We start from the raw sequence: 288,358 nt of genomic DNA, 5'->3' as shown, positions 1-288,358 counted from the left end.
ATATATATAAAAAAAGTGCCTCTTCTTTCCTGCAGAGAGGTTATATATACATAATCCAGCTTAATGTAAGCCAGCAAGTCAGCAGCTCCCAACAGAAGCAAGTTACAGTCCTCAGTATCCATCTTTCCATGGAAGTCTTCTAACAATTCTTCTAACATTTTATCATGGATCTTCTTCTTGGTTATGCTCGGGAGGATATCTAAATAAAAGCTGTGAAGACAATATGAAAAAAAAGGTCAAACCTTTATTTTCAAATTCCAATTGCCCAACAATGCAGCAACTGAACACAGCTAACATCCTAAAATTTACCAGCCAACAACCTCATTCACACTTTACAGCCCGGGGGGAGTCAGATACAAGTCTGCAGCTGGAAGGTGTAAAAGATTTTGGATTTGCACAAAGTTGATCATGGAACCCCTGAGAACAAATCCCTAAGGCTCGGTTTACATTGCCACGACCTAAAAGTCACGCGGCTTACAGTGCGACTGCCAGGCGATTTGAAGCAACTTCAGGGAATACCTGGGTAATCTTCCTGTAATGTGGGATCCAAATCCAATCAACTTAGATGAGATTCCGACTTGGAGTAGACTTGTATTAAAGTCTATGGGCACAAGTCAGGTAGAGGTCGCCTTGAAGTAGTACAGGAACCTTTTCTAATGTCGGAGCGACTTCAGTAGTGCTAATTAAGAAAGCTCTCATTGACTAACATGAGAACCTCAAGTCACGTGACGTGAAATCCCATAAGTCGGATCCCAAGTCGCAGCACTGTGAACCGAGCCCAAGGCTGGCTTCACACCGGTGCATTAGCGTAACGTGCATTACCAGAAATAAGGCGTTACTGGATCTACTGATTACCAACAATACAGACCTGATCATGGATGTGGAAATATGGGGCAATTTAGGAAACAGCGATCACAGGTCAATTGGCTTCAGTATAAATCACACAAATAGGAAACATAAGGGGAATCCAAAGACACTGAATGCATCCCATTGGGTAATAAATTTAAAAGAGCAAACAAGAGTCCTGGATGGCTTAACTCCAATGTAAAAATGCATATAAAAGCAAAAGGAGAAGGCCTTCAAAAAATACAAGATTGAGGGATCATCATCAGCATTCAGACTTTATAAAGAATGCAACAATAAATGTAAGGGTGTAATTAGGGCGGCTAAGATAGAACACGAAAGACACATAGCGGAGGAGAGCAAAAAAAAAAAAAAAAAATCCCAAGAAATTCTTTAAGTATGTAAACAGTACTCCTCACACACCACTTTGGAAGAATCCTAAATTAATACACTTTTATGAGCACCCAGATCCGATCATCTGGACTAAATTTGGTATTAAGACACTGAAAGACATAGTGGGTGGTGGGGGAACTTCTACAGTTTGACGCCCTTAAAACTAAGTTAAATCTTCCCAACGCTCACCTGTTCCGTTATCTTCAGCTCAGGCATGCATACAATGCCCAATTTGGAAATAATGGAATTACCCCGAAAATGAGTGATATTGAGTCTTTACTGAGGGAGGACACTTTGGACAAGGCCTTGTCTACAATATACAAACAACTGTTCGGTGAGGGGGGAGATCTCCTTGCAAAGTGTAGGGCGATGTGGGGTGAGGTGTTCCCCCAGATGGACGGGGATGACTGGGACGATGGATGGGACATTAATTTTACTAGATTGGTTTCTGCTAGAGACCAACTCATTACATTTAAATTCCTTCATCGCATATATCTTACTCCAGCTAGATTAGCTAGGATGTTCCCTACCTGGTCGCTGGTGGTGCAGCTCCCTCACTGCTGATTTTATGCATATCTTCTGGAATTGCTCGAACATTCAAGCATTTTGGAAGGGAGATACAGAATGTATAGCAGAAGTAACAGCCATTCCTATACAGCCCACAATAGAGGTGTGCCTTTGTTAACGATCCTGATCTATTACGCTAGAAAAATTATAGTTTTGTCATGGAAAAAGCCTAATCCTCCATCTGTGTCAGCGTGGAAGGGTGTGGTGAATAGGGCTGCACCTTTATACAAGGCTACATACATTAGCAGGGGCATACCACAAAAATTTGATAAAGTGTGGGGCAGTTGGATGAATAGTGAAACTATGGTGGCGGATTGAGTGGTACCTAATGGAATATGCTTACAGTGGGTTTTAACATGTATGTAACTGTCTGACATATCAAAATTTTTCATTGACTGATATTGTGAAAAGGTGGCCTAATTACTATTATCTTATTTTTTTATTTTTTTTTTCACTGAGCGAAGGTCTAGAGGAAGGAGGAGTGAGCCAATGCTGAAGAAATGTAAATAGTTTATTTTGTGTGTGGCCCAATGGGTCCTGTATGTACCTGTTATGTTATGTATGTTAAAAAAGCAATAAATAAAACCTTTCAAAAAAAAAAAAAATATGTATGTGTCCATACAGAAAAGGAAGGAGGAGGACATGGAGAGGTACAGCAGAACGGAGGGGGCATGGAGGATGCAGTGACAGCCAGTGGTGATCGTGTGTGGGGGGAGTTACAAGCACCGATCACCGCTGTATAGATTTCACTAAAGCAGCTGAAAGCCGCTGGGTTAGAAGCTTGTAACTCCCCCACACACCGATCACTGTCCAGGTATCGGGAGCATTTGCCCGCACTTGGGCAAATGCTCGGTATCGGTGCCGATACCGATACTAGTATCGGTACAACCCTAGTCTACAGAACAGGAAGTGAAGGAAAAAGCTCCCTAATGGGACACAAAAAAGGAAGGAGGGCATGTTTTTGTAATCATTCCTTACTCTAGCCTCAGTCTCTAATCACGTGCTTCTAAAGAAAATTTTTTATATATATATATATATATATATATATATATATATATATATATATATATATATATATATATATATATATATATACACACACATACACATATATACATACACACATACACATACATACACTATTATATAATATTCTAGCTGGAGGGGATATATTTTTTACAGGGTCTATTGTTGCTAAGGAGGTCTATTGTTGCTGGTGGGGGACCTATTGCTACTGGGGGTGGGTCTTATGTCCCTGGGGGGTCAGTTGTTGCTGAAAGAGATCTACTGTTGGGGGGGGGGGGGGGTCTTTTGTTGCTGGCTGCCGGAGAGTCTATTAATGCTGGCTGTGCAGAGATCTGTTGGTGCTGCTGGGAGTCTATTGTGGGTTGCTCCAATGCTGTTAGGGGGATCTATTTTAAATGCTTTTCTTGATATCATTATCAAATTCCATATAAAATTACTTAGCAACACAAAATGATACTTGGTTCTGTATTGTCTTAAAGGGGCGGTACTGGGAGGTGGGTAGGGGATTGAACCGAGGGACGGTGCTCGGAGGTGGGTAGGGATGGAGAAAAGGGGTGACTCAGAAAGGGGGAGTTCTTGCACCTATTGTCTGAGAAAAAAAAAAAAATTATATTATATATATATATATATATATATATATATATATATATATACATACATACATACATACATACATACATACACACACACACACACACACACACACACACACATAACACACCACCACAGACATCCATGCGTCCGGCATCCTGCATGGAGATTAGGGGCTGGACGCATGGAGATTAGGGGGCGGCGGAGCCTCTGCGCCCCGTATGAGCGGCCACCACTAAAATAAAATATATATCTACATCTCTTCTTTAAATTGGGCAGAATAAAATGATCTGTTATAATGCCCAAATCATTTCCTGTACACATCATGCGATTGGCATATTTGTATACTTCATATCATACATGAGGGTGTATAATTCTCACCGTCAGATCGCCGTCTCTTCCCGTGAGAAATATCCAGACTATTCTGAGCTCTCTTCACACCAGCCCCGGGCTCTTTTAAGTCTTGCACAGAAGACCGCGCTCTAGAAAACGTATCCTGCGTATGTTTAACCACGGAGAGATATTTCGCACATTCCAGGAATCCACCTGACAACGCCAGATCTTCGGCCGTGTGCCCGTCTCTATTGTAGACACTGGTGACAGAGCGGAAAAAGAAATAGATTACCAGCCAGAAAAGGCACATTCTATCTTCCACCGTTTCCTTATCTGCCACTAAAACAATTCACCGGAGGTCCCCCGTCTACTTACTCTAATCTCGCATCATGTGCAACCAGAAGACTCAGACATTCCATACTGCCGGACCGAGCTGCTTTATGAGCCAGAGTTTCTCCAAACAAGTCCTGAGGAAGGAAGAAGTGCAGATCATGTTACACTGACAGCATGAAGACAAATATTGCATCACTAGAAATAAAGTAATCTAGATAACGAGAAAATATTTATTATCTGATATTGAAGATAGAACATTGGATGCATACCTGCTGGTTGATGTCAACTCCGGTCTGCAGCTGCCAGAGCAGAAAGTATGCATGCCCCCCGCACGCGGCCAGGTGTGAGGGTGTCTGTCCCAGCGCGTCCCCTGGAGAATTCACCGCATCTCCCGACTCCATCAATTGGCTCAGGCCATCAACCTAAAGAGATTAGAATACAGTAAGTAAAATCATAGATTAACAAATAAAAAAAAAATTAAAAAATTCAGCCAAAACCTTTTTTTTTTTTTTAAATTTATGAATAGAGCTGGAAACAATTAAACCCCTTTACTAAAGCTGGCCATACACAAGTCAATTTTCAGTCAATTTCAGCCACCTTAGATTGTAAGCTTTTGAATCCAGGACTGATGTCAGTATACAGTATGTAAAAGTACTGTGTAATTTGTTAGAGTTACATAAATGCCTGTAATTATAAAACAAATCATGTTCAAGCAAATATCATACCTCCCAACTTTTTGAGATGGGAATGAGGGACACCTATCAGCAAAAGTATACAGGCATAGGACACACCCCTTGCCACACCCCATTTAAAGAAGAATTTTACAAAAAATAAATAAATAAAATAAATAAATAAACAAGATTGGTTAAACCCACAAGTCCTTTTTTTACCACTACTATTCCTTTATATTGGCTTTTGGAATTTAAAAATGCAGCAATTTAGAAATCAGATGAAAGGTTTAGCGTTGGAAAACATTTTTTGATAGATGTATATAAAATGCACTACTTATCTATTAGATTGTAAGCTCTTCTGAGGAGGGCCCTCTTAATCCTCTTGTATTTTATTGTATTATAACTGTATGGTCTCCCTTTTATTTTGTAAAGCGCTACTTAAACTGTTGGCGCTATATAAATCCTGTATAATAATAATAATAATAATCTATATAGATCAGACCAAAATGAGGGACAGATGAGGAGGAAAGAGGGACAGAGGGACAATGCTCCACATCAGGGACAGTCGGGAGCTATGAAATATGACTGCAAGTTGAAAACTAGGCCATCTACCAGCCACGAGAAAGAACAGAAAATAAAAAAAAAAAAAAATGGGGGGGGGAAGAACAGAAAACAGAAAAATGAAGAAAAGAAACAAGAGAAAGAAAGAAAGAAAGAAAGAAAGAAAGAAAGAAAGAAAGAAAGAAAGAAAGAAAAAGAAAGACAAGAACCCCTAGTAGCCCCCCCCACCTCCGTGGGCAATAGTTCCACCATACATGCAGCCCCCTGCAAAGGTCATGGGGTTTGAAAAAAGCTGTGTCCTTCCTCGTCATTTCCTGGAGATGCCAGGACAGATCTGAGCAGTTCTGATTGGTCAGGGGTAGAAAAGGACAGTTTCCAAATCCCAAGATCATTGCACCGGGCTACATCGATGGTAAAACTGTAGATCCCCCAAGGAGCTAAATGCAGTGGATATCGGGGGGGGGGGGGGATGGGTTAGGGTGTTAGCTCACCTTTTAATTTTTTTCTGCCAAGGTAAACTAATCTTTAGGAAAAAAAAAAAAATAAAAAAATTGGGGCTGGAATGTTTAGTTATTAATCATAGATTCATTTTACAAACGCATGTACTGCTGTAATGACAACAATTGGAAATGCTCAAAGAAAAGAAAAGGTAACAAAAAAAAAAAAAGGGAATTTTGCGAAAGGAAGGGGGATGGGATGAAAGGACAGAAAGGACAGAATGTACACTGGGGAGGATGAAGGTTCACTTTAAAATAAGTGCAGACCAATATAGATATAGTCAGATCCTGTAAAGCTGATGTCATGTTAGCGACCCTCACCAGCGACAGGACTGCCGAGTCGCTCCCTCGCTGGTCAGACCAGCCAGTTGTTGCTCCATCACTGCTACTGCACACAATTCTGCGGCATTTCATTAGAGCCGTGTCAGATGGGCGATTCTGACAATGGCAGCGGTGAAACCCGAGCAGAGGCAGCGATTTATTGTAATGGAGTGGCTCTCTTGCTGGCCCGGATCGCTGCAGATTTGCACTCATTAGCGAAGGAAGTGACACCTCCGTGGTCTGGCCAGAGAGAAGGCGACTCCACCGACACGCTCGCTTAGTTATACTGTTGCTGGTGAGCTGAGTCACCTGGTTGACATCAGGAATAGAATGTCACCTGGAACCGGGTGAGTATTTACACTGCTCTGCATAGCAATGGGATTGCAAAAGCATTGGTCATACATGCTTTGATAAATGATCGTTCTCTTTTTCAATCAATCTAAAATTGACAACCCCTTCACTCAATATGCCACACACACACAGGGAAGTGTATTTCAGTCAATAGTAGAAATATATGATTGCAAGCTATCGATAGCATCTCTGTTGTCACCCTGCGATCTCATTTGCTCATTGTATTTCAATCAGATACAGGAACAAAGCATTCCCATGATGATGATCGATAATTTTCCACCTCACCCGATTGACTCAGTCAAACCCATTCAAACCGATCAGAAGGGAAGTTATGCCTTTTTAATTGTGATTCGATTGTCTCACACTTTTTTTTTTTTTCATTAATTCCAAGGGTAGCCACTGCACCCTATGTTTGAGCTAAACACCCAGGTGCTCACCCCACAAAGAGATCCACACCATTCTCTAGAACAGGTATAGAGTATTGCAGAGGAGATTAAAAAAAAAAAAAAAAGGGAGCTGCTGTTTTAATCTATTGTTGAGGTTTCCATGAGAAAGATGGGCTGAACTTCAACCAAAAGGTCAACACTGCAACAAATATATATATATATATATATATATATATACACACATACACACACACATGCTGTACACTCACTACTTTACATTGTAGCAAAGTGTCATTTCTTCAGTGTTGTCACATGAAAAGATATAATAAAATATTTACAAAAATGTGAGGAGTGTACTTACTTTTGTGAGATACTGTATATTTGTGTGCATAAATACATTTGTTTCTGTGTTTATATTTTATTATACTAATATATAGAAAAAAAAAATCAAATTGTGTGTGTGTGTGTGTATATATATATATATATATATATATATATATATATATATATATATATATATATATATATATATATATATATACACACATACACACACACACACAATTTTATATATATTTTTTTCTATATATTAGTATAATAAAATATACACACACACAGAAACAAATGTATTTATGCACACAAATATACAGTATCTCACAAAAGTAAGTACACTCCTCACATTTTTGTAAATATTTTATTATATCTTTTCATGTGACAACACTGAAGAAATGACACTTTGCTACAATGTAAAGTAGTGAGTGTACAGCATGTGTGTGTGTGTATATATATATATATATATATATATATATATATATATATATATATATATTTTTGTTGCAGTGTTGACCTTCTGGTTGAAGTTCAGCCCATCTTTCTCATGGAAACCTCAACAATAGATTAAAACAGCAGCTCCCTTTTTTTTTTTTTTTTTTTTTAATCTCCTCTGCAATACTCTATACCTGTTCTAGAGAATGGTGTGGATCTCTTTGTGGGGTGAGCACCTGGGTGTTTAGCTCAAACATAGGGTGCATGTGACAACACTGAAGAAATGACACTTTGCTACAATGTAAAGTAGTGAGTGTACAGCTTGTATAACAGTGTAAATTTGATGTCCCCTCAAAATAACTCAACACACAGCCATTAATGTCTAAACCGCTGGCAACAAAATTAAGTACACCCCTATGTGAAAATGTCCAAAATGAGCCCAATAAGCCGTTTTCCCTCCCCGGTGTCATGTGACTCGTTAGTGTTACAAGGTCTCAGGTGTGAATGGGGAGCAGGTGTGTTAAATTTGGTGTTATCGCTCTCACTCTCTCATACTGGTCACTGGAAGTTCAACATGGCACCTCATGGCAAAGAACTCTCTGAGGATCTGAAAAAAAGGAATTGTTGCTCTACATAAAAAGATGGCCTAGGCCAGTGAAGGCAAACCTTGGCACCCCAGATGTTTTGGAACTACATTTCCCATGATGCTCGTGCACTCTGTAGTGTAATTGAGCATTATGGGAAATGTAGTTCCAAAACATCTGGGGTGCCAAGGTTCACCATCATCAGATCCTCCCAGATCAGATCTACAGCCCCTGCACTTCCAAGTGCACTTGTAGTGCAAAGTGGATTTTCCTTTAGTATATCAACTCCACTGTATATGTATGTATGTATGTATATATATATATATATATATATATATATATATATATATAGATTAAAATATATACGTACAAAACACACGGTGCATTATATATAAATAATATATAGTGTTGATGCATAAATCTTACCTCTGTGTCCATGTAAAGCTGCATTCTCTCTCTCTCTCTCTCTGTACAGATGACAATCTCCAATGTGAGTACAGAAAATTTCTGCTCGCCTCTCTAACTCATTCCCCAGCACACAGGCCACGCCCCTCGGCACGTACACAAAACAGCAAAACAAGAAGCACATGGAGCCGAGCCACGCCCAGCCTCCAGCGCGATAGGACGGAGGGGTACCGCTTTGTCCAGCTTGGGGCAGACGATTGGCCGAGGGGCGTGCCGAGGGGGCGTGGCCCTGTGCGGGGGATGATGTTTTGGTCACGTAGGAGGGAGGTTGCGGCTGTCTGGCTGACATGTAGGCTGCAGTGAGGCGGCACGTAGGCTCTGTATGCTGTCACAGAGATGAATGGAAGGGGGAGGGGAGGCGGTAGCAGCTGGCCCCGGATGGTGCACGTACATGGAGGAAGTAGAAGGATGAGGGGGGGGGGAACACCTATACATACACAGATCCGCCTTCTATTATGTGCAGGGAGGATTGTTCTGGGCTAACATTGTCACGTCCACATGTGTGATGAGTGTCAGATCTCTTCTCCTATGAGGATGTGTGATGAGTGTCAGATCTCTTCTCCTATGAGGAATGAATTGTGGGGATTAGTGTTGGCATGAGATGGATGTTCTGATATCAGGACCCCTCCCCCTCCTCTGGGGGCTCATTCACATCACAATGTCCCGCTAACAAGTCATACATTGCATGCGTTGGCGCTCTGCGGTGTCACCGTACGCATTGCATTAGCCCGATTAAAAAAAAAAAAAAAAAAAAAGAATGAGCGCACAGCAACGCTTGCAAAAAAATTGGACAGGGCAAATTCTCAAATCGCAGCGCAACACACGTGCAACTCGCACGTGTGTTGCGCTGCGATTTGAGAATTTGCCCTGTCGATTTTTTTGCATGCGTTGCTGTGCGCTCATTTTTTTTTTCTTATCGGGCTAAGGCAATGCGTACGGTGCAGCGATGTTGCGCAAATGCTTTTCTAAGGGCTGCGTTTTTTTTTTTTTTTTTTTCATGCTTTTTGCAGAAACGCACTACTTTTTTTTTTTTTTTTATTTTAACATGGGTTCCTATGGAACTCGTCCACATCAATGCATTTTTTGTGCCTCTGCGTTTTTTTGGAAAGGGTCAGGGACTTTTTTTTTTTTTTAAACGCAAAACCACTGCTTTTTTTTTTTTAATTCTGGTTCAATTGACTTCAATGGAGACGCTGCAGAAAAGCACGTAGTGCGTTTTTGATGCGTTTTGTATTGTTTAACCACTTCAGCCCTGAAAGCATTTGGCTGGCCAAAGACCAGAGCTTTTTTTTTTTGTTTTTTTTTTTTGCGATTCGGCACCGCGTCGCTTTAACTGACGATTGCGCGGTCGTGCGACGTGGCTCCCGAACAATATTGACGTCCTCCCCCCCCCCCCACAAATAGAGATTTCTTTTGGTGGTATCGCCTCTGCGGTTTTTATTTTTTGCGCTATAAACAAAAAAAAGAGCGACAAATTTTCAGGTGGACTGAAACATGATACATGATTTAACCACTTGCCGACCACCGCACGCCGATGTATGTCCAAATTTTGGCGGCGGATATTGTTGTTATGGCAGCAGCTAGCTGCCATAACCCCGGTGTTCCCGTTTTCATGCGGCGGTCGGCTTTAAGATAAAAGTGGTCATTGATGCGGATTCGCCGCGAGATCACTTTTATCGGTGGAGGGAGAGGCCCCCCCCTCCCTCCCACCGCGATCCTGTGCCCCTCCGCCGCTTACCAGAGCCGTCGTAGCGGCGGAGGCGATCGCGTCCGTCTCCCTCCTGTGCCTGGAGACAAGTGAGGCTAAGATGGCGCTCACTCGTCTCCATGACACTGCTGGGCGGAAGCGACGTCAAAACGCCTCTTAAAGGCACATTTTTTTCAATGTCTTTTTTTTTTTTTTTTTTATTGCATTTTAGTGTAAATATGAGATCTGAGGTCTTTTTGAGCCCAGATCTCATATTTAAGAGGCCCTGTCATGCGTTTTTCTATTACAAGGGATGTTTGTTAAAAGTGACACAATTTTTTTTTTTCAAAACGGTGTAAAAATAAATAAAATCATGTAAAATAAATAATAAAAATAAAAAAAAAATTTTTTAAAACCCCCCCGTCCCGACGAGCTCGCGCGCAGAAGCAAACGCATACGTGAGTAGGGCCCGCAAATGAAAACGGTAGTCAAACCACACATGTGAGGTATCGTCGCGACCGGTAGAGCGAGAGCAATAATTCTAGCCCTAGACCTCCTCTGTACCGCAAAACGTGCAACCTGTAGAATCTTTTAAACGTCACCTATGGAGATTTTTGAGGGTAAAAGTTTGACGCCATTCCACGAGCGGACGCAATTTTGAAGCGTGACATGTTGGGTATCAATTTACTTGGCATAACATTATATTTCACGATATAAAAAAAAATTGGGCTAACTTTACTGTTGTCTTATTTTTTTTATTCAAAAAAGTGAATTTTTTCCAAAAAAAAGTGCCTCTGACCTCTGCGCAAATACGGTGCAAAAAAAAGTATTGCGTTGACTGCCATTTTATTCTCTAGGGTGTTAGAAAAAAAAACAATATATAATGTTTGGGGGTTCTAAGTAATTTTCTAGCAAAAAAACCTGTTTTAAACATGTAAACACCTAAAATCCAAAACGAGGCTGGTCCTTAAGTGGTTAAAACCCGGACTGCCCAGGTGAATCCTGGATAGGTGGCAACCCCAGGGTGCTGGCACTAGTAGTTCAACATTTACTGTGTTCTGACACTGGGATGCTGCCGGTGGCGTGCACTCGCGCCCAAAAACCGGAAGTGCAGAATCATGTATAAATATATATGTGATTCTGCACAGCGCGGCCGCCCAGTAGCAGTAAATCTGCTATGGGGCAGTCGGCAACTGGTTAAATACATATCAAGTGACGTTTTCTCAGAATATAGCATGACTTTCAGGGTGTCCACTCATTGTATTATTATTATTATGCAGGATTTATATAACATCAACAGTTTACGTGGCGCTTTAACCTTTTTCTAAGTCGGAGCGACTTGCGTCACTCCCCTTAGAACGGTTCCATAGCACAGAACAGGAGGCGACTTGTCAGGCGACTAGGTCGCCTGACAAGTCGTCCCTGTGTGAATGGGCTCTTACAATGAATGTAGATGGGGACAGTACGATTATTTACAATACAGTTCAATACAGAAGAAACAAGAGGGCCCTGCTCATGCAGTATGCGTGTCTATGTGCTAGTCTAATGAGTCCATATTAACCACAGTTTATGGCCATTTTTAACCACTTAAAGTGGTTGTAAACCCGATAAAGAAAACAAAAACAAAAAACCCTGCAAGACAATGGCATAATGAGCTAGTATGCATAGCATACTAGCTCATTATGTATTACTTGCCTGAGATCGAAGCCCCCGCGGTCCTCGTTCATCGATCCGGCAGCCGACATCACTCCTGGAGTTACTTCCGGGTATCGTGGGCTCCGGTGCTGTGACTGGCCGGAGCCGTGATGATGTCATGGGAGCATGCGCGCGGGAGCCAATAGTAACGGCACAGTCTAACTGAAGCAACGGCACATACGTGCCGTTGCTTCAGTTTGCTTCAGTGCGCATGTGCCGATGACGTCAGCACATGCAAGTACAGGGATATCTCCTAAACCGTTCAGGATTAGGAGATATCCTGGGTAGCTACAGGTAAGTCTTATTATAGGCTTACCTGTAGCTAAAAAGTGTGTAATGCCGCGTACACACGAGCGGAATTTCCGTTGGTTTTTCCGACGGAATTCCGCTCGAGCTTGGCTTGCATACACACGGTCACACAAAAGTTCTGTGAACTTTCGACCGCCAGTACAACACTACGACGAGCCGAGAAAATGACGTTCAATGCTTCCGAGCATGCGTCTAATTGTTTCCGAGCATGCGATGACTTTTTGCGTGTCCGAAATGGATACAGATTAGCGCATTTTCGGATAGGAACTTTTTCCGACCGAAAAATAGAGAACCTGCTCTCAGTATTTTGCTGGCTGGAATTCCACCAGCGCAAGTCCGATGGAGCATACACACGGTCGCAATTTCCGACCGAAAGCTCTCATCGGACTTTTGCTGGAGGAATTTCCGCTCGTGTGTGTGGGGCATTAGAGTTTACAACCACTTTAAGGACCGAGCCTCTTTCTGAGATAAGTTGAAAACAATTTTGTTTGCTAGAAATTTACTTAAAGCCTCCAAACTTTATACATTTTATTTCTAACACCCTTTCAAATGCAATACTTTCTGTCACACCGTATTTGCGCAGCGGTCTTACAAGCGCACTTTTTTTGGAAAAAATACACTTTTTTGAATTAAAAAAATAAGACAACAGTAAAGTTAGCCCAATTTTTTTTAATATTGTGAAAGATGATGTTACACCGAGTAAATTGATACCCAACATGTCATGCTTCAAAATTGCGCCCGCTCGTGGAATGGCGACAAACTTTTACCCTCAAAAATCTCCATAGGTGACGTTCATGACAGGTTCATGTTTTTTTACCTTTTATTTTTTATTTTTACACTGTTCTTTTTTTTTTTTTAAATTGTGTCACTTTTATTCCTATTACAAGGAATGTAAACATCCCTTGTAATAGAAAAAAAAAGCATGACAGGGCCTCTTAAATATGAGATCTGCGGTCAAAAAGACCGCAGATCTCATATTTACACTAAAGTGCAATAAAAAAGAAATATTTTTTTTTTTTTGTCATTTGAATAAAAAAAAAAAAAAAAAAAAAAAGGCCCTTTAAGAGCTATGGGCGGAAGTGACGTTATGACGTCGCTTCCGCCCTGCAATGGTATGGAGACGGGTGAGGGCCATCTTCCCCTCACTCGAATCCATACCCAGCAAGGATGAAGATCCGATCACCTCCGACGCTACCAACGGATCAGGTAAGCGGCGGAGGGCACCGGAGAGCGGCGGAAGGGGGCTGGCCCTCTGCCGCCGCCGATAAAAGCGATCTCGTGGCGAATCCGCCGCAGAGACCACTATTATCGGAAACCGGACCGCTGGCCGAAGAGGAGGATACCGGGGTTACGGCAGCTAAGCTGCTGCCATAACAAAGATATCCCTCTTCAAATTAAGGGCGTATATCGGCGCGCGGCGGTCCAGAAGTGGTTAAATACCGTCACTTATGTTACGGCACCAGTTGTACTGACAGCAGTGTAGGACTGGAGTACAGAGGGCATGGTAGTAAGTCAGATTCTCAGGAGACTAAAACCTAATGTTGTTCTTAATGTTGGGCGGAGTAGGAAAGGGTGAAACCCGTCTGGCTGCTAGTGCTGTGTACCTGCAGGGAAGAGTCATCCCTACTATTTGTACTGGTAACCATTATCTCCCATCATTTTTAAAGGAATTTGGGGGGAATCCCTCAAAGTGGTTGTAAACCCTGTTACACCACTTTTACCTACAGGTAAGTCTATAATAAGACTTACCTGTAGGTACCGTGCACAGTTTAGGAGATATTCACTGTACTTGCATGTGCCGACATCATCGGCACATGCGCACTGAAGAAACGGCTCGCTCGTGCCGTTTCTTCAGCAGTGTGCTGTGAGCGGCGGTTCCCGTGCCGTCATCGCTGCTCCAGCCAATCACAGCACCGGAGCCCACAAGCTTGGAAATAGCTCTGGGAGACATGTCGCCGGTCACATCGGTGTGCGGGGACCACTGCAACAGCTTTGATCTAAGGTAAGTACTTCATAATGAGCTAGTATGTGATGCATACTAGCTCATTATGCCTTTGTCCTGCAGTTTTTTTTTTGTTTTTTTGTTTTTTTTTATCTGAGCTTACAACCACTTTGATTGAAAACTTGTTTCAGTAACAACAAGATATCCCCCCACTTTCCAAGTGTCTCCAGGGCAGGAAGAGAAGGAAAAGTGGAACTTCACTCACCCAATCAACATTGATTATTTTGAATCCTGATTTTGCTAGCATTAGTAAATAAATAGTAAAGTATATCATATTGACTTTTTTTTATTTAACATTCAGTTACTTCCTGGTTTCTTGCAAATGATGTCTTACTACATCCCAGGAGTCTTCAGGAGAGGAGGAGGGGCTTTCTTAGCTAAGCACACCCTTCTGCCTGCATGCCTGAGCTAAGGCCAGGTGGATTCCAAGAAGTAAATGCTACATGTATGATTTACCTTTACTCAAGATGGGCACAGCCAGAAACGCTAGAGGGATTTCTAAACAAAAAAAAGCAGAGAGAGAGAGATGGATGGATGGGGGAGTTTGCTTTGAATATTACCAATGAATTAAATAGTGTTTTTGGCTTGTGGTGCTCAGATGTAGTAAAGATCCGCTTTAACTACTTAAAGACCGCCTACCGTAGATATAATGTGGCAGGTTGGCTCTATTGCACTAATCTACGTACCTGTACGTTGTTTTGTGCAATAGACAGCGGGGGGGGGATCGCTGATTGGCCAGAGGGGGAGCCAATCAGTGGGTCCAGCAGGGGCGATGTCCACTTGTTTTACATTTTTTTTATTGGATGTGTTTTATAGTAGAAAGTAAATATATATATATATATATATATATATATATATATATATATATATATATATATATATATATATATATATATATATATATATTTTTTTTTTTTTAAATTGTCACAATTTTTTTTGTTTGTAGCGCAAAATATAAAAACCGCAGAGGTGACCAAATGGCACCAAAAGAAGACTATTTGTGGGGAAAAAAAGGACGCCAATTTTGTTTGGGTACAGCGTCGAACGACCGCGCAATTGTCAGTTAAATTAACGCAGTGCCGTATCATAAAAAATGGTCTGGTCATGAAGGGGGGTGAAACCTTCCAGGGGCTGAAGTGGTGAATAACCAAGGCCCAGCCATACACGGTTTGAATCTGATTTGAACCGTTAATGGGCAGGTTGAATTTGATCGATCAACTTGGGTACAACCAGCCTGGCTGACTAGCCCACGATTATCACAAGGCGGCTGCCAACCCCCTGCCAGAAGAAGACAATGAATGGCCCAGCAGGAGGGATTCCCGCTTCAACACTGTGTCGATGGGGGAATCAAGTGAATTCTTTCCTGCAACCCGTGGCTGCAGGAAAGATATTTTCTCGGTGTATGGCCGGCCTAACACTCTTGATGCTTAGATCTGGGGGTCCGTTCCCACCACAAACACCATCTGCATGAAATTTGTTTGTCCTCCTCAAGTTTTCCTAAGCTGCTTTACACCCACATTCTATGTATACATACCTTTAGAACTTTCAAAAAAAATTGTAATCCCTGAGAGTGGTAAACAAGCCTAATCGCGACGCATGTAGCGCCGAACGGTGGATTTGGACAAATATCACTACGAAGTGGGAGGGGCTTAAAGGATAAGTCCAGATTCTACAGAGCCTACACCTTATTCCATTGACACGGACAGTGCACCTGGCTCCCACCTATCCAGTACAGTAAAACCTTGGATTGCGAGCATAATTCGTTACGGAAACATGCTTGTAATCCAAAGCACTTGTATATCAAAGTGAATTTCCCCATAAGAAATAATGGAAACTCGGATGATTCGTTCCACAGCCATTTATTCATAAATCCTTCAGTAGTTTATTTATTTATTACTTATTTATTCATAAGTCCTTCATAGTCCATATAAAAAGATTATAGCAATGTGATAGGTTGTGTAACCATAAAATGTCCATCCACAAATGGAAGCCTCCACAAGGGGATTAGAAGCAAAATCCAGCCAGAGCTCCAGAGTATAAAAGAGAAGAGAGGTGCCTCTAAGTGTAGCAATATGGTTACATTTAATGAAGGTACAACATTTAGCAACTCACATGGTTAATGACTAAAAGAGACACATCTAAGTATGCAGGCATCCGGGGTAAAGCTGTCCACATAGAATAGATCATCCTCTGCACCGCTGGCTCTCACCGCTGTCAGTCTGAAATCATGACCGGGAAGACTACCCTGCAGTAGAGCGATCTGAAAGCGAGGCTTGAACCGCTTGTGGAGCGCAGCGTGGAAGGGATGGCGTCGATGGCGGTGCGGAGGACGGTCTATGTCAGTGATGGCGAACCTTGGCACTCCAGATGTTTTGAAACTACATTTCCCATGATGCTCATCTACACTGCAGAGGGTAAGAGCATCATGGGAAATGTAGTTCCAAAACACCTGGGGTGCCAAGGTTCACCATCACTGGTCTATGTAGACAGCTTTACCCCGGATGCCTGCATACTTAGATGTGCCTCTTCTAATCATCAACCATGTGAGTTGCAAAATGTTGGACCTTCATTAACCGCTTGCCGACCGGCTATACGTCGGCAGAAGGGCACGTTCAGGCATATTAACGTACCTGTACGTTGCCCTCTAAGAAGCGGTTTGCGGGCGCGTGAGCTCCGTGAGCCCTGTGAGTGTGATCGCGGGTCCCGCGGACCCAATGTCCGCGGGGATACCCGCGATCGTCTCACGGAGAGGAAGAACAGAGAAATACTGATGTAAACAAGCATTTCCTATTCTGCCTAGTGACAGGACACTGATCACAGCTCCCTGTAATCGGGAGCGGTGATCAGTGTCGTGTCACACATAGCCCCTCCCCCCCACAGTTAGAATCACTCCCTAGGACACACTTAACCCCTACAGCGCCACCTAGTGGTTAACCCCTTCACTGCCAGTCACATTTACACAGTAATCAATGCATTTTTAATCGCACTGATCGCTGTAAAAATGTGAATGGTCCCAAAATAGCGCCAAAAGTGTCCGATGTGTCCGCCATAATGTCGCAGTCACGATAAAAATTGCTGATCACCGCCATTACTAATAAAAAAAAATATTAATAAAAATGCCATAAAACGATCCCCTATTTTGTAGACGCTATAACTTTTGCGCAAACCAATCAATAAACGCTTATTGCGATTTTTTTTTTTACCAAAAATATGAAGAAGAATACGTATCGGCCTAAACTGAGGAAAAAAAAATGTTTTTTTTATATATTTTTTGGGGATATTTATTATAGCAAAAAGTAAAAAAAAATGCGTTTTTTTTTCAAAATTGATGCTATTTTTTTGTTTATAGCGCAAAAAATAAAAACCGCAGAGGTGATCAAATACCACCAAAAGAAAGCTCTATTTGTGGGGGAAAAAAAAGGACGTCAATTTTGTTTGGGAGCCACGTTGCACGACCACAATTGTCAGTTTAAATCCACGCAGTGCCGAATCGCAAAAAGTGCTCTGGTCTTTGGCCAGCCAAACGGTCCGGGGCTTAAGTGATTAAATGTAACCATATTGCTACACTTAGAGCCGCCTCTCTTCTCTTTTATACTCAGTTGTGATGTGACGCTACTTGTATATCAAGACATCGCTTGTGTATCAAGTCAAAATGTGTTAAAACATTTTGCTTGTCTTGCAAAACGCTCTCAAACCAAGGTTTTACTGTATTCCAGTGCACCTGTCTGACACCTACCCCCCCCCCCACCATTTTTGTGACACTGCTACCGTAGTGCAGTGGTGTCGCTAGAGGGTGGCTTTTCGGGCTATAGCCCCGAATCTGGGGCCCATAGCCCCGAGTCTCTGCAGGGGTCCCCAAGGGGAGGGGAGGCTCTCTGGGGACCCTGATGTAAGGGGGGGCTCTCTGGGGATATATACACACACACACACCCGTATATTACTGTATATACATGTGTATGCCCGCCCAAGTGTATGACTCTCTTTACTACGCTGCTATGGGCTCTAGCCCCAGATCTTTTGTAGACCTAGCAACGCCCCTGCCGTAGTGTATTCAGCTGTCACCATTTCTTAACGTTTCCTTGCTGGCCAACATTTAACCTTCACTTGCCCTCTATACAACTACCCCTTGGGCATTACTGTGGGTATTCCTCACCTGCTGAACTCCTCACCTTGCTGCTGGTGGTGCCCCTACTTACCCCGATCAGGAGGATGGGGGGTGTCCAGGGGGGGGTGAAACTTTCCAGACTATGATGTGCATGGTAACAATAGTAAAATAGTAAAATGAGTTAAGCCTTCTGAGGTGCAATTTGGGAGGCAAAGCTGGACAGCAAGAAGTTTAAAAGAAACGCGTCACCTTCTCAGCTAAAGAGAAGCTACCATGATAAGGTATATAAATAATGACAAGTACTAATGCGCAAACCACAAATCTCAGACTGATATTCAGAGCAAAAAACAAAGATAAATGATAAAGCTGCCACCATAAGGGTGTTCCCACACCAATAAAGAGATCAATCAAAATAATAATTAAAGTGGCGCTCAATCAAATCAATAGGAATGTCCAACAACTAGGTATAAATGGAAAGTCAAAACCGGAAAATCCAATAAATGCTTATGTCTAAAAATCATTACTCTTCCATCACATTGGATAACTAAGGACCAAGGCAAATCAAAGTTACTTCAATAAATGGATCCAAAATGAGCTACTCCCAGAAATGGCCAATTAATGGAGCCTCACAGAGGGAGAGTAAACTATATCCGGGAAAAAATATTCCGGATTTAAAGCGGGGGTCCACCTATCTATCGTTTTTTTTTTTTTTTAGTTCATTCATAAACTTTTCTTCTCAGCATTACATACTGACATATTGTGTGTGATATGTCCGCCTGTGTCAGATTTCGTCGGAAAGAATAACTTATATTATTCACTGCAGGCGGTTTCCATCTTCATTGTGGGCATTTGAAGCCCACAAGCATTTATTTCCTGTATGCGGTGAATGCTGTGCTCCCAGCATTCACCGCTCGTTCCCGCACATGCTCAGTGGCATCCTGGGAAGCCTGAGACTAGCTCCCAGGAGTCTGGGAGAGGCTAGAAACACGCCTACTCCCACGGGAGGAGAACCAGGAAGTGCAAAGAAGAATAGAAAAATAAAAGGTAATTACGGCGATTTAAATTTTTTTAAACGGCATGTCAGCATCTAGGCAAGGAAGAGAATACATACAGATATTGTTCAAAATTTGGGTGGAAACCCGCTTTAAGAGGTGTTTCTAGAAACTCATCCAATAGGTATAGTGCCTAACCATCATTAACGCAATCGTGTAAATAAATATACAAATAGCACAAGCCGAGCTGATATATAGCAAAATAAGTGAATAATAATGTGAATGATAAAGTGCAAATAAGTTCAAATAAATATCATATGACACTTCATGAATGTGCAAAATAGATAAATAAATGAATAATTAAAAGCCAATAAGTGCGCTTCAAAATGGTGAAAAAGAAGTGTCAAAAGATATATAAAATCCCATAGACAATGCAATCCAAATTGTGACAATTAAATTGAGTCAAAAATACAGTGTCAAAAAAGTAAAAAGTCCCATAGACAATGCAATCCAGATTGTGACAATTAAATTGAGTGAAGAATTAATTCATCCAAGATTCCCAGTGTCAGCACTCAATCATATGTGTAGATAAGGTGAATACAGGTGTAGTTCCCCCAGCCTCTCACCTCAGGGCTGAGCGATAACAGGCTTAAGGGCTCTTTTACATGGAGGATCCGTATGTCCGTTTTTCATCCTTCCGTTTTCGGATGAAAAACGGACATACATATATCCCTATGGAGCGTCGGATGTCAGCAGTGACATGTCCGCTGACATCCGACCCGCTCCGTTCCGAAAAGTGTAACGGAGGAAAAACCTACTTTTCCATCCGTTTTCGGATCGAATCGGGTGACGACGGACTCTACGGTTCGTCATCACCCGATCCCCCATAGGGGAGAGCGGCGCTCTGACAGGTCCATCGCTGCACAGTGTGCAGCGACGGACCTGTCATCTTCCTGCTCAGCGGGGATCGGCGGAGCGATCCCCGCTGAGCAAGCGGGTGTTCATGGGGCGGATCATCACTGATCCGCCCCGTGTGAAAGAGCCCTAAAGATTAATAGCAATAATCCCCTCTGTTCCACAATCTCCTTCACAGTAATTCCCTTAGGGGTTTCCTGTCTAAATCCTCCGCTCTCAGAATGCCCCAGTTGGATAATATGAATCATGTAAGAAAGGGGAGGACTCCATAGTGAAGTAGTTTAAAACCAAACATTTAATAAAAATATCCACCTACATACGGTTAGTACAAGCAAGCATATCATCTGATGGTAAAACAGCTGATTCCTGAACCCGGCCGTGATCGGGAAGCTGAACCACATGACCCGCCTCTCTTCCCTGACGCGTTGCGTGACTGTTACGTCACTTTATCAAAGGGATACCCTTGTCACGTATCCCTTTCGTTCCTATCATTCACATTATTAATTATTCACTTATTTTGCTATATATTAGCTCGGCTCGTGCTATTTGTATATTTATTTACACAATTGCGTTAATGATGGTTAGGCACTATACCTATTGTATGAGTGACGTCACTTTAACAAAGGGATACCCTTTGATAAAGTGACGTGACAGTCACGCAACGCGTCAGAGAAGAGAGGCGGGTCACGTGGTTCAGCTTCCCGATCACGGCCGGGTTCGGGAATCAGCTGTTTTACCATCAAATGATATGCTTGCTTGTACTAACCATAGGTAAGTGAATATTTTTATTAAATGTTTGGTTTTAAACTACTTCACTATGGAGTCCTCCCCTTTCTTACATGATTCATATTATCCAACTGGGGCATTCTGAGAGCGGAGGATTTAGACAGGAAACCCCTAAGGGAATTACTGTGAAGGAGATCGTGGAACAGAAGGGATTATTGCTATTTATATTTAATGCCGCGTACACACGATTGGACTTTACGGCAGACTTTGTCCGGCGTACTTTTCGACGGACTTTATGACGGACTTTCTGAATGAACGGACTTGCCTGCACACGATCAACCAAAGTCCGACGGATTCGTACGTGATGACATACGACCGGACTAAAAGAAGGAAGTTCACAGCCAGTAGCCAATAGTTGCCCTAGCGTTGGTTTTTGTCCGTCGCACTAGCATACAGACGGGCGGACTTTTCGACCGGACTCGACTCCGTCGGACAGATTTGAAACATGTTCTATGAAAACAAAGAAACCGCGCTAAGAATTATAATAAAGTGTGTGATTCCATACACAAAAAGTCCAACAATCAAGGAACATAGGTAGATATGTGATTATTTCAAAAGTTCAAATCTTGTAAGATGAAAATCTTGATGAACACATCTATGAGGTGAAGCGCTTACCAGAAGTAAGCCAAAAAAGGGCGAGTGGCTTAAACCCAGCCTGGGCCTTTGGTGAACGATCCCAATGGAGCAGGAAGGTCACACTCGTGCCCTGTGTGCAGATCAGCCGAAGATTATCCCACATATATGACAAAAAAACATAGCGTAATACTGATAACAAAACAAATTCAAAAAAGAAAGAATGGTGCTACCCTCCACAGAACAAAAACCATAAATTCACATAAATCACTTCCAGTGTAACAAACACACAAAGGATCATTGAGTGAGTGCCATGCAAACATGCAACATAGTGAAATATCCCTGGATAGAAAATGTGTTAAACCTTTCAAATAATCCTCTTACCAGATATTTGAAGGCAAATGAAATAATGACCATCACCAAGATAAGCAATAAAAAGGATTACTCTGGGTGCAACAAGCCACTGCTGCTTACCAGATGTCAAATAAAAGTATGCATATTCACACGTGATTTTTAGACATAAGTATTTATTGGATTTTTCCGTTTTTGAATCTCCATTTATACCTAGTTGTTGGACATTCCTATTGATTTGATTGAGCGCCACTTTAATTATTATTTTGATTGATACCATGATAAGATATTACCCAGGAAACGGCACCTAAGCATTATTTAGGGCTGCTGCATGAACTGGGGAAACTCGCCCATATCCTGTAACCGTCACGTTCTCTGTGAGTGTTTAAAATACCACAAAACCAGTTTTCTCACAAGTGGCTTAGTACAGCACCACCTTTCACAGAAGACTTTAAACTGTCATCACAAGTCCAAGAGATAAGGAACATTAGGAGTATCGGTGGAACCATGCAAGTCATTCCTTTATAGACATGTGCAATTGGTTTTGTTCCGAAATTCGTTTTTTAACGAGTTTCGTCAAATTCGTCAATTCAGAAATATCCGAATGAAGAAAAACCTGTTTAACTAATTTTTCAGAATATTCAGAAAATCGGAAATTTGAAATTTCGGAAATTCGAAAATTCGAAAATAAGAACGAAAATTTGAAAACCCGAAAATTCTAAAATCTGAAATAATAACTAACTAATAATAACTTGAAGCGGTGTTCCATCCCCCCAAAAAATAAATAAAAGCCAGCAGCTACACATACTGCAGCTGCTGATTTTTAATAATCGGACACTTACCTGTCCTGGAGTCCAGCGATGTCGGCACCGCAGCTGATGTTTCCATCAGCTGTCGGGTGCTGCCGCCGCCATTGCAGGTAAGGGTACCCGGCAGTGTAGTCTTACGGCTTCACGCCGGGAACCCTACTGCTCATAGCCCCGCTCCTCTCTCCTACTGGCCCAGCGACAGGGAGAGGAGGAGGAGGGAGCTCCATGGTGACGTCATGGGCCGCGGCCCGGACTCCCGGAAGTGGGAACAGGATACCTGTCAAAAGACAGGTATCCAGTCCCCCCCCCCCCAAAAGGTGGCAATTGTAGCATCAGAGGGAGAGAGGAGACAAATGAGTGGAAGTTCACTTTTGGGTGGAACTCCGCTTTAACTATTACTAACTATTAAATCATAGGTATTGGAATTTCCTTTCAAATTTGGCTGTTAGTGAACTTACCGAATACGAATTTATCCAAAGTTACGAATAATCCGAAGAAACGAATACCGTATCTAAACGAATGGAATGTAACGAATTATTAATAATAATAAATAACAATAAAAATAATAATAAAAAAGTTTTATTATTAATTCATTCCGTTCCATATGTTTAGATGCGATGCGGCATTTGTTATTTCGGATTATTCGTAACTTCGGATAAATTCATATTCATTACATTGACTAACAGCCAAATTTGAAAGGAAATTCCAATATGTATAATTTAATAGTTATTATTAGTTAGTTATTATTTCGAATTTTCGGATTTTCTTTCTTATTTTCGAATTTCTGAATTTTCCGAATATCTGAATTTATGAATTTACGGATTTTCGAATTTACACATTTTCGAATTTACAAATTTACAAATTTTAGAATTTACGAATTTCGATCATAACGAATGACCCAAAAAAGGAAAAAAACCCCAAAAAAACGAATGAAACGAAAACAAACTATTTTAATGGTAGTGCACATGTCCTTTATGCCCCATTGGCCAATTGTTCATCCAGAGCCACCACTGGTTTATTGCTTTGATGCAGCCTAAAATCAGAGTGCCGCTTATTCCAGAATGGCAGACTAAGGCCGGCCATAGATGATGCATTTTTTTTTCATTAAACCAGTAGGGCTGCTGTTATAAATCACGGGGGCCCTGTACAGCATATCTGACAGGGCCCCGCCCCCACCGAAAATATCAAATGATATTTATGCTAAAATGCCAGGGCCACAATGCTATGCTTTGCAGCCATGGCAGAAATTATACCCATTCAAATAAATAGCGCTGCTTTGCAAGCGTCCCACAACCACTCTGAGGAAGCTTTCTGAAGCTCCCTGTTCATTCACAAATTGAAGCATAGTAAACAGTTTACTATGCTTTGGTGATGAATGGACACAGAAGCAATCAGTACCAATCGCCCACTGTTTTCATTCAGGAAAGGAAGGGCCAATAAATATGACACATTTACCAGCCCCCCGATCTCTATCTTGAAACAATCCCCCTGTGTACCCACATCAGCTGCCAGTGGGAAAGGAAAAGAGAGAAGCCAACAGCACTGGAGATGAGGGGGGCACTCACAGGGTGGACCAGACAACAGGTGGAAGGGGGCACAGATAAAAGAACTGATCCCCCTGAAGCGCAGCCAGAGGGAGAAGGCCAGCAGCACTTCAGGGGGATCCACAAGAGTCACAAGGCAGTATAGCTGGCCCTCCTGCGCAGCAGGTGCCTAGGCCCCCCTTTTGAACTGAAGGGTTCTGGGCCTGGTACAGGAGGGCTGGCTGTACTGTTTTATCAACTTCTGTAGTGCCAGGAAGCTAGTTGTTAGGTAATTTGGACAGGGTAAAATCCTCACTAAATTTAATAGGTACGATGCCCGGCGGGTGTGGAGAGGCGACTCTTTGTACATCTTGCCGCATGTATGCGTTCCTTGATCATCCGATCGAGGGCGAATACTGCTGTGCAAAATGTAAGCACATTGTTTCCCTGGAAGCCCAGGTTCTGAATCTGGGGAAGCAACTGTCAGCACTGAGAAGTCCCTCCATACTAAAGGTGAGCCAGGAACGTACACGGCAGGTGCCGGCAGGGGCCAGCACAGAGGCGGGTGGAGACAAAGAGGTGCAGGCACTAGCAAAGAGTAGATGGGTGACAGTCAGGAGGGGTAGAGGGGGAAGTGCCAGGGAGGCCGATCCAGGACTGGAGCATCCCAATAAGTACGCTCCATTGAGTGACATTGGTGTAACCAGTCAGGGACCAGCACTGCTGGAGTTGAGGGACTCTCCTAGCTGCCAGGGGAAGAACTCCTCCAGTGAGAGTGGGGGGGCAGCAAAGGGAAAGGAAAGACAGATTCTGGTGGTAGGGGACTCAATTCTTAGAAGGACAGAGAGGGCAATCTGTAACCAAGACCTGAAGCGCCGAACAGTATGTTGTCTACCGGGCGCTCGGGTTCGGCACATCACGGATCTTGTGGACAGATTACTGGCAGGGGCTGGGGAAGACCCGGCTGTCATGGTGCACGTTGGCACCAATGACAAAGTCAGAGGCAGATGGAGTGTCCTAAAGAACGATTTTAGGGACTTAGGAGCTAAATTGAGGAAAAGGACCTCCAAGGTAGTGTTCTCAGGAATACTACCGGTACATCGAGCCACACCAGAGAGGCAGAGGGAGATTAGGGAAGTAAACAAGTGGCTGAAGAGCTGGTGTAGTAAGGAGGGGTTTGGGTTCCTGGAGGACTGGGCCGACTTCTCAGTCGGTAACCGGTACTATAGAAGGGACGGACTGCACCTAAATGAGGAGGGTGCAGATCTGCTGGGAATGAAGATGGCCAAAAAGTTAGAGGGGTTTTTAACCACTTCAGCCCCGGAAGGATTTACCCCCTTCCTGACCAGAGCACTTTTTACAATTTGGCACTGCGTCGCTTTAACTGCTAATTGCGCGGTCATGCAATGCTGTAACCAAACGAAATTTGCGTCCTTTTCTTCCCACAAATAGAGCTTTCTTTTGATGGTATTTGATCACCTCTGCCGTTTTTATTTTTTGCGCTATACACGGAAAAAGACCGAAAATTTTGAAAAAAAATGATATTTTCTACTTTTTGTTCTAAAAAAAATCCAATAAACTCAATTTTAGTCATACATTTAGGCCAAAATGTATTTGGCCACATGTCTTTGGTAAAAAAAATGTCAATAAGTGTATATTTATTGGTTTGCGCAAAAGTTATAGCGCCTACAAACTAGGGTACATTTTCTGGAATTTACACAGTCTTTAATTTATGACTGCCTATGTCATTTCTTGAGGTGCTAAAATGACAGGGCAGTACAAAACCCCCACAAATGACCCCATTTTGGAAAGTAGACACCCCAAGGAAATTGCTGAGAGGCATGTTGAGCCCATTGAATATTCATTTTTTTTGTCCCAAGTGATTGAATAATGAAAAAAAAAAAAAAAAAAAAAACAAAATTACAAAAAGTTGTCACTAAATGATATATTGCTCACACAGGCCATGGGCCTATGTGGAATTGCACCCCAAAATACATTTAGCTGCTTCTCCTGAGTATGGGGATACCACATGTGTGGGACTTTTTGGGAGCCTAGCCGCATACGGGGCCCCGAAAACCAATCACTGCCTTCAGGATTTCTAAGGGCGTACATTTTTGATTTTACTCCTCACTACCTATCACAGTTTTGAAGGCCATAAAATGCCCAGATGGCACAAACCCCCCCCAAATGACCCCATTTTGGAAAGTAGACACCCCAAGCTATTTGCTGAGAGGCATGTTGAGTCCATGGAATATTTTATATTTTGACACAAGTTGCGGGAAAGTGACAATTTATTTTTTTTTTTTTTTTTTTTTTGCACAAAGTTGTCACTAAATGATATATTGCTCACACAGGTCATGGGCATATGTGGAATTGGACCCCAAAATACATTTAGCTGCTTCTCCTGAGTATGGGGATACCACATGTGTGGGACTTTTTGGGAGCCTAGCCGCGTACGGGACCCCGAAAACCAATCACCGCCTTCAGGATTTCTAAGGGTGTACATTTTTGATTTCACTCTTCACTGCCTATCACAGTTTCGGAGGCCATGGAATGCCCAGGTGGCACAAAACCCCCCCAAATGACCCCATTTTGGAAAGTAGACACCCCAAGCTATTTGCTGAGAGGCATGGTGAGTATTTTGCAGCTCTCATTTGTTTTTGAAAATGAAGAAAGACAAAAAAAAAAATTTTTTTTTTCTTTTTTTAATTTTCAAAACTTTGTGACAAAAAGTGAGGTCTGCAAAATACTCACTATACCTCTCAGCAAATAGCTTGGGGTGTCTACTTTCCAAAATGGGGTCATTTGGGGGGGGTTTGTGCCACCTGGGCATTCCATGGCCTCCGAGACTGTGATAGGCAGTGAAGAGTGAAATCAAAAATTTACGCCCTTAGAAAGCCTGAAGGCGGTGCTTGGTTTTCGGGGTCCCATACGTGGCTAGGCTCCCAAAAAGTCTCACACATGTGGTATCCCCGTACTCAGGAGAAGCAACAGAATGTATTTTGGGGTGTAATTTCACATATTCCCATGGCATGTTTGAGCAATATATCATTTAGTGACAACTTTGTGCAAAAAAAAAAAAAAATAATAATAATTTGTCTCTTTCCCGCAACTTGTGTCACAATATAAAATATTCCATGGACTCGACATGCCTCTCAGCAAATAGCTTGGGGTGTCTACTTTCCAAAATGGGGTCATTTGGGGGGGGTTTGAACTGTCCTGGCATTTTATGCACAACATTTAGAAGCTTATGTCACACATCACCCACTCTTCTAACCACTTGAAGACAAAGCCCTTTCTGACACTTTTTGATTACATGAAAAAATTATTTTTTTTTGCAAGAAAATTACTTTGAACCCCCACACATTATATATTTTTTTAAAGCAAATGCCCTACAGATTAAAATGGTGGGTGTTTAATTTTTTTTTTTCACACAGTATTTGCGCAGCGATTTTTCAAACGCATTTTTTGGGGAAAAAACACACTTTTTTACATTTTAATGCACTAAAACACACTATATTGCCCAAATGTTTGATGAAATAAAAAAGATGATCTTAGGCCGAGTACATGGATACCAAACATGACATGCTTTACAACTGTGCACAAACGTGCAGTGACAACAAAATAAATACATTTTTAAAAGCCTTTAAAAGCCTTTACAGGTTACCACTTTAGATTTACAGAGGAGGTCTACTGCTAAAATTACTGCCCTCGATCTGACCGTCGCGGTGATACCTCACATGCATGGTGCAATTGCTGTTTACATTTGACGCCAGACCGACGCTTGCGTTCGCCTTAGCGCGAGAGCAGGGGGGACAGGGGTGCTTTTTTTTTTTTTTTTTTTTTTCTTTATTATTTTTTTGCTTTTTTATCTTATTTTAAAACTGTTCCTTTCATTTTTTTTTTTTTTTAATCATTTTTATTGTTATCTCAGGGAATGTAAATATCCCCTATGATAGCAATAGGTAGTGACAGGTACTCTTTTTTGAAAAAATTGGGGTCTATTAGACCCTAGATTTCTCCTCTGCCCTCAAAGCATCTGACCACACCAAGATCGGTGTGATAAAATGCTTCCCCAATTTCCCAATGGCGCTATTTACATCCGGCGAAATCTAAGTCATAAAATGCTCGTAGCTTCCGGTTTCTTAGGCCATAGAGATGTTTGGAGCCACTCTGGTCTCTGATCAGGTCTATGGTCAGCTGGCTGAATCACCGGCTGCATTCTCAGGTTCCCTGTTGAGACAGGAGAGCCAGAGAAAAACACGGAAGACGGTGGGGGGGGGGGGCATTCTCTCCCACTGCTTGTAAAAGCAGTCTAGAGGCTAATTAGCCGCTAGGATTGCTTCTACATGAAAGCCGACCGCTGGCTGAAAAGAATGATACCAAGATGATACCTAAACCTGCAAGCATCATTCTGGTATAACCACTCAAAGTCGTGAATGCTGTACTCAGACAAAAATATGGTTAACAATAAAGCACAGTAAACGGTAAAGTATAAAAAATTGCAGACCTGAAAAGCAAACATGATAAAACATAATAACAATAAAACATTGCAGAATAGAATACAGTAAAAAAGAGCAGAACAATAGAGAGAATAGAGAGAGAGAGAATAGAGAGAGAACAATAAAACGACAACTATTATTTTTTATTTTATATTTTTGTTTGTGTTTTTTTTTTTTTTTTTTCACTTTTTTTGTAACTGTAACTTTTATAACTGTAACCGGTTCCAGGTTCGGGTCTCTCAAAATGCGATGGCATCTTGGGAGACCCTGTGAAAGTGTGTCCTAGTCTGTGCAATGCTGTACCCTACGCTAATACTCAGCTAGTGAATGGTAGCGTTCAAAACATTCACCAATGCAAAGACCAGGATTGTCAGGACAGGAGGGACAATAATAGCGGGTGTCACGCCTATATCCGCGCTTGCTGCAGACACATCTTTTTTGGGGGGGTTCGCTGGGTAGGGGTACTCGGGAGGACATAAAAATGCCTCTCATGCAGCCGACTGCATTTGGTTGGGGATGTGAATGGGGGAAGTACGGGCGCTGCAGAAGTGGTGGGTTCCCAATTAGGATTGGCGAATGCAGCAGGAAGGGCATTATGGGCACGACGGGCCTGTGTTTGTCTTTTTGGTGGCAGCGGGACACTACTTGTGCTTGCCACCTCACCAGCTTGAACTGCACTTATGGGACTCGCCACGTCACCAAGTGTTACTGCAGTGCTGGTTTGACTACGACCGGGGTGTACTAGGCCGCTGGCGCTTGCCAGTTCACCAAAACGCTACCAAAAAAACTGTTAACGATCGCAGGGATCAGGCCTGACTCTGCGAACGCTGCAGTTATGCATTTAGTGTTTTGTAAGTGACAGTGATCGATCGATACTGCACTTGGGTGGGCTGGGCTGGGCCGGGCGGAGGGGCAAAACACAGGTGCTAGCAGGTATCTGGGCTGATCCCGCTAACACTGCGTTTTTGGGAACCCTAAACTGCTGGGGACGCCAGTATAGATCTGATCGGATCAGATATTGATCAGTTCAGATACTATACCACTAAGGGAGGTGTACAGTGCGTGCGTGGGTGTTAGCGCTACTGGCACTAACCTGACGCTGCCTGGGGCTGGTGCTTGCCAGTTCACCAAAACGCTACAAAAAAAACTGTTAGCGATCGCAGGGATCAGGCCTGACTCTGCGAACGCTGCAGTTATGCGTTTAGTGTTTTGTAAGTGACAGTGATCGATCGATACTGCACTTGGGTGGGCTGGGCTGGGCCGGGCGGAGGGGTAAAACGCAGTTGCTAGCAGGTATCTGGGCTGATCCCGCTAACACTGCGTTTGTGGGAACCCTAAACTGCTGGGGACGCTAGTATAGATCTGATCGGATCAGATATTGATGCGTTCAGATACTATACCACTAAGGGAGGTGTACGGTGCGTGGGTGTTAGCGGTACTGGCACTAACCTGACGCTGCCTGGGGCTGGTGCTTGCCATTTCACCAAAATGCTACCAAAAAAACTGTTAGCGATCGCAGGGATCAGGCCTGACTCAGCGAACGCTGCAGTTATGCGTTTAGTGTTTTGTAAGTGACAGTGATCGATCGATACTGCACTTGGGTGGGCTGGGCCGAGCTGGGCGGAGGGGCAAAACGCAGGTGCTAGCAGGTATCTGGGCTGATCCCGCTAACACTGTGTTTTTGGGAACCCTAAACTGCTGGGGACGCTAGTATAGATCTGATCGGATCAGATATTGATGCGATCAGATACTATACCACTAAGGGAGGCGTATGCTGCGTGCGTGGGTGTTAGCGGTACTGGCGCTAATCTGACCCTGCCTGGGGCGACGCATATCACCGCCGGGCGATCAGGGGGCTAAATCTTTATTCGGTAATAAACGGCGGGTTCCCTGACACTATAAAAAATAAACAAACTAACCAGCGTCACCCGTAACGGTTATACAGTGATCAGTGGTGAAAGGGTTAACTAGGGGGCAATCAAGGGGTTAAAACATTTATTAGATAGTATATGGGGGTCCCTGTCGCTATAAAACTCTGACGGCGAACCTAAATATTTACGTCCCTAACTAGCATCACCAGCGACACTAATACAGCGATCAGAAAAATGATCGCTTAGCGACACTGGTGACAGGGGGTGATCAAGGGGTTAAAACTTTATTAGGGGGGGTTAGGGGGGTACCCTAGACCTACAGGGGGCCTAACACTCACTGCCCTGACACTGTAACTGTCACAAACTGACACCAATACAGTAATCAGAAAAAAAAAAAAAAAAAAAAAACCTGCTGGTGTCAGTTTGTGACAGGGGGGGGGGGGGTGATTGGGGGGGGATCGGGGGGCGATCGGGGGGGGGGATCGGGGTGTTTAGTGTGCCTGGCATGTTCTACTGTGTGTGGTGTGTTGGTGCACTTACATTGCAGTCTTCTCTCCTCGGCCCGGAACGGAAAATACCGAGCCGAGGAGAGATGACATCATTTCCTCTGCCTCTGTGTACAATACAGAGGCAGGGAAATGATCCCATTGGCTGAGAGCGATCGCGAGGGGGGGGCCACGAATGGATGGCCTCCCCCTCACCTCCGATCGCCGGGGGAGATTTGCCGACCGCCGCAGGCACCGGGGGGGGGTCCGATCGGACCCCCCACCCGCGGGCAGGCAAGGACGTACATATACGTCCTTTTGCCTGCCCGTGCCGCTCTGTCGACGTATATAGTCGTGCGGCGGTCGGCAAGTGGTTAAACTAGGCAATGGGGGGGAGGGTCCAGAGACAGTGATAGCCAGCGCGGAAGATATTCCAGAGGGTAGTATTGGGGGCATTAGTGGTAGGTTAACCAAAGCACAAAAACACAAGGTGAGTATAGTAGCAAGTCCAAGTTGCAATCTTGAAACACCCAATACGAGGACAATATGCGACCGGTCTAAACTATGTGGCATGTTCACCAATGCCAGGAGCCTGGCGGACAAGATGGGTGAACTAGAGATACTGTTGTACAAGGAGGATTTGGATTTTGTGGGAATTTCAGAGACCTGGTTCAACAGCTCTCATGATTGGCTGGCAAATATTCAAGGGTATACCCTATACCGCAAGGATAGAGAGGGTAAAAAAGGGGGAGGGGTATGCCTATATATCAAGAATAATGTACAAGTGAATGTGAGAGATGACATCACTGAGGGGGCTAGGGAGGAGGTGGAATCTTTATGGGTAGAGCTCCAAAGGGATGAAGCTAAGGGGAAAATAATACTGGGAGTATGCTATAGGCCCCCTAACCTGAGGGAGGAAGTGGAGACGGATCTCCTATCACAAATTGGATTAGCAGCAAGGATGGGAAGTGTTATCATAATGGGGGATTTTAATTATCCAGACATAGACTGGGCGGAGGGAACCGCGCATTCATTTAAGGCTCGCCAGTTCCTTAATGTCTTGCAGGACAATTTTATGGGTCAGATGGTAGACGCACCAACTAGAAATAAAACATTACTAGATCTACTGATTACCAACAATACAGACCTGATAACAGATGTGGAAATACGGGGCAATTTAGGTAACAGCGATCACAGGTCAATTAGTTTCAGTATAAATCACACAAATAGGAGACATGAAGGGAACACAAAGACACTGAATTTCAAAAGAGCCAACTTCCCTAAACTACAAACCTTGCTAAAAGGCATAAATTGGGATAAAATATTAGGAACAAAGAATACAGAGGAGAGATGGGTTTGCTTTAAGAGCATATTAAACAAGGGCATTAGCCAATGTATCCCATTGGGTAATAAATTTAAAAGAGCGAACAAACATCCTGGATGGCTTAACTCCAATGTAAAAATGCATATAAAAGCAAAGGAGAAGGCCTTCAAAAAATACAAGGTTGAGGGATCATCCACAGCATTCAGAATTTATAAAGAATGCAATAAGAAATGTAAGGGTGCAATTAGGATGGCTAAGATAGAACATGAAAGACACATAGCGGAGGAGAGCAAAAAAAATCCCAAGAAATTCTTTAAGTATGTAAACAGTAAAAAAGGGAGGACAGACCATATTGGCCCCATAAAGAATGAGGAAGGACATCTGGTTACAAAGGATGGGGAGATGGCAGAGGTATTGAATTTATTCTTCTCCTCAGTATTCACGAGTGAATCGGGGGGCTTCAGTAACCAAAACTGCAGTGTTTATCCTCATGACACAACACAGGAAGCACCTACATGGTTAACAGAGGACGGAATTAAAATTAGACTTGAGAAACTTAACATTAATAAATCACCGGGACCAGATGGCTTGCATCCGAGGGTACTTAGGGAACTCAGTCAGGTGATTGCCAGACCGTTGTTCCTAATTTTTACAGACAGTCTATTGACTGGAATGGTGCCAGCTGATTGGAGAAAAGCCAATGTAGCACCAATATTTAAAAAGGGCCCAAAAAACATCCCTGGGAATTACAGACCAGTTAGCCTAACATCAATAGTATGTAAACTCTTGGAGGGGATGATAAGGGACTATATACAAGATTTTAGTAATAAGAATGATATCATTAGCAGTAATCAGCATGGATTCATGAAGAATCGTTCTTGCCAAACCAATCTATTAACCTTCTATGAGGAGGTGAGTTGCCATCTAGATAAAGGAAGGCCCGTAGACGTGGTGTATCTGGATTTTGCAAAAGCATTTGACACAGTTCCCCATAAACGTTTACTGTACAAAATAAGGTGCGTTGGCATGGACCATAGGGTGAGTACATGGATTGAAAACTGGCTACAAGGGCGTGTTCAGAGGGTGGTGATAAATGGGGAGTACTCAGAATGGTCAGGGGTGGGTAGTGGGGTCCCCCAGGGTTCTGTGCTGGGACCAATCCTATTTAATTTGTTCATAAATGACCTGGAGGATGGGATAAACAGTTCCATCTCTGTATTTGCAGATGATACTAAGCTAAGCAGGGCAATAACTTCTCAGCAGGATGTGGAAATCTTGCAAAAAGACCTGAATAAATTAATGGGGTGGGCGACTACATGGCAAATGAGGTTCAATGTAGAAAAATGTAAAATAATGCATTTGGGTGTCAAAAATATGAATGCAATCTATACACTGGGGGGAGAACCTCTGGGGGAATCTAGGATGGAAAAGGACTTGGGGGTCCTAGTGGATGATAGGCTCAGCAACGGCATGCAATGCCAAGCTGCTGCTAATAAAGCAAACAGAATATTGGCATGCATTAAAAGGGGGATCAACTGCAGAGATAAAACGATAATTCTCCCGCTCTACAAGACTCTGGTCCGCCCGCACCTGGAGTATGCTGTCCAGTTCTGGGCACCAGTCCTCAGGAGGGACGTACTGGAAATGGAGCGAGTACAAAGAAGGGCAACAAAGCTAATAAAGGGTCTGGAGGATCTTAGTTATGAGGAAAGGTTGCGAGCACTGAACTTATTCTCTCTGGAGAAGAGACGCTTGAGAGGGGATATGATTTCAATTTACAAATACTGTACTGGTGACCCCACAATAGGGATAAAACTTTTTCGCAGAAGAGAGTTTAATAAGACTCGTGGCCACTCATTGCAATTAGAGGAAAAGAGGTTTAACCTTAAACTACGTAGAGGGTTCTTTACTGTAAGAGCGGCAAGGATGTGGAATTCCCTTCCACAGGCGGTGGTCTCAGCGGGGAGCATTGATAGCTTCAAGAAACTATTAGATAATCACCTGAATGACCGCAATATACAGGGATATGTAATGTAATACTGACACATAATCACACACATAGGTTGGACTTGATGGACTTGTGTCTTTTTTCAACCTCACCTACTATGTAACTATGTACAACCAACCTACATACATGGATCGACATTTAGCTAGTCCCTGCTGAACCAGGGACTTTGCTAATCAGTAATTTAGGGAATTTACGTACATAATATCCTTCTATCACAATTCTATATAACAAAGTTCTTAAAATGGTTTTCAGTTGAAATGTTTTGTTTCATTTGTGCCTTCTAGAACTAGTGAAATTATTAGGGTGGGATAACAGTAAACTTGTATTTTGTAATTGTATTCAGCTGCCACTAGTGATTTAAAGCAGGACCTTCTGGTACTTGCATTGCATATGTCTCGGATAGAGTGCCCACTAGACCCAAAAACTCAGCCACCATCCCTTTGCCCCTCACTGTTGGTAATTAAGCAGCCCATTACTCTAAAGAACAAGTAGTGAGATGCAGAAAGGTGTGGACTGGAGCTCAAATTTCTGGTGGCTGTTTAATAAAATTATACTCATATTAGGTTTACTTTAACAAACATGTATGTAAGCTGACTATCTAAAACAACCTTTCTTAATCAGGGTTCCTCCAGTTGCTCAAAAGGCTTCCATGATTATGGTGCATTGATTTCCTGCCCGATGGTGCGTGCATAGCTCCATCACAAGGGTCATTCAGCAAAGCCGGCACAGTTAGACCAGTGGATTGTTTGTCTCTCAAGTAACTAACCATCAACATCCATGATCTTTTTAGATTTCTGTGAATGGGCTGCTTTTTCCCACTGGCCACCAACCAAAGTGGTCCTTCATCTAATTGACCACCAATCTAAAGGAACTCTCCTCCTCACTTCACCCCATTGACCACCAATCTAAGGGGGCTCTTCACCCCAATGACCACTATTCTAAGGGTGTCCTTCTCCCCACTGACCACTAATCTAAGGAGGCCCTTCTCCCCGCTGACCACTAGTCTAAGGGTGTCCTTCACCCTACGGACCACCAATCTAAGAGTGTCCTTCAGCCCACTGATAAACAATCCAAGGGTGTCGTTCACCCAACTGACCACCAATCTAAGGTTGTCCTTTACCCTATTGACCACCGATCTAAGGGTGTCCTTCACCCTACTGACCACTGATTTAAGGATGTCCTTCACCCTACTGACCACCGATCTAAGGGTGTCCTTCACCTTACTGACCACCAATCTAAGGGTGTCCTTCACCCCATTGACCACCAATCTAAGAGTGTTATTCTCCCCACCAATCTAAGTCTTAGTTTTACACCTGCGTTGCTCTCTAAAAAAGCAATAAGCGGTGAGTTACTTTTCAGAGAACGGTACAGATGAGCTTGACAGGCATTTAGGAGGTGATTGCCTGGTTTGTTTGTTTTTTACAGCTGAACATCGTTTTTTTTAAATGGGAATATTGCAACTGCAAGCCCAGCACCTGTATTGAATGGATTACTTTCTGTAGCAATACTGCCAGCTAAATGCAACAGGAGGTATCGTTTTTGCCGTGCCATGGAGCAAGCCATTGTGGCCTCAGCATTTGTACAACCCTGTCTGACTGCCTTTGCAACTTAAAGGAGGTGGTTGAGAGATGGTAAAACCATGGCTCAACTGACTATTTTTTTCTACCCCCCCCCCCCCCAACCACTGGTGTAAACAAGCCCTAAGGGTGCCCTTCTCCCCACTGGCCACCAGCTTAAGAGCACCTTTCTTCACACTGACTAGCCTGACTATCCATCTAAGGGACCCTACTCGCCACTGGCCCTCAATCTTAAGCTGGTCATTGTGGTTGCAGGAAAGAAAATAGCTCCGTCTGTGGCTGGCCTAAGGAGGCTTTTCTTTACACTGACTTCAAAGCTAACAGGGACTTTCTTTCCTCTGACAACCAACCTAAAAGGAAAATATAATTATCCATTTAGTTACCAAATGGGAGAAACAATAATCAGGTCACCATCTGCTCATGCATGAGGTCATTATTAGCTTAATTTATGAGGACGTCAGACATTAAAGAGCTCCTCCTTTACAGTATACCTCCTATCAAGTTCCCAGGACTCCTCAGATTCCTGATCCATTAGAAAAGTTCCTTCAGTTTTGCTTCAGTTGAAGCAGAGTTTAACTGCACCTCCTGGCTATAATCATCAGAGCATCTTGCCTCCAAAACTAAAATAAAGTGTTTTCCAAAACCAAGATAGCTTACATAGAATATGATGCAAGGAGCTAGAGGGGTGTGACCACGTGCTAACACACAAAATCCTCATTTAACCCTCTGCACACCGCTATCATGCTTGCATACGGCTAGCAAACCTTTGCGTTAAAACAGGAATTCTTGGTTTGCATAAATTTCAATACCTGTCCAAGCTGGTCAGCTGCATCAAGGTGATCCCCCACTGGCCAGTCCCTACTTTACTGTGCACATTGCCAAATACTTACCTGCTTTTAGCAGCGCCAAAATGTTGTAAACTGACCCATAGGAGGAGATTTACTAAAATTGGAGCACGAAGAATCTGGTACAGCTGTGCATAGTAACCAATCGGCTTCTTAATTCAGCTTGTTCAATTAAGCTTTGACAATAAAACGAGCTGATTGCAGTGCGGCCCATCCATAAGGGGTGCAGGGGCGCCGCCCCCCCAATCCATGCGACAGGCCCCTAATCTACATTTAGGGCGCCGTACGCATGGATTTTTTTTTAGAAGCACATGATTAGAGCCAGAGTGTCAGAAACCATGAATCAGACCGAGACAGAAATACCGTTAAATCACACTTTTTTAATAATAAAAGTAAATAGAACAAACATAGTCAAAACATAGCCAAAGTTCGGTAACCGGAACGGATAGTCAGCCAAGCCAGAAAGTCAGGGATGAGTGTAGTGGATCAGCAAGCAGGATCTGAGGCCAGAAGGGATGTCAGCCAAGCAAGTCTTTAACAGGAACGCAGGAGATAGTCTCTGTGATGTTGACCAAGACGAAGGCAGAGATCCTCTGGACTGGATGGCTTAAGTAGGCAGGACTGACGAGCAGGATATCATCAGAAGGGGCATAACTGTGGAGAGATAGGAGCTGGCAATTAGCCGACAGCTGAGCAGCCAGCTCAGAAAAGGAAGGGCTAAGCCCAGCCCTGGCACAGAGGCTCTAATTGGCTTAAAAAAAGGGTGGCCTCGAGGCGCAGAGCACTGCGCCCTTAGCCCACCCAGTTATGTGACAATAGCGAATGAATATTCGCTATCAATGCAGGGACAAGGCCATGCCCAGGGCGAAGATGAAAAACTACGATAGTGCCCCATCATTGGTCTTAGTGAGAGGAATAGTGCTTCAAGGTAAAGGCAATCAAAGGGCCGCAGTTTGGAGACCATGATTTTACACCTACATGAGTATTGGATCCAACATCTGGTGTCCTCTTTGTATTATCAGTGGTGGAAGTACACAGGACTACTTGTTTAAAGGAAAGAGAACTCTTTTCTCCCCGGTGGCCTATTTCCTTCTTAATTTCCGGCAGATGGATAGGACTATGTAAACTGTCATTGAAGTACTTTTAGTTTTTTCCAGAGCTGGTTATTTATTACCAGACAAATTATCTGAAAGTAATTCCAATCTCTAGTTCCTCAGCATGAAAGAACTCTTCAGTTCCTTTTTTCTAAAGACAGTAATATTGTTGCACAGAGTGCTACTATTTGGTATAATAGTTTGGGTACATTTTTTTGAACCAAATGTTTTCATACATGCTACTATGCACACCCTAATCTCCCCGAGTGGCACAGATTCCCTCTGCTGCCTTGCCTTGCCACCTAACCCCCACAGCGCTGCCTGTTTTCCTCCTTTCCTTTTTCAGGATGGATAGCAGGGGTAGGGGCCTGTAAATATGTAATTTAACAGCCCCTTCCTTTTCTGATAGAGCACAGTGAGTGATCGGTACCGACAACACAGTACAGATCACTGACTCTCAATTGAGAAAAGGAAGGGGCTGGTAAATGGCAGATTTACCAGCCCCTTCCCTGCTCTCCATTCTGACAGATCCCCCACAGCAGCCAGCAGGAGAGGAGAGGGGGGAACCCGGCAGAGCTGCAGGGGACGAAGGATGGTCTGGAAAAGAGCACGGGGGCAGCAGAAGGAAGCTGGATAGGAGGAGCAGCTGGACGGCTGCATGTAGAGGAATCAATCTCTCCATTTTCCTCCTGCAGCCGCTAAATGTCTGCTTCTCCGCCTCTCCCTTCCGCAGGCATTCAGTGGCTTCAGGAGAAAAATGGAGAGATCGACTCCTCTATATGCAATTGCCCCGCCACTCCTATCCATTCATAGAGGGAGGCTGCGCCGTTCCCCGGCAGCATGGGGCCGGGTCGCAATTGTGACCTCTGCTACCCCTGTAGGTACGCCCCTGCTACCATACTTAAGCTGGACATATACTAGTAGTTTGAACAAATGTTTGTAACAACACGTGTATGAACATTCTCGGTACATTCGGTCACCTACTTAAAGAATGTCAACGAAAAGTACTTAAAAATGATGTTTTTTTCTTTTAACATTTGATTATGGAATGAATGGACTTTCTTGAGCGAAAACCACATTCACTGTTATAAATTTGTTCGTTCAAGAAAATGTTTTCACTAAGCTCCTTCAAAACGAATGATTAAAAAACTCAACAAATATTTTAAAAATATTTTTAAGCCAAGAAATTCTTAAGGTATATAGCCATTTTTAAGTTTTCCCTTATAGTGTAGTTGAAGGGTTCACTTGTTCTCACCAACTGTTACAAGAGCTGGAATGCCTTGAAAAGATTGGGTGGTCGTATGATTAAAGAAAAGTTAACATTTTTATTTTCTCTCTTTTGTTAGTTTATCCACCTTTCCACTTTCGCCCTGTTACCTCCTTACCTTCCACCCAAATAAAGAGACTGCAAATTTTGTGAACATCTGGAGACTGACATAACTGACTTCTCACATGTTGTCTGGGTGACCTTTCTCTCCAGAGCAGTTGAACTTCATGTTTGCAGACAGAACAGGAATTGAGAGGAAAAATTTCCAAAGTTAAAGTGTTTGTTAAGGCAGCTATTGCCAGCCCCTCTGCTAGATTACATGATGTATATACTATAAGCCATTTTCTAAAATTCTTCTTATACAGTGCCTTGCAAAAGTATTCACCCCCTTGGCTTTTTACCTATTTTATTACATTACAGCCTTTAGTTCAATGTTTTTTTAATGGTGAATTATATGTGATGGATCAGAACACAATAGTCTAAGTTGGTGAAGTAAAATTAGAAAAATATATACATAAAACTATTTTTCAGAAATAAAAAAACTGATAAATTGGCATGTGCGTATGTATTCACCCCCTTTGTTATGAAGCCCATAAAAATCTCTGGTGCAACCAATTACCGTCAGAAGTCACATAATTAGTTAAATGATGTCCCCCTGTGTGCAATCTAAGTGTCACATGATCTGTCATTACATATACACACCTTTTTGAAAGGCTCCAGAGGCTGCCACACCTAAGCAAGAGGCACCTCTAACCAAACACTGCCATGAAGACCAAGGAACTCCTCGAACAAGTAAGGGACAATGTTGTTGAGAAGTACAAGTCAGGGTTAGGTTATAAAAAAAATATCCAAATCTTTGATGATCCCTAGGAGCAACATCAAATCTATCATAACTAAATGGAAAGAACATGGCACAACAGCAAACCTGCCAAGAGATGGCCGCACTCCAAAACACATGGACCGGGCAAGGAGGGCATTAATCAGAGAGGAGCACAGAGACCTAAGGTAACCCTGGAGGAGCTGCAGAGTTCCACAGCAGAGACTGGAGTATCTGTACATAGGATGACAATAAGCCGTACGCTCCATAGAGTTGGGCTTTATGGCAGAGTGGCCAGAAGAAAGCCATTACTTTCATCAAAAAACAAAATGGCACATTTTGAGTTTGCGAAAAAGCATGTGGGAGACTCCCAAAATGTATGGAGGAAGGTGCTCTGGTCTGATGAGACTAAAATTTAACTTTTTGGCCATCAAAGAAAACGCTATGTCTGTAACGTTATGTTCTGTAAAAAATTATGAAAATCCTCAAACAATCCATGTTAATTTCAGGTTGTGAGGCAACAAAACATGAAAAATGCCCAAGGGGGTGAATATTTTTGCAAGACACTGTAAATACCGTTTTTCTTATGCCTGATCAGCGGTCATGTGACCGCCCGGTGCTGTCTTCATCCGATGTATGTATTACAGAGGAAGGGGCTGAGCTCTCCCTTTGACGTCTGCTGAGCGGTCACATGACTTCCCTCTGTAATGCCAACATCGGAGGAAGACAGTGCCAGGCGGCCACGTGACCGCTGATCGGGGATAAGAAAAACTGTATTTATAAGAAGAATTTTAGAAAATGGCATATAGTATATACATGTAATCCTAGCAGAGGGGCTGGCAGTGATTGGGAGCGGTAATGTGCGAGCTAATTGGAATGGTGATAGAAGGGGAGGGGAAGGGGAGGCTCACACACAGAGCTGACAGGCAGGGAGGGGAGGGGGGGAGGAGGACACGGGAGCAGAGAGGAGAGCTGCAGATAGCAGGCTGCAGATGACGGAGGCACGTAAACTGACCACGGTGTCAGGCTCAGCAGCCATGATGCACCATGGTCATGTTACAGGGGGGAGGGGAGAATCTGGCATGATCAACCAGGTATTACAGGTGTTACAGGGGGCAAAATTACACAGCACAAGTACTGTGCTGTATAACATGCTTTAAAGAAACAGGATCAACTTTTTTTTTTTTTTGGGGGGGGGTTAACAAATGCTTTAAGCCTAGTACACACTATTGGAAAATCAGACCAAAATATCCATATTTGGAATGATCATTCAATTTTCTATTCGTTAGTACACTGCTTTTGAGAGCTGATGTGGCCTATTCCAACGAAAATTTCCAAAGGGACATGTTGGAGTATTTATCTTGTTAGCAATCATAACATCTGTTTTTTATTTGACCACTTGCCGCCCGCCATATAGCAATATGATTTAGTTATCCTGATCAGACGTCATATAACGTGATCAGGATAACAAGCCGGCGGGCGCCCGCGGCGATCGGACGTGCTGTGTGTCAGTCTGACACACCGCAACTCCTATTGTGGTATGGAGCCTCTGACAGAGGCTTCTTATCACGTGATCAGCTGTGACCAATCACAGCTGATCATCGCATGAACCAGGAAGTGTCGGTAAACGGCTTTCCTCGGTTCACGCTGGCATGGGGAGCCGATAGGCGCATATCCCTGTCAGAGGGGGGGTCTGTGCTGATAGTCAGCACATTGATTATCAGTTCAGCCCCCATCAGATGTGCCCATCAGCTGCTAATAAGTGCCCATCACCTGGCAGCCTGTGCCCCATAAAACTGGCAATCATGGCCCACAACAGTGCCAATCAGTGCCCATAAAAGTGCCAATCAGTGCCCCATCAGTAATGCCTGTCAGTGCCCTTCAGATGCCACTCAGTCATGCCTGTCAGTAGCGCCTCATCAGTACTGCCTATCCAGTGCCACCTATCTGTGCCCATCAGCGCCGCCCATCAGTGCCGCCTATCAGTGCCCATCAGTGCCGCCTATCAGTGCCCATCAGTTTTTTTTTCAAAATTGTCAGTATTTTTTTGTTTATAGCGCAAAAAATAAAAACCGCAGAGGTGATCAAATACCACCAAAAGAAAGCTCTATTTGTGGGAAGAAAATGATAAAAATTTAGTTTGGGTACAGAGTTGCATGACCACGTAATTGTCATTCAAAGTGAGACAGGGCAGAAAGCTGAAAATTGGCCTGGGCAGGAAGGGTGGAAGTGCATGGTATTGAAGTGGTTAATTAGTACAGTATGCGTCCTATAAAAATCGAATGCATGATCTGCAGCAAGGCTTGACCATAAACTAGACATAGGCCCCTTTCACACGGGTGCCTCCGTGCAATGAATTCCGCATGCTCAGCAGGGGATCCCTTCACTGATCCCCGCTGAGCAGTCGGATGACAGGTCCTGTCCACTCCGCTGTGCAAAGCAGACACGGACACAGTCCCGCTCTTCTCTATGGGGAAATCGGATAGAAACTAACCGCCCGTCCATTTTCATCCGATCTGCCAGATGGATAATAAATAGGACCGCCATCCAACTGGATTTTGCGGGCAGGATGGATCGGATAGCGGCGGATGTCAGCGGACACGTGTCCACTGACATCCGCCGCTCCATAGGGGAGACTGCAAGGTCCGATCAGGTCCGCCTGATAAAAAAAACGGACAGGTGGACCTGATTGGACAGCTTGTGTAAAAGGGCCCATAGACTGTTGCTAGGTATGTGAGACGTTGTCCTCTGAGAATTTTTGGCATATTAGGCATTCTCGTTTTCAACATAAGGACACAGAATAATGTAAACAATTGTTCGTTGGATTTTCTAATAGTGTGTACTAGGCTTTAGGCTAGCCATTTAAAGCGGAGGTACGTCATTTTATTTATTTTTTTAAAGTCAGCAGCTACAAATACTGCAGCTGCTGACTTTTAAAATAAGGACACTTACCTGTCCAGGGCGCCCGCAATGTTGGCATCCGAAGCCGATCTCTCCCTCGGCTCTCGGGTGCTGCCGCCGCCATCTTCGGTAAGGGAATCAGGTAGTGAAGCCTTGCGGCTTCACTTCTTGGTTCCCTACCTCGCATGCGCGAGTCGCGCTGCTCAATCCGAATGGTCCCTGCTGTCTCTGGGACCCGTGTGAGTCCCAGCAGACAGCGTGGGGGGACGGGAAGAGGCGTAGACACCCGCGGGAGTCTATGCCCGGAAGTGAGTGCAAATACCTGTCTTAGACAGGTATCTGCACCCCCCTCCCCCCTGAAAGGTGCCAAAAGTGACGCCGGGGGGGGGGGAGGGTTCCGAAAAGCCGAAGTTCCATTTTTGTGTGGAACTCCGCTTTACTGTAAGCATGAATTTCTCTATCCAAGCTCAACAGCATGTATGGGCAGCTTGTAAATAGTTTGGTGCAACCTACACACATGCAATATACAGTAGTGATGGTCATCGCCATCTAGTGGCCAAACTGCACACTACTTAGTTCAATGTTATCCCACTACAACGCATGCAGGAGAAACCTCCAGAATCCTGCAAGGGGGGCCCCAAGGTTTCAACTGCCTAGGGGCCTTTACAGAGTTTAATCCGGTGTTCTGCCGAGAAAGTTCCTCTCGGCGGATAAGGACCCCCCTCTACTGCGCAGGCGCAGCGCTTGTGCAGTAGGAGGCGGCAGAAATAGCCGAAGGCGAATAGAAGAGAAATCAGCTGTGCTCGCTTCGCTCGCCACGCTTCGGGCACGGCCTTGCTTCGCTCGGCACTTTTTTATTCCCCCTCTAGGTCCACTTGGATGGTGGGGCTTCAGCCTGGACCCAGGGCGCAGGCGCCTTGTACAGCTGATTGAAGTTTTTCATCTTCGACTATTTTCGGTGGCTCCTAGTCGTTCGTACTGCGCAAGCGCTGCGCCTGCGCAGTACAAGGGGGACCTTATCCGCCGGGGGAACTTTCTCGGCAAGACACCGGCACTGTGCACTACTAGAATTTTGTTTGAAATTTTGAACATTTGTTCAATATTCTAATTGTTAGCGGGATCAAATCGCCGTTTGTTTTCCAGAAAATTTGAAAAGGAGCAGGATGGAGATTTTGGAATGGATGTAACTAGGTCAATGTAGTTTTTGCTCAGTAAAGTCCATAAATTCCAAAATCAAGTGTTAAAAGCCAGTAGACATGTGCGATTAGTTTTGTATGAATCGAAAATTCGTACATTCGGGAGGATCCGAAATACGAATTGCTATGCTTCCGAATTTTGTACGAAATTTTGTTTACAAATTTCGGATCCAAATCCCTAACGAACATTTGTAATTGTTACGAAAGGTTAGCGAACCTAAAAAGTTAAAAATCCAGGAAGTCGGCACAGAGATGGTGGGAGCCCCTCATAATGATAAATCCATCATAACGAACATTCGTAATTGTTATGAAAAGTTAACGAACCTAACGAAAATTCGCATTTCGTACGAAATTTCAGACACGAATTACGAAATACAAATTAATTCTAATACGAAACGGAATGGAACGAAACAAATTTATTGACGGCGCACATGTCTAAAAGCCAGTGGAACTTTGAAGTACTTTTGAACGACATTCATAAAGTCATCGATTGTATTAGGAATTTTCTTATGAATGTTCATTTGAACATAGATTCAAAAATCTACTGGTGTATGGCCCAGCTTAAGGGACTCCAATGGCAAAATCTCCTCCTGGGATGTTCAGTTCCACCCAACTGCACAATGGAATGTATGCATGCAGCTGTCACATAGGGTCACCTCTGTAATGAGGGTGGATGGTGATACAGCAGGAAATTCTGGTTGTTGGTGTCATACAGAAATGTAGGAAGTTGGTAAGTGTCATCATAGCACAGCTTCCCACTCAAAATTAAATTTCCAATTTTGGGTGTGGGTGAAGTGTGACAGGTCTGCACAGCAAAACTTTATTCATGATTATCACAAGAGTTTCATGCTGCTGGTTGCTTTTGCTTATTGATAAAGAGTATTTTAAAGATTTTTATGGTAAAGTGTATTTAAACCCAAAAAACAAAAATGTTACGTATAGCAGACTATCAGTCTTTAGATGAGGTGGCTGCATTTTCTTATTTTCAGCCTTTTTTTTCTTTACTTTTACTTGGCAATCTTAAACAATAACACACTTCCTGTTTGTTTATGTCTACACTTTTTTTTGCTCCAATTTTTTTCTCCAATTACTATATTGTTATTTGGGCCATTAAAGTCCCGTCAGGGGGAGTTTCTCCATTTTCCATTAAAGTGAATGGGACTGACGGTGAGTCAACAGCGGGTCAGAGGAGGAGCCCCGGCGGGACAGAAATGACAGTTGCTCTTTAAAAAATGATGATTTAAATCAAGCCTTTTTATTAGTGATTTAAATCTACTTGATCTAAATCAAATCCACTCTGGTTGTCATAAAGGCTGAACATGTCTGCATTTGCTCATCTCCATTACACGGGGGATTGAGGGATTAGTAGTTTACAGAATAAAGAAACAGTTTTTGTGCTATCCTTTATATTGCATGTTAAAAGGGAGCACCACCCAAAAGGGGAAACTCCGCTTATTTGCTTCCTCCCCCCCTCTCCGCTGCCACACTTGGACATTTGGCACCTTTTGGGGGGGGGGGGGGGGGGGGGAGCGGATACTTGTGTTTGACAGGTACCCCTCCCTACTTCCGGGTGACCTTGCTGCAGTGAGGTCCCTCTGAAGTTTGGCCTCCCTCCTCCTTCCCCCGCTGCTGAGTCATTCACAAAGCGCAGCGCGCTTCGCACGTGCGCAGTAGGGAACCAGCTTCACTGCCGGCTTCCCTTACAAGGAATGGTGGCGGCAGCACCCGAGAGCCTGAAAAATTGTCTTGGGTGCTGACATCGCGGGACAGGTAAGTGTCCTAATATTAAAAGTCAGCAGCTAAAGTATTTGTCATTCCGACACACTGCATCTCCGATCATGGTGAATAGCGTAGAAGACATAAAAGATGTAGGCTCTTTACCATGTGATCAGCTGTGTCCAATCACAGCGTAGCAAGGCTATCGGCATTCCTCTATTCACACTGACAGGGCGTGAGTAGAGGAGAGTCGATAAGTGGCTCTCCTGACAGGGGGATCTGGACTGATAATGCAGTGAGTATCAGTGCAGCCCCATCTGCGATGGCCACCAGTGATGCCTGTCAGTGCCCATAAAGGTTGCCCATCAGTAGCGCCCATCAGTGCTGCTTATTAGTGCCTCCTCATCAGTGCACATCAGTGAAGGAGGAAACGTACTTATTTACAAAATTTTATAACAGAAACAAAGAAAAACTTTTTTTTGTTTTTTCAAAATTTTCAGTCTTTTTTCATTTGTTTAGCAAAAAAAAAAAAAAAAGGTGGTGATTAAATACCACCAAAAGAAAGCTCTATATCACTCAAAAAATGGTAAAATTTAATTTGAGTACAGTGTAGCATGACCGCGCAATTGTCATTCAAAGTGCGACAGCGTTGAAAGCTGAAAATTGGCCTGGGCAGGAAGGGGATGAAAGTGCCCAGTATTGAAGTGGTTAAACAGATATATCAAAACACTTACAATGGTGTAAATAACAGACTAAAACAGAAGCATAGTTCATTGTTAGGGTTTCCATACACCTTAACCACTTCCCGCCCACCATATAGCAGAATGACGGCTGGAAAGTGGCTTCATTATCCTGACTACCTCATCAGTGCCACCTTATCAGTGAAGGAGAAAACTTACTTATTTAGAACATTTTATAACAGAAACAAAGAAAAAACTTTTTTTTTTTCTAAATTTTGGTTCTTTTTTATATTTTGTACCAAAAAATAAAAACCCCAGTGATGATGTAATACCACCAAAAGAAAGCTCTATTTGTGGGAACAAAATGGGTACAGTGTTGCATGACCGCACAATTGTCATTTAGAATGCGACAGCGCTGAAAGCTGAAAATTGGCTTGGGCAGGAAAGGGGGAAAGTGCCCGGTATGGAAGTGGTTAAAGTGGATGTAAACCCTCACATATACCCAGTGAAGTGAAGTGTGAGTAGGAACGCTGTCTCCTATGGCAACAGTCTTGTAACAGTTTCTAACAAAGGTTGCAATGAACTCTTTCACTTCTTCTACAGTCTTCTATTGTAGAACTTTACTCCACCGAGCTCTCAGTCTTTCAGTAGACTTCCTGATCCACTGCCACTGGATCCCCTGAGCTCTTCAAATCTTCTCACTCTTTCTCAAGTGTCACCCCTGCGTCCCTGCTGGGTCCCTAGCTTGGTACTCACAGTTACTCCTCAAGCGTCACCCCACTGGCCTGCTCGGTCCCTGGCTTGGCACACAATATTGCTCTGCAAGTGTCACCTCCGCTGGCTGGGTCCCTGGCTTGACATCTGCTGAAGTTTCCCAATTATTCACTGTCCTCGATTGGTGAGAAATTGAATACTGCTCTGGTAATTGCTTCAGCTACTCACTGTGGTCCCCGGTAACAAGCTGGATGGTCCCTTAGTGGTGACAGCTTCCCCTCTACCTCCAACCACGACAGGTTCTCAGGCCAGCAGAACTGTTACTTCTGGCTGGACTACAATCCCGCAGTCCCAACCCTGCGCTGCTTTCCTGCTTCTGGAGGCCTTCGATTTCTGGACTAGCAGCCCGGGGCAATACAACACATGTCTACCCAGACAGCCGCCCAGGTGGCACAGAATTCCGATTACCTGACTCCACCCATATAAATAAGTTCTCCCAGCAGGCCAAGGGACCCAAGGAAATCCCTGCCCATTGGCTGAGATACCCTATTCATTCCTAATCTGTCCTTGCAATGCCCTTGTCTTATCTAATGTCACCGGATACCCGGCCATCTAGTGACAGAAGAGAGAAGTGCAGTAATTTCAGACCTTAACACTAGGGATCAGACATCGTCTAAATTGAAGAAAAAATCTGATTTGTACCCCTCTCCAAGTACCAATCAAGGCATATCCACGTTTCTAAAATTATCAACTCAGGAGATTAAAGACATGAATGCAAATACAAGCTTCTCTGATAATTTAACAACTAAAGAAAAACAGACCCTTAATGCACTAGCAAACAATTCCAATTTGGTTATTAAACCCTCAGATAAGGGTGGGAATATTGTATTAATGAGTAACGATAAGTACATGTCAATGTGTATGCAGATACTTAACAACACCGAATGGTACAGACCCATTAAGTTTGAAACAATCACTCTATTCAACGAGGAATTCTATATCCTCGTAGATAAAGCATTCAATAACAACATAAACTCTAACCAACCATGGAAATTCATCTGTACCCCCTTCCCAATCATCCCTACATTCTACTCCCTCCCCAAAATTCACAAGAACAAAGAAGACCCTCCGGGCAGACCCATCGTATCGGGTAACAGGTCCATCACCGAGAACCTCTCCAAAGTGGTAGACGAACATCTGAGACCCCTCGTATCTTCCCTACCATCATACGTAAAAGACACGATCCATTTACCTCAAATCATCGATGGGGTCCAGGTAACCGATCAGACTATACCTCATGATAAAGGGCTAATTTGCATCCAAAAAATTTTATCACAAACCATTCCTTCTAAGAAACCATTCAATGAATTTATACTGTTGGCACTCGACTTTATACTTCGACATAATGTTTTCAGTTTTCATGACCAGTACTTCCTCCAGGTACAGGGCGTAGCCAGGGGCACTTGCTGTGCCCCTGGCTACGCCAATCTGTACCTGGGGGAATGGGAAAGAACTTTAACGGAGGATGAGGATCTCTCTTTGTACCTGCGCTACATTACGTTGTGGCGCAGGTACATCGATGACATCTTCATCTTATGGGAGGGGCCTATTGAACTACTCCATACCTTGTTAAACACTTTGAATAACAATGCATTCAATTTGAAATTTACGATGATTTATGACCATACATCCTTAACATTCTTAGATGTTGAAATATTTAAAGATCTCAATAACTTTCTAGCTTGTAAACTTCATCGCAAACCCACATCCGGTAATACTCTGATAGTTTTCACCCGAGATCCCAAGATCACCCGAGATCACTAATCATCCCCTTCATCCCCTTCAGTCAATTTCTTAGGATCAAACGCAACTGTTCTAATAATGATGACTTCCTTCGAGAAGCCAGAGCCCTCAAAAACCGTCTTCTAGACAGAGGGTATAGCCACAAGTGCTTGAAAAGAGCCTTCAATAAAGCCAATGCTCGTGATAGACAAGACCTGTTATGATCATCCAGTAGACCCACTTCTGCTCCAAATCCCTATACCAGGAAAATTACGACTTTTTCAAACGAACATATAGAATTAAGACAAATCTTGACCAAATATTGGCACCTTCTAACTAACGACCCAACAGTGGGCCCCTTTGTATCACCTGACCCGCTGGTCACCTTCCGACGGACCACGTCGGTGGGTGACCGACTGGTCAGGAGTGAATTTAGGGGCCTCACTCGTGGAGACCCCTGCAACAATGGCAGGCAATGCCAAGCTGCTGCTAACAAAGCAAAACAGAATATTGGCATGCATTAAAAGGGGGATCAACTCCAGAGATAAAACGATAATTCTCCCGCTCTACAAGACTCTGGTCCGGCCGCACCTAGAGTATGCGGTCCAGTTCTGGGCACCAGTCCTCAGGAAGGATGTACTGGAAATGGAGTGAGTACAAAGAAGGGCAACAAAGCTAATAAAGGGTCTGAAGGATCTTAGTTATGAGGAAAGGTTGCGAGCACTGAACTTATTCTCTCTGGAGAAGAGACGCTTGAGAGGGGATATGATTTCAATTTACAAATACCGGACTGGTGACCCCACAATAGGGATAAAACTTTTTCGCAGAAGAGAGTTTACCAAGACTCGAGGCCACTCATTAAAATTAGAAGAAAAGAGGTTTAACCTTAAACTACGTAGAGGGTTCTTTACTGTAAGAGCGGCAAGGATGTGGAATTCCCTTCCACAGGCGGTGGTCTCAGCGGGAAGCATTGATAGCTTCAAGAAACTATTAGATAAGCACCTGAATGACCACAACATACAGGGATTTACAATGCAATACTGACACATAATCACACACATAGGTTGGACTTGATGGACTTGTGTCTTTTTTCAACCTCACCTACTATGTAACTATGTAACACCTTGGGCACCTTCCCCTGTGGTTCATGTGGCTACTGTCGGTATATGAATGCAAGTAAGAATCCACATCTCACCAACGGATGGGTGTTCTCCCCTAAACACTATGCCAACTGTCAGACCACATTCATTGTGTATTTGATACAGTGCGAGTGTGGCTGTTATTATGTTGGTAAAACCATCCAAAAATGTAAACGCTTGTACCGTCATATACTAGCAATGAAAACTAGAAATTCAGATTTTCCCTGGGGACGACATATGGCCACAGTCCACAGGGATTCCTTTCCAAAAATATCAGTTTTGGTTTTGGACCGGCTCCACCAGACCCCTAGAGGAGGTGATTTAAACAAGTTACTCCTCCAGCGCGAGATGAGGTGGATCTCGATTTTAAATGCCACCTCACCTCCAGATTTGAACGAGATTTTAAGTTTTAAACCTTTTTTACAGGGCTTCACGTCAGGGGGCTATGAAGGCGATATATAGGCGTCTTTATACCATAATTCTGATGTATCTATCCTCCCTCTATTTTCATACCATAATTTTCAGAAAATTACTCTCTCTTTGTTTTGTGTATATATTTTTTATCTTCCTCGTTTCATGCAAACATTTGAACATTAATACATTGTGTATAGACATAATATTGCTACCTGGTGTGTTTTATTGTCGGTTCATTTCAATTTTGTAGCTAATTCAAGCTTTGATGGTATTCCCAAGTTTGCTGTATAATACATCAGTCTTAGAAATGCAATATATAGTTACAACATCCTGTTGTTTATGACTCTGTATTCTGCAAATACTGTATTGTGATACTTGCTAATGGTGTATGTATTTCTTTGTTTTTTAGCCTCACTCCCACTTCTGATCTCCTATACCTCAATTATTTTGCCCACTGTGGTTATTTGGCTTCGCTTGGCAAGCATCCATCATCAGGCATTCGTCGATGTTTCCCCTTGCCCTATGTTGTAGCGGGTAGGCTCCACATAATTTGTGTGTGGGGCCTTATGCTGGACGCCCAGTGATCCGATATGTTCCGCCGCCCGCGCATGCGCTGTGCGGCGGACTCTCGGGTCAATCAGTGTCACGTCCCCTTCTTCCGTGTCGGCGGCGCTCTGACGTCTGACGTCAGCGTGGTGACGCCGGACGCCATTGAGCCGGGGTAACTAGCATTGGGCGACGTGTTACCTCCTTGCTGACACTTCAGTCAGCTGTTGGAGGTGAGTCGCCCAATTAGTGCAGTCCTTCCCTTTGTTCTTTCTCCCCTGTAATACTATGGTTTACAACGAGATTCCCCGCCCCAAGGGGCAGGACTTTCTCATTACCAGCTGGCAGATATTCCCAGGGAGTATTCACCTCCCTGTCATACACCTTGATTTCACATCAGGAGCAGACTGGTTCGGATCCTTAATTTACAAAGTAAGTACCCTATGGTTTTGCTCATCTTGGCTATACTCTGTTTGTGCTCTAGAGCCATTAGATATTTTAATATTGACCCTATATTTTTGGCACACCAGTTGAGTAACTGCATGGTACCATTCACTGATCCAGCCCTTAAAAGGCTCATCACAGTATTTTCATACATGTTATATACGCTTCAGACTCCCCCCCTCTTTTTCACCTACAGCTACCCCACAGGGTTACCGTATTAAGTCTCTAGCCATTATGCTATAGTTGACATACGCTTTATTTTAGATCACTTCTATTTTCACTATACAAATACATATACTACAATTATTTTTGAGCCTTTATGTCTGCCGGTCTTGCCAGCTCCTACCGTTTGGATACACTATATGCTATATATACATATTATACTCTATGGCAATATAGTATACCTGACTATATATATCACCTTTATATCTTAGGACTTGGGCACCTATCTCACCTTGTGCTGTTCCTTGTGGACCATACAGGCCGGGCGTGCCCGATGATTTCCCTGATGTGATGCTGCCACTCATATAGATGCATGGAGGAAACTTCCTACAATATTTTATGTCAACATGCAAATGTTATATGTACCCATGCATTGATTTGCTCTATTCATAGAGTACATCCTTTACTGACAATCTGGGGGATCAGGATTTGGAGCACTATCCACCTTTGATCCATATAACAATTATAATTGGCGTGAACTAGTAAGTCTCTTTTATCATCACTTATTATTCTTTTTGTCCTCTTTCCAAAGTCCCTAATTTATGTATGTCCACTATACTGTATATTGATACCATTTATGCACTTTGGCTTAGTATGTTTCTATTCATACACTTTTCAGACTATATAATACAACTGCACAGGAAATCCCTGAAGAAGGAATTACCATCCACAATATTCCGAAACATGTTGGATCTTTCCATATGTATCATGTATGCATGTGTTCTTTACTATTAGAACTTTCATGATTATGATATAGTGCAGCTACTGTATGCTATACTTCTTTGCTTTTAAACTTTCTATTTATGTGCAATTTTGAATAAAGTATATGTAGTGTTGGTAGATTTGCGATCTACCAACTGATAGGTAAATTTAGTAACTTGTTCGTTGGGAAGGTTAGATTTGCCTCTGTTCCAGCTTGGCTGACGTTGCGTGTGTTTCCATACTGAGCTGTGGGTGTCGCTGTTACCACTGGCTAGTGTTGGAAGGGCAATGTGTCTAAGCGTATGGGTGCTCTTCTGTCCCGGAGACAACTCGGTGGAGGTGGTCCTCCGAGTTGCATTCTGGGCGAGGGTATTTATGGGACAGACGCCATATTTTGGGGTTCGTTTTACAGCCACCTGCTGGCCCTCCTGGCCTACAGGTATGCGTTAGAGTGCTACCTCGTGGTCCTCCGTTCCGGTGGCCCACGTCGCTGCGGCACAGGGGTGGGCCCAGAAGCTTGTCTGGGGCCTACCACAGCGGCCGAGGAATGGTCCTGAGCTGTCTATCCAGAGTGAAGAAGCTGGACAACTGAGGAGATCCCAGGGGAGGACCCGTCATGGAAGGATCATGCAACAGGCTGGTCTGGAGAGGGGCCTGGTTGGAGGACGTATCCTAAAGTAACTATACAGCATAGTGTTGCCGGGTTTGGCTTAAAGGTTCAAGCACTGTGACGGACATTCATCGCAGAAAAAACCAATACATCCTGTGGCAGAGGATTGTACAGGTTCATTCCAAACAAGTCTGTGGCAGAGACTTTTGTTCGTGCTACGTACTGGCTGCTAGGCTAGTGAGAGAGGCCTATCCAGGCGTGCAAGAAGTGTGTTCCATCAAGGGAGTGCATTCTACTGAAATATCCAACCCCAAAGGACATTTGTCAAGAATCTTATTAAAAAGGTATTTGAGTTTTCCTCTGCAGTTTTCCTTCTGCCTCTTTCCTGCTACTTCCTTCGTTGATGGTTTAATAAAGCATTGAAAACGTACTCAAGTGTTAGTGCGTGTGTCGTCCAGAGGTAAACTCAACGGAACCCTAGACCCGGTGCCGGTGAAACAGAGAGAAGGAGAGTGAAGGTAACAAACCCGCTTAAACCAGCAGCTCCACCGAGAGTAATTGCTACATATATATTTTTTACATATTCTGATTCCTTCTACCATTGTATACATCCCTACTCCCTGTTTCCCTCTCACCCGCAAAATCTCTGGGGTCTTTTTCCTTTAAATATTTTTTTGCTCATGCTTTTGGGATGAGGTGAGGGGTGATCCATACTCCTTATTAGACCCTTTGACTATTAGACTGACTTGGTAGTCCAACTACATTTAATCAATTCCAGACTTAGGGTGAAATCAATTGACCTCCTAACAATTGGCCAAGGCAACTATCACTTGGCAAATAAATTTAATAGCAACCCTGCCTAAACATCAGGGTGCTACATCATAAATATTTGTTTGAAAATCTACTAATCTATTGCCTGCTTTAACCTTTTTACTGCCAATTATGTATGCAGTACCACACATCACACACACTATTAAATACTGGTTCCAGAACATAGGGAGGAAGAGTAAAATGTCCAGCCTAAATATTTATCATGGCCTGGCCAATCCCTGGAGAGGAGTGTCCAGAAGGTAGCTGGGGGGGGGGGGGGGACAATTAGTCTGAAACCCTGGAGAAATTGTTTTCTCTCCCAGGAGGGTTCCAAGCCTTGGGGGGCCTCCTCCTGAGGTAGCCTGTGGACTGTGTAGCTGTTCTTGAGGACTCAGCGGTGTCAGGGTTGAGGGCCTGGAGTGATCTTTTGAGGAGCTGGCTGTAGTACTTCACCATAAGGGATCAGGTCTGGAGAAAGATTGTCTCTCTTACACCAATGATGGGACACTATTCCTTCCACTGACACCAACGATGGGACACTATTCCTTCCACTGACACCAATGATGGGACACTATTCCCTCCACTGACACCAATGATGGGACACTATTCCCTCCACTGACACCAATGATGGGACGCTATTCCTTCCACTAATACCAGTGATGGGGAACTATTCCCTCCACTGACACCAACGACTGGACATTATTCCTTCCACTGACACCAACGATGAGACACTATTCCTTCCACTGACACCAATGATGGGACACCATTCCCTCCACTGACACTAACGATGGGACACTATTCCTCCAACTAATACCAATGATGGGGCACTATTCCTCCAACTAATACCAATGATGGGGCACTTTTCCTCCCATTAATACCAATGATAAGGCACCATTCCTCCTCCTACTGATCTCCAATTCTGAGCCATTGTGTACTTTCACTGACCACAGTCCGGCCTCCGTAAGGTCTGAAGGACATCAATCTGGCCCTTTCTTTATAAAGATTGGAGACCTCTGCTCTAGGGTATCTGCTTACAGAAAATATATACTGTTTTGGGGGTTTATGTAATCTTCAGGCCTAAAATGATTTTTTAAACGTGTAATAAATACAAAAACAGCTCTGGCAGCTGTAGAGTTAATCTCCTGTGTCTATGAATAGAAGTGTGACATTTACAGAGTGATTAATGGTCCATTCAGCAGCAGTTTTATGAGTATGTACTTATTTCCTTATAGATAAAACAAACACTTCAAAGATCAACTATGCAAATAGAGCCACACAAGCACTGTAGCCCTCATAATCTTGAATTCTTTCTCCTAGTGTATGGGGTGAGGTGGCCACTTAAAACTAAACACATGGAGATGAAATGGGCCCCAGATCTTTCAAATATTTGTAAACCTTTAAGCCGGTCATACATGGAGCAAAATTTGGCAGGTCCAGCAGGGACTTGTCAAATTTACTGGATGAATGCAGAATAAATTGACAGCTCCAATGAATGTTAAAGTAATGCTTAATAAAACTGTACAGGACGCCAGAGATGGGTCCGAGATGGGAGATATATTTCTCCACAATTTGGGTTGTGGTCCCTTTAAAGTACATCTATGGGCAAAACTTTTTTTTTTTTTTTATTTTGGATAGAGCAAGGGAGGGTTATAATAACTCCTTTCTGATTTTTTTTTTTCTCACCATTTGTGTCCCATTTTGGAGATTTGCCTTCACTTCCTGACCCATAGCCAAACAGGAAGCGAGAGCAAATCCCTGCAAATTAAGGGAATCTCCTGGGTCCCCCCAGGTCCCCAGAACTAGTGTCCCCATTGGAAAATTTCCTCGCTATAACTTTTCTTGGGACAATCCAAAATGTGGGATTTTTTTATTTTATTTTTTTAACAGAAGGAATGTTTATTGAGATAATAACACAATACACTTGTTAATAATAGCATAGGTAGAATACATAGTACTTGATTAGACATCATTACAACTTAGGTTAGCATTGGAGAAAGATAGGGTACACCACACAGGTGACGGGGTATTTGTAAACTCGTTCTATGTCATGGTTCTGCAACAAACGTCGGGCAGCCTATATGGCATATAACAACCAAGAGTATAGGTATAGGTAAAAAGGCAGGGGGATGGGCGGGAAAGGAATGGGGGGGGGCGGGGAGGGAGAGGGGAATGGCACCCCAGCAGGATCATGGCCGCACAGGGAACCCAGGAGGGGGAGGGGCACGGGAGGGAGGTAGTGAGGAAAGAGCTGGAGGCCACCATCAATAAGGCGCAACAGGAACCACAAGGGGGCAGCCATAACCCTAGGGAGAGGGGACCCAGATATGACAAAGTAGCACAGGCTCCCAGGTCAACACATGAGGATCCAGTAATCATTTATGCAGTAATGTGCCTAGCCTCTGTCCACGATGCCCAGATTTTATCAATTTTTTGTGAACAATTACACCCCATATAAGTAAGCTTATAAAAAAAAGGTACCACGTTGTTTATCAGGGCCTTCCAAGCTGAAGGCATAGGGAGGTCAGGATGCTTCCACCTGGACAGGGAACCCTAAATCCAAGTGTGGGACTGGTATACTGGCAGTGAGTCTTGTACTCCATCCATCCATCCACAACAATGGGGGATCCCTAAACCCAAGTGTGGGACTGGTATACTGGCCGTGAGCCATTTTTTTTGGTCTTAAAGGGGTTGTAAACCCTCAAGGTTTTTCACCCTAACGCATTCTATGCATTAAGGTGAAAAACCTTCTGTAGTGCAGCAGCCCCCCAGAGCCCCCTTTTTACTTACCTGAACCCGATTGTTCTATCGACGGGGACCGCACAGCAGCGTCAGCCACTGTATCGGGTCCTCATTGGAGAAATTGATTGCAGCGCAGCCATTTGCTCCCGCTGCTGTCATTCAAATTCAGTGACACGGGAGGCGGGGGCGGGGCTGAGTCCTGCTGTCTGTGTTAATGAACGCAGCATCAGGATTCGGGAGCGCACCTGCACAGGTGTGCCCTTGGAATGCGGGTCTCTGAGGGGGCACTCGATGCCGGGAGGAGCCAGGAGCACCACAGGGGGACCCCAGAAGAGGAGGATCTGGGCCACTGTGTGCAAAACCCTTGCACAGAGGAGGTAAGTATAACAAGTTTGTTATTTAAAAAAAAAAAAAAAAAAACCTTTTACAACCCCTTTAACTATATCAGAACTATGGACTGTTTGCCCTAACATTGAAGAAAGCGATCTGTGTTTGCTTGTTTTGAGAGACCAATAAAAGACTATTTACTTTTACAAACGACTTGCTGTTGATCTCTGGCTCTCCATTTCACAAAGCTTAAAATCATGTATAACAGGCAATGCAACTATTGATGTAACAGGGCTGCCTAGGAGCAATTTCCCCACTAAGGGTGCCAGGTGGCAGCACAGTACAGAATAACAGATTTTTATTGAACAAAGTATAGGGAAGAATCATTGTGACATACACAGTACAGTTTAGTCTAGTGCAAATGTAGCCAGTTACTCGCAGTTTCTTAGGTGACACTTCGCTCACAAGGAATTTAGCTGCAGTTGGTAGCCCAGGTGGTCAACCACAGGGTTCCCCAAACAGGCTCCACAGAGGAAAGGCAGGAGGAGTCTCTGGTCTATATGCTGGAAGGTGGTGGAAGGAATCATAAGTATGGGTGTACAGGGGGAACAGCTGTAGACGCAGAGATACCCCCCCTGGAAAGGCAGTACGCCAGCTGGTGCAGTGCCCACCGCAGTGACTGGGGCTTAACCTGAAACTGCGTGCTTCTTTGCTCTTAACTGGCAGGAACAATGATGGAGGACCCACCCAGAGTCAGGGGCTCACTGCTCATATACAAGTAAATATAGAGGCATTTACTGTATAACATGCATAAAAGCTGAATATAGATATTGAGTAGGAATGAGCCGAACACCCCCCCGGTTCGGTTCGCACCAGAACATGCGAACAGGCAAAAAAGTTTGTGCGAACATGCAAACACCATTAAAGTCTATGGCACACAAACAGGAATAATCAAAAGTTCTCATTTTAAAAGCTTATATGCAAGTTATTGCCATAAAAAGTGTATGGGGACCCGGGTACTGCCCCAGGGGACATGTATCAATGCAAAAAAATAACGTTTTTTCAGAAGCAGTGATTTTAATAATGCATTAAAACAATAAAAAAGAAATATGCCTTTAAATATTGGGAGTCCCCTTAGTCTGCTTGTAAAGTAGCGCATCTTTCCGATGTTTATTACAGTCCCGCAGCGAAATGAAATTTCTAAAATTGCTCGTGGCTGTAATGTATTGTGGGCTTCTGGTAATATAGATGAAAAACCATGGAAAAAAATCTTCAAGGTCTGGTATGAATTTTAAGGGTAACCCGGCGCCAAAAAAAAAAAAAAAAAAGGCGTGGGGCCCCCCCCCCCCCAAATCCATACCAGACCCTTATCCGAGCATGCAACCTGGCAGGCCAGAATAGGGGGGGACAAGCGAGCGTCCCCCCCTTCCTGGACCGTACTAGGCCACATGCCCTCAACATGGGGAGGGTGCTTTGGGGTCTCCCCCAAAGCACTTTGTTCCCATGTTGATGGGGACAAGGGCCTCATCCCCATGACCCCTGCCCGGTGGTTGTGGGGGTCTGCGGGGGGGGCTTATCAGAATCCGGAAGCCCCCTGTAACAAGGGGGCCCCCAGATTCCGCCCCCGCCTATGTGAATGGGTATGGGGTACATTGTACCCATATCCATTCCTTAACCACTTGAGCCCCGGACCATTATGCTGCCTAAGGACCAGAGGTCTTTTTCCAATTTGGCACTGCGTCGCTTTAACTGCTAATTGCGCGGTCATGCAATGCTGTACCCAAACGAAATTTGCGTCCTTTTCTTCCCACAAATAGAGCTTTCTTTTGATGGTATTTGATCACCTCTGCGGTTTTTATTTTTTGCGCTATAAACGGAAAAAGACCGAAAATTTTGAAAAAAAATGATATTTTCTACTTTTTGTTATAAAAAAAATCCAATAAACTCAATTTTAGTCATACATTTAGGCCAAAATGTATTCGGCCACATGTCTTTGGTAAAAAAAATGTCAATAAGCGTATATTTATTGGTTTGCGCAAAAGTTATAGCGTCTACAAACTAGGGTACATTTTCTGGAATTTACACAGCTTTTAGTTTATGACTGCCTATGTCATTTCTTGAGGTGCTAAAATGGCAGGGCAGTACAAAACCCCCCCCAAATGACCCCATTTTGGAAAGTAGACACCCCAAGGAAATTGCTGAGAGGCATGTTGAACCCATTGAATATTTATTTTTTTTGTCCCAAGTGATTGAAAAATGACAAAAAAAAAAAAAAAATATTTACAAAAAGTCGTCACTAAATGATATATTGCTCACACAGGCCATGGGCCTATGTGGAATTGCACCCCAAAATACATTTAGCTGCTTCTCCTGAGTATGGGGATACCACATGTGTGGGACTTTTTGGGAGCCTAGCCGCGTACGGGGCCCCGAAAACCAATCACCGCCTTCAGGATTTCTAAGGGTGTAAATTTTTGCTTTCACTCTTCACTGCCTATCACAGTTTCGGAGGCCATGGAATGCCCAGGTGGCACAAAACCCCCCAAAATGACCCCATTTTGGAAAGTAGACACCCCAAGCTATTTGCTGAGAGGCATATTGAGTCCATGGAATATTTTATATTTTGACACAAGTTGCGGGAAAGTGACACTTTTTTTTTTTTTTTTTTTCATAAAGTTGTCACTAAATGATATATTGCTCACACAGGCCATGGGCATATGTGGAATTGCACCCCAAAATACATTTAGCTGCTTCTCCTGAGTATGGGGATACCACATGTGTGGGACTTTTTGGGAGCCTAGCCGCGTACTGGACCCCGAAAACCAATCACTGCCTTCAGGATTTCTAAGGGTGAAAATTTTTGATTTCACTCTTTACTGCCTATCACAGTTTCGGAGGCCATGGAATGCCCAGGTGGCACAAAACCCCCCCAAATGACCCCATTTTGGAAAGTAGACACCCCAAGCTATTTGCTGAGAGGCATGGTGAGTATTTTGCAGCTCTCATTTGTTTTTGAAAATGAAGAAAGACAAGAAAAAACATTTTTTTTTTTCTTTTTTCAATTTTCAAAACTTTGTGACAAAAAGTGAGGTCTGCAAAATACTCACTATACCTCTCAGCAAATAGCTTGGGGTGTCTACTTTCCAAAATGGGGTCATTTGGGGGGGTTTTGTGCCACCTGGGCATTCCATGGCCTCCGAAACTGTGATAGGCAGTGAAGAGTGAAATCAAAAATTCACGCCCTTAGAAAGCCTGAAGGCGGTGCTTGGTTTTCGGGGTCCCGTACGCGGCTAGGCTCCCAAAAAGTCTCACACATGTGGTATCCCCGTACTCAGGAGAAGCAGCAGAATGTATTTTGGGGTGTAATTTCACATATTTCCATGGCATGTTTGAGCAATATATCATTTAGTGACAACTTTGTGCAAAAAAAAAAATTTGTCTCTTTCCCGCAACTTGTGTCGCAATATAAAATATTCCATGGACTCGACATGCCTCTCAGCAAATAGCTTGGGGTGTCTACTTTCCAAAATGGGGTCATTTGGGGGGGTTTTGAACTGTCCTGGCATTTTATGCACAACATTTAGAAGCTTATGTCACACATCACCCACTCTTCTAACCACTTGAAGACAAAGCCCTTTCTGACACTTATTGTTTACATGAAAAAGTTTTTTTTTTTTGCAAAAAAATTACTTTGAACCCCCAAACATTATATATTTTTTTAAAGCAAATGCCCTACAGATTAAAATGGTGGGTGTTTCATTTTTTTTTTTCACACAGTAATTGCGCAGCGATTTTTCAAACGCATTTTTTGGGGAAAAAACACACTTTTTTTAATTTTAATGCACTAAAACACGCTATATTGCCCAAATGTTTGATGAAATAAAAAAGATGATCTTAGGCCGAGTACATGGATACCAAACATGACATGCTTTAAAATTGCGCACAAACGTGCAGTGGCAACAAAATAAATACATGTTTAAAAGCCTTCAAAAGCCTTTACAGGTTACCACTTTAGATTTACAGAGGAGGTCTACTGGAAAAATTACTGCACTCGATCTGGCCTTCGCGGTGATACCTCACATGCATGGTGCAATTGCTGTTTATGTTTGACGACAGACCGCCGCATGCGTTCGCCTTAGCGCGAGAGCAGGGGGCGACAGGGGTGTTTTTTTTGTTTTTTTTTTTTTTCTTTATTATTTTTTTGCTTTTTTAATCTTACTTTTAAACTGTTCCTTTCATATTTTTTTTTTTAATCATTTTTATTGTTATCTCGGGGAATGTAAATATCCCCTATGATAGCAATAGGTAGTGACAGGTACTCTTTTTTGAAAAAATTGTGGTCTATTAGACCCTAGATCTCTCCTCTGCCCTCAAAGCATCTGACCACACCAAGATCGGTGTGATAAAATGCTTCCCCAATTTCCCAATGGCGCTATTTACATCCGGCGAAATCTAAGTCATGAAATACCCGTAGCTTCCGGTTTCTTAGGCCATAGAGATGTTTGGAGCCACTCTGGTCTCTGATCAGCTCTATGGTCAGCTGGCTGAATCACCGGCTGCATTCTCAGGTTCCCTGTTGAGACAGGAGAGCCAGAGAAAAACACGGAAGACGGTGGGGGGGGGGGGGCATTCCCTCCCACGGCTTGTAAAAGCAGTCTAGAGGCTAATTAGCCGCTAGGATTGCTTTTACATGAAAGCCGACCGCTGGCTGAAAAGAATGATACCAAGATGATACCTAAACCTGCAGGCATCATTCTGATATAACCACTCAAAGTCGTGAATGGCGTACCTGAAGACAAAAAAATGGTTAACAATGGTTAACAATAAAGCACAGTAAAGTGTAAATAATTACACACCTGAAAAACAAACATGATAAAACATAATAACAATAACAATAACAATAAAACATTGCAGAATAGAATACAGTAAAAAAGAGCAGAACAATAGAGAGAGAGAATAGAGAGAGAGAGAACAATAAAACAACAACTATTTTTTTTTATTTCATATTTTTTTTTTTTTTTTTTACACTTTTTTTGTAACTAACTTTTATAACGGTAACCGGTTCCAGGTTCAGGTCTCTCAAAATGCGATGGCATCTTGGGAGACCCTGTGAAAGTGTGCCTAGTCTGTGCAATGCTGTACCCTACGCTAATACTCAACTAGTGAATGGTAGCGTTCAAAACATTCACCAATGCAAGACCAGGATTGTCAGGACAGGAGGGACAATAATAGCGGGTGTCACGCCTATATCCACGCTCTTACTGCAGACACAACATCTTTTTTGGGGGTTCGTTGGGTAGGGGTACTCGGGAGGACATAAAAATGCCTCTCATGCAGCCGACTGCATTTGGTTGGGGATGTGAATGGGGGAAGTACGGGCGCTGCAGAAGCGGTGGGTTCCCAATTAGGATTGGCGAATGCAGCAGGAAGGGCACTATGGGCACGATGGGCCTGTGTTTGTCTTTTTGGTGGCAGCGGGACACTACTTGTGCTTGCCACCTCACCAGCTTCAACTGCACTTATGGGACTCGCCACGTCACCACGTGTTACTGCAGTGCTGGTTTGACTACGACCGGGGTGTACTAGGCCGCTGGCGCTTGCCAGTTCACCAAAACGCTACCAAAAAACGTTAGCGATCGCAGGGATCAGGCCTGACTCTGCGAACGCTGCAGTTATGCGTTTAGTGTTTTGTAAGTGTCAGTGATCGATCGATACTGCACTTGGGTGGGCTGGGCCGGGCCGGGCGGAGGGGCAAAACGCAGGTGCTAGCAGGTATCTGGGCTGATCCCGCTAACACTGCGTTTTTGGGAACCCTAAACTGCTGGTGACGCTAGTATAGATCTGATCGGATCAGATATTGATGCGATCAGATACTATACCACTAAGGGAGGTGTACGGTGCGTGCGTGGGTGTTAGCGGTACTGGCGCTAATCTGACGCTGCCTGGGGCTGGTGCTTGCCAGTTCACCAAAACGCTACAAAAAAAACTGTTAGCGATCGCAGGGATCAGGCCTGACTCTGCGAACGCTGCAGTTATGCGTTTAGTGTTTTGTAAGTGACAGTGATCGATCGATACTGCACTTGGGTGGGCTGGGCGGAGGCACAAAACGCAGGTGCTAGCAGGTATCTGGGCTGATCCCGCTAACACTGCGTTTTTGGGAACCCTAAACTGCTGGGGACGCTAGTATAGATCTGATCGGATCAGATATTGATCCGATCAGATACTATACCACTAAGGGAGGCGTATGCTGCATGCGTGGGTGTTAGCGGTACTGGCGCTAATCTGACGCTGCCTGGGGCGACGCATATCACCGCCGGGCGATCAGGGGGCTAAACCTTTATTCGGTAATAAACGGCGGGTGCCCTGACACTATAAAAAATAAACGAACTAACCAGCGTCATCCGTAACGGTTATACGGTGATCAGTGGTGAAAGGGTTAACTAGGGGGCAATCAAGGGGTTAAAACATTTATTAGGTAGTATATGGGGGTCCCTGACGCTATAAAACGCTGACGGCGAACCTAAATATTTACCTCACTAACTAGCGTCACCAGCGACACTAATACAGCGATCAGAAAAATGATCGCTTAGTGACACTGGTGACAGGGGGTGATCAAGGGGTTAAAACTTTATTAGGGGGGGTTAGGGGGGTACCCTAGACCTAAAGGGGGGTAATACTCACTGTCCCAACACTGTAACTGTCACAAACTGACACTATGCAGTAATCAGAAAAAAAAAAAAAACTGCTGGTGTCAGTTTGTGACAGGGGGGGGGGGGGGGGGGTGATTGGGGGGGGATCGGGGGGCGATCGGGGGGGGGGAATCGGGGTGTTTTGTGTGCCTGGCATGTTCTACTGTGTGTGTGTGTGTTGGTGCACTCACATAGATGTCTTCTCTCCTCGGGCCGGAACGGAAAATACCGACCCGAGGGGAGATGACATCACTTCCTTTGCTGCTGTTTAGCATACAGCAGCAAAGGAGTGTTCTCATTGGCCGGCGGCGATCGCGAGGGGGGGGCCACGAACGGATGGTCTCCCCCTCATCACGGATCGCCGCTGGACAAAAGACGACCGCCTCGGGCACCGGGGGGGGGGTCCGATCGGACCCCCCACCCGCGGAAGGCAAATCACGTATATGTACGTGATTTTGCCTGTCCGTGCCACTTTGCCGACGTACATCGGCGTGAGGCGGTCGTCAAGTGGTTAAAAAAAAGTGTCAAAAAAGTAAAAACGACAGGAAACAGTTTTTGACAATTCCTTTATTTAAAAAAAAAAAAAAAAAAAAAGTGTCCCACGATGTCCATCCATCTTCAATCACAGGTGGGGTCAGACGGACCCGAAAAATAGAAATAAAAAAAAGCTTGCATTTCCCGTGAACTCCCCATATGTTCGGTTCGTTAGGCTCATCCCTAATATTGGCCCATGGCTTCCATGGAGGAGAGTCCGGGGAGCCAAGACACAGTACAGCCAACCAGGTTATGGTACAAATGCCAAGAGGAACCAACAGTTACCACAGTGGTTGTAGTTCTCAGTATCTGTTCTTATTCTGTATGTATGAACTCTGCACAGTACCACTTCTCTTGTCCTGTATGCTGGGTGTAATTCTCAGCATCTGTTCTTATTCTGTACAGTGCCTTGCAAAAGTATTCACCCCCTTGGCTTTTTACTTATTTTGTTACATTACAGCCTTTAGTTCAATGTTTTTTTTTATCTGAATTATATGTGATGGATCAGAACACAATAGTCGAAGTTGGTGAAGTAAAATTAGAAAAATATATACATAAAACTATTTTTCAGAAATAAAAAACTGATAATTGGCATGTGCGTATGTAATCACTCCCTTTGTTATGAAGCCCATAAAAAGCTCTGGTGCCACCAATTACCTTCAGAAGTCACATAATTAGTGAAATGATGTCCACCTGTGTGAAATCTAAGTGTCACATGATCTATCATTACATATACACACCTTTTTGAAAGGCCCCAGAGGCTGCAACACCTAAGCAAGAGGCGCCACTAACCAAACACTGCCATGAAGACCAAGGAACTCTCCAAACAAGTAAGGGACAATGTTGTTGAGAAGTACAAGTCAGGGTTAGGTTATAAAAAAATATCCAAATCTTTGATGATCCCTAGGAGCACCATCAAATCTATCATAACCAAATGGAAAGAACATGGCACAACAGCAAACCTGCCAAGAGACGGCCGCACACCAAAACTCACGGACTGGGCAAGGAGGGCATTAATCAGAGAGGCAGCACAGAGACCTAAGGTAACCCTGGAGGAGCTGCAGAGTTCCACAGCAGAGACTGGAGTATCTGTACATAGGATGACAATAAGCTGTACCCTCTATAGAGTTGGGCTTTATGGCAGAGTGGCCAGAAGAAAGCCATTACTTTCAGCAAAAAACAAAATGGCACGTTTTGAGTTTGCGAAAAGCCATGTGGGAGACTCCCAAAATGTATGGAGGAAGGTGCTCTGGTCTGATGAGACTAAAAATGAAATTTTTGGCCATCAAAGAAATCACTGGGGGGTTATTTATGAAAGGCAAATCCACTTTGCACTACAAGTGCAAACTACAAGTGCAAAGTGCACTTGAAATTGCACTGAAAGTGCATTGGAAGTTCAGTCGCTGTAAATCTGAGAGGTAGGTCTGAAATGTGGGGGAAGCTCTGCTGATTTTATTATCCAATCATGTGCAGGCTAAAATGCTGTTTTTTTATTTTCCTTGCATGTCCCCCTCGGATCTACAGTGACTGCAATTCTAAGTGCACTTTCAGTGCAATTTCAAGGGCACTTTGCACTTGTAGTTTGCACTTGTAGTGCAAAGTGGATTTGCCTTTAGTAAATAACCCCCTATGTCTGGCACAAACCCAACACATCACATCACCCAAAGAACACCATCCCCACAGTGCTGCCCCAAGTGGTGGCAGCATCATGCTGTGGGGATGTTTTTCAGCAGTCGGGACTGGGAAACTGGTCAGAGTTGAAGGAAAGATGGATGGTGCTAAATACAGGGATATTCTTGAGCAAAACCTGTACCACTCTGTGTGTGATTTGAGGCTAGGATGGAGGTTCACCTTCCAGCAGGACAATGACCCCAAACACACTGCTCAAGCAACACTTGAGTGGTTTAAAGGAAAACATGTAAATATGTTGGAATGGCCTAGTAAAAGCCAAGACCTCAATCCAATAGAAAATCTGAGGTCAGACTTAAAGATTGCTGTTCACAAGTGCAAACCATCCAACTTGAAGGAGCTGGAGCAGTTTTGCGAGGAGGAATGGGCAAAAATCCCAGTGGTAAGAAGTGGCAAGCTCATAGAGACTTATCCAAAGTATTGACTTTAGGGGGGTGAATAGTTATGCACATTGACTTTTTCTGTTATTTTGTCCTATTTGTTGTTTGCTTCACAATAAAAAAAAATCTTCAAAGTTGTGGGCATGTTCTGTAAATTAAATGATGCAAATCCTCAAATAATCCATGTTAATTCCAGGTTGTGAGGCAACAAAACACGAAAAATGCCAAGGGGGGGGTGAATACTTTTGCAAGGCACTGTATGTATGGACGCCGCACAGTACCACTTTTCCTGTCCTGAATGCTGGTAGTAATTCTCAGTATCTAATTTTATATTGTGCTATACAGACTCTGCACACTAGTTTGTTTTCATAAAATACTTTTTGTCCTTCTGCATATTTCTCGCAGCCCTTTTGCAGATACTTCCTGACTACATGTACTCCAGAGATGGCTGCATGACGTTTCTCAGGGTGGGTTGCCTGGTCATTACAATAGTAGACCATGCCTGTGTAATGTGTACTGAAATGCAGGAGAACAATTAAAAGACAGGGACACTTCTATAGGAGGAAGTGCCTGAACCTAAATGGCAGGATCACCGGGTATTATTTTACTGAAACCACATACTTTTTTTTTTTTTTTTTTAATTAAAATTACTTTTGAAATGACATTAACATGATAAAACCTATATGAGGTTCCAATGATGGGATTATTTGTACCTTAAAGGAAAACTGAAAAACTATGGAGGCTGCCAGTGCGGATCGCCTGAAAATGTTAGCTGCCTGGCTGTCATGTTTATTCAGTTGCTTCAGTACTTTCTGTGTCGCTGGCCTTGAAAAATCACATAGGAAAGTCAGCGATAAAGTCAGAGGTCCTGACCTACCTGCTCTTGGTCATCAACTTAAAAAGTATTTAAAGAGGAAGTAAACCCTGATGGGTTTTCCTTCCTCTTTTGCTCGCTGCAAAGCCTGCAAATGAAAAGCATAATGGGCTAGTATGCATCTCATACTAGCCCATTATGTGCCACTTACCTGCAAAAGAATCCAGCGTTGTCCCCTGTGTAGGCAGCGTCCATCTTCCGGCCCCTCTTCCTTCCGGGCCGCGGACTCCGGCTCTGTGATTGCGCCGGGGCCGCGTGACGTCACTCCCGCGCATGCGCACGGGAGCCGCGATTAACGGCACAGGCTAGGGAAGAAACAGCGCTTAGTTTCGTTTCTTCCCCGCGCATGCGCCGTTGGAATTTTCGGCGGACTACAAGTGAAATATCTCCAAATATCTCCAAAACGGTGCACTTTTAGGAGCTATTACCACTACCTATAGGTAGAAGTCCAAAAAGTGGGTTTACACCCACTTTTTAAACAACTGGAGGAGATCTAATTGGTTTTATTTAGACCTGTACAGTATTCCTATTATAAATATTATATACAGACCATTGTGGTCTCAGAAAGGTTGACTTAGCTTTTATGTGAGCAAAATTCGCCCTCTAGCGGTGGCCTCTAGTAGGACATGTGGTGGTTATGGATAAAGGATAAGTTCACTGTTTTTTTCCCAGCTCCCCTATGTACCAATATACCATTAATGTACTTCTTTTGCAAAAATAAAAAAAGCTTTCTATTTATCTTCACACCCCTTACCTCTGTGTCAAGCTGGCTGTATGAAAAAAACTTAATTACTTTCTGGACATACTTTGGGATTTGACAGGAAAGAGTTTACCAGCTGAACTCATTAGCACACGCCCTGTATCATCTTTGGCAGCCATTGGCTCCAGCCTCTGTCAATCACAGCCTGTGAGGATGGAGCTAGGGGCTGTGCCAAGCTGCACTGTGTTGTAGTATATTCAATTAACTACTACTTGTCTATGCAATGTACAGTGCCTTGAAAAAGTATTCATACCCCTTGAAATTTTCCACATTTTGTCATGTTACAACCAAAAACGTATGTATTTGTAATGTATTTTATTGGGATTTTATGTAATAGACCAACACAAAGTGGCACATAATTCTAAAGTGGAAGGAAAATGATAAATGGTTTTCCAAATTTTCTACAAATAAATATGTGAAAAGTGTGGTATACATTTGTATAGCGCCCCCCGGAGTCAATACTTTGTAGAACCACCTTTCACTGCAATTACAGCTGCAAGTCTTTTTGGGGATGTCTCTACCAGCTTTGCACATCTAGAGAGTGACATTTTTGCCCATTCTTCTTTGCAAAATATCTCAAGCTCTGTCAGATTGGATGGAGAGCATCTGTGAACAGTGATTTTCAAGTCTTGCCACAGATTCTCAATTGGATTTAGGTCTTGACTTTGACTGGGCCATTCTAACACATGAATATGATTTGATCTAAACCATTTCATTGTAGGTCTGGCTGTATGTTTAGGGTTGTTATACTGCTGGAAGGTGAACTTCCACCCCAGTCTCAAGTCTTTTGCAGACTCTAACAGATTTTCTTCTAAGATTGCCCTGTATTTGGTTCCATCCATCTTCCAGCTTACCTGTTGCTGCTGAAGAAAAGCATCCCCACAACATGATGCTGCCACCACCATGTTTCACAGTAGGGATGGTGTGTTCAGGGTGATGTGTTAGTTTTCTGCCAAAAAGTTCAATTTTGGTCTCATCTGACCAGAGCACCTTCTTCCATGTGTTTGCTGTGTCCCCCACATGGCTTCTTACAAACTGCAAACGGGAATTCTTACGGCTTTCTTTCAACAATGGCTTTCTTCTTGCCACTCTTCCATAAAGGCCAGATTTGTAGAGACTAATAGTTGTCCTGTGGACAGATTCTCCCACCTGAGCTGTGGATCTCTGCAGCTCCTCCAGATTTACCATGAACCTCTTGGCTGCTTCTCTGATTAATGCTCTCCTTGCCCAGCCTGTCAGTTTAGGTGGACGGCCATGTCTTGGTAGGTTTGCATGCCATACTCTTTCCATTTTGGGATGATGAATTGAACAGAGCTCCGTGAGATGTTCAAAGCTTGGGGTATTTTTTTATAACCTAACCCTGCTTTAAAATTCTCCACAACTTTAACCCTGACCTGTCTGGTGTGTTCCTTGGCCTTTATGATGCTGGTTGTTCACTAAGGTTCTCTAACAAACCTCTGAGGGATACACAGAACAGCTTTATTTATACTGAGATTAAATTACACCCAGGTGGACTCAATTTACTAATTAGGTGACTTCTGAAGGCACCCCTGTAGGTACCTGGCCCCCCTCCCCACCCCTTGTGTAAAACCCTTCTCCCGGGGAACCAACCAGGGGAACCATTCATGAGAAACTGGGAGAAGTCAAGAGTAGTCTTCTCAAAGATGAGGATTTCCATTGGTCCCCTAGTCAGCTAGTTTATATGTTGAGCTATGCATGAGAAACTGGGAATTATAGTGCCCCTGTAGGTACCTATCCCCCCCCCCCCTTGTGGAAAACCCTTCTCCCCAGGGAAGCCACTCATGAGAAACTGGGAGTAGTTGGGAGTAGTCTGCTCAAGGATGAGTATTTCCATTCTAGTTTGTATGTTGGTGGCCCAGTTGGTACCAAGGTCACCCCTCACCTTTCTGGAAAACCCTTCTCCCCAGGGGAGCCATTCATGAGAAACTGGGAATGGTCAGGAGTAGTCTGCTCAAGGACAAGGGTTCCCTTTGGCAACCTAATCTGCAGGTTGGAATGTTGGGATAGTGCATCAGTAGATACCAAGGTCCCCCCCCCATCCCCCCCCCCCCCCCTCCCTCTGTGGAAAACCCTTCTCCCTAGGGAAGCCATTCATGAGAAAATGGGAGTGGTCAGAGTAGTCACTGGATGAGTTCTGTAATTTAAAGATATGGTGAGTTTAATGGAGATATCCTCCAGTGATTCTCATTGCTCGGTAAGAATTGAATATCTGTTTGCTGAATCCATTGCAGCTGCACTTGTTAAATTACCTTTACTGTTTGGAAAGATAAATTGGAAAGTTTCTATATATTAAAGTTCTGTGTATTCTGGTCTCCTTGATAAAAGTTCATTTGAAAAAGGACAGTCAGTGTGTTTTGCCTGTGTGGTGAAGTTTACACCCATTACATGTTATTACATGACGCCAGTCTTTGCCGCATTCAGAACGCACTCACTGCCAGAGGAAGCAAAGAAGGACCTGCGACCTCATACAACTGGATCAAAAACTATAGGAAAAATGGCAAATGTAATTTTTTTTTTTTTAATAAAGTCGTTTTTTCATTCGTATAAAAAAACATTTTTACACATCTTTCACATTCACTTTTAACCCACCACCCCAACATTTAACATACACAAATTTGTTTATATAATGCACTACAGTTCATCTTTCCCCTATCTATCAATAATAATATATATATTTTTTTTTTAACACAAGGGAGTGGAAGAGATTTGCCCCATTGAAAGATTCTATGGGCAGCGTCATCCCGCTCCAATCCATGGCAGAAGAGAACAAAATAAAAAAGGAATTTACTGGATAAAACAAATGATCGGCTTGTTTCGATCAGACGACCTCGTGTTTGTTTTAGCCGCTTCCAATCTGCCCTGGTAAGATCCGCGGACAGTGTTGTGTGACTACATATCCGCAGTCCCTAAGCACAGATCTACAGAAAGGGTCTTAGTTTTGCTTAAAACATTTAAAGATTAATTGTGAGCTCTTCCTCCTCTCTTTAATGTGTTTTCTTTGTCGTCAGAATAAAAAAAATATATATATATAATCTTTAATAAAGTCAGATCTGCCATATGTCAGTATTTAAAAAGCTCCCTGTGACTTTGTAGGCAAGTTATTTACTATGCTCCCAGTAAGAAGGGTTTTAACTTTCAAGTGTAAAGTACTTAAAGCTGCACAGAGGACGAGTGAATGGAACGGAGGGGTTGTATAATCTGATTTATATCTGTCTACATATGTGATGTCCCTTCTTTTACTGGTGGGATAAGAACTCAGCTGCACTTCAACCTCGCTGATCTCTCCATAATCTTTATGTAACAAATACATTTACTGCCAGGGTCAGAAGCTGGGGGAATGGGCTTTATTAGAAGTAAAATAGCACGACAGTAAATTGTAGGTTTGTTTGATCCACGCCCATGTTCCTATTGTCTTTTGTTGGACTGAATTGGATTGTTCATTGTGCAGCTGTTATAATTACCGTTTATAGAAAGAGGCCATTTTGGTTTTGAGTGAACGAGAATGAATCCCCCCCGCCTGTCCTTTTATCACTGGCTGCTACTCGTTGTGACCAACAGAAATGAACAAAGAAGTCCCCATCTTGGAGTTTGGCTTTAAACAACATGTATAGAAGGTGATGGTAAGCACACTTCATGTTGTTGGTCAGTGAAATGGCCCTTTATATTGGGAATCTGAGCTGTGCCTCATTACATTGATTACTATGCAGTGCCCCCCTAAATGGAAAAAAGAATGCCCCTTACATCGGCGGTCAGTGGGCGAATGAATACCACTTACACTGGTGGTCAGTAGAAGGAAGAATGCCTCTTACATAGGTGGTCAGTGGGAGGAAGAATGCCTCTTACATAGGTGGTCAGTGGGAGGAAGAATGCCCCTCTTACACTGTAAAAGGCATTCTTCCTTCCACTGACCACCAATGTAAGGGGCATACATTGGTGGTCAGTGGAAGGAAGAATGCCTCTTACATTGGTGGTCAGTAGAAGGAAGAATGCCTCTTACATTGGTGGTCAGTGGGAGAATGCCTCTTACATTGGTGGTCAGTAGAAGGAAGAATGCCTCTTATATTGGTAGTCAGTGGGAGAATGCCTCTTACATTGGTGGTCAGTAGAAGGAAGAATGCCTCTTACATTGGTGGTCAGTAGAAGGAAGAATGCCTCTTACATTGGTGGTCAGTAGAAGGAAGAATGCCTCTTACATTGGTGGTCAGTAGAAGGAGGAATGCCTCTTACATTGGTAGTCAGTGGGAGAATGCCTCTTACATTCGTGGTCAGTAGAAGGAAGAATGCCTCTTACATTGGTGGTCATGGGTGAGCATGGGAGGAGGTGACAAGGGGGCTAAAGAGCAGGAGGTCTTGGTTAATATTTTGAGACCAGGTTAGTGATGTTGCTGGGGGCCCAGTTGTGGATGGCTTTGTAAGTTATTATTAGTATTTTTAATTTAATTCGTTGGGTGAGTGGAAGCCAGTGGAGGGATTGGCAGAGAGAGGTGGAGGACACTGAATGGTTGGTAAGGTGGATGAGTCTTGCAGCGGTATTCATGATGGACTGAAGGGGGGATAGTCTATGTAAAGGTAATCCTGAGAGGAGGGATTTTCAGTAGTCAAGGCGAGAGATAGTCAGGGAGTGAATTAGAGGCTTAGTGGTGTCATTGGTTAAAAAGGGGCGTATTCTGGAGATGTTGTGGAGGTTGAGGCGGCATGATTTGGACAGGGATTGTATGTGGGCCTGAAAGGAGAGTTCAGAGTCTAGGGTTTCCCCTAGAACTCTGACATGTGGGGATGGACCGATAGTTCTGCCATTGATCTGGACACAGAAGTCAGGGGAAGGGGCACGTGGGGGAGGAAATATGAGTTTTAGATAGATTGAGTTTGAGGAAGTGATGTGACATCCAGTTTGATATGTCTGTCAGTAAATCAGTGATGTGTGAGGAAACTGATGGGGTGAGCTGAGGGGTAGAGAGATAGATTTGGATTTCATCAGCATAGAAAGGGTAGTGGAAGCCATGGGAGGCTATCAGCTGACCCAGGGAGGACGTGTAGATCGAGAATAGTAGAGGTCCAAGGACAGAATCTTGGGGGACCCAAACGGTAAGAGGAGTAGGAGAGGAGGAATTAGAGTTGTAAGTGACACTGAAGGTGCGGTGAGATAGATAAGATTTGAATCAACGGAGAGCACAGCCACGGAGACCAAGCAAATTGAGTTTTTTCGAGGAGGAGGGGGTGGTCAACTATATCAAACTCAGCGAAGAGGTCCAAGAGTAAGAGTACGTAATAATGATCGTTGGTTTTAGCTGTAAGTCGTTTGTGAGTTTGAGGAGAGCAGTTTCTGTGGAGTTCTGTGGGTGAAATCCAGACTGAAGAGAATCAAGAAGGTTATTCTCACTGAGGTGGTCGCTCAGCCGGTTGTAGACTAGATGTTCAAGGAGTTTGGAGGCAAAATGGAGTAAGGAGATGGGTCTTAGGTTGCTAAGACTGGTGGGGTCCAGTGAGGCCTTTTTTTGGTATGGGAGTGACTAGCGCATGTTTTAGAGGGTTGGAGAAGAGGTCAGTAGAGAGAGAGAAGTTGAAGATTTAAGTTAAATATTGTAGGATAGAGCGAAAGGGTGACCATAGTATTTGAAAAGGAACAGGGGGCAAGAGGTCAGGTGGGTGTTAGAAAAAAGTTTAGTGACTTCCTCTATACTAGCTGGGTTAAACGAGGGAAGTATTCATTGTGCAAGGATTGTAAGGGGCGGTGGCGGCTGGTGCTCCATTTTCCACCTGCCCGCGCAGCCCCCCCCCCCCAGGCGTTCGGTCCGTCAGTAAACCCCCCCCCACGTTCGGTTGGTCAGTCAGTCAAAATCCCCCACCTCCCGTCCATCGCTTGGTCAGCAAACACCGCACTTACCCCATCTAGGTCACGGGCCTGTATCTCCTCCTCGGCAGCTTCTTCCTGCGTCTCTTCCTCAGCGGCCAATACGGTCTATTCTCCTCTCAGCCACTCGGGTCTCAGGACCCGCTTCCTGATTGGCCGGGAGGAGAATCAGGAAGAAAATAGCGAATATTAATTTGCTATTGTTTGTCACACAACTGGGTGGGCTCAGGGCGCAGTGCTCTGTGCCCCAAGCCAATTAGAGCCTCAGGCTCTAATCATGTGCTTACAAAAAAAAAAACCCATTGAAATCCATGCGTCCGGTGCCCTGTATGTATTAGATTAGGGGCCGGGCGCATGGATTAGGGAGGCGCCCCTATTGGAGCAGCCGCCACTGGTAAGGGGTAATTGTGCACAATAAGCTGACAACAAAATGGGCAATAGTTACAACATGGGGACAGAAATTAGAAGCAATCAATCTAGGTTGATGGAATTCTAATTGGTTGCTATGGGTTACTACAAACCCCCATGAACGGTGTATGTGGTGATAGTGTAGAAGCTGCATTCTGAAAAATAAACACTAGGTGGCGCTCTGGTCAGCGTGTATAACGATCGCATGTTACTTCCTTTCTAACTAGCGCGTTATTTCCTCAGCCCCCGGCCTCTGCTTTCTGATTGGGCAACGGCAGTCGGTGCTCTCCCGCTATTGGTTAGGGCTGCTACCGCTCCTTCCGGTGTTCTGACGAGAAAGTTCCGCTCGGCGTATAAGTTCCCCCCTCCACTGCGCCTGCGCAGTAGGTATCGGCGGAAATAGCCGAAGCAGAACAGCTGAAAATCAGCTGTACACGGCGCCTGGAAGAGGGCCCCTCGCGGGCTCGCTTCGCTCGCCACGCTTCGGGCACGGCCTCGCTGCGCTCTGCACTTTTAGATTCCCCCTCCAGGTCCACTTGGATGGTGGGGAAGGAACCTGGACCCAGAGCGCAGGCGCCGTGTACAGCTGATCGAAGCATTTGAGCTTCGGCTATCTCCGGCGGCTGAGAGTAGTATGTACTGCGCAGGCGCTTCGCCTGCGCAGTACAGGGGGGGACTTATCCGCCGAGGGAACATTCTCGGCAAGACACCGGCCTGCGCGCCCTGCTTGGTGAAGGCGATTCTTCATTAGACATCGCAAGAGAGGGCGCCGGAGAATGGAGATGTCCTACCAGGCTATTAAGAGCGCTTCCCAGAGTAGAGAGGCGGTAAGACGCGGCATGGACTCTGTTCCCAACCTCCGTGTGGGGCCTGCGGCTGGGGACATGAATGGCTTCCTGGTTACCATGGTTACTGTGTCTGTGGGTCGCCGTGGCAACAGGCATGCGGCCTCGGGTGCGCATGCGCAGTCGCCATGGCTGTGGCTTGCGCATGCGCTATGAGCCCTTATGGTAGAGGTTCGTTGGTAAAGAGATGTCCTTCGTAAAGAAGGGCAGCCACACTCTATAAAGTTTAATCAGACGATTTGGTTTCCATGGAAATGTTTTTTTCGCTATTCGTTACTATGCAGTTTATATCGAACGTCAACCCGCACCATAATGCGTTTATTGTACGACGCTGGGCATCATGTTGTCGCAAAGTTGCATCGCATTGTGCGTTTTAATGGCGTTTGCTGTGATTTCCAGTCAAAAATGAGTTAAACGAAAACCCGAGAGATACCAATCCTTGGCGGTGCGCTTTTTTTTTTTTTTCCGTGCGTTACACCTATCTGCTTCCACACCTTTTCTGGCACTTTTTGTTCTGTATTTTTTGCAAAAAAATTTACGTAGAACCCAAAAACATTTTATATATATATTATTATAATACAGGATTTATATAGCGTCAACATTTTGCGCAGTTCTTAACAAAATGAAGAGGAATCAGGGGGCCCTGCTCGCTAGAGCTTACAATCTATATATTTGTAGCAGAGAGGCCCTAGAGAATAAATTGGTAGGTGTTGCAATTTTTTTTTTTTTTTTTTTTACCATAAAGTGCTATTTTTTTTTAATGTCACACGGCATTTGCGCAATTTTATTTTATTTTTTTGAGGAAAAAATACACTTTGTTGAATCTTAATGCACAAAACAACGATAGAATACTTGATTCTTTGGTAAAAATATAAAAGATGATGTTTCGGGGAGTAAATAGATACCAAACATGTCACGCTTTACAACTGCGCACGCTCGTGCAACAGCGCTCTTACATCGGCGGTCAGTGGGCGAATGAATACCACTTACATTGGTGGTCAGTAGAAGGAAGAATGCCTCTTACATAGGTGGTCAGTGGGAGGAAGAATGCCCCTCTTACACTGTAAGAGGCATTCTTCCTTCCACTGACCACCAATGTAAGGGGCATACATTGGTGGTCAGTAGAAGGAAGAATGCCTCTTATATTGGTGGTCAGTAGAAGGAAGAATGCCTCTTACATTGGTGGTCAGTAGAAGGAGGAATGCCTCTTACATTGGTGGCCAGTAGAAGGAAGAATGCCTCTTACATTGGTGGTCAGTAGAAGGAGGAATGCCTCTTACATTGGTGGTCAGTAGAAGGAGGAATGCCTCTTACATTGGTGGTCAGTAGAAGGAAGAATGCCTCTTACATTGGTAGTCAGTGGAGGGAAGAATGCCTCTTACATTGGTAGTCAGTGGAGGGAAGAATGCCTCTTACATTGGTGGTCAGTAGAAGGAAGAATGCCTCTTACATTGGTAGTCAGTGGAGGGAAGAATGCCTCTTACATTGGTGGTCAGTGGAGGGAAGAATGCCTCTTACATTGGTGGTCAGTAGAAGGAAGAATGCCTCTTACATTGGTAGTCAGTGGGAGAATGCCTCTTACATTGGTGGTCAGTAGAAGGAAGAATGCCTCTTACATTGGTGGTCAGTGGAGGGAAGAATGCCTCTTACATTGGTGGTCAGTGGAGGGAAGAATGCCTCTTACATTGGTGGTCATGGGTGAGCATGGGAGGAGGTGACAAGGGGGCTAAAGAGCAGGAGGTCTTGGTTGATATTTTGAGACCAGGTTAGTGATGTAGCTGGGGGCCCAGTTGTGGATGGCTTTGTAAATTATTGTTAGTATTTTTAATTTAATTCGTTGGGTGAGTGGAAGCCAATGGAGGGATTGGCAGAGAGGGGTGGAGGACACTGAACGGTTGGTAAGGTGGATGAGTCTTGCAGCGGTATTCATGATGGACTGAAGGGGGGATAGTCTATGTAAAGGTAATCCTGAGAGGAGGGATATTCAGTAGTCGAGGCGAGAGATAGTCAGGGAGTGAATTAGAGGCTTAGTGGTGTCATTGGTTAAAAAGGGGAGTATTCTGGAGATGTTGCGGAGGTTGAGGCGGCATGATTTGGACAGGGATTGTATGTGGACCTGAAAGAAGAGTTCAGAGTCTAGGGTTTCCCCTAGAACCCTGGCATGTGGGGATGGACCGATAGTTCTGCCATTGATCTTGACAGAGAAGTCAGGGGAAGGGGCACGTGGGGGAGGAAATATTCTGAGCTCGGTTTTAGATAGATTGAGTTTGAGGAAGTGGTGTGACATCCAGTTTGATATGTCTGTCAGTAAATCAGTGATGTGTGAGGAGATTGATGGGGTGAGCTGAGGGGTAGAGGGATAGATTTGGATTTCATCAGCACAGAAAAGGGTAGTGGAAGCCATGGGAGGCTATCAGCTGACCCAGGGAGGACATGTAGATCAGGAATAGTAGAGGTCCAAGGACAGAATCTTGGGGGACCCCAACGGTAAGAGGAGTAGGAGAGGAGGAAGTAGAGCTGTAAGTGACACTGAAGGTGCGGTGAGATAGATAAGATTTGAATCAACGGAGAGCACAGCCACGGAGACCAAGCAAATTGAGTTTTTTCGAGGAGGAGGGGGTGGTCAACTATATCAAACTCAGCGAAGAGGTCCAAGAGTAAGAGTACGGAATAATGATCGTTGGTTTTAGCTGTAAGTCGTTTGTGAGTTTGAGGAGAGCAGTTTCTGTGGAGTTCTGTGGGCGAAATCCAGACTGAAGAGAATCAAGAAGGTTATTCTCACTGAGGTGGTCGCTCAGCCGGTTGTAGACTAAATGTTCAAGAAGTTTGGAGGCAAAATGGAGTAAGGAGATGGGTCTTAGGTTGCTAAGACTGGTGGGGTCCAGTGAGGCCTTTTTTTAGTATGGGAGTTATTAGGGCATGCTTTAGAGGGTTGGAGAAGATGTCAGTAGAGAGAGAGAAGTTGAAGATTTAAGTTAAAGAGTGTAGGATAGAGCGAAAGGGTGACCATAGTATTTGAAAAGGAACAGGAGGCAAGAGGTCAGGTGGGTGTTAGAAAAAAGTTTAGTGACTTCCTCTATACTAGCTGGGTTAAACGAGGGAAGTATTCATTGTGCAAGGATTGTAAGGGGCGGTGGCGGCTGGTGCTCCATTTTCCACCTGCCCGCGCAGCCCCCCCCCCCCCCCCAGACGGTCGGCCCGTCAGTAAACCCCCCCCCCCCACGTTCGGTTGGTCAGTCAGTCAAAATCCCCCACCTCCCGTCCATCGCTTGGTCAGCCAACACCGCACTTACCCCATCTAGGTCACGGGCCTGTATCTCCTCCTCGGCAGCTTCTTCCTGCGTCTCTTCCTCAGCGGCCAATACGGTCTATTCTCCTCTCAGCCACTCGGGTCTCAGGACCCGCTTCCTGATTGGCCGGGAGGAGAATCAGGAAGAAAATAGCGAATATTAATTTGCTATTGTTTGTCACACAACTGGGTGGGCTCAGGGCGAAGTGCTCTGTGCCCCGATCCAGTTAGAGCCTCAGGCTCTAAATCATGTGCTTCCAAAAAAAAAAAAAACCCATTGAAATCCATTCGTCCGGTGCCCTGTATGTATTAGATTAGGGGCCGGGCGCATGGATTAGGGGGGCGCCCCTAATGGAGCGGCCTCCACTGGTAAGGGGTAATTGTGCACAATAAGCTGACAACAAAATGGGCAATAGTTACAACATGGGGACAGAAATTAGAAGCAATCAATCTAGGTTGATGGAATTCTAATTGGTTGCTATGGGTTACTACAAACCCCCATGAACGGTGTATGTGGTGATAGTGTAGAAGCTGCATTCTGAAAAATAAACACTAGGTGGCGCTCTGGTCAGCGTGTATAACGATCGCATGTTTCTTCCTTTCTAACTAGCGCGTTATTTCCTCAGCCCCCGGCCTCTGCTTTCTGATTGGGCAACGTCAATCGGCGCTCTCCCGCTATTGGTTAGGGCTGCTACCGTTCCTTCCGGCCTGCGCGCCCTGCTTGGTGAAGGGAATTCTTCGTTAGACATCGCAAGAGAGGGCGCCGGAGAATGGAGATGTCCTACCAGGCTATTAAGAGCGCTTCCCAGAGTAGAGAGGCGGTAAGACGCGGCATGGACTCTGTTCCCAACCTCCGTGTGGGGCCTGCGGCTGGGGAGCGGGGGACATGAATGGCTTCCTGGTTACCATGGTTACTGTGTCTGTGGGTCGCCGTGGCAACAGGCATGCGGCCTCGGGTGCGCATGCGCAGTCGCCATGGCTGTGGTTTGCGCATGCGCTATGAGCCCTTATGGTAGAGGTTCGTTGGTAAAGAGATGTCCTTCGTAAAGAAGGGCAGCCACACTCTATAAAGTTTAATCAGACGATTTGGTTTCCATGGAAATGTTTTTTTCGCTATTCGTTACTATGCAGTTTATATCGAACGTCAACCCACACCATAATGCGTTTATTGTACGACGCTGGGCATCACGTTGTCGCAAAGTTGCATCGCATTGTGCATTTTAATGGCGTTTGCTGTGATTTCCAGTCAAAAATGAGTTAAACGAAAACCCGAGAGATACCAATCCTTGGCGGTGCGCTTTTTTTTTTTTTTCCGTGCGTTACACCTATCTGCTTCCACACCTTTTTCTGGCACTTTTTGTTCTGTATTTTTTGCAAAAAATTTACGTAGAACCCAAAAACATTTTATATATATATATATTATTATAATACAGGATTTATATAGCGTCAACATTTTGCGCAGTTCTTAACAAAATGAAGAGGAATCAGGGGGCCCTGCTCGCTAGAGCTTACAATCTATATATATGTAGCAGAGAGGCCCTAGAGAATAAATTGGTGGGTGTTGCAATTTTTTTTTTTTTTTTACCATAAAGTGCTATTTTTTTTTAATGTCACACGGCATTTGCGCAATTTTACTTTATTTTTTTGAGGAAAAAATACACTTTGTTGAATCTTAATGCACAAAACCACGATAGAATACTTGATTCTTTGGTAAAAATATAAAAGATGATGTTTCGGCGAGTAAATAGATACCAAACATGTCACGCTTTACAACTGCGCACGCTCGTGCAACAGCGACAGACGACGTAAATTTTGCTATCCACAGGCGACGTTTTTAAAACCTTTAGACCCCTTTCACACTGGGGCTGCCTGTGCATTAGCGGTAAAACGCTGCTACTTTTAGCGACACTTTACCGCTGTTTCAGCTGCGCTTTTTCGGCCGCTAGCAGGGAGCTTTTAAATCCAAAGAAGGGGTTAATAAGGCCCATGTTGCGGCACCTCTCAAGCACTTTTCAGGCGCTTCGGAAGCGCTGCCCATTCATTCCAATGGGCAGGGGTGTTTTGGGAGTGCTTTGCGAAGATGCTGCTTGCAGGACTTTTTCTAACGTCCTGCAAGCGCACCGCCCCAGTATGAGAGCACTCGGGGCTTTCACATTTGGGCGGCATGGGAGGCAGTTTTCAGGCACTTTACAGGCGCTATTTCTAGCTCTAAAACACCTGAAAACTGCCTCAGTGTCAAAGGGGTCTTACTGGTTACCAATTTAGATTTACAGAGGAAGTCTGGTGCTAGATTTACTGCCCACAATCTGACGTCCACGGCGATACCTCACATGTATGAGATGATCGTTTTTTTTGCGCGCGTGACCGATGCGTGCGTTTGCCTTTGCGTGCGAGCATGGGGGGGGACGGGGGTGCTTTAACCACTTTGAATCCGGGCCAAGTCTGACACTTTGGTCCTATATATAAAAATCAACTTTTTTTTTTTGCTAGAAAATTAATTAGAACCCCCAAACATATTTTTATTATATATATATATATATATATATATATATATATATATATATATATATATATATATATATATATATATATATATATAAATTATATATGTTTTTGGCCCTAGAGAACAAAATGGGGGTTGTTGCAAATTTTTATGTCACACTGTATTTGTGCAGGGGTTTTTCGAACGCAATTTTCTGGGAAAAAAAATACACTTCAATGAATAAAAAAAAAAAAAATTTACCCCAATTTTTTTGTATAATGTGAAAGATGATGTTACCCCGAGTAAATAGATACCTAACACGTCACGCTTTAAAATAGCATCTGCCCATGGAATGGCAGCAAACTACGGTGCTTAAAAGGATATGTAAAGGTTCGTTTTTCTTTTTAGGAAAAAAAAAAAAAAAAACAACTTGCATCCTCTGTGCAGTTGGTCTTGCACAGAGGGGCCCCGATCCTCCCCTTCTGGGGTCCCTCAGCGGCGCTCCTGGCTCCTCCTCTTCTCGAGTGCCCCATTGGAGAGCCGCTCTCCCTCGGGGCATCCGTGCTGGCGCACTCCTGTGTCCTGCCGCTGCATCTATTGACACAGACAGCAGGACTCGGCTCCACCCCCCGGCTCCTGGATTCGATTGACAGCAGTGGGAGCCAATGGCTGCTCTGCTATCAGTCTATCCAATCAGGACATGAGACACTGGCTGAAGCTGGTGTGCTCGTCCCCGCCACTGGAAAGATCGGGTTCAGGTAAATAAAAGACAAATAAATGACAGGTCCTCTTTATGGAGAGATCTGGGGTCTATTAGACCCCAAATCTCTCCTCTGGCCTCCAATGCAGCCGATCAGACACAGATCGGTCTGATCGGCTGCTTTCCTGGACGCTAACAGCCTTGTAAACAAAGAGGCGGAACCGGAAGGAGGGAGAGAGAGAGAGGGGGAGGGGGAGGGGGAGGGAGAGGGAGAGGGAGAGGGAGAGGGAGAGGGAGAGGGAGAGGGAGAGGGAGAGGGAGAGGGAGAGGGAGAGGGAGAGGGGGAGGGGGAGGGAGAGGGAGAGGGGGAGGGGAGGGGGAGGGGGAGGGGGGGAGGGGGAGGGGGAGGGGGAGGGGGAGGGGGAGGGGGAGGGGGAGGGGGAGGGGGAGGGAGAGGGAGAGGGAGAGGGAGAGGGAGAGGGGGAGGGAGAGGGGGAGGGGGAGGGAGAGGGAGAGGGGGAGGGGGAGGGGGAGGGGGAGGGGGGAGGGGGAGGGGGAGGGGGAGGGGGAGGGGAGGGGGGAGGGGGAGGGGGAGGGGGGGAGGGGGAGGGGGAGGGGGAGGGGGAGGGGGAGGGGGAGGGAGAGGGAGAGGGAGAGGGAGAGGGAGAGGGAGAGGGAGAGGGAGAGGGAGAGAGAGAGAGAGAGAGAGAGAGAGAGAGAGAGGAGAGAGAGAGAGAGAGAGATTCTCTCAGTGTTCCGTGCAGCCACCTCTGCTGGCCTCAGCGATCCTGGGCACCGCGATCTGATGGTAGAGCCTGGGAAAGACGACGGGAGGGTGGGGATTGGACCCCCTTTCGCCACCCACAAAAGTGATCGAGTGGCTATTTAACCAATCAAATCACTTCTGCTAGAAACAGAACTGCTGGCTGAGATATTCCATACTGGGGTGATGCCTGTGGGTGCGGGTATCATCCGGGTGTTACCACTGCAACCCGTCCATGGACATCCTACGAGTGGGTAATTTAAGAAGTTATATTTTTTTTTATTATTGTTTATTTATTTTTACTTTTACACTGTTGCTTTCATTTTTTGTCGCTTTTATTGTTATCACAGGGAATATAAATATCCTCTTGTGATAGCAATAGGCAGTGACAGGCACTCTTTATGGAGAGATGTGTCCTCTACACTTAAAAGCATTTGGTCACACCAAAATTTTTTTTAAAAATGGCGCTGCTTTCATAGGGGGGGGGGGGGGGGGGGACACGGAAGTGATGTAAGCTCATCGCTTTGTGTTTCCTGTATCATAGAGGCGATGTCCAAATCAAATCATATCATCATATCAAAGCTGTTCCGTCTCTGTTGGCCTCTATGATCAGGGAATCCCTGGACTAGTGTCCCCATTGGGAGATTTCCCCTCTATTCCTGTTCTGGGGACAACCCAAAATTTGGGATTTTTCTTTTACTTTCACTTTCAATGATAATGGTAAACAGGACAAATAGAGAGGGAGAATCTCCCTAATGGGGGACACAGACAGCAATAAAAAACCTGGCAGGGGGTCTAATCCCTCTCTACTCTAAGGATAAAAAAAATAAAATAAAAAAAAAAAACCTTTGCTTTTAGTTATGCTTTTGAAGTGTTTTTAAACCCTCAATTTAAAAATGGAATGTAGCAGCAAACGTCTACAGCTGTGTTTTGATGTTTCAGTTTTTTGCTAAAAACATCTCTATCCTGCGCTTCAATTCTTAGGATGGATTTACACCTCTGTTGCCTTTGAAGAGCGATCCGCGATGGATCGCTCTTCAGAGGAGCATTTGACATGTGAGAAGGCTGTGTCATCCGTCAGCGGTGGAGGGGGTGTGACATTACGGCAGCCAATCTGATTGCCGGCTTTCAGCTGGAAGAGATCCTCCTGTAGCTGTACCGCCGCCATATCACCTCCATGGACCCCTGTACAACCCCCACCCCCCCAAGCCAGGGAGACCAGCAGAGATCACTGATCTCCCCTTGATAGCGAGAACCCAGAAGCAGGGAGGATGACATGATGACGAGTGACATGGTGCACAGAGCTCTCTGGAAATCATCTGCGATTAATCACTACAATTTGCGCAGCTTCCTCATTAGAGAGACATTTGTCCCATTTACGGTAATTAATAAATGTTTACAATAGTAAGTGTGAATGTAAAATATAGATATAAAGCTCTGCGTCATTTGACGGTGCTATATAAGTGCCTATAATAATAGTAATAATAATAATAATAGGTGATTCAATGTAGCAGATGAGAAGCTCTAAGCTGATGACACCACTAGAGGGCAGCAGAACACTAAGCATGGTTCTGTCTCCTACTTATAGGAAAGTTGTGTGGGGTCATTGTATTTGTATTCATGTTACATTGTAACCTGGCTACACTACACAGAGGGAGCTTGTATTGTGTGTCAGAGGCTTGGTAATCTCTGTCATTTGCAAATGCTTTTGTACCATGAAAGCAGACCTGGCAGAAAATGTAGACTGAATATATTTGTTTTATTAAAGTAGATTAGGGGGTCAGAAACCTTTCCCACGTTAACTGCCAATTTACCAGCATTAGACAGTCAGCGTGCCAATAATAAGCAGAGCTCAGATAAGTCCCAATGTATTCTTCTTCCCACCTCAGATCACCCCTGTGCGTGCACCTTCCCACCTCAGACCATCCCCTGTGCGTGCACCTTCCCACCTCAGACCATCCCCTGTGCGTGCACCTTCCCACCTCAGACCATCCCCTGTGCGTGCACCTTCCCACCTCAGATCATCCCCTGTGCATGCACCTTCCCACCTCAGATCATCCCCTGTGCATGCACCTTCCCACCTCAGACCATCCCCTGTGCATGCACCTTCCCACCTCAGACCATCCCCTGTGCCTGCACCTTCCCACCTCAGACCATCTTCTGTGCCTGCACCTTCCCACCTCAGACAATCTTCTGTGCCTGCACCTTCCCACCTCAGACAATCTTCTGTGCCTGCACCTTCTCACCTCAGACCATTCCCTGTGCGTGCACCTTCTCACCTCAGACCATCCCCTGTGTGTGCACCTTCCCACCTCAGACCATCCCCTGTGCGTGCACCTTCCCACCTCAGACCATCCCCTGTGCGTGCACCTTCCCACCCCAGACCATCCCCTGTGCGTGCACCTTCCCACCTCAGACCATCCCCTGTGTGTGCACCTTCCCACCTCAGACCATCCCCTGTGCTTGCACCTTCCCACCTCAGACCATCCCCTGTGCTTGCACCTTCCCACCTCAGACCATCCCCTATGCTTGCACCTTCCCACCTCAGACCATCCCCTGTGCCTGCACCTTCCTACCTCAGACCATCCCCTGTGCCTGCACCTTCCCACCTCAGATCATCCCCTGTGCTTGTACCTTCCCACCCCAGACCATCCCCTGTGTGTGCACCTTCCCACCTCAGACCATCCCCTGTGTGTGCACCTTCCCACCTCAGACCATCCCCTGTGCCTGCACCTTCCCACCTCAGACCATCCCCAGTGCATGCACCTTCCCACCTCAGACCATCCCCTGTGCGTGCATAGGTTCGCTTTAGGAGCATATTAAATAAGGGCATTAGCCAATGCATCCCATTGGATAATACATGTAAAAGAGTGAGCAAAAGTACTGGATGGCTTAACTCCAATGTAAAAATGCATATAAAAGCAAAGGAAAAGCCCTTCAAAAAATACAAGGCTGAGGGATCGTCATCAGCATTCAGACTTTATAAAGAATGCAATAAGATTGACCATGAAAGACACATAGCAGAGGAGAGCAATAAAATTCCCAAGAAATTCTTTAACTACCTCCCACCCGGCCACTGCACATAAATGGTAAAAATGTCATTTGGGTACAGTGTTACATGACCGCACAATTCTCATTCAAAGTTTGAGAGCGCTGAAAGCTGAACATTGGTCTGGGAAGGCGGGGGGTGAATGTGCCCAGTATTGAAGTGGTTATGTAAACAGTAAAAAAGGGTGGACAGAACATATTGGCCCCATGAAGAAAGGACATCTGGTTACAAAGGATGGGGAGATGGCGAAGGTATTGAAGGTATTGAAGTTATTCTTCTCATCAGTCTTCACGAGTGAATCGGGGGGCTTCAGTAACCAAAACTGCAGTGTTTATCCTCATGACACGTCACAGGAAGCACCCTCATGGCTAACAGAGGATATAATTAGAATTAGACTTGGGAAACTTAACATTAATAAATCACTGGGACCGGATGGCTTGCACCTGAGGGTACTTAGGGAACTCAGTCAAGTAATTGCCAGGCCATTGTTCCTAATTTTTACTGACAGTCTGCTGACTGGAATGGTACCAGCTGATTGGAGAAAAGCCAATGTAGCACCAATATTTAAAAAGGGCCCAAAATACATCTCTGGGAATCACAGACCAGTTAGCCTAACATCAATAGTATACAAGCTCTTGGAGGGGATGATAAGGGACTATATACAAGATTTTAGTAATGAGAACGGTATCATTAGCAGTAATCAGCATGGATGCATTAAGAATCATTCTTGCCGAACCAATCTATTAACCTTCTATGAGGAGGTGAGTTTCCATCTAGATAAAGGAAGGCCCGTAGTGGTGGTGTATCTGGATTTTGCAAAAGCATTTGACACAGTTCCCCATAAACGTTTACTTTACAAAATAAGGTCCATTGGCATGGACCATAGGGTGAGTACATGGATTGAAAACTGGCTACAAGGGCGAGTTCAGAGGGTGGTGAAAAATGGGGAATACTCGGTATGGTCAGGGGTGGGTAGTGGGGTCCCCCAGGGTTCTGTGCAGGGACCAGTCCTGATTAATTTGTTCATTAACAACCTGGAGGATGGGATAAACAGTTCAATCTCTGTATTTGTGGACGATACTAAGCTAAGCATGGTGTGGCGGGAGGGCCCATGGAACCCAGAATCCCTTGGAAAGGTTGGGAAACCCTTGTTTCAGCTCCCCATGCACCTCTTATGTCTAAGTCACCCTGTGCCAGAAAGGTGACTGAGAAATTATATAGTTACATAGTTACATAGTAGGTGAGGTTGAAAAAAGACACAAGTCCATCAAGTCCAACCTATGTGTGTGATTATGTGTCAGTATTACATTACATATCCCTGTATATTGCGGTCATTCAGGTGATTATCTAATAGTCTCTTGAAGCTATCAATGCTCCCCGCTGAGACCACCGCCTGTGGAAGGGAATTCCACATCCTTGCCGCTCTTACAGTAAAGAACCCTCTACGTAGTTTAAGGTTAAACCTCTTTTCTTCTAATTGTAATGAGTGGCCACGAGTCTTATTAAACTCTCTTCTGCGAAAAAGTTTTATCCCTATTGTGGGGTCACCAGTACAGTATTTGTAAATTGAAATCATATCCCCTCTCAAGCGTCTCTTCTCCAGAGAAAATAAGTTCAGTGCTCGCAACCTTTCCTCATAACTAAGATCCTCCAGACCCTTTATTAGCTTTGTTGCCCTTCTTTGTACTCGCTCCATTTCCAGTACGTCCCTCCCGAGGACTGGTGCCCAGAACTGGACAGCATACTCCAGGTGCGGCCGGACCAGAGTCTTGTAGAGCGGGAGAATTATCGTTTTATCTCTGCAGTTGATCCCCCTTTTAATGCATGCCAATATTCTGTTTGCTTTATTAGCAGCAGCTTGGCATTGCATGCCGTTGCTGAGCCTATCATCCACTAGGACCCCCAAGTCTTTTTCCATCCTAGATTCCCCCAGAGGTTCTCCCCCCAGTGTATAGATTGCATTCATATTTTTGGCACCCAAATGCATTATTTTACATTTTTCTACATTGAACCTCATTTGCCATGTAGTCGCCCACCCCATTAATTTGTTCAGGTCTTTTTGCAAGATTTCCACATCCTGCGGAGAAGTTATTGCCCTGCTTAGCTTAGTATCGTCTGCAAATACAGAGATGGAACTGTTTATCCCATCCTCCAGGTCATTTATGAACAAATTAAATAGGATTGGTCCCAGCACAGAACCCTGGGGGACCCCACTACCCACCCCTGACCATTCTGAGTACTCCCCATTTATCACCACCCTCTGAACACGCCCTTGTAGCCAGTTTTCAATCCATGTACTCACCCTATGGTCCATGCCAACAGACCTTATTTTGTACAGTAAACGTTTATGGGGAACTGTGTCAAATGCTTTTGCAAAATCCAGATACACCACGTCTACGGGCCTTCCTTTATCTAGATGGCAACTCACCTCCTCATAGAAGGTTAATAGATTGGTTTGGCAAGAACGATTCTTCATGAATCCATGCTGATTACTGCTAATGATATCATTCTTATTACTAAAATCTTGTATATAGTCCCTTATCATCCCCTCCAAGAGTTTACATACTATTGATGTTAGGCTAACTGGTCTGTAATTCCCAGGGATGTTTTTTGGGCCCTTTTTAAATATTGGTGCTACATTGGCTTTTCTCCAATCAGCTGGTACCATTCCAGTCAATAGACTGTCTGTAAATATTAGGAACAACGGTCTGGCAATCACCTGACTGAGTTCCCCAAGTACCCTCGGATGCAAGCCATCTGGTCCCGGTGATTTATTAATGTTAAGTTTCTCAAGTCTAATTTTAATTCCGTCCTCTGTTAACCATGTAGGTGCTTCCTGTGTTGTGTCATGAGGATAAACACTGCAGTTTTGGTTACTGAAGCCCCCCGATTCACTCGTGAAGACTGAGGAGAAGAATAAATTCAATACCTTCGCCATCTCCCCATCCTTTGTAACCAGATGTCCTTCCTCATTCTTTATGGGGCCAATATGGTCTGTCCTCCCTTTTTTACTGTTTACATACTTAAAGAATTTCTTGGGATTTTTTTTGCTCTCCTCCACTATGTGTCTTTCATGTTCTATCTTAGCCATCCTAATTGCACCCTTACATTTCTTATTGCATTCTTTATAAATTCTGAATGCTGTGGATGATCCCTCAACCTTGTATTTTTTGAAGGCCTTCTCCTTTGCTTTTATATGCATTTTTACATTGGAGTTAAGCCATCCAGGATGTTTGTTCGCTCTTTTAAATTTATTACCCAATGGGATACATTGGCTAATGCCCTTATTTAATATGCTCTTAAAGCAAACCCATCTCTCCTCTGTATTCTTTGTTCCTAATATTTTGTCCCAATTTATGCCTTTTAGCAAGGTTTGTAGTTTAGGGAAGTTGGCTCTTTTGAAATTCAGTGTCTTTGTGTTCCCTTCATGTCTCCTATTTGTGTGATTTATACTGAAACTAATTGACCTGTGATCGCTGTTACCTAAATTGCCCCGTATTTCCACATCTGTTATCAGGTCTGTATTGTTGGTAATCAGTAGATCTAGTAATGTTTTATTTCTAGTTGGTGCGTCTACCATCTGACCCATAAAATTGTCCTGCAAGACATTAAGGAACTGGCGAGCCTTAAATGAATGCGCGGTTCCCTCCGCCCAGTCTATGTCTGGATAATTAAAATCCCCCATTATGATAACACTTCCCATCCTTGCTGCTAATCCAATTTGTGATAGGAGATCCGTCTCCACTTCCTCCCTCAGGTTAGGGGGCCTATAGCATACTCCAAGTATTATTTTCCCCTTAGCTTCATCCCTTTGGAGCTCTACCCATAAAGATTCCACCTCCTCCCTAGCCCCCTCAGTGATGTCATCTCTCACATTCACTTGTACATTATTCTTGATATATAGGCATACCCCTCCCCCTTTTTTACCCTCTCTATCCTTGCGGTATAGGGTATACCCTTGAATGTTTGCCAGCCAATCATGAGAGCTGTTGAACCAGGTCTCTGAAATTCCCACAAAATCCAAATCCTCCTCGTACAACAGTATCTCTAGTTCACCCATCTTGTCCGCCAGGCTCCTGGCATTGGTGAACATGCCACATAGTTTAGACCGGTCGCATATTGTCCTCGTACTGGGTGTTTCAAGATTGCAACTTGGACTTGCTACTATACTCACCTTGTGTTTTTGTGCTTTGGTTAACCTACCACTAATGCCCCCAATACTACCCTCTGGAATATCTTCCGCGCTGGCTATCACTGTCTCTGGACCCTCCCCCCCCTTCGCCTAGTTTAAAAACCCCTCTAACTTTTTGGCCATCTTCATTCCCAGCAGATCTGCACCCTCCTCATTTAGGTGCAGTCCGTCCCTTCTATAGTACCGGTTACCGACTGAGAAGTCGGCCCAGTCCTCCAGGAACCCAAACCCCTCCTTACTACACCAGCTCTTCAGCCACTTGTTTACTTCCCTAATCTCCCTCTGCCTCTCTGGTGTGGCTCGATGTACCGGTAGTATTCCTGAGAACACTACCTTGGAGGTCCTTTTCCTCAATTTAGCTCCTAAGTCCCTAAAATCGTTCTTTAGGACACTCCATCTGCCTCTGACTTTGTCATTGGTGCCAACGTGCACCATGACAGCCGGGTCTTCCCCAGCCCCTCCCAGTAATCTGTCCACAAGATCCGTGATGTGCCGAACCCGAGCGCCCGGTAGACAACATACTGTTCGGCGCTTCAGGTCTTGGTTACAGATTGCCCTCTCGGATTACTTAAAATGGGACATTAATATTTATCCACAATATCCCCCAGGATATATGTAAAGACTATTCTTGGTTTGTTTAATACTGAACTCAACATGTTAGTTGAGAGAGCTGATCACATTGGCCTCTGTACAATGTAGGCCGACTCCTGCTGGAGCTCCTGCTATTGTGTGAAGGTGTCCTGTGTTTATACTTATGATAATGTAATCTACTGTGTGAAGCTTGGTGACAACAAGTCTGACCTGTAGTGAAATCCTGGATTAGGGCTGCAACTAACGATTATTTTCATAATCGATTAGTTGGCCGATTATTGTTTCGATTAATCGGTTAATAACCTTAAAAAAAAAAAAAATGTGGCGTATAATTTATTTAATATGTAAAGTTTAAAAAAAAAGGCAATTTATTCTTAAATATCTCTATGCAGTGGTAAATATAAATAACCAACTATATGGTTAGGGAGCAAAATATCTAATCCACTCTGAGAATAACAGACAGAAGAGATATACTGTATATACTATTAGGAGGAGATACACTGTATAAACTGTTAGAGAAGAGATATACTGTACATACTATTAAAGGGTGAATCTGATAAATATTATCAGATTCAGAGATCAAATGTCTTCCTCCAAAAAAAAATTTAATTTTAAGAATGTTCTTTTGATTTTCTAATCGTTAGTGGGGTCAAGTCGACGTTCATTTTCAACCACAGTGACGGGAAAATTTGGAAATTGAAAACTTCTTGGTCAAAGGAATTTTCAGACAGTGTATGTGGTTTTCGTTCAGAAATTACATTCATTTTAGGCCCGGTTCACACAGGGGCGACTTGTCAGGCGACCTAGTCGCCTGACAAGTCGCCTCCCGTTCTGTACAATGGAACCGTTCTAATCGGAGCGACGCAAGTCGCTCCGACTTAGAAAAAGGTTCCTGTACTACTTTGGGGGCAACTTGCATAGACTTCTATGCAGAAGTCGTCTTGCAAGTCGCCCCGGCAGTCGTGTGAGGCGACATGTGAACCGGCACTTAAAAACAGAATGTTAAAAACAGAATGTTAAAAACAAGTAAAAATTTCAAACAACATTCTTTCATTCAGCGAATGTACAAAGACTTTTCGTCTGAATATTCTCGTCTGAAAATTGATCCTTGTGGCCAGAATAAGGCTTGCTACACACCTAGGCAGTTTGCTTTCAATCTGTTTCTGCAGTGCTTTTTGCTGTGCGTTTTGATTTTTGCGCACGTGATTTTGCGGCTAGTTACGTTTTTGCATTTGTTTTTGGCCAATTCGGTTAAAAAAAACTAAAATTAGCCCTTTATAGTACAAACAAAAAAAAAAAAAAAAAAGCAGATAATCACTACTGTTCATTTTTTTTTATTGTAGAACTGTGAAAGTAACATCAACAGTAGCGATTATTTGCTCTTTTTGTACTATAAAGGGCTCGTTTTAGTTTTTTTTTAACCCCATTATGTTACTGGCTGATTAATCGATTATGAAAATAGTAATCGATTAATTTCATAATCGATTAGTTGTCGATTAATCGATTAGTTGTTTCAGCCCTATCCTGGATTAATCATAACAATGCCCTAGAGGGCACAATGTCACATCGGCTGCTTTAAGGGATTAGTTAATTAGCTTATGTTAATTTATGTTTCTGGTTACAGTTGTATTGTTAGAGTAATATGAGCAGGAGGTAGGAACCTCCTCCTCAACTATATATAAGACTTGTATTTTGGTTCTAATAAACAGTCCATGTTCACCAACTAAACAAGTATCGCTCTTGTGAGCGGTTGGAATATCTGATATCTATATTCAGACTGGGAGGAAGCGGTATATGACGAAAGCACTCAAGTGGAGTGTGGGACGTTTCGTTACACAGGGCAATAACTTCTCCGCAGGATGTGGAAACCTTGCAAGAAGATCTGAAAAAATTAATGGGGTGGGCAACTACATGGCAAATGAGGTTCAACGTAGAAAAATGTAAAATGCATTTGGGTGGCAAAAATATGAATGCAATCTATAGACTGGGGGGAGAACCTCTGGGGGAATCTAGGATGGAAAAGGACCTGGGGGTCCTAGTAGATGATAGGCTCAGCAATGGCATGCATTAAAAAGGGGATTAACTCCAGAGATAAAACGATAATTCTCCCGCTCTAACTCGGACTCTGGTCCGGCTGCACCTGTAGTATGCTGTCCAGTTCTGGGCACCAATCCTTAGTAAGGATGTACTGGAAATGGAGCGAGTACAAAGAGGGGCAACAAAGCTAATAAAGGGTCTGGAAGATATTAGTTATGAGGAAAAGTTACGAGCACTGAACTTATTCTCTCTGGAGAAGAGACGCTTGAGAGAGGATATGATTTCAATATACAAATACCATACTGGTGACCCCACAATACGGATAAAACTTTTCCACGGAAGGGAGTTTAACAAGACTCGTGGCCACTCGTTAATATAAAAAAAAAAAAAAAAAAAAAAAAAAAAAAAAGAGGTTTAACCATAAACTAAGTAGAGGGTTCTTTACTGTAAGAGCGGCAAGGATGTGGAATTCCCTTCCACAGGCGGTGGTCTCAACGGGGAGCATCGACAGCTTCAGATAACTATTAGATAATCACCTGAATGACCACAACATACAGGGATATACAATGTAATACTGACATATAATCACACACATAGGTTGGACTTGATGGACTTGTCTTTTTTCAACCTCACCTACTATGTAATAAGCACAAGTCCTGATCCCTTCACACAAAAATCCCATATTGCTAGTATTACCACTTGTCGACTGCCTCATAGCAGATTTACTGCTACAGGGTGGCCACGCTGCACAGGATCCCGTATATATACGCGAACCTGCACTTCCGGGTATTGGCCGCGAGGGCGCGCCTTCCAGCGGCATGCTTCTGCTGGGATTTGACACAACAGAAGCTGATCAGTGGATCCCATAGACCCGATGTCCACCGGCACCCGCTGAAGGTTCAGTACACTGACAGAATGACAAGGCAGATCACCGTTCTGTCAGTACTGAAGGCATAGATCCTGTGTAACACCCTCTCCACCCCGCTGTCCTACTGCACTTGCCTGTGGGGGCTATGCAGTTTTACCGTCCACGCAGCCCGATGCAGTGGTCCTGGGGTTTGAAAACCATGCTATTCTTCCTTAGGGACACTGGGACGGATCAGAGCAGTCCTGACTGGTCAGCGCTGGCATGTGACTGCACTGACCAATTAGAACCACTCTGGTTTGTACGGTTAGGAGAATCGGGAAAGAGCAGAAGGTTGAGGTAGTGGAGCTTTTGGGGGAGGGGGAGGAGGAGCAGGTGGTCAGCTGTGTCACAGGCAGTAGAAAGGCCTGATAGTAAGAGCACTGAGCAGTGACCATTGGTTTTAGCAATGAGTAAATTGTTGAGTCAGTGAGTACTGCCATCAGACATTCCATGAAGGTAGTAACCTCACCCCAGAATATGTGAAGGCAATCACAGGACCATGTGGTATGGAAGAAGTCTGCTACAATACCACCACCTCTGAAGAATAGGGCAGTCACTTTAATTTTGAGCTTCTGAAGTTTAGATGGTGTATAATGCCCTGTACACACGGGCGGACTTTTTGGCAACAAAGGTCCGACAGTCTTTCCGACGGACTTTCGAATGAACGGACTTGCCTACACACGATCACACCAAAGTCCGACGGATACGTATGTGATGACGTACGACCGGACTAAAATAAGGACGTTCATAGCCAGTAGCCAATAGCTGCCCTAGCGTCGGTTTTCGTCCATCGCACTAGCATACAGATGAGCAGATTTTTCGATAGGAACTGGGTCCGGCGGAGTTCCGACGTAAAGATTTGAAACATGTTCCAAATCTAAAGTCCGTCAGATTTTCGACAGAAACAGTCCGATGAAGCCCACACACGGTCGGATTGTCCGCCGGATTCGGTCCGTCGGACCAGTCTGATCGAAAAGTCCGCTTGTGTATACAGGGCATAAGAGACCTGGTGAAACAATTGAAGCTGGATCACGGTATATATCTTGAGGAAATCACCAAAGTTATACATGTCACCTCAAATTCAGACCAGTCACACTGGTCATCTTATGGGAAGATGGTTCTCCACCTCTCCTTGGTCTTGTGGTATCTTTTAACAAAAGAATATTAAAGTGTTACTAAACCCACAACAGTAAAATTAGTCTGCACGGTATATGCAGTAAAGCATGCTTGTTGTACTCACTGCGGGGTTAATCCTCCACATTGTGCAAAAAGGCAGGTTTATCCTGTTCTCTCTGATCCTCCTTCCTCCACAGTCCCCAATCCATCTTGCTGATAGAACAGAGCCCTGGGAGTCACTCTGCACATGCTCAGTTTGGTGTGTATTGCTAGAGAGTTTTTTTTTTGGGGGGGGGGTGCATGTGATTAGCACAGGGCCAATCAGCACTGTCCAGACAGAGGGTCAGGGGTCCTGCAGCCTCATAGGATAATCAAAGAAGAATGAAAACTCCTCCTACAAGCTTTAACCACTTCAGCCCTGGAAGATTTGGCTGCTCAATGACCAGGCCATTTTTTGCGATTCGGCACTGCGTCGTTTTAACTGACAATTGCGCGTTCGTGCGACGTTGCACCCAAACAAAATTGACGTCCTTTTTTTTCCCACAAATAGAGCTTTCTTTTGGTGGTATTTGATAATTTCTGCGGTTTTTATTTTTTGCGCTATAAACAAAAAAAAGAGAGACAATTTTGAAAAGAACAATATTTTTTACTTTTTGCTATAATAAATATCCCCATTTTTTAAAAAAAAAAACTCATTTTTTTCTCAGTTTAGGCCGATATGTATTCTTCTACATATTTTTGGTAATAAAAATCGCAATAAGCGTATATTGATTGGTTTGCTCAAAAGTTGTGTCTAGAAAATAGGGGATAGATTTATAGCATTTTTATAATTTTTTAATTTTTACTAGTAATGGCGGCGATCTGCGATTTTTATCATGACTGCGACATTATGGTGGACACGTCAGACAATTTTGACACATTTTTAGGACCATTGGCATTTTTACAGTGATCAGTGCTATAAAAATGCATTGATTACTGTGAAAATATCACTGGCAGGGAAGGGATTACCACTAGGGGGCGATCAAGGAGTTAACTGTGTTCCCTCAGTGTGTTTCTAACTGTAGGGGGGAGGGGACTGACCTAGAGGAAATGACAGATTGTGGTTCCTAGCTATTAGGAACTCACGATCTGTCACTCCTCACACAACAAGGATTTGTGTGTTTACACACACACGTCCCTGTTCTGCCTCTCGTGCTTGCGATCGCTCGTGGCCGGCAGTCTTCGCGACCGTCGGCCATGAGCATCAGCACCCCCGCAGTGCAGCGGGCGTGTGTGCGCCTGCTATCCCGCTTAAAAGGAGCCGACGTATAGCTACGACTGCTCGCGGGATCGCGCCAACCTGCCTCAGTATAATGATGGCGGCTGGTCGGCAAGCGGTTAAAGAAGTGGTAAACTGCCAGCTTTTTTTTTAAACCTGCAAGGCAAAGTTATTATGTGTTGGTATGCATCGCATACTAGCACATTATGTGAAACTTACCTTAAAACAAAGCACTCCAGCGGCACGCTGTCACCACTGACTGGGCTTCCATCTTCACCCGGTCTTCCTTCCGGGTTGGCGGGCTCCGGGCCTTTGATTGGAAGAGTCGTGATGACATCATTCCCGTGCATGCTCACAGGAGCAGCTGTTTACGGCACAGGTATGCCGTTCCTTCAGAGCGCATGCACTGGTGACATCAACCGCCATCTTCACAAGTTAATATCTCCTAAATGGCGCATGTTTAGGAGTATTTACTGTACCTATAGGTAAGCCTTATTATAGGCTTGCCTATTAGGTAAAAATCAAGGGAGTTTACTCCCAGTTTAACCAGTGCTTGGCCAGACACTGACACTGATAGAAGTCATAAGACTGCTATATACTGCTGATGAGAAAAGATAACTAGCCGTTTATATTTATCATAATAATTGCATTTCCATGTTCTGTGTACTGGGGGGAGATCAGATATATGGAATGCAGGGTCCTGGGTTCAGTAACACTGTAGCCTCCCTGGCGGTTTTCCCGAGTGTGGCTCGGGGTTAAAATTCAGCACCATTAGCGGTAACCCCGAGCCACACTCGGGATTACATCTCAGGATCCTGGAGCGGTACACTTACCTTGTCCCCGGGATCCTGCGATGTCCCCCGCTGTGTCTGCGGGCTCCGTCCTCCTCCCGAAGCCTCTCCGTGCCAGGCTCCGTTCCCTGCGAGCGTCGCGACGCACGGGGGTGGAGCCTGGCGGCAAATTCAAAAAAAATGTAAAAATCATAACACATACAGTACTGTAATCTTACAGATTACAGTACTGTATGAAATTATTTCACATCCCTTTTGTCCCCAGTGCTTTGGCCCATGCCCTGCATGCAGTTTTATATGATATATACTGTTCTTTCTGCCTGGAAACTGGAGAATGTCCATAGCAACCAAAAAGTGTCCCTTTACATCAAAAGTGGCTTTAGACCAGCTAGAAAACAGCGATAGTAAATTAGAACACTTGCAGAATTGAGCGATAGTGAATCGTGGGGAAATTTATTTTATTATTATTTATTTATTTTTTTAATTATTTATTTTTATTTATTATATTAAAATTTATGTTTTTGTGTTTCAAACTTTATCATACCCGGGATATCTACTAGACTCTTGTTTGGACAGATTTAAGTGTGTTATTGTTAAGAATTACAGACCTACAATATAAAACGCCAAATTTCCATGCAAAATAATTGTACCGCTTTTAGCACCTAAAATCCGAAATAATCATACCGCCAGGGAGGTTAAGCGCTTCAGCCCTGGAAGATTTTACTCCCATCCTGACCAGAGCATTTTTGCGATATGGCGGCACTGCGTCACTTTAACTGACAATTTCGCGGTCGTGCGACGTTGTACCCAAACAAAATTGACGTCCTTTTTTTCCCACAAATAGAGATTTCTTTTGGTGGCATTTGATCATCTTTGCGGTTTTTATTTTTTGCGCTATAAACAAAAAAAGAGCGACAATTTCGAAAAAAACACAATGGGGGTTATTTACGAAAGGCAAATCCACTTTGCACTACAAGTGCACTGTGAAGTGCAGTCGCTGTAAATCTGAGGGGAAGAGCTGAAATGAGGGGAAGCTCTGCTGTTTTTATCATCCAATCATGTGCAAGCTAAAATGCTGTTTTTTATTTTCCTTGCATGTCCCTCTCAGATCTACAGCAATGGCACTTCCAAGTGCACTTGCAGTGCAAAGTGGATTTGCTTTTCGTAAATAACCCCCAATATTTTTTACTTTTTGTTATAATAAATATCCCCATTTTTTTTTAAAAAAAGCACATTTTTTTTCTCAGTTTAGGCTGATACGTATTCTTCTACATATTTTTGGTAATAAAAATCGCAATAAGCGTATATTGATTGGTTTGTGCAAAAGTTATAGCGTCTACAAAATAGGGGATAGATTTATAGCATTTTTATAAATTTTATTATTATTATTATTTTTTACTAGTAATGGTGGTGATCTACAATTTTTATCGTGACTGCGACATTATGGGGGACACATCAGACAATTTTGACACATTTTTTGGGACCATTGGCATTAATACAGCGATCAGTGCTATAAAAATGCATTGATTACTGTAAAAATGTCACTGGCAGTGAAGGGTTTAACACTAGGGGGCGATCAAGGGGTTAACTGTGTTCCCTGGGAGGTGTTCTAACTGAAGGGGGGAGGGGACTGACTAGGGGTGATGACAGATCGCTGTTCATACTTTGTATGAACAGACAATCAGTCTCTTCTTCCCTCAGAGAACCGGGATCTAAACACAGAGATCCCGGTTCTTGCCTTGTTACGAGCGATCGCGGGAGCCTGGCGATCTCGATGACTGCCGGGCTCCCGCGATCGCTTGTAACATGAGCGACGTAACATGACGGCGATTCGCCTGCCCGTGCCATTTTGCCGCAGTACAACTGCGGCAGCTGGTTGGCAAGCGGTTAACAAAAGACACTTACCAGCCACCCAGGCCAGTTCTTCGCCCTTCTGGTCCTTGATGCCGCCATCTTGGGTATGGGAAGCCGGCTGTGACTTTCGGGTGTTTCACAGCCAGCTCCCCACTGTGCATGCAATGGTGGTTGGGGGGGGGGGGACCATCTTTCCTTGGCCTTGTGGTTTTTTAAGAGGAACTTTGGTCCTTTTTAAAAAAAATGATACAAATAACTGCAGCTACTGACTTTTAACAAAAGACGCTTACCAGTCCAGGGATCCAGTACCCCACCCGTGTCGGTTCTTCGCCATGCTTCAGGTTCCCTGGTGATGCCACCTTGGATGTGGAAAGCCTGGCTGTGACTTCCTGGTGTTTCACAGCTGGCTCCCCACTGCACATGTGTGAGATGTGCTAGGCTTTCTGAATGGTCCCGCAGCCTCCTGGGACCTGTGACATATCCCAGGAGGTTGTGGATGGTGCTGCAAGAAATGGGTACATTTCCTAGACTGAGCCGGCATCCCAGTTTAGGATATAGATGGTGACCCTGGATGATGCCTAATAAAGGTGGGTCCGTCTTTTTGGAGAGAAAAGCAGAAGAAGGTATTGTCATGGGGATTACTGATGGGTTATAAACAACACAAATACATTTTATTTCAAGAAGATAATTTTGGTACTACTTGATGATGCAAGATAGTTCCCCCCCTAAATAGACATCTACACTTCACAAGCCTATTCCTCCGATTTGGAAACATTTCATTAAGCTAATCTACTTAATAAGCAACGTTCATTTATAGAAGCACTTAATGTTTTAATTGCTTTTTAGAATGGATGCCTTCCCTACCTATTTTTTTCCCGGCGCGTACTAATTATTTGTAGATGGAGTGGAGCAGTTGGGTTTAATGAAAGTGTTTTCAGTCATTAGTTTTTAAACATTTTTATGTTAGTTAACATTGAAAGATTTTAACATCTATTTGCATCGTAATAATTACAGCCTATATCCTTTCCATGGCCATTAAGCACTGTGATTACACTGTAGCTAAAATCAGCTTTTCTACATTTCTGGAGATTTTCAGGAAAAATAAGGCTTTGCTCGCACCAAACAAAACTGAGCTCCAGGCAGATAAAAGGGCTTCCTTCACACTAGGGGCGGAAAAACCCTGCAGTGGAGCTGCGCTTTTACCAACCACTCCCCTCTAGCAGAAGAGGCAGCAGCCAGGAGTGTACACATGCTGTGGCCGGGATGCTTCGCTTTGCGGCCACGGCAGGAATTATACCCCCTGGGCGCGACCCGTTCTTGAAAATAGGACCAATATATGCACCATGCACATGGTCGCGTTGTGCTAGTGCGGGTTCAAGGGGTTCTAAAGGCAGAACATTTTTTACCTTAATGCATTCTATGCATTAAGGTAAAACACCTTCTGGGTGCGGCTCTCCAACCCCACAGCCCCATCTCGATCCAGGGATGGGCATAAGAGCAGCGGCTTTCCTGGTTTTCTCCCTCCTCATTGGCTCACAGAGCAGCAGGAGCCAATGGCTGTCAATCACAGCTAGTGAGCCAATGAGGAAAGAGTGGGGACGGGGCCGAGCTAGTCACAGGCGTGTGCGGCTCAGGAGCGAGCCTGCTGAAGTGCCTCCATTGTAAGAGGCTTGCTACTGGGGGCATTTGGCAAGAGGGAGGAGCCAGGACTGCTGACAGGGGACCAAAAAAAGAAGAGGATCCGGGCTGCTCTGTGCAAAACCATTGCACAGAGCAGGTAAGTATAACATGTTTGTAATTTTAAAAAAAAAAATCACAACCTTTACAGCTTCGGAAGATTTACTCCCCTTCTTGACCAGGCCATTTTTTGTGATACAGCACTGCGTTACTTTAACTGACAATTGCGTGGTTGCGCGACGCTGTACCCAAATGAAATGTATATCCTGTTTTTCCACAAATAGAGCTTTCTTTTGGTGGTATTTAATCACCTCTGTGTTTTTTTATTTTTTGCGCTATAAACAAAAAAAGACCGCCAATTATGAAAAAAAAAAACAAAACAATATTTTTTACTTTCTGCTATAAAACGCATCCAATAAAAAAACAGCAAAAATCTAATTTCTTCATCAATTTAGGCCAATATGTATTCTGCTACATATTTTTGGTAAAAAATCCTGGGGCAGCCCTGCATAGAAACCAATCAGCTTCCAGGTTTTATTGTTAACCATCACCTGCCACCAGATGCAGCTTGTCACTTGCCACTGTTACCTATCACCCGTCACCCAGATGCTGTATGTTACTTGCCACCCTCTCCTGCCACCCAGATGCAACGTGTCACTTGCCACTGTCACTTGCCACCCATATACAGCTTGTCACTACTTACACTACCTCTGACAGCCTCTCCCGACGCTTGAGTGGGTAAACTTCCACATGCGGGCAGCAGTGAGAGATGATGTAACTATCTCTCTGTTCACCTGTGACTGCAGCTTCGTCAAGAGCATCCTTCGCGGCCCTGCTGTCGGGGCAGAACAGCGGTGATGCAAGGCGGGCTGTGAGAAATGATGTCATCTCTCTGCTGCACTGCTGACAGAGATTGGCAGAGACTGCAGCGAGCGCCGCGCGGGGACAGGTGGAGGAGGTCTGACCAATATCGGTAGGTTTCTCGCCGATACCGATAATTTGAAAAATGTGAATATCGGCCCCCAAGAATCGGCCGCTCCGATAATTGGTCGACCCCTACTCTAAATGTCCTTCCATATTAACCTTCATGCACACAGGAGTGCAAAAGCAGAAAAAAAACCATCCCCTGTGCATTCAAGAGAGGAGCTTTTGGGCAAAAAAATACTCAAAAGGGCTTAATAATGCGACGCAAACCACCACATCACATTGCTGCCGTGGTGAATAGAAATGTTACTCATGACATTTCAATAAAGTTCTGTGAAAAAAGAAAACTCTGCGATGCACTGGGGTCAGCGTATTAGCTAATTGTCTCCCAGCACATACCAGACGCCGTGCATTTGTGTTCGCTGGTATACTAATGTTTATTACTAATTAAGTAAAATTGACCATTTCCGTTTTCCAGGATGAACTCAGGACAGAGGCCAGAAGAAAGAACCTCCTGATCCTTATTATGCATTACCTTATGCAGGAAGGGTGAGTACAGAATACAGAGTACTATATTCTTATATGTTTGGCAAAACTCCCATCTTGGTGTATTTTACAGACCTGGACTAGTTGTCTGGTGAGTCTAATGCCGCGTACACACGGGCGGACTTTTCGACGGACTTTCTGAATTGCCTACACACGATCAACCAATATCCAACGGATTCGTACGTGATGACGTACGACCGGACTAAAGCAAGGAAGTTCATAGCCAGTAGCCAATAGCTGCCCTAGCATCGGTTTTTGTCCGTCGGACTAGCATACAGACGAGCGGATTTTTCAATCGGACTCGAGTCCGTCGGAAAGATTTGAAACATGTTTCATTTCTAGGTCCGTCGAACTTTTGGGAAAAAAAAAGTCCACTGGAGCCCACACACGATCGAATTATCCGACGGACTCCGGTCCGCCGGACCAAGTCTGCGATAAAGTCTGCTCGTGTGTACGCAGCATTACATTTCCAGAAGTAGTGCTTTGACAAGATCCCCCACTTTCTTCCAAAACAGGGACGCGGGGGGTGGTGCATTTGTAACATGTTACATGTTACACCTTGAATCTGGTGTAACATGGTACAAAAAGTGAACTTATCCTTTAATCTTTTTGTTATTCCTAACAATGAACTTCTGTTAGTTTGGCCATAGATCATACAATTTTCTTTCTTTCAACCATGGGTCAAAGGAAAGAAAATAGCTTAATTCCCCAATCAAATGCAGTCAGCGTTGATGGGGGAATCCTTCCCGCTGCACCATTGTTTTCTGACAGTGGAAGGTTTCCTCGCCGTCAGAATACAGTGATTACTGCTGCTGGATATAGCAGTCGGCAGTATTCATACAAAAAAACAACAGGTTGGTTGTACTAAAGTCGATCTATTGACAACCAGCCTGTGTCTTTTTTTTTTTTAAACAATTACTGCTGCCGGCTATAGCCTGCCCATAGATGGGGTGAAATTCAGTCGGTTCAGCAGGAATCACACAGCAGGAGAGATCCCCCCCCATCAACACTGACTGTGTTGATGGCAGAATTGAGCTGTTTTCTTTCCTTCAATTTGTGGTTGAAGGAAAGAAAATTGCATAATCTTTGACCACCCTAATGCCCTGTACACACGGTCGGATTTTCCGATGGAAAATGTGTGATAGGACCTTGTTGTCGGAAATTCCGACCGTGTGTGGACTCCATCACACATTTTCCATAGGAATTTCCGACACACAAAGCTTGAGAGCTTGCTATAAAATTTTCCGACAACAAAATCCGTTGTCGGAATTTCCGATCGTGTGTACACAAATCCGACGCACAAAGTGCCACGCATGCTCAGAATTAATTAAGAGATTAAGCCCCATTTATAGTCCTGACGTATGTGTTTTACGTCACCGCGTTCAGAACGATGGGATTTTCCGACAACTTTGTGTGACTGTGTATGCAAGACAAGTTTGAGCCAACATCCGTCGGAAAAAATCCATGGATTTTGTTGTCGAATGTCCGATCAATGTCTGACCGTGTGTACGGGGCATAAAAGAATTTCAATCCATCTATGACCGGCTTTATTTTTAACATATCACATATCACAGCTTGTTTGGCTGTACTTCTCCTGTAGATCAGTTCATTGTGCCCTCCTGTGACCTATTTTCAGCTGCCAGTGGGCTGAAGCCCGCTGTCGGCTGACATCACATAGCCGGTCCAGGCTTGGGAAAGATGGCAACCATATGGTTGGGATCCGTCCACATGCCTGGACTGACATCCGGCTCAGTCTCTCAGTGAGCTGCTAAGAGCCTGAACCGGCCGCTCCCGCCCCCTCCACAGCCCAGCGATCAAGTGAGCATGGGGAGTCACCCATTGTGACCTAACAGTCACCAGCACTCTGCTCAGGGAGCTCTGTGAACCAAGTGATCAGCGGTGTTTGATCGCTCGGCTTAGAGCTGGTGGGGGACAGATGCAGCATTGGATCGATGCTGCATCCACCTAGGCAAGTATAATTCTAAAATAAAAAAATTCCTATACTTCTCTTTTAAAGTAATCACTATTGGTAGGAATTTGCAGATATAATTAAGGATATACCACATCCCTTAAACATATAGTCAATTTGTTGTCAAATGGACTTTGGAGGTATTCAAGGATTACAACTAAAACAAATACAGCTTAAAAGTGCTCCAATATATCAAACAACCTCCCTCATTAGCCTATAATCAGTACTTGCCATGATTCTAATCAAATTTGAGGCTCCATAACCCCTTTTTGAAAAACTCCTATATTTGCATGGTGACTGTTAGGGCCCTTTCACACAAAAACCTGATCAGAAGGTCCATACATTCCTATGGTTAGGTGTGTGTAAACAGACTTGTGTTTGTTCACACCCACCTACCTCTGGGTCCAATTCGGTCAGCTAAAAAAAAAATAGAAGGGGATCCGTCCTTTTCTGTTTGAGTGAATCAGATCGGAGGGCAGTCAGGTGTAAATGGACAACGGAGTTTCTTTACTCCCTTCCATCCGTAGAGCAGAGCGGGGGCCTGCAGAAACTGAGCGGACACAGACCTGTCATCCTCCGTGAGCTGATCCCCTGCTCATCAGAACAGACTCCGCCCAGTGTGAAAGGGGCCTTGTGGGGATTCACAAAATTCCTCTACATGTTTTACAGGTAACTCATTTCCTCAGGAGGATGGGAGAAGGATAATCTGTATAGAATAGCATACACAAAGTCAGCAAACCAGAAATTGGAACAATTACAAGTATACATTTAAAGGAAACTACATATTATACTTTTATTTTACCTTAGTTTTACCAAGCAAGAAGTCAGCGATGCTGGCCTTCATAGGTATGTGCAGCCTATTGCATTAGGGTGTGCACCCCAAAGCTCAAGCACACATGCATGTGCGTGTGTGTCTACATGTATATGGCCCCGGTACATTAATCTCTCTGCTGTCACAGTGAAAGAGAAGTGCGTAAGTAAATGGAGTAAGAGGGAGATTTTTCTCATCTCCCTGCCGGCACACAGAGCGATAATGCTTATATGCACTAGGTGATTAGGGTGTGCCCAGGCACCCCCGGCACACTATGTGCGCACGCCTGTGCTGGCCTTCCATTTGGGGGTGAGCTCAAGGGCACATCAAGGAGAGAGACTGACTTAAGGAGAAGAGGGGGAAGGAAGGACCAATTAGGACAACAAACTGGGGGAGATTTACTCAAACTGGAGAGTGCATATCTGTTGCAGCTCTGCATAGAAACCAATCAGCTTCCAGTTTTTATTGTCAAGGCATAATTGAACAAGCTGAAGTTAGAAGCTGATTGGCTACAATGCACAGCTGCACAAGATTCTGTGTGCTCCTGTTTTAGTAAATCTCACCCATTGTGTGCATAAATGAGCGATGAGAAAAGGCATTCTATTCATAGGGCCTATCCTATAGTGGCCTGCAGTTAAGGAGCTATGGTGGTAATTGGCACAAATCACAACCCACCTGCTGGTCAACCACAGCAATATACAACCGGACTATGCCCGCTCTTTCCGCCTACCTCCTCCATAAAAAGCTGTACGATCTCTTCTATGATTGAAAAAACATTTGTGCAAACAAAATAATAGTACAGCTTCTGTGAATGGAAGAGGGGGCAGATAGGCCAGGCATAGTTGGTACTCTACATGAGTGCCTGCAAAGGCTCCCTCAGCTGTTGTCGCACCACAAGATTATGATGGCAGGGGTGGGTGGGCATCAGGGGATGATACTTGCAATCAATGTGAGGTGTTTTTTGCACTGCTGTCTCCTGGTTTAATAGAAATCGTCCTCCCCCCGTCACTGTAATCTTCCAGTCTTCCAGTTACTGTTTTTTTTTCCTTCTGGTAAACTTAGGTTCTAAGAATATTTAGATAGAGATGGACATTTACTTCTAAATTTTGTGTAGATTGCCTTTGACTTGAAGTCTGGTTGTTATACTTTTTATTGCAGTTATGTGGACACAGCAAACACTCTGGAACAAGAAGCCAAAATAAGTATGAGACGCTTTAACGTCTGTGATAACATTGATCTGGAGACCATTTTAATGGAATATGAGAGCTATTATTTTGTTAAATTCCAGAAGTACCCAAAGATTACTAAGAAGACATCTGATGATGGTATGTTGTAGAGATGAATTTTAAAGGGTACTTTGTATTTAGATTTTTATACCTTTGGGGGCACACTATGGGGGTTATTTACTAAAGGCAAATTTACTTTGCACTACAAGTGCACTGCAAGTGCACTTGAAAGTGCACTTTCAAGTGCAGTCTCTGTAGATCCGAGGGGGACATGCAAGGAGAATAAAAAACAGTATTTTAGCTTGCACATGATTGGTTGATAAAATCAGCAGAGCTTCCCCTCATTTCAGATCTACCCCTCAGATTTACAGCGACTGCACTTCCAAGTGCACTTGTAGTGCAAAGTGGATTTGCCTTTTGTAAATAACCCCCCATGAGTTAAGTTGAAGGAGCTGCATGACATCTCCTGGGCTTATCTCTGTTATTTATATCTGGTGGTTTTATTACTCTGCTGGGAATTACAGGAGACTGCGAAGGCACACAGAGCAGCCATGCTCACCCCTCCCCTCTGCTGCCCATTCAGAGAAGCCTTTGCATTTTGTGAATGTGTTCACATAATACAAAGGCTTCTGTGATTGAGCAGGAGGAGGGGAGAGGTGGTCATAGCAGCTACAGTGACTCTCTTGTTCAAGATGCAGCGCTCAGAAGGTCCAGCATCTCTATCTTGGAAAGACAACAGAGTTAGCTGTCTTCCATGAGTGCTTTAAAGCTGTCAGATATAAATAAAGGAGCTAAGCCCAGGGAATGCAATGCACCTCGCTGGACTTAATTCACAGTGTGTCTTTTTTCTTTTTTTTTAACAAAGGAGCTGAATTCCTGGAATTTAGCTTTAACGGTACATGTACCTTTATCAAATGTCATTTTAAAAAAATGGTACAGTGCACAAAGTGAACAGGTTAATACTACTAACAAGCAAAATATTTACTTGCCTAATACTGAGATGTAGATATATACGGTTTTTATTTTAATTAGAATCTGGAATGCTGAATCAGCCCCTTCTTATATATCTTAGATACTTCCAACAGCAAGATCTCCCTGCCATGTTTCCTGGCTCTGTTCCTGCAAAACTAGAAGTTCCTGTCTACTTTTGCATCTACTACCTCCTTCTGTTGTATTGTTCATAATAAAAAATGCTTAAAACGTCCGAAGATAAACCTTTACAGTTAAAGAGGATCTTCAATTTACAAATACTGTAGCTGCTGACTTTTAATAAAAGGACACTTACCTGCCCCTGGATCCAGCGCTGTCCTCACCTGGGCTAGTTCTTCCCTAGCCTTTGGGTTCCTGTTGCCAGCATCCTAACTGTGGGAAGCTGGCTATGCTGCTTTCGGCTTCACAGCCAGCTGTCCACTGCGCATGCGCGAAACGCTCTGTGTTTGTGAATGGTCCCGCAGTTTTCTGGGGCCTGTGATGTGTCCCAGAAGAGACTGCAGGGGGGGGGAAGGGGAACTTCCGCTCAGATCACCTAGGCGATCCGAGAGGAAGTGGGAGCAGGTACTGTCATAACTAGGTTCCCTGCTACCCCCAAAAATGACATACCAAATGTGGCAGAAGGGGGGGGGGTGGGAACTTTAATGACTCGAAATGTCATTACTGCTGCATTTCTTCCAATGTATACTGAAGAGAGAGTCATCATTGGTGTTAGTAGCCACAATAAACCCCCCAGAATTGGTTTGCGTAACTGAAGTAATAACCCCCAGCTTTGGTGTCGGATAATGCAATAATAACACCCAACATTGGTGTTAGTGAATGCAATAATAACCTCCAACATTAATGTCAATGGCTGCAATAGTAATTCTCAGCACTGTTGTCAGTGGATGCATTAAAATCCCCCACTATTGGTGTCATTGACCGTAATAATAACTTCCAGCATTGGTATCAGTGACTGCAATAATAACCCCCAACATTGGTCTCAGTAACCTCCATAAAATCCCCAAGAATTTTGTGTCAGTGGCCACAATAATAACCACTAACATTGGTCTAGATGACAGAATGACAGTGCTTTTAGTCTTGCCCAGGTGCTCAGTAGCAGTGCTATTACACACCCCCTTCCGAGTCAAAGACTTTGACAGGCTGCAGGCAATGTGGGTAGATGTTGCACATGTTCCTCCTGGGCATGCAAAAAAAGCCAGGAGGGATGCACAGCAGCTAGACGCCCCATGTGATATGTTTTATCATGCAAAAATACTGTATATCTTGCACTAATATCAATTTAATGAAACTTTTGTATGCAGGCATAATCTTTCTCTGTTATTTTTTTATTTTTTGCATATACAGACAGTAAACTTTGCTCAAAGCCACGGAGTGGAGGAAAGCTGAGAAGGTAAATGCAGCACTCTTGTATGTCCTTAGAACTGTATTATAGAACAGTTTTGAAATAGGTTGGCGAACACCTCTGCGCACAGTGATTCCTCCTGCTGACCCTTACATCACTACTGCAACCTGATCCGCAAAACACAGATGGGTGCCAGGAAATAGACAATCCAGCTCTGAGCCTCCTGTCCCCTTCACAGCCCAGAGCTCCAGTGAATGCTGGAGGGGCAGAGCAGAGAGCTGGAGACTGACTGTCATGGCTCTCTGCTCAGAGCGGAGGGGAGAACTGATCGATCAGTGGTGTTTGATCACTCTGTTCTCAGTGCAGAGTTGACTCGGGACAGATGCAGCATTGGATCAATGCTGCAATAACCTAGGCGAGTATAAATGTCTCCTTTTTTAAAGGCCCTACTTCTCTTTTAATATTATATATTACAGCGCCATTAATTTACAAATATATTGTACATTCACATCAGTCCCTGCTTTCAGGTAGCTTACAATCTAAGGTCACATTCATACATACACATGCTAGGGCCAATTTAGGCAGGAGCCAATTAGCCTACCAAAAAAAACGGAGTACCCAGAGGAAACCCACACAGGGATGGGGAGAACATGCAAACTCCTTGCAGGTAGTGCCATGGTTGGGATTCGATGACCCTAGTGCTGCTAAGCGAAAGTACTAACCACTTAGCTACAGTGTCCTGACTTTGGGGGACACTTGGTGGGTATTGAAACTGCCCAGAAAGTGCCCCTTTAAAGCATCTAACTGTATGAGCATTGAACAGATGCTCATACAGTCAGAGTGATCATTTCTTGATACTATCACAGAACTCCAAATCATTCAAAAGCAAAGTAAACATTTTTGCCCGATCTTTTGAATTGACAAACGTGATTCATTACATTTTTTAGTACTGAAAATGATTGAGTAAACTGATCCCTTATAAAAGCAATTGCATGAACAATGATCACAGAAGATCAAACATGATCACAAACTATCACATGATTATTTTTAATTCCGGTGATCAAAAGTTGTCTGTGTACCTCTAGCAGTACAGTACTTGTTCGCAGACAATTCCCTGGACTTCATGGCTTGGTTTATGCTCTGACATGCACTGTTAAAGTGGTTGTAAACCCACATGAAAAAAAAAAAAAAAAAAAAAAAAGACCTGCAAGACAAAGGCATAATGAGCTAGTATGCATAGCATACTAGCTCATGATGTAATACTCACCTGAGATCGAAGCCCCTGCTGCGGTGCCCCCTCGGGCTTTCACACTGAAGAGACAGGAGCGTCTCTTTCAGGGCAATTTGCAGGCGCTATTTTTAGCAAAGCGCCCCAGTGTGAAAGGGGTCTTACTGTGGGACCATATATAGACAGGTGTGTGCCTTTCATAATCATGTCCAATCAACTGAATTTACCACACGTGGACTCCAATCAAGTTGTAGAAACATCTCAAGGATGATCAGTGGTAACAGGATGCACCTGAACTCAATATTGAGTGATATGGCAAAGAATGTGAATATTTTTTTTTTTTTTATTTTGCAAAGATTTCAAATAAATTACTGTCACGTTATCATTATGGGGTATTGTTTGGAGAATTTTGAGGAAGATAATGAATTTAATCCATTTTGGAATAAGGCTGTAACATAACAAAATGTGGTAAAAGTGAAGCGCTGTGAATACTTTCCGGATGCACTGTACATCTGCTGTGAACTGAAAATGCATGTGTAATGCTGATGAATGCAAGGATGCCTCTGGCATCCAAGTCAGATGTCAAAGTGCTAAAATATCTAAGAGAAGAAGAAGATGAAGGGTTAATAAAAACTAAATGGAGTTAATTATGGTCAATAAGGGGCTATATTAAAAAAAATTTTTATTACTATACTTTGCACATATTAATAAGTTATAAATTCAGGCTAGAACCGCAGCATTTATTCAAAGAGGAATAGCGAACAGGACTGGGCTGCCACACAGGAATTAGTATACTGAACGGTGCCATTACATGTATTCAGACAAAAAATAAACTCAGCACTCGTTTGAGGAGAGACCCTGGAGGTGTACACCAATCAAATAAATGTGATTAAAAAAGTCTCCCAATAAGACCCCTTTTACACTGGGGCGGTTTGCAGGCGGTATTGCGCTAAAAATACCGCCTGCAAACCGCCCCTAAACAGCCTCCGCTGTTTGTTCAGTGTGAAAGCCCGAGGGCTTTCACACTGAAGCGGTGCGCAGGCAGGACGGTGAAAAAAGTCCTCCAAACCGCTTTTTTGGAGCGGTGAAAGAGCGGTGTATTCACCGCTCCTGCCCATTGAAATCAATGGGACAGCGCGGCAACACCGCGGCTATAGCTGCGCTTTACGAGTGATTTTAACCCTTTTTCGGCCGCTAGCGGGGGTTAAAACCGCACCGCTAGTGGCCGAATACAGCTGCAAGAACGACGGTACAGCAGCGCTAAAAATAGCGCTGTTGTACCGCCCCAGTGTGAAAGGGGCCTAAGGCTCGATTCACACCTATGCATGTTGCTTTTGAGCGTTTTTGGAGTTTTTTTTGTCATGCTTGCCACGTTTTTGAGCAGCGTTTTAACAGCGTTTTTTGCGTTTTTTTATTTTTTTTTTTATTTTTACAGTTTAAAAAAAAAAAAAAAAAAAAATTAAAAAAAAATTAAGAAAAAAAAAAAACAAAACGCTGCAAAAATGCTGCAAAAACGGTGCACATGCGTTTTTGATGCTGGTCCATTGAATTGTATTACATGCAAAACGCTGCATTTTGCATGAAAAAAAGTCCCTGACCCTTTCCAAAAATGCAGAGGTACAAAAAGGCATTGATGTGAACATGTTCCATAGGAACCCATGTTAAAAAATTCCCATGCATTTCTGCAAAATGCATCAAAAAACACGCTAGTGTGAATGGAGCCTAAGAGGGACAAAGTCCATAGTAACAGTCTCTAAGATGAAGAGGGAGAGGAATCCATGTACCAGCACTAAGGGCAGCCAGTGTACAGAGCTAGAAGTAGTCTCTGCAATGCAACAAAGGAAATGTATTAACTACTTTGCACTAGGGGTCATTTGTTATTATTATTATTATACAGGATTTATTAGGCGCCAACAGTTTGTACAGCACTTTATAATATAAAGGGAGACAGTACAATATAATATGAGAATACAATACAAGAAGGTTAAAGCAAGTCATGGATGATGCAATTTTCTATCCTGCAACCACGGGTTGCAGGAAAGAAAATCGCTCGATTCCCCCATCAACACAGTCATTGTTGATGGGTGAATCCCTGCTGCAGCGCTATTGTGTTCTGCTGGTGGGGAGCCTTCCCTGCCAGCAGAACACAATGATCACTGCTAGTGGCTATAGCCATCAACCTGTTACCTTGATTATAGTGTTATAAACAAAACAACATATTATAATCTGGACCCAAATATCAACACAACATGATCGTGATTAATACTATGAATATTGGATATTGTGACTGTAGGCAGATAAATTAGTGACAAAAAAGGAAAAAAAAAAAAAGGAATAATAAAAAATATTGAAAAAAAAGGAAATAAGTCCGTGACTAATGGTGACTTCAAATAAAGACAGTCCTTAATGCAGATAATTTCACCAATAGTGATTAAGGGCTTGATGAACAAAAAACACCTCGTGAGAAGGATCCACCACCTATAAAGATGTATGCTTACCGAAGGCAAGCTTTCATAAGGCTTGTATATGAAATCCACTCAGCGGGGACACCACCAACGGTCACAGCATAGAGGGAGGATCGCCCGGAACTCTCCAACATACAAGCCAAAAACTCAGCATGAGGAACCTGTATATGGTCTCAGCCAATAACTTAGAAAAAGATAAATATAGACCGGAGAACACTCCAACAACCTTAGTCACTAACTGAAGTGCTCTGCCGACTCTTCTGACCATTGGAACAAGCTGGGGAGGACGGAGGGAGAGCAGCTACACTCTGTGAAATCCGGCAAATGAGCAGCACCTCCTCTTTGCTAAAGAGACCTCGCCCTGTCCACCTAGATGGAGATCCTGACCCGGGACTTTATGCCTTTGGTAAACATACATCTTTATAGGTGGTGGATCCTTCTCACAAGGTGTTTTTTGTTCATCAAGCCCTTAATCACTATTGGTGAAATTATCTGCATTAAGGACTGTCTTTATTTGAAGTCACCATTAGTCACGGACTTATTTCCTTTTTTTTCAATATTTTTTATTATTCCTTTTTTTCCTTTTTTGTCACTAATTTATCTGCCTACAGTCACAATATCCAATATTCATAGTATTAATCACGATCATGTTGTGTTGATATTTGGGTCCAGATTATAATATGTTGTTTTGTTTATAACACTATAATCAAGGTAACAGGTTGATGGGTATTTATTCACTTTAAGATTTATAGCGCGGTTCTGTTGACTGCTTTACTAATTTGATTCTTACCTATGAATGAGAACTGCAGCTTGGGGGTATAGGGAAGCGCAGTAATTTTTTATTGTAGTGGCTATAGCCACTGGCAGTAATTGCATGCAAAAAATCCAACAGGCTGATTGTACTGAAGTCAATTGATAGATTGACTTCAGTACATCCAGCCTGCCCATAGAAAGATCGAATCTCGGCCGGTCTGGTTTGATCCATATATGGCCGGCTTAAGCGGGCCCTGCTCGTAAGATCTTACAGTCTAATAGAGTGGGGCAAGTGGTACAATAGGTAATAACTGCGGGCGATGAGCTGATGGAAAAATGTCAACTTCAGTTGTTAGTTGGAGGCGGGATAAGCTTCCCTGAAGAGATGTGTTTTCAGGGAGGCAGGCAGAGATAAGAGATAGCTGGACAGATTGTGGTAGAGAGTTCCAGAGGATGGGAGAGGCTCTGGAGAAGTCCTGGCAGCGAGCATTGGAGGAGGAGATTAGAGAGCTAAAGAACAGGTTCCGAGGCTAATTAAATGCAGATAAGGCACCAAGTGAGTTTAATTACCACCTTAATCAGACACAGAACCTGTGTAACTAATATGTGTTCGGGTTTAAAGGGATGAGGTGGCAACCATAATCGGAAGTGAGTGGAGGGATTGGCAGAGAGGATGGATGGACACTGAGCTGCTGGTAAGGGGGATGAGTCTGGCAGCAGCATGATAGATTGAAATGGGGATAGCCTATGTAGAGGTAGACTTTATGCCGTGTACACACGAGCGGAATGTCCGACAGAAAAAGTCTGACGGGAGTCGTGTGTAGGCCCAGTCTGACTTTTTACGTCAAAAATTCTGATGGACCTAGAAAGAGAACATGTTCTAAATATTTCCGACGGAACCAATTCCTATCGGGAAAACTGCTCGCCTGTATGTTGTTCCGATGTACCAAAAATGACGCATGCTCTGAAGCAAGTACGAGACGGAAGCTATTGGCTACTGGCTATTGAACGTCCTTTTTCTAGTCCCGTCATACGTGTTGTACATCACTGCGTTCTGGACGGTCGGAATTTGGTGTGACCATGTGTAGGCAAGGCCGCTTGAGCGGAATTCCGTCGGAACTCCGTCGGAAAAACCTTCAGAGTTTATTCCGACGGGAAAACCAGTCGTGTGTACAGGGCATTAGGCTGGATTCACACCTATGCATTTTTAGTGCTTTTTGCATTTTGCAGATTCGCACTACAGTCCATTTAACCTGGTTTCCTATGGAACACGTTCTGTAGAGCAAATCTGCAAAAAGCACTAAAAATGCACAGGTGTGAATCAAGCCTTAAAGTGATACTAAAGCTTTGTTTTTGTTTTTTTTTGTTTTTTTTTAAATAACAAACATATCATCCTTACCTCCACTGTGCAGCCCGTTTTGCACAGAGTGGCCCCGAACATCCTCTTCTGGGGTCCCCCGGCGGCTCTCGCGGCTCCTCCCCGCATCAGACAACCCCCTAGGAGAAGCGCTCTCCCGAGGGGGTTACCTTCTGGGTGCGCTCCCGAGTCCAGCATTCGTCGTCCATAGAAGCTGAAATAGAAGCCGAATGTATGACTCGGCCCCGCCCCCCCGGCGCCCGGGTCATTGGATTTGATTGACAGCAGCGGGAGCCAATGGCTGCGCTGCTATCAATCTATCCAATCAAAGCCGGGACTCTGTGGAGAGAAGGACGGCGTGTCCCCGCCAAAGGAGAGGAAGGGGTTCAAGTAAGAAAAACGGTGGGGGCGCTGGGGTGTCGGTGACTGCCAGGTGTTTTTTCACCTTAATGCATAGGATGCATTAAGGTGAAAAAACCCAAACCTTTACAACCCCTTTAAGGACTTGTCCTGCTACCAATCTGTTACTGGACAGTAAAAGAGAAGCAGCAGACTGATGACTCTCTATGTCACTTTTACTGACATATAATCACACATAGGTTGGACTTGATGGACTTGTGTCTTTTTTCAACCTCACCTACTATGTAACTATGTAACTTCACTCTCTCCTCCTATAAGCATGCTCCTTGAGCAGCTTCTAGCTTTCCCAGTCTGAGCTATGCTGTACAGGGGATTGAAAGAGCTTCAGGCTAAATGAAATTCAGGTACTTACTTTGCTTACATATATGATTTAATATATTTTTTTTTATATTAATGAATACAGAACTTTATATCAGTGTCTTTATGTCTGCCAGAAGTTCTGTTTTAAATCATTGTGAACTACATTTTTCACATAGAGAATTTCAGGAGCAAAGTACTTTGGACCTTTTTATATAGTAGGATCTGTGTTCATATTATACATTTGAATTAACAGGTGTATTACATTGTATTCATTTATCCCATAGAACAGCCAATAACATTTCTCAGGGTCTTCCAAGGATCACCAACCATAACATTGTAGAACGCCCGGTATCCCGGACCAATCCCAGAACAGCAGACAGACCCCCCAAAGGAGAGAATTCCAGACAGGTGAGAAGATGAGTACACCACTTTTCATTTTGGCATAAAGTGGGCCAATTGCATTTGATATTAACATTTAGGATTGGTAAAATTCACCAAATAATACTTTGGGGGGGGGGGGGCTGACCCCGCCAGGAGATGACAGTGATTATTGCTTGCGGCTGTAGCCTCTGCTAGCGATAATCGCAAGTAAAACCCAGCATGCTGGTTAAACACCCAAGTTGATCAGTCGATCAACTTGGTACATTCAGCCTGCCCATACACAGTTTTAATCTTGGCCTAAGTCTCTAATAGGATTCGCCAGGAGGGTAGAGGGGCAGGGATGCAAATACACCTTCAGTTGTATAAGCTTTGTACTACTGAATCACCAACTTACAGAAAATCCTCTGGCAAAGGTACAATGCTGGATCAGACACCATACTCTGACTGCATGGGGGGAAAGCGTCAGAAGGTGGAAAAGTGTTAGACCAGCTGAAAGCTAGGCCAGCTGTTTTCATAGAAGGAGCTCACTGACAAAAGCAGACAATAGACACTATATGGCCAAAAGTTTGGGGACACCCGACAATCACACCGGCATGTGAGAATGTTGGACATCCCAATCCAAACTGTGGACATTAATATAGAGATGTCTTACCCCAAATATTCCCTCCCCCTTGCAGCTATAACAGCCTCTACTCTTCTGGGAAACCTTTGTATTGTGTCTGTGGTAGGACTCGTTCACACTAAGTCTAGGTTCACATCTATGCTGCTGCGCTTGATGCGTTTTTCAGGCACGTTTTGCAGTGCATTTTGCGTTTTTAAACCCTTGTTTTTTTATGCGTATTTACATGCAGTTTTCATGCATTTTGCGTTTTACTTTTTTTTTTTTCTCTTTGAACACACTGTATATAGCTGGTTGCTAAGGAGGGGGCCGGGAAGCCAACCGCCGTGTCCTTAACAACCGATGCATCATCAGCTGTGACAGCTGAATGTAAAAAAAAAAAAAAAAAAAAATACCTGCAAAAAAAATGGCGTGGGGTCCCCCCCAGGTCTATACCAGGCCCTCTGGGTCTAGTATGAATTCGGAGGGAACCCCCCACCAAATTTTTTTTTAAAAATGGCGTGGGGTCCCCCCCAAAATCCATACCAGACACTTATCCGAGCATGCCACCTGGCAGGTCAGGAAAGGGAGGGGACGAGCGAGTACCCCCCCTCAAAGCACCTTACACCCCTGTTGATGGGGACAAGGGCCTCTTCCTGACAACCCTGGCCGGTGGTTGTCGGGGTCTGCAGACGGGGGGCTTATTGGAATCTGGAAGCCCCCCTTTTAGAAGGGGGGCCCCCAGATCCCACCCCCCCCCCATGTGAGTGGGTATCGGGTACATCCCTACCCATTCACCAAAAAAGCAGTGAAATGCAAAAAAAAAACAACAAAATGTTTTTTGACAACTATTTTATTAATAAAATAGCTCTGAGCTGTCTTCTCCCGCTGCCTCCTCTCCCGGTGCCGTCTCTCCCAGTGCCGTCTTCTTCCGCCGCTGTCTCTTCTGCCACTGTCTCTCCCACCGCCGTTTTCTCCCGCCGCTATATACACATACGGGACGGGTTTGTCCGAGTCCACACGGCCAACGGACCGGACTTAAGGCTCTTTTTTCTGGAAGATACTGTAAGTGTGCATTTATGAGTTTTGGAATAAAGTTTTTTATGGTTTTACACTATGCGAGTTCCATCTTTGTTTTATGGTACGCCCCTTCCATGAGTTTATTGCTGACGTTGTGACGACCCCTAGTGGATGCCGATGCGGGTTCCCGTTGCCAGTGCCATTTGTATCTGCGAGCTATGATCCTCTGTAGTGGGGGATCGTGGCCTTTCGGTAAGGAGTGACCCCTTCCGTTCTTGGTGGTGGACTGCTTTTTTTCACAGATGAATATTCGCTAATCACTTTTATTTATATTGGTGGTTTGGGGCCAACTCTTTCACTGCAGTTTAGTTCACCTTTTGGACTTTTTATAAAAAGATCACATGAGGGTTTATTTAGATTTATCCTTATTCATATTGTGTGTTATATAATTGTGCCCTCTTATTTGTGTCACTGTTTATAATTTATGCACAATTTGTCATTTATTTAGCGCAATTCTTTTTGCTTTCTAATACAGTATAAATTAGTATTTGGCACTCAGGGCAATTGAGTTACGAAAACAAAAAAATAACATCAGTAGTGTATAACAACAGTCTGAAATAGGAATACTATCTATGAGCATTATCGATAGATCTTTTCTCCATAAGAATTGTATTCTTGGTTTAGAATATATAGTGGCAATATTTTATTTTTTCATTTTTGGATTGAGTATAGGAGGGTTATACCCCTGTCAGGTTTTTATTTTTTTTGCAATCTGTGTCCCATTTGGGAGATTTCACTTCACTTCCTGTCCCATAGCCAAAACAGGATTTGAGTGGAATTCCCTCCAAAGTGTATTTTAATTTTGTGCTGCCCTAGGCAAGACTAAAGCCGCCCCCCTCATCTTAATGTTTCCCACCCCTTCCTGTTTAAAATCCACCCCTTAATCTGTAAACTCCAACCATTCCTCTTTAGGCTCCACCTCTTTCTATTAGAGATTTACCTCTTCAGGGGGGGGGGGGGGCTGTGATAGAGAGTAAGAAGGGAGTGACAGGCAGGGGGAAAAGAGATGAGGGGGGATGAGAGAGAGAGAGAGGAAGGTGGGAAAGAGATGAGGGGAGAGAGAGAGGAGTGAGAGAGAGGAAGGGGGGAAAGAGATGAGGGAAGAGAGGAGTGAGAGAGAGATGACGGGAGAGAGAGGGGGGAAGAGATGATGCAAGAGAGGGGGGGTGAGAGAGAGAGGGGGGAAGAGGTAGAGTTGCCACCTCTTCCCTTTAAACCCGAACACATATGAATTACACGAGTTCTGTGGCTAATTGAATGCAGGTAAGACACTAAGTGAGTTTAATTACCACCTTAATCAGCCACAGAACCAGTGTAATTAATATGTGTTCGGGTTTAAAGGGATGAGGTGGCAACCCTAGGAAGAGGTGATGTGAGAGGGGGGAAGAGGTGATGTGAGAGGGGGTGAGAGAGAGGGGGGAGTGAGAGAGAGGGGGATGAGAGTGAGGGGGGAAGAGGTGATGTGAGGGGGGAGTGAGAGAGAGGGGGGAGTGAGAGAGAGGGGGAAGAGGTGATGTGAGAGGGGGAAGAGGTGATGTGAGAGGGGGTGAGAGAGAGGGACGAGTGAGAGAGAGGGGGTGAGAGTGAGGGGGGAAGAGGTGATGTGAGGGGGGAGTGAGAGAGAGGGGGGAGTGAGAGAGAGGGGGGAGTGAGAGAGGGGGAAGAGGTGATGTGAGAGGGGGAAGAGGTGATGTGAGAGGGGGTGAGAGAGAGGGGGGAGTGAGAGAGAGGGGGGAGTGAGAAGGTGGGGGGGTGAGAAGATGTGAGAGAGAGGGGGGCTCCCCTATCCCCCCCATTCTACAGAGGGAGGTTCCCCCACCCCCCCAAAAAAACTACGCCAGACTCTCACCTTCCCACAGCCCACTGGCTCTTTTTAATCAGCTGTGTGTAGTGAGGCTTCCAAGGCACAATCACAGTCCGGGACTCTGACCTGCTCTGCCAAGTGAGCTACTTCCAGAATCGGAGGCTACAGCCACCACTGTCTCCTGCTTCCGCTTTGCTCCCCTGTCACTGAACGGTCAGTCCACGGCCCCCCTCATCTAAATGTGTCCCACCCCTTCCTGTTTAAAATCCACCCCTTAATCTGTAAACTCCAACCATTCCTCTTTAGGCTCCACCTCTTTCTATTAGAGATTCACCTCTTGGGGGGGGCTGTGATAGAGAGAAAGAAGGGAGTGACAGGCAGGGGGAAAAGAGATGAGGGGGGATGAGAGAGAGAGAGAGAGGAAGGTGGGAAAGAGATGAGGGGAGAGAGAGAGGAGTGAGAGAGAGAGGAAGGGGGGAAAGAGATGAGGGAAGAGAGAGGGGTGAGAGAGAGATGACGGGAGAGAGAGGGGGGAAGAGATGATGCAAGAGAGGGGGGGGTGAGAGAGAGAGGGGGGAAGAGGTGATGTGAGAGGGGAGTGAGAAAGAGGGGGGAAGAGGTGATGTGAGAAGGGGTGAGAGAGAGGGGGGAGTGAGAGAGAGTGGGATGAGAGTGAGGGGGGAAGAGGTGATGTGAGAGAGAGGGGGGAAGAGGTGATGTGAGAGGGGGTGAGAGAGAGGGGGGAGTGAGAGAGAGGGGGATGAGAGTGAGGGGGGAAGAGGTGATGTGAGGGGGGAGTGAGAGAGAGGGATGAGTGAGAGAGAGGGGGTGAGAGTGAGGGGGGAAGAGGTGATGTGAGAGGAGTGAGAGAGAGGGGGGAAGAGGTGATGTGAGAGGGGAGTGAGAGAGAGGGGGGAAGAGGTGATGTGAGAGGGAGTGAGAGAGAGGGGGGAAGAGGTGATGTGAGAGGGGAGTGAGAGAGAGGGGGGAAGAGGTGATGTGAGAGGGGGTGAGAGAGAGGGGGGAAGAGGTGATGTGAGAGAGAGTGGGGTGAGAGAGAGGGGGAAGAGGTGATGTGAGAGGGGCTGAGAGAGAGGGACGAGTGAGAGAGAGGGGGTGAGAGTGAGGGGGGAAGAGGTGATGTGAGGGGGGAGTGAGAGAGAGGGGGAAGAAGTGATGTGAGAGAGAGGGGGGAGTGAGATAGAGTGGGGTGAGAGAGAGGGGGAAGAGGTGATGTGAGAGGGGGTGAGAGAGAGGGGGAGTGAGAAGAAGGTGGGTGGGGGGGAGAGGTGATGCTTTCCAAGGAGGCAAACACCCTGTTTGCCTCACGGTAGATACAATGCTGGTCCCAATTGGAAGATTTCCCCTCTATTACTGTTTTGGGGATAACCCAAAATGTGGGATTTTGTTTTTACTTTTACTTTTGGTGATAACGGTAAACAGAACAAATAGAGAGGGTGAATCTCACACAGCAGTAAAAACCTGACAGATGTTCTAATGTTCTAAAAAATGGAAAAAAAAAGTTTTGCCTTTAGTTACACTTTTAATGCATGCCAGGTTACCATTTGTTAATTTATCATTCAAAGTGTTTGCTATGATGAGATAAAATAAGGAATCCAGGTGTAATAACCCCAGTAGCTTTGTGAGTTGGACTTTAAAACTTTGCTGCCTTAGCACATGTTCACATGTTATGATAATTCTACATTTTACAGGAAAATGGCAGCCACAGCCCAGCGGAAGTGGAGATCGCACTAAATGTTTCTGCCATCAACAGGAACAGCGGGGACAGCACTTTACACAAGAGGGTCAGTGTCATTCTACAAGAGGAGCTCTGGGAAAAAACACACATCAACTCTATTTTCATTTTAATTTTAGTTTTAAATGTTAGGGCCGGTTCACGCCAGAGTGCGATGTGGTAAATTCACGTTCCGTGTGCGTTTCCCGCACCGCATTCAAAGTGCACTGCAGTTGCAATCCACAGCGAGTGACAATATTAAGGTAATGGCACCCCAAACGCAGGTCACAAATGCAGTGCGTTTTCCTGCACTGGAGCTATTGGTACAGAAGTACCAGGCAATGCGGTTGCAGTGAGTTTTCCAAAAAGTAGTTCCATGCACTCATTTTGGTGCGGTGAGATTTCAGCTCATTCAGAATGAATGGTCTAAAATTGCACCGCACACAACTGCATGTGAATCGCACCGGAATGCACATCGTGTTCCTGTACGATTACAGGTGTAAATTGCTTTTACTTTTACGTTTCACCACAATTTTAATGAAAAAAATAATAATATTTTTTTTTAATGAGTTTTGTTCATTTTTCAAAGTAAATCTTTTTAAAACTGTGTGCCACTAATTGCTGTTTGCGGTAGAAGAGCTATACCTTACATAGAATGCTGACGTTTTATCATGCTGAGTGTTTGGGGGCCTTGCTATTGGTTGTTAAGCACTGTCACATTGGTGAGATCATGTGACCCACCTCCCCCCCAATCAGCAAGGTCCTCTGTATTGCAAGAATGTAGTGAAGGGTTCTGATGCAGCAGGGAGGCAGCAAGTACTCACAGATGAATGAGTATTTTGGAGGGGGTCAGGCACTGTCATTCTGCCCCTAAATAAACAAAGTAGCAATGTCTCCTTAATGAGGTTGTAAACCCTTACATATAGCCAGTGAAGCGCCTATCCTCAGGTGATACACAAAGATAAACAAATCCTCCTACATTAGTTGTACTGTTTTTCTGCTGCCCTCTCTTTTTCTACAATTTATAAAGTGTGTCTGTGCTTTCAGAAAGCAGGGGGTGGAGAGCTGAAGCTACACTCTGCAGAGATCAATGAGGAGAGCTCTGAGAGCTGATTGGAGGGAAGGGACACACCGTCCTTCACACAGCACACATGAATAGAGCTGAGGCTGTCAATAACATGCTGTGTGCTGGAGCTCCCTCCCCTGTCACCATTTTTCTCTTGGTGTCAGGAAAACTCATCAGACCTGACTCGTGCTGATAGCAGAGGAAGGAGGCAGCAGACAGAAATGACACTTAGTGCTCTGGATAGAGACAAGCATACACTTTGGTCATACTTTATGTCTGAGGTTTACAACCACTTTAGGCCAGTCATCGTGCCATTCACTCACCATTTATTATTATATTTCTCACTTTCAATGCCATAGGGACAAGTTATTGATTTCCGAGGCATGATACAAGACGCAATGAAAGGGGCATCAAATGAAATTGCTATGAACAGTTTGAACTACAATCCGGACCCTGCGGTGAGTTTTAACAATTTGTAGACATTTAGATTACCTAATCCTAATAGGAGTGCTGATTGCCACTTTAAACAAGCTGCTAATAGGCTTCAGCACTTCTTGAAGCTTGTCAAAAGCCTGCTAGCAGCTTGCTTAAGGCTGGGTTCACACTATTGCGAATTGGATGCAGTTTCCTCGCATCCAATTTGCATAGAAGGAAATTGTGACCGTCTCTCTATGGAGCCGGTTCACACATCTTCGCAGCAGCTCCGGTGTGATTTGCACAGGAGTCCTGTGTGTCTTTTGATCCGTTTCAGGTCCGAATTCAGCCCAAAACTCGGGCTGAAATAGGATCTGAAACGGTGAATGGAGACGCACTGGAGCCGCTGTGTTCTCAAGTGGCAATCAGCACCTCCAATAATCTGTGTTCACCATTTACAAACTGGAGCTGAACAGTATTTTAAAAGCTTCAGCAAAGCTTGCTGAAAGCTCTGCTAATGCTTTGTCAAAGCTTTCTGTTCACACTGATCCTACAGTGCCTTGCAAAAGTATTCACCCCCCCCCCCCCCTTGGCTTTTTACCAATTTTGTTACATTACAGCCTTTAATTCAATGTTTTTTTAATCTGAATTATATGTGATGGATCAGAACACAATAGTCTAAGTTGGTGAAGTAAAATTAGAAAAATATATACATAAAACTATTTTTTAGAAATAAAAAACTGATATTTGGCATGTGCGTATGTATTCACCCCCTTTGTTATGAAGCCCATAAAAAGCTCTGGTGCAACCAATTACCTTCAGAAGTCACATAATTAGTGAAATGATGTCCACCTGTGTGCAATCTAAGTGTCACATGATCTGTCATTACATATACACACCTTTTTGAAAGGCCCCAGAGGCTGCAACACCTAAGCAAGAGGCACCTCTAACCAAACACTGCCATGAAGACCAAGGAACTCTCCAAACAAGTAAGGGGCAATGTTGTTGAGAAGTACAAGTCAGGGTTAGGTTATAAAAAAATATCCAAATCTTTGATGATCCCTAGGAGCACCATCAAATCTATCATAACCAAATGGAAAGAACATGGCACAACAGCAAACCTGCCAAGAGACGGCCGCACACCAAAACTCACGGGCCGGGCAAGAAGGGCATTAATCAGAGAGGAGCACAGAGACCTAAGGTAACCCTGGAGGAGCTGCAGAGTTCCACAGCAGAGACTGGAGTATCTGTACATAGGACGACAATAAGCCCTACGCTCCATAGAGTTGGGCTTTATGGCAGAGTGGCCAGAAGAAAGCCATTACTTTCAGCAAAAAAACAAAATGGCACGTTTTGAGTTTGTGAAAAGGCATGTGGTAGACTCACAAAATGTATGGAGGAAGGTGCTCTGGTCTGATGAGACTAAAATTGAACTTTTTGGCCATCAAAGAAAATGCTATGTCTGGCGCAAACCCAACATATCACATCACCCAAAGAACACCATCCCCACAGTGAAACATGGTGGCAGCATCACGCTGTGGGGATGTTTTTCAGCAGTCCGGACTGGGAAACTGGTCAGGGTTGAGGGAAAGATGGATGGTGCTAAATACAGGGATATTCTTGAGCAAAACCTGTAGCACTCTGTGTGTGATTTGAGGCTAGGACGGAGGTTCACCTTCCAGCAGGACAATGACCCCAAACACACTGCTAAAGCAACACTTGAGTGGTTTAAGGGGAAACATGTAAATATGTTGGAATGGCCTAGTCAAAGCCCAGACCTCAATCCAATAGAAAATCTGTGGTCAGACTTAAAGATTGCTGTTCAGAAGCGCAAACCATCCAACTTGAAGGAGCTGGAGCAGTTTTTCAAGAAGGAATGGGCAAAAATCCCAGTGGTAAGATGTGGCAAGCGCATAGAGACTTATCCAAAGCGACTTGGAGCTGTGATAGCCGCAAAAGGTGTCTCTACGAAGTATTGATTTTAGGGGGGTGAATAGTTATGCACATTGACTTTTTCTGTTATTTTGTCCTTCACAATAAAAAAAAAAAAAAAAACATCTTCAAAGTTGTGGGCATGTTCTGTAAATTAAATGAGGCAAATCCTCAAACCATCCATGTTAATTCCAGGTTGTGAGGCAGCAAAACATGAAAAATGCCAAGGGGGTGAATACTTTTGCAAGGCACTGAAACAGGTCTAAGGGCCTGTGTAGAGAAGCTTCGTGCTTTTTTCAGTGACATCAGTTTGAGACACTACTGAGATCATTCAGAATTTAATAAGAGGTGCAATTTGACTTTTTCAGGTGACTTGCAGTTGATCTTCCTCTGATCTGCTTCAAGCAGGTTTTACATTCGCATAGACTTCCATGGGGATGCCAATGGACATATAGGCTCTAAGCAACAGGGTCCCTAGTGTTTGTCCACATTTGTTAGATGGGGACTTGTGTGACTGGCCTCCGTGCTCTGCAGCATTGGGACCAATCTATTGTCAGACATTTTAACAACTACTTGCCAAAATCTCTACTTAACTAGTTAAGGACCGGAAGGATTTGCCCCCTTAATGACCAGGCCATTTTTTGCGATACGGCACTGCGACGCTTTAACTGACAATTGCGCGGTCGTGCGACGTTGTACCCAAACAAGACTTTTTTTCCCACAAGTAGAGCTTTCTTTTGGTGGTATTTGATGACCTCTGTGTTTTTTTGTTTTTTTTTGCGATATAAACAAAAAAAGACCGACAATTATGAAAAAAATATATATTTTACTTTTTGCTATAATAAATATCCCCCCCCAAAAAATTGTAAGAGAACTAATTTCTTCATCAGTTTAGGCCAATATGTATTCGTCTACATATTTTTGGTGAAAAAAAATCGCAATAAACTTATATTTATTGGTTTGCGCAAAAGTTATAGCGTCTACAAAATCGGGGATAGTTTATGGCATTTTTATTATTATTATTATTATTTTTTTTTTTTTTACTAGTAATGGCGGTGATGTGCAATTTTTGTTTTTTGTTTTGTTTTTTTTGTTTTTTGACTTTGCAGCAGACAGATCTGACACTTTTGACACTTTTTTGATGTCCACCTGCCACCTTCTGACTGTAGGCTTAATGCAGCCGAGTGCAGGTGTATCAAGATGGCATGTGACGGAACATCACTTCCGTTACAAAATCTGACGGGTCATCTAATCTGATGGAACACAAGCTCAGAGATGACATATCCATGTAAATCCTGTTGACTGCTCAGTTCCTGTCTGTGTTCACAAATGTTTGACATGAAACACCCCCTGCTGCATCCTCTGACCTTGTAACTTGTTAGAGTTATACTATTCCTGTATATGGTGACATGTCATTGATTTATTCATACTGGCATGTAAAGTTAATGAACTTATTATTTATTGGTATATAATTACATCAGTTAACCCTTTTTTTCCTTTGTTCTCCCCAGGAACGATTACTCAAACCGGCCAGTGCATTTATTGGGGCCAGCAGTGAGATGAGGGAGCTGGCAGCGGTGATCAGCAGGGTGAGGTTATATGTTATATCACAAATCTATCCTCAGGAATCACTTTACTGTCTGTTTGCACTCATCAAAAGATTTCAGTCGGCACATGAGCTTTATATCAACGCTACTCTGATTGCTGGAATCTGGGCTGTTTGTCTTAAATTCATTAACGAGACCCGACTTTAAATATTGCAAGTAAAAGGGTGGAAAAAATTAAGCAACTTAAAATGAATTTAAATTCCTTTCCATAAATGATTTTTTTTATTCACTTGCAATGTGACTTGGACTTTCTGGAGAATGTGACTATACCAGGAAGAGTCGGGTGATTAGCACATCCCCCTCCTTCCTTGCACTCCATAGCCCTCTCCTCCTCTAGCAGTGTCTAACTACTCTGTGTGCAGGCCCGCAACATGGCCTTTCCCCCCACCTCATTACATAACCTTTTATGTGGCTGCCAAGGTGGAGTGAAGGGGAATACTATAGATCAGTGGTGATGAGCCTTCTTGACACAGGGGGGCCTCAAGTGCAGCCCTCAACATTATCAAAGGGCTGCACATAAAATACAGTGAATATTCAGTGTAAGAGACAGCAGACACACAACAGGATACAGACAAAGACTATGGGCATGATACAAGAGATGGTCAGAGACTGTGGAGATGATACAAGGAATGATCAGAGACTGTAGACAGGATACAAGAAATGATCAGCGACTGCAGACATGATACAAGAGATGATCAAAGACTGCTGACATGATACAAGAAATGATCAGTGACTGCAGACATGATATAAGAGATGATCAGAGTTTGCAGACCTGATACAAGAAATGATCAGAGACTGCAGACACGATACAAGAAATGATCAGAGACTGCAGACATGATACAAGAGATGGACAGAGACTGCAAACATGATACAAGAAATGGTCAGAGACTGCAAACATGATACAAGAAATGGTCAGAGACTGCAGACATGATTCAAGAAATGGTCAGAGACTGCAGACATGATACAAGAGATGATCAGAGACTGCAGACATGATACAAGAGATGGTCAGAGACTGCAGACATGATACAAGAGATGGACAGAGACTGCAAACATGATACAAGAAATGGTCAGAGACTGCAAACATGATACAAGAAATGGTCAGAGACTGCAGACATGATTCAAGAAATGGTCAGAGACTGCAGACATGATACAAGAGATGATCAGAGACTGCAGACATGATACAAGAGATGGTCAGAGACTGCAGACAGGATACAGTAGTTGATCAGAGACTGTGGGCATGATACAAGAGATGGTCAGAGACCATGGACATGGTATATATGATGGTTAGACACTGCGGACATAGTATATGAGATGGTTAGAGACTGCAAACATGATGCAAGAGATGGTCAGAGACTGTGGACATGATACAAGGGAGATGGTCAGAGACTGTGAACATGATACAAGAGAGATGGTCAGAGACTGTTGGACTGTGGACATTCTATAGGAGTTGTTCGGTACATGCTTCAAGAGACAGCCATAGACTGAAGATATATTACACGAGACTGCTAGAAATCACTGCTATTACAGGTACATTACTGTGAGGTGCAACACATATGCGTCAGAGTTGCATTGCCTTGCTACACCAAAATGAATGGCGCTGCAACTAATGTTCTATAAGCAGGTGTGGCAAGCTTTGCTTATATCGGACGTCTGTGTGAAATGAGCTCATATACTGTACCTAATCCTGACCCAGAATCTACTGCAGGTTCCTACATAACTGCAAGAGCAAAGCTAGATCCGGCTCAAAAAAGGGGAAAAAATTATCAGCAAGCCCCCCCCCCAACCGCCACCAGCATTCCTAAAATAGGCAGGCAGTGATTTATACTTCAATTGTTTAATTTGTTTATATTTGCTTTGCCATACATTTTAAAGTGTCTGTAACCCCTAACAATGAATTTTTATGTGCTCTGTTAAAGGGGTTGTAAATCCTTATTTTTAAAAAATTAACATAACAAATATCATACTTGCCTCCGCTGTGCAGTTCGTTTTTCACAGAGTGGCCCCGGTCCTCTTCTTCTGGGGTCCCTCAGCGGTGCTGGTGGCTCCTCCTCGCATCGAGTGTCCACGTGGCAGGTCCTTGGTGGACACCCATGCGGGTGCGCTCCCGAGTCCCGCATCTGTGTCCATTTACACAGAATGCAGGACTCAGCCCTGAACCCCCTGCGCCACGTGATTGGATTTGATTGACAGCAGCGGGAGCCAATGGCTGGCTATCCAATCAGGACACAAGACACCAGCTAGAGATGGTATGCTCGTTCCCGGATGGAGGATGACAGCGTTCAGGTAAGTAAAATGGGGGAGCTGGGGGGCTGCAGCACTACAGAAGGTTTTTCACCTTAATGCATAGAATGCATTAAGGTGAACAACCATGAGGGTTTACAACCCCTTGAAATATACCCACTGAAAGAATTTTGTAATATCAGTTCATAAGTGCAAAAATTAACTCTTGATAACTTCCTGTGCTCTCTGCTGCTTTGTTATCAGTTACACTACTTGCAGCTATCTCTATGGACTACAGAACGAGGAAGGGACGAGGAGGAGGTGTTCTGTAGTCCTGTCCTAGGGTACTTCTCCATAGATACAGTACAGTGAGTGAGTGTATGTCATCCTGGCACAAGAAGTTTGTGAAGTGTGCAGGATCAGAAAATAAAAATAAAAGCCAGAAAAGGTAAAAGAATGCAGCCACCACTTCTAAGGACTGGTAAGCTGCAATATATTACATTTTTGGTTTTGGTTTTGGCTACATTTTTAATACCACAACATGGGAAGCATACTTTGAGGTACATAACGTTTTTTTTAAGTGCATATGCCTGACCAGCGGTATGGGAAATACTGACCTTACTGATAAAACAAACTGAAGTTTATGCAACCTGGATACAATCCATAATTGGAGTATTTGTCTTTCTATAGGATATTTATTTACAGAACCCAAACGTAAGGTGGGATGATATTATTGGACTCGATGCGGCAAAGCGACTTGTGAAGGAGGCCGTGGTCTACCCGATACGAGTAAGTCAGGTCACATCTCAATGTTGCTTTATGATGAAGCATGTTCATTTCTGTAAATACAGCCATTTTTTTGTGGGGAAAAAGCTAGTTCTGAGAGTTTTTCTTTATTTTTTTTTATTCCTACTTATCTGAGGAGGGGCAAGTGGCACATACTGGAGCTAAAGTTCAACTTTCTACACTTTTCAAGACAAATTTTTTACTTTTAACGCTGACTGTTATTTTTCAGTTCTGACATCACTGGTCCTGATAAGAAATATCTGGCTTTCCAGGGTTTATTCGGTATATCTATAGCCAACATTTTTTTTATGCACAAAGCCGTGCTCGTGTTTCTCAACATTCTAATTACAGTAAAACCTTAAAATCATTTTCTGGTCTCAGGGAATCTCAGCTAAAACCAATTCATCAGGTTCCAAATGCCATTCACATTAGTCACCGGGTGACATCACCCGGTGACCACGGCCCATGCCTATATAAGTCGTTGCGCACCGTGCACACAGCATTACAGCGGGAGAGAACGTCAGGTCAACATTGGAAGAAGAGAAGAGGGAACAAGACGAAGGAGAAGACCGGGCCAACGCTAGCAAGAGAGCGGCAAAAGAGCAGAAGATAGCGGAGGAGCCCGGCAGAAGAACCGGAGAGCGGGAGTAGAACCGGAGAGCAGCAGAAGAACCGGACATCAGGAGAAGAGGCCGGTGCGAGAGGAGAAGTAGGAAGAGACCCCCGAAGTTGGAAGAAGACCCCTGGAGCTGCCTAATAAATTACTTTAAAAACCTGTCTAGTGTGTTTTTTTTATTGACACTTTATTCCCCAGGTGAATGGGTAGGGGTACGATGTACCCCATACTCATTTTCATAGGGTGGGGGGGGGCAGGATCTGGGGTCCCCTTATTAAAGGGGGCTCCCAGATTCCGATAAGCCCCCCGCCTGCAGACTCCGACAACCAAGGGCCAGGGTTGTCCGGAGGAGGCCCTTGTCCTCATCAACATGGGGACAAGGTGCTTTGGGGTGGGGGGGGGCGCAGGGCACCCCCCTTCCCCAAAGCACCCACCCCCCAGGTTGAGGGCATGCAGCCTGGTACGGTTCAGGAGGGGGGGCGCCGCTCGTCCTCACCCCTTTCCTGACCGGCCGGGCTGCGTGCCCGGATAAGGGTCTGGTATGGATTTTGGGGGGATCCCACGCCGTTTTTTCAGCGTAGGGGGTTCCCCTTAAAATCCATACCAGACCTAAGGGCCTATGCTCTGCGCTGGCTCCCGTGATGGGGCTCGCAAGGTGTCAATCTCGCCAATAAAAGCGGCGAGATTGACTTCCTTTTCTAGTCCCGTCGTACCTCATCACGTTCAAAATGAACGGACTTTAGACCGTGTGTGGGCAAGTCCGTTCGTTCAGAAGTCCGCCGTAACTCCCCCGAAAGTCGGAAAAACCGTTGGACCTAGTCTGCCAGAAAGTCTGGTCGTGTGTACGCAGCATAAGAAGGAAATGCTGAGTGAATGGCTGTGCAGCATGGGGGAACCCTGATTTCAGCAACTCCTACGGGGGTAGTGCTACAAATGCATGGCATATAACACAGCAGGAGGGCTGGATCATAGGCGTACATGCATTACTTTACAAACCTTTTTAACAGACAAGTTCCTGTGTATGTTCTTCATTTGTATATTTAATTGCATGGCTGGAGTTTCCCTTTCACGGTTTCCTATCTATTCATTTAATAACTAATGTATTTATATTCATTATTTTTGTTTGCAGTACCCGCAGCTATTTACTGGAATCTTGTCCCCTTGGAAGGGGCTTCTGTTGTATGGGCCTCCAGGTAAATATATAGGATACATTTCAAAGAGATTTTGCAGTTACAAGTGGAATATTGGGCTGAGCCTTCTGATAGACTCTTATGTAGAACGCCCCCACAGTATGTGAAATGAGTGCATAGTGGGCCACATCCCCTGTGGAGCCTGTATGCACTGCACACATTGTGAATATGCCAGCAAATATCATTATACAGGATTTATAAAGCGCCAACAATATGTGCCGTGCTTTACAATCTATAGCAGTGGTCCTCAACCCTGTCCTCAGGGCCCACTAACAGGCCAGGTTTCATGTACTACCTTGGGGTGATGCAGACTAGAATACTGCAATCACTAAGCAGCAAATGATATCACCTGTGATGTATTTCAGTTATCTTGCAAACCTGGCCTGTTAGTGGGCCCTGAGGACAGGGTTGATGACCACTGATCTATAGGGTACAGTTACAATACAGTAAAATACAAGAGGGTTAAGAGGGCCCTCTTAACAATCTAATTGGGTTGCTCAAGTGGTATAAAATATTCTAACTGTGGGGGATGAGCTGATGAAAGTGATAAAAGTTTAGTTAGTTGGAGGTGGGATAGGCTTCTCCGAAGAGATGAGTTTTGAGGGATCGCCTAAAAGCAGAGTAGGAGATAGCCAGGCAGAGTAAGGTAGAGAGTTGCAGAGGATGGGAGAGGCTCTGAAGAAGTCTTGGAGATGAGCATGGGAGGAAGAGACAAGGGAGGAAGAGACAATTTGGTGACGAGATTGGTGATGCATCATCCATTACTTCCTTTTATAATGGGCACAAAAGTTGTGCACACTCTGGAACTCTCCAGTAGATTCCCCAAGAAACTGCCAGGTGGATCAACTCTCCAGTCTCAAAAATGACCTGTCCCCTGGAGGACAAATATAGAAAAATGCATTTTAGAATTGCCGAAAATGAATTAAAAAAAAGCATAAAAATGTCCAAACTAATGTCCACACTAAATACTTTTGCATATGTATTTCTACCACTGTTATGTTCACTACATCGACTGTTGGGTACACCCCTCATTCAAAGTCCCAAACCTGTTCTTTTCTGTAATTCTAGCACTAGACCTCCTCTGTACATCCAAAGTGGTAATCTGTAAAGGCTTTTAAAGAATCACCCATGGATAGTAAAATCTACATTTGTTGACTCTGTGCGGGCCTGTGCAATTTTATAGTGTGACATGGTATTTATTTACTCAGCATGACATAATCTTTTATATTGTACCAAAAATTGGGTTAAGTATTGTCTTTTTGCATTAAACTTTAAAAACTGCAACCACTGCGCAAATACCGTGAAAAATTGCGAAACCCACCAATTTATTCTCTAGGCCCTCTGCTTTAAAAAAAAATTATAATGTTTGTGGTTCTAACTAATTTTCTAGCAAAAAAATAAACAAACTGATTTTCACATGTAAACAAAAATTGCCATAAAATGCGTGGTCTTCAACTGGTTAAAAAAGCGCGTCCAAAGCCATATTTTGAAGCGAATGTAAACGAGCCCTTAGGGTTGGTGTGTTTTGTTATTTACTTGTATTCTCTCCCTGTCAGAGCAGCAATATCAGCTCAATATCAGGCTATAAGGCTCCCATGCAGGCCTGTCTTTTGCTTGAGCTTAGGACTGATATCTGATGTCCTGGCAGTTTTTTTTTTCATGTAAACCAGATGATAACTTTATTATATTCCAATTTTTAATTGTCTGTCATCAGCCCTGGCTGAGGCAGGAGAAAGGATTGCTCTAGTGTTGAAACACAAGGAGGCCAGACATTTTACTTCTGACAGGGAGAGAATAAAAGGAATCACCAGTCAACTAATTCCAGAGTGGACGGCACTATTATAACTTTTCAAGTGTAGTAAATCCTCATTATCCACATTATTAACCACATTATTGCCTACTGGTGACTGGTTCCCATCAAGGATGTTAAATTTGTAAATTATTCAAAGGTAGAGGTTGATGTTAGCAATTGTTTTCTAGGTACTGGGAAGACTTTGCTTGCCAAAGCAGTGGCCACAGAATGCAACACAACGTTTTTTAACATTACTGCCTCTACCATCGTCAGCAAGTGGAGGGGAGACTCAGAGAAGCTTGTACGGGTAAGAACCAGCTCAGCCTAAAGTCACTTACATTCTGCAGCATGGCACCCACCACTAAAGTGCTAACCAAAAATATTTGTATGAATTGACCACCATGGTACCATTATGTTGACTCCCTTTTCTTGGCAGACCAATTTACAGCTTTTTGCAGTAGAGCAATTGAAACCATTTCTAAATCCAAACATACCAGAATAGACTTTAGTCATAGGCGTGCAAACGGGATGTGCCTGTGCACACAATAATTACTACGTGCGGTGCCGATTCCCCCTATTGCCTGTGCTTCCCCTGTGATGCCCCACCCCACAGTGCTGCTGGCTTCCCTCCTCTCCTCTTCCCCGGGCTGCTGCAGGGGATGTGGGGGAAGGGGCTAGTAAATATGTAATTTATTTGTGTTTACTATGCTTCAATTTCTAAATAAACAGGAAGCCGCTCAGCACAGAGTACTTCCCGTTCATTCACTGTTGAGCTGAGGCTGCAGAGAAAGGCATGTGTGTTTGAGCTTTGGGATGCACACCCTAATGCAATAGGCTGCCCACACCTATGACTTTAGTAGTGCAAAATGTACAGCCTCTAGGGAAAGGGGGGGGGACATGACTGAAACCTTTAACTACTTGTCGCCCGCTAAAAACGTGGGCCTTAGTTGCCGAGACGGCATGGACGTCCTCCCGCGCATAAGCTGCCTGCGCAACCCTGCAGAAAGTGTGCTCTGTGATCACTGAGTCTATGAGAGCCTGGCCCCTATACAGAAGATCGGTAATCGATCGGTACACTGCCGGCGTGAGGGAAGAAAAAGCTGATCACCGGCTTCTGTCAGAGGGACATCGGTCCCTCACACAGAGAGCCGCGGTTGCCACATCTGTGCCCACCAGTGCCACCTACCAGTGCCCACAGTGCCACCTACCTTTGCCCACCAGTGCCACCCATCAATGCCTATCAGTGCCCATTAGTGCTGCCATGGTAAAAACAATGTTGTAATAAGAGATCAATTTCTGATTATGGATACCAGTTAGAAGTAACAGGAGGCATGGGTTACCCAATCATACTAGGGTAGGCCCCAACAGCGTAGGAACCTACAAGTGTAAGTAGGAAAGACAGACAACAGTGGAACCTTGGATTACGAGCATAATCCGTTCCAGGAGAATGCTTGTAATCCAAAGAACTCGCATATCAAAGCGAGTTTCCCCACAGAAGTCAATGGAAACGAAGATAATTCGTTCTGCATTGACTTCTATTGCATGCAATACCGCATGTGGCCAGAGGTGGGGGGGTGGGGTGCCGGAGAGCCTCGGAAATACTCGGGGGACAGCTCGGCTTGTCTGTGTCAATGGATGCAGCAGAGGGGCTCGAGAGCGAGCACGCATGAGTGTCCCCCATGGGAAGCGGCTTCCCATGGGGGCACTGAACAGAGTGGAAGGGTCAGGAGTGCCGGTGGGGGACCGAGAAAAAGGGGTTTGCGGCCGCTCTGTGCAATTACATTGCACAGAGCAGGTAAGTATAGACATGTTTGTTTGTTTTCTTTTTAAATTTTTTAGCTTTACAATCGCTTTGAGCCTAAAGGTTTTTCGCACACAGGTTTTATTTGAATTGGCTCGCTACCATGCTCCCTCCACCATTTTCCTGGATGAGCTGGAGTCTGTGATGAGTCAGAGAGGGACAGGGCCGGGGTGAGTAGACTTGCTTTTTTTTTTGTTTTAGCAAACATCAGTCTTGTTCTCTTTCCAACTAGAAACTGTTCTCTGTTCATCAGCTTCTGACTGCCTCTTTCCAGTCTCATTATTTGGGTTTTTGAATTTCTCTTAGCATGTCTCTTCTGCAATAAAGAGCTGCCTGATCACAATTTTTTTCTCTGTAAAATATATAAGGGACACCCTTGCTCCTGAACCCCACTCAAAAGTATAACTGCTTTATTAAACTTAAAGAGGAACTGCAGTCTGCTCACATAATTTGTAATAAAAAAATCTTTCCTATTCTTAAACTTCCCTTCAACCACTTTGCATATTATTTTATATATACTGCGATTCTGTACTTGCCAAATATGCTGCAGAAATCTCCCTACACTCAGTCTGGCTGCAGCCATTTTAACTGTGGGCAGCTGAAGCTGCTGCCTGTTCACTTCCTGGATTTACACAGACACACAAAGGCACACCTCCAGCTCTGCAGCCCTGCAGCTCTCATTGGCCCTCTTATGACTCATCCCCCCTCCCTTCCTGGCAAACTCTCACTAGAGGGAGAGAGAGAGAGCTGTGCATGATGTCATAATCTTAGGCTTTTTACCAGACAAGAAACAGGAAGTGGGCTCTATAAGGTATTTACTGGCAGAAAAAAATGTTTTACTATCCAAAGTTAAAACAACAAGGGCAGAAGATTTTATAGAAGGAAAGTTGAAAAAATTACTGAAGGTCCGCTTTAATTAATAAGTGGATAGGATTATATGCAGCTGCAGTTTCTCAGCGACCGTACATACAAAATACAATGCTGTGTTCAAGCAGCCTGCCTCTCCGCATCAGCCAATTAAAGAAAGCTTTGTATTTATTCATAGAGTACTGTACAAAGCTTCCTGTGAATGGCTGAGCTATGCTCATTTCCCGGAAGTGGAACAGGGAGTTCTCGTGCCACAACCATAACACAGCGCTGTATACTGCATGTAGCTGAGGCTACATACAGTTTATAACGCGCACCCTGCAAGCGCACCTGTTAGTGCAATAAATAGATCGTTTGGGCTAGCTTGGCTTTAAGTTAGACTCAAGTCAGACCTCCTAATCTGGATATTTGTTCTAATTCAGATTGGATAGAATGATAGCAGCGCAGCCATTGGCTCCTGTTGCTGTCAATCAAATCCAATGACGCAGGAGCCGAGTCCTGCTATCTGTATCAATGGACGCAGCAGCAGGACATGGGAGCGCACCTGCACGGGTGCCCCAAGACAGAGCACTTTTCTGACGGGGCACTTGAGAAGAGGAGGAGCCAGGAGCGCCGCTGAGGGACCCCAGAAGAGGAGGATCGTGGCCACTCTGTGCAAAACCAACTACACAGAATAGGTAAGTATGACATGTTTGTTTTAAAAAAAAACAAAAAAAAAATAAACGTTTACATATTCTTCAACTCAGCGAGTGTTGATGAGGGAATCCCCCTCGCAGCACTGCTGTTCACATCTTAAAATCCAACAGGCTGGTTGATCAATGGATCGACTTGGGTACAACCATATGTATAAAACAGGAAAGGGATATAAAAAGATAACCAAGGAATTGAGAATGCCAATCAGCAGTGTTCAAACTAATCAAGAAGTGAAAAATGAGGGGGTTCTGTTGAAACCAAACCACGGCCAGGTAGACCAACTAAAATTTCAGCCACAACTGCCAGGAAAATTGTTTGGGATGCAAAGAAAAACCCACAAATAACTTCAGGTGAAATGCAGGACTCTCTGAAAACATGTGGTGTGGCTGTTTCAAGATGCACAATAAGGAGGCACTTGAAGAAAGATGGGCTTCTGTCGCCAGAAGAAAGCCATTACTACGCAAATGCCACAAAGTATCCCGCTTACAATACGGCAAACAGCACAGAGACAAACCTCAAACCTTCTGGCACAAAGTCGTTTGGAGTGATACGACCATAATTGAGCTTTTTGGCCACAACCATAAACACTTCATTTGGAGAGGAGTCAACAAGGCCTATAATAAAAGGTACGGAGGTGGATCGCTGATGTTTTGGGGATGTGGAGCTACAAAGGCACAGGAAATTTGGTCAAAATTGATGGCAAGATGAATGCAGTATGTTATCAAAAAATACTGGAGGAACATTTGCATTCATCAGCCAGGAATCTGCGGATGGGACGTATTTGAACATTCCAACATGACAATGATCCAAAACACAAGGCCAAGTCGACCTGTCATTGGCTACAGCAGAATAAAGTGAAACTTCTGGAGTGGCCATCTCAGTCTCCTGACCTCAATATCATTGAGCCACTCTGGGGAGATTTCAAAACGTGCCGTTCATGCAAGACAGCCCAAGAATTTACAGGAACTGGAGGCTTTTTGCCAAGAGGGATGGGCAGCTTTACCATCTGAGAAGATAAAGAGCCTCATCCACAAATACCACAAAAGATTTCAAGCTGTCATTGATGTTAAAGGTGCAATACACGGTATTAAGAGCTGGGGTATGTAAACTTTTGATCGGGGTCATGGGGGTAGTTTCTGTTGCCATTATGATTTAAAAAGTGTAAACACAGTAGATTGATAATACATGGCTTCAGCCAAACACTAACCATGAATGAAAGAAAAGTTTTCGTGTTATCATTCATATTCGCTGAAAAAAGGCCAAGAATTCATAAATTCTGCCAGGGTATGTAAACTAATGAGCATAACTGTAACCATTGATTTCTCTGGGCACCAGTATGCAGCACCTACAGTATCTCACAAAAGTGAGTACACCCCTCACATTTCTGTAATTTTATTATATCTTTTGACACTTTGCTACAATGTAGTGAGTGTACAGCTTATATAACAGTGTAAATTTGCTGTCCCCTCAAAATAACTCAACACAGCCTTTAATGTCTAAACCACTGGCAACAAAAGTGAGTACACCCCTAAGTGAAAATGTCCAAATTGGGCCCAAAGTGTCACTATTTTGTGTGGCCACCATTATTTTCCAGCACTGCCTTTAAACCTTTTGGGCATGGAGTTCATCAGAGCTTCACAGGTTGCCACTGGAGTCCTCTTCCACTCCTCCATGATGACATCACAGAGCTGGTGGATGTTAGAGACCTTGCGCTCCTCCACCTTCCATTTGAGGATGCCCCACAGATGCTCAATAGGGTTTAGGTCTGGAGACATGCTTGGCCAGTCCATCACCATTACCCTCAGCTTCTTTAGCAAGGCAGTGGTCATCTTGGAGGTGTCTGGGGTCGTTATCATGTTGGAATACTGCCCTGCGGCCCAGTCTCTGAAGGGAGGGGATCATGCTCTGCTTCAGTATGTCACAGTACATGTTGGCATTCATGGTTCCCTCAATGAACTGTAGCTCCCCAGTGCCGGCAGCACTCATGCAGCCCCAGACCATGACACTCCCACCACCATGCTTGACTGTAGGCAAGACACACTTGTCTTTGTACTCCTCACCTGGTTGCCGCCACACATGGTTGACACCATCTGAACCAAAATAAGTTTATCTTGGTCTCATCAGACCACAGGACATGGCTCCAGTAATTCATGTCCTTAGTCTGCTTGTCGTCAGCAAACTGCGGGCTTTCTTGTGCATCATCTTTAGAAGAGGCTTCCTTCTGGGACGACAGCCATGCAGACCAATTTGATGCAGTGTGCGGCATATGGTCTGAGCACTGACAGGCTGACCCTCCACCCCTTCAACCTCTGCAGCAATGCTGGCAGCACTCATACGTCTATTTCCCAAAGACAACCTCTGGATATGACGCTGAGCACGTGCACTCAACTTCTTTGGTGGACCATGGCGAGGCCTGTTCTGAGTGGAACTTGTCATGTTAAGCCGCTGTATGGTCTTGGTCACCCTGCTGCAGCTCAGTTTCAGGGTCTTGGCAATCTTCTTATAGCCTAGGCCATCTTTATGTAGAGCAACAATTCTTTTTTTGAAATTCTCAGAGAGTTCTTTGCCATGAGGTGCCATGTTGAACTTCCAGTGACCAGTATGAGAGAGTGAGAGCGATAACACCAAATTTAACACACCTGCTCCCCATTCACACCTGAGACCTCGTAACACTAACGAGTCACATGACACCGGGGAGGGAAAACGACTAATTGGGCCCAATTTGGACATTTTAACTTAGGGGTGTACTCACTTTTGTTGCCAGCGGTTTAGACATTAATGGCTGTGTGTTGAGTTATTTTGAGGGGACAGCAAATTTACACTGTTATACAAGCTGTACACTCACTACTTTACATTGTAGCAAAGTGTCATTTCTTCAGTGTTGTCACATGATAGAATGAAATATATACAAAAATGTGAGGGGTGTACTCACTTTTGTGAGATACTGTAAGCCTCCTGGATGGGGAAACACACCCAAATTGTAGGTTGTATAGTCCCAAGTGGCAGATAGGTGTGAGAGCTGAACTTGTTACTCTGCTTATATTGTACTGTAGAAGGTGTAGTATTTGTATGTATGAAAAATAAATAGTCTCAGGTTGTTCTGACACATCATATTTGCTCTCCATACAAGCATGTGTTTTTCAATAAGCCTTTTTTTTTAATTCTCACAGGGGTGAACATGAAGGCAGCCGCCGCATGAAGACTGAGTTACTGGTACAGATGGATGGCTTGTCTCGATCAGACGACCTCGTGTTTGTTTTAGCCGCTTCCAATCTGCCCTGGTAAGATCCGCGGACAGTGTTGTGTGACTACATATCCGCAGTCCCTAAGCACAGATCTACAGAAAGGGTCTTAGTTTTGCTTAAAACATTTAAAGATTAATTGTGAGCTCTTCCTCCTCTCTTTAATGTGTTTTCTTTGTCGTCAGAATAAAAAAAATATATATATATAATCTTTAATAAAGTCAGATCTGCCATATGTCAGTATTTAAAAAGCTCCCTGTGACTTTGTAGGCAAGTTATTTACTATGCTCCCAGTAAGAAGGGTTTTAACTTTCAAGTGTAAAGTACTTAAAGCTGCACAGAGGACGAGTGAATGGAACGGAGGGGTTGTATAATCTGATTTATATCTGTCTACATATGTGATGTCCCTTCTTTTACTGGTGGGATAAGAACTCAGCTGCACTTCAACCTCGCTGATCTCTCCATAATCTTTATGTAACAAATACACTCAAAGCAGACATCAGAAGCCAAACAATGGGATCTTTTTTGCTGAACCTAGTGTAAATGTTTAGTATCTACTGATTTTTAAAGTTTTTTTTTTTTTTTTTTTTTGTTTTGTTTTGTTTTAGTGCAGCATATCATTTTTAGTAATAATTTATGTTTCTGAGGGCATTCTTCTGGGGTTCCAATTATCAGAATACATATTCTGTAGTCCAGAGTGTCAGCGGGCATTGCTCACTGGGGTTTAAAGTCCAGCATGCACTGTTCTGGGCTCGCAGGTATGAGTAGGCATTGTTCTGAGGTCCTAAATTTCAGCATGTATTGTTCTGGTGTCTCAGGTATCGGCATGATTGTCCTGGATATCCAAGTGTCAGAATGCACTGTTCTGGGGTCTCCAGTATGAGTAGACAATGTTCTGAGGTCCCAAGTGTCAGCATGCACTGTTCTGGGGTCTCCAGTATGAGTAGACATTGTTCTGAGGTCCCAAGTGTCAGCATGCACTGTTCTGGGGTCTCCAGTATGAGTAGACATTGTTCTGAGGTCCCAAGTGTCAGCATGCACTGTTCTGGGGTCTCCAGTATGAGTAGACATTGTTCTGAGGTCCCAAGTGTCAGCATGCACTGTTCTGTGGTCTCAAGTATGAGTAGGCCTTGTTCTGAGGTCCCAAGTATCAGCATGTAGTGTTCTGGGGTCTCAAGTATGAGTAGGCCTTGTTCTGAGGTCCCAAGTATCAGCATGCACTGTTCTGGGGTCTCAAGTATGAGTAGGCATTGTTCTGAGGTCTCAAGTATCAGCATGATTGTCTTGGATATCCAAGTGTCAGCATGCATTCTTCTGGTGTCCCATGTGTCAGCATGCATTGTTCTAGGGTCTCAGGTGTCAGCAGGCAGCATTGTTCTGAGGTCTCAAGTATCAGCAGCTGTTGTTCTGGGGTCCCGAGTATCAGTAGGCATCATTCTATCTTCTGCCTGAGTGCCTGTTTATGTTACTGAATTTCTATCTTCACTGTGTGCACTCATAAAAGGTATTAATGCTATTGTTAGGAACAATGATATAAAAGGAAAGTGTGTGTGTTTATACCCAGGGAGCTGGATTATGCTATGTTAAGGCGGCTGGAGAAAAGGATTCTGGTAGATCTGCCCAGTAAAGAGGCGCGGGAGGTCATGATCCGTCACTGGTTGCCTCCTGTGAGCAACACGGGAGGAGTGGAGCTGAGAACCGAGCTGCAGTACAGCACCCTGGGGGAGGTAAGAATATTCTGGACCCATGGACTTTATAAAGACTTTAAAGTTGACCTGTCATCAGATACATATTTTGATAAGTTCCTGCATGCAAAGTAATATGCACGAATAACACTGCAAAATATGTAATACCTCTCACAGAGATCACAGCTCTCCTCTTAACGATGCTTTCATCTTCTAATCTCGTTCAGAACCATCTTTGTTCAGGCATCATCTAGGGACACCATCTACTTCCTGGACTAAGGTGTTAAAGCGAAGTTCCGCCTGAAAAAAAAAATTAAAAAGTACTGCAGCTGCTGACTTTTAAAATAAGGACACTTACCTGTCCAGGGAGACCGCAATGTCCTCACCCGAAGCTGACCTGTCTCTCGGCTCCGGGTGCAGGCATCTTAAGTAAGGGAATCAGGAAGTGAAGCCTTGTGGCTTCACAGCCTGGTTCCCTACTGCACATGCGCGAGTCGCACTGCGCATTCTGACTGGTCCCTGCTGTCTTCTGGGACCTGTGCGTCTACCAGAAGACAGTGGGGTGGGGGGACGGAGGGGGGGCCGGACGTGGCGTAGATTGCCACGGATGCTACGGCAATCTTTGACTGGAAGTGGGAGCAAATACATGTATTAGACAGGTATCTGCTCCCCCATCCCCCCTGAAAGGTGCCAAATGCAACACCGGAGGGGGGGAGGAATCCGGACAGCGGAAGTTCCATTTCTGTGTGGAACTCCGCTTTAACTTTTTTTTAAGAGATGACACAATCATGTAAATCCTAGGGCATGTGCAGTTCTTGGCTGTGTACACGAATAATTGACAAAGATTATCCCCTTCTTTACTCCCCCCACCTCGTGACTGGATCCAGAATCACAATATCCCAGCAAACAAAAAAGAGAGAAGCCACTCTCCTTCTAAAAGTAAACTTTTAAATGCTAATCCTCCTGCTCCGCTAACACATTTGACTCCACTAGGAGCTTAATCGTAGAGTGTGCAATTAAAAGAGTTGTATGGGTTTGTTTTTTTCTTTTGGATTCATACTTACCTAGGTGGATGCAGCATCTGTCTGATGCTGCATCTGTCCCCCGGCGCCTCTACACTGAGAACCGAGCGATCGAACACTACCGATTGCTCGGTTCTCACAGCTCCCCGAGCAGAGAGCTGCTGACTGTCAGTCACCGGCTCTCTGCTCTTCCTTTTCCACTGGAGCGCTGGGCTGTGGTAGTGGCGGGAGCCGCCAGCTCAGGCTCTCAGCGGCTCGCTGAGCTGGGTGCCGGTCCAGGGATCTGGGCGAATCCCAACTCCATGGTCGTGATGACGCCAGAACCTGGACTGATTCTGTGACGTTAGCAGAGAAGGGACTTCAGCCCGCTCTCTGCTGAAAACGGGTCACAGGATCCACGGAAGTACAGCCAAACAAGCTGTACTTCTTCTTTAAGCTCATAACGGAGTGAAACTTGTTAGAGGAGCAGTTGGATTTGCCAATTAAAGTTTACTCTGGTTTTTTAGAAGGAGAGTGGCTTCTCTCTTTTTTGTTTGCTGGGACATGTGAATGGATCTACCTGGAGCCAGCACCCATCTGTTGTTGGAGCAGGGGTAGGAGAGCCTTGATTGGAGTGATTGGGGCTGTCTGCAGTACAAAATGTACATTCTAATCACTCAGGTGGGGAAATTGTGATAATGCTTTCTCCTGCCTGCAACAGATGACAGCATCTAAGCCTAGGAAAAGTCACCAGACAGGAACTGCTTTTAATAATACGACTCCCCCCCCCCTTTTTTTTTTTTTTTTACATGTTTTTGTATTTTGTCATGTCAAAAATGTATTATTCCGACTTTACTTTTTGAAGTTACCGACGGGTCCAATTTTGGGGGGGGGGGTTTACCTCAGGGTTCAACAAACCTGAGGTGCTAGGTCGCCATTGCCATAGCTACCGCCCAAATGCCCCCCCCCCGAACATGTATCCCGGGCTCTGCTTGCCCATCTGCGGGCGCCGCCGGGTAGAGGGGGCTCTCCTTCCCTTTTAGCTGTGGACCCGGAAGTGACGTGTGACATCATTTCCGGGTCTCCATTGAGTTTCCACCAAGGCCAGGAAAGAATGTAATGCAGTGTGATTTTTTTTTTAAACATATGCAAAAACAGCAGCGAACAGGTTAAAAGATAAGAACACATTCGGAAATATGTTACATGTTCCACCTGTAAGATTTCTTGGTTAAAAAAAACTGGCTCCTAACTTTTTTAGCTGTCTCCTAAATTCAAAACAAATTTGTCAAGCCCTGATTTACCTAACAAGTGACCCAATCAGGTTCCTCTCGTATAGCAAGGGATTTGAAACAGTTTTTGTCTGGGTTTTTGGCTCCTGTGCTGCAACCATAAAGAAGATGTTGTGAGTTTTTCCAGACATTTGTGACCAATATACTGTATTTGCAACACACAAAAATGTCATCCTGTAAAATTGGAAGGCTAACCAAACCAGCAGCTGAAGACTCCAGTCTTTACCCTGTTGCAGATCTAAAAGCATTGATGGAATCTTCAGCATCCTACACTTATGAGTTTGTCATATCTCTGTTTCTCTTCCAACTACCACCAGTGTGATAACACTTAAAAGAGATATAAACTGTGGAAGCTGTGCCAAAAAAAAGGCAGACAGAGGGCAAAGGACTAGTTACCAGTATTGCTTGTGGTCCATCTCTAGCTGATTTTTTCCCCATTAAGGCCGAGTGCACATATGTGCAGCTGCGGGTTCATGTCTAGGGTCCACTGCGTGTCTGTTCACCGGTTCAGGTGTGATTCAGGTCTGAATTTTTGCCCGAATTCGCATCTGAATCGGACCTAAACACGCACAGGACCCTTCTGCAATCCGAACTGCAGCCGCACTGTGTGAACAGGCTCCATTGAGAGCTGGTCACACACATCTGACCTCGGGGAAACCCTCATCCAATTTGCAGCTTAATTATTTAATTTTGTTATGTTCTGCAATGTATTCCGTGTGTAGGCACCATCTTGGCAACAGCAGGGCTTTGCTTCCTCCTGTCAGATCTTCCAGCAAAGAGAACAGTGAGCAGCACAGTAGTGACATCACCAAATTTCACCTCAACTCTGGTGAGATTAGCAGTCAGAGGCAGCAGTGCTCTAGAATATATCACACTGCAGATGTACAGCTTGAGGCTACAGAAGAGAAGTGCCCAGGCCCAGGGTGCTACTTTGGCACAATTAATGTTTGTAAATGTAACCTATAACTTTTTGAGTTCAGGTCCACTTTAAAAGTTCCAGAAATTAGCCCCTCTCTATTAATTCTCTACCCTCCTTTCTTGTGATCTGACTTCTTCCATCAGCTGTCATGTAATCTGCCTTTTGTAGCTAAAAGCTCGTCAAGAGAGTCACTTTAACCTAAATGAAATAATTTTGTTTCCTCAGGAGACTGACGGCTACTCGGGATCAGACATTAAACTAGTGTGTAAAGAGGCAGCTATGAGGCCTGTGAGGAAAATATTTGATGCACTAGAAAACCACCAACCAGGTAAATGATCAAATGAACCAGACTGGGGAAATTCAAGCTCAAACTGCAATATTTTACACTCATACATAGTTACATACCATATATACTCGAGTATAAGTCGAATTTTTCAGCCCTTTTTTTTTGGGCTGAAAGTGTCCCTTCGACTTATACTCGAGTCCCCGCCGTCTGTCTGCATGATCAGCGTGTCATGCAGGCAGACGGCGGCCGGCGTGTGATGATAGTGTTCGCCGGCTATTGCAGCTTTCAAAAGCCGCGCCTCCTGCTCATCTGTGATAGGCTGAACAGCTGTCAGTGTACAGCCTATCACGGACATTCTCTCATCCTCGTCCGTGGTATGAGAATGAGAGAATGTCCGTGATAGGCAGTCAGCGGTCAGCCTATCAGAGACGAGGAGGAGGCGCGGCTTTTGAACTGTGGAATGGCCGCCGAACACTATCATCACACGCCGGCCGCCGTTTGAGGATGGAGATCGCCACAGGGAGGATGGAGATCGCCACAGGGAGGCTGCACAGGACACAGGTAGGCTGCACATGCACACAGGACATGTACAGGACACAGGACATGTACAGGACACACACACATGTACAGGGTACAGGTAGGCTGCACAGGACACAGGGAGGCATGCAGCTGCAGATGGGCATTGTTGACCCTCTGCATTTCTCACCCTCGTCTTATACTCGAGTCAATAAATTTTTCCCAATTTTTTGTGGTAAATTAGGGGCCTCGACTTATACTCGGGACGACTTATACTCGAGTATATACGGTACATAGGAAGCATGTCTACTCTGGACACACCTTGTCATAACTGAGAATTTTCCATGTAAACTCAGATTCTTTATAAATTTAAGAAAGTTCCAAAGGGTCTATAAACAGCTTGCAACATTTTAATGGGTTTATTGAAGATTAAAGGCACAAATGTTAACTTCTGCTTTGAACTCAAGAGTGCTTAATCATAAGGATCTCTATAACTTTATAATAGAATGCCACTTTTACTGGTTTTGGGCAAATGAAGAGTTTCCTATATCGATTTTGGCTTTTCAACAAATTAAATTTTTGAAAATATTTAAATCTCAGAAGGTAGTTCTGGCAATCGATGTACATGTGTAAAGGCTTAGATGGAGAAAGCTGTCTCACACTAATACCAGACAGACTATGGGGGTTATTTACGAAAGGCAAATCCACTTTGCACTACAAGTGCACTGCAAGTGCAGTCACTGTAGATCTGAGGTGAAGATCTGAAATGAGGAGGGGAAGCTCTGCTGATTTTATCATCCATTCATGTGCAAGCTAAAATGCTGTTTTTTATTTTCCTTGCATGTCCCCGTAGATCTACAGTGACTGAACTTCCAAGTGCACTTGTAGTGCAAAGTGGATTTGCCTTTTGTAAATAACCCCCTATGTCTTTGGATTATCCAGGGTTGAAATACTCCAGAGCACTGTGATGTAGAGAGCCACAACTATAGCCTGAGTAGGAGTTGGCCTCTAATATTTAAAAGTCCTGCAGGAGAGCTTGCCATTGGTGAAGAGGTTTGAGGCCTAGGTCCAGCACAGAGAAGGCTTAGCTCAAAGTCAGGCAAGAGGGCTGCTTTATAGCTGGAGTGCCTTTAGAGATGTGCATAAGATCAAGAAAGGTACCCTGTACTTTGCGTTCCCCTTAAAATGAGAATTAAAAATGGTATTTTTGCCATGGTTATCATAGAGAAATCATTGGCCTGATTCTTAGCTGGCTTACGATGAAGATATTAGGGCATCACATGACTCCCTATTCTTCAGCCAGTGCGGTACATAAATTCATTGGTGTCAGATAGGAGAGTAGAGGCTCAAGAGGAGCAGCTTACACATTGTAATTGAACAGATATAAATCCAGGTCTATCCTGAGACAACTTCACATGTAGGTCTGTTCTCAGAAATTCTCCAATGTAGGTCTATCCATTGACATCCTCAAACATGAGTCTATCTATTGACATCCTCAAATGTAGATCTATCCTCGCACATCCTTAAACATAAGTCTATGTACAAATCTAGGTCTATCCATTGACATCCTCAGACGTGGGTCTGTCCATTGACATCCTCAAACGTATGTTTATCCATTGGCATCCTCAAATGTAGATCTATCCTTACACATCCACAAACATATGTCCATGTTAAAATGTAGGTCTGTCCTCAGACATCCATTTATAAATCCAGGTCTATCCTGAGACAACTTCACATGTAGGTCTGTTCTCAGAAATTCTCCAATGTAGGTCTATCCATTGACATCCTCAAACATGAGTCTATCTATTGACATCCTCAAATGTAGATCTATCCTCGCACATCCTTAAACATAAGTCTATGTACAAATCTAGGTCTATCCATTGACATCCTCAGACGTGGGTCTGTCCATTGACATCCTCAAACGTATGTTTATCCATTGGCATCCTCAAATGTAGATCTATCCTTACACATCCACAAACATATGTCCATGTTAAAATGTAGGTCTGTCCTCAGACATCCTCAAACACTAGTCTCTCCTTAGATATCCTCAAGTGTAGATCTATCCTCAAATGTACTGTAAGTCTATGCTCAAACATAGGTTTGTCCAGACATCCTCAAACATGGGTCAGTACTAATGCCGTGTACACATGGTCGGACTTTCTGGCATAAAAAGTCAGATGGGAGCTTTTCATCGGATATTCCGACCTTGTGTATGCCCCATCGGACTTTTTCTGTCGGCATTTCCGACGGACTTAGATATAGAGCCTGTTTTGCCCGATGCAAAGTCCAGCCGTGTGTACGCGGCATTAGACATCCTCAAATGTAGGTCTGTCCTTGCATATCCTCAAACATAGGTCTACCCATTGACATCCTCAAGTGTAGATCTATCCTCAGACATCCTCAAATGTAAGTATACGCTCAAATGTAGGTCTATCTTCTGACATCCTCAAACATAGGTCTGTCCTCAGACATCTTCAAATGTAGATACATTTGGCACCGACTTCCAAGACACACACAACACTTTATTTAGAACAGGATACAACAAAACAATGCATCCTCCATGCTCACGTTTCTGCCCTTAGCGGGCCTTATAGCATTGGTAGGTCACAGCAGGATCCAATTGAAAAACTTTTGCTTTTGTCTCTGTCAAATTTTGTTATATTTGTATCATTATGCTGATTACATTGTTTTTATATTTTGTTACCAATCTGGTGACTGCTCTAGGTGATATCAGTTACTTCATTATGTATCTGTTTTACAATATCTTTCGTTTTTTTCTACACTTGGGCGAGTTTTTAAATTGGATCCCACTGTGACCTTCCAGTGCTAGGATTAAAGTGGATGTAAACCCAATGTCATCCTTTCTAAACTACTGCCATAGGGGTTATCTATAAGGATATACATGCCTCCTGCATGTATCTTTACCTGTCAAATGTCTCCCCTCTGTCTGTTATTAGACCCGAAAAACTGCATATTCTGTGGGTGGGTCTGTTGTCTGGAGCTTGGTGGGTGGAGTCGTGATGTCAGTAGACTGCTCGCCCGCCCACCTCTACACTCCCCTTGTCAATATGCATTTTCTCCTGTGTATTTCTAACTGAACTTCTGCTATGATCTCTAACATCCAGTGAAAAGACAGGAAAGTAACCACATGATTTCAGCATGCCAAATCATGAGGTGTGGAACAGCCAATCCTTGCAGAGCTGCTGAAGAAAGGAGTGGGAGAGAATTAAAAAATAATGCATGTCTTAGGCTAGTGCACGAGATATGTAAATCATCTGTCACTCACAGCAAGGGGGAGGATTTGACAAAGTTTTTCTCTGTTTGTCAAGTTTTATCTCACAACAATAAAAGAGGATTGCTCAGAGTTGGATTAACTCTTTGTGGCAAGACTGGGCTCAAATGATAGGAAATCTTATACTCTACATTATGACATCAAAAAAAAATTTTTTTCAAGTTTACATCCACTTTAAGGCCCGCTAGGAGCAGAAACGCTTGAGTGTGGAGGATACATTGTTCTGTTTTATCTTGTAAATAAAGTACTGAGTGTGTCTTGGAAGTTGGTGCCGGATTCATCTATTCAAGGAAGCTGGGATTCCGGGAGTCTTCCGTGCACCACACCTCACACCGCCGGTCAATGATACAAGGTGAGTGACTGTTTGCTGTTTTATGATCTTCAAATGTAGTTCTTTTTTCAGATGTCCTTAAATGAAGGCCTATCCTCAAACAGACATCCTCATACATAGGCCTATCCCTACGCAATTGACTACTTGGTCTTGACTGATGTTTTCAGAGCATACTAGTATTGAAAGCGTATATGTAATAAGGAGACATAAAATAAATCTGATACAATAAAATGACGACATACAAATTCCAAGCTTCTGGGTTAAAACTGGAAAGCTCTATGATACATATAAAATACTTTCTCCCAAATGTTTATTATACATTATAAAAACAATTTGCTGCGCTTAGTGTTAATTAAGTTCATATACACGCATATATATCTAATACAGTCCCCAGGTGATGATATAAAGTGCTCATGCTTAAATGACGTATCTATGTGCAGATGTGCTCAGACTGGGTGCCCCACATGGATGTGCACCCTAGATGTTGACCACCTATCTCTAGTATGGTCTCTCAAGCATGTGGGGATACCCCCTGTAGAAGTCTGTTAGCTGACATCTCATGCATGTCTTTTCTTAATTTTATTATGTAACTTAGTTAACACTATCAGTATGATCTCTGTAGATGTCATCTTGTCACAGAAATTAGTTTGTACGCTCCCCCGAAGTATCTAGCAGGTGTTCAATATAATTAAGTAACGAGATTAGAAGTTAGGTTATAATTGCCCTCAACCAATATGGCGGAATTAGAACTTCCTGATGATGGCTCTGTGATTGGCTGAAAAACGCATTGAGGTTTTACTGCGCCATCGCGACACACTTCCGCCCATACGAAAAACACCCAGGAATCGAGCAGAACGCCGTGAGTGGTGTGTTCAATGAGTGGGCCAGTTACCCAATAATATAATCACCTGCTAAACACGCCGGGTGCCAGGACTATGGGCACTTTTAAATGTGCGTGGAAATATTTTATTGTCTTTTACCAAATAAAGTAATTTGTAATGGCATTGCGCAATGAGGATCGTCTTTTGTCATTTCCATCCATCTGAGGTTTTTTTCTGCATGAGACGTCAGCCAACAGACTTTTACAGGGGTATCCCTACACGATTGAGAGGCCATACTAGAGATAGGCGGTCAACATCTAGGGGTGAGTGCACATCCATGTGGGGCACCCAGTCTGAGCACATAGATACATCATTTAGCCACCTAAGGACCGAGCCTCTTTCTGAGATTTGGTGTGTACAAGTTAAAAACATTTTTTTTGCTAGAAAATTACTTAGAACCCCCCAAACATCATATATATATATATATATATATATATATATATATATATATATATATATATATACACTACCGTTCAAAAGTTTGGGGTCACCCAAACAATTTTGTGTTTTCCATGAAAAGTCACACTTATTCACCACCATACGTTGTGAAATGAATAGAAAATAGAGTCAAGACATTGACAAGGTTAGAAATAATGATTTGTATTTGAAATAACATTGTTTTTACATCAAACTTTGCTTTCATCAAAGAATCCTCCTTTTGCAGCAATTACAGCATTGCACACCTTTGGCATCCGTCCACAACACTTTTTTCCAGTCTTCCTCTGTCCAATGTCTGTGTTCTTTTGCCCATCTTAATCTTTTTCTTTTATTGGCCAGTCTCAGATATGGCTTTTTCTTTGCCACTCTGCCCTGAAGCCCAAAATCCCGCAGCCGCCTCTTCACTGTAGATGTTGACACTGGTGTTTTGCGGGTACTATTTAATGAAGATGCCAGTTGGGGACCTGTGAGGCGTCTGTTTCTCAAACTAGAGACTCTAATGTGCTTATCTTCTTGCTTAGTTGTGCAACGCGGCCTCCCACTTCTTTTTCTACTCTGGTTAGAGCCTGTTTGTGCTGTCCTCTGAAGGGAGTAGTACACACCGTTGTAGGAAATCTTCAATTTCTTTGCAATTTCTCGCATGGAATAGCCTTCATTTCTAAGAACAAGAATAGACTGTCGAGTTTCAGATGAAAGTTCTCTTTTTCTGGCCATTTTGAGCGTTTAATTGACCCCACAAATGTGATGCTCCAGAAACTCAATCTGCTCACAGGAAGGTCAGTTTTGTAGCTTCTGGAAGGAGCTAGACTGTTTTTAGATGTGTGAACATGATTGCACAAGGGTTTGCTAATCATCAATTAGCCTTCTGAGCCAATGAGCAAACACATTGTACCATTAGAACACTGGAGTGATAGTTGCTGGAAATGGGCCTCTATACACCTATGTAGATATTGCACCAAAAACTAGACATTTGCAGTTAGAATAGTCATTTACCACATTAGCAATGTATAGAGTATATTTGTTTAAAGTTAGGACTAGTTTAAAGTTAGCTTCATTTAAAAGTACAGTGCTTTTCCTTCAAAAATAAGGACATTTCAATGTGACCCCAAACTTTTGAACGGTAGTGTATATATATATATAATATATATTTTTCTAACACCCTAGAGAATAAAATGGCGGTCGTTGCAATACTTTTTGTCACACCGTATTTGCGCAGTGGTCTTACATGCGCTTTTTTTTTGGGAATTAAAAAATAAGACAACAGTAAAGTTAGCCCATTTTATTTTTATATTGTGAAAGATAATATTACGCAGAGTAAATCCATACCTAACATGTCCTGCTTCAAAGTTGCGCCTGCTCGTGGAATGGCGACAAACTTTTTCCCTTAAAAATCTCCATAGGCGACGTTAAAAAAAATTGTACAGGTTGCATGTTTTGAGTTACAGAGGAGGTCTAGGGCTAGAATTATTGCTCTCGCTCTACCGATCGTGGTGATACCTCACATGTGTCGTTTGAACATCGTTTTCATATGCGGGCGCTACTCACGTATGCGTTCGCTTCTGCATGCGAGCTTGGCGGGACGGTGCACGTTTAAAAAAAACATTTTTCTTATTTATTTTACCTTTTATTTTTAATTTTTACACTGTTCTTTAAAAAAAATTGGGTTACTTTTATTTCTATTACAAGGAATGTAAACATCCCTTGTAATTAGGGATGAAACAACAAATCGATTAATTTCATAATCGATTAGTTGTCGATTAATCGATTACTATTTTCATAAGTGATTAATTGGCCAGTAACATAATCGGGTTAAAAAAAAAAAAAAAAAAAACTAAAATTAGCCCTTTATAGTACAAAAAGAGCAAATAATCGCTGCTGTAAATGAATACGTTCACAGTTCTACAGTAAAAGAATGAACCCCTTACAGTAGTGATTATTTGCTTTTTTTTGTACTATAAAGGGCTAATTTTAGATTTTTTAGCCCCATTATGTTACTAAACGTCTTAGACCTGGTTCACATCTATGTGTTTTTTTATGCTTTTTGCACCAAAACGCACTACAGTTCATTTACATGGTTTCCTATGGGACACATTCACATCTAGGTTTTTTTCAGCCGCTGCGTATTTGGAAAGGGTCTGGGACTTTTTTTTTACCGCAAAACGGTCCTTTTCTGGTTCAAAATACTTCAATGGAGAAGCTGCAGAAAAGCATGTAGTGTGTTTTTGCAGCAATTTGTGTTTTTTAATCTGCCCAACAACAAACTGGCCAAAAAAAAAAAATGCAAAAACGCAAATCGCAGCAAAATCACGTGCGCAAAAATCAAAACGCACAGCAAAAAGAACTGCAGAAACAGATCAAAAGCAAACTGCATAGGTGTGTACCGAGCCTTATGCTGGCCACATGGATTAATTTTCAGGACTAGAAAATCTTTGTACATTCGCTGAATGAAAGAATGTTGTTTGAAATTTTCACTTGTTTTTAACATTCTGTTTTTAAAACTAATGTCATTTCTGAACGAAAACCACATACACTGTCTGAAAATTCCTTTGGCCAAGAAGTTTTCTATTATTATCCATGTCAGGCTAGGGAGAGGAATCTGATCACGTCCGCCGATACCGACGGCTCCGTTAAGCGTCGGTGGGCACCTCTCCCGCCGCCACTAAAAGTAATATTGCGGCGAATCCGCCGCAGAGACCACTTTTATCTTGAAGCGGACCGCCCGCTGAAGAAGAGGATACCGGGGTTATGGTAGATAGCTGCTGCCATAACAACGATATTCCTCTTCAAAGTAGTGACGTAAAACGACGGCGGGCGGTCCGGAAGTGGTTACTTACGAGCACTTTATATCATCACCTGTTGGGACTGTATTCGATATATATGTGTGTGTGTGTGTATATGAACTTAATTAACACTAAGCGCAGAAAATTGTTTTTATATTGTCCATTGCTTTTTAGCAATTTTTTCTTACTGCAGCTGGTGTATTGTTGAATATTTTCTGTTATCCATAGGCGATAAGGTTTCATTTTTCTTGTTTATTATACATGCATGCTGTACTTCCTATCCAGGTAGTATTTCCATACTTAACCTGTGCTCCTCTTTTCAGGTAATAAGGACATGCCTGTGATTCGTCTGGACACGGTCACCACGTCTGACTTCCTGGAGGTTTTAGCACACACCAAGCCTTCCGCCAAGAGCCTGGCTCAGAAATACAGCGACTGGCAGAAGGAATTTGAATCTGTGTGATGAGCACTTCGCCTGATCACCAGCAAAGAACAGACTGCCCCCCCCTGGACACTTCTGTTACTGCAACCAAGGACACTTGTAGTATACAGTAGACCATTGTTTCTCAACTCCAGTCCTCAAGGCGCCCCAACAGGTCATGTTTTCAGGATTTCCCTCAGATAAAACGGCTATGGTAATTACTAAGGCAGTGAAAGTGATCAAATCACCTGTGTAAAATAATGGTGAGCCTGAAAACATGACCTTTGGGGCGCCTTGAGGACTGGAGTTGAGAAACACTGGTCTAAACGACAGCTGGTATTTTTTTTTTTATACCAGTTTTTTTACATCCCTTGCTGCACAAACACCAGAGACTTCTGACATTTTAGTTGATGTGTTTGTTGTGCCATATTTTGCACTGAAGTGAATAAAGAGTTAAAGTTATTTTTTCCTGGGTTCCCAGGCTAAAACAAGTGGACATTTGGAAGGTGGCAGCAAGCAAAGTACTACATTTGCTTAATTCACTAAGCTATGATGCATGTGTTATTTGCCATTACCATTACGATGGATCAATTTTAGCCTTGTGACTAGAATTTTTAGTTCTCATTAGCCCCCGTTGCTGAAAGGATTGGTTACATAGATTTGGAGCAATGCCCCTCTGTCCCTCATTCCCCCTCATTTTGGTCTGATCTATATAGTTATATATAAAATCCACTTTTTATCTTTCAAAAAGTTTTCCCAGCGCTAAACCTTTCATCCAATTTCTAAATTGCTGCATTTGTACATTTTAAAAGCCAATTTAAAGAAATAGTAGTGGTTAAAAAAAGCCCTTGTGGATTTAATTACCCTTTTTTTTTGGTTAATTCTCCTTTAAGGGGGTGTGGCCTATGCCTACATACATTTGCCAGTAGGTGTCCCTCATTCCCATCTCAAAATGTTGGGAGGTATCTGGTTATGAGAGCATATCGAAACCCAAGGACAAAAATTGTATATATTGCAGTTTGCCAGTCCTTAGATGTGGTGGCTGCGTCAATTTTCTTATTTTATGGTTCCTTTTCTTTAATTCTCAGCTTGTGATCCTGCCAGTAACATACTGCCTGTCCTACAGTGACAACTCTTACTAGCTGTACTGTATAAATCATAGGTGATCAACCTATGGCCCTCCAGCTGTTGCAGAACTACAAGTCCCATGAAGCACTGCAAGCCTCTCAGTTACAAGTACGACTCCCAAAGACAGAGGCATGATGGGAGTTGTAGTTCCGCAAACAGCCGGAGGGCCACAGGTTGAGTACACATGGCATAACAGATGGAGCAGCATTGTCACCCTGGAGCAGGGCTATAGAACATCTCTGTGTTTTTTTTTTTTCATAACAGAGGGGAGGGGTTCTGTAGCTCTTAGGCCCAATTCACACCCCAGCATTTTGTACTTGAAGCTCGAAACTCCAAAAAGCTGGAAGAGAAAAAAAAAAAAATCAAATTATTCTCTATGGAGTTGGTTCACTTCTCTACTCCAAGTCACCTGAAGCTCAAAAAGATCTGGAACTTTTTTTTTTTGTAGTTTTCAATCAAGCAGATTGGTGCATTTTGAAGCATCCTTGGAAATGCATGGTTTGAGTATTTATTTGCGTTTTAGTGCATTTTATCGTATGCTTTTGGTTTTTTTTTTTCGATCAAATGCAATAATTAAATGAAAATAAATAATAACTAAAAAATAAATAATTAAAATAAATAAAAAAACCTTAACTACCCAAAATAAATAAATAAGTAAACTAATAATTAATAAATGAACCTCTAACCTTTATGCCGCGTACAGACTATCGGACATTCCGACAACAAAAACGTGGATTTTTTTTTTTTCCGAAGGATGTTGGCTCAAACTTGTCCTGCATACACACGGTCACACAAATCTTGTCGGAAATTCCGAACGCCAAGAACGCGGTGACGTACAAGATGCACGACAAGCCGAGAAAAAAGTTCAATAGCCAGTGCGGCTCTTGATTCCGAGCATGTGTGGACTTTTGTTTGTCGGACTTGTGCACACACGCTCCGAATTTCCAAAAAGTTTTGTTGTCGGAAAATTTGAAAACCTGCCCTCAAACATTTGTTGGCGGAAAGTCCGACAGCAAATGTCCGATGGAGCCTACACACGCGGTCGGACATTCCGACAACAAGCTCACATCCAACATTTGTTGTCGGAAAGTCCGATCGTGTGTACGGGGCATTAGGCTTAATGTACACGAGATATTTTACAACCTCTCCTGAACGATAAACCTTGACAGATAGTAACCGACGTTTTAAAAAAGGCAGTTTTGCTGCGTTTACATGCCGCGTTTGCGTTTAGAAGTGTAAAAAATTAAAAACTCCTGTAAATGAAACGCGGCTAAACGCAAGTTACCATGTCTACATGCTGTTACAGGCGTTCCGCATTTCAAATGCCACTGAGCATCCGTCCTGAAGGCATTTTTTTTTGCTTTCCAAAAAATGCTTCTAAACTCAACTGCCTAGAAATGACTATAAACGACCCGGTGTACATGTACTGATAAGATAACATAGAGCAGAGTTCAGGGGCAGCTGAAAAAACGCCCAGCGGCTCTTAAACGTCCGTTTACCAGCAGTGTACATAAAGCTTTAATCCCTTACAAAAAAGTAAAAAAATTAACAAATATATAATAAATAAAACCGTGTGAAAAATGATGGATTAAAAAAATGCAAAGCTCAAAAACGCAAATACAAGCGACCGAAAAAAAAACGCAGTGCTCATGTGTGAATGCAGCCTTAGAGATAGCTGGGAACACTGTAACTGATGACCGTGCAGGACAGGTGGGGAGCACGTTATCAGCTGACGACATTTCAGGAAGGATCAACGGGCTTTTTTTTCTAACGGTAAATCACCTTCAATGACTTTTTTTTAGCAGACCAAAATGGGAGCAAATAAGAGAAGCTCATTTTTTAGGGTTTGCATTTGTTTTATTGCATTGAAACTCAAGGCTGAATAACAACATTGTTTACTTCCAATAGCCAGTCATTGTCAGGGGCAGTCCTTTGAACCTGACTTGTCAAAGACGACAGTGGCTACAGGTACAGAGGCTCATCTATCAGACAGTTGTCCTATGTACATGTATTCTTGGCTTACCCAAACATACATATTTCTGTGAATAGAAAGAGGTAGCAGTGGAAGAACAGCCCTGACTTGGCTTATTTCAGACAACACAACGGTGAGGTGACTTGACAAACTGAATGGGTCTCTTTCCCCCCCACACACAGTTATGTTGGGAGGATATGTGTTCCTATGACGAGTTTTATTCCTTAAGTACAGCTGTACTCCAATGAATGCTATCACACCCTTCCTAGCCCTGGTGAGTTAAAGTGGTATTGTGGTTTTGCACAGAGCAGCCCCACTCCTCCTCTTCTTGGGTCCCCTACCGACGCTCCTGGCTCCTCCTCCTTGACCAGTGCCCCCAACAGCAAGCCGCTTGCTATGGGGGCATTGGTGCATGCTCGCCCCCGAGCCCTGCTCTATGTGTCCATAAGACACATAGAGCTGTGCCTCGGCCCCACCCCCGCCTTACTGGCTGTGGTTGACATTGGCTCCCACTGCTGTCTCAGCCAGTGAGGAGAGGGAGTCCCGTGACATCCAAGGCTCCCGTGCACATCACTGGATCAAGAGGGGGCTCAGTTGAGTATTAGGGAGAAGGGGGGGGGAGCAGCACACAGACATTTTTTTACCTTCATGCGTAGAATGCATGAAGGTAAAAAAAACCTTGTGCCTTTACAACCTACAACTTTAATCTACACCAAATTGCTCCACCTATTCTGTTTACTTATCCTAGTAGCTCTAGAAATCCTTTTGGGGCTGCGCACCTCTTATGGGGGTATAGGGCCTTACCTTGTTCCCAGCCCCATACATATCCATAATGTCTCATTCTTCTTTCCTATGCTAAATACCCAACACCCCCTGCACATGTGAGAGGCATGACCCACTCCACAGCCGCATAGTACCCAAGACTCTAAAAGAATCAAGGAGCAACTATACAGGAAGACTTCACTGGGGTGCTGTGTATTATTTACCTAATTTAAAAAACATCTGTAATTTGAGTACCTCTTTAACTCCGACTGGAGCCATCCTTTTGAGGACATCTGAAGCTGGTAGGTGGGTTTCTGCTCATGTGATCATAGCGATTGGCTGTCACAATACATAAAGATACTAATGCGCAAACCAAATGTGTATAAGTCAATGAGTGGCTGCCAACATGAACAAGTGTTCCCACACAGTGATAAATACAATTGTAAATAATGTGGCACTTACTCAAAAGAAAGTGCAGAACCTAGGGTTCCTCCAAAGGTTGCTAGGGGTTCCTTCAGCATTGGGCAATTCCTGCCTCTCAGATAAGTTCCCACTGACACCATTGATCTTTTTAGCTATCTGTAAGGAGGCAATTCTTCCCAATGACCACAAGTGTAAGGACCATTCTTCCCACTGACCATCACACTATTGTATCATGAGTTGTAGATTTTTAATTTTTAGCAGGGGTTCCCCGAAACTGGAGAACTATTTCAAGGGTTCCTCTGTGTTGAAAAGGTTGAGAAAGACTGCAATAGATGATAATAATTCCAAAAAACATGATCCAAAAAGCCAAAAAAAGTTCATAAAGTGCTTGTGCAAAAAAATAATCCGAATCAAAATGTGAAATCACTCAGTGTGAACCTTGATAAGGTTACATGAGCTGTGACGCAACACGTCGGGAGGAGCAGGGTGACGTCCTTGATTTATGTGAAGTTGACCACTTTGGTTTTAGATATTTCTTTATATTGCATGCAAGCATATAATGGAGGAGTGGTGGATATTAAGGAGAGTAACACGTGCAGTGGAGTGTCCTTTTCATCATTGAAATACATTGGATCTGGCTGGATGTTGCCAGGAAAAGAGCCTGCTGCTTTAGATATCTGAGATATTTATAACAGAAGCGCTACTAGACCTGTAGGGGTCTTAAATTGAGGTGAGAGGCTGGGGCAAATCATTGGTGTACTATGGATGGTGGAAGTATCACTTTATGAACTGAATTATCATACTGATATCACATTTTGATTCAGATTGTTTTTTGCACAAGCACTTTATGAACTTTTTTTTGACGTTTTTCTAATTATCATCATTGTATTATTGATATTGCATTGTCACTTTTGAAATTTCTGCACTTTATATTAAGTAAGCGCCACATTATTTACATTGAGATTGGCTGTCAGAGTGATCACATGATGATCGGAAGCCAACCTTACCTGATCCTAAATGGTGACCACTCCGTCACAGTACGGGGCAGGCAGGAAAAGATTAGAGCAAAGCAACGGGTTGGCTTTAACCACTTGCCGACTAGCGCACGGCGATGTACGTCGGCACAATGGTACGGCTGTGCAAATGGGCGTACCTGTACATCCCCTTTTAATCGCGGGCTAGTGGGCCGCCGCGTGAGCGGTGTCCGCCGGTGGCCCGCGATCGTAACACGGAGAGGCAGAACGGGGAGATGCCTATGTAAACAAGGCATTTCCCTGTTCTGCCTAGTGACATGACAGTGATCTACTGCTCCCACTGATCGGGAGCAGTGATCTCGGTCATGTTCTAGTGAGCCCATCCCCCCTACAGTTAGAACACAGTGAGGGAACAGTTAACCCCTTGATCACCCCCTGGTGTTTAACCCCTTCCCTGCCAGTGTCATTTACACAGTAATCAGTGCATTTTTATAGCACTGATCGCTGTATAAATGTCACTGGTAGTGTCCGATGCATCCGCCGCAATGTCGCAGTTACGATAAAAAATGCAGATCGCCGCCATTACTAATAAAAAAAAAAAAATGAGTAATAAAATTGCTATAAATCAATCCTCTATTTTGTAGACGCTATAACTTTTGCGCAAACCAATCAATATATGCTTATTGCGATTTTTCTTTACCAAAAATATGTAGAATACGTATCGGCCTAAACTGTGGAAGAAATTTGTTTTTTTATATTATTTTTTGGGGATATTTATTACAGCAAAAAGTAAAAAATATTGCTTTTTTTTTCAAAATTGACGCGGCAGAGGTGATCAAATACTACCAAAAGAAAGCTCTATTTGTGAGGGAAAAAAAAGGACGTCAAATTTGACCGCACAATTGTCAGTTAAAGCGACGCAGTGCCGTACTGCAAAAAGTGCTCTGGTCAGGAAGGGGGTAAAATCTTCCGGGGTCTGAAGCGGTTAATCCCCCAGCTTATACTACCTTTCCTTCACTCCCCAGGTGCATCATTTATTGCAGGGAGCAAAAGGAAATACACGGTATGGAGGAGCATGTGATACTGCTGGACCAATCAGTGCTATCACAAGGAGAGTCTGCAGCCCTTTTAAATGGGTTGTAAACCCTCGTGTTTTTTTTTTCACCTTAATGCATCCTATGCATTAAGGTGAAAAAACACCTGGCAGTCACCGGCCCCCCTCATTTTACTTACCTGAGTCCTAGAACTTGACCCGACGGGGACGCGCTGTTTCTCTGCCCGGGGTTCTCGGCTCTTGATTGGATAGATAGCAGCGCAGCCATTGGCTCCCACTGCTGTCAATCTAATCCAATGACGCGAGCGCCGGGGGGGGGCGGGGCCGAGTCCGGCATTTGTGTCTATGGACGCAAATGCTGGACTAGGTAGCGTGCCCGCAAGGTAACCCCCTCGGGGAAGCGCTTCTCCTAGGGGGTTATCTGATGTGGGTAGGAGCCGCGAGAGCCACCGAGGGTCCCCAGAAGTCCAGGATCGGGGCCACTCTGTGCAAAACGAGCTGCACAGTGGAGGTAAGTATGATATGTTTGTTATTTAAAAAAAAAAAAAAGCGAACCCTTACAATTACTTTAAGCTTCAACCCTGACGACTCGTAGCTTATACAAAGCAGCAGAACAGAGCATCGGAGACATGAAGGAAGTATAAGCTGCTGGGGGGGGGGGGGGCCCTCTGTGGAAATGAACCTGTTGGGGGTTCCAGGAAATCTAGGTCATGTTCGGTGGGATAAATAGACGATTTTGGTGGTGGAAGGGTGGCCGGTGAGTCAATCTGCATCTGGATTTTCCTATAACAGATCCTTTAAGATATAATCCACGGCTTCCGGGAAACTTGCACAGGTCAGGTGTGGCGCCGGCTGTATTTTATGTTCATCTCCTTCTCTGTATTTTCCTGGTAAACATGAAAACAGTTATTTTATTGGGTTGTACCGATTGATGCACAAGCTAAAAATTGGACAGTTCAGGTGTAAAAATGAAAATTAGGATAAGGATTCCTTGTGCAACCAGGATCTTCATACTTTTCCAGTGCATTGCATTAGTGCTCATGTATTAATGTTTGCTGCATTAAAGCGGAACCCCACCCTAAGAGGGAAGTTCTGCTTCAACACCTCCTTCCCCCTGATCTCCCACTTTTGGAGGTTTGCTTTATTTTTTTGGGGAGTGGGTACCTAGTTTTAGCAGGTACCCGCTCCGACTTCCAGTCCAACTGCCTAGGCAATCCCCCCGATTCTCCCCGATCGACCTCACAGGTCCCAGGAGGCTGTCGGGTCCGTTCACAAAGCGCAACATGACTCACAGTGGGAAGCAGTCTGTGAAGCTGCAAGGAGTCACAGCCAGATTTAGACATGTGCACTGCCGAAAATTTGTTCTTTTTTTTTTCCGTTTTTCGGGTCATTCGTTAGGATCGAAATTCGTAAATTTGAAAAAATTTGGAAATTCGAAAATTCAAAAGAACGAAAATTCTAAATAATAATAACTAACCAATAATAACCTACTATTAAATTATAGGTATTGGAATTTCCTTTCAAATTTGGCTTTAGGTTACTTTCACACTGAGGCGGGCAGGCGCTGGCGGTAAAGCGGCGCTATATTTATATATCTATATTTATTCGGCCGCTAGCGGGGCGGTTTTAACCCCCGCTAGCGGCCGAAAAAGGGTTAAAACCGTCCGCAAATCACCACTTTGCTGGCGGGTTTGCAGCGCTGCCCCATTGTTTTCAATGGGAAGGGGCGCTTTAGGAGCGGTAAATACACCTCTCCTATAGTGCTGCAAAGAGGCGGCTTGCAGGACTTTTTTGACCGTCCTGCAAGCGCACCGCTCCAGTGTGAAAGCCCTCGGGGCTTTCACATTGGAGTGAATTGAGCGGCTCTTTCAGGGCGCTTTGCAGGCTCTATTTTTAGTACTTTAGTGCCTGCAAAGCGCCTCAGTGTGAAAGCAGCCTTAGTGAATGAATATGAATTTATCCGGTTACGAATTATCCGAAATAATGAATGCCGCATCTAAACGAATGGAACGTAACAAATTAATAATAATAACGTAACATTCACTAACAGCCAAATTTGAAAGGAAATTCCAACACCTATAATTGAATAATTTGTAATAGTTAACCACTTAAGGACCGAGCCTCTTTCTGAGATTTGTTGTTTACAAGTTAAAAACAGGTTTTTTTTGCTAGAAAATTACTTAGAAAAAAAAATGTATAATGTTTGCGGGTTCTAACACCCTAGAGAATAAAATGGCGGTCATTGCAATACTTTTTGTCACAACGTATTTGCGCAGCGGTCTTACAAGCGCACTTTTTTTGGAAAAAATACACTTTTTTAAATTAAAAAATAAGACAACTGTAAAGTTAGCTCAATTTTTTTTATACTGTGAAAGATAATGTTACGCCGAGTAAATTGATACCCAACATGTCACACTTCAAAATTGCGCCCGCTCGTGGAATGGCGACAAACTTTTACCCTTAAAAATCTACATAGGCGACGTTTAAAAAATTCTACAGGTTCATGTTTTAAATTACAGAGAAGGTCTAGGGCTAGAACTATTTCTCTCACTCTACCGATCGCGGCAATACGTCACATGTGTGGTTTAAACACTGTTTTCATATCGTTCGCTTCTGCACGCAAGCTCGGCGGGATGGGGTGTCTTTAAAAATATTTTTTTTCTTATTTATTTTACCTTTTATTTTTACACTGTTCTTTTGAAAAAATGTGTCACTTTTATTCCTATTACAAGGAATGTAAACATCCCTTGTAATAGAAAAAAAGCATGACAGGACCTCTTTAATATGAGATCTGGGGTCAAAAAGACCTCAGATCTTATATTTACACTAAAATGCAATAAAAAATAAAAAAAATTTGCCATTTGAAAAAAAAAAAATGTCCCTTTAAGAGCTATGGGCGGAAGTGACGTTTTGACGTCCCTTTCACCCTGCAATGGTGTGGAGACGGGTGGAGCCATTTTCCCCTCACTCATCCCCATACCCAAAAAGGAAGATGATCCGATCGCTTATCGGAAACCGGACCGCCAGCCAAAGAAGATGATACCTTGCTGCTATAACAAAGATATCCCTCTTCAAAGTTAGGACGTATATCGGCGTGCGGCGGTCCGGAAGTGGTTAAGTTATTATTAGTTAGTTATTTCGGGTTTTTTGATTTTCAGATTTTCGTTCTTATTTTCGGATAATCGTTCTGTGAATTTTTGTTCTTATTTATGGACTTTTAAATTTACGAATATTCGGAAAAATATTTGTTAAACGGGTTTTCATTCATTCAGATATTTCCGAATGAAAGAAATTGTCGAAATCCTTTAAAAAACTAAATTCGGAACAAAACCAATTGCACATGTCTAGCCAGATTCCCTTGGTAAACATGCCGGGGACCCGAAGACCGATGTGAATGGCGCTGAATCTTTGCACAGGCAAGTGGCTTTTTTTTTTTTAAATCAGGTGCTACAGTAATTGTAGCTGCTGACTTTTATTTCTTTTTTTTTAAAGACCGAAGATCCTCTTTAAGGCAGCACATTCAAATGAATGGGCTGGCAATGCGCCAAAATCGCCCCAAAGAAATTTGAGCCATTTTTGGCAACGCAGGGCGCCTCTGCAACACATGTGCGTTGAAGTGCCATTTAAAATGATTGCAATGCACCACAGCAGCAGACTGCAGTGGAAAAGTGTGAACTGCGCTTAAGTCTCTTAAAATGTAACCTCCAAGGGCTGAAACACACTATTGCAATTGGTTGCACAGAGCTTGTTACACTATATCACCAAAAGTATTGGGACGCCTGCCTTTACACGCACATGAACTTTAATGGCATTCCAGTCTTAGTCTGTAGGGTTCAATATTGAGTTGGCCCACCCTTTGCAGCTATAACAGCTTCAACTCTTCTGGGAAGGCAGTCCACAAGGTTTAGGAGTGTGTCTATGGGAATGTTTGACCATTCTTCCAGAAGCGTATTTGTGAGGTCAGCCACTGATGTTGGACAAGAAGGCCTGGCTCGCAGTCTCTGCTCTAATTCATCTTAAAGGTGTTCTATCAGGTTGAGGTCCGGACTCTGTGCAGGCCAGTCAAGTTCCTTCACCCCAAACTCGCTCATCCATGTCTTTATGGACCCCCGCCAAGTGCCCCAATAGCTAGCTGCTTGCTCTGGGTGCACTCATGTGTTCTCACTTCCGAGCTAGGCTCTGTGTGTCCACTGACACACAGAACGCGGCTCAGCCCCGCCCCCTACTAACTGGCTGAGATTGACAGGAAGAGGAGCCAATGGCTTCCTCTGCTGCATCTGTGTCCAATGAGGAGAGAGAGCTGCTGCTCTCATGCACATCACTGGATCGAGATTGGGCTCAGGTAAGTACAAGGAGGGATGGGGAGGGGGGCTGCATGCAGAAGGTTTTTTTACCCTAATGCAAAGAACTGCCTTTACAACCACTTTAACACAACACATGTTAAACCTGTGCGGAAAACTATTACCACAAGGATGCTGGCACCAAAAATAACGAATGAGGCAAACTCCTAAGTAGATTCTTCTCTGTGTCATAAAGCTGATGCAAACTGTTGTGCAATGTCTTCATAGATGGTGAGAAGGACACACACAGGAAGCACAGTACATATATGTTCATAGATACACACCTGTTCTAACTAGGATGCCCAACATTCCGGTGTTCTGTGCCCCACCGATGTCATCCCTGGAGTCCTGCGTAGAGAATGCAAAATGTTTTAATATGCATCTATGTTTATGTATTAATTGTGTTATGCCAGTTTTGTCCTTTGTACATAGCTGAGTGGAATGCATTTGTGTAGTGTTTATCATATATTCATTATGACTTGGACCATGGGGGGGGGGGGGGGGGGGAAGCAAACTGATCTCTTACTGACACAAACTGATCCCAAAAGTCCACACACACACACACGCACACAAGCCCCTAGGGCTTTGCACATAAGTGCTGCAGTATCTGAAGAGCGTTGTATACAATGAGCTTTATTTTTTATTTTTTTTTTAAGTATTTGCAAAGCTTTTAACCAGCTTCAAGCTGCTTTGTTAAAGCCTTTAGAAAAAAGCTCTTGATAATTTTTTTTCAACTTTTATCCAATCCCCAGGGGGCCCAAGAGCATATACCGCCAGTCTTGCTTTGATCCGGGTCCCTGTTGCTGAGTAAAACCTTCTCTTTATTGATGGTAATGCTGGCTGTAGCTCCACCTCAGTCTGAAGCCCAATTTATGGGCATTCCTGTAGGGAGGTACGGCCAGCATTGAGACCCCACTTCTCGCTAAGAAGACCATTCTTCTGAATGAATGAACAATCTGCATCGTCCCGACAGACCTTTTTGTTCATTTATAATAGTAAAAGATCACTCATCATTGCAGACGCAGATAGAATTCACAGCAGCACAGTGCTGAATGATCTTTTTGCTTATTTTGAATGAATAGGCAGTGTTCATTCACACCTAATGTTCCCATTTTGAGGGGTTCCCACCATCCCTGAATTGAGTTCTTGGTTCTGCACACCTGCTGTGCCCATTATGAAGGGCTCCCAGTATCCATGTACTGAGTTCCCAGGTCTGTACACCTACTGTGCCCATTATAAAGGGGTTCCCACCATCCCTGTGCTCAGTTCCCGGGTCTGTACACCTGCTGTGCCCATTATGAGGGGTTCCCACCATCCCTTTTCTGAGTTCCTAGGTCTACATAGCTGATATACCCATTATGAGGGGTTCCCACCATCCCTGTTGTTTTTGTATTAAAGAGAATGTAATAGAAGGAGCAGAGACGCACACAGAGGTGGATGGAAACACCCAAAATTCCCAGGTGGACAGAAACAGAGTTGGGAACTATGGTCAGGAGTATCCAAAAACACCTAAGAAGTTTGAGGCTAACTCAGTCCACCATGCTCTACCTATAGCTAAAATATTTCTTTTGGATAGCTCTTTAAAGCCTTACACAATCCTGCCTACCATGATCAAACTACAGGCAGTACCCGAGTTACGAACAACTCCTATTTACAAACGGCCTCAAATGCCGGCCACTTGTGCTCCACGTTGGTCCTGGATACCTCCGGACACATCCCATACTGCAGTACTACATATACTGCATGGCCAAAAGAGCCCCAGATAACATAACAAGCGCCCGGAACATTCCACATCCATGCACAGGCGGACCTTACACTTACGAATGCAGTGTTCCGACCGGAAGTTACACTTACAAATGCAGTGTTGCGACTTACGAACAAACCTATAGTCCCTATTGTGTTCGTAACTCGGGGACTTCCTGCATCAGTATATTTACCGGCCTCCAGGTGGAACACTGTTTTTCGTGCACTGTGTCTAATCAGCACTAAAGGCCCGTACACACAATACGAAAATCGGAAGTAAAATGTTGTTCAGCGAACAATCTGCTGATTTTCGGATCTTCAGTATGGTGCTTTTCGACAGCCAATTCCATTTTTTCGTCCGACAAAAGCTGGATTTGCCGACTACAAAATTTCTGTCCTACGAGAATTTTCGCATGGCAAAGTAACTTTTTCACTCTCGACAAGAGACTAGCATGCAACAAAAAAAAAAACAGACGAATGGTCGTCCAAAAATTTGATCGTGTGTACGAGGCTTTAGCTGTGAACTCTGATTGTGGAGGTAATGCCAAAAATAACCACAAGAGGTCAGTGTTGTACTGCAGATTTTAGCTTCTGTTGTATGATAGATGGACTTCAGTGGGAACAATTAGGATTCTCCCAGCACTCTGCATAGTGACTACACACCTAGGTACAGACATATACATACAAGTAAATCAACAAAATTCCACCACGGCCAATCAATGCAGCAGAATGGAAATCAACCCAACTGGAGGGTCTATGGTTTGTGATTTTCATTTAAAATCATTGTCACATTACAGATGTTGGGCTTTTTTTTTTTTTAAGGACCAACAAGACTTTCTTTAGGGGGGGATGTTGTCTTTTACTGGGTTTGTTATTTATTTATTTGTAACTTCTGTTCAGCTAGTTTTGTGATCCAGGCACCTCCGTCAGACAGCACGGCCAGGACTCTGACCTTGCCTTAAACCCACTGCAGCAAAAAAAAAAGATCAAACGTGGACTGGACAATGAAGGTTGCAGCAGTACACTGATAACACGATCATTCTCTCCTGTCGGCAAGCTCCCAGTGTTAGAATGGCACTGAACAAAAAGCTAACTAGCTCACTCAGTTCATATTACAGGGGAATACGGGAAGTTAGTATAAAAAGACCGTAAATCGCCATCTAACCCTTTCGCTGCCAGAGAAGCTTTTGTGTTTTTAGCACACGTTAAAAAAAAAAAAAAAAAAAACACATTTTTTTAGCATGGAAGAATAGTTAAAACCTTCAAAACATTATATATTTTCTGAGCAAACATCCTTAAAAATAGTGGTAGCTCACATTTTTGACGTCACACAATATTAACGCAACAGTTTATGAAATGTAAAAAAAAATGACAATAAAAGTAATTTTAGGGCACCCAAACGCAATATATTTCCCATTTTTGATGAGGTTGTATCAACTAAATAGATACCCAACATGCCAAAGCTTAAAATTGCGTGCGTCTGTGAAACAGCAACAAACTTGGGCACCCTATATTTTCCGTAAGTTATGTTTTTAAAAGCCCCCTACAGGTCATCAGTTTAGAGATAACCATGAATAACAGGCCTAGAATGATTGGTCTCACCCCGGAGTGTGCGGCGATATGTAACATGGGTATCCCAGTCAACATTTTCATGCGTAGGCACCCCTGACAACTTTATTTATGTTCATACGAGCGTGTGGGGTCTTAGAAATGGTCTTTTTTTTGGGGGGTGGGTAAAGCTGAATTCCAGGAATTCAGACACTTTGTAAAAAGTGACGGTCCAAAGAGGTGCATGGCTTCTCCTGGGCTTATCTCTTTTATTTATATCTGACAGGTTTACTGCTGTGAATTACACTCAAGACACTCAGGGCTGTGGGAGAGGAGAAAGGCATCTTGAACAGGAGAGTTGCTGCAGCTGTTATGCTCGCTCCACCTGTGCATTCACTGAAGCCTTTGTATTATATGAACACGTTCACAAAATACAAAGGCTTCTGTGAATAGGCAGCAGAGGGGAGGGGTAGGCATAGCTGCTCTGCGTGCCTTTCTCTTTCTCCTCTCTCACAGCCCCAAGTGTCATTCCCAGCACAGCGATAAACCTGTCAGTTATAAACAATATAGCTAAGCCCAGGAGGGGCTTAAAAAAATGGCAGTATTCAGAATCGCCCTTTTTGGCGATCTGAACACTTTTAAGTGCAAAGAAGGGATTTGGGGTCTTTTATACCCCTCCATAAAGAGTACCTGTCACCACCTATTACTGTCACAAAGGATGTTTACATTCCTTATGACAGCAATGATCCTTATGTTCAATAAAAGTGATCAGAATTGTTTTCTTTTTTAAAGGGACAATGTAAAAAAATTAAAATAAATGCGCCCCAACCCCGTGCAGCAAAGAAAACGCATACGTAAGTTGCGCCCGCATATGTAAACCGTGTTCAAATCACAGGTGAGGTATCGACGCAATCGTCAGAGTGAGAGCAATAATTCTAGCAAAAGACCACCTCTGTAACTCTAACCTGGTAACCATTACCTTTTTATAAAGCGTCGCCTATGAAGATTTTTAGGTACCATAATTTGTCGCCATACCACGATTGGGCGCAATTTCAAAGCATGACATGTTCGGTATCTATTTACTCGGCAATATCCTCTTTCACATTATACAAAGAAATTGGGATAACTTTACTGTTTAGTTTAGTTTTTTTTTAAATTCATGAAAGTGTCTTCCCAAAAAATTGCATTTGGAAGACCGCTGCGCAAATACGGTGCGACGTAAAATATTGCAACGATCGCCATTTTATTCTCTAGGGTCTCTGCTAAAAAAAAAAAAAAAAAAAGATTATATATAATCTTTTTTTTTTTAGCAGAGACCCTAGAGAATAAAATGGCGATCGTTGCACCGAATATATATATATATATATATATATATATATATATATATATATATATATATATATATATATATATATATATATATATATTATATATACGGATTTTAACGTAAGCAACAAATGTCATAAATAGGCTTAGGCATGAAAGGGTTAAACCATGGGAACAGGTGAGTGTACTGCAAAGGTGTACTGAATACATATTTTCTATTTTTCATGACATACACTTCAACAATTCCAACTCACATCCCCGATCATGACGGCCTCCTCTGGGCTGCAGCCTGTGCTCCTCAAGGCTTCCAGGAAGAAAGTCTTCTCCGGTTTCCCAACCACAGTGGCTTTGGTGTCAGTAGCATACTCCAGGGCTGTGACAAATGGACCAGGACCCAGGGCCAAGCCATCCTTCCTCTTGTAGTACCTTGCCTTGTGGATGGCAATGATTGGAGCTCCATCCAGGACCAGCCTTAAAGGAAAGATTTATATGTAGGAGAAGCCTTAGAACACGTTAGACTTCAGTAGGCACTTTAGCCTCTAGTAGACAACAGATACACTTAATATAAAAGTATGCAAGCTATGTGATTTTGAGGAACCTAAAATTATTAAAAACAAATAATTAAAAAAAATAATAATCTTTAGTCTCATTCAATACACCTAGGCAGGGCTATAACTACCATAATGGCCCTCCTGGGCCAGTTCTCTCTTCTGGCCACTCATGGACATTTGTAGAGGAATTCAGCAAAAGAACTTCAGGGGGTGGCTAGGGGTTCCTTGAGCTGTGGCTGATTTACCACCTATTTGATGGTGCCGACATAGTTCTGAGCCAATGCCACTTGGAGCAGCCAGTGGTACGACACCAATGATATTTATAGCTCTCTGTAAGGGGTCCATTCTTACCGCCACTGTAAAAAAGGGCATTCTTCTCACTGACCACCAAAGTAAGGGGCGTTGTTCCCACTGACCCCCAATTAATAGGTTTTATCAGGGGTTCCCCGAGATCTGAAAAATACTTTAAGGGTTTCCCTGGGGTAAAATGGTTGAGAAAGGCTGCCGTAGGACATCCCTTCAGGCTTGTGTGTATATTCATATAGTCTGATGGGATATCCTACAGAAAGCAACTCCCTTTCTCTTGTTTGTTGATAATGTAGAGTTGGGGGAAGTCCTCTGCATATACAGCAGTCTGCACACTGCCTCCAATAGCAGAATTCTTTTAATAAAATAATTGCAACACAAGGGGCGGGGCCTAGTAGAAAAGGGTGTTATCACTTGTCTGTACCTAGTGTGGTATGTTGGCTAAAAAAAAAAACACCTACTCCTTCAAGAAAATATTGTTACCGAGTAACAGCTTAAAGGATAAGTACACTTTTATCCAGCAATCATTTTAATGCCCCCTGACCCTCCTGACTGAGCCAACAGATTCCACAAGTGCAGCACCGGGAGTCTATATGAATGGGTATCTCTGCCGCCTCTAGGAGGATTTACCGGTATGCAAATTATAATGGGCACAGCCCCATCTAATGGCTATACCCTGCATTTTTTTTAAATAATGAATATATTTATTACCGTATTTACCGGCGTATAACACGCACCCCAATTTAGGAGGGAATTTTAAGGAAAAAAAAACTTTTAGGAGGGAACTTGAAGGGAAAAAAACTTACATTTAAATGCCCATCATTGCAGCCTTCTCAGTGCAGCCATGTCAGTGCAGCCTTGTCAGTGCAGCCATGTCAGTGCAGCCTTGTCAGTGCAGCCATGTCAGTGCAGCCTTGTCAGTGCAGCCATGTCAGTGCAGCCTTGTCAGTGCAGCCTTGTCAGTGCAGCCATGTCAGTGCAGCCATGTCAGTGCAGCCTTCCCCAGTGTCCATTGCAGCCTTGCCCCAGTCCAGCCTTGCCCCAGTCCAGCCTTGCCCAAGTGCAGCCTTGCCCCAGTCCAGCCTTGCTGAAGCCTCTGAGCTTCAAAATCACCGCGATTTGAAAATGGTGCCGCCGGCGCCGAAATACACAGAGCCGGTCCTCGGCTCTTCTCGGCGGCTCTCGTTCACTTTCGGCTCCACTCGGGATGGGCGTGACGGTGAGCGGAGCTATCCAAAACTAGCCGAGTATACTCGGCTAGGTTCGGGCGGCGCTCGAGTGAAACCGAAAGTGGCCGAGAAGAGCCGAGGACCGGCACTGTGTATTTCGGCGCCGGCGGCGCCATTTTCAAATCGCGGTCGGCGATTTTTTAGTTCTGACAGGTCAAGATCGCAGGGGATCGGCGTATAACACGCACCCGCGATTTTCCCCTGATTTTAAGGGGAAAAAAGTGCGTGTTATACGCCGATAAATACGGTATTTATAATCCATTTTTAATATATGAATAATGAAACTCCGGTCTGTGGGTGGAGCCTCGACATCATCACGTACAGTTATTAACCCTGTATTGTATGTGATGGAGGCTGGAGTGTGACCGCGGCTGGGAGAAGCTTACAGAAGATGCTGCTGTAGACCGGTTGCATGAATTGAGGGAGCCTTTTGGAACGGGCAGTCCTGTATGCAATACAGCTTCTTCTGCACCCCCTAGACTTAAAGTGGTTGTAAACCTCAGACATAAAATTTGAAGAAAGCATATCCTTATATAATGTGTACTTGTCCTAATCCAGAGCACTAAATGTCATTTTTTTCTGTTGCCCCCTTCCTCTGCTATCAACATGAATCACTTCTTACAAGTTTTCCTGACACCAAGAGAAAAATGGTGACAGGGGAGGGACTTCCAGCTGATTGACAGCCTCAGATCTGCTTCTGTGTGCTGTGTGAAGGGGGGGTGTGTCCTTTCCCTCCAATCAGCTCTTAGAGCTCTCTTCACTGAGCTTTGCAGTCTGTAACTTCAGCTCTCCGCCCCCTTTTTTCTGAACTCTCAGACAAGCTTATAAATTCTGAATTTTGAATGGATGTAGAGAAGACTGCATGGACAGGTACAACTTATGTGGGAGGATTTGTTTCATCTCTAGTTAGTCACTTCACTGGGTATATGTGAGGGTTTACAACCACTTTCGTCAGCATTTAACCCTTGCAGTGTGGAGGGGGGGGGGGGGGGCGGACTACTAGGGTATTTCATTTTTTATTTTTTTTTGTGCCCTTTAAAGTATATGAAGTTAGGCTGCCACAAGCATTGGACACATGATATTTGGTTTAATGTTTGGATGTAGACGCATAAAATGAATGAAAATCGCCAATCCCAGACAACTTTTTTATTTAAAGATCTGAGGTTCGCTCCGTTTAAAAAATATTGTTCTTGTTTTCTTATTAAAAAGGAAGATTTAGCATTTATTGTCTCTCTGAAAAGCAGTCCACTGCATTGGACTTATTGCACAGGTGTGGCTGCGGGGTTAAACCTGTAATCTGGTGAGGAGGCAACATATCACATCCTCACCACCAGTTTTAACCCCGTAAATGCCACACCACAGAACCACAACCGCATGCATTACACACAGTTGCAGGTTGATTGCAGCACAGCTCCGCGCACTTCAATAGGTGGCCTTCTCTAGCGAATGCACGCCAAATGCAACGTGCTCTTTAACTTTTGGCACCACCACGGCATGTGTACAGCCCTGAGTGTCTGCATGTCCTTCTTTAGGTGGGCAGTCAGGGGGCTTCCTTAGGTGGTCAGAGACTGCAGACATAATACAAAAGATGGTCAGAGACTGAGGACATGATACAAGAAATGGTCAGAGACTGTGGACATAATACAAGTGATGGTCAGAGACTGCAGACATGATAGCAAGAGATGGTCAGAAACTTCAGAGAGGATACAAGAGATAGTCAGAGACTGAGGACAGGATACAAGAAATGCGCAGAGACTGCAGACATGATATAAGAGATGGTCGGAGACTGTTGACATGATGCAAGAGATGGTCAGAGACTGAGGATAGGATACAAGAGATGCTTAGATTCTGAGGACATGATACAAGAGATGTGCAGAGACTGAGGACAGAATACAAGAGATGGCCAGAGACTGTGGACATAATATAAAAGATAGTCAGAGACTGAGGACAGGATACAAGAGATGCTCAGATACTGAGGACAGGATACAAGAAATGGTCAGAGACTACAGACATGATAGCAAGAGATGGTCAGAGACTACAGACATGATAGCAAGAGATGGTCAGAGACTACAGACATGATAGCAAGAGATGGTCAGAGACTTCAGAGAGGATACAAGAGATAGTCAGAGACTGAGAACAGGATACAAGAGATGCGCAGAGACTGCAGACATGATATAAGAGATGGTCAGATTCTGAGGACATGATACAAGAGATGTGCAGAGACTGAGGACAGAATACAAGAGACGGCCAGAGACTGTGGACATGATACAAAAGATGGTCAGAGACTCAGGACAGGATACAAGAGATGATCAGATACTGAGGACATGATACAAGAAATGGTCAGAGACTGCGGACATGATACAAGAGATGGCCAGAGACTACAGACATGACACAAGAAATGGTCAGAGACTGCGGACATGATACAAGAAATGGTCAGAGACTGCGGACATGATACAAGAGATGGCCAGAGACTACAGACATGATACGGGAGACTGACTGTGAACAGGCTATAGGAGTTGTTGGAGACTGGAGGAGATACTTGAGGAGACAGTCAGACTGCAGACATATTATAAGAGACTGCTAGAAATCACTGATATAACAGGGCATTAGGGAAGCACAAAACAGTGTCTGCAGAAGTCCTGAGGGCCGCACAGAAAGGACCAGAGGGCCGCAGGTTGGACACCAGGGGCTTAATGTGACTCATTCAAATAGGACTGCACTGCAACTGCCCTGCAACCGCCTGCAATACATGTGGTTGTGGTGTGGTCGGTCAGCATTTTCATGGTTAACCGGTTCCCGACCGGCTCCTGTAGATATACGTCAGCAGAATGGCACGGCTGCGCAAAGTAACGTACCTGTACGTTACTTGGAATCTGCCGCCGCCGGCGTGTGCGCGCCTGCCGCGATCTCCGTGAGTCGGGTCGCGGGTCCCGCGGACTCGATCGCCGCAGGCATACCCGCGATTGTCCTCACGGAGAGGACGAACGGGGAGATTCCGTTGTAAACAGCATCTCCCCGTTCTGCCTAGTGACAGTGTCACTGGATCTCTGCTCCCTGTCATCGGAGCAGAGATCAGTGACGTCACACTCACTGCCCATCCCCCTGACAGTTAGAATCACTCCCCTAGGACACACTTAACCCCTCCCCGCCCCCTAGTGGTTAACCCCTTCACTGCCAGTGTCATTTACACAGGAATCAGTGCATTTTTATAGCACCGATTGCTGTATAAATGACAATGGTCCCAAAAATGTGTCAGAAATGTCCGATGTGTCCGCCATAATGTCGCAGTCACAATAAAAATCGCTGATCGCCGCCAAAACTAGTAAATAAAAAATTATTAATAAAAATGCCATAAAACTATCCCCTATTTTGTAAACGCTATAACTTTTGCGCAAACCAATCACTAAACGCTTATTGCGATTTTTTTTACCAAAAATATGTAGAAGAATACGTATCGGCCTAAACTGAGGAAAAAAAATGTTTTTTAATATATTTTTTGGGGATATTTATTATAGCAAAAAGTAAAAAAAATGCATTTTTTTTTTAAATTGTCGCTCTTATTTTGTTTATAGCGCAAAAAAAAAAAAAAATCGCAGAGGTGATCAAATACCACCAAAAGAAAGCTCTATTTGTGGGAAAAAAAGGACATCAATTTTGTTTCGGAGCCACGTCGCACGACCACGCAATTGTCAGTTACAGCGACGCAGTGCCGAATCGCAAAAAGTGCTCTGGTCAGGAAGGGGGTAAATTCTTCCGGGGCTGAAGCGGTTAAAACAGGCAGCGAGGAGGTAATATGGCTGTCCAACACCATCTGAAATGTGATCCACCACACAACGCTTTTCAGAGGGACGCCAGTGTGAATAAGCCCAAAGGCAAATGAGAGAATCCGGCTCCTATGGGTGACAACTGATTCCTCTTCTATAAATGAGTTGTGAGTTACTGAGAATCAAGTTCACCCTATTAGAACTTCCTCCGACATCTCCGTCTTACACAATAAATTTTGACATCTCTTTGGTTGCAAAACCCCTTTTATTACCCCGGCCCTATAAACCCGCCGTCATCCCATTACAACACTCCGCTATCAGGAGGAAGAAGAGCAGAAAGAGACAAGGCTGTGCCAGGGAAAAGAGGCGGCAGGTAGTACGATCGTGTGACACGTTAACCCTTGTCACTAAACTTCTCCGCTTCACATTACTTGTAAAGACCAACTCTATTCACAGCAAAGGATGCTGGAAGGCTGAACCACTGTCTGCCATCAAAGAACTGAGCATTGTGAAGTCTCACTCCTCTTGCTGCATTCACCATATAGTAATAGGAAGATCAGCAGACAAAAAATGCTTCTGTGCCCCTTTCCGATTTCACTTCACTAAGGACTTGATTTCCCCTGGTTAGGTTCCACCAAATGCTTAGTGGGCAGTAAGTGCAGTCTCAATGGATGGCAATAGCAGACAGCAGAGCTGTGGGAGGGGCCCAGCAGGCTCCACCCTCTCCAGGCTGCTTGCAGGAAACTACAGGAGGGGGCGGAGACAAGACCAGTCACCCCGCACAAGGAGAGAGAGCAGCAGTGAGCGGTCTTTATTACAGGAAGAAAGCCTCACACTGAATGACTGCACAGATCCGGAAGAAATACACACATTACAGTACAATTCTAGGAAGAACACACATGACCACTCTGATGTCTGAATGGCACCCCAACTCACCTTCCGATGGATGTGCATTGCAGCACGTGATGATAATGTGTGGTGCAGCGTAATGTCCAGTGGCGGCTGGTGACTTTTTTTTGGGGGGGGGGGGGCAGCAAACAACCACCACCAGTCGCTCATCCAGCACTTACCCCATCTGGGTTATAGGTGGGCAGCGCAACGACGGGCATCTCCTCCTCTGCATCACAGCATCTCCTCCCTCCCTCCTTCTAGGCGTCAAATAGGATCACCTGTCCTTTCAGCCAATAAGGTGACGGGTCTCATGACCTGCTTCCTGGTTGGCCGGGAGGAGGATCAGTGTGAGAATAGCAAATATTCATTCGCTATTCTCACACAACTGGGTGGGCTCGGACTGCAGTGGCAGTGGGCCCCAACACTGCGGATGTAAGCACAGGCCCCCCCCCCCTCTGGCTAGATGCACATGTGCCTCTTCGCACGTAACTGGTCAGAGCTGTACAAGGGGCTTATCATACCCGTATCTGCCCTCGTAAAGATTACACAGATCCCGCTGTAGCTCTAGTCACTGGCACCATCTGATTATCAGCACCTATTACTCCGCACCTGGCAACCAAAGAGTGCAGATGGACAATGACCCGAAGCATACTGCGAAAGCAACCAAAGAGTTTTTTAAGGGAAAGAAGTGGAATGTTATGCAATGGCCAAGTCAATCACCTGACCTGAATCCGATTGAGCATGCATTTCACTTGCTGAAGACAAAACTGAAGGGAAAATGCCCCAAGAACAAGCAGGAACTGAAGACAGTTGCAGTAGAGGCCTGGCAGAGCATCACCAGGGATGAAACCCAGTGTCTGGTGATGTCTATGCATTCCAGACTTCAGGCTGTAATTGACTGCAAAGGATTTGCAACCAAGTATTAAAAAGTGAAAGTTTGATGGATGATTGTTAATCTGTCCCATTACTTTTGGTCCATTAAAAAGTGGGAGGCACATATACAAAGTGTTGTAATTCCTACACCGTTCACCTGATTTGGATGTAAATACCCTCAAATTAAAGTCTGCAGTTAAAGCACATCTTGTTCGTTTCAGTTCAAATCCATTGTGGTGGTGTATAGAGCCAAAAAGATTAGAATTGTGTTGATGTCCCAATATTTATGGACCTGACTGTACATGTGATGGAAGGGGGCTCATAACTAGCAGATGTGTGCTGCTTCCTGAAGTGGGTCACACACAGTCGTATTGACAGTTGTATTGACACCAATTTGGGGGGTTATTATGGCATCCATGAACATCAATACTGGGGGTAATTATTGCATTCAGGACACCAATGCTGGGGGTTATTATTGCATTCATGGACACCAATGCTGGGGGTAATTATTGCATTCATGGACACCAATGCTGGGGGTTATTATTGCATTCATGGACACCAATGCTGGGGGTTATTATTGCATTCATGGACACCAATGCTGGGGGTTATTATTGCATTCATGGACACCAATGCTGGGGGTTATTATTGCATTCATGGACACCAATGCTGGGGGTTATTATTGCATTCAGGACACCAATGCCGTGGTTATTATTTCTTCCACTGACACTAATGTTTAAAGGGGTTGTAAAGTCAGATGGTTTTTTTTATCCTAATGCATTATATGCATCAAGATAAAACGCCTTCTGTGTGCAGCAGCCTCCCCAGCACCCCCTAATACTTACCTGAGCCCCATCTCTGTCCAGTGATGTTCACAAGTGTCTCGGTCTTCTCGAAACTCTCTCTCCTGATTGGCTGATACACACCAACGGCGCCATTGGCTCCCACTGCTGTCAAAGTCAGCTAGCCAATCAGGAAGGGGGGGGGGGGGGGAGTGCGGAGCCGGGTCACAGCTCCGTGTCTGAATGGACACAGGGAGCTGCGACTCTTCTTGGGTGCCCCCATAGTAAGCTGCTTGTTGTGGGGACACTCAACTGGAGGGAGGGGCCAGCATCACAGAAGAGGGACATGAGAAGAGGAATATATGGGCTGCTCAATGCAAACAGAGCAAGTAAATATAACCTAAAAAAAATAGACTTTACAATCACTTTGATAATGCATCCATTGACACCGATGCTGGGGGTTATTATTCCGGTCACTTGCACCAATGCTGGGGATTGTTTTTGCACTCATTGACACCAATGCTGGGGGGCTGAAGGGAGGGGGTGATTGTAGTCAGTGACACCAATGCTGGGGCTTATTATTGCATCCACTGACACCAATGCCGGGGGCGGAGGGGTGGTTTTATTGTGGCCACTGACACCAATGCTGTGGGTTATTTTGGTGTCCACTGACATCAATGCGGGGGAAGGGGGGAGGGGTGTTAGATTGGAGCCACTATCACCAATGCTGGGGGTTAGCCTTACTGCCACTGACACCATTGATGGGACTTATTTTACATATACTTTTTCTCTTCAGAGTGCATTGGGGTATACTTTAAAACAGTTTTGGGTGTGAAATAAGTTCACTTTTAGTAACATATTACACCCATATTCAAGTAGCAGCCCCTGTGTCCCACCCAACCCCCTCCCCCATAGTGACAGCGGGTGAAGCATCCTATACCTGCAACTGATGTCACAATTTGAAAAGAGCAGTTGTATGGGGCTCCGGGATTCACAGAGTTCTGTGAATGAATGAACTACAATTACCGTTGGCGATCGTGGCAGACATCCTGTTGATAACCATGAACTGCGAGGAAGCTGGTGAGCGCTCATGTAATTCATTGGTTCTTCTTGCCGTTGATTAACTGTCTCCCCACACAGGTGGTGTTCTACCAAGTTAGCCATTGATTAATGCAGAAAGTTTCTGGATGAATGAGCACAGGAGGCACAGCAGAGAGCAGCATGGTCAGTCTGGGGAAGGGGAGTGTTAGATGTACTAGCAGATTTAGATCAAATTGAAGCTGAACCTCAGTTAATATTTTATAAGCAGTTACAGCAAACAGTTTTGTTGTCCTTTTGGGATAAGGTTTTTACATAGCTAAAATAAAAGCTGATCATTGCAAGCACCCCTGCCAGTAAAAAATTGTTTGTCTCAACCCCATAACTGCTACATCTGCAGAACAGCTTGATATTGAAAAATATCAGGACTTACTGGCAGGGTCACCAGGTGAAAATAAAGGTAAAAAAGGCTAAAAAAGAAAAAAACCGAATGTAGCCACCACATCTAATAATTGGCAATATAATAAATGTTTGCTTTTTTGTTCGATACTGCTTTAAATACTAATGCTAAAATGTATAAAACCACACTTCACCTGCACTTGCACTAATATAAAGATATATAGAGATAAATACACAATGAAGAAAGCAGCTAGCACAGTTCTCTGGTCATGCACGTCTTTATGACGAAATGCGTTGGGTGGAGCTTGGTCGCGTTGGGTGGAGCTTGGTGACGTCACCGCGCCATAGAAGTTGGCCATCTTAATTGTTGGAAACATTTGAGATTTTATGGATTGACATGCAATTTTTACAGGTTTGTGAGTATATTTTGGGAATTTTTAAATGGATTTTAGCAATCAATAATACTGCACAATGAAGTGTCTTTTACCTATCCCCAAACCCTGCATGATCTGAGGTCCTTCTTCGATGGAGTTCAATGTCGATTGGGCTACAGACATCTGGTGTTCCTGTGGTTGTGGTGGCTTGGAGCTGAGTTTAACTGAGCGTGTTTGACCGCTATATACAGAGTGGTCCACCACTGAGGGTAAGGGTCAGTGTGTGCTTTGCTCTTGGTGGAGGACCTTTACAGCACTTCTTGTGTGTGTCAAGGCTGGGCTCAGCCCTTCCTTCTCAGAGCTGGCCGCTCAGCTGTTGGCTAATTGCCAGCTCCTATCTCTCCACAGGTACTCAGCTGTTGATGATATCCTGCTCGTCACTCCTGCCTACTTAAGCTATTCAGACCAGAGGTTCTCTGCCTTCGCCTTGGTCAACATCACAGAATCTCCTGCGATCCTGTTAAAGACTTGCTTTGCTGACATCCTTTCTGACTCCAGAACTTCCACTACATTGATCCCTGACTTCTGGCTTGGCTGACTATCCGTTCCGGTATGTTTTGACTACATTTGTTCCTTTTACTTTTGTTATTAAACAAGTGTGATTTAACTGTACTTCTGTCTCGGCCTGATTTCATGGTTTCTGACAGTGTGGAAATGGCACGGGTCGGATCCCTTACTTTGAAACCTTTAACATCCTTTGGAAAAGGACTTTCTTTTGCATATTTATGTGAAAGTGCTGCACCTACAATATTTTACGAATACTAAAATACTAATTACACAAGCAGTTAATACTTTCAATACAAAATTTCTCTAAAGTTGGGCTTTTACAAGAGACAGCTCGGGTCCAAGAGGGAAAGGTGAGAACTCTGTTTCAAGGCCCCCTAGAAGAACGCGGACAGCTTCGCTTGTAAACTTCAATCTGTTGTCAATATTATTGTAGGTTGGTAACCTACATCCCAGATAGGTATCAACAACTGACAAGATACATAAGATTCTGGATCAGTGTCAGTTTATTACCCCGGCATAAAGACAGCGGGACCATTGACCTGCAGAAGACCGGGGTTCACCCCCACCTTCCATGCATATAGGGAACGGCGGCCATGCAATTATACTGTATATAAGTTATAGAGAAGTGCAATGTAATTGAGAACATCAGGTTCTATCAGGGGTGATAAGATAACGCAGCTAGGAGATTAGATAAAATTGGGGAGGGTTTCCCATGCACCCTGGTGACCTTCGTCGCTCTTTGTAGACGAGAGCGCGTTCATGGACATACCAAGGATGCGGCAATTATCAGGAAAGCCTTATCAGGCCATAGAAGCGATACAGCTGCAGATAACATTTTCACTTTTTTTTTCCCTAAGAATTTAGCAGCATTCCTTGTTTATTTCTAGGATTTTTTTTCTTTAGATAAATGGGTGAATGTAAATCATTTTATCAATAGATGTTAAAGCTGCACTCCGGCTGAACACACCTTTCCACAAACCATAAGCCCACCCATACACACACAGATTTCCTGCAGGCTGAACGAGAGAAATCTATTTGATGTTACAGATCTGGTAACCGATTGATTCTCCCCTGCCGGCTATTGTATTCTGACAGCCAGCACCCGCAGCTGTCAGAATATCCGAACAGTGACTGCATAAAATTGGATGCAGGAGCTGTGCGGACTATAATTTTCCTCCTGGCTTCCTTGGCAGATGAATGGTGCAAGCAGGGCTACATGCAGCTCAAATTTAGGCCAATACAGCAGGAGTCGGCCAAAGTTCTAGAACAGCCTTAAAGTGTTACTAAAGACATATAGTGCCTTGAAAAAGTATTCATACCCCTTGAGATTTTCCACATTTTGTCGTGTTATAACCAAAAACGTAAATGTATTTTATTGGGATTTTATGTGATAGACCAACACAAAGTGCCACATAATTGTGAAGTGGAAAGAAAATGATAAATGGTTTTCCAAATTTTTTACAAATAAATAAATATGTGAAAAGTGTGGCGTGCATTTTTATTCAGCCCCCCTGAGCCAATACTTTGTAGAACCTCCTTTCTCTGCAATTACAGCTGCAAGTCTTTTTGGGGATGTCTCTACCAGCTTTGCACATCTAGAGGGTGAATTTTTTTGCCCATTCTTCTTTGCAAAATAGCTCAAGCTCTGTCAGATTGGATGGAGAGCGTCTGTGAACAGCGATTTTCAAGTCTTGCCACAGATTCTCATTTGGATTTAGGTCTGGATTTTGACTGGGCCATTCTAACACATGAATATGCTTTGATCTAAACCATTTCTTTGTAGCTCTGGCTGTATGTTTAGGGTCGTTGTCCTGCTGGAAGGTGAACCTCCGCCCCAGTCTTAAGTCTTTTGCAGACCAACAGGTGTTCTCCTAAGATTGCCCTGTATTTGGCTCCATCCATCTTCCCATCAACTCTGACCAGCTTCCCTGTCCCTGCTGAAAAAAAGCATCCCCACAACATGAAGCTGCCACCACCATGTTTCACAGTGGGGATGGTGTGTTCAGGGTGATGTGCAGTGTTCATTTTCTGCCACAAATAGCATTTTGCTTTTAGGCCAAAAAGTTACATTTTGGTCTCCTCTGACCAGAGCACTTTCTTCCACATGTTTGCTTTGTCCCCCACATGGCTTCTCGCAAACTGAAAACGGGACTTCTTATGGGTTTCTTTCAACAACGGCTTTCTTCTTGCCACTCTTCCATAAAGGCCAGATTTGTGGAGAGCACAACTAATAGTTGTCCTGTGGACAGATTCTCCCACCTGAGCTGTGGATCTCTGCAGCTCCTCCAGAGTTACCATGGACCTCTTGGCTGCTTCTCTGATGAATGCTCTCCTTGCCCGGCCTGTCAGTTTAGGTGGACGGCCATGTCTTGGTAGATTTGCAGTTGTGACATACTCTTTCCATTTTCGGATGAAGTATTGAACAGTGCTCTGTGTGATGTTCAAAGCTTGAGATTTTTTTTTTTTTTTTTTAAACCTAACCCTGCTTTAAACTTCTCCACAACTTTATCCCTGACCTGTTTGGTGTGTTCCTTGGCCTTCATGATGCTGTTTGTTCACTAAAGGTTCTCTAACAAACCTCTGAGGGCTTCACAGACCAGCTGTATTTATTGTATGTATTTATACTGAGATTAAATTAAACACAGGTGGACTATATTTACTAATTAGGTCACTTCTGAAGGCAATTGGTTCCATTAGACTTTAGTTAGGGGTTTCCACACTTTTCAGATATTTATTTGTAAAAAAAATGTGAAAACCTTCCTTCCACTTCACAATTATTTGCCAATTTTTGTTGGTCTATCACATAAAATCCCAATAAAATACATTTACGTTTTTGGTTGTAACATGACAAAATGTGGAAAATTTTAAGGGGTATGAATACTTTTTCAAGGCACTGTAATGATTTCTAGCTTAATGCATTCGCAGCATTAAAGTGACACTAAACCCAGGTTCAAAAATAAATTCTATTCCAGTATGCATTTTTAAAGCGGAGTTCCGCTTAAAAAAAATAAATAAATAAAAGTCAGCAGCTAAAAATAGTGCAGGCTGCAGCTGCTGACTTTTTTTTTTTGAAAATTCTTTTTATTAAAAATTTTTTGCTGTGGAGGTACAAAACAGGGCCATTGGGGCATACCCCGGCCAATTGGTGCACATAGCCATGTGCATAATCGCGTACAACTCACGGTGTATCTTGGTGTAAAACTAAACATATCTAACTACAGTTAAAATTACTAACTAACAACATATCTAGTACCCAGTTTCAACATGGTAGGATATTGACAGGATATATCTGTTCTTGTAGGACCTCTCATCCCTCTTATCTGTCAGAGCCGGATGTTGCAAGGACAGCTAGGGTCAAGTGTAATCACTCAACCTCGGGACTAACTCCACCACTCACTTGCTTGGGAGCTGGACCCCAACACTCAATAGGGTCGGGTAGACACCCAGGGCATCTAGCCAGGGCGGTCCTCAACAGGTTGGTCATCTGTCGTGGACTCTTCACAAGTGCCAGACTTTTTCATATTTTTGGGGGCATCCTCGGGATAAATAGGTTGCTTTGTATAGCGGCAGCTGCTCACTTTTAATAATTGGACACTTACCTGTCCCAGGGTCCAGCGATGCGGGGGGAACGAAGCCCCGCTCCTCACCCCCTCCTCTCTGCGGCACCGGCATTGTCACTGTGAGCGCCTGGCTGTGGCTGTGACATGTCCTAGATGATTGCCGAGAGGGAGGGGGGAGAGGTGAACTTACTTCCGGTGCCGCGGTGCGCCGAGAGGAAGTGGGATGTCAGGGGGTCACCTTCCCTTAAAGCAGAAAGTTACAAGTTTAATTTTTGGGTGGAACTCTGCTTTAAGTCCCTTCTATTGCCTTCAGTGTTAATTTTGGTGTCAAATGTCAATTTAGTTTTAGTCAGTCTTTTGACTAAAATGCTATCTCAGTTTTCGTCGTATTTTAGTCATCTGAATTGTTTTAGTCATATTTTAGTCAACTAAAACCTCTAGTACATTTCAGTCGACTAAAATATAATGTAATGCAATATTTAAGCATTTCTCTAGAATTTCCAAACTCCTTATATACTCCTGGAGTAAAAAAAATCTAATCATATTATTATTTATGGTAGAAAGATTTGAAAAAAATTACACGCTCTGGACGGTGGTCCGAGGAGGCCTGTAATCCACACAGTCATCTGGACGGTCTGAGGAGGCCTGTAATGCACAGTGCTCTCGACAGGCGTCTGAGGAGGCCTGTAATGCACACAGTGCTCTGGACAGTCTGAGGAGGCCCGTAATGCACACAGTGCTCTGGACGGTCTGAGGAGACCTGTAATGCGCAGGAACCTTCGCAACCTCAAACCTTCCCTTCTTCACTCTGCTACTGATGGCCTTTATGACAAAATCGCACCCCTGTCCTGCCCAGACCTAACCACTTCCATCTACAACACCACCTTGTCATCCTCCCTAGACGTACTTGCTCCTCTTTCTACACGCAGAACCAGGCCCCATCTGCCACAACCCTGGCAAACAGACGACACCAGAAGTCTCAAGAGACACAGCCGTGCTCTTGAGCGAGCATGGCGTAAATCTAAATCCCTGCAAGATTTTACCCTCTACAAATCTGTCCTTCTCAAATACAACTCCTGCCTCCACACTGCTAAACAAACCTATTACAACACTCTCATCAAAACCCTCTCATCCAAACCTTGTCAACTCTTTTCTACCCTTAATTCCTTACTTCACCCCCACTGCCCCCACCCACCAACTTGCTTACCGCTCAACATATTGCCAACCACTTCAATAGCAAAATCAACACAATTCGCAAGGAGATATCCAGCATTCAAATTCCTCCCCTACCCAACATATCAGGTCCAACACCACACTCAATACTCTTCTCCTTTTGCCCAATTACCACAGAAGAAGTTGATAAACTCCTCTCCATGGCCCACCTCACTACATGTCCCCTGGACCCTGTCCCCTCTAAATTACTGCGACCACCTTCCCACTCTATCCTCAACTCCCTAACCCACATCTTCAACCTCTCCCTCTCCTCCGGCACCTTTCCTTCCCCGCTCAAACATGCACTGGTTACCCCCATACTCAAAAAACCCTCACTAGACCTCACCCGTTTGAATAACTTAAGACCGATCTCCCTTCTCCCGTTTGCCTCCAAGCTCATTGAACGCCTTGTTCATGACCAAATGAGTCGCTACCTCACGGAAAACAACCTTCTCGACACCCTACAGTCTGGCTTCCGCCTACAACATTCTACTGAAACTGCCCTACTAAAACTCACCAATGACCCAATAACTGCCAAAACCAATGGCCACTACTCCATACTCATACTTTTAGACCTCTCTGCTGCCTTTGACACAGTTGACCACCTGCTGCCCCGCAGCAAATTACACTCCCTTGGCTTCCGTGATTCTGCATTATCCTGGTTCTCCTCCTACCTATCTCAGCGCACTTTCAGTGTCACTTACAACTCCATCTCCTCCGCTCCCCTTCCTCTTTCTGTTGGGGTACCCCAAGGCTCCGTCCTTGGGCCTCTCCTTTTCTCACTCTATACCTCTTCCCTGGGCCAGTTGATAACCTCCCATGGCTTCCAATACCACCTCTATGCCGATGACACACAGATCTATCTCTCCACTCCTCAACTCACCCCCACTATCTCCTCACGGATCTCAAACTTGCTGAATGACATATCGGTATGGATGTCACACCACTTCCTCAAACTTAATCTTTCTAAAACTGAGCTTGTTATATTTCCTCCTTCACGGTCCCCCTCCTGTGACTTCACCATTTATATCAACAACACAACCATTGGTCCCTCCACACATGCCAGGGTCCTGGGTGTAATCCTTGACTCTGACCTCTCCTTCAGCCCCCATATCCAATCACTGGCTAAATCCTGCCGCCTTAACCTCCGCAACATCTCCAGAATTCGACCCTTCCTGACTAATGACACCACAAAGCAACTTATTCACTCCTTGATTATTTCCCGCCTCGACTACTGCAACTCTCTCCTTAATGGCCTACCCTTAAGCAGGCTATCCCCCCTTCAGTCTATTATGAATGCTCTGCTTGACTAAGACACCTCACTAATCGTTCCGTGACTGCTACTCCTCTCTGCCAATCCCTTCACTGGCTTCCCATACCACACAGTGTAAAATTCAAAATGCTAACCATAACATACAAGGCCATTCACAACATCGCCCCCATCTACATCACCAACCTCATCTGCAGATATCGCCCAAATCGCCCCCTCCGCTCCTCCCAGGACCCCCTGCTCTCTAGCTCCCTTGTTACCTCCTCCCATGCTCGCCTTCAGGACTTCTCCAGAGCCTCTCCCATCCTCTGGAATTCCCTGCCCCCAGTATGTCCGATCAGCCCCTACCCTGTCCACCTTTAGGAGATCCCTGAAAACTCATGTATTCAGGGAAGCCTATCCCACACCCACATAACTGTCCCTGAGCCACCCCCATCAAATCATTATTTGCAGCTATTACCTTTTGTACCACCACCCCCTCCCTTTAGAATGTAAGCTCTACGAGCAGGGCCCTCCTGTACCTTTTGTATTGAACTGTACTGTAATTGTGTTGTCCCCCTTATACATTGTAAAGCGCTGCATAAACTGTTGGCGCTATATAAATCTCGTATTATAATAATAATAATGCACACAGTGCTCTGGACATTCTGAGGTGGCCTGTAATGCACACAGTGCTCTGGACGGTCTGAGGAGGCCTGCAATGCCCACAGTGCTCTGAACAGTCTTCTGAGAAGGCCTGTAATGCACACAGTGCTCTGGATGGTGGTCTGAGGATGTCTGTAAGGCACAGTGCTCTGGATGGTCTGAGGAGGCCTATAATGCACACAGTGCTCTGGGCGGTCTGAGGAGGCCTATAATGCACAGTGCTCTGGACAGTCTGAGGAGGCCTGTAATGCACACAGTGCTCTGGACAGTGGTCTAAGGAGGCCTGTAATGCACACAGTGCTCTGGACAGTGGTCTAAGGAGGCCTGTAATGCACACAGTGCTCTGAACAGTCTTCTGAGAAGGCCTGTAATGCACACAGTGCTCTGGATGGTGGTCTAAGGAGGCCTGTAATGCACACAGTGCTCCGGACCATGGTCTAAGGATGTCTGTAATGCACAGTGCTCTGGATGGTCTGAGGAGGCCTGTAATGCACACAGTGCTCTGGACAGTGGTCTAAGGAGGCCTGTAATGCACACAGTGCTCTGGACCATGGTCTAAGGAGGTCTGTAATGCACAGTGCTCTGGACGGTGGCCTGAAGAGGCCTGTAATGCACACCTTGGTCTAGATGGCCTGAGGAGGCCTGTAATGCACAGAGTGTTCTGGACGGTCTGAGGAGGTATAGATTGCGTTCATATTTTTTCCACCCAAATGCATTATTTTACATTTTTCTACATTAAACCTCATTTGCCACATTGTTTCCTACCCCATTAATTTGTTCAGATCTTTTTGCAAAGTTTCCACATCCTGCGGAACAGTTATTGCCCTGCTTAGCTTAGTATCATCCGCAAATACAGAGATTGAACTGAACCCAGGGGGATCCCACTTCCCACCCCTGACCATTCCGAGTATTCCCCATTTATCAACATCCTCTGAACTCGCCCTTGTAGCCAGTTTTCAATCCATGTTGTACAACAGTACCTCTAGTTCTCCCATCTTGCCCGCCAGGCTCCTGGCATTGGTAAACATAGTTTAGACCGGTCACATACTGTCCTCTTATTGGGTGTTCCGAGGTTGCAACTAGGACTTGTTATTATACTTGGCCATCTTGGAAATGGAAATGAATAGAGATTTCAATGATGTGTTATTCTTGCTGTATAAAGAAATAAATTGCCCCAATCCGGGTATTTTGGTGACTGGGGAGAGCAGAGGTGTTGAGGTCCCCACGCTGGCTGACTGAAGGTTGCATTCTTCCATCATATTTTTGCGGGTGAGACACCTTCATCGAGTTCCGGACCATCCATCTCCCCCAGCTCACCAACAATTGCCATAGAGGAACCAGGGGATCCTGCTGCACATGCCCTCTCATCGAGCCTATATTGGGATCGCTGATCCTCAAGCCTGTATGACACCTAGCCGTACGGCAAACGTGTCCACCCATTCTGGTAAGGGTATTTGCTCCTTCTATACTCTTTTGTGGATATCGACTATTGGAATACCATCCCTGTGATTTACATGGCTTCCAAGAGTTTTGAGACATCATCCTTGTGATTTACATGACATCTTAGATTCAGTTCGTGCGCATCCATAAACATATCATTTCACCTTGTTGGACACTTATACGAGTATAAACACATATTGAGTTGGACACTCATATGGTTATGGACTAAATAGTTATTTCTTGAAAAGAATTGTTCAAATATTTTTTCACTTATTTTACAATTTTTTTACATGTCTGGTAGTCACTTACATGTGCACCGTTCACTTTCATTTAGCGCTGCATCTTTCATCACTCATTTGTTATTATACTTACCTCGGGTTTATGTGCTTAGTCAACCTACCACTAATGCCCCCAATACTACCCTCTGTAATATGTTCCGCGGTGACTATCTCTACCTCTGGGCCTCCCTAGTCCCCCCCCCCCCCCCGTCGTCTAGTTTAAAAACCCCTCTAACTTTTTGGCCATCTTTACTCACAGCTGATCTGCATCCTCATTTAGGTGCAGTCCGTTCCTTCTATAGTAAGACCCGGTTCACACACGGGCGGCGACCTGCAAACGACTTCCGCGGCGACTTGCAAAACGACTTCTGTATAGAAGCCTATGCAAGTCGCCCCCAAAGTCGTACAGGAACCTTTTTCTAAGTCGGAGCGACTTGCCTCGCTCCGATTAGAACGGTTCCACTGTACAGAACAGGAGGCGACTTGTCAGGCGACTAGGTCGCCTGACAAGTCGTCCCTGTGTGAACCGAGTCTAAGGGTGACCAATTTTTGATATAAGAGCACGGTTTCTTTGTTTCTTTTCACGCTTTAGGTGTTCTTTACATTTTACAACACGCAGCTCTTAATTGTAGTTTATTTGTTTTTTGGTCATTGATTTGCGTGGGTTTGGAACCTATTGGCTCCTATATTTTCTTGTATACCCATGGCTGGACTGCCTGTTTTTACCATCCCCAACTGCAAGTGTAAACCAAAGCCTTAGTGCCGCACTGATGCCAAGAATCCAGCCTGACACCGATGTGTGATAATCACCAATAAAAATCAAATGACTGTCAGGCATCATTTATAACAATAAGGTAGGATAGAAGCACATACTTTTCCTTTAACTCAGACATCGGAAATGAGAACCTAATTGCCGGAAAGCATGTGATAACTGGGGCACGAATATTGGCGTCTTTATACACATTTCTTATTAAAGCGCTGATAGAATGGTATTACGCGCCTCACTAGGTCCCGGCGGAGCGCAGAACAGAATTAATCCTTCAGTAAAACAGTCGCCGGCCAATTATAGGGACGGCGAGCCGCAATCAGGACGGCACTCACCTGAAGGCCTCGTTCATGGTTTGGTAGTTGAAGTGCTCGGGAGCTAATCCTATCAGCACTGCGTTGGGACTGTCGCTGGCGATTCCTGGGAGCACAAAACAGAGAGGTCACTAGGAGAAGACTCGGCAGTAATTGAATTGTACATTCAGCCTATCAGTTAGTCATGCTTCAGTACAAAGCCCAAGGTGCAAATTCTCATCAATGCAAAAAAAAAAAAAAAAAAAAAACCTTTAATTCTCCGACCGGTATTAAAATAGTCTTTATAGGAGACGCACCTTTACTCTGTTCTCTCTACAACAGGCTTCTCATTATCTTCTTCACCAGGATGGTAATGGGTCCGCACCCCCAATGTATCTAATGGTTTCACCATTTACAATAAAAAATACCTGGATAGTATTTTTTTATATTGATTATATTGTTATACTATTCTATATCATCCCTCATATTATAATATTCTATATTATACCACAAATTATATTATATCTCGTATTATATTGAACATTATATGATTATATATATTATATGTTGTATTGTATTATAATATACTGGTAACTTATATTATATCATATTTTATTATACCCCATAATATATTATGAGGTATAATATAATATATAATATTATACCTCATATTATACTGTATTATACATTATATTAGAACTCATATTAGTTTATATTATACCTTGTATTAAATTACATTATAATATACCTCGTATTAGATTAGAATATATTATTTATTATATTAGACTATACCTTGTATGAAAAAACATTACCCAATTAAAATACTTGAGCAACAACATAAAGCCAGACAGTCGCGGGCAGCATTTCATACCCTGACCTCGAAGAGGGAAGAACTGAAATCTCTTTTTCACACAGAACAAAAAGCAACAGGCTCGTATAGTGGCTCAAAGTTTTTATGAATGGGGCAACAAGCCAGGTAGATTGCTGGCACGATCATTGCAGCAGAGGAAATCTGCTTCTTTCATAGCAAAAATCAAAAACTCTTCAGCCACTATAGTTCATGATACTCCGAATATAGCCAAGGAATTCCGAGCGTTCTACCAACACTTGTATCATGTCCAACACTCCGTTACAGACCAAGACGATAAGACGAGGCTCATCAGGGAATACTTGGCACGTGCCAACCTACCTAGACTCCCACCTGACACTCTAGCCTCTCTGGAAGGGGAGCTTACCACCTCAGAGCTACGCGCTGCTCTAAAGGCTATGGCTAATGGTAAAGCACCGGGTCTAGACGGATTCACGGTGGCGTACTACCGATCCTTTGCAGATATCCTACCTACCTCGCTTGACCTGCTATGCCAATGAGACCCCTGCTGGTGGTGGCCTCCGACCCGAGACTATCCATGCACATATTACTGTTATACCCAAACCCGGTAAAGATCCCAGCAATTGTGGAAGCTATCGCCCCATTTCGTTATTGAATATTGATGCCGAATTGTACGCCAAAACTATCGCTACTATTCCGCAGTGGATCTCTAAAGACCAAACAGGTTTCATCCCGGGTAGGGAAGCAAGAGACAACTCCCTCCGCACCCTCTCATTGATGGCGCATGTTCGTGGATCCTTCCAGCCCACCCTCTTGCTTTCCACAGATGCTGAAAAAGCGTTTGATAGGGTGGACTGGGAGTATCTCATGGCAACGTTATCTCATCTAGGCATTGGGACACCTCTCCTATCCCAAATATCCGCTCTCTACAATTACCCCACGGCACAATTACGCATAAATGGCACACTAAGTGATCCCTTCACCCTACATAACGGTACTCCCCAAGGTTGCCCTCTCTTGCCAATTTTATTTGCCCTATCATTAGAACCCTTCTTATCCATGGTAAGACATAACCCCTGTATCCATGGGATCGTCATAGGAAAATCAGAACACAAGTACGCTGCATATGCAGATGTTATTTGTTCTATATACAGCAACCCCTGATATCCCTTCCTAACCTTATGTCAGAATTTTCAACGTATAGTGCCATTTCCAATTTCAAGATCAATATGACGAAATTGGAAATCCTAAATATATCTGTTGCCGCCAAAACTGTGGCCCACTTAAAACGAGTCTTTCCTTTTAGCTGGCAGGCGCGAAAGATGAAATACCTAGTTATTTATCTTACCCCAAACCCGGCCGCCTTATTCCGTACAAACTTTTTGCCCCTTCTGAATACAATAAGGTCAGACCTGCAGAAATGGTCTCAGCTTGCTCATTCATGGTTGGGGAGAATTGGAGTTGTGAAGATGAATGTACTACCCAGGTTGCTGTTTATGTTCCAAATGATACCATATGGAATACCGGCAGGCATTTTTACGTTGTTGGGTTCACTAATTGGTAAATATGTCTGGACCAGAAGATGACCCAGGCTTCCTAGGTCCCTACTCATTAGACCCAAGAGAGAAGGAGGTCTAGCTCTACCAGACTATAAAAAATACTTCTTGGCAATTGTGATATCTGATTGGAAGTATCACAAAGACTCTAAGCTTTGGGTGACCCTGGAAATGGAGCTCAGTGGTGCAGATCTTTTCACACAAATATGGATACCCAGGAAATACAGAATTTTGTCCTCTAACACGTCATCGCTTACACGCTCATCTCTCATGGCATGGGACACTCTGTGCAAGATAAATAAATGGCCATAGAACTCTCCTCTACCATTGACTGGTCATAAGTACTTTTCTCCAGGGAACATTGACCCCGGGATTCACGCTTGGAATCTTGGAGCTACAACCCAAGTACATCAAGTTACTACCCCATCGGGTATTGTGCCTTTGTCTACAATAATACATAGCTCCACAGTTACATTCATGGATCAGTGGAGATACCGCCAACTAGCAGCTTTTGTGCACTCTCTCCCGAAACCTATACGGCTCTTTTCGGATCTGACTCCTATGGAAGCCGCTTTCTCTGAAGACCAGCCAATGGAGAAGCCTATCTCCCACTTCTACCAGACTTTGCAAACGCTAGCCTCCACAAGAGTCCCTACTTTCTTACGCAACTGGGAACAAGATTTTCAAAAAGAGTTGTCAGCAGCCCAAAGATCCACCATCCTCATAATGGCTCATACCTCCTCTGGGGCTTCCAAAATGGCAGAGGTAAATTATAAATTGTTGACAAGATGGCACAATACCCCTGTGGTGCTGCACAAGACCTTTCCACAAGCCTCACCTTTGTGCTGGAGGGGATGCGGTGAAAGAGCAACACATGCTCACATCTGGTGGTTTTCTCCACTTATACGCCCATATTGGCTGGCTATTCTATACTGGGCCAAGGAGATCCAGGGATGTGAGATCCCCAATGAACCATGGTTTGTTTTACTACACTGTACAGGTAAACCAGTGGGATCATATACAAAAATCTATAACGCCACACCTCCTTAATGCTGCAAAGGCACTCATCCCCCAATATTGGAAACAACCGACCATACTGACGCTACGCCAATGGCTAGTAAAAGTAGACCATACATACTACATGGAAGATTTGACTCTCCCTTAGAAATAAATCTGATCTATCAAAGAAAATATGGTCCTGCTGGTTCGCCTTCAAATACACTGCCGCATATGCAGAAATTATGTCTCAACCTGGGTAATGTGAGGTTAGATAAGGATATTGCATATGTGGGATTGGACTGAGGAGGACACACGAACCCCCCCCCCCCCCCCCACCTTCCCCATCTTTGTCCTTTATTCTCTTTTTCCCCATCTTCTCTTTTCTCTTACCTACATTTTATCTTTTCAAGGTTGTATGCCTTGGTAAAGGGCTTTCACAGGGAAGATAATGGAGCTCACACTTTGTGTTTGTTGAACATGTCATCAATTTTGACAAGCTGTTCAAAGCTGAGCACATTGAACCTTGATATATGTTATAGATGGCAATAGAATATGTTTATATGGAATGTTTTGTTACTACAAGGTTTTCTCGTCAACTTGTTCTAATCTTCTCTGTATTGTATATTGTGCATTACATCATACATTATACACATTTTTCTTCAATAAAAACTAATTAAACAAAAAAAAACATAACCCTTGGGGTGATCTATGTACATTACAAGGATTTTAACAAACTTGGTCCTCTTTAAGTTCCAAAACGTCTCCAACACATAAACCTGGTCACGGTCTTCTAGCATCCACTTGACCTTGCAGCCCACCTCTGGCTGAGGAATCCATAAATACTATATACATACATACAACCAAAAAAAACTTTTATTGAACGTTAAAAAGTATTATATTTACAGAGTATATGGAGCTTCGTGCTCAACGTAAATATCCAACAGAACCCCCGCAACCAGTTACACCCCTGTAGATGGACCAAAGTGATGTCCTTGAATTCTGCAGATGCTTACACATTTTGAAGGTGCCCGCTCACCATCATCATCATTTTATGCTCTGATGAAGAGGGGGAACCCTCGAAACACGTAAGCGTCTACAGAACTCCGGTACATCACTTCAGTCTAGTGTAACCAGTTCTGTTTGTTCTCTTGGATATTTGTATTGCTCTTAAAGTTCCATATACTCTGTGAGTATAATTTTTTTTATCATTAAATAAAAAGTGTCTTGGTTAATGCACAAATCCAGTGACTCCTCTTTTTGGCCTGATAGCGTATCTGGCTGACTTTATACACCTTGTGGCTACCAGGTCATGCTGGGACCTGTAGTTCCTTTAACACCCAGAGATCTCTTGGAATTATAAAACTCCTATAAAAAGGTCCAGTACCTTTAAAGTCGGGCAGAGCACTATCATGCACCAACAGCATGGGCCGGACTCCCTTCTGTTCCACTAAGTTCCGGGCTGCAGTCAGTGAAGTAAAGATCTCGTCCTCACTGATATCGAATTGCAGCTTCCTCAGCCTCTCCAGAAGGGTCCTCTTATTCTCCTTGGTGGTATTGGTCACAAAGCGTATGGCGAGAGGAGCGCTACGTAACCTAAAGAAAGAGCAGGATGAGCTGAGAAATGTTTTTTTTAGGAAGTAGAAATTACACATAGCCCCACTCACAGTAAGCATGGATATTTTTTCCACTCACTCGTTTGTATCAGTCTTTATGCGCAACTTGTAGTACAAAAGCAGAATTGTGCATTTTTGGCCCCATATTTTAATTTTGATTTCCCCCCAAAAAAAATAATTTTCAAGAACTCCCCTTAAAATGCACAATTCTGCCCCATAGAAGCTCATGTGCATTTTGTGTTGTGTCTGTCTAACCAACTGACTGTTGGCTTTCAGGTGGAAGTGATCTGGTGGCTGTACAGCCATCCGAACGCTTCCACTGACCCCCAAAACACTGGCCCTCCATGTTTCAAAGGTTTCCATGATTAAAGTGATACTAAAGTCTCTTGTTTTTTCTTTTAAATAACTAACATGTTAATCTTACCTGCCCTGTGCAGTGGATTTGCACAGAGCAGTGGTTCGGCCATGCCTCTTCTCTCTCCTCATTGGCTCACTGACTTTAATTGACAGCAGCGGGAGCCAATGGTGCCCACTGTGTCTCTCGTGCAACATCAATCCAACATCGCTGGATTGAGATGGGGCTCAGATAAGTATTGGGGGGGTTCTGCACACAGAAGGTTTTTTATCCTAATGCATAGAATGCATTAAGATAAAAAAAACCTTCTGCCTTTAAAACCACTTTAAAGTGGTTGTAAACCCTTACAGACCACTTTGACCTACAGGTAAGCCTAGATTAAGGCTTAACTGTAGGTCCGAGAAATATCTCCTAAACACGGTTTAGGAGATATTTGCAAAAAGACAAGCACCGCTGTCTACGGCGCATGCGCCGTAGACAGCGGCGCGCAGGCGCACTGAGCATGCCGCTGCTAATGGCGATATACCGTTAGTGACAGCTCCCGTGCGCATGCGCGGGAGTGACGTCATTGCGGCTCCGGCCAATCACAGCACCGCAGCCATGATACCCAGAAGAAGATGGACGCACCGTACCAGAGGGGACAGCAGGGACATCGCAGGCTCCTGTGTCAGGTAAGTGACACATAATGGGCTACTATGCGATGCACAGTAGCCCATTATGTAGCCCATAATTATTTACCTTTGCAGGGAAACAAAGAGGAAGTAAACCCCTCAGGGTTTACTTCCTCTTTAAGCCCTCTCTGGGCAAAACGCATTGGGGCGGGTGGATGACAGGTGGGACGCCATGTTTTTCAAGCGTTGTTCAAGCACTCCCCTTAAAATGCACAATGCTGCCCCAAAGAAGCTCATGTACTTTTTTGAGATTTATGTGACAACCGACAGCAGGGGGTTGCAACTAAGTCTAACAAACTGACTGTTGGCTTTCAGGAGGAAGCAATCTGGTGGTTGTACAGCCATCTGAACACCTCCACTGACCCCCCAAAGCACTGTGCCCCTCGCCCCCAATGTCCCATAGGTTTTCATGATCAAGTCCTCTCTGGGTTTTAAGAAACTCACCTTTTGAGAGCTTCCTGTGCTCCAGAGATAGCGGAGTCCTCAATATGCAGAGTGCCACTAAGATCCACCAGGACGGCTTTTATAGCCCGCCGAGCCGCCATCCCGAAGTGATCTAGTGCAAAAAACAGATTATACTATAAGCCTAACATGCAGGGGAGGAACATTTCCATTAAAGCTGAACTCCAGGCAAATATAGAAGACACTAACAAATGTTAATCATAAAAAAGGGGGGGGGGGATTGGGGAATTTGGGACTTTGAATCAAGCCATGGCCAGGTATGGTCATGTGCCTCCATCCCTATCATTAAGAGGAAAAGCAGCAAAGATGCAACAAAAAGGGTGGGACTTTATATGAAGCTCATGGTAACAAAATTAATAGAATGGTGGATAGTAAAGTATTGAATAATACATAGATACGTGTTTACATACATTAAATTTCATATACATAGACATGCACGCTTCCATAGGGCCAATTTCTGAAACAGTAATAGCTGGTAATAACATATTTTATAAACATTAATCACATGATAAGATTAAGGAGTCCACCAACATTCATGATTGGATATACACATATTACAAGATAGCATATGCATGGTCTATGGTCTTCCTGATCCCTGTCACAATAAAAATTGCATATATGAGCACACATCTTAATGGGCGTGTAATTGAAGTACACGACATCTGGTAGCTCGACGCGTTTCGTGGCTTTAAGCCGCTCTTGAGGAGCAGACATGTGATGTATCTGTAATGGGGGAATAAATGAACTAAGTAAACTAGCTTGTATCAATATAGGGGAGGATAGATGGGGGGGGGGGTATTTTAAACAAGATCACTTACAGGTATATGTGCACTCAATGGCACAATGTCAGGGACCGTGAGCCACCTGAGGGCATCAGTATCGGGAGCTAATGGGGGCATGTTCAGCGGCAGCACCCATCACAGACAACGCCCCAGGCGGATCCAGGCACACCGAGCACTCCTGGTGTTAACATGGGAAGCATCCGTGATGAGTGAGTCAATCAAGTGAACCAAGGCACTGTAGTTACATGGTTGGTAAGGTTGCATAAAAACACCAGTCCATCCAGTTCAACCTGTGTGTTTATGTGAATACCATTTCCTATATCCCTGTATATTGCATTCACTAAGATGCCCATCTAGGAGGTTTTTGACATTTTTTGGTACTCCCACGCAGACACCACCAACTGTGGAAGGGAGTTCCACATCCTTACCGCTCTGACAGTAAAGAACCCCCTTAAGGTTAAACTGCTTCTCGTCCAACTTTATTGAGTGGCCATGTGTCCTGTTCATCTAAGAATACCCTGCCCACAAGGTGACAACACCTCCGTGCAATTTCACTGCAGAACTAACAGCTTTGTCACCCCGTTAAGGAAAATAGAAAAATAATGCATCTACTGGAGGGATCAACAGGTAAAAATCCTTATTGTGCAGTGGGACAGACGTCGGTGGAGGTGGGGGGGGGGGCTTACACACACACTTCAATCTGCTACAACTTGGGGGCAGACTGCTCAAGACGCACAACCAGATCTGGCTTTCATAAAGCCTAAGGGTGACATGCTGCATGATAGCAGAAAGGATTTCATTGTCTCTGCTTTGTGGTCTTAAGGTCCCCTTACCCAAAACTTTGTCCAACTTTTCAGAACGTTTCTATAGATGGCAGGACAGACTCCGCCCCCTGCGGTGACACAGACAGTCTGACTTGCGGCAGGTGATAAGCACCTCACAACCTCTTCTATGTCAGCACACTGGGTCATGTGAAATCAGATTAGTTATCAGTAGTAATTAGAGCGGCTGAGTTATCTGACTCCATTCCAGTCTGCAGGCGTAACCATATGTGTGCCAGATTTTACCATTCCGTGACCACACAGACCAGCAACAGGGTTAAAGCTAGGCTGGGTCCCAGGCTTGAAGTGGTTGTAAACCCTCCTTATACCCAGTGAAGTGACTGCCCTCAGGTGATACTCCGAGATTAAATTAATCCTCCTACATAAGTTGTACCTGTTTATCTACAGCTGTCTTTCCCCTAGAATCATTCAAAGTGCAGAAAGTGCATGGGATTTCTCAGCTCTGAAAAGCAGGGGGCAGAGAGCTAAGGTTACATCAGTGAGGAGAACGCTGACAGCTGATAGGAGGGAAGGGACACACCCCCCTTCATACGGCACACAGGAACAGAGCTGAGGCTGTCAACTGGAGGTCCCTCCCCTGTCACCATTTTTCTCTTGGTGTCAGGAAAACTTGTCAGAAGTGATTCATGCTGATAGCAGAGGAAGGAAGCAGCAGACAGAAATTACACTTAGTGCTCTGGATTGAGACAAGTACACACTATAAAGGGATATGCTTTGTTTATATTGCATGCCTGATGTTTACAACCACTTTAAATCTGACCTTCAGTCTTGCACAGTTGCACCTGCTCCACTGCTGTACTGAAATGGCCTACTCCGATTTCACTGCACACTGTGAGCGTCAATTAGTGTGCAGTAGAAGTTGCAGTAAGTCACTCAGAGCCTTCCGCACTTCAGCAACATGCTGCTGGATACAGCCAGCCAGGGATTGAATGAGTAGCAAAAAGTGAGCAGTCTGTTGGAGATTCGGCCCATGATCCCGGCCCACCAGCAATTTGTAGCTGTCTAGATAAGTATCGTAGCCAAGAAAATAAGAGTACCTAAATGTCTGAGTCCAATGTTAAAATCAGTTCATGGCAAGAAAAAAAAATTAAAATAAAATAAAAAACCGAGCCAACGCGTTTCAGGGGCCAGACAATCCCCTTCATCAGGGCTTAGAACATTAGTGGGACTGAAAAGTGCCTGATCTGTATTTGGATTGACTGAGAAAAGAATTTTGGGCAGCCAGTTGGTATATGTGCCATTGTCAACAGCGGAGTCGCTCATCTGTATCATCATTCTACTGATGACCCTGAAGCTAGCACTGACAAGGGAAGGCACCCCCCATCGGACCTGTACACCTGAAGGGCCCTTAATAGGAGCCCACTACTATGGGTTTGCTACTGGACATTGATCTTTCCGGCACACAGCCGGTATGCAAATGGTTCGTTTGAACGCTCTATCCCTTAGTCGGCTCACCTATTATACTTGTTGATATCAGCAACTTAATATACGCATTAGGTTTACATAGCCTTGATCTGGCACTTACAAAAACACGTTATTTAACTCCAGGGGCCATGGGTGCTATTTGAGCACAGAGTCATTCCTTTTGAATTCATATATGCACAAAATATCTACAACTCTCAAACCCCTGATGAAGGTACTAGAATACCGGAAACGCGTCGGGTATCAGGGTACACCACCCCTGTGAGAGTACATCTATTTTTTGTCATCTTACATATATTATCTGTTTTGATTGTTGTATCGATCATGGAATGATTTTTTATCTTGTTTGTTATAGACGCTTACACGTCTTTTTTTAAATATATCAATAAAATTAATTTTTTTACCTCACGTGTTGGTGCCCTGCTAAAATCCCAAACATAGGGGGATTTCTTTTCTTAAGGTTTATTCTGATAGGGATGAGACCACCACACTCGACAGTTGCCATGACGGAAGCCCCTTGTCTTGTCCAAAGTTCATTGTAACAATGGGCTTCATTCACAGAACCAGATCGCATGTGGTATGTAGCTGTCCGGACACATTTTGCCTCAAATCACTATACCGTTTTGCATTATTTACAGCAAAATGCTGAAAACGCTTGGTAAATACCCCATGAGATGGCATTAAACTCAATTCACAGAAGGAAAAAATAATGGGCATGTGATAGCAAAGAAATCGGCAGCCGCCAGCATCCATAACAACCAGTAAACAACACGGTTGTTAAGGAGCGGGCAGCCGCCACATCCTCATTAACAGAGGAGAACCCGCTGATGGCTGAATGTAAGAATTGCAGTCAATTAAAAATTTAGAAAGAAAAACTGTGTAGCCCCCCCCCAAAATCCATACCAGGTCCTTCTGGTCTGGTATGGATTTTGAGGGGAAACCCCATGCCAAAATGTAAAAAATAAAATAAAAAAATGGTGTGGGGTCCCCCCAAAATTCCATATCAGACTCAAAGGTCTTTTGGGGGGACCCCACGCCGTTTTTTTCTTAATTTTTCATTGGCGGCAATTCTTTTTACATCCAGCCGTCAGTGGAGAACCCCCCGCTGACAGCTGATCACTCATCGGTTGTTAAGGACGCGGTGGCCGCCAACTTCTTAACAATCATGTCGTTTACTGGTCATTAAGGACGCCGGCGTAACCGTGTAAACAGCTATTTACACTGTTTATTTTGAATGCCAGCTACCGCCGATGGTAAATTACCGCAGTACTAAAATATAGCATAACTTCATAAAATAGCGCATTTAGTATTTTAGTAACTTTTTTTTAGTGAACCCCAAAAATGTTTAAGAAACGCTGTGCGGTAAAATACCACTTTGTGAATGGAGCCAACTGTGTTTCTGTGGCCCTAAGACTCTTCCTGTTCTGTGGGGACAACATTGCTCCTCCACAGATACCATACGTGTTGTCACCCTAGGACAGGAAGTGTGTTACTGGCAGAAATCACCAGGTGAAAATAAAGGGAAAAAAAAAGCTGGAAAAGTAATGCAGCCACCACATCTAAGGACCGATAAGCTGCAACATATTACATTTGTGTTCTTGGTTTTAGATACACTTTAACACTTAGGCGTAAATAGTTAAACTCTCTGAGGCATCCGTCTTTATCATGAACATCTCAGAATATTGGTCCTTATCTACCTGGAATCAACATTATCTGCAGGAGATGTAGGAGCTTCAAGGTGAAAGCTGTGTTCTGGAGAAGAAGTGTCCTTGAGTGCAAACCAAGTGCAGAGATTATCCCATCCTGACAATTCAAGGGCTTTGGGCTGTATGTCCATATGATTCACACAAACCTTTATTTATAGGTGTATCTAGTAGAGCTGCAGATTAATCGTTACAGAATCAGATCGCGATTCTTCCCCCCTCAAGATCTTAACAAAGCGTTTTCCAGATTCTATGCAGAGTTCTCTGCTCACAGCTGACAGCTGTCTAAAAAAAAAAAAAAAAAAAAAAAAAAAAAAAAAAACACAAAAAAAAAAATCCAGTGCAGAAACTACTTTGAAGTCAGTGTGACTTGAAGTCGCACAAATATGAATGGTACTCATTGGAAATCATGGGGTACGATTTGTCCTACGACTTTGCAGTCCCAAGTCACAGGACAAGCCGCACAAGTGTGAAAGGGGCCTTAGAAAGAGATAAACAGAAACATTATAAACACTTTGTCCTTTTAGATCAAAGGAATGAACTTCGGTCTGTAAATGAGGGAAGTTTATCCACTTAAAGAGGAACTTCAGTCATTTTTTTCATCTTTCAATCTATTAAATCTTCTGCCCTTGTTGTTTTAACTTTGGATAGTAAAACATTTTTTTTTTCTGCCAGTAAATCCCTTAGACAACCCACTTCCTGTTTCTTGTCTGGTAAAAAGCCTAGGCTTATGACATCATGCACAGCTCTCTCTCTCACTCTTTAGAGAGTTTGCCAGGAAGGGAGAGGGGGGTGAGTCATAAGAGGGCCAATGAGAGCTGCAGAGCTGGAGGTGTGCCTCTGTGTGGGGTCTCTACTAAAAAAATATATATCATTTGGTAATTTTCTAGCAAAAAATACTGATTTTAATTTGTAAACAACAAGTGTCAGAAAAAGGTTTAGCCTTTAAAGAGGAACTGCAGTCTACTCACATAATTTGTAATAAAAACATCTTTGCCATTCTGAAGCTTCCCTCCAACCACTTATCATATTATTTTATATATACTGTGATTCTGTATTTGCCAAATATGCTGCAGAGATCTCCCTCCACTGAGTCTGGCTGCAGCCATTTAAAATACTAAATGCGCTATTTTATGAAGTTATGCTGTATTTTAGTACTGCGGTAATTTACCATCGGCGGTAGCTGGCATTCAAAACAAACAGTGTAAATAGCTGTTTACACGGTTACGCCGGCGTCCTTAACGACCAGTAAACGACATGATTGTTAAGGAGTTGGCGGCCACCGCGTCCTTAACAACCGATGAGTCATCAGCTGTCAGCGGGGGCTTCCCCACTGACGGCTGGATGTAAAAAGAATTGCCACCAATGAAAAATTAAGAAAAAAACGGTGTGGGGTCCCCCCAAAAAACCTTTGAGTCTGATATGGAATTTGGGGGGGACCCCACACCATTTTTTTAAATTTTTTTTTTTTTTTTTACATTTTGGCATGGGGTTTCCCCTCAAAATCCATACCAGACCAGAAGGACCTGGTATGGATTTGGGGGGGGGGGGGCTACACAGTTTTTTTTTTCTTAATTTTTAATTGACTGCAATTCTTACATTCAGCCATCAGCGGGGAACCCACTGATGACTCCTCTGTTAATGAGGACGTGGCGGCTGCCCGCTCCTTAACAACCATGTTGTTTACTGGTTGTTATGGATGCTGGCGGCTGCCGGTTTCTTTACTATCACATGCCCATTATTTATTTCCTTCTGTGAATTGCGTTTAATGCCATTTCATGGGGTATTTACCAAGCGTTTTCAACGTTTTGCGGTAAATACTGCAAAACGGTATAGTGATTTGACAATTTCAAGATCGCATTTGATATTTAGGCAAAAATGTGTCCGGACAGCTACATACCGCATGCGATCTGGTTCTGTGAATGAAGCCCATTGTTACAATGAACTTCGGGGTCATCAGCAGAATGATGATACAGATGAGCGACTCCGCTGATGACAATGGCACATATACCAACTGGCTGAAAACGGTATCATTTGTAGTAATCAGCATGGATTCATGCCAGACCAATCTATTAACCTTCTATGAGGAGGTGATCTGCCATCTAGATAAAGGAAGGCCCGTAGACGTGGTGTATCTGGATTTTGCAAAGGCTTTTGATACAGTTCCCCATAAACGTTTTCTGTACAAACTGTCTGTAGGTCTGTAGGCATGGACCATAGGGTGAGTACATGGATAGAAAACCGGTTACAGGGGCGTGTCCAAAGGGTGGTGATAAATGGGGAGTACTCGGAATGGTCGGGGTGGGTAGTGGGGCCCCCCAAGGATCTGGCCTGGGACCAATCCTATTTAATTTATTAATAAATGATATAGAGGATGGGATAAACAGTTCAATCTCTGTATTTGCTGATGATACAAAGCTAAGCAGGGCAATAACTTCACAGCAGGCTGTGGAAACTTTACAGGATAAATAAATTAATGGAATGGGAAACTACATGGCAAATGAGGTTTAATGTTGAAAATGTAAAGTAATGCGCTTGGGGGTTAAAAATATAAATGCAAGTTACTCGCTAAGAGATGAACTCCCGGGGGGAATCCAGGATGGAAAAGAACCTGGGGGTCCTAGTAGATGATAGGCTCAGCAATCGCATGCAATGCCAAGCTGCTGCTAACAAAGCAAACAGAATATTGGCATTAAAAAGGGGATCAACTCCAGAGATAAAACGATAATTCTCCCCTCTACAAGACTCTGGTCCGGCTGCACCTGGAGTATGCTGTCCAGTTCTGGGCACCAGTCCTCAGGAAGGATGTACTGGAACTGGAGCGAGTCCAGAAAAGGGCAAGAAAGCTAATAAAGGAATCGGAGGATTTCAGTTATGGGGAAATACTGTGAGCATTAAACTTATTGTCTCTGGAGAAGAGATGTTTGCGAGGGGATATGATAGCGAAGTACAAATACCTTAATGACGATTCTAGCATAGGGGAAAAAAAAAAAATTCAGTGGCGAGGACACATGGCCATTCATTGAAACTGGAAGAGAAGAGGCTTAACACTAAACTGTGTAGAGGGTTCTTTACTGTTAGAGCGGTAAGGATGTGGAACTCTCTTGCACAAGCAGTGGTATCAGCGGGGAGTGTTTGTAGTTTCAGAAAACGTTTAGATGGGCACCTTAATGATCACAACATGCAGGGATATGGGATTTACTATTGACATAAACCCACACATCACAGGTTAAACTGGATGGACTGGTGTCTTTATCCAATCTTGCCAACCAATGTAACTATACACTATATTAGGTACACCTTCCTAGTCCCGGGTTGGACCCCCTTTTGCCTTCATTCTTGCTGGCATAGACTCAGAAAGGTGTTGGAAACATTCCTCAGAGATTTTGCTCCATAGTGACATGATAACATCACGCAGTTGCTGCAGATTTGTCGGCTGCACACCCATGATGAGAATCTCCCATTCCACCACATCCCAAAGGTGCTCTATTGGATGAGATGTGGTGAGTGTGGAGGCCATTGGAGTACAGGGACCTCATTGTCCAGTGGTGAGATGATTGGAGCTTTGTGACATGGTGGATTATCCTGCTGGAAGGAGCCATCAGAAAATGGGGACACTGTAGTCATAAAGGGATGGACATGGTCAGCAACAATACTCAGGTAGGCCGTGGTGACTAAAAGATGCTCAATTGGTACTAAGAGGCCCAAAGTGTGCCAAGAAAATATCCCCCACACCATTACACCATCACCATCAGTCTGAACCGTTGATACAAGACAGGATGGATCCATGATTTCATGTTGTTTAGGCCAAATTCTGATCCAACCATCTGAATGTCGCAGCTGAAATCGAGAATCATCAGACCAGGCAACGTTTTTCCGATCTTCTATTGTCCAATTTTGGTGATCCTGTGTGAATTGTAGCCTCAGTTTCTTGTTCTAAGGCTGACAGGAGAGGCCTCAGACGACGTCCTATGACAAAACGCGTAAGACGGGGCTTTTGGTACACGCCAACGTCATTTCTGGTTTTGGTCTGTGGAGCGCACGCCGCCCAGACCTAGGAACTTGCCCATATGCTTTATATTTTACTGGGGCAATTTGTAGCCCTTTTATCCTCTATGCTTATGGAAAGCAGTCTTTTAATTTTTTATTCGTGTCAAATAAATACGTTTTTTTGGATTTACTCTTTGGATGCTGGTTTCTGATTTTTATGTGGATACCCCACTATATGCACCTTGTTCCGGAGCAAGAGAAACGTATCAGTCCCAGGGACACCAGGACTGGAGGTCGTATATACTACATGCTCTTTACCTCTGCAGGAGTGAGGGCTTCTTTTGAGTGCATATACCTAAGGGGGGGCACAAGAAGTCACCTTGTTTTTTTTTGCACAGAAGTCGAGATAAAGTCACATCACTTAAAAATAATCCTTTTACTGGGAATACGGATTTTTAATATTAAGAGACTTTCTTTTATATCATCTCACTGATGGACTGAGTGTTTATTTTATTTATGTATTTATTACATATATGTTTGTGTTTATTTGACTGTTTTTTTTTGTGCCACACAGTTTTTTCCCATTTATCGATTGAATTTTCACTCTCATTATTCATTTGTTTTACACACACTTCCTTTTTGATCTATTTGGTATCAGTGGGTCACTCTGCTATGTATATAAATTTTTCATATACTAAATTATGATATATTATCAGTCATCAATTTTATGGTGGTTACTTACACTTTTCAGGTGTGAATAGGGTTGTGTATTCCCTTTGCTTTCCATTGGCTTTTGTATATGATTCATTACACTATACAGGGACTTATCTTCACATATATTTTTCACTGTCCCTTATATATCTCCCACTGTTATATATCAATTTATTATTTGTCTTGATTAGGTGACACTTAGGCTCGATTCACACAGGGGCAACACGACTTCAACGCGACTTTGCAACACGACTTCAACACGACTTGTGGATCCGACTTTCAATGAACGGGGATCCGACTTGGATCCCCGCCACTGTGTTTGGTATGAATCTTAAGGGGGAACTCCGCGCCAATTTTTAAATAAAAATCCGGCATGGGTTCCCCCCCCAGGGGCATATCAGGCCCTTGGGTCCGGTATGGATCTTGAGGGGAACCCCCCTACGCCGAAAGGACGGCGTGGGGGGTCCCCCCAGTCCATACCAGACCCTTATCCGAGCACGCAGCCCGGCCGGACAGGAATGGGGGTGGGGACGAGCGAGCGCCCCCCCCTCCTGAACCGTACCAGGCCGCATGCCCTCAACATGGGGGGGGTTGGTGCCTTGGGGCAGGGGGGCGCGCTGCGGCCCCCCCACCCCAAAGCACCTTGTCCCCATGTTGATGAGGACAAGGGCCTCTTCCCGACAACCCTGGCCGTTGGTTGTCGGGGTCTGCGGGCGGGGGGCTTATCGGAATCTGGGAGCCCCCTTTAATAAGGGGGCCCCCAGATCCCGGCCCCCCACCCTATGTGAATGAGTATGGGGTACATGGTACCCCTACCCATTCACCTAGGGGAAAAAAAGCGTCAATAAAACAAACAGTACACAGGTTTTTTAAAATAATTTATTAGGCAGCTCCGGAATCTTCTTCCGACTTCGGGGGTCCTCTTCCGACTTCGGGGGTCTCTCCGCCGTCTCCTCCCGGTGTCCGCATCTTCTGCCGGCTCCTCCGCTATCTTCTGCAGCTCAATTGCTAGCGGTGGTCCGGACTTCTGCCTTCTTCTTTTCTTCCAGAGATGTTGACACGACGCTCTCTCCAGCTGGAATGGTCTCTGAACGCTCCGCAACGGACTTATATAGGCGGTGACCCCGCCCCCTTATGAGGTCACTGTCCCAGGGCATGCTGGGGCTGTGCCGTCATAAGGGGGCGTGGTCATCACCCGGTGACCACGCCTCCTAAAACGTCACAGACCCAGCATGCCCAGGGACTGTGACGGCATAAGGGGGCGGGGTCACCGCCTATATAAGTCCCTTGCAGAGCGCACAGAAACCATTCTGGCTGGGGAGAGCGTCGTGACAACACCTCTGGAAGAGAAGAGGGAAGAAGATGATCCAGAGGTCCGGACCACCGCTGGCAAAAGAGCGCCAGAAGATAGCGGTGGAGCCGGCAGAAGATGCGGACACCGGGAGAAGACGCCGGAGAGACCCCCGGAGTCGGAAGAAGATCCCGGAGCTGCCTAATAAATTATTTTAAATACCTGTGTACTGTGTTTTTTATTGACGCTTTTTTCCCTAGGTGAATGGGTAGGGGTACCATGTACCCCATACCTATTCACATAGGGTGGGGGGCCGGGATCTGGGGGCCCCCTTATTAAAGGAGGCTCCCAGATTCCGATAAGCCCCCCGCCCGCAGACCCCGACAACCAACGGCCAGGGTTGTCGGGAAGAGGCCCTTGTCCTCATCAACATGGGGACAAGGTGCTTTGGGGTGGGGGGGGCCGCAGCGCGCCCCCCTCCCCCAAGGCACCAAACCCCCCATGTTGAGGGCATGCGGCCTGGTACGGTTCAGGAGGGGGGGGGGGCGCTCGCTCGTCCCCACCCCCATTCCTGTCCGGCCGGGCTGCGTGCTCGGATAAGGGTCTGGTATGGATTGGGGGGGACCCCCCACGCCGTTTTTTCGGCGTAGGGGGTTCTCCTCAAGGTCCATACCAGACCCAAGGGCCTGGTATGCCCCTGGAGGGGGAACCCATGCCGGATTTTTATTTAAAATTTGGTGCGGAGTTCCCCTCAAGATCATTTGAGCACAAGTCGCATGCCGAAGTCGGATCATGCGAGATGGCGATCCGACTTCAATGATAGTCAATAGGCTGAAGTCGGATCAAAGTCGGATCCAAGTAGTACAGGGAGTACGCTCTGAAGTCGGAGCGACTTCAGTAGTGTCTATTAAGACGCTCCCATGCACTGTAATGTGAATCTCTTTCTGGGGCGACTTGGGGCGACTTGAGGGCTTACAAGTCGGATCCCAAGTCGCGGTAGTGTGAACCGAGCCTTACCCTGTTTCCCCGAAAATAAGACCTAGCGTGATTGTCGGTGATGGCTGCAATATAAGCCCTACCCCCCAAATAAGCCCTAGTTAAAGTCCTTGTAGGTCTTATTTTCAGGGTAGGGCTTATTTTTGGGGAAACAGGGTAGGGCTTATTTGGGGGGTAGGGCTTATATTGCAGCCATCACCGACAATCACGCTAGGTCTTATTTTCGGGGAAACAGGGTATGCATATTTCCACAATTTTCTAGCAGCGCCATTTCCCCTTCTGTGATTATCTGCTCTTTGGGCACCACTTTGTGGTGTCTTTGTTTGGGGAGGCTGCAGCTATATATTTTTTACCTAAGCGCGGAATCCTTTGTTTAAAATATTTGAGTTACTGTTGCCTTTCTTTCTATCATCTGGAACCAGTCTGCCCATTCTCCTCTGACCTCTTATATCAACAAGGCATTTTCCTGCACACAACTGCCGCTCACTGGATATTTTCTCCTCTTTTTTTTTGGACCATTCTCTGTAAACCCCGAGAAATGTTTGTGTGGGGAAAATCCCATTAGATCAGCAGATTTTGAAATATTCAGACCAGCCCCGTCTGGCACCAACAACCATGCCACCTTCAATGTCACTTAACCTCCCTGGCGGTATGAATATTTCGGATTTTAGGTGCTGAAAGCGGTACAATTATTTTGCATGGAAATTTGGTGTTTTATATTGTAGGCCTGTAATTCTTAGGAATTAAATCTGTCCAAACCAGAGTCTAGTAGATATCCCGGGTATGATGAAGTTTGAAACACAAAAACATAAATTATAATATAATAAATAAAAATAATTAAAAAAATAATAATAATACAATAATAATAAAATACATTTCACTATCACTCAATTCTGCAAGTGTTCTAATTTACTATCGCTGTTTTCTAGCTGGTCTAAAGCCACTTTTGACATAAAGGGACACTTTTTGGTTGCTATGGACAATCTCCAGTTTCCAGGCAGAAAGAACAGTATATATAATATAAAACTGCATGCAGGGCACTGGACAAAGCACTGGGGACAAAACGGATGTGAAATTATTTAATACAGTAATATAATCTGTAAGATTACAGTACTGTGTGTGTTATGGTTTGTAAATTTTTTTGAATTTGCCGCCAGGCTCCACCCCCGTGCGTTGCGACGCTCGCAGGGAACGGAGCCTGGCACGGAGAGGCTTCGGAGGAGGACGGAGCCCGCAGACACAGCGGGGTACATCGCAGGATCCTGGGGACAAGGTAAGTAAAGCCGCACCAGGATCCTGCAATGTAATCCCGAGTGTGGCTCGGGGTTACCGCTAATGGGACTGAAATTTAACCCCGAGCCACACTCGGGATTACCGTCAGGGAGGCTACGTCCCCTTTCTGATGCTCGGTTTGAATTTCAGCAAGTCGTCTTCACCACCTCTAGATGCCTAAATGCACTGAGTTGCTGCCATGTGATTAGCTGATTAGCAATTTGTGCTACGAAGCAATTGAGCAGGTGTACCTAATAATAAAGTGGCCGGTGAGTGTATATAATGGGCACAGCAGGTGTACAGACAAGGAGAATAGCGTTGCCACCCTACAACAGGAAGTGCCTGAACACGGACCTGCATGGCAGGATCACCGGGGATTGTTTTAATAAAAGTTGCCGATTTAAAAAAAATTACTTTTCAAATGGAATTAATGGGGTAATGCTTATATGAGAATCTAGCGGTCAGGTTTACATCTACAATTAGAAAATGCGATAGAAATTTGCGGCAACCAGACATCAGATTGGGATTCATTTTCTGGCCCAATCAGTTTTCATGAAAAATAAGGTAATATTAATAAATATAAACCACAGGGGGCACAGAGCCCAGGGGAATGCAGAATAGAATATAAAGTCTTCCTTTGCACAGAAAAAAGCACAATCACAATACAATCTGTGTGACCAGCAATGGTGCTGATTGCACATGTCCCATTCATTGCAACACTCAGCTCTGACCTACCTCTGTACACTTGCAGCAGCACACCCCTAGTGCAGACTGTCCTCTGCTGCCCCACGGTAAGCCTGATGGATTTTCATTTATATTTCCATTCTGATAAAAATCAGGCATACATAGGAAAGCCTATTTTTTGTTTTTGAAGGACCTCGGGTCCTCAAAACAGGAAGTAGCTGAATGCACCATGCGTTTCAAGCCTCAAAGCTGTCATGATGCAAGGGGGGGTGGGCTGCCGAATGCGGAAGTCAACGTGGAACGCAAGATGCATACATTGGTCAGCTTGGTGGTGAAATATGTAGCGCTGCACAGGTGATGGTGTGTGAAGGCATGGAAGAATAGAAGACATTCCTGCTTACATCTAACTGATAATGAGTGGAGATAACAGTCAAATGTGCATAAAGATTTTATTTTGCTGTGTATATATAACTACATTAAAGAGACCCTGTCACCAACATATAAAAAAGTATTTTAAATGCTTACCTGCAGCTGTTTCCCTTTTCTAAAATTATTTTATATTCATTTTATTTATGATTTTAATCAGGGGTGGAGCTGATGATCATAGAAAATAAATGTTATGACCGTCAGCTCCATCTAGTGGCCATACCGCAGAATTTTCCTGATTCACTTTACTTTTGTGAATGAATACCATTCAACCCAGAGGGAGAATAATCTAGTAACATTCACACAGAACAGATGTGCATGCAGTTTTAAAGGATAGTCAGCTCTGCCATTTGTTTATTTTTAATAAATATCCCCTTTAGCGTACATTATTGTGATTTGATACACTCTGTATTGCTGGACCTTACACTCGTTACACTTAACCACTTGCCTACCGGGCACTTTTACCCCCCTTCCTGCCCAGGCCGATTTTCAGCGATGTCACACTTTGAATGACAATTGCGCTGTCATGCAACACTGTACCCATAAGACATTTTTATATTTTTTTTTTCACACAAATGGAGCTTTATTTAGGTGGTATTTAATCACCACTGGGGTTTTTTATTTTTTGCTAAACAAACAAAAAAAAAAAAAAGAAAAATTTGAAAAAAAAACAGTTTTTTCATATTTTGCTATAAAATTTTGCAAACAGGTATTTTTTTTTTCCTTCAAGGATGGGTACTGATAGGTGGCACTGATAGTCACTGGTAGGTGGCACTGATAAGTGACACTGATGATGAGGCACTGATAAGGAGGCACTGATAGATGGCACTGATAAGGAGGCACTGATGGGTGCCACTGATGGGCACTGGTAGGATAAAAATTTTGAAAAAACAAAAACAAAAAGTTTTTCATTTTTTGCTATAAAATTTTGCAAACAGGTAATTTTTTTTTCCTTCAAGGATGGGTACTGATAGGTGGCACTGATAGTCACTGGTAGGCGGCACTGATAAGTGACACTGATGATGAGGCACTGATGGGCACTGATTGGCAGCACTGATGGGCACTGATAGGTGACACTGATCATGAGGCACGGAGAGATGGCACTGATGGGCACTGGTAGGCTGCACTGATAAATGACACTGATGATGAGGCACTAGTGGGCACTGATAGGTGGCACTGATAAGTTGATGATAGGTGGCACTGATAAGGTGATGATAGGTGGCACTGATGAGGCACTGATGGGCACTTATTGGTGCCACTGATCAGGGGGCACTGATGGGTGGCACTGATAGGCAGCACGGAGAGGTGCCACTGATAAGTGACACTGATGATGAGGCACTGATAGGTGGCACTGATCAGGAGGCACTGATAGGTGGCACTGATAAGGAGGCACTGATGGGTGCCACTGATGGGCACTGGTAGGATAAAAATTTTGAAAAAACAAAAAGTTTTTCATATTTTGCTATAAAATTTTGCAAACAGGTAATTTTTTTTTCCTTCAAGGATGGGTACTGATAGGTGGCACTGATGGTCAATGGTAGGCGGCACTAATAAGTGACACTGATGATGAGGAACTGATGGCCACTGATTGGCAGCACTGATAAGTGACACTGACGATGAGGCACTGATTGGTATCACTGGAGGGCACTGATTAGCAGCACTGGGGGGCACTAAGGGGACCGACGTCGCTTCAACAGAAGCTGGTTAACGCCTTTCTTCTTTACTTCATGCTGACAGCGTGAGGGAAAAAAAAGCCGACAACCGGCTTCTGTTTTCTTCTGTGATCAGCTGTCATTGACTGACAGCTAATCACGCGGTAAAGGGCCCACTGTGATTGGCCCTTTACTCTGATCTGTGATCAGCCGAGTCCCAAAGACTCGGCGATCACAGAGCACGCTGGGGGAGCCGCGGGCAGCCCCAGAACAGGAGGACGTCCATGTGCGCCCTCGCGGCATTTTTAGGCCCACGCTGTATCCGTCTTTTGACTATAGCGCGGGCGCCAAAAGGTTAAAGAGGAACTTGTTCCTGGAAAAAAAAAAAAATTAAAAAAGTCAGCAGATACAAATACTGTAGCTGCTAATGTTTAATAAACATGATCTTGCGGGCCCAGGGATCCAGCGTTGTCCTCACCCAGGCCAGTCGTTCGCTGGCTGGTCTTGGGGGGTAAACTGATGACCTATAGGGGGCTTTTAAAGCGCCGCCTATGGAAAAAATAGGGTACTGAAGTTTGTCGCCATTTCACGGGCGCACTCAAATTTAAGGTTTGACATGTTGGGTATCAATTTACTTGGTGCAGTCCCGGCTATTATATTTTACCAAAAAACTGGGTAATTTATTGCATTTTTGTGCCCCCTTAAAATTAACATTAATGCGTTTGTTACTGAAATGTTATGTTTTCTAAATCTTTGCGTTAATATTGTGTGACATAAAAAAAAAATTGGAACTACCGCTATTCTCTAGGGCAGGGCTTGACAAATCCCAGGCGCCAGGTTGCCATGGCAACTAAAAATTGCGTCCTGGCCCCCCGGGCTTTTGTCAGCCCACATGAGAGAAGGGGTTTTGTCGTTGGAAATAAAGCTTTGTTAGTTGAAAAAAAAACTGGCTCCTAACTTCTTTTTTTTAGCTGACTCCTAGATTCAAAGCAAATTTGTTGAGCCCTGGTTGAGAGGATTGAAGGAAGCAGTAAGGGCTAGTTTACACTTGCTTCGGCTTCAACACACATTAATGGCTACTTTACACTTGCTTCAAAACATGGCTTCGGATGCGCTTTGTTAAAGCTCTCTGAACGCCAGTCAAAGCTCCTGTCACTAAATAGAATGGTTAGCTTATAGTCCTGTTTACACCTTGCTTTAGCTTGGAGTTTTGATGAGGCTTCAGTGGGGCTTCAAGCGAGCTTTGCCATAGACTTCTATGGAGGCTTTGAAGACGCTTTGAAGCACCACTAAAGCGACATGGGGTATAATTTTTGAAGCAAAGCAAGGTGTAAACAGGACTGTAAGCGAACCATTTTATTTAGTGACAGGATCTTTGACTGGTGCTCAGTGAGCTTTAACAAAGCCTGTCCAAAGCCTTGTTTTGAAGCAAGTCCCTAAACTAGCCCTTAGTGTGTGATGAAGCCGAATAAAGTGTAAATGAGCCCTAAGTGAAACCTACGGGAATTGGGGAGACACAGATCTTGGGATGGACAAAAGCCTCGTACACGACATGGTACCATTGCCGGCCAACCAAGCGTCTGATTTTTGTCCAAAGGGCGTGTGCCGGGATCTTGTCTTGCATATTAACGGCACACAAATTGCCGCCGGCCAACAAACGCGAAAGTAGTGACGTACTGCGAGGAATTTCAGCTCTTGAGCGCCACCCTTTGGGCACCTTCTGCTAATGTCGTGTTTGGTGAGCATTGATTCCGAGCATGCGTGTTTGTACTGTGGACTTTTGTGTGACGGACTTGTGTACAGACGATACGAAAATCAGACAACAGACCGTCGTCCGCCAAAAATTTACTAGCCTGCCATCCAACATTTGTTGGCCGAAAGTTGGACAACAATTGTCAGAAGGAGCGTACTAACGGTCAGATTTCTGGACAACAGTCTATCAACAGACAATCCCCTGCCAACAATCGTACCGTGTGTACGAGGCTTTAGGCTTGGTTCCCGCTACATGCGGCCACGGTTCGCAGCGGGGGGGTCCGATGCGTGTTTGTACACTGTTTCAGGTGCCAATCAGGTCTGAATTTTTTGGCTGAATTCACACCTGAAATGGACCAGAAGACGCACAAGACCCTTCTGCAATTCGGATCGCAGCGGCCTCCGAAGGTCTGTGAAACCGGCTCCATTGAGAGCCAGTCATACTCTCCTGTCATGCGAATTGGATGCAAGGAAAACCGCATCCAATTCGCATTGAACCCAACCTAATAAGGTCACAATTGAAGGACTGCCAGAATCAACAGGTAAATATATAAAGGTGGAATGAAACTCTGCTCTTTTTTTAATGTGCCCCCAGGAGGCTTATACTATATTGGGTGGCACTCTCGCCTAGAAGTAAAAATGGTCGCTGGTTCGAATCCCAACCACGACACTACCTGCCTGGAGTTTGCATGTTCTCCCTGTGCCTGTGTGGGTTTCCTCCGGGTACTCCGGTTTCCTCCCACACTCCAAAGACATGCTGGTAGGTTAATTGGCTTCTGTCTAAATTGTCCCTAGTATGTATGAATGTGAGTTAGGGACCTTAGATTGTAAGCTCCTGGAGGGTAGGGACTGATGTGAATGTACAATGTATATGTAAAGCGCTGCGTAAATTGACAGCGCTATATAAGTACCATAAATAATAATAATAATGTTAGTATGAACCAAATATTAGCACATTACGGCATACTTACAATACTTGGGCATTTCACCTTGAATGGATAAAAGTGTAACCCTGCGCTTACCCAACAAGGAAGCAGCTCACACAACAAATAAGGATTTTGTCAAATTACAAATGCATATACAAGTGTAGCGCTGTGGGTTAAAAAGCTTATAAAATAATGGAAATAAAGAAAAAACGTCTGTGTCAAACAACTATGGTTGCAAATTATGTTAACTTCACAGATAAATAAAATAGACAAAATAAAGTCTCTGATGTTTCTTCAGATGTTTTTTTAAAAATTTGAAGAGAACTGATGTTAGTCCAAAGGTATGTATAGTTCCTTATTCACCACGTGGATAATACATGCAAAAGAGTGATGAACCCTCCACATAAGGACAAAATGAAGGCTTACCAGAAGGATTGAACTCATAAGAACATACGTTCAATGAGTCAATCAAGCTTGTAACCCCAACGGGTAATCAAAAGGAGGAACCTTGCGACTGGATGGTGGTAAAGCTTCAGTATATGTCCACACTTCTGACGGAACTCAAGATAAATGGCAAACCTTCCCACGGGTCATCTCAGATGGATAATCCATATAAGAATAAAGAAGGGGAGCCACATAGCATAATACCGTTTGGGAAAACAGATTTATTAAAATAAGTAAACAACTTACATTTCAGTAGTAAGAAAAGCGCTTCAAATTAAAATTATGGCAGGCAGTGGAGTCTCCCGACGCGTTTCGTCTTAAAAGACTTCTTCTGGGGTGCTCACTCACTGCTGCCATACCCCCTAATATAGATATCTAAGCCCCCTTAATGAGGATATAGCTCGTGTCTAAATTACAAAGGTACTTCCGGGTTTGGCCAAAATGGCGGACCCGCGTGCGTTCCACGCCTCAATTGGGTGTATGTATATGCGTTCCAGCATTGTACTGAGAAGTTGCTATAAGATATAATCAAAATATGAGTGTAGGGACAAAGTAGGAATGTAACTGGAATAGGAAACACTTCCTAGTGAGGATATTTACAGTATAAAGCTGTTATTACCACTCTCTATATCATAGTGGAGAAAGGGAACGAGATACCGGACGTGCGTCACCCGTTCAGACGGGATGAACACGCGTCACTTCCCCTCACATGGACCGCTATGGATAAACAGCGGTTCAAGCCTCGTTTTGATGCCTATCGACCTATCAATGGAGATAGGGAGACCGAGATGTCGGATGCGCGTCACCCGTTCAGGAGGGATGAACACACGTCACTTCCCTTCACATGGACCGCTATAGATAAACAGCGGTTCAAGCCTCATTCTGATGCCTAAGTGGGGCGTACATCGCCACGTCAAACGGGGCGAGAGCATGTGACTCCCTATCACGTGGGCGGCCGAAAATAAACCTTAAGTCAAGCCTCGTTTTGATAACGGGCAACATAGTGACGTCAGTAAAGAACTCTATATGAACAACAGTGAAAAAGCACAATGTGCAATAGCATAAAAAATCTACGCCACAGAGAGTATGAACTTTTAATGAATAAAAGTTCATACTCTCTGTGGCGTAGATTTTTTATGCTATTGCACATTGTGCTTTTATCAAAACGAGGCTTGACTTAAGGTTTATTTTCGGCCGCCCACGTGATAGGGAGTCACATGCTCTCGCCCCGTTTGACGTGGCGATGTACGCCCCACTTAGGCATCAGAATGAGGCTTGAACCGCTGTTTATCTATAGCGGTCCATGTGAAGGGAAGTGACGTGTGTTCATCCCTCCTGAACGGGTGACGCGCATCCGACATCTCGGTCTCCCTATCTCCATTGATAGGTCGATAGGCATCAAAACGAGGCTTGAACCGCTGTTTATCCATAGCGGTCCATGTGAGGGGAAGTGACGCGTGTTCATCCCGTCTGAACGGGTGACGCACGTCCGGTATCTCGTTCCCTTTCTCCACTATGATATAGAGAGTGGTAATAACAGCTTTATACTGTAAATATCCTCACTAGGAAGTGTTTCCTATTCCAGTTACATTCCTACTTTGTCCCTACACTCATATTTTGATTATATCTTATAGCAACTTCTCAGTACAATGCTGGAACGCATATACATACACCCAATTGAGGCGTGGAACGCACGCGGGTCCGCCATTTTGGCCAAACCCGGAAGTACCTTTGTAATTTAGACACGAGCTATATCCTCATTAAGGGGGCTTAGATATCTATATTAGGGGGTATGGCAGCAGTGAGTGAGCACCCCAGAAGAAGTCTTTTAAGACGAAACGCGTCGGGAGACTCCACTGCCTGCCATAATTTTAATTTGAAGCGCTTTTCTTACTACTGAAATGTAAGTTGTTTACTTATTTTAATAAATCTGTTTTCCCAAACGGTATTATGCTATGTGGCTCCCCTTCTTTATTCTTATATGGATTATCCATCTGAGATGACCCGTGGGAAGGTTTGCCATTTATCTTGAGTTCCGTCAGAAGTGTGGACATATACTGAAGCTTTACCACCATCCAGTCGCAAGGTTCCTCCTTTTGATTACCCGTTGGGGTTACAAGCTTGATTGACTCATTGAACGTATGTTCTTATGAGTTCAATCCTTCTGGTAAGCCTTCATTTTGTCCTTATGTGGAGGGTTCATCACTCTTTTGCATGTATTATCCACGTGGTGAATAAGGAACTATACATACCTTTGGACTAACATCAGTTCTCTTCAAATTTTTAAAAAAACATCTGAAGAAACATCAGAGACTTTATTTTGTCTATTTTATTTATCTGTGAAGTTAACATAATTTGCAACTATAGTTGTTTGACACAGACGTTTTTTCTTTATTTCCATTATTTTATAAGCTTTTTAACCCACAGCGCTACACTTGTATATGCATTTCACCTCGAATGGTTGGTCTGCAATGATGTCACTCCCCTGCATGCTGTACAATAAATGTACACTGAGCACACATACACAGTGTACAGCTGACAGGCAGGGAGAAGCATTGGACAGCCTGTCAGTAGTTTTTAAAATTTCGAGTTCGATTTCATTTTAGTGAGCGGAATTTCAGTCTATATCTAACTAAGCCTAAAACTGCCCCCACCCGCCTTCTAATGCCTATTCTAACTACCTTGTAGAATAAAGATGCCTATAGGTGCCTATTCTCTGAGCAGTTCAGTCTGGTCACATGATCTCCCCAGTTTCTGCCTTCAGCGGAGAGGATCACTGACAACGGCTGAAGTGTCTGGGTGGTGCTGCCACCCATAGACTTACTGTGGGACATCTGTTGTCGGCTGTTCCCCCTCTCCCCTCCTCCGACTGCTGGGAGCCAATCACATGACTGGACCCTGCGAATAGGTAAGTATGAGCACCTTCCTTCTACAGGGTAGTTAGAATAGACATTATAAGGGGGGTGGGAGCCATTCTGAGCTTAGTTAGATATAGGCTGGAATTCCAATTTAAAAAGCCCTTTCACACTGGGGCGCAGGCTGTGTTAGCGGTAAATTGTTGCTAGTTTTAGCGGCGCTTAACCGGCGCTGTGCGGGGCGCTTTTAACCCCAAATAAGGGGTTAACAAGAGATTAAAAACGCCGCTGCCGAAGCACTTTGCAGGCGCTCCGGCAACGCTGCCCTCTGATTTCAATGGCAGGGGCAGTTTGGGAGCGGTGTATACACCGCTCCCAAACCACCCCAAGGACGCTGCTTGCAGGACCTTTTTTCCGGTCCTGCAAGCGCACCGCCCCACTGAGAAAGCACTTGGGCTTTCACACTGGGGAGGGTTGAGAGGCGCTTTACAGGCGCTATTTTTAGCACTAAAATGCCTGAAAAGCGCCTTCAGTGTGAAGGGTCTTAACCACTTCAATACCGGGCACTTTCCACCCTTCCTGCCCAGGCCAATTTTCAGCTTTCAGCGCTGTCGCTGTTTAAATGACAATTGCGCGGTCATGCTTTTATCATTTTGTTCCCACAAATAGAGCTTTCTTTTGGTGGTATTTGATCACCTCTGCGGTTTTTATTTTTTGCTAAACAAATTTAAAAAATTGAAAATTTTGGGAAAAATAAAGTTTTTTTTAGTTTCTGTTATAAAATTTTTGTAAATAAGTACGTTTTCTCCTTCACTGATGGGCACTGATGAGGCTGCACTGATGGCACTGATGAGCGCGGATGAGGTGCCACCAATGTGGTGGCACTGATATGCAACACTGATGGGCACTGGTAGGCGGCACAGATGGGCACTCATAGGTGGCACTGATAGGCGACACTGATGAGTTCACTGATTGATGGCACTGATGGGCATCACTGATTAGGAGGCACTGGCAGGTATTGCTGGTGGGCACTGATTGGCATCATGTGTAGGCACACATTGCCACTGATGGCCACCAGGGATGCCATACCTGGTGGTCATCAGTGGTGGCCAGCCCTATTGGTCCTGGTGGCAACCCTGGTGGTCCTGGGTGGGGATCCGCTTGGGGGGTGCTGATAAACAATCAGCACAGACCCCCCCCCCCTGTCAGGAGAGCAGCCGATTGGGTCTCCTCTACTTGCGTCTGTCAGACGCGAGTAAGGAGAAGCCAATTAATGGCTCTTCCTGTTTAAATCGTGATCAGCCGTGATTGGACATGGCTGATCACATGCTGCCCCCGCTACAGCCAAAACACAGCTACAGCGTGGGCTTACTTTGCGTGATCGTGCTGGCCACACACCCCCTGCGGCGCGCTCTGTGTTCACTGAGTCAGCTGATCACAGATCGGTTTAAAGGGCCAATCACAGCAACCCTTTACCACGTGATCAGCTGTGTCCAATGACAGATGATCAGTGATCACGGATGTAATGCTTTCTTCACGCTGACAGTCTGAGAGAAGAAGAGAGACGATAACCAGCTTGTGTAAAGGGACATTGGCACTGATTATCAGTGCAGTCCTAACAGTGCCCATCAGTGCCACCTCCTCATCAGTGCCCATCAGTACAACCGCATGAATGAAGGAGAAAAATTACCTGTTTGCAAAATTTTATAAAATGTTTTTGGTCTTTTTTCTTTTGTTTAGCACAAAATAAATCATTTGGTGGAGGGGGGATTATGGTGTGGGGCTGTTTTTCAGGAGTTGGGCTTGGCCCCTTAGTTCCAGTGAAGGGAACACTTAAGGCGTCAGCATACCAAGACATTTTGGACAATTTCATGTTACCAAACTTTGTGGGAACAGTTTGGGGATGGCCCCTTCCTGTTCCAACATGACTGTGCACAAAGCAAGGTCCATAAAGACATGGATGAGCGAGTTTGGGGTGGAGGAACTTGACTGGCCGGCACAGGGTCCTGACCTCAACCTGATAGAACACCTTTGGGATGAATTAGAGCGGAGACTGCGAGCCAGGCCTTCTCATCCAACATCAGTGCCTGACCTTACAAATGTGCTTTTGGAAGAATGGTCAAACATTTCCATAGACACACTCCTAAACCTTGTGGACAACCTTCCAAGAAGAGTTGAAGCTGTTATAGCTGAAAAGGGTGGGCCAACTCAATATTGAACCCTACAGACTAATGCCCTGTACACACGGTCGGATTTTCCGACGGAAAATGTGTGATAGGACCTTGTTGTCGGAAATTCCAACCGTGTGTAGGCTTCATCACACATTTTCAATCGGATTTTCCGACACACAAACTTTGAGACAAAATCCGTTGTCGGAATTTCCGATCGTGTGTACACAAATCCGACGCACAAAGTGCCACGCATGCTCAGAATAAATAAAGAGATGAAAGCTATTGGCTACTGCCCCGTTTATAGTCCCGACGTACGTGTTTTACGTCACAACGTTTAGAACATTCGGATTTTCCAACAACTTTGTGTGACCGTGTGTATGCAAGACAAGTTTGAGCCAACATCCGTCGGAAAAAAGAATCCTAGGATTTTGTTGTCGGAATGTCCGATCAATGTCCGACCGTGTGTACGGGGCATAAGACTGGGATGCCATTAAAGTTCATGTGTGTGTAACGGCAGGTGTCCCAAAACTGTTGGTAATATAGCGTATCTCATGAAATAACCTCATAAAATCAATCTGTTGTCCAACAATAAAATAAAATAAAAACAATAAAAAATAGAAAAATAAAATAGATTTTTTTGTATTAGTCCAAGCGTAAACTGGACTGGACTTAAATTACGTTTTGTCTTAAATAGCTCCTGAAAAACAATAATTGGAAGGGTAAAGTATCCCCAAAACTCCTGGTGGGGGAGATACGGGCATTAGGGATGAGCCCAATGTTCGACTCGAACATCAGGTGTTCGCCTGTTCGCAGGATAGTGAACAATATGCAGTGTTCGCGGCAAATTTGAAAGCCGCCGGAACAACGTTAAAGTCTATGGGACACTAACATGAAAAATCAAAAGTGCTCATTTTAAAGGCTTATATGCAAGTTATTGTCATAAAAAGTGTTTGGGGACCCGGGTCCTGCCCCAGGGGACATGTATCAATGCAAAACATTTTTTTAGAAACGGATGTTTTTTCGGGAGCAGTGATTTTTTTAATGCTTAAAGTGAAACAATAAAAATGAAATATTCCTTTAAATATTGTGCCTGGGGGGTGTCTATAGTGTGCCTGCAAAGTGGCGCATTTTTCCCGTGTTTAGAACAGCACCACAGCAAAATGACATTTCTAAAGAAAAAATTGTCAAGAGTATGGGATCCCCCCCCTCCCCCCAGTCCATTACCAGGCCCTTTGGGTCTGGTATGAATATTAAGGGGAACCCCAAACCAAGATTTGAAAGAAAATTGCATGGGGGTCCCCCTAAAATCCATACCAGGCCCTTCAGGTCTAATATGAAAATTCAGGACTGGTATGGATTTTAAGGGGAAACCTGCGCCAAAAAAAAAAAAAAAGGCATGGGGTTCCCCCAAAATCCATACCAGACCCTTATCCGAGCGCACAACCTGTCAGGCCACAGGAAAAGAGGGGGGGATGAGAGAGCGCGCCCCCCCCCTTCCTGAACCGTACAGGCCACATACGCTCAACGTGGGGAGGGTGCTTTGGCGTAGCCTCCCAAAGCACCTCGCCCCCATGTTGATGGGGACAAGGGCCTCATCCCCACAACCCTTGCCCGGTTGTGGGAATACACGGAAGGGGGGCTTATTAACAAGGGGACCCCCTGATTCTGCCCCCCATGTGAATTGGTAATGGGGTACATTGTACCCCTACCATTTCACAAAAAAAGTGTCAAAAATGGTAAAAAAGACAAGAGATAGCCTGGAACAAGTTCTTTATTAAAAAAATTAAAATGTCCAGCGATGTGAAATCATCTTCTATCACGCCGCCTGACGGACCGAAAAAAAAAAGAAAAAGGCGCAACCGTTCCACCTCCATGAGAGGCTCCCGCCGACTGATGCGTCCTCTCTGTGACACTTCTTATATAGCTGAGGGCGGGGCCACCTGGTGACATAAACGAGTGACCCCGCCCCCTCTGACTCCACAGGGGCTTCCCCATGGTGCCAGAAATGGAGCAAGTACAAAGAAGGGCAACAAAGCTAATAAAGGGTCTGGAGGATATTAGTTATGAGGAAAGGTTGCAAGCACTAAACTTATTCTCTCTGGAGAAGAGATGCTTGAGAGGGGATATGATTTCAATATACAAATACCATACTGGTGACCCCACAATAGGGATAAAACTTTTTCGCAGAAGGGAGTTTAACAAGACTCGTGGCCACTCATTAAAATTAGAAGAGGTTTAACCTTAAAATATGTAGAGGGTTCTTTACCGTAAGAGCGGCAAGGATGTGGAATTCTCTTCCACAGGTGGTGGTCTCAGCAGGGCGGGGGGGGGCAAGAAACTATTAGATAATCACCTGAACGACCACAACATACAGGATTATACAATGTAATACTGACATATAATCACACACATAGGTTGGACTTGATGGACTTGTGTCTTTTTTCGACCTCACCTACTATATAACTATGCCAGCAGAGTGATATCAAGAAGAGTAATGATCCTCCTTACAAAGGAAGATAGCCCAGTTAAACCCAATGTCAAAATGGCGTTGTGTTTCGGTTATCATGGCCTACTGGGTTTAAACTGGCCTGTCTTCCTTTGTAAGGAGGCTCATTAATTTTCTTGATATCACTCTGCTGGCAAAATACTGTGGGGCAGTCTTCCCATCAGCCTTTTGCTAGGATCTGTGATTTAGGGTCAATATGTTGTGAACACAAAGTGGATCCTGAAGAAGGCCAATTCAGGCAAAATGTGACGATCCTACCATCGTGATCTCCTTTTGCTCTGTTGATTGTATGTCAAACCTGGCAGCATTTACAACATGATTTTAGATTGTATTCTTAGTTTTTAATTGTGTATAATGAATGGTATTTTTAAGCATTTTGTTCTTCTGTCTAGTACACTGTTGGGTACGCAAACAAATCCCCTAATCCCAGTGGGAGGAATAGTGCCCCGTCACTGGTGCCGGTGGGAGGAACAATCCCCCCAATCGATAGAACCAGTGGGAAGAACAGTGCCCCATCACCAATGCTGGTGCACTATTCCTCCCACTGATACCAATGATAGGGCACTGTTCTTCCCACTGGTACCGTCGATTTTTCCTCTCACTGGCACCAGCGAGAGGAATAGTGCACCAACATTGGTGTCAGTGGAACAGCGCCCCATCGCCGGTGCCAGTGGGAGGAACAGTGCCCCAAGGGCTAGATACAGGCAAGAAAAGGGCGTAGGCTGCAGTTTGGAGCTCCAGGCTAAAGGCATGCTACGGTTAAACAGCTATGACATGCAACAAATGACAATTCCACACCATATTTATGTTTGTGAATAAAACCTTTTGATGAGGAGATAAAATAAGAAACACATTTAACCAATAAAGCACAGTTCTGTAAATTAAACCTACAGTCCCTCTAAAAAATGCATGTTTTATATAGGGGAAAAAAAAAAAAAAGACAGACATCAGTACAAAGATCACAGGGCTTACAAAATAAATCAATCATTCAAGTGAATGTCACACAAAGGAGCAGGTTACAGCCGATGTATGAAGGTTTGTTCCTGCCTCCTACAGGCAGAACGACAGCTTTTCCTACATATGTGCAGTGGCAGTGTTCTGCAGCGGGGGGGGGCATAGGGGCGAAGAGGGACAGGGCTTTACACCACCATACCTTAGACATGATGCCATGTCATTTCTGCAGAGGAGGCTTGCTTTATTAGGATATTTTGTTTGCTTTTCTGTGACAGCAAGATCCTCGTGTACTGGAAGTCTGGGTGGAAGGTCCTCAGTTTTATAAGATGTATAAATCATAACGTAGGCAGGGGTAGAAGTGATACGGGTAAGGTGTGGTGAAGTTAATAATTTTTATTTAATGTACTGAAGACTGGGGGATGCTAACATGAATGATTAGATCCATCTTGTGGTAGAACATCTTATGTAAACACTCTACGACATGCTTCTTGCGTCAATGTGTCCTTTGGGTAAAAAGTCCTTTCGTTGGAGCCTGCCAGTGTGCGGGGCGGGGGGCATACTGGTGACAGAGGTTCCATGTGTTCATAGAAGATACTCCTCACACTGGTAGATCATCTGCAGTAGGGCTTTGTCAAAAGTTCCGCGTCTCCTCTTCATATACAGTAAACGATCAGCATCAGTTGGGCCTTCTGGTCATGTGCTTTCCTAATTTCTGCTTAGCAAACATCTAACCGAACAGCAGAAGTAGCACGATCGTTATCGAGTTCACAATGATTAATGGAACTGCAACGACAAAAAAAAAAAAAAAAAAAAAAAGAAGTAAATTAATTAAAAGTTCTCTAAAACATTTATATTACTACTTGCCGACCACATAACGATGTTATACATGGCAGCAAAGTGGCTCTCCAGATCACGTACCTACAGCTGTGGCCAAAAGTTTTAAGAATGACACCAATATTCATTTTCACAAAGTCTGCTGCCTCAGTTTTTATGATGGCAGTTTGCATATCTTATTTTCAGGTACTTATATAGCGCCGTCAATTTACGCAGCGCTTTACATATATATATTATACATTCACATCAGTCCCTATACCCTCAAGGAGCTTACAATCTAAGGTCCCCAACTCACATTCATACCTATACTAGGGCCGATTTAGACAGGATCCAATTAACCTACCAGCATGTCTTTGGAGTGTGGGAGGAAACCGGAGTACCCGGAGGAAACCCACGCAGGCACAGGGAGAACATGCAAACTCCAGGCAGGTAGTGTCGTGGTCGGGATTCGAACCAGCGACCCTTCTTACTGCTAGGCGAGAGTGCTCATATACTCCAGCATGTTATGTAGAGCGATCAGATGAATTGGAATTCATTCTAAAAGTCCCTCTCTGCAATAAAAATGAACTTAATCCCATAAAAAACATTTCCACTGCATTTTTGAAGAAGGCTTTAGGGCGCCCAAGTCCAGCAAGTGCCAGGACCATCTCCTATAGTAGATTCAGCTGCGGGATCGGGGCACCACCAGTGCAGAGCTTGCTCAGGAATGGCAGCAGGAAGGTGTGAGCCCATCAGCATGCACAGTAAGGAGAAGACTTTTGGAAGATGGTCTGGTGTCAAGATGAGCAGCAAAGAAGCCACTTCTCTCCAGGAAAAACATCAGGGACAGACTGATATTCTGCAAAAGCTACGGGAATTGGATTGCTGAGGACTGGGGTAAAGTAATTTTCCTTAGATCAGTGTTTCTCAACTCCAGTCCTCAAGGCGCCCCAACAGGTCATGTTTTCAGGATTTCCCTCAGATAAAACGGCTGTGGTAATTATTAAGGTAGTGAAACTGATCAAATCACTAATGCAAAATAATGGAAAGCCTGAAAACATGAACTGTTGGGGGGCCTTGAGAACTGGAGGTGAGAAACACTGCCTTAGATGAATCCCCTTTTCGATTGATTGGGCCATCCGAAAAAAAACCTTCTCCGGAGATGAATAGGTGAGTGCTACCATCAGTCCTGTGTCATGCCAACAGTAAAGCATCCTGAGACCATTCATGTGTGGGGTTGCTTCTCATCCAAGGCAGTGGGCTCACTCACAATTTTTCCTAAGAACACAGCCATGAATAAAGAATGGTACATAAACATCCTCCGAGAGCAACTTCTCCCAACCATCCAAGAATAGTTTGGTGATGAACAATGTCTTTTCCAGCATGATGGAGCACCTTGCCATAAGGCAAAAGTGATAACCAAGTGGCTTGGGGAACAAAAAAATCCAAATTTTTGGTCCATGGCCAGGAAACTCTCCAGACCTTAATCCCATTGAGAACTTGTGGTCAATATTCAAAAGGCGGGTAAACAAAAACAAAAACAAAAAAAAAAAAACACAAATTGTGACAAACTCCAAGCATTGATTATGCAAGGAATGGGCTGCCATCAGTCAGGATGTGGCCCAGAAGTTGATAGACAGCATGCCAGGGCGAATTGCAGAGGTCTAGATAAAGAAGGGTCAACACTGCAAATATTGACTCTTTACATAAACTTAATGTAATTGTCAATAAAAGCCTTCTACGCTTATAAAATGCTTCAGTATACCATAGTAACATCTGACAAAAACCATCTAAAAACACTGAGGCAGCAGACTTTGTGAAAAGTAATATTTGTGTCATTCTCAAAACTTTTGGCCACGGCTGTAGTACATTATCCGGCACTTCTGGGTGGGGGTTGGGGCACCGGAACACCGCTTGTGCTGCGATTAGTAACAGCAGAAGCCTTTCAGCGGGTACCAATGGATGTCTGCTGGCACCCTCAGATTGGCAAGGAGCATGGCAAAACAGAGCTCTGCCTATGTAAACAAAGCAGAGCTCCGTCCTGTCAGCGGGGATGTGCTGGATTTTTGTTTCCATTCAGGGAATAAAATCCAGCACATCTTTTAGTCAAAGCATCACACAGCAAACACAAAAACACTGGTTAGGCACACATTTAACCCTTTGATTGCCCTATATGTTTAACCCCTTCCCAGCCAGTGTCATTAGTACAGTGACAGCGCATATTTTTTAGCACTGATCACTGTATTAGTGTCACTACAAAGCGCCAGTTAGTGTCAGATTGTTCCGCCGCAATATTGCAGTCCCATTATAGGTCGCTGATCGCCACCATTACAAATCAGCAGACTGAAACCCTCATCTCTGTCGCTCTGTTCTCTCCTTCTATGAGCATGTTCCTTACACTGCAGCACAACTGAATGGCTCCTTGTGTGGATTCTCCCTTCTTTAGTCTGATCTCTGCTATATCAGCCAAGCAAGAGAAGAGGCAGATACCAAGTCATATTCAGGTACTTACACTGCTTTTTTTTTTTTTTTTTTTAAATGTAAACACTTTCTATACTATATTAGGGAATAAAGAACTTATACAGAACTGAACTTATGTACCTGGAGTTCAGCTTTCACCAGACGACAGCAGCTTCTATATTGACTAGTGCTGCTCCCAGCTGTATTGTGGGCAGATGACTTGGCACCATGTAGGACATAATCTCGGAGTCTCTTCAGTACATGGATGCCTCAACCTTTTCTATACTCCACTCAAAAAAGAAATATTTGAGCATCTTTGACAAGACTTACATCCCCATTGTCATCACCAAGAGAATTCCACTGACACATTTCTAGCAATAACAAACGGCTGCAATCATTTTCCTGTACGGGAGGCAATAATAGGATTTTTAATATTCCAAAACAATAATGAACCAATTTAGCATCTAGGGCTAGAAGTCACCAATATTTATTCAAAACAGATCTAATGATGTCTTCTAATAAACCTGGTAATGAAACGTAGAGTTTTATTACCATCATGTCCAATAAAGTCACCTGATAAATATTTGATGTTCTATATGGAGATTTCAATATTTATATATATATATAAAAAATAAATGTCCCAATATTTTTGTCTTTTTAAGATCGTTTCAAGTAGAAAAAAAAAAAAAAAAAAAAAAAAAATGAATATTGCTAGTCCTGGCAGAAATCCAGCGAGTTTCTAACTTCCTGTAGGCAGCGGATAAAGCTGCACTAAAATTCCAAGCAGCACTACTGAGTTCTCCCCTGCTGGACTACAGAACGCCTTCCCTTCACCCCAACTAACAACTAGCAGAGTTTTAGGCTAGGTTCACACCACCGCCGCCGCATGCGGCTCACAGCAGAGGGTCTGGTGCGTCCTGGTTCACTGTTCCAGGTCCGATTTCAGGCAGAATTCGGACCAAAAGACGCACAGGACTCCCGTGCAAATTTGCAATGGAGCCGCCGCGGAGATGTGTGACCCGGCTCCATGGAGAGCGAGTCAAAATCTCCTGCTATTGCGAATTGAATGTAGGGTAGCCGCATCCAATTCACAATGGTGTGAACCCAGCCTCAATCCATGTATGTCCGGCTTAAAGTGGCGTTCCACCCACTTTTTAAAGTTTGTACCCCAGCATTCATGGCAACATGTAAAAATACTCATTCTACCTTATTTGAGAAGCTGAAGGTTCTGCTTCCGCTGTACCATGCCATGGCGAGGTACGTCATTTCCGCCCACCCATTGGCTCCTGGGATATAAGGGTCATCAATCCCAGGAACCAATAGGTAGCCTCCACTTCAACGAGTGTGCCGCGCTTTGTATGCGCTGCGCATGCACGAGATCGGGAGGTGCATGCTGGGTAGCCAGCAGCACTGTACAGTGAGGGGGAAAAAAAGTATTTGATCCCCTGCTGATTTTATACGTTTGCCCACTGACAAAGAAATGATCAGTCTATAATTTATGGTCGGTTTATTTTAACAGTGAGAGACAGAATAACAAAAATATCCAGAAAAACGCATTTCAAAAGAAGTTATAAATTGAATTGCATTTTAATGAGTGAAATAAGTATTTGAGCCCCTATAAAATCAGCAGGATTTCTGGCTCCCATGTGTCTTCTATACAGGTAACGAGCAGAGATTAGGAGCACTCTCTTAAAGGTAGTGCTCCTAATCTCAGCTTGTTACCTGTATAGAAGACACCTGTCCACAGAAGCAATCAACCAGATTCCAATCTCTCCACCATGGCTAAGACCAAAGAGCTGTCCAAGGATGTCGGGGACAAGATTGTAGACCTACACAAGGCTGGAATGGGCTACAAGACCATCGCCAAGCAGCTTGGTGAGAGGGTGACAACAGTTGGTGCGATTATTCACAAATGGAAGTAACACAAAATAACTGTCAATCTTCCTCGGTCTGGGGCTCCATGCAAAATCTCACCTTGTGGAGTTCCAATGATCATGAGAACGGGGAGGAATCAGCGCAGAACTCCACAGGAGAATCTGGTCAATGATCTCAAGACAGCTGGGACCATAGTCACCAAGAAAACAATTGGTAACACACTACACTGTGAAGGACTGAAATCCTGCAGCGCTGGCAAGGTCCTTCTGCTCAGGAAAGCACATGTACAGGCCTGTCTGAAGTTTGCTAATGAACATCTGAATGATTCAGAGGAGAACTGAGTGAAAGTGTTGTGGTCAGATGAGACCAAAATCTAGTTCTTTGGCATCAATTCAACTCGCCGTGTTTGGAGGAGGAGGAATGCTGCCTTTGACCCAAAGGACACCATCCTCACCATTAAACATGGAGGTAGGGGGGCGTGGCCAGGCAGCGCATGTAGCAGGACGCACTTCTCCTCAGCTCCGCCGAAAATCCTGACAATTATCCTCCGGATTACTCATTCAACCCGCTGACACCCCCCGATCGGAACCGCACACTATCCGGGCTGCAGCGGACCCGCTTACCCGATCGATTTGCGGCCACAGAATATGCCAAAACGGGGCAAGGATGGTGGCGGCCCGCCCGCAACTCAGGCCCAAGATGGCGCTTTACCACAGAGATCCCAAAAGGAGAAATATAAGGAGGCTGCTCAGAAACTCCTGTTTGGCAATAAAACATCAAAAGAACTACCATCACCTACATCTGACCTTAGTGAAGAGGAGGGAAGTCAGCTGGAGATGGATAATACTATTCCACTGGAGGATGGCACTGGATACCCTTCTGACTGGGCCGCAGTGAGTACAGTTTCACATTCTCATAAGGGCACTCAGCCATCAATCCTGCCCCCGGATAATGCTGAACCCACTCTCAGAGATATACTCTCAGCTGTAACCACATGCAATAAATCCATCTCAACCCTGACTGATGAAGTTAAAGGTGTCAAAGCTGAGATATCCTTTGTGAGACAGGACATGCAAAAGCTGAGGGAGCGCACAGCTGCAATAGAGAGCAGAGTCAGTGTAATTGAAGATGATCTAGTACCCATGCAGAGAGATCTAAAGTATAACTGTCATCTTACAGATCAGCATGCAGCGCGATTAGATGATTTGGAAAATCGCATGCGCCGTAACAATGTCCGCGCCTTAGGATTCCCAGAAAGGATAGAAGGTAAAGACCCGGTCAATTTTATAGAACAATGGCTCCTCAGCACATTTGGAAAAGAAGCTTTCTCTCCGCTTTTTGCGGTAGAGAGAGCGCACAGAGTGCCATCTCGCCCGTTGCCTCCTGGCAATCATCCTCGTGCTTTTCTATTTAAACTCTTAAACTACAAGGACAGAGATGCCATTCTTGCTAAAGCCAGAACCATGGGAGGTAAGCTGAATATTGAAAATTCCAAAATCTCCCTGTTTCCGGATTTCTCGGCCGAGCTCCAGAAGCAGCGAGCAAAGTTCATGGATGTTAAACGAAGATTAAGGGAACTAAACTTGCCATACGCGATGCTATACCCTGCCCGTCTCCGTGTGGTTGCACTTGGGGAAACTCGCTTTTTTGACCGCCCGGACATGGCGGCTCAATGGCTAGATCGTGAAGACAGGGCCCTTAAAGAGGCCAGACCACAAAGAATTGCCCCTGCTTAAATGCTAAGTCCTTGATATGCAATCTCCTGACAAGACTTGGTCTGTTTTTTGCTGTGATGGATGCCTAGGCCGTGAAAAGATTCTAAGCTCTAAGTGTGCTGATTGCGGTGGACAGCTTCTCCACTCATATCCGATGTCTAGGCGGCAGAGGAACACTGTTTGGTTGTTTCACCCTCTCCCCCTGCTTTTTCCGTTGCCCTCCTTCCTATTATTTTTTTCTTTACAGTTTTGATTGCAACTAAAGAAGAAATACATGCCTACCGAAGCTGTGAAACCCCTACAAGAGCTAGCCTACTGGTTAACTAGGAGTTTTCAAGGCTTTTACCCCCCCCACACCTGTTGTGTGGGAAAAGTTAACATTACAGCAGCGTGGCTGCGCGAACTGCTGTTGTTTAGATTTAAGCCATACAGAGCAACATGTATTATGCTAAAAATTTATTGCCTGCTGTACTTATACGCTAACTTGCCTGAATGTTTTTCATTGCCTTGCAATATGATTTCATGTCTACAGACACCCAAATGTCTCAAAATAGAGAAATCAAATATGAGGTTATACAACCTAAAAGGTTTGATGAGAGTTATGCTGGCCTGGTCAATAATCCTGAACCAAGATGGGGATGACTAAATTGACTATTGTGACCTGGAATGTCAGAGGACTGGGAAATCCAGTAAAACGGGCGGCGGTCCTTAGACATCTCAGGTCGCTGAATGCAGGGGTGGTTTGCTTGCAGGAGTCCCATTTCTCTGCAGACCCCCCTCCCAGTTTTAGCCCACGATTATATACAAACCAGTTTCATGCAACCCACTCCACTTACTCACGGGGAGCAAGTATACTGATCAGGAGGGATATTCAATTTAATTGCATCAGAAAACGCATTGACCCGGCTGGTAGATATGTCTTTCTTTTTTGCACAATTACAGGCCTAAGATGTATTATTGCTAGCATTTATATACCCCCACCATATAACTCTGAGGTTATCAGGCACCTGGCAAGTTTTATGGCCCTATACCCAGAAGTACCCTTATTGGCAATGGGGGATTACAATAATTTTTTGAATCTTTATAAGGATAAGTTTCCTGTACCTATTACTAGTACATGTCAGGTAAAAGGTAGTACCCCCTTTGCCAGAATACTTGAAGAACTGGGGCTGATAGATGTCTGGAGGTTCAAATACCCTAACGATAAAAAATACTCCTGTCATTCAGCCTCATATGACGGATTATCTAGAATAGATTTGGGCCTTGGGAATGATAAAATGCTTCAATTAATAGAGGACTCAGGGTATGCTGATAGACATATATCTGACCACTCGACCTTTTGGGTGACCATCTCATTATCAAGTAGGTACAGACGTCCACTATGGAAACTGAATCCCTTCTGGCTCTCGCTGTTCACTGAACCAGATCCCATAAGCGGTGCGCTCAAGATGTTTTTACAGGATAATGTTGGTACAGCTGGGTTGGGGGTGGTCTGGGATGCAGCGAAGGCCTTTTTGAGAGGACAACTTATTAAAACAATATCACAGATTAAAACTAACACCAAGGCCTGGGAATTATTGGTACGGAGTAGAGTCACTGAAACCGAAAACAATTATATTAACGACCCCACAGGAGACACTAAGAGGGCATGGCTGGGTGCACAGACAATGTCTGGACAGTTGGCATTGCAGCTGGCGGAGAACAAACGTTTTTTTCTGCAACAATCACACTTTGAGGAGGGGGAGACGACTGGTCATATGCTTGCAGTAATGGCACGGTCTCAGCAATCATCCTCCCTCATTTCCGCCATCTGCGACGCACAGGGCACTCTGAGATGCTCTACTCCTGATATCCTGAAGGTCTTTGGTGACTTCTATGCTGACCTCTACACTTCTAAAGTTGCACCAGCTGACAGTAAAATAGAAGATTTTTTAAATAGCTGTGAGCTCCCCAGTCTCCCAACAGAAGATAGGACCATGCTCAATGCCCCTTTAACAGCAGAGGAACTAGACATTGCCTTGTCCCAAACTAAAAACAATAAATCACCGGGTGTAGATGGTCTCCCATCGGAGATATACAAACGTTACGCTGAGTCCATGCTTCCCACACTACTGAAAGTTTTTAATGAGGCACTAAAAGAGGGCTCATTGCCAAGCTCGATGAATGAGGCGATCATTATTGTTATATTAAAACCGGGTAAAGATGCGAATTCCCCTGGATCCTATAGACCCATATCACTGCTCACATCTGATATCAAGCTGCTGGCTCGGATGTTAGCAAATAGATTGGCCAAAGTAATTCACAAAATAGTACATAGAGATCAATCCGGGTTCATTCCCACAAGATCCACAGCCCAAAATATAAGACGATTATTCCTGAATCTACAACTCCCAGTGGACAACACAGGCAATAGGGCAGTTTTTTCACTAGACGCAGCTAAGGCCTTCGACAGTGTCGAGTGGCCTTACCTGTGGAAAACGCTGCAGAACATGGGATTGGGAGACACCTTTATTAGATGGATACAACTTTTATACTCCGCGCCCACTGCCAGGATTCGAATTAATGGGGAACTCTCGGAACCCTTTCCCTTATTTAGAGGTACCAGGCAGGGGTGCCCATTGTCACCCCTGCTATTTGCCTTGGCCTTAGAACCCCTGGCAGCGAAAATTAGAGGGGACGATAGAATAGTAGGATTCCAAAGAGGTATGAATAAAGACATAGTATCCATGTATGCAGATGATACCCTGCTATATTTAGGGGACACAAAAGATACACTACAAACAGTCATGTTTCTCATTAAGGAATTTGGGGAACTATCAGGCTTCTCCATTAACTGGGATAAGTCAGTGTTGATGCCGCTCGACCCTTTGAATACTCCACTTCCTCCAGGTGCAGAGATGATACAACAAGTCAACTCATTCCGCTACCTGGGGATTCAGGTGACCCCTAACCCAGCTACTTATATTGACCAGAACCTAACACCTTTACTGGCTAAGTTCCGGGAAAGGAGCAGAGCCTGGTGTAGACTGCCCTTGTCTGTTGTTGGTAGAATTAATCTAATTAAAATGGTCTGGGCACCGCAATTGCTATATATTTTTAATAATTCCCCGGTATGGATACCCAAAAAATGGTTTGACAGAATAGAGTCCCAATTCAGAGAACTTATATGGAGGAAAAAAATAGCGAGGATAAAACTAGCAACGTTACAGTATGGCAAAGAGGAGGGGGGACTTGCAGTCCCTCATCCCAGAATGTATTATCTAGCTTCCCAATTACAACAATTGGGAGGATGGGGCTTGCTGGATCTGAAAGACCCAATCCGTAGACTTATAATACTAGAAGACAGCAATTACTCAGCGTTGGCAAACTTGGAGGCGGGATTCTCGCATTTGAACCCGGAAACTCCTACGATCAAACTGTTGATCCTACTTTGGTCTTATGTCAAGAAACTAATAGGCATCACGGGCTTTTTGTCCAGCACGCCTCTCTGGCGAAACAGACAACTGAAGGAAATACAAAAACTAAAAGGCTTCAAGAGTTGGGAGGAAGCAGGCATCAAATATATCTCACAAGTATACCAAGATAACACTCTTAAATCATTTCAGCAAATTCAAATAGAGTTTGAGATCCCCAATAACAATTTTTATAAATATCTCCAACTGCGTCATGCCTTACAAACCCAGAATAGAACTGTCAGAACCCAGCAAATAGATCATCCAATTATACAGGATGTCTTTATGGAACAAGTTAAAAAAGGCATGATATCCAGATGCTATAACACTCTTATAGCACGAATACAAGATCCCTCTAGTCTACCATGCAGACAGCGATGGGAGGAGGATATAGGAGAGATAGATGGAGATAGTTGGAATACATGCCTTATGAATGCCCCCCTGGTATCCATATCTGCATCCCAGAAACTCTCACACCTCTACTTGATACATAGAGCGTACAGAACCCCCCCCCAACTTTATAAATGGGGAATCAGGGACTCACCCTTGTGCCCAAAATGTGAACGTGACTGTGGGGACCTGCTCCACATGACATGGAAGTGCCCCAAGCTATTCAGATATTGGAAGGAAGTACTGGACACGATTTCAGAAATATTTATGATACCTCTTGAGAGAACTCCAATGATCTGTTTACTCGGAGGAATAGACGAGGAGCTGATACCTCCACTAACACGTATAGCGCTTATTCGTTTATTATACGCGGCGAGAAGATTGATTGCCCAGTGGTGGATCACCCCACGGGTCCCCACCAGGAGGCAATGGATAGACAGCGTAAATAGACTCCTAATAAGAGAAAAAGTTACCTACCAACATAGGAAGGCCCCACAAAAGTTCCTTTCAATATGGCAGGCATGGCTGGACGCTCCTGGTTTAGCCCCACACCAATTAATTAAGGATAGGCTACTCTTGGGTTGATGTAGACTCGATTATTGTATGGAAACTGTACATATGCAGGGCAGCGGGGATTATTTAAAGGGGCACCCCCTGTGAGACATATGGCAATATATGCGAATATGATACTGTATGGCAAGGTTTTGCTCTGTTTTGTTTCTATCGTTCCTTCTTTTTCTCTTCTCTTTTCTCTTTCTTCTCTTCTTGCTCCTTTATTTTACTTTCTTTTTCTCTGATGTATATCACATTGATCTAAACATAACGGATTTAAAACATGACTGACGGAATTACAATGCAATAGAGTTGTTTCCAATGCTACTGGTAATTGAACGACATGTTTTCTATTCTTTATACTGTAAGATGAGTAGAGCTCACTAGAGATTCCAATATATAAGGGTAACATTAGTATAGATGATACTTGCTTAAATTGTACTTCATTGAGACTTATACTCCTTATGAACTACAATACATGTTAGATCTAATATTGTTAAAAGATAATGATATAATAGGTTTATTTTTTTCCTGTTAGAATGCAATCGGAACCGTCTTATAATAATTTCTGGTAGCTGATAAAGGCCTCCATAATACACTTTGTGAGATCTTTGTGATATGTATACGCCATATACTTTTACCTGTACGCTATATGTATGCGTTTTTTTTTTTTATGTACAATAAAAACCTTTCTGATAAAAAAAAAAAAAAAACATGGAGGTAGAAACAATATGCTTTGGGGGGGTTTTTCTGCTAAGGGGACAGGACAACTTCACTGCATCAAAGGGATGATGGACGGGGCCATGTACCATCAAATCTTGGGTGAGAACCTCCTTCCCTCAGCCAGGGCATTAAAAATGGATCATGGATGGGATATTCCAGAATGACAATGACACAAAACACATGGCCAAAAGGAAACAAAAGAGTGGCTCAAGAAGAAGCACATTAAGGTCCTGGAGTGGCCTAGCCAGTCTCCAGACCTTAATACCATAGAAAATATGTGGAGGGAGCTGAAGGTTGGAGTTACTAAACATCAGCCTCGAAACCTTAATGACTTGGAGAGGATCTGCAAAGATAAGTAGGACAAAATCCCTCCTGAGATGTGTGCAACTACAAGAAACATCTGACCTCTGTGATTGCCAACAAGGGTTTTGCCACCAAGTCATGTATTGCGAAGGGGTCAAATACTTATTTCACTCATTAAAATTCTAATCAATATACAACTTTTTTGAAATGCGTTTTTCTGGATATTGTTGTTGTTATTCTGTCTCTCTCACTGTTAAAATAAACCGACCATTAAAATTATAGACCAATCATTTCTTTGTCAGTGAACAAACATACAAAATCAGCAGGGGATCAAATACTTCCCCCCCCCTCCTCACTTTATCCCGGAAGGAGCAATGAGTGGGCTAATATTAATTCCATAATGTATTAGATAGTTGTGATCATCGCGGTAGAGTTTTAAAAAAAAAAATTAAATTAAAATTAAAAACCAGGCTGGAACTCCGCTTTAAGTAAAAACAAAGTACTGTTGCAGTCACCCTCAACATTTACAACAAAAAAAAAAACCTATATAGACAACACACAGTCTAATGATATATAGTACGACATACACACATAATTTACAATTGTTTTTAATGAATGGCAAGATATAATAGCTTTTGAATACAGCAATTAGGTGATCCAATATAGAGTCTAGGGCTCAATATTTAATCATAATAGATTTAAACGATAGCTGCTTTCTCGGTAAATGACAATTTTTTTTTTCTCATTAAAAAATGTATATTACTAATCTTTTTTTTTTTTTTTTCCATACCCCGTTTGCATAATAAGGTTGCTAAGTTAATATTTAATATGCTATAAAAAACGGTGAATTTTTATAATTATTTGCTGAATCCTGAGTAATATAAAAAGAGAGAGAAATGCATTCTCTTTGATCAGGAATCTGTTTGCACTGCTAAAACTATGCAATTAGCAAACAATACCTTTTTATTAGTTACATTATTTACTCTATGTAATAATAATAATTAAAAAAAAAATACAGTTTGTATGAACTGGTTCCCAAGATCTCATGACCACAAACATGCCCTCCTATATAAAAAAAAAAAAAAGTGTGTGTGTGTGTATATATATATATATATATATATATATATATATATATATATATATATATATATATATATATATATATATATACACACACACACACACACTTTTTTTTTTTTTTTTTTTTTTTTATATAGGAGGGCATGTTTGTGGTCATGAGATCTTGGGAACCAATTATTTTTTTTACATTAGTGTAATTAATGTAACTAATAAAAAGGTATTGTTTGCTCATTGTATTGTGTTTTAGCAGTGCAAACATATATATATGACATACATGTCATGTAAACCTCCAAAGAAAATATCAAAATCACATACATGCCGTGAAAAAAAAAAATAAATAATGTCATGACGACACACATGCCAATGTAAACCCAAAAAAAAAAAAAAAAAAAAAAAAAAAAACAACACCTCATGATCACATTCATACCACATAAACCCTAAAAATCTAATGACCACATATACACTATATTATGAAAAGTATAGTGACGCCTGCCTTTACACACACATGAACTTTAAATGGCATCCCAGTCTTAGGCTGGCCAACCACACATGGGTCGAATTTCGAAAGAATCTTCTATATAAAATCAGAAGTTTCGTGCGTTTTGTGATCCGATGGCGCCACCATTGATTTCGAAATTCGATCAACCAAGCCTTCAATTTCACCTCATATTGCTATAGAAAAGAATTTTTTTTTTTTTTTTCTTACAATGGTGTGCATTTCTTTTTAGATTACATTTTTCTTGCACGATTTCTCCCATCACTGATTAGAAAATCGTTTGTTTTTCAAAAAATTTCAAACATGCCCGATCACTCAAATACGAGGGCCGCACGAAAATCGGCTGTTGCCCACTAACGGTGCAAATTTGAACGAAAATTCTTTCGAAATTCGCCCCATGTATGGCCTGCCTAAGTCCGTAGGGTTCAATATTGAGTTGGCCCACCCTTCGCAGCTATAACAGCTTCAACTCTTCTGGGAAGGCTGTCCACAAGGTTTAGGAGTGTGTCTATGGGAATGTTTGACCATTCTTCCAGAAGCGCATTTGTGAGGTCAGGCACTGATGTTGGACGAGAAGGCCTGGCTGGCAGTCTCCGCTCTAATTCATCCCAAAGGTGTTCTATCAGGTTGAGGTCAGGACTCTGTGCAGGCCAGTCAAGTTCCTCCACCCCAAACTCGCTCATCCATGTCTTTATGGACCTTGCTTTGTGCACTGGTGTGCAGTCATGTTAGAACAGGAAGGGGCCATCCCCAAACTGTTCCCACAAAGTTGGGAGCATAAAAATTGTCCAAAAATGTCTTGAAATGCCGACACCTTAAGAGTTCCCTTCACTGGAACTAAGGGGCCAAGCCGACCCCTGAAAAACAACCCCCACACCATAATCCTCCCTCCACCAAATGATTTGGACAAGTGCACAAAGCAAGGTCCATAAAGACATGGATGAGTGAGTTTGGGGTGGAGGAACTTGACTGACCTGCACAGAGTCCTGACCTCAACCCGATAGAACACCTTTGGGATGAATTAGAGCGGAGACTGCAAGCCGGGCCTTCTCATCCACCTCACAAATGCACATCTGGAAGAGTGGTCAGACATTCCCAAAAAATTAAAAAAAACACAACACCTCAAACACTTGCCTTGGGAAACCCCTAAAGAAAATCTCATGAAATCATTCATGCCCTGCAAACCATAAAAAAATAAAATAATCTCAATCTCCTTTGCTACAACTTCACAGAAACAAAGAAAAAAAACACCTGATGATTACATTACTTAAAGCTGAGCTCTGTGAAGAAATGCTATATATGAATTGTGTAGGTTATAATGTGTTTTGGGGAACTGAGGAGACCATGGGCTGTACAGAATTATAACTCCTATCCTTTAAAACTGCACTGTTCACATTACATGGGTTGTGATGGGAAGGGGGCGGGGATGTCATGGTCTTGGACCTCTGAAGTGCACAATATGAGCAGTGTGTACTCGGGGGTTGCAGAGGTTTTCCAGTAAAGCTGAAGATGATTTGCTGAAGTTCAAACTGAGCATCAGAATGGGGAAGAAAGGGGATTTAAAGCGGAGTTCCACCCAAAAGTGGAGGTTTCACCTTAAGGATTCCTGACCCTCAGACATGCCACATTTGGCATGTCATTTTTTTTTTTTTTTTTTTTAGGGGGGGGGGGCTAGTTTTGACAGGTACCCCACTTCTGCTTGGCGACTCGAGCGGAAGTTCTCTCCCACTCCCTCCCTGCAATCTTCTGGGACACGTCACAGGTCCCAGAAGATTGCTCGGTCATTCAGGGCACGCAGCGCTACTCGCGCACCCGGCTGTGAAGCCGCAAGCTGTCACAGCTGGGTGCCCACACTTGTGATGCTAGGGAGAGAACCGAGGCTTCGGGTGGCTGCATCCCCGGACCGTGGGACAGGTGAGTGTCTGTTTATTAAAAGTCAGCAGCTACGTTTTTTTTGTAGTTGCAGACTTAGAATAAACACAGAAACGGCTGGAAATCCGCTTTACGTGACTTTGAATGTTGGTGGCATTTCCTGGGAGATTGTTGGCATGGTTGTTGGTGCCAGGCGGGCTGGTCTGAGTATTTTAAAAAACTGCTGATCCACTGGGATTTTTACACACAACCATCTCTCAGGTTTACAGAGAATGAACTGAAAAAGAGAAAATATCCAGTGAGCGGCAGTTGTGTGGAGGAAAATGCCTTGTTGATGTCAGAGGTCAGAGGAGTATGGGCAGATCCAGGTTTGAGATGACAGAAAGGCAACAATAAATGTAAATAACCCCTTGTTACAACCAAGGTATGCAGAATACCATCTCTGAACGCACAACTCATCGAACCTTGAAGCAGATGGGCTACAGCAGCAGAATACACACCGGGTGCCACTCCTGTCAGCTAAGAACAGAAAACGGAGGCTACAATTGGCACAGGATCATCAAAATTGGACAATAGAAGATTGGAAAAACGTTGCCTGGTCTGATGAGTCTTCGGTTTCAGCTCCGGTCGGGTCAGAATTTGCCGTAAACAACATGAAAGCATCAATCCATCCTGCCTTGTATCAATGGTTCAGGCTGGTGACGTAATGGTGTGGGTGATATTGTCTTGGCACCCTTAGTACCAATTGCGCATCGTTTAAGCGCTACAACCTACCTGAGTATTGTTGCTGACCATGTCCATCCCTTTATGACTACAGTGTACCCATCTTCTGACGGCTCCTTCCAGCAGGATAATTCACCATGTCACAAAGATCCAATCATCTCACCACTGGACAATGAGGTCCCTGTACTCCAATGGTCTCCACACTCACCACATCTCATCCAATAGAGCACCTTTGGGATGTGGTGGAATGGAAGCCGACAAATCTGCAGTGACCTGATGTTATCATGTCACTATGGAGCAAAATCTCTGAGGAATGTTTCCAACACCTTGCTGAATCTATGCCATGAAGAATGAAGGCAGTTCTGAAGGCAAAAGGGGGTCCAACCCGGTACTAGCAAGGTGTACCTCATAAAGTGGCCGGTGAGTGTATATACTGTTATATACTCACCCGGGACACAGGCTTTTGGGAGGGGACTGAATGCTAGCCTCTTGCCAACTGACTATGGGCCCTGGCTTGTTAACCTTTGTTTCAGCTCTCCATGCCCTCTTAGGTCTAAGTCACCCTGTGTCTATATGGAACAGTAATGTTTATCCACAATATCGCCCAGGAAATATACAAAGACTATTCCTGGTTTATTTGATTCTGAACTATACATGTTAACTGAAAGAGCTGATCACATTGGCCTCTGTACAATGCAGAAGACGGATAGTCTGCTACTGGTGGGCTTCTGCTATTGTGAGAAGGTGTCCTGTGTTTATAATTATGATACTGTGGATTGTGTCTTCTGAGCTAGAAGACGGCAAGGCTGACCTGAAAGGTCAAATGATCAATTAGCTCATGTTAATTTATGTTTCTGGTTAGAGTTGTATCGTTGGGGTAATATGATCAGGAGGGGGGGGGATCCTCCTCCTCTAGTGTATATAAGACTGTATTCTTGTTCTAATAAACACTTCTATTTCTGGTGTACTCCAAAACTGGTGTTGCCAGTTGGGGGCAACTAGCAAACTTGGGGTTACTATAGTAACCTTGGGGTATAAGTAAACTTGGGGTTACTATAGTAACCTTGGGGTATAAGTAAACTTGGGGTTACTATAGTAACCTTGGGGTATAAGTAAACTTGGGGTTAATATAGCCAGATCCATTGGTCTTGTGTTCCAGAGCTTAGGAAGCAATATACTAACAGAAGCACTCAAGCGGAGTGTGGGAAGTTCCGTAAAATATTTGGGGGTTCCAAGTAATTTTCTAGGAATAAAATACATATTTTTTACATGTAAACAAACAAAAAAAAAAGTCAGAAAAAGTCCTGGTCTTCAAGCGGTTCTCTATACTAAATTCTGCTGTCGCAAGATGAAGGAAAACAATTACCTCTCATTACTGTCCGTACTGACCGCACAAGGTTCATCATCTGTGACTTGATTCCCGGCTCCTCACCAAATCCACCAATCCCGTGGTCCGCTCCCCAGCCAACTGCGTGTCAAGAGAAAAGAAGAAGCACAAATCATTGTAAGAGAGAGAGAACAAAAGCTGACACATGAAGAGATTACACAGGCATGTCCTCAACAATGTCCACAGAGTTATAACAACAACGATTTCATGTTAATCACTGGCCATCAATTCTTCTCAAGCCTGGAGACCTCCTCCACAATACAGACACACCATAACCCAATGTCAGAGTCTGCTTGTAGCCCACCTCCCCCCTCCCAGCAATGAATATTGATCTTCCCGGGGGAAGTGTCGGTGTCAGAGCTTCTCCAGGTGGATGATGTCACACTGCCCCAGGTGACAGTGCTCAGGCCTGGTGATTGGCCTCTAAATGGAAGGTCACCTGATCCCTCATACCCAATAGCCATGCTCCGAGGCTTCTGGGAATAGGTAAGTATAACTAGTTGGGGAGTGGGGGGGGATATCAGGAGGCACGGTCACTACCTGATCGGGATGAAGGAAAGGATCTTACTTTTTTTTTTAGTTCAGACCACCAACACAGTGAGGAGGTCCTCTCCATGGAGCCTGTGTGCAGAGCTCTCTATGGAAGCTCAACTTCCACAAATCACACAAAAGTCAAAACTTCAACAAGGGATCAGAGTCATAGAAACAAACTATGGGGGGTTTGTTTACTAAAGCTGGAAAGTGCAAAATCCGGCTCACTTCTGTATAGAAACCAAATCAGCTTCTAACCCCAGCTTGTTCAGTTAAGCTTTGGCAATAAAACCTGGAAGCTGATTGTTTTCTATGCAGAAGTGAGACGGATTTCACTCTCCAGCTTTAGTAAATAAACCTTTAAGTGTCTAAAATAGTCAGGACCGGGATTTCTGCATCTACCTACAGTACATAATACTACTGATACGGGGTGAGTGGCCGCTCGGTGATTGGGGGGGGGGGGGGGGTCTGTACATCAGTCATTGTGGTCCCTACAGTTAATGTGATCTATACTGTGGTTCCTATAGACAATGTGATGTGTTATGTGCAGCAGTCATTGTGGTCCCTATAGAATTTGTGGTCTGTACGGCAGTCATTGTAGTCCCTACAGACAATGTGATGTGCTATGTACGGCAGTCATTGTGGTCACTATAGAATTTGTGGTCTGTACGGCAGTCATTGTGGTCCCTATAGATGATATGATCTATACGGCAGTCGTGGTCCCTATATGATGTGATCTGTGCGGCAGTCATTGTAGTCCCTATATTATGTGATGTGTACGGCAGTCATTGTGGTCCCTATACGATGTCATCTGTACAGCAGTCATTGTGGTCCCTATATGATGTGATGTGTACGGCAGTCATTGTGGTCCCTATATGATGTGATCTGTGCGGCAGTCATTGTGGTCCCTATATGATGTGATGTGTACGGCAGTCATTGTGGTCCCTATATGATGTGATCTGTGCGGCAGTCATTGTGGTCCCTATATGATGTGATGTGTACTGCAGTCATTGTAGTCCCTATATGATGTGATGTGTACTGCAGTCATTGTAGTCCCTATATTATGTGAACTGTGCGGCAGTCATTGTGGTCCCTATATGATGTGATGTGTACTGCAGTCATTGTGGTCCCTATACGATGTCATCTGTACAGCAGTCATTGTGGTCCCTACAGATGATATGATCTGTATGGCAGTCATTGTGGTCCTTATAGATAACGTGATCTGTACGGCAGTCATTGTGGTCCCTATATGATGTGAATGGCAGTCATTGTCGTCCCTATAGATAATGTGATCTGTACGGAGGTTGTGGTCCCTATATGATGTGATGTGTACAGCAGTCATTGTGGTCCCTATATGATGTGATGTGTACAGCAGTCATTGTGGTCCCTATAGATGATATGATCTGTATGGCAGTCATTGTGGTCCTTATAGATAACGTGATCTGTACGGCAGTCATTGTGGTCCCTATATGATGTGAATGGCAGTCATTGTCGTCCCTATAGATAATGTGATCTGTACGGAGGTTGTGGTCCCTATATGATGTGATGTGTACAGCAGTCATTGTGGTCCCTATAGATGATATGATCTGTATGGCAGTCATTGTAGCCCCTATAGCCATTGTGATCTGTACGGCAGTCATTGTGGTCCAGGGGCGGACTGACAACTCATGGGGCCCCCGGGCAATAGGAGATTATGGGGCCACATAGTATACACACACACAGTATACACAGACATGTTTCTATTGGCTGTCCCTGGTCCATATTGTCCCTGGTTTTACTGAGGCTGGCAACCCTGATGGGGCCCCCTAGTGGCCCAGGGCCCTCGGGCAGTGCCCGAGTGACTCAATGGTCTGTCCGCCCCTGTTGTGGTCCCTATATGAAATGATCTGTACGGCAGTCATTGTGGTCCCTATATATTGTGATCTGTACAGTAGTCCTTGTGGTCCCTATAGATGATATGATCTGTATGGCAGTCATTGTGGTCCCCTTAGTCGGTGTGGTCCCTATGTCTCCTCTCAGGGTCTCTATAGTAAGTCTCAGGCCCTCCACTGACAGCCCAGGTCCAGTCAGTTGTTAAGGAACTACAAGTCCCAGCATGCACAGCGCCCCCTCCGGCTCTCACTCTTGCTCAGGAACCTCTCCTCGTGTAGTACGGCGATGGCATTGACACAGAGCAGGGCGGCCTGTAGCAGGGTGTACAGAGTGAACGCCATCTTCCCGGAGTCCGGTGACGTGGCGGCCGCTGGAGGGCGCAGAGAGGCGATGAGACGGGGCGGCGGGAGGGACAAAACACCTCAGAGCGCGAAGCCCCGCCCACAGAGGCTCTCTCTTATTGTAATAAAGGCAGCCCGAATCTCACATCATTATCCCCTCATTCCTCCTCACACAGCAATGTACAATGATGAAGTGTAAAAGTATAATAAGCTTCAATGACAAATTCCAATGCAGAGACACATTACCAGACACTGATGACCAGGGCCGCCCGCTGTTAGAAATCACGGGGCCCCAGAGAGCCCTACCTGATAGGGGCCCCTTTCCCGTCCGAAAGTGACTGAGGACATGGATTTAACAGTCCTTTTCTCTGTATTCTCAACTGCACAGATGAATGAATAGGAAGCGCTCAGAGGCTTCCTGCTCATTCACAGACTGAAGCATAGGAAACACAGTTTCCTATGCTTCAGCGATGAATGGACACAGGAGTGATTGGTACCGATCACTCACATATTTACTGCCCCCCCTTTCCCCCGCTCTCCATCTTGAAACATTACCCTGTGTGTCTGCAGCAGCTGCCGGCGGGAGAGGAGAGGAGGGAAGTGGCAGCGCTGTGAGGGAAAGGGGCACACAGGGGGGCCTGGAGAGCAGATGGAAGGGGTGCATGTACTAGAACCAATCCCCCTGCAGTGCAGCCGGAGGGGGGAAGAAGAGGAGAAGCTGGTGTCTACAATAAGACAGTACAGCTAAACCTCCTAATTAGCAGGTGTCTGGGACCCCTTTTGAACTGATGCGGCCCGGGCCCAGTACAGGAGGGCTGGCTGTACTGCCTTATCAGCGGCACTGCTGATGGTAGTGCTGGGTCTGTGGATCTTAAAGTAGAACTAAAAGGAAAACCTTTTTTTTCATATTGGATAGAGTGAGGGAGGATACAATCTGATTTAATTTGTTGCCATCTGTGTCCCATTGGGGAGATTTTCCTTCACTTCCTGTCCCAAAACAAAACAGGAAGTGAGAGGAATCCAGTGTTCCCATTGGAAGATTTCTGTTTTGTGGACAACCCAAAATTTAGGATTTTCTTTTTACTTTCACTAAAGTGACACAGGCAGCAATAAAATCTGACAGGGGTTCTAATCCTTCCACACTCTACCTCTATCCCCTTTCTTTCTTTCTTTCTTTCTTTCTTTCTTTCTTTCTTTCTTTCTTTCTTTCTTTCTCTCTCTCTCTTTTTTTTTCTTTCTTTCTTTCTTTCTTTCTTTCTTTCTTTCTTTCTTTCTTTCTTTCTTTCTTTCTTTCTTTCTTTCTTTCTTTCTTTCTTTCTTTCTTTCCTTCCTTCTTTCCTTCTTTCTTTTCTTTCTCTCTCCATCCCTCACTTCCTTTCCCCCCCAGCCCTCTTTCATCTTAGACTCTAACCACACCCCCTTTAAGCCACACCAAATATTTAGGTTACACCACGCCCCTTTCTTAATTTTTCCACCCCCGCTACACCACCCCTACATATGGATACTCTGCCCCCTAATTATAACCAGACTCCGCCTACAGACAACAAAAAGTGTCCCTATAAATTTTTTGAGAATGTTGGCAACTATGCCTTGCTACGGGGGGACTGGAGCATTCTCTCACTCTCCCCTCCTTCACTTCTGATCACTGGAGCCATCTCCACAGAGACAAGGGGCCCTTTTGCTACAGCGAGAGTCTACAGTCACACCCCAGGGACTGATGATAGGATGGACCATCCACTATTTGCACACTGACAGCAGAGACTGGGTTATTGGAAGCAGGACACTCAGTAAATAGCGCCTAGACTGCATGCTGGTTTACTAAGACTGTTGTTAAGTGCCCCAATGCTGCTTATGGGCCCCAACCATAGCCAGCATAAGAGTATAGTAGGACTGTTATATGTATATAATATATAAGGACTGTTTACTATAAAACCATTCCACAAGCCCCCTATCCATTATTTATATAAAGAGTACCCCTGTCCAGTTAAGCCTAGCATAGTTATCCTAATTCACTCTGGCATTATAGCCTCCTGACTGCAGTAAATTTAGCCACATTACTGTCCATTGCTGCACTCAAGGTGATCTTGCTACTGTTTATGCTGATCCTGGTGCATAGTGTTATCCTATACCTACCACTGGCTACTGATCATACTGTATGAGTTGTACAACTGCTATTGCTAATCCACTTTCATGCCTTTATCGTTACCAATCGTTTAACAATATATTGAGACTTGTCTTTACTAATTTGCTTGGTGTCCTTTTCCTGATACAGCATCATTATTGTGCTTTCCTTTCCTGGTGCCTATCCATGGCAGCATACCTGTGATAGAGCTCCTCCTCTACTCCACCTTCAGGACTAGTGAATAGCATAAATTAAAGGGCATAGGCCCTCCCCAACATTCTTCGTAATATAGAATACAGAGGGTGGTGGATAGGCACCAGGAAAGGAAAATTACGATAAGTATGATACAATTTTTTTTTGTAAGAGCCCCAGGATCAATACGATAATGTTTGAGGAATGTGTGCCGGGAAGACCAAGTGGTGGCCCTGCATACTTTTTCAAGAGAAACATTTGCCCTCTCTGCCCAAAATGCTGATACCACTCTTGTTGAACGAGCATTCACCAGAGCCGGAGGATCCAAGTTCTTCACCCTGTATGCTTTTTGTTTGACGACCCAAGAGGCCAAGGTTCTGGGGGAAGCCTCCCTTCCTTTATTCTTCCCCCATGGAATGATGAGAAGTCTGTCGGAGTTCCTAAAACTCGCTGTGGCTTCCAGGTAGGCCCCAGAGAGATTTAACTCCTGACAGGAACTTGATTCTGGGTCAGAGAAGACTGATAATGCCCATGGTTCTGATAGATTTGCCGTAGAGGTGACCTTGGGTGTGAACCCTCTGATAGGTTGAAGTTATACTCTGTCTGGAAGAAAAGAAATGTGTTCATCTCCCACTCCCAGGGAGTGAAGCTCCGAAATCCTCCTGCCAGATGTGATAGCCAGGAGAAAGGTTGTCTTCAAGGTTACATTCCAAATTGATATTTTATCTATCGGTGTAAATGGGTGCAAATGGGTGAGCGGATAATAGTTCCAGTATCAGGGGAAGATCCCATTTTGGAAAGTAACGCATGGTTGGAGGGCCCATCTTCAGAACACCTTTGAGAAATGTAACCACTAGAGGATCTTCAGCCCACCTTGTGTTGGTTGCTGCTGAGATTGCCGATACTTGAACTTTAAGGGAACTCTGGCTGAGGCCCAAATCGAAACCTGTTTGGAGAAAGCTCAAAATATCAACAGTAGTCGGAGAGACTGGATCAAAACCCTTTCCTGTGGCATAAGATAGGAACTTGTCCCAAACCTTAGCATATGCTGCATTGGTTGCTGGTTTCTGGGCTTTCAGCAAGGTGGATATAACTTCCTGGGAACAGCCTAACAGCTCAAACCGCCTCCTTTCAACCTCCATACTCGAAGATCCAGCTTTTGTGGATCTGGATGGATTAGTCTGCCCTGCGTTAACAACTGCGGGGAGGAGGGAATCTTGATAGGAGGATTCACACTGAGGTGCAAGGCTAGGGTAAACCAAGGTCTCTTTAGTCAATAAGGTAATACTGCCAGGACTTGAACTGATTCCCTTAGGAGTCTGAGGAGAAACTTCGATATGAGCGGACGAGGAGGAAAGGAGTAAGCCGTCTTGAAGTTCCAAGGGCATGATAATGTGTCTACTCCCTCCGCTTGTGGGTGTAGCAGGCAAGAACAAAAATCTCCTGAGTTTGGAATTCTCCTGGGAAGCAAAGAGATCCACTTGTGGGATCTGCCATAGATGGGAAATCTGATCGAACCCATGGGGGTGTAGTGACCACTCGTTGTTGTCCCCGAATCTCCTCGACAAGATGTCTGCCTCTGTGTTCATATTTCCTGGGAGATATATCCCTCTGAGGTCCACCAGATTCCTTTTGGCCCAAATCATTATGGGTTCCACTTCCCTCAGAAGCGTCCGGCTGTGGGTGCCCCCCTGTTTCTGACGATAGGAAACTTCCGCTTTGTTGTCCAGGCGCAGAAGAGCCCTCTGTTCTTTGATTTGGGGTGCAAATGAGGTTAGAGCTAGAACAGCTGCTCTGATTTCCAATACATTGGATACTATCCCCCTGGTGGGAAAGGACCACCCCCCTGGATTCTGAATTCTCTGCAATGGGCACCCCACCCATGACCACTCGCATCTGAAGTAATTGTGGTCCAAGAGGGGGAACCCAGATGATGAGAATTGGGGAGATTTTCCGGTCTGGTCCACTAGTTCAAGCTCAGGGTCGACAACAGAATTGTCTGGGATAGATGTTGCTTCTTCAATTGTGCTAAGAAGCCAGTCTGGAAGTGTTTCAGATGCCAATGAGATCACGGGTCCATGGAAATACAGGAAGACATCGTGCCTATGAGGCTCAGACATTGTGAGGCTGACAGGTGGGACTTTTGTAAGGTCTTCAACATCTTTTGAATGATGCCCTCCCTCTTCTGTTGAGGTAGAGAAACTGTGGCCCGATCTGTATTGAACATTGCCCCTAGGTAGGTCATCTGTTGGGTTGCGATCAGCTGGCTTTTTCTGTGATTCACCAACCAACCTAGATCTGACAAAGACTGTATCTCTCTGTGGGCTATAAGTTGATCCGGATTGTTTGATAACAGTAGGATGTCGTCCAGATAGTGGTAAATTCTTAACCCTCTCTCCCTTAGAGGGGCCAGGACGGATATTAGCACCTTCGTAAACACCTGAGGGAAGGTGCACAGCCCGAAGGGTAGAGCCTGGAATTGCAGGTGGACACGACCCACTGCGAACCTTAGATACCTCTGGAAAGATGGTAGGATAGGGACATGCAGGTAGGTGTCCTGCAGGTCTACTGATATCAACCAACGATATCAAGATATCAACCAATATGACCTGGATGATTGTCTGCAGCGACTCCATCTTGAAACTCTTGAGATGAATGTATTTGTTGACTCTCTTCAAGTCTATCACAGGTCTCCAGTCACCCGTCTTCTTCTGTACCAGGAAGAGGGTGGAATAGAAACCTGTAAAACGTTCCGATGGAGGGATGGGTACTGCGGCCCCCTGAAGCTAAAGCGACTTCATAAACTGACCTAAGGCCAGAGCTTTCTCCGGGGAGGCCAGAACCTAGGTTTCCTTGAAGGACGTGTGTGGAGGCTGATGATAGAAAGTCCAGAAATGGCCGTGCCGAATTGTTGATAGGACCCATGCATTCTGGCACCTGGCAGCCCAGACTAGGAAAAAAAGTTTTGGTCGGGCTCCTACTGGGGGCGACTCCGCCCCCTTGGTGTCAAAAAGACTTCGTCCCCTTCTGGGGAGCAGTGAGAGTCTTGTTTTTTCTGGCACCCAAAAAGGAAGACTGCGTTCCTCGCCATGACCTCTTGTTGTCCTTAAAGGGACGAGATTGTCTAAAATCTCTGGAACTTGACTGTCGGAAGTGAGATGTATAATTTCTTGTCCTCCGGACCTTCCTGTCCTGAGGAAGCAAGCTGGATTTTCCTCCTGTTAGACGGGAAATTGCTTTGTCTAGCCTTTCTCCGAAGAGGGATTTTCCATCAAACGGAATCTTGCACCAATTTTGCTTTAACGCAAGATCAGCAGTCCATGGTTTCAGCCATAGGGCCCTTTTTGCCATGACCGAGTGCAGCATTGAGTTAGCCGAACAGCGAACTGTGTCGATGGCTGCTTCACTCACAAAGTCCGTCGCCAACTTAAGCTCCTCCAGTGCCTTGATTATATTGTTCTTGGGGACATCCTCGTGGAGGGCTGCTTCTATGTTTTCTGTCCATGACCTGACGTTAGCACAATGGCAGGTCTGCAAGCTGCCCCTGCAGCTAGATAGCTTCTCTTGAGATCCAAGTCAATTCGCCTATCCAGGGGATCCTTAAATGAAGCTGAATCCTCCATTGGCAAAGTGACGTTCTTTGCTAGTCGTACAACTGCTGCATCAACCACAGGCATTCAACTTAAAGATTATGAATCCTTATCGGCTAAAGCATACAACTTGGACAGACGGGCTAAGGAAAATTTCTTGTCCGTCTTGTTCCATTTGTTCTCTATGACCTCTTTGATCTCTTCCATTAATGGGAAAAACACTTGCTTTTTCTTAAGGAAAGGAAAATAAGTCTTTGACTTTTGAGGTGGTTTTTCCGGATCCTCCCAACCAATGGCGTTCTTAACTGCCTCAACAACTGGTTGGACCAAGGAGAAACTAAAAGCCGAAGGTTCAGGTTCCTCTGATGACTCTCCAGAAGGATCCTCGAGGGACGAGTGTCTGGCTGTGCTTCCTGAAGTAGGTAGTGGGTTACTACCTGATGAAGGACCCAGAGTGTCGGGGTCTAGGCTTTGAGCCTGAACAGCCTGAGGAGCCGCATGGGTGGGTATTATGGCCGCCAGCTCTGAGAAAGAGTCCTTCATGGTCTGTTTGAGCAGATCAACCACCTGATGGCTCTCTAGTTCATGGTTGGCTGCGGAGTCCCTGAGACAGTCCTTACAGACCAATTTGTCAGGGAGTGGTACATGCCCAACATTTCTTGTTTAAACCTCTAGATGGGGTTGAGGGAGAGCGATGACGTCTTCTAGAGCCAGATCTCCGGGAGGACTTGTGATGTGAAGAACGTGACTCTCGCTCAGGGCTGTCTTCATTATCGTAGCGTCTCGAAGACTTTCTGGACCGCTTGGCGGGAGCAGGGCTATAACAAACAGGGTTTGTTATAAGTGGTGCACTCTTTTTTTTTTTTATACTCACAAAAAGGTGGTCCCATACCTTTTAGACAGAAGAGGATCTTGACTGTGAGACGAATGGCTCATGGTGAAGTGGGCAGGAGGATCAGCTGTAGAACTATGGAAAAGAACAGAATAGAATGTTGGGGGAGGGGCTTTGCCCTTTAACTTATGCTATTCGCTAGTCCTGAAGGTGGAGTAGAGGCGGAGCTCTATCACAGGTATGCTGCCATGGAGGCACCAGGAAAACAATATTACTGAGTTATGAATATCCAGACTAGTGCCACCAAGATGGCCACCAGAGTCACATGGGGTGGCAGCATCCAACCTGATAGCTTTCCTAGTGACACAGGAAACCATAGAGGAACCATGCTCCTCTTGATTTCCTCTCCCTCTGCAATTCCACTGCAGTTGAGCACCACCTGCAATGGAGAAAGTAGACTGCGCCTGCCTACAAGTGTGCATGAAACCTTATAGGGCGTACACACGATCGGACTTTTCGGCTACAAAAGTCCGACAGACGCCGACGGACCAAATCCGGTGGACAATCCAATCGTGTGTGGGCTTCCGCAGCCTTTCAGCGGACTTTTCCAGTCGCAAATCTGACGGACTTTAGATTTGGAACTTGCCGGACCCAGAAATCCGCTCGTCTGTATGCTAGTCCGACGGACAAAAAACGACGCTAGGACAGCTATTGGCTACTGGCTATCAACTTCCTTATTTTAGTCCGATGTACGTCATCACGTACGAATCCGTCGGACTTTGGTGTGATCGTGTGTAGGCAAGTCCGGTCGTTAGAAAGTCCGTTTAAAGTCCGCCAAAAGTCTGTCGAAAGTCTGTCGAAAGTCTGTCGGACAGGCTGTTGGAATTTTGTAGCCAAAAATTCCGACCGTGTGTACGCCCCATTAGGTGGATACTTGTCAGCATATTGTCAAACCCCTTCAGAAGGTTGGTGAAGCATTAACATATACGGATCTTACTTGAGCTGCAGTTGCAAATGATAGATGTCTCTGCAGCTCAAAGAATGGTGTCATGGCGAGGAGAGCGTCCTCAATGAAAAGCCCAGTGTATGCAATGGGCCCCCCTCTCCCTTGGGGCCCGTGTGCACTTGCACGCATTGCACACATTAGGGCTTAGGGAACCACATCAGAACTGAGATGAGAAACCAAAGTCCTGAACCAGTAATCTGCTCCATGAATACATGTTGTAGCAAAATTGTTCCTTTTGTTTGAACTTTTTTTTATACACAAGGTAGGTGCATTAAAATTGTATAACCCAGCCTCTATAGAAGTGCAATTCAATCTCTTGTCGATAAAACATTATTTTCTTTTATTCCCATAGTAGCACAACCATGTAGCAATTTTTTTCCCTTCATAACATACCCTCAGGCTTTTTCTCATAATGTCACCATAAAATAACACAGAAAACCTAGTACGATGTTCCATGTTTTGTTTTACTAATGCTCCACAAGGACTTTTGATGGCATAGGACAGGTGGGGATATGTGTACCGAACCATGCATTGGAAATTACCCAGAATTCTGTGCCACTGACATCTCCAACTTGTCCCGTAGGAAATATAATTTATAATTTATATATACCTTTTACATTCAATATATTGAATTCAATATGAATAAAAATTGCTTTTTTTGTGTTGTGTGTTTTCGAGTGTTTCTGCCATTTACTGTCTCCAGCCATTGTGAATTGACCTATTTGCATTAATTGGTTTGGTATGTTTTAGGTTTCTGCAGTAGGGTTGGCCTGCAGTAGGATTTTTCCATGGTTAACAAAATGTGGCTGGCCAGCTGTAGAATGTTTAAAGCGTATATACACTCACCGGCCACTTTACTATTAGGTACATCTTGCTAGTACCGGGTTGGGCCCCCTTTTGCCATCAGAACTGCCTTCATTCTTGGTGGCATAGATTCAACAAGGTGTTGGAAACATTCCTCAGAGATTTTGGTCCATAGTGACATGATAACATCACGCAGTTGCTGCGGATTTGACGGCTGCACATCCATGATGAGAATCTCCTGTTCCACCTATGGTTGCCACCTCATCCCTTTAAACCCGAACACATATTAATTACACAGGTTCTGAGGATGATTAGGGTGGTAATTAAACTCACTTGGTGCCTTATCTGCATTTAATTAGCCTCAGAACCTGTGTAATTCATATGTGTTCGGGTTTAAAGGGATGAGGTGGCAACTCTAGTTCCACTACATCCCAAAGGTGCTCTATTGGATGGGATGTGGTGAGTGTGGAGGCCATTGGAGTACAGTGACCTCATTGTCCAGTGGTGAGATGATTGGATCTTTGTGACATGGTGCATTATCCTGCTGGAAGGAGCCGTCAGAAGATGGGGACACTGTAGTCATAAAGGGATGGACATGGTCAGCAACAATACTCAGGTAGGTTGTGGTGTATAAACGATGCTCAATTGCTAAGGGGCCCAAAGTGTGCCAAGAAAATATCCCCCCCACACCATTACACCACCACCAGCCTGAACCGTTGATACAAGGCAGGATGGATCGATGCTTTCATGTTGTTTACACCAAATTCTGACCCGACCATCTGAATGTTGCAGCTGAAATCGAGACTCATCAGACCAGGCAACGTTTTTCCAATCTTCTACTGTCCAATTTTGATGAGCCTGTGCGAATTGTAGCCTCACTTTCCTGTTCTTAACTGACAGGAGTGGCACCCAGTATGGTCTTCTGATGCTGTAGCCCATCTGCTTCAAGGTTCGATGTGTTGTGCGTTCAGAGATGCTATTCTGCATACCTTGGTTGTAACGAGTGGTTATTTGGATTACTGTTGCCTTTCTATCATTGTCTGCCCATTCTCCTCTGACATCAACAAGGCATTTTCCTCTACAAAACAGACACTCACTGGATATTTTCTCTTTTTTGGACCATTCTCTATAAACCCGAGAGATGGCTGCGCGTGAAAATCCCTGTAGATCAGCAGTTTTTGAAATACTCAGACCAGCCCGTCTGGCACCAACAACCATGCCACGTTCAAAGTCACTTAAATCCCCTTTCTTTTCCATTCTGATGCTCAGTTTGAACTTCAGTAAGTCGTCTTCACTACATCTAGATGCATTGATTGCTGCCATGTGATTGGCTGATTAGCAATTTGTGTTAGCAAGTAATTAAAAAAGTGTACGTAATAAAGTGGCCGGTGAGTGAGATATTTTTTTTGCCAAAATGTTTTTTTAGATTTTAAATAGAGTAAGAGTAGAGTTAGTACCTCTGTTATGTTTTTATTGGTGCCTGTGGACTCTGTGGGGAGATTTCCCACTTTTATTTGCCCTGGTGACCATCATTACTAAGACAGAAAGTGATGGGAAACCCAAAATGGTACAGGTGATGTCAGAACAGGAAACAGAAACCTTCCAATGGGAGTCCCTGTTCTAGTATCTCCTGTATTCACTGGGGGATTCCCCTGCCTTTTCGAGGGACTTCCTTTCTTTTCCAATGGGCCCTGATGGTATTCATCCCAGAACTTCAAGGTATAGTTGTTGGACAATTAACATGTCTTTTTTAATGAATCTCTTCTAAGAAGTTCTCTATGGCTGGTGGACAGCTAATATCCACAAGAAGGGTAGCAAGGTGGAAGCTGGCAATTACAGACCAGCGAGTTTCCAGTAAAGTTAATGGAATCACTACTACAAAGAAGTGTAGAAAGGTGCTTGGCTAAGAATGGAGAGCGAGAGAAACACTGGCTGCATCTGCTCTCTGTAGCTGCTGCCCTCTAGTGCTGAACAGCCATATCAGTAAGAGCAGGGCCGGCGCTACCACTAGACGAACTAGGCAGTCGCCTAGGGCGCAGCCACAGCCGCTGGTTCCATATCGCGATGTGTGACAGTAGTAGTCCTTTTAGGGCAGCGCCGCCGTGCAGTCCTGTGGAGGAAGAGGAGGAGGCGCTGGGAGCTTGTCACAGCCTCGATCCAACAGTTGTTGGGTCAGTGAGTGGATCCATGTGCTCCCCTCCCCTTCTCCCGCGCTCTGCGGATCTCCTAACATGTGCAGAGTGCAGATAATGGCCGCTGTGGATGAGCAGCTCCCTGACCTGATCTCTAGGATGGACGGCCGTAGTGGAGGACCTGCCAGAGCAGGAATCGCAATGAGCACGGGGAGTCAGTCTGCCAGAGTCTCAAGGTACATACAGTTTTACGGTCCTGCTGCCCGACACTGACACATCCTGTGATGTCATTCCCTGACCGAGGGCGCCCCCTAACATCCCTGCTACCAGCCGCCTGTCACCTCACACACACAGCCCTGATAATATGAGGCCACCTACTGTCCCCTGTCATCATCATTCTCCTCATCATCCTCCTGCTCCTGGCATCCCACCACCCTACCTCCGAGTCTTGTCATCATACATTTTATCATCATCTACCTGTACCCCCCTGTCATATGCATCCCCCTGTACCCACCCTGTCATATGCATCCCCCTGTCATTATCCCCCCTGTACCCCCCTGTCATATGAATCCCCCTGTCATCATTACCCCCCCGTACCCCCTGCCATATGCATCCCCTGTCATCATCACCCACCCTGTACGCCCCTGCCATATGCATCCACTGTACCCCCCCTGCCATATGCATCTCCCTGTCATCACCCCCCCCCCCCCTTGTACCCCCCTGCCATATGCACCCCCCTGTCATCATCATCCCCACCTGTACCCCCCTGCCATATGCACCCCCGTGTCATCAGCATCCCCACTGCCAGCTTCCTACCACCCCACCCCTTTCATCTATGTCCCCCCTGTACCCTTCTGTCAGCTTCTTACCACCCCACCCCCTGTCATCTTCATCCCCCCTATACCTCACTGTCAGCTTCTTACCACCCCAATCCCTGTCATCTTCACCCCCCCTTACCCTACTGTCAGCTACCTACCAACATACCCCCTGTCATCTTCATCCCCCTGTACCCCACTGCCAGCTTCCTACCACACCACTTCCTGTCATCATCATCCCCCCGTACCCCACTGCCAGCTTCCTACCACCCCACTCCCTGTCATCATCATCCCCCCTGTACCCCACTGTCAGCTTCTTACCACCCCACCCCCTGTCATCTATACCCCCCCGTACCCCACTGCCAGCTTCCCACCACCCCACTCCCTGTCATCATCATCCATCCTGTACCCCACTGCCAGCTTCCTACCACCCCACCCCCTGTCATCATCATCCCCCTTGTACCCCACTGTCAGCTTCTTACCACCCCACCCCCTGTCATCTATACCCCCCTGTACCCCACTGCCAGCTTCCTACCACCCCACTCCCTGTCATCATTATCCCCCCTGTACCCCACTGTCAGCTTCTTACCACCCCACCCCCTGTCATCTCATCCCCCCTGTACCCCACTGCCAGCTTCCTACCACCCCACTCCCTGTCATCTTCACCCCCCTGTACCCCACTGTCAGCTTCTTACCACCCCACCCCCTGTCAACATCATCCCCCCTGTACCCCACTGTCAGCTTCTTTGTACCCCACCCCCTGTCATCTTCATCCCCCCTGTACCCCACTGTCAGCTTCTTTGTACCCCCACCCCCTGTCATCTTCATCCCCCCTGTACCCCACTGCCAGCTTCCTACTACCCCACCCCCTTAAATTTAGGGACTTTTTTTCTTTCAGTGACACCAAGGATGCAGGTGGCTTTCTAGCGAAGTCCTTGCTCATCCATAGTGCAGTGACCTGTGTTTACATTTTTTTTTTTGGGGGGGGGGGGGGGGGGGGGGGCGCACGTAGCTGGTCTTGCCTAGGGTGCAAAATAGCCTAGCACCGGCCCTGAGTAAGTGGAGAGTGCTGCTGAGCAGGATTTGTTCAATAGACTAAGTCAGGTAGCACTGTACTGTGGGAACTGTAGTCCAGAGAAGAGAGACTGTAATCAAGAGCTTTTGAAGTGAATTTGCCAGAGAGAGAGAGATTTTGAGGAGGAGGGGAAAGAGCTGTATTTTCTCAGGTTGTTCAGTTCACAGCTTCCTCATTTCAGCTTCCTCCTCTTCATAAGGAACACTGGAGAGTGCCATCATTGTCCAGTGTGCACCATCACTGCTGCATATCGGGGGGCCTGAGTGCTGAGTTTGGGGGCGCCGACAGCCAAAGTCACCTGGGTGCAGAGCAGAGAGTGAACTAATTGCTGTGTGTGACCGGATGATAATGGATTTACTATCTGCTTTTAGAAGGGCTAAGCCATTTAGGAATTGACCATACAGCCATCTAGTAGCCTTATTGCTGCCTGCAGGCTAGACTGGGACTATTCTCAGGTGCACAAATGGTACAACTGGGAACCCAACGTTAACCGGCTGAAGAGTTAAGACTAAAGACTGTCCCTTTACAGATACTACACAGAGACCTTCATCTACTGCTTATGCTAAGAGGTACCTCTCAGGGGACATTGAACCATATCCTAGCCATTCTGCTAGACTGCACTGTAGACTAGTTATAGTATTATTAATCACATTGCAGTTAGGGCTTATATGCACTGTTTATTCCTGACTTTGCTGATTTATGTGTTGATTCCAGTCTAGTTTTACAGAATTATTTCTATGTTACCTTTGCATAGCGATTGTACTGTCTAGCAGACTCTGTCCGAAGCTACCTTCTGTGTTCATTTATGTTCAAACCACCATTTATTCTAATTCAAAATAATACATTGAGTTAACTTACCACTAAACTGTATTGTGTCTTTTTCCTGGTGCTAATTCACAGCCAAGAGTACAGAGTACAGGGATCATGAATAAGTAATGCACAGAGTGCTGAGATCACGAACAAGAAACTCACAGAGAACAGGTGTCAGTCAGTAGTAACACAGTATAGTGCAGAGGTCAGTAGTATGTAACACAGCAGAGTGCAGGTGTCAGTAGTATGTAACACAGCAGAGTGCAGGTGTCAGTAGTATGTAACACAGCATAGTGCAAGTGTCAGTAGTATGTAACACAGTAGAGTGCAGGGATTAGTAGTATGTAACACAGTAGAGTGTCGGTGTCAGTAGTATGTAACACAGCAGAGTGCAAGTGCCAGTAGTATGTAACACAGTAGATTGCAGAGGTCAGTAGTATGTAACACAGCAGAGTGCAATTGACAGTAGTATGTAACACAGCAGAGTACAATTGACAGTAGTATGTAACACAGCAGAGTGCCGGTGTCAGTAGTATGTAACATAGTAGAGTGCAGGGGTCAGTAGTATGTAACACAGTAGAGTGCAGGGGTCAGTAGTATGTAACAGAGTAGAGTGCCGGTGTCAATAGTTTGTAACACAGCATAGTGCAAGTGTCAGTAGTATGTAACACAGTAGATTGCAGAGGTCAGTAGTATGTAACACAGCAGAGTGCCCGTGTCAGTAGTATGTAACACAGCAGAGTGCCCGTGTCAGTAGTATGTAACACAGCAGAGTGCCGGTATCAGTAGTATGTAACACAGTAGAGTGCAGGGGTCAGTAGTATGTAACACAGTAGAGTGCAGGGGTCAGTAGTATGTAACACAGCAGAGTGCAAGTGTCAGTAGTATGTAACACAGCAGAGTGCAGGTGTCAGTAGTATGTAACACAGCAGAGTGGTATTTGTAGCAATATGGACTACAACCATAAAGTACAGTGATCCTCCGGTATTTCCAAGCATTGCATGTCCCTCTAGTGCTCAGTGCTATCAAGCAACATCATATTTGTGAGCCAAACAAAAAGGATTGTGGGAGGAGTAGTCTCTCAGACTGATAATGGCTTTGCATGTTTATGCACCTGGACTACATATCTCAGGGATCTTCGCTGCCATCGGGAAGATTGCTGGGATTAGCTATAAAAGAAGCAAAAGCCCACCTCAGAGCTCTCTTCCTCCTGGGCCTGATGTGAAACGGACCTCTCCGTGCATGGAGAGAGGGGTCACCGCTCTGCTGCTGTTCATCGGACATCCATCCAGCACCACTCCAGTTGCCTGCTAACTAGTATACCGAGCTTCACATCGGGAGATCGAGTGCAGGGGTTAGTAGTATATAACACAGCAGAGTGCAGGGGTTAGTAGTAAATAAAGCAGCATTGGTCATCCGTGTAATTAGCTGTCTGCCTGGAGTTCAACTTTAATTGTGTTTGGAATATACTTTTAAAGTGGGAGTAAACTCCCATGCATAATTTGTACCTATAGGTAAACCTATAATAAGGCTTACCTATAGGTACTGTAAATATCTCCTAAACGTGCACCATTTAGGTGATGTTTACTGTAGATACAGACAGGTTACGCCACCGGTGCATGCGCTTTGAAGGAAAGGCCGTTCCTTAAGAGTCCTGTGCCGTAAACGGTGGCTCCCACACGCAGTGCAGGAGTGTTGTCATCACAGTTTCGGTCACTCACACAGCCAAAACTAAGACGGGTGAAGATGGAAGCCTTGTCAGCGGTGGCAGATCGCCGCTGGAAGGGCTTCATTCTAATGTAAGTCTCACATAATGTGCTAGTACGCAATGCATACTAGCACATTATGGCTTTACCTTGCAGGTTCCAGAAAAAAAAAAAACACAGCGGTTTACTACCGCTTTAAGATCCTTGATGCATAGTATCTACTTTCTACAAGATCCTTAGCTTATGTAAGCTTTGAAGACACTCCTAAAAGCTCTAAAAAAAAGAAAAAGAGGCTTGGCTGGACAGGCATTTATATATCCTAACACTTGATGGATAAAGATAGAAGAAGCTTATCAGAAATGCCATCTCTTTATTGTCCACAATAAGAAGGAGATGACTCAGATAAACACACTTTGCTTAAGCAATCACCCCTTTGATCGTTTCTCATCTATACAGGCGCTGACCACATTTTTGTATCCTTTTAGTTATCTCTTTAACCCGTTTGTTGCTGTGGAGGAGATTTACCAAAACTGGTGCGTGCAAAATTTGGTGCTGCTCCGCATAGAAACAGACGCGCTCCCAGGTTGTATTGTCAAAGCTTAAAGTAGAACCATATGCAAAACTTTTTGTTTTTTTTTTTCGTTTTACAGAGCAAGGAAGGGTAATAACCACATGTCAGATTTTTTTTTCTCCATCTGTGTCCCATTGCAGAGATTTTCCTTCACTTCCTGTCCAATAGCCAAACAGGAAGTGAGAGGAAATCCCTGCAAATTAAGGGAATCCCTTGAGGACCCCCAGGTCACCAGAACTAGTGTCCCCATTGGAAGATTTCTTCTCTATTGCTTTTCTGGGGACAACACACAATTAGAAGAATACATATTGGCCTAAAACTGATGAATAAATTAGTTTTTCTTATATATATATATATAGTTTTTGGATATGTATTATAGTAGAAAGTAAAAAAAATGTATTTTTTTTTCAAAATTGTCGGGTTTTTTTATGTTTATAGCGCAAAAAATAGAAACGGCAGAGGTGATCAGATACTACCAAAAGATAGCTGTATTTGTGGGAAAAAAGAGGACATAAAATTTGTTTGGGTACAACGTCGCGCGACTGCGCAATTGTCAGTTAAAGCGACGCAGTGCCGTATCGCAAAAAATGGCCTGGTCATTAAGGGGTTAAATCCCTCCATGTCTTAAGTGGTTAGTTGAACAAGCTGAAGTTAGAAGCTGACTACCATGTACAGCTGCATCAGATTCTAAGTGCTCCAGTCTTAGTAAATGCCGCCCCCAACCCCCCCCCCCCCCCCCCCGTGTGTTTAATCTACCCACATATGGGTCATTTTTTATTTTTAGAGATGTAATGACCTGAAGTGGTCTAATAGCCACATAACAAAGCTGAACTCCAGACAGATAAAAAAAAGACACATTTTGGAGGAAGTGGCCAAGGGTTAGAACCCCTGTCAGATTTGTTTGCTGTCTGCAGCTTCCCTGGGTGGATTAAACCTTTGTGTTTGTACTGATGACCATTGAGGAGGTCAGATAGCTTGACCCCCTCTCTAGCGATCAGGACCCTATACATGGGAACTACATCACGGCACAGGGAACCTATGGACCCAGCCTTGTACAAGAAGAAAGAAGAAGTCAGAAGTAGATCCAAACAAAGTGATAAAGCTCATTAGCAACAGAGGTCTGCACTGTGTGAATAGCGGGATTCTCACATTGTCACTGGGAGTGAGGTGGCAATCATTTCTGTGCTGGTGGAGCAGGACACCGGCTCGGCGATGTCCACCTCAGAAATGCTGCATTCATGAAGAAAGGAGAAGGCGTGCAGTTACATGGGGCGAGTCCTTTACAGTGAAGAGCTTAGTGTACAAAAATGGAACTGCGCAAGCTGGACGGCTCGCTTCTGAGTTGGGGTGCCGTCTTAATGCTGACTTCACACGATTGTGACTGTGACCCCTGTGCCTCTGTCCCCAGGCATTAGTTAGTGCCTTCACGAGGGTCCCCCAGTGGAACCTGCGCACATGTTGTTTGCTGGTAACTGCTGTTCTTTCTTCAAGGGCCCCAACTTAGCCGGCCATTTTTTTTTTACATTCACTGGCCAGTGTTCCAAAATGAGGACTGTTATAGCAACTAGGACTGTCTTTATTTACTGTTTACTTTATTTACTGTTGCTAGGTAAATGCAGTCCAGTTCTCATCTTATGGGCTATTTATGTCCTAATTAATTCTTTGAAATACCTCAACGTGTGTTAATAAGTGCTGGGTGAGCGAGGTGTATCATCTTCGGGTGTGCAGAGAAATCACACAACTATTCAGCGGGTCCTTTTTATATAGGTGGTTATGACTAAGGCCTTATAGGCTGAAACTCGTCAACTGATTTAATCAGCGTTTGTTCACTGTGGCTATTCAATAAAATGAAGGCATTTTAAGAGCAACAATCGGAGTGCGGATCATTTTTTCTACATTACTCTGCTCAGCCAGCGACTGTGGATCGAGCACCTGGGAGCTCTGTTATCTATGTGGTATATGGGTAGTAGCACTGACGTTTCTGATTCTATTTTTTTTATATATAATGTGTATATATATATATATATATAGCTATATATATACAGTATATATATATATAAAAAGTATAAACGCAAAAAGAAAAGTCGGTACTACTACCCATACACCACTACTACCCATATATATATATATATAATGATAATTTGTATATTTAATTTATATATTATATAAATACAGTATATATAATATATTAGTCATCTTGGTTATGTCAAGTAACTAACACACGTTGACTCCAAAAATCCAATCAGCAGAAGGGTCCTTAGGACAGGTGTTTAGTTTCCTTAAAATGGAAAATGCCTTTAAATCTGAACATCCCCGGGGAAACTTCAGCTATATTTGGCAATCCGTGGCAACCCTCTTGCAGCTTCTCAGCATCTGTAGAGACGGAGGGTGTGGGTTGCTGACGTATACGAAACCATCATGTCAGCCAAAAATAGGACCATAAAACTCCATAAAAAATGTGGGTGAGAGTGGAAAAATTAAACATGTGGTTTTATCACAAGAGATCAGTATTTGCAGATTTATTGAGCTGATAATATTGATAAGCAATACAGATAACAGGAGACCTTTGGTAGAAGGCATTTTATACATTCCATCTATAAATTCTTGCAGGTATATTATGGTAGAGGGGCAGCCTTTGTGTACTATGGACAAGTGGTTCTCAACCTTATTGAGACCAGGGCCTGATAAGCTCTTCCAAAACCTTCAATGCCCTAACAGTAAAAAAAAAAATGTTGCAATAAAAAAAAAAAAACATCTATGCGTACCCGTAGACAGTTGTTTCCACTGGAAAATGTCTTCCTACTTGTGTTTGGGTGATAAATTTTGAAGGGTGAGTCTTTCTTGGCATTTTGGGCTTGGTATTTTATTGAGTAGATGAAAATACACATATGAGAGCACAGGGGATCTAATTTTTCTCTTGCTGAATAATGAATTTTGAGGTAAAGATATATTCATTTATAAAATAGCACTGGCTCAAAATTGATATTCTAGTTTTAGCTTGAGTCTCACAGGTGGCAGAAATTATGCCTCATTGTTGGTGTTTTAGCGTGTGTGTGTGTGTGTGTATGTGTGGGGGGGGGAATAGTGCCTTGTATTTGAGGGAAGAATGGTGCCCCAAGGGCTGGATAAAAATAAGCAAAGGGCCACATCCAGCCACCGGGCCACAGATTGGAGACCACTGGTCTAGAATGTAAAATTACATGAAGAAGCTACATTATGAGGATGGAAGCTCCTTGGAGTGCACATGACCTGTAGACAGATGTGGCTGCTCAGATATAGAGATCTTTCTGCAGATTCCAGTAAAGGATATAAGAAGTCAACTAGACTAATACATTAGCTAAACAGATGGGCAGGTTTGTCATTTTTGCAGCATGGTGGGGCTTATCCTACTGACTAGAATCCATCTTTTTAGGAAAACATCTGTTTCATGCTTCAATGACAACTCTAAAAAAAAAAATACGTCATAAAAAAGATCAAGTGCGCTTTATACCTTTTTAACAAGTGTGAAAAAACAACAGAAAGGCAAATGAAGGCAGCTCTCTTGCGAAGCCTTGATGCCAAAAAAAGCTTTGATAAATCGAGCTTATCCTTTTCTGTTTGCCACATATTCTCTTTGAGGGCCCCTTCTTACAAGCCTTTAATCACATATATTCTACTCTTACGGACCTCATTTGAACCCCATATGCTACCTCTTGGCCCTTTACAATCTCTACCACTAGGCACAGGTGCCCTCTTCTCCTTTATTATTTGCCTTGTGCATAGATCTCCTGGTGGCCCACTGTAGAAATGGCCCCAACATACACAGAATCCTGGTAAGAAATAGAGAATTTATGATATCTCTCTTCACAGGCAACATCCTTTTGACTTTAACTGAAACATATATCATATGCCTAACCTCCATGAAGCCCTGGGTCTACTGTATATGGCTCACAATTCTAAAACAAAAGCACTTCCACATGATATACCCCAACACTTATCCACACTTTTCACATGCACCTGGAAACCTACCTCCCTCAAATATTTGGGGGTAAAGCCAACACCCACATACAAGTCTGTTTATAATGAAAACTTTTTACCATTGTTCAGCCTGCTCTCCACTTGGACATCCTATCACATTTCCTTGCTAGACCGTGTAGCAACCATGAAAATAATGATACCACCAAAATGGCTATACTTCTTTGAATGATTACCGATTCCTAGAGTTGTAAACAGCACAGAAATTGGTCCTATTTGCCTCCTGTAACCAGGCTGGACTAGCTTTTCATAACCACTATTGCATAGCTCCACACTTAGGAGCACTGGCCTCCTGGTCCAAGCTATATGATTGTAACAGATGGACAGAGATGGAGAAACTGTGTATGGTCGCTACCCATTCTAACGTCATAATTTGGAATGGCACCACAGTATCAAAATTCCATAAACTTCTCAGCACCATGGAACTTCCTCAAAGTATATGGCAGCATACAAAGAAATGCTTTTCACTGGCATTTAGCTTATCTCTTATGACCTCACAGATGTTTCAGACTTAGACGATGATGGCCTTATTTCTATTTGGACATCTGGTGGATGAAAAAAACGGTGTTATTTTACAGAACAAATTTGACCTAAGAAAAAAAGCGTTTACAAATTTGATCTTATGCCCAGACAATTTCTAATACACTACAGTTTTCCAAATGAACCACATCTGAGTAAACATTCCTCCTGTAAAGAGTTGATTTCTCATATTCATAAGCTTCTGAACCAGCTTAACCTACAACCCCTGTTCAAAAATTCCTACATTCATTCTATAATTGATTCTGGTAGAGGAGTTACCAATGGAAATACTGCAAATAATATGGTCACAATTCTCCAAGAGTGCATATGCACACGTCAAAGAAAATTGATACAAAATACCTTACCATTGATACCAAACCCCAAAACTTTTAGATAACATATATTCCACAACCAACAACAGATGCTGGTGATACAAGAAAAAACTTGGCAGTCTCCTTCATACAGTATATGTATATAGTGGTCATACCTCTAATTAAACCTAATTGGTAAATGGTTCACTCATTGATTCAGCAAGTGTTTGACCCCAGCATCCCCTTTTCTCCCAAAACCTACCTTTTAGGCCTTTTCCGAACCAGCCATAAAACTACTTACACATATACTACAGCCAGACGCTTAGTAGCCCTCAAATAGAAAAGTGTTGATCCCCCATCTCTTGTGAAACTACACAAGAGAATCCAAGGCATCACATTGATGGAAAATATCATGGTCTACCTTCACAACACTAATATTTTCTGGGAGCTGTGGCATCTCACAGAAAAAATTCTAAATACCTGAGCCATTTTACCCTCTTTGATCTATCTACTATAAGTAGCTACAAAGAGCTATGAGACTGGCCACCTGTAGTCATTATACAAACTTCTCCTACCTGGATTTCTCCTTCACCTCTATATCTCCTTCCCCTCTCTATCATCTCAAGCATTCAGACACTAAAGCCGGCCATGACTGGTTAGAATCTTGGTTGCAGGAAAGAAATTTGCTCCGTCTATGGCCGGCCTAACACTAACATCAAGTTGCGCTTCCTAAACAACTGTGCAAGCAACAAGATTGGTAATGAGGCAATGAAAATAACCTACAAGACTCACACCCAATGTCTTAGGTACAAGCTTTATATTATCTTATAACTTAAAAGGAAGAGGTAAGTCCTTAAAGCAGAGGTCCGCCTAGCCCATGGAAAATTAAAAGTCAGCAGCTACAAATACTGCAGCTGCTGACTTTTAATATTAGGACACTTACTGGTCCAGGGAGCCCGCGAAGTTGGCACCACAGCCTACCTTTTCATTGGCTGTCAAGTACAGCAGCCGCCTTTCGGCTTCACAGCCGGTTCCCTACTGCGCATGCAGGAAGCGTGCTGCACTTTCTAATTGGCCCGGCAATGGAGGAAGGAGGAGCGGGCCGAACTTCTGAGGGACAGCGCTGTGGCCCCATCTCCCGGAAGTGGGAAAGGGGACCTGTCAAAAACAGGTCCCTGTTCCCCCCCTCCCCCCTAAAACGTGTGGCACCAGAGGGGGGAGGAGACAAACAAGCATAAGTTCCACTTTTGGGTGGAACTCTGCTTTAAAGGCTAAGTTCACCTTTATGAGAAAAAAAACTAAACAATAAATGCACATATTTTTGCAGGAAAAAAAGGGTGTTTATTATTTTTTTCACTGGAGCCTGCAGAGCAGTGATTCACATGTGCAATGTAAGGCTCCTGCACACAATGCCTAGAGCAATCTGCCCATACCTCTGTACAGGCAGACTGTTCCTGAGCTGTAGGCAGTGTAAATGAACTGCAGGTGTTCTGATCAGTGCACTCACAGTTCATTGATACTACAAGTTTGTCTGCTGTGGTGGAAGATGGGACTTGTAGTTTAGTCATTCACATATTCCAGTGAAATCTTGTACACTACACTGTGTGCACAATTATTAGGCAAGTGAGTATTTTGACCAAATCATCATTTTTATGCATATTGTCCAAATCCAAGTGGTAAAAACTTGAATGCTTATTGTATTTAAGCATATCAGGTGATGTGTATTTGTGGAATGAGGGAGGGTGTGGCCTAAGAAGATCAACACCCTATATCAAGGTGTGCATAATTTTTAGGCAGCTTCTTTTTCTCAGGCAAAATAGGCCAAAAAGAGACTTAACTGACTCTGAAAAGTCAAAAATTGGAGGGAGGGATGCAGCACTCTTGAAATTGCTAAGATATTGGGGCGTGATCACAAAACCATCAAACGTTTGGTTGCAAATATTCAACAGGTTCGCATGAAACGTGTTGAGAAAAAAAAGATTTGAGTAGAATCAAACGTGAAGCTACCAGGAACCCATTATCCTCCAGTGCTGTCATATTTCAGAACTGTAACCTACCTGCCCAGAACTACAAGGTGTTCAGTGTTCAGAGACATGGCCAAGGTAAGGCAGGCTGAAACCCGACCACCACTGAACAAGACACATAAGTTGAAATGTCAAGACAGGGCCAAGAAATATCTGAAGACAGATTTTTTAAAGGTTTTATGAACTGATGAAATGAGAGTGACTCTTGACAGACCAAATGGATGGGCCTGTGGCTGGACCAATAAAAGGCACAGAGCTCCTCTTCGACTCAGATGCCAGCAAGGTGGAGGTGGGGTACTGGTATGAGCTGGTACTATCAAAGGTGAGCTAGTTGAACCTTTTTGGGTTGAAGATGGACACAAAATCAACTCCCGTTTCTACTGCCAGTTTTTAAAAGATACTTTCTTTAAGCAGTAGTACAGGAAAAAGTCTGCATCTTTCAAGAAGACCATGATATTTATCCAGGTCAATGCTCCATAGTTACCATCCACTATTTGCACACTGACAGCAGAGACTGGGTTACTGGAAGCAGGACACTCTGTAAATAGCGCCTAGACTGCATGCTGGTTTACTAAGACTGTTGTTAAGTGCACCAATGCTGCTTATGGGCCCCAGCCATAGCCAGCATAAGAATATAGTTACATAGTAGGTAAAGCTGAAAAAAGACACAAGTCCATCAAGTCCAACCTATGTGTGTAATTATATATCAGTATTTCCTTGTATATCCCTGTATGTTGTGGTCGTTCAGGTGATTATCTAATAGTTTTTTTAAACTATCAATTTTTTTTTTTTTTTTATAATTCTTTTTATTTCTTTAATAACAACAGACAAAACAAGACAAAACAAAACATCACACATTGGTGAAAAACATTAAAGCAAGTTCAAGATCCAAGCACATTACATATCAGCCATCAAATGTCTATATTAAATCCATTGGTCATTAACCCTTATGGGCATAAGATGCTGTATATGGCTTATCCAGCCACTTTGCCCAAACTTTGTCAAACTTACTAGGGCAACCCCTATTCGTGTAAGTGTCTCTATACAGTGGGAGATTATTATTTACCAATTGTTTCTAATATACAAGCGTAGGGGCAGAGGGTTTCTTCCAATGTAAGGCAATAGCTTTTCTTGCATAAAATAATGTAATATTAGCAAACACTCACTCTGACACTGTAGGGAGAGTAGCCTCCACCAGACCCAACATGCATACAGACATTGAAAGCTGTAGAGGAGCGGAAGTGATAGAAATCAACAAATCCACCACTTCCACCCAAAAAAGAAGTATATATGGGCCAGTCCAGAAGATGTGTGTGAAATCCCTCTAAACGGCTCCACACCGCCAACACTCAGATGAGCGTACGGTCTCATACGGTCTCTCAAGGATACCAAGGATTGCAGGGGGAAATCCCACACACTCTTCCAGTCTTCTAAGTCCAAATCCGGTATGTCTCTCGTCAACCTAGTTCTAAGACCCTCCAATGGCAGTAGGGAAATTAAGATTAAATGAGAATACAATCTAGAGGTGGACCTCCCCAAACATTCAGACCTAAGTACTGATTCTAGAGTGGATTGTATAATTATTAAGCTATCTTGTGGAAACTGGGCATGAAAGATGTGAGAAAGCTGAAAATATCTAAACAAATGAGAACTAGGCAAGTTAAAAGTAGAAGCAAGTGTAGAAAAGTTAGATAATTTCAGATCAGCGACCATCTAAGAAAGTAATTTGATATTATACTTAGTCCAGGTAATTTATAAAATTGAGAAAGGGTAGGATTAAACCATAGCGGAGCATTTGGTGAGAACGCAGCCTTAAGATAATGCTCATATCTATGGCCTACCTCCCAAGCTCGAATAGTATTGAGCATTGAAGCAGTCAACTGGTAGGGTGTCCTGCGGCCCCTGAATACAAGTACCTTGAGAGATTCTATAGAACCCCCACCGCTGCTTCCAACCAGGTACAGGAGTTAGATACATCTGGATTTAGCCACCACGCGTCCGTAACCAGCTGAGTCGCTAAAAAATATTTATATAAATCTGGAAAAGCTAGACCACCTCGGTCACAGGGGTGCATCAGGGTGGTCAGTTTATACCTGGGGTTCGTTGATCCCCATAGAAAGGATGAGAAAATTTGATTTAATTTTGTAAAAAAGGAGACAGGGAGCCACTGAGGAGAGTGTCTAAAAAAGTACATCAATTTTGGTATAATTTTCATATTTAGGAGATTAATGCGTCTCAATAAGGATAATGGTAGAGACTTCCAATAACCCAATATCTCCTAGGATCGGAGTCAAATTCAAGGAGATAAACTCAGAAGCTTGAGGGGAAATTACAACTCCTAAGTACTTGAAATGATCTACCCACTTCAATGGAATAATACTCAAAGCCGTACTACGAACTTTGTCTAATTTACCTTCAGCCCAGTAAATGTTGAAAAAGAGTCCAATATCTGTAAAGCCCCTTGGAGAGAAGGTCCAGCATCATTCAAAAATAATAAAAGATCATTTGCATACAAGGCTACCCTCTCCTCCAACCAACCAATCCTCAGCCAACCAATCCTCAGCCCCTTAATAATCAAAAATACAACTTGCCCAATAATTGTGTACACAGAGTATGTACATCGTACATTTTATCACACAATGGGGTTGATTTGCTGGGGTTCGGGAGTACAGGATCTGCTGTGGCTCTGCATGGGGGGCGATCTGCTTCCATGGTTTTATTTATTTATTTTTGTTAAAGCTTGGTTAACAGGCTGGGGTTGGAGGCCGATTGGCTTTCATGGATGGCTGTGCCGGGTTATGCGCTCTTCGGTTTGGGTGCATCAGTCTCACTGTGAGGTGTAGCTGTGAGCATTTCTGATCTATATGAGGAACTCAATTTGTTTAGCTGCTATTTTGTATAAACCTTTTCTAATTGTTTATTTTTGTACTCTGTAAACTAAATGAAAAATAAAATTAACAAATATTTTACAAAAAAAAAAAAACTACAGCAGGTGCATGGAGAGGATTCTTCCCCAACTGTCATGGGGGGGATTGGGGGTGCGGAGGGCAGGTCTTGATTGGAGCATGTTACACATGACATCCTTAATGTGTATGTAACAAGGTGAACATTTAAATTCTTGACTATTTCTGTCCTTTAGGAGTATCAGGGAAGGGGGGAGGACAGTGGGAACAGATGGGACTTTATATGAAGCGTGCAGTCTCAGGGACAACCAGCTATCAATAGAATAATTGCTTATAAAAGTACAATAGGACCATAAATCGGCAAGATAAGATCAATGAATGATAGTGGTAATGTAACCCCTGGATAGGATCTTAAATACACCTACTCATGTATAAAGTACACAGTCTCAGGGACAACCAACTATCAATAGTAAAAGTATAAATCTGTTTATTAGATGCAATAGGACCATGATTAATAAGATAAGAACAATAATTAATAGACATGTGCACACTGAAATATTTTGTTTCGGAATTTCGTTTTCGTCCGAAAAATAAATTTATTTAGTTACTCCCGAAATTTGTTTTAATTTATTTCGTTTTTCGTAAAAAATTGCATTCGTCCGAAAATCCAAATTAAGGTCGAATCTGTCATTGAAGGCTTATGGTGTCTGTCGAATGTTCAAAGAAGATTCGACGGAGCAGCTAAACTGTATGACGCCGTATAGTTTACCTGCTCCGTCGAATCTTCTTAGAACTTTCAACAGACACCATAAGCCAAAGTACGCGTGTACTTAGTTCTAGCTATTTTACTGCTCCTCCTCTTTGGTTACAATCAGCCAATAACATTCATCATCATCATTATTTTTATTTATCTTTTCTCCCCTACGTCGAATCTTTTCTCCCCTACGTCAAATCTTTTCTCCCCTACGTCGAATCTTTTCTCTCTATGTAGAATAATATTGGACTAATAGAGTTAAGGTTAGGCACATTCGACCACAGGTTTGATGGACACAGATTGTTATTGTCATGATCATGTCGAATCTCCTATCTATATCGAACTGTTGTAGCAACGAAAACGAAAATAAAGCATTTGTTTATGTCAGATCTTTCGTTTTTCGGATTCTGCACTTTCGTTATTGTTTGTTAAAACGATAACGAAAATACCTGAAATTCGGATGAAAATGCATTCGGACGAAAACGAATGCACATGTCTAATAATTAATAGTGGTAGTATAACCCATAAATTTCATCTATATACACATACATGTTCATTGTTTACATATCAGAACAGTATTAACAATAATGGAAATGACCTCCTGACTTTCTAGTCTGCCTGGTGTATTAGGAAAGAGACCCTAGATATGGTATCTCGATCCTATACCACAAAATAGGTATAAAATGTAGAACACATGGGAGTATAAAATATAGTATATAGATCCAGACAGGGCTTCAACTAGCTCGACGAGTTTCGTGGTTTGGTATTACCACTCATCAGGAGCATGCACGTGATAATGATAAACAGGTCTGCTGTGTATAGGAGGCATGGTAAGGCACTGGGTATCGGGGGCCCACCGGTAATGTCAGGCACGGGAACTGAGGGAGCGTGTAGAAAGATGTGACCGAAACCTCAACCCCACCCAAGGTGGACAGGCATCCATGGACAACGAATCCATGTAGGGCTCAAATAGGGAGTAAAGAAGACCAAATCCACTTAACAGTGCAATGTGTGTAGATGACTCCGACCAGGGAATACTCCCATTAGATAGGGATGGAGATATATGACCCAACTGGTCTTTACCTCATATAAAGTCCCAAACAATCACTTTGTTTTGTTTCTGTCCTTTAACAGAAGAATTACAACCAACGCGGATAGTCAATTTTTATCGCATTACACCTATATTTTGCCATAAAGTTTAACTAAATGGAAATTTTTTTTTTCTTTTGGACATTTGCTGTTATCATCAAAAGCGAAAGTAAAAGAAAATCCTACATTTTTGGTTGTCCCCAGAACAGTAATAGATGGCACAGTAGTTCTGATGACCTGGGGGGCCCCAATGCATTCCCTTAATTTGAAGGTATTTCCTCTCACTTCCTGTTTTTGGCTATGGGACGGGAAGTAAAGGTAAATCTCCCCAGTTGGACACAGATGGCGAGAAAAAACCTGACAGAGGTATAACCCTCCCTTAAGCCTGGTACACTGAAGAGCTCAGGAGGAGCCACTGTATTAACAATCTGATGTTAGTACAATGATCTCCCCTGCTGTGCTATTGTGTTCTGACAGGGGGACACCCCCCTGCCAGAACACACCCGTCAGTGCTTTTAGCCATTGCCTGAGAGCGCTAATTGGTTGTCAATCAGCAGACCTTTTTTCAATCATGCCCCTTCGACAGACCCTAGCCGAACGCTCGGCTTCTGTCAGGCCAGCTGCCGTCCATACACACGCCCGATATTCGGCCCGTGTGTACGCCCCTTTACTCTATCCAAAATGAAAGAAAAATATTTTGCCTATAGTTCAACTTTAACTGTAATCATATTGTATTGTTCTTTTTTTTTTTTTTCTTTTAAATCAAAAGAAGTTTTTATTATGCCAATTGTTATACATCACAGGTTACATCAAAAATATCAGCAGGTATGTGATATGCAAAAACGGACCAAAATAATGAATCAACAGCACAACATGAGATTCAACAACATACCTTATAGAAAGGAGGAAAATGTTCCGGGATTAAGATCATATCTCCATAAACCCATGACCTAAAACTTAGTAGATTTAGGATTATACATTTACAAAAGGCATTGGATGGTGAATTAGAATCAGAAAACACATATAAAACTATAAAGACAATAGCAAACATCCATGTCGGGCAGGCAGGGGTTGACCCGCCAGCCCAACACAGAGTAACATATGGCCAACGGGCCAAAGAACGATCATGGTCGCCCTCATCCTACCCTCTCTTGAAGAAACCTGCCCCCTAAGGACAGAGGGTGCATGTAGAGGTTGTAATTGAATAATTAGATGTCAACAAGAATAGGACTTGTCCCATTTCCCACCCTAGGAATCAGTGTTATACTTGTCCACAAACGTTCATGCTCTTTACGCTTGTAACAGCCGATGCAAGACCAGCTGTGGAGGTGCTAACCCCAGAGTTTTCAACCAGGCTTGCCAGATAGAATAGGATTTACGATTTGCATTCCTATGCTGATATGACTAGAAGGTAATTGACTTGTTCCACCCATTGTTTCCTAGTGGGAACACGCGGGGAAATCCAGAATCTGGCCACTAACTATATAGTAGTCTGAGCACTGCTATATTGATGGGGGGGTGTATATATTTCTTCATCATCAGCTCCTAAAATGCATATTGATGGGTCCAACCTGGTAAAATGTAGAGATGGCTTTGGTTATTTCTCCCCATTAGCGGTGCAATTTGGGACAGGGCCAGAAAAGAGAACCTTCAGCCCCATTACATTTGGGACACAGAGAGGAATCCCTCCTTCCCCAACGATGCAATTGGATGGGTTTTCGGTAAGCTCTGTGTAATAAAAATAAATGAGATAGCCTGTGCGACTGTGAGACCGAAATAATCGGCATGGATTGCAAGCACATCTCCTAGGTTTCCTCATTTGTCTCCCCTAGGTCCTGTGTCCATCCCCTCCTACATGGTAAGGTTGCCGGGTCTTAGATGACAGTAGGATTGAGTAAATATGAGATATCAGACCCTTTTTCTCTAGTCTGTAAACGATATCCCTCAGTAAGGGATGACTCGATAGTGAGAGTGTGGATATACGACCCGGGGGCCTGGAGAGCATGTCTTAATTGAAGATACTTATAAAATTGTTGTCTGGGTAGGTTAAATTTTGCCTGAAGGTCCGAAAAGGACTTTAGTATATTCTGGTTGAATAATTGGGAGATGTTGCAAATGTCAGCTAGTTTCCATGTCTGGAATCTTTCTAGTTTATGTACTTCTGCCAGATTTGGATTGTGCCATAATGGGGTGTTGCTAAGAAATCCTGAAATCCCCAAACTGTTTTTAACAGTAGCCCAAAGTTTTTTTAAAGAGAATTATGGTGGGAGCCGATTGTGGCAGATTGGGTAGTCCAGCCTCTAAACCCATTAAAACAGAAGCAGTTAGCCTTCCAGTCTGCAATAAGCTATTAATCGGGTCAGATTCATTCAGTAACCCAAAGCCACTCAAGTGTTATAGCTGAGAGGCATAAAAATAAAGCTTAGGATTAGGCACCGCTGCGCCTTCCCGATCCTTATTATATTGCAGTGTGGAAAGACGAATCCTAGCTACTTGTTTTTTCCATATTAAAGATCTGAATAAGGTGTCAATGCGAGTAAACCATCTGTGGGGTATCCACTGCGGAAAATGTACAGCAATTGAGGGCACCAAACCATTCCCACAAATTACTGACAGTGGTAACTTACACCAAGTATTACAAGCCATTTGGAGTCTCTTGGAAAGGGGGAGTAGATTCTCCTCTAAGTATTTCGAAGGGCTGGCAGACACGCCCAGATATTTGAATGAGGAAACTAAGTTAAGGGATTGTGCAGCGACCGGCAGTGGAACCGTCGGATCGTCCAAAAGTAAAAGAACCGACTTGTTCCAGTTGATGGGAAATCCCGATAGAGAGCCAAAGTTCTGAATCACTGACTTTGCTTTGGTGAGGGATGTGTCTGTGTCCCCCAGATGAAGAAGAGTGTCGCATAAGGAGATTTTTTCTCACCCGATTCCCATTTAAAACCTGCAATAGATGGGGAAGACCATATGGTAGCCACCAGTGGTTCCAGGGCTGACGCAAATAGCAGGGGTGACAATGGGCACCCCTGTCGCGTGCCCCTGAAAAGAGGAAACGGGCCCGTTAGATCTCCATTGATGCGTAACCTAGCTGTATGGGCCCCGTACAACAATTTCGCCCAGTTAATAAATCTATCTCCTAATCCAAAGCACCTTAACACTTCCCACAGGTATGGCCATTCGACACTGTCGAAGGCTTTAGCTGCATCTAATGATAGGATCGCTCTGTGTGTATTGTTCTTTGTGTGATTTTTACCTACAAGTAAGCTTATAATAAGGCTTACCTTTAGGTAAAATGAATATCTCCTGAACATGCACCATTAGGAGCTATTTGCGTGTTTGGCAGCCGGAGACGCCACAGGTTCGTTATGAATAAGCATTGAGACGTGTAAAATGCGTTAACAACTATATATCCGGTGTCACTTGCGTTGTCCCCGCTTTGTATGGAATAAAGTTTGAGCACCTGTATCTAATGATGTGCGGCAAACTCTCCTTATCTACTTAAGGACTGAGCCTATTTTTTACACTTGGTGTTCACAAGTTAAAATCTTTTTTTTTGCTAGACAATTACTTAGAACCCCAAACATTATATATTTTTTTCAGACACCCTAGAGGATAAGATGGCAGTTGTTGCAATACTTTATGTCACACCGTATTTGCGCAGCAGTCTTACAAACACAATTTTTGGGGAAAAAATACACTTTTTTGAATTAAAAAATAATAAACAGTAAAGTTAGCCGAATTCTTTTTACTGTGAAAGATAATGTTACGCCGAGTAAATTGATACCCAACATGTCATGCTTCAAAATTGCGCCCGCTCATGGAATGGCGACAAACTTTCACACTTAAAAATCTCCATAGGTGAAGTTTAAAAATTTCTAAAGGTTACCAGTTTTGAGTTACAGTGGAGGTATTTTGCTAGAATTATTGTTCTCACTCTAACAATTCAAGCGATACCTCACATGTACTTGGCCAATCCAGATGTCCCCAGAGCGCAATGGATTTTCCTGGTACAGATCAAAGAATGTGCAAAAAAAAAAAGCTGCCCCCTCAGCAAGAACGGCTGTGTAATGGCCAGTTCCGCGGTCTGGACGGTGTGCTCTCCACAGACTGTATCAAACAAACCGTAAGTAGCCGGAAGTGACGTTTGACGTCGATGTTTACCAAGGCTTGCCTTACGCGCGTTTCGTCACAGCCTCAGACGACATCCGGTGATGAAACGCACATAAGGCAAGCCTTGGTACACATTGATGTCAAACGTCACTTCCGGCTACTTACGGTTTATTTGATACGGCCTGTGGAGCGCGCGGCTTCCAGACCGCAGAACTGGCCATTACACAGGCCTTCGCTGAGAGGGCAGTTTTGTTTTTAGCCCCGCTTTTTAAGCATGATGTCTTTTATTTAATAAACATCATTTTATAATGGATTCACGCTATAGAAGCCCATTTGTGATTGCATGTGGATGCCGGTTTGCACATTCTTTGATCCGTACCAGGTAAATCCATTGCTCTCTGGGGACATCTGGATTGGCCAAGTACTCCGCTACACGCTTTTTACCCCTGCAGGGGTGAGGGCTTCTGTTGAGTGTACACACTTGAGGGGGAGCACAAGAAGTCACTTTATCTGGATGCACTTTAATTTATGCTTAAAGAAGTCACCTTATATCTGCACAAGGAGTCACTTCATTTTATTTCTGCACAGAAGAATACAAAAAGTCATCAACATTACTTGGACATTAGCACAATAGCACTTTTTTTATGGAAGCATATATTTGGGACACTGAATCTCTTTTTTCCCTATATTGCTATATGGACTAATTGATTTCTTTTTGTTTTATATGTAATTTTCTAACCAGTTTTCTCACAAGGTTTTGCATGTACATGTTTTGGGCTTTTTATAGTGCAACTAAGAATTCACTTTGTTTGGTTTTTATCACTTTGAAAAAGTTTTCTCTTACTCTTTAGAAGCCTTGATTATTGTGTAGCACATTGCACTTTACATGTATTTGGAATCTATTCCTTCAGTGTATTAGGGTTTAATTGCCCACACTTGCTTGCTATTCTTTCTTGAATCAGAAGGGTCACCATACCATTTATTGAGCAGCGCCATTTCTATCTATAAAAAAAAATGTATATCTTTTTTTTCCCCCCCTTTAAGACCATTTGCGTTTGACGTCGCTTCCATCATCCAATGGTATGGAGTTGAGTGGGGGCCATCTTTCCCTCACTTGACTTCATGTCTCTGAGGGGAAAGGTTCAGATCATCTCCGCCGCTGCTGACGGCTCCGGTAAGTGGCAGAGATGACCGGGACGTGGGGGGAGGGGAGTGGGCACCTCTCCAGCCACCGATAAAAGTGATCTTGCGGTGAATCCGCCGCAGAGACCACTTTTATCTGAAAGCCGACCGCCCACCATTAAAAAAAAAAACCAGGGCTAGGGCAGCTATCTGCTGTTATAACAACAGTATTCAACGTCAAAGTACCAACGTATAACAACGGCGGGCGGTCCGGAAGTGGTTATCCTCACAGGGACATGTGCTTTGAAGGAAAGGCAAACTCATTCCGTTCCTTCAGAGCCCTATACCGCGGCCGTGAATCCTGTGCGCATGCTCAAGGTGATGTCATTGCAGCTCAGCCATTTAAGCGGCCAGAGTCTGCAAACCTGTAGGAAGATCGGGTGAAGATGTCAGCGGTGAAAGCACGCTGCTGGAGGGCTTAGTTTCAGGGTAAGTCTTTCATAATGTACTAGTAGGAAATGCAGAAGGAAAAAAAATATTTTTTTTCTAAATTTTTCTACCTTCCTGACTCGGGATGTGACCCCTTATGAGAAATTGTATAGCACAACCTTCAACATTCAATGTGTCATAGCACTTGCTTCTATGTTGATTCTGTGTCATTTGGAAATTTTTCTATATACCAATAAAAGTCAATTTAAAAAAAAACAAAAAAAAAAACAACAACAAACGAAATAGAAAACAAATGCTTTATTGATCTATACTGATCATGGATCATTCCTCGCACTGCCACTTTCTACACAAGACAGCATTTGTGTCATATACATATACATAATACATATCGGCCTAAACTGAGGAAAAATTTGCTTTGTTATAAAAAAATAGGGATATTTTTTATAACAAAAATACAAAATATTGTGTTTTTTTTTTTTTCAAAATCAATGCTCTTTTTTTGTTTATAGCGCAAAAAATAAAAACTGCAGAGGTGATCAAATACCACGAAAGAAAGCGCTATTTGTGGGAAAAAAAGGACGTCAATTTTGTTTGGGTGCAACGTCGCACGGCCGTGCAATTGTCAGTTAAAGCGACGCAGTGCCAAATCGCAAAAAATGGCCTGGTCATTCAACAGCCAAATCTTCCGGGCTGAAGTGGTTAACAACCAAAATAAATGTGAGACCTTCTCTCATTTAAAATGAAGGAAGGGAACATGCCTAATTATTTCCATATGTAATTTCTCCAAAGAAATGCACAGTCTAATTAAACCTTATATATTCTCACAAAGACAGTAAAATCTATTTGTTGCTTTTCCCCAATCTAGAAGAAATAAATATATATACAACTCAATTATACTATTAAGATCCAACACATTCATACTTGTTAGTAATGTTAATAGTCAAATATTATATATTAGATTAAGGAAAGCTTCTATATTCCTGTTGCTGTTATTACTGAGAGTCATTTCTGTTAGCTATACTGGAGACATTGGCATTAAAGAAAGTAATTCCAACAAAAAGTTTCCATATGATGGTTTTACTTGGTATAACAACTGCTTTTATTTTCTAAGTTCCACTAAAAATAAGAGTAAATCCCATTATGTTTTATGGGCAACGGCTCCCGATACACATTAGTAGGCAACACACCCAAAAGAATTCTATTGGATTATTATGGCACTTCTGCACATCTACAATAAGCCTGGCTGGCCCTAGATGTTCCCTTTTTTGGAAGAAACCCATTGAGCTTTTGGTACCGGGAACTCTCCTAGGGTATCTAGAGCATTTGAGATGTTTTACAGTGCAGCTTTAACTCAACCACATTTCTTTCAACCCACTCTGTGAAGTTCTGTGATGTCTGTGAAGTTAATTGGTTGTAGACATACAGCGGATAGTTTGCCTATCCATGGTTTTGTTGACAACATCAGTGTTATGTAATGACCAGCTTGGCTGTGGATCAACTGAAGGTATCTGAAGAACATTGATGTATGGAGCCCGCCAGCTCCTCAAAGACTCTCTTCCGAGTGCATATCATCTGGGAGGTTCATACATGTGATCAGGGAGATGTAGAGAAGGGCATCTCTGGAGAGCTTCACTTCACCAATGGGTATTTCTGATGTCGCCTTAACCCTCTCATTAATGTAGGTTATGTGTGCTGGGCCTTGGAGGTCAATGGTGGAGATCTTGTCATGTGCCTTCTGACTGACATCGACACTGGACACTGTATTTTCTTCAGTGTACTGGTCATAGGAATCTCTGCATATTTTCCAGCGTCTACATAAAGAATAAATAACATGTACAATTATAGCCAAGAACAGTAGAAAGATCTAATGCACTAATTTTGTATTGCAAAGACATGGGGACATCAATAGCATACAGAGGACAAATGTTTTTCCATCAGTATGTTTAAACCCTAATTTTATGAAATTTTATTTAAACAATTTCCATTTTTTTTACAATAAAAATATTGTTTTCACCTTTTTTTCAACCAAGTGCTGCAGCTCTCCTACAGCTTCTTTTAAGCCGTTTCCTGCATACATGCACCACTCCAACATTGGCTGTACATCACTGCTCTGGACAGTGTGTGCCAGCATGGATGCTTCTAGTCTTAAACAAGCATGCATGTAATAGGATAACAACACGTGTGCATAACTTCATGATGGCTTTCATCCATAACGGGAAGTGCAGGAAGTGGTTAAATAACAACCTTAAGGGTCCACCATTTGGACGGGACCGGGCTGTTGCAATGTGTTGTTACATGTTAAAGTGCTTTGTGTTAAGGCAGACCATTCAGTTGAATTACATGCCAATGCATGGGGTGTAACTAGAACCTTTAGGGCCCCAGTGCAAGAAACCAATCATTGGTGTCAGTGGAAGGAATAGTGTCCCATCTTTGGTGTCAGTAGGAGGAATAGTGTCCTATCATAGGTAATAGGGGGAGAAATAGTGTTCCATAATTTGTGTCTGTGGCAGGAACTATGCCCCACTGTTGCTGGCAGTGGGGGGAATGATTTTCAAAGGGCCAGATAAAAGCAAGCAAAGGGCCGCATCCGGCCCCTGAGCCGCAGTTTGAAGTCCACTGGACTGATCCAATCCCTATAGGAAGATTTTAGGCAGTTTATATTATACTCCACTCTTTTTTAGGCAGCACAGTGGCTTAGTGATTAGCACTTCTTTTTTGCAGCCGCCAGGTGCTTGATGAGAATCCCAGCTACAGGCACTATCTGCAGTTTGGATGTTCTTCCCGGTCTTGCCTGGGTTTCCTCCCACACTCTACAAACATGCAAATAAATTGCTGTCTTAACTGGCCTGAGTATTTATGTAAAGTGTTTTCAATTTTTTTTACAAATAAATATGTAAAAAGTGGCATGCATTTGTATTCAGCCCCCTTTACTCTGATACCCCTAACTAAAATCTAGTGGAACCAATTGCCATCAAAAGTCACTTAATCAATAGAGTCCACCTGTGTGTAATTTAATCTCAGTATAAATACAGCTGTTCTGTGAAGTCCTCAGAGGTTTGTTAGAGAACCTTATGCCTCGTTTCCACTGAGCGGATCGGTTTGGTTCGGTACGGTATGCTATTTTGAGTGTTTCCGTTATGAAAGCGGCCCATACAACCGAACCGCACCATTCTGGGTCCTGCTTCAGATGTGGGGCCATAGAAAATGGTACGGTTCGGTTAGGGCAGAGCTACAATACATTCCACTGATTGGCGGACGTGTGACGCCATGCTAGGCATTTTTTCTAAACCCACGTATGGCCCCTGGCGGTCCGACTTGCAGTGGAAATGCTCACCTGAATAGGCCGGACAATTCTAGGCCTTCCAAACTGTACTGACCCAAACCGATCCGCTCAGTGGAAACGAGGCATTAGTGAGCAAACAGCATCATTAAGGCCAAGGCCAAGGAACACACCGGACAGGTCAGGGATAACGTTGTTGAGAAGTTTAAAGCAGGGTTAGGTTATAAAAAAATATCCCAAGCTTTGAAATCTCACGGAGCACTGTTCAATCCATCATCCGAAAAATGGAAAGAGTATGGCACAACGGCAAACCTACAAAATCATGGTCCTCAACCTAAACTGACAGGCTGGGCAAGGAGATCATTTATCAGAGAAGCAGTCAAGAGGCCCATGGTAACTCTGGAGGAGCTGCAGAGATCCACAGCTCAGGTGGGAGAATCTGTCCACAGGACAACTATTAGTTGTGCTCTCCACAAATCTGGCCTTTATGGAAGAGTGGCAAGAAGAAAGCCATTGTTGAAACAAAGCCATAAGAACTCCTGTTTGCAGTTTGCGAGAAGCCATGTGGGGGACACAGCAAACATGTGGAAGAAGGTGCTCCGGTCAGATGAGACCGAAATTTAACATTTTGGCATAAAAGCAAAACGCTATGTGTGGCAAAAAACGAACACTGCACATCACCCTGAACACGCCACCCCCCACCGTGAAACATGGTTGCAGCATCATGTTGTGGGGATGCTTTTATTCAGCAGGGACAGGGAAGCTGGTCAGAGTTGATGGGACGATGGATGGAGCCAAATACAGGGCAATCTTAGAAGAAAGCCTGTTAGAGTCTGCAAAAGACTGGGGCGGAGGTTCAGCTTCCAGCAGGACAATGACCCTAAACATACAGCCAGAGCTACAATGGAATGGTTTAGATCAAAGCATATTCATGTGTTAGAATAGCCCAGTCAAAGTCCAAACCTAAATCCAATTGACAATCTGTGGCAAGACTTGAAAATTGCTGTTCCATCCAATCTGACAGAGCTTGAGATATTTTGCACAGAGTAATGGGCACAAATTTCACTCTCTAGATGTGCAAAGCTGGTAGAGACATCCCCAAAAAGACTTGCAGCTGTAATTGCAGTGAAAGGTGGTTCTACGAAGTATTGACTCAGGGGGGCTGAATGCAAATGCACACCACACTTTTCATATATTTATTTGTAAAGAAATTTGAAAACCATTTATCATTTTCCTTCCACATCACAAATATGTGCCACTTTGTGTTGGTCTATCACATAAAATCCCAATAACATGACAAAATGTGGAAAATTTCAAGGGGTATGAATAATTTTTCAAGGAACTGTATATAAAGACCCACCAAAACTAACCAATCAATCTACACTCATAGGCCTCTTTATTAGGTAAATCTGTTCAATTGCTTGGTAACACAAATTGCTAATCCACCAATCACATGGCAGCAACTCAATGCATTTAGGCATCTAGATGTAGTGAAGCATCAGCATGGGGAAGAAAGGGGATTTATGTGACTTTGAACGTGGCATGGTTGTTGGTGCCGAAAGGGCTGGTCTGAGTATTTCAAAAACTGCTGAGAGGGATTTTCACACACAACCATCTCTTGGGATAACAGAGAATGATCGGAAAAAGAGAAAATATCCAGTGAGCGGCAGTTGTGTGGTGGAAAATGCCTTGTTGATGTTAAGGGTCAGAGGAGAATGGGCAGACTGGTTAGAGATGATAGAAAGACAACAGTAACTCAAATAACCACTCGTTACAATCAAGGTATGGAGAATACCATCTCTGAACGTACAACATATTGAACCTTGAAGCAGATGGGCTACAGCAGCAAAAGACGACATCGGGTGCCACTCCTGTCAGCTAAGAACAGGAAACTGAGATTAAAATTCGCACAGGCTCACCAAAATTGTACAATGGAAGATTGGAAAAACTTTGCCTGGTCTGATGAGTCTCGATTTCAGCTGCGACATTCAGATGATCGGGTCAGAATTTGGCGTAAACAACATGAAAGCATGGATCCATCCTGCCTTGTATCAACGGTTCAGGCTGGTGGTGGTGGTGTAATGGTGTGGGGGATAATTTTCTTGGCACACTTTGAGCCCCTTAGTACCAATTGAGCATTGTTTAAACGCCACGGCCTACCTGAGTATTGTTGCTGACCATGTCCATCCCTTTATGACTACAGTGTCCCCATCTTCTGATTGCTGTTGGTGACCCAAAGTTTTGTTTTGTGTACCAGAGTTATGGACTGTTTTGTTAATGCTGAAGATACGTTTCCTTGTTTGTTTTTTGAAGAAATAAAATTTTGCTTGCTTTTTGCAAAGATGGCTGGCTAGTCATCCGGATCCCCAAATATCACTTATTGGAGATAATGGTCAGATTGTAACATGTGTGATGAGCTTAGGCTGTGTTCCTATATATGCATTATAAATAAAATGCCACTTTCTGAATCTTTTGGTCTAGTTTACAGCAGAACAGGTCTTCTACTTTGTGGTGACCAATGTAATAGATGCACTATAGCTGTACTGCCCTGCAACCGCACCACACAGAGAACTCAGAGCTGTGAACTAGACCTTATGGGAAAGGCAAAACGCAGCGCACTCAGTACCAGAAAAATGCCATGCAAATTTGTAAATCGCTAGGTCGATAATTTAGTTCAATCTACATCCTTACCTTCTCACCACCATTACTAAGTAAACCACTCCGCACACCAGAATAATGGCTGAAGCGATCGACACCACGATGATCTCATAGATTTTGTTTGAATATCCTGAAAAAATAAATAAATTCAGATGTGTCAAATTTAAAGCCAGATTTAAAAAAAACACTGTATAATCCAGTTATGTATCCATTAAAATATTTTCCATAGAACTAGAGTAAATATCATTCTGGATTTAAGCATGCAATAACTCCCTGCACAGCAGCACTTAAGACTTAGAGAAGGAGGGGCTGTACTGCATTGCACATTGATGTCAGTAAACTGTGTGAACATGCTTACAGAAAGAGAGAGCAGAGTGATGACTTTGTCAGCATATTACTTCTTCTTTACTGTCTAGTCACAGGCTGGGGGCAGGTTGGTGACCAAGCTGTATTGATTGACTGCAGTAGAAAAAAAGTTGGGTCACCAATTTGTCTGTACTATCTGGCTTGTGTGTCTAGATGAAGAAAAAAAAAACAACTGAGCCGGATTTACAAATCCTTTCCAATTTATGTATATGTAATCAATTATTTTGCTGTTTGATTCAGATTGTCAATTAGCTTTTTTAATTTTAAAAACCACCTCCATAAAGAACCACCAGACCCTATAGACGGTCATAGCTTTTACAGCCTATAATGAACGTAGCATGATGAATTGTCTAAATAAGTCAAGCCATGAAATACTAAAAGACCTGGCAGACGTTTTGTAAAGTAATGCAGTCAAATAATCTAGCCACCCTTTGCAACTCCATAGATAAGTGTAGGTAGCAATTGCTCTGTCAACAGAAAAAGTCAAAACTACCTAAAATTGATGCAGAAAGATAGCAGGCTCTAGAAGAACCAATAACACAGGAAAAAATTACAACAGCAATAAATAGTACAGCATCAGGAAAGAGCCCAGGTCCCGATGGATTTAAAATCAGATACTACAAAAATGTAAGGAACATCTAATTTCAAAAAATATGGAGGATCCAACAATCTGCTCTAATTATAGACCATAGCACTGTTGAATGCGGATACAAAGCTATATACAAAAGTACTAGCAACAAGAAGAAAGAAGCTGATGCCAGAATGGATCCATGTGGATAAAACAGGGTTTACACCTAGCAGAGAAGGTAATGATAATGGTGTAAGAACATTGTTAATGTTGCGAAAGGAAAGAAGCAGGGAATCCCCAGCGCTACTCCTGTCAATAGATGCGGAAAAGGCATTTGACAGGGTAGACTGGGGATTCATGCTGGATACAATATGTAACCTGGGTGTAGGACCTAAAATGACCCATTGGATCAAAAATCTATACAACCACCCTACAGCGTCTGTAAAGGTTAATGGAAATATGTCACCACCCTCTGTTATGTTTAATGGAACAAGACAAGGGTGTCTTGCCCCTCCTGTATGTACCATCGCTGGAACCTCTTTTAGCAACTATATGGAACAGCGTGGACATAGGAGGGGTGAATGTGGGAGAAGGTCACGGCATACGCGGACGACATCTTATTATATATTTAACTAAGCCCAAAACGACGCCCCCAAATCTAGTAAAAGAATTGAAAAGAAATGGGGAACTCTCAAACTTTAAGATCAACACAGTAAAGTCAGAAATACTAAACATAAGTCTGGACAAAAAAGAAGAATTAGCATTACAGAGAGAATTCCCATTTACTTGGGGGGGGGGGGGGGGGATTAAAGTACCTTGGAATTAAGCTGACAACCTCACTGGGGAAATTATATCAAGCCAATTACATCCCGCTACTTAACGAGATTAAAACAGAATTTAGGAAAATTTCAAATGGTCATTCTCCCGAAAATATTGTATACGTTTCAAATGATACCAATAGCACTCCCCCAGAGTTTTTTTTTTAATAATAAAAACAATGATTTTTAGATATACAGTATATGGCAAGATAAAAAGCCTAGCATTCAGTATGCATTAATAAGTAGAGGGAAAAAACACGGGGTTTGGCAACACCAGATATTAAAAGATACTACAAAGCAGTAATAAAAGCACAAATGATAGAATGGGCAAACACAAAAAGTGAAAAAAGATTAATCAAGCTGGAAAATACACTAAGTGGGACACATTTGAATAAGAATATTTGGATACCACAAAAACATATGACACTAGATAAGGGTGCACATGAGTTGACCTGAAATGTTTTTAAAGTTTGGGATTTCATTTATAGACAAGAAAAATGGGAATACAACTCACCACTAATTTCATTATCAGGAACATTTTTTTTAACCTGGGAAAGAGACACTTTTTGGAAGTTGGATAAGGAATGCACAATTAAAGGAAGTAGTAGATAAAGGGAAAATTAGATCATTTCAGGAATTAAAGCACAGAAGTGATTTGTTGAAGATCAATAAATGGGGATATCTTCAGCATTTTGTAACTACGCTACCCCAGCCAATTAGAGATGGAGGGAAATTGAACCCAATAGAACAATTATGTAGTGTACAGACACCAGTGAAACATGGGATATCTCAGATCTATGGTATTATTACGGATCTGGGGGGGTGGAGATACCCACATTCATTGGAAAATGAGAACGGGAATTGGGTACACAATTGGAAAAACAACAAGTGGGAAAAGTGATGGGAGCGGTGTATGACTACACAACTGACTTAAATATGATAGAAATTAACTATAAGTGTTTAGTAAGATGGTACATAATGACAGATAAAGCCCAAAAATATCGACAAGATAAATCTCCACTATACTGGAAAGGCTGTAAACAGATAGGTATTATGTGACTCATATCTGGTGGGAGTGTCCAAAAATAAAGGAGTATTGGCAAGAGATACAATGTTATATAAGGGAAACGACAGGGAGGGAGATACTAAACGACCCATGGACTTGTCTGTTCCACAATACTAAAACAACAACAAAAAAAATTATAAGAAAACCATGATTCCATACTTACTAAACGCAGCAAAAGGACTAATACCAAAAAAATGGCTAGACCCAGGAAAACCAAACATAAAAGAATGGTTTGAAAAAATAGAGTATATATTTTAAATGGAATACCTTAATAGTAGCGAAGAGGGACAGGTAGAAAGATTCACTAGTAAATGTTTAAAATGGTTAGAATTTAAGAAATCTAGGAAATCTATCGATAAAATGTTAGGGTAATTAGTGGAGGAGTTGGGAAGTCATGGGGAGATGGAAAGGTTGAGGTGATGGGAGGTAATCCGACAAGGATGTGGGTTGGAGGGAGGTAATGGGGGAAGGGGGAGAAGGAGGGGATAGATTTATATGTTTTGATAAATTGTCTCTTTTGAAATGTATCGATTAATGTTCCTTTTTATGAAAAACCAAATAAAGGTAAAATAAAATTAAAAAAAACCTGAAAAAGTCAGTCTGAACTCTCTCACGCCCTTACTCCTTAGCACCTCTCCATCCGCCCATAATTGTACAGCAGGGCATTCCCATTGCAAGCCTGATCTAATTTTTCAGCTTTTTCCTTAAGGTGTCTGCTTTCCATCACTGCTGTAAATTATTTCCTTTGGGGCCTTTGTTGGAAAACCTTGGTTGGCATTAGAACTACTTCTCTGCTCATAAAAGTCTATAGGAATGTAAAAGCAGCACAAAGCTATTCTAACTGTTCTGTTCTAATTGATCCCAAAAGCATCTCAAACGGATGTCAATTTGCCCATCCACGTAAACCCAAAGCCTTTCATCACAGTACCATTAGATGTCTAGCCAGGCTTTCTCACCTAAGGTTTTGTGGGTTTCTCAAGAAGTTTCCAGGGGTTTCTTGTGCAGTTGGAGATTGAGAGGTTGAGAAAGGGTAGTCTAGACCAGTGGTCTCCAAATTACGTCCCACAGGCAGGATGCGGCCCTCTGCTTGCCTTTTTCTGGCCTTTGGGGTACTGTTCCTCCCAATAATACTAGGCACTATTACTTCTTTAGACACTAACGATGAGGCACCAATCCTTCCACTGACACCAAAAGTGGGACATAATACCTGCAACAATGGGTGCACTGCCCCCCCCCTCCCAACACCAACAATGGGGCAATATTCCTCCTCCTACTGACCAGAGGTGCTATGTATTTTTTCTTCTCCCATTGACCGCCAAACCTGAGGCATTGTCTACTGACACTGGGGCATTTTCTACACCCTTTGGCCACAGTCCAGCGCCCCAAAAGTCTGAAGGACAGTAAACTGGCCCTTTGTTTAGAAAGACTGGAGACCCCTGGTCTAGACCAATATCTTCCTGATGGAGCTTTATGAATTTCTTATATTAAGGAATAAGTTTATCCATATCTAAAGGTCTACCTCCAACCACATTTTTATTTCTCTTTGATGGTGATGAGGTTTTAAATACGGTCTGTATCCCCATAAAGGAGATTTTTCTTCTCCTCTTCTTCTATTTCAAACCCATCACCTGGACAGGAAGTGAAGAGAAATCTACTACATGCGGACACAGGAAGAATACAGATGTTCTAACCCTTTCTACTATATCCTATCCAAAATAAAAACTGTTTTAGAGGGAGTTGGACTTTAATGTTCTAATATTACAGCTTAGTTTTTAATATTTTTTTCCCCCGGAAACTGCACACTAATCCACATAACAAACATAGAGGAGAAGACCAGGGGAGTCTTTACACACCGTTTTCAGAGGATGGTGAATCTTCATTCGTAGCCACAGACATCCTGCAAAGGAACAATGGAGAATTATAAACATGAATAATGCAAACCATGTTAAAAATGCCTCCCAGTACCTACAGCTTATGTTCACAGAACAGACAGCATAGTTAAAAGACTGTAGGTTGCTGTTTCTGGCAAGACTTGCCAGAGAGGACACCATAACCGTCCTTAAATACTTCAACTGTCATGGTGGTAAGGAAGGAGGTAATAGGCAGATGGTCTATACTGTATCTTCTCTATAATTAGAATTGCTCTTTAAAGTCTTCCCCTTCCCCTGTTGTTTGGGAGAATTATTAATGCATTTTGCATGCGCTTTGCACTGCGTTAAGCATTGCATTTGTCGTGCATTTTTCTATACATTTTTAGACTTTCTTGGCTTATACCTTTTTTTAAAATCTGCGCTGCACTGCACTGCACTGCAATGATGTGAACTATGCCCATAGGACTACCTGGATTTTGGGCTGTCTATGCAGTTGGAGTGCAGTCCAAAATATAGCCAACTGCATCCCACTGTGTTCTGTGTGAAAGGGCCCTTAGAACTTCAGTCCTAAGAAAAAATACCCTAGGTACATTCGATCATGAAAAGAAAATGCCATAATAAGAACATTTGATAATGGGAAAAAAGTACCCTAAGAACTTTCGATCTTAAAAATGCTCGATCAGAAGAGAGAAACTGATGTCAAAAACATGCTACATTTGCCCATCAACTCAAACCCAAAGCCATTCAACAGCTCTTATATGTCTAGCCAGGTTTTCTCAACTAGGGCTCCTCCAGAAGTTCCCAGGGGTTTCTTGAGCAGTGAGCAGTGGCAGATTAGAGGTTGAGAAAGGGTGGTCTAGACCAATATCTTCCTGATGGAGCTTTATGAATTTCTCATAATAAGGAATGCATTCATCTATATCTGAAGCTCCAACCCCATTTTGAGAACATACCTTAAGAACTTTGATCCTAAAAAAAAAAACACCCTAGCCATATTCAGTCATGAAAAGAAAATACCATAAGAACATTTGATCATGGAGAAAGTACCCTAAGAACATTCAATCCTAAGAGAATACTCTAAAAACATTTATTCCTCAGAGAGGCTACCTTAATAACTTTTGATCCTAAGGGGAAATACCCTAAGAACACTCAATCCTAAGAGGGAATTCCCTAAGAACTATCAAGCTGAAGAGAAAGAATATATGATCCTTAGAGAAAATACCTCAAGAACACTCGATCTTAAGAAATAATACTCTAAGAACTTTTGATCAGAAGAGAAAATACCCTAAGGATATATGATTTTGTCCCACTTACACAAAAGCCACACCTTTGCAAGAAATCCCTAAAACTAATGAGTGAATTCTGGTTAATTCACACAGAACAAATGTACATGTGGTTTAGCTGGGCAGATACTTCTGCAATTTTTTTTATAAATAGACAATAAAAGATAGTCCACTTAGAAGAAGAGATAAAGCTAATAAAAATCCTGTTTCAATTGTATGGTGTGACAATACAAGTTTCGACTTGGCTGTGTACCCAGCATTAGGTTCAAGCATTTCCTTTAAAGCCTGCCGATTATCAAATTGGCTGACATAAGGAGAGAAAATTAATATGGTTAAAGATTATATTGCGCATGTGGAAACCTCTCAATTGGGGCTGGCAGCAAGGTGCGACAGACTTCTCTAGGAGATGATAATACACTTATAACAGACAATCCTGAATAACCCTATATAAAGACTGTTGAGAACGGTAGCTGGTATTATATAGAGATTGCTGAGACCGGTAGCTGGTAATATATAGAGAATGCTGAGACCAGCAGCTGGTAATATATATATATATATACAATGCGGAGAGCTGTAGCTGGTAATATATAGAGAAAGCTGAGAGCAGTAGCTGGTAATATACAGAGAAAGCTGAGACCAGTAGCTGGTATTATATAGAAAAAGCTGAGACAGGTAGCTTGCAATATACAGAGAAAGCTGAGACCATTAGCTGGTAATATACAGAGAAAGCTGAGACCAGTAGCTGGTATTATATAGAAAAAGCTGAGACCAGTAGCTGGTAATATACAGAGAAAGCTGAGACTGGTAGCTTGTATTGTATAGAGAAAGCTGAGACCGGTAGCTGGTAATATATAGGGAACGCTGAGACCGGTAGCTGGTCATATATAGAAAATGCTGAGACCGGTAGCTGGTAATATATAGAGAATGGTGAGACTCTATTACCATAACAAAAACTATGGGCAAAAAACAGGAGATAGTCAGAGACTGAGAACTTAATACAAGAGAGTTTAACAAGACTCGTGGCCACTCATTAAAATTAGAAGAAAAGAGGTTTAACCTTAAACTACGTAGAGGGTTCTTTACTGTAAGAGCAGCAAGGATGTGGAATTCCCTTCCACAGGCGGTGGTCTCAGCGAGGAGCATCGATAGCTTCAAGGAACTATTAGATAAGCACCTGAATGACCACAACATACAGGGATATACAATGTAATACTGACACATAATCTCACATAGGTTGGACTTGATGGACTTGTGTCTTTTTTCAACCTCACCTACTATGTAACTATGTAAGATGGTCAGAGACTGTGGACATAATACAAGAGATGGTCAGAGACTGTAGAATTAATACAAGAGATAGTCAGAGATTGTGGACATAATACAAGAGATGATAAGAGATTGTGGACATAATACAAGAGATGGTCAGAGATTGTGGACATAATACAAGAGAAGGTCAGAGACTGTGGACATAATACAAGAGAAGGTCAGAGACTGTGGACATAATACAAGAGAAGGTCAGAGACTGTAGAATTAATACAAGAGATAGTCAGAGATTGTGGACATAATACAAGAGATGATAAGAGATTGTGGACATAATACAAGAGATGGTCAGAGATTGTGGACATA

At 43.8% G+C, this 288,358-nt stretch overlaps 4 protein-coding genes across 5 annotated transcripts in view; 1 reads left to right on the top strand and 3 right to left on the bottom strand.

Annotated features, from left to right (window-relative positions):
- Window positions 1–8,786, bottom strand: part of ANKRD37 (ankyrin repeat domain 37) — an 8,863-nt gene extending 77 nt beyond the window's left edge. The window contains exons 1-5 of the mRNA XM_073619441.1: window positions 8,649–8,786; window positions 4,356–4,508; window positions 4,129–4,220; window positions 3,802–4,013; window positions 1–210 (exon numbers count right to left, since the gene is read on the bottom strand). The exon at window positions 1–210 is cut by the window's left edge and continues 77 nt beyond it. Coding sequence (XP_073475542.1) covers window positions 200–210; window positions 3,802–4,013; window positions 4,129–4,220; window positions 4,356–4,508; window positions 8,649–8,672 — 492 coding nt within the window. The 5' untranslated portion in view covers window positions 8,673–8,786 and the 3' untranslated portion in view covers window positions 1–199. The remainder of the gene's footprint in view (window positions 211–3,801; window positions 4,014–4,128; window positions 4,221–4,355; window positions 4,509–8,648) is intronic.
- Window positions 8,787–71,603: 62,817 nt separating this feature from the next.
- Window positions 71,604–152,382, top strand: KATNAL2 (katanin catalytic subunit A1 like 2). Of its 2 annotated transcripts, none has more exons than XM_073619428.1 (16): window positions 71,604–71,733; window positions 101,326–101,396; window positions 105,332–105,498; window positions 107,737–107,782; window positions 114,542–114,665; window positions 119,833–119,925; window positions 121,281–121,379; window positions 124,779–124,856; window positions 127,785–127,883; window positions 129,626–129,689; window positions 131,667–131,785; window positions 133,358–133,449; window positions 138,010–138,120; window positions 139,646–139,808; window positions 143,201–143,303; window positions 151,823–152,382. In XM_073619428.1, the coding sequence occupies exons 1-16, from the start codon at window positions 71,731–71,733 to the stop codon at window positions 151,960–151,962; spliced, it is 1,572 nt and encodes a 523-aa protein (XP_073475529.1). In that variant the 5' UTR covers window positions 71,604–71,730; the 3' UTR covers window positions 151,963–152,382. The 2 variants fall into 2 exon arrangements, with proteins under 2 accessions (XP_073475529.1, XP_073475522.1); XM_073619421.1 differs by lacking the exon at window positions 71,604–71,733 and adding an exon at window positions 79,165–79,327.
- A 2,507-nt stretch (window positions 152,383–154,889) lies between these two features.
- HDHD2 (haloacid dehalogenase like hydrolase domain containing 2) lies at window positions 154,890–207,734 on the bottom strand. The gene is made up of 7 exons (XM_073619397.1): window positions 207,655–207,734; window positions 193,893–194,004; window positions 192,194–192,402; window positions 187,468–187,552; window positions 167,445–167,661; window positions 162,858–162,921; window positions 154,890–159,120 (listed from the first exon to the last, which is right to left on the bottom strand). Exons 2-7 carry the CDS (start codon window positions 193,991–193,993, stop codon window positions 159,017–159,019), a joined length of 780 nt encoding a protein of 259 aa, XP_073475498.1. The 5' UTR covers window positions 193,994–194,004; window positions 207,655–207,734; the 3' UTR covers window positions 154,890–159,016.
- A 13,403-nt stretch (window positions 207,735–221,137) lies between these two features.
- On the bottom strand, window positions 221,138–241,941 carry IER3IP1 (immediate early response 3 interacting protein 1). Its single transcript, XM_073619410.1, has 3 exons — window positions 241,784–241,941; window positions 239,110–239,211; window positions 221,138–222,072 (listed from the first exon to the last, which is right to left on the bottom strand). The coding sequence occupies exons 1-3, from the start codon at window positions 241,872–241,874 to the stop codon at window positions 222,017–222,019; spliced, it is 249 nt and encodes an 82-aa protein (XP_073475511.1). The 5' UTR covers window positions 241,875–241,941; the 3' UTR covers window positions 221,138–222,016.
- Between the last annotated feature and the right edge of the window lie 46,417 nt (window positions 241,942–288,358).

This window comes from Aquarana catesbeiana, linkage group LG01, assembly GCF_042186555.1.
Source record: "Aquarana catesbeiana isolate 2022-GZ linkage group LG01, ASM4218655v1, whole genome shotgun sequence".
Classification (NCBI taxonomy): Eukaryota; Metazoa; Chordata; class Amphibia; order Anura; family Ranidae; genus Aquarana; species Aquarana catesbeiana.
The sequence above is the reverse complement of the archived record's forward strand: the minus strand, read 5'-3'. Positions and strand labels throughout refer to the sequence as shown.

Coding starts and splice junctions, on each gene's coding strand:
- IER3IP1 (XM_073619410.1), bottom strand. CDS start 241,874: ATGGCGTTCACTCTGTACACCCTGCTACAGGCCGCCCTGCTCTGTGTC. Junction 239,212..241,783: donor GGAGAGGTTCCTGAGCAAGA/GTGAGAGCCGGA, acceptor CTTGACACGCAG/TTGGCTGGGGAGCGGACCAC. Junction 222,073..239,109: donor AGTACGGACAGTAATGAGAG/GTAATTGTTTTC, acceptor TTGTCGTTGCAG/TTCCATTAATCATTGTGAAC.
- KATNAL2 (XM_073619421.1), top strand. CDS start 79,277: ATGGAGATGTCCTACCAGGCTATTAAGAGCGCTTCCCAGAGTAGAGAG. Junction 79,328..101,325: donor CTTCCCAGAGTAGAGAGGCG/GTAAGACGCGGC, acceptor TCCGTTTTCCAG/GATGAACTCAGGACAGAGGC. Junction 129,690..131,666: donor TCTGTTGTATGGGCCTCCAG/GTAAATATATAG, acceptor ATTGTTTTCTAG/GTACTGGGAAGACTTTGCTT.
- HDHD2 (XM_073619397.1), bottom strand. CDS start 193,993: ATGGCGGCTCGGCGGGCTATAAAAGCCGTCCTGGTGGATCTTAGTGGC. Junction 167,662..187,467: donor ACCATGAACGAGGCCTTCAG/GTGAGTGCCGTC, acceptor CTTTCCTTTAAG/GCTGGTCCTGGATGGAGCTC. Junction 162,922..167,444: donor AGGCCGTCATGATCGGGGAT/GTGAGTTGGAAT, acceptor TTCTCTACGCAG/GACTCCAGGGATGACATCGG.